This window comes from Bacillus rossius, chromosome 2, assembly GCF_032445375.1.
Source record: "Bacillus rossius redtenbacheri isolate Brsri chromosome 2, Brsri_v3, whole genome shotgun sequence".
NCBI lineage: Eukaryota > Metazoa > Arthropoda > Insecta > Phasmatodea > Bacillidae > Bacillus > Bacillus rossius.
The window spans coordinates 102,013,246-102,301,603 of NC_086331.1; the positions used below are offsets into that span (position 1 = coordinate 102,013,246).

The 288,358-nt window shown below is 38.6% G+C and overlaps 1 protein-coding gene and 1 long non-coding RNA gene across 2 annotated transcripts; one reads left to right on the forward strand and one right to left on the reverse strand.

The window, feature by feature from the left end:
• Positions 1-427: 427 nt before the first annotated feature.
• LOC134529525 (uncharacterized) lies at positions 428-153,501 on the reverse strand. The gene is made up of 4 exons (XR_010074620.1): positions 153,431-153,501; positions 130,847-130,973; positions 17,948-18,014; positions 428-3,282 (listed from the first exon to the last, which is right to left on the reverse strand). It is a non-coding gene; the product is annotated as an uncharacterized LOC134529525 (long non-coding RNA).
• A 34,797-nt stretch (positions 153,502-188,298) lies between these two features.
• Positions 188,299-247,579, forward strand: LOC134529526 (thioredoxin reductase 1, cytoplasmic-like). The gene is made up of 12 exons (XM_063363713.1): positions 188,299-188,480; positions 199,236-199,296; positions 204,754-204,977; positions 205,674-205,875; positions 206,226-206,368; positions 209,294-209,527; positions 219,301-219,444; positions 219,651-219,781; positions 230,761-230,890; positions 233,310-233,540; positions 245,212-245,346; positions 245,522-247,579. Exons 1-12 carry the CDS (start codon positions 188,397-188,399, stop codon positions 245,582-245,584), a joined length of 1,782 nt encoding a protein of 593 aa, XP_063219783.1. The 5' UTR covers positions 188,299-188,396; the 3' UTR covers positions 245,585-247,579.
• Positions 247,580-288,358: the final 40,779 nt, after the last annotated feature.

Here is a 288,358-nt window from a genome sequence, read left to right on the forward strand (position 1 = left end):
ATCCCAGATGAGATGTTGCAGCTTTCAATTGGGAAACTGAACAACATATTAGAAGATCGTATGCTTAGAAAAGGACGCCATCTGCACGGAGTAATTTTCAGAATTTGATAATTTCTATTGTTATTCCTTAAAAGGCAAGTTGTAATGGTAAATATACTGTCAATAAAATTTTGTGTTGTTACATGTATTCTATTTTTATTTTTTTTGCACTAATTATGTAAAAGTCCATGCTGTGTGAGTGCCAACTAAATGATCTTTTTAAATGACTTTGAAATTTAAGATGCACTTAAGTTCAAAATGAAATGAGGATTGTGTGTGCCGAAGTGACAAAAAATGCTGTAAGTTTAATATAAAATATGGGAATGCAAATATTAGCTTTATTGGAATTTTCTCTACACTCTACAATAATTGTATAAAATATAACTAATTTTTTTTTGTCACATAATTACTAGGAAATGAAAGGTTAAAACACTAGGTGGCTAATATAAGTCGGAGAAAACAAATGGATTGGGCTCTTAAATTTCACCTATATTTAATCGGACATTTTATCTTTATAACCATGATTATTTCACAGATTCATTTGACAGAAAAGTATTATTATATCACGTATACTTGTACTTCACGTTTATGATTGGACTACAGTCTTCTTGACACGCCTTTAGCGACCTTGAGCCAGTTATGAGCAATTACATAATTGCGTGTAACCCGCCAAAGTATATGACCTCGTTATTTGACAATGAGCCTCTTAAGAAGGCTTTATTAAATACATGCAACTTGAATATAGTCTGGAGTGAAATGAAACAGCAAGTTGAATCTAGTCTAGAGTCAAATGAAACAGCAAGGTGGTCGTGGCTCTGCCTTTCTAGTCCATAAAACATAATTTTGTTACTTCTGGATGAAATTATGCCCGTTGGAGAAATTTAGTAAAAAAAATTTCTGGCTGCATCTGTTTCCAAGGAAAAAAAAAGAAAGAAAGATCGCTGTCCACGTGAGATTTCTAAAATCCCGCCTATCCTCCTTTCCCACAACTTACAGCTTAATTTTGATACATTTTAACGAAAGTTTGCACACTTGACCAAAAAGACGAAAGACTGCCTGCGTGAGATTTAGAAAAACCACCATATCCCCTATTTCCCAACCCATAAATCAGAATTTTGTAACTTGACGAAATCGTGCTCTCCCGACAAAAATTACACACCATATTTAATTTTGAAAAAGGAGCAAGGAAAATCCTGTCTACATGATATTTCAATACATTACCCATTCCTATATCCCCGCTACTTTAAAAAATAATTTCGCACTTCTTGAAATTTTGCACTCTTGACTAAAATTACTGTCTACATCTATCCTTCACCACACACAATACTTCCCTCACTTCAAGTTAAAGTCTATCTTTAATGCCAAATTATACATGTACATTTCAAAAAACCACCCAATCCTACATTTCCAGCCTTGAAAAAAGAATTGTTGTTAGTTCTTGATGAAATTTAGCGCAGTTGACATTCAAAATAAAGTGAAAATTTCTGTCATTTGATTTTTTTAAAAATCCTCCCATCATCCACCCACCAGTGGTAAAAAGGTCTGAAATAAAACATTGAAATTTTGTGCTCGAAATACTCTACCTAAAATTTAAAAAAAAATACGTCACTTCACGATGCGTAAAGCCCGGGAAATACCGAATACTTCAGCTTATAGGTATAGAGAGTGGGTCTAAATTCGACTGAAATACTTAGGCTGTAGGTTCACAACAATAAAATTAGTTGAATACACTTATACAACTGGTATAAAGTGCTTCCCAAGACTTGTATACGTCGTTTAAGTTGATGCTGAACAACATTTTAACTGTAAATAATATAGAAAGTTTTTCAGATTGAACACTGAGCGTGTGATTATATTTAATTAAATTATGTTCTACAATCACCGCATATTTGGTTGTTGTAGCAGAATTATTTCAGTCAAATAACTGCAGGCAGCAACCTGTCACAAAAATATACGCGGAAGGTGTTATAATTAATTTAATGAAATAATTTTGCTACAGAACAAAATTCGCAGTGATTGTAGAACATCATTTAATTAAAAATCATTCAGACGCTCAGAGTTCCCTCTTGAATACTTTCTCTAATTTTTAAGATCAAAATATGGTTCAACCCCCTAATTTAAAGGCGTATACCATATCCTTGGGAAGCCCTTCAGACCATACGTCTTGTAGAGAATTTCAACTTATTTTGTCGCGATGAAGCTGCGGGCGAAATTTGTCAGGCGAATTCAGACTCGTTCTTCGTGCATGTTATTTACTCTATATTAATGACCATTGTGCAGCAAAAAAAAAAAAAAAAAGTTCTCTACTTTTACAAATGTTATGTGGCCAAACTGAGATACTTGTGCTGACTATTAATCCAAACGCAGTCGAGTGTATTACATCAACTGCTAGCACCACTTGGAACGCGCGTGCAGATGTGCCCTGTGAAGGTTGTTGTTTGTGCTATAGCGTCGTGTTTGTGGCGCTGACGCGCGCCGCCGCGCATTGTCCGCGCGGCCGATGACGTCACGGCCGGGATGAAAATACCGGCGCGAAGGACCTCCCGACGCGCTCCTAAGGACATTAAACACTCCAGCCTTTCAGCTCGCTATTTCGGTCGATAGCGCGAACAATGGGCAGGGGTGCCAAAAGCGCCCGTTCAAAAGTAGCCAACAGCACTACGTGAAGTCCTTTTAAAGTCTTTCGAATGTCTCTGGAACACTCCGTCCATTAGTACAACGCACATACGGTAACAGTTATGTATTCTTAGTTCCCCTTCATAAAAATGTTTTATTCTAAACACTTTTTTTTTTAACATTCGACAATGTTTTCTAATCCTCGTTCAACTTCATTTTCATATTTGGCTAAACCAATGTACAAAATTTATCAAAGTTTCAAACTGTACTATTCAAACGTTTTAACTAATACTGGCCAGTTTTTTTTTTCAACCGACTCTTTAGTTTTCAAACCAGATTGTTTGGCAATAAATCTAACGTTCATTCTAAGGGTACAATCGAGCTTGTTTTAGACCCAGTACATCTGTAAACAACTACATTGCTTGCGGGAATGTAGTAATAAAAAGTTGTAACAACCAAGGTTGTTTGTTTGAAAGTGCGCAGTTGGTCCGTCGGTGCGCAGCAGGGAGAGTGCGTGGACGGGCGGAGGGGAGGCAGCCGTGCCACGTGCGACTCACCCGTGGTGTCGGACGAGTGGTCGCACGCAGTCCACTGCTCACGCCTGCGTCAAGACTGCTTCATCGCCACCTAGGAGCACACACACGTCCATTCAGCACGCACTCTGCTCCAACACCGGAGCCGCTCGCCGGAACAATTCTCCCCAGGCTGCTTGCGCTGTTGGGAATACACTTGGCCAAGTATCTAATACACAGGCTGCCAACTTGAGACGCCTCACCGGTCGGCAGCCAACGACCGGTGACATTCTCCCAACTGTGCAAAGGACTGTGGACTCTGTCCTAGAGGTCACTGAATAAGCGAATTCTTCCGGTCCCCAATGTTAAGTTGTCGCTGTATTTCTTAATTTTAGGCAGAAAAATTAATTGTTATCACTACAGAATATTTTATTGTGACTACACTGACAGAAGACATATGTTTTTAGTCCAAATCTCTTTTCGTTCCAGTCCACTGACAACTGGAGGCTGTGGGAGATCCGCTGCGCAAGCAAGACAAGCAGCCCGAGACGTGTCGAGAGAATGTCTGACGTCTGACGCGGCTATGGACCACGCCTCAGGGTCTCCCGACGAGACTTGGCTTCTTCCGCTGCACAGAACAAACATGGACGGAGAGCTATGCTTAGCGCCATGGTTGCTCCGCCGATTCACATTGCAGCGAAGTAGACTTGAAGCACATGCGCACCCATTTCACGTTGATGACTGGACTACAGTTACAAAACAAGGAGGTGAAGTGTAACCTGCCAAATGATGTGGCATCTTTTTTTAGACCGACGAGCACCCTTAAAATTTCTTTAATGTTTGGGGCATGCAATTTTTGCAAAAAGATTTCCAGACCAGCTTTGCGTTAAAACTTTTTTCACGTTGTGTCTACTTCATGGCTGGCTGGGTTTTTTTTTCAGGCATATGTCTACTGTCAGCACGCCAATCACAGCCATCCAGTGCGGAGGCAAACTCGTCCTGAATGTCCTGGCCAAAAAGGCAATGGCTTCTCTTGCAGAAGAGAGCCAGTTGCACAAAACAAACCGCTGATGCGGGTATACCTCATTGCAGTCTACAATGAGGGTTCAGAGTTTCCTGTGAAAAAAAATCATGCCACCTATTCATATGCTTTCCCATTAGCTGATTTTATTCTGTAAAAGCTACACTTATTTGTTTTGGGTCCATGTGATTCAGTCTATTTATTGCAAGCTACTACCTGACAGGTCCATAGTCGTAGAGGCGATTGGTGAGAGTATTGTGATCCAATCATCAGATAAATCAAAAGCCATTCCTGTTTGCAGACTACCTTGCGACCGAAAGAATCCGCAAAATTTCAGTGCGTCTAGTTATATAATAGTGGCTCTAGTCACACAAAATCATTTGGAACTTGCCTTTATATTTTTTAAACATTCATTAGAGAATCACTTGAAATGCGAAAATAGCAGAGAATGGCAAAATAACTCACAGAAATTAAATTTACGGACGAGTAACATACATTTCTAATACAAACCTTGCCTAATGAATCATTCCACGTAAAACCGGAAAGCTTAAACGGGTGTGTTACCTTAATATTCTGCGAAAGTTCCCACTCTTACACAACATTTCACTAACAGGCCTCTGTCTGTAGATGTGATTCAGACAGTACGTGTGAAATTCAAATAAATAGTAAAAGTCTGCATCTCTACGCAAAAACACTTTGATAACTTACAATATATTGAACTTTTTTTGCTGTGTTACAATTGATTTCACACAGCTATTATATAATTTTCTCTTTCAATATTCTGTAAAATATTAAAAGTTTAATTTTAACCATTTTTCTTGTTATAACGTTTACAAAAAAGTGTTAAAAATAGACGTAAATTAATTTTTATTTTGGTTTTAATTTTTCACAAAAATGATGTCCTGTTGTTTGTCACCTTTATGTACAAAATGTTTTATATGAAACAATATAACCATTCAAAAATATTTAAGTAGTCCCATACTGATAAATGGAATGAAAAAAGAAACAAAATATTTCTGCTAAATGTTTACAATTTAGCAATTACCAAACGTTAGTACTAACAACATAATTCTCAGCATACAGAATAATATAAAACATTTTTACACCATTTCCATGCGTTGAAGGAACTGAAGTGGGGTACCAATAACACAACTAATTGTTTCCATAATTAATTATCAGTCTTGGAGGAATATTCAAACATATATTGTTCTCGAGGCATTGAACAGTACAATTACAGTTCTTATTGTGTTTTTTAGTTTTTATTACCACGAGTAATATTCGAAAACAGAAGGAAATTCTTACATTTTCATGCAAGACACCCAATGCAAATCATCGCTATCAACTTTCTATTAAAAATATAAAAAAAGTTCTACCGAATTGAAAACCTCCCATTTCTGTCTCCACCCACTAAATCAGCAAACAATTTTTTTTTCGAGTGCTTGTACAGAACGTTGTTACTTGAGATTACGTAATACCGTTTTTAGCTTGAAAGAAGGGAAAAAAACATACTCTTCACAATTGAATGGCGTGTTCCCGAGAAAACGGGAAGTTGGCAGGAGCGGACGACATTGTTCATCCATCTCCCATGCCTTCTGAAGGAAAGAAAGATCGTGACCTTTAGGAGAAAGTTAGTGAAAACGTCTTGAATACGCCCCCATCCCGGCAAATTGTTACACATAAATATATATATATACACACAATCAATGAAATGCCATCAGCTAGGGGTTTTCCTCGTGCCGGAGATAAGGAAAAAAGTTTTTTTTTTTTTTTTTCAATTTTTTCAAACAGAGTCAAGCACAAATGTTCTATTTCTGAAAAGTCTGTTCACGCGCTTGGCTGCCTGCAGCTGTCAGTATTCAAAAGAAGCGTATCAGTCCGGGAAATCAATATCCACTTTCTGAGGAGTCTGGTTCTCGTTAAAAAATAAAAAATAAATAGAAATTTCTCAGTACCTTTGATAAAAGACGCGCGTATTTTCAAAGAACTGGATTCCATTTTTTTACTATATAAAGTTACTTTAAAAACATGAAATTAAAAATTGTGATTTAAATATGATTTATGGGGAAATTGTTATATTTTTTCAAACAAAATAAATTCTTAAACTTTCTCCTATTATAATTTCTATTAAAATATTTTAATGTACAACCACAAAAATATATCAGGAAAAAAAGTTGTTTTATCTTTAACTAGTGAAATGAAAACCATGCCGATGGTAAAAATTTTATTTTTACCCAATAGTATTTTCAACTACAGCTGTTTGAGACATGGTGTAAGATTGTTGCATTTGCCTGAATTAAAATATCGCAGTTAAAATATATTATTTTCATATTCTTGAAGATAAAATATAAACCATTTTGTTCTCGTGAGAGACTCTTTGTTTTTCAATGGAAGGGTATGCTGGTTTCAGTAAACAAGCACATAACCCTGTCTAATCCGTTCACAGGAGCAGACACCTGCGAAATGTCGCTTTCACCACCTTCCTGAAACTGAAAGTCCCTCACAATAGCTTCAGTAACTTCTCCTTCACTTCACTTGAAGTTGTATACGCACAAGTTGCCGGCTCACTGCTTACAAGCACTCACCAACTTCGCTGCAACAGATTCTTGGTTATAGTTCTGGGTGAGTCATCACGTGTGTGGCTTTATTATCTACGATGAGAAGAGTTTGTTTTAGCTCCTAAACATTAAATGAAATTTATTTACTTGTACATAGAGCCACGATTAAAAGCAAGTTCAATCGTTGGAAAAGTGGACTTGAAGCACACTTAAATCTGTCTCACGTCGATAACTGGACTGCAGTACACTAGACAAGCTCTTGGTGACCAGTTATAGACAAATAGAACAATTCTTTACGCAATCCCAGAAACCCGCCCAAGGATGTGAACTTGTTATCGTCCAATGAGCATTCTTGAAATGCTTGAGTATGTCTAGGTAAGTTTGTTCTATCATATAGCGGAATGAATCCACTAAATAAACACTCTAGCCAAACAGTAAATTTTACTATGCTATCTTGGTAGTTTTGTGAATCATTTGACTTTTCCCCTAAGATAATATATGAGAGATACCGTGTTTTTCAGGCGAATTCACTACACAGTCGCATAGGTTAATAACATCCATTACACTTTAAAGAACGTCACTAAAAATGTTTTCTAGAATGTAGTGAAATAATATCTAGATGGTGGGTTATCGAAGCCAGAGTCGCTACATTCTTCTTGGCTTGTTGTAGAAGTCTGTAAAAATTTTCATGTGCCTGATGTTTCAGCATCCCTGGTTGCATCTTTCTTCGAGGGTATTTGTGGATGTTTGCCTGAAGTAATGCCGACACTTAGGGCACGCCAACATTTCTACGGAAATTGCCTCAACCAGAAGGCAAGAAGCTGTTACTGACAAGTTTTAGTTTATCTTTCAAGCCCATTTCCAACAAGTTTACAGGAATAACAGGGAGACGGACAGTAAAAATTATTTGTACACGTCATCGCTCAGCCTTTAATTGCACTGAATGATTAAAGGCCTTAGGCTAAGTTGCGGTTATCCAAAATAAATGTTTGTCTTTTTGATGTATGAATAGGAAATCTACTGAATTGAAACAATATAGTGGCATGTCATTAACTCAAGAACTTAAAAAATCTCACATATATTAATTTGTATCACACCAATGCATGAAATTCAATGTTTCATGTTTCATTTTTTCACATTTTGTATTAAATATGTTTGTGTCCCCTTTACATTAACATAAAGATATTTCCAAATTCCAGACTTAATTTTCGGTTACAAAGTTTTTTTTATTTTAGTTAGAAAATTTTTCTTATTTTAACTACACCGGCACGTAAAAATATTAGTTAAGACAGCTAAAAATAAATTAACTACAAAACTTGGCACTCATTTTTCCACCAAAAATTATATGGTTATGTTTTAAGGGATATTAATAAATAAAGTGAAACGTTTCTGAAGATATTTGCGTCTGGGAAGCAATACTTTCGTTGGCCATTATGTTTGTGTTTTGTGTGTCGTCTGTTGGTAAGAAGAGACTATACCATGAAACATCCAGAGGAGCGGTGATAGTTTACTGCCTTGCGAATTCCACAACCGACTCTTGAAAGACAGAGTTATGTGGTGCAGGAAGAGGACTCTCGGTTTAAATCTTTGTCAGCTCATCCAAATTTCCTTTTTCTTTGTTTCCCCGAAATAGCTCCAGGAAATACTGAATGGTTTTTTTTCTAATTGTTATTTCTGATATGTTCGTTGTGTCTGACCGTTTCTAATGTTGACTTAACCTAAAGCGCAAATTATTGCGATCTAACTTTATGTAAATTTTTGTTTTAAAGTGAATACTAAGAAACATATGCTATAGAATAATCTTGTATGATGTTTCATTGCAAATATTGTCGAACTAATAAATTCTTCAAGTTAGCCACAATGTGTTAAATGTCAGACATGTATTTATAATAAATTTAAAAAAAATTGTTCATGTTATTATATACACGCGTCTAGAAATTATTATTTTATTAATGTATCTTTTACATTGAAAATTTTAGTTTGAAAACTATATTAAATATAGCCTGGCGTTCGTAATGTTAAAGAGAATCAACGAAATGAAAAAAAAAAAATTCTTGACGCCATGTTTATTACACCACAATTTACTTGGTTAGTAAATTAAAGGTATTTTTAAAGTTGAGCTCATGTCCTATTATGACAATTTAAGTTTACCAAGGGTATTCCAGGGTAGTTTTACTATCATAAAGTATCATTTGACACACTGATACGCTTAGTACGTCATCCGATGTTCACTAAAGCGAATATGTATGGATGCACGCTGCCATACGAGGGTCCGCCAACTTGATTACTTTGGCTCGTGGCTATATTAGAAACAAGCGTGCGTATTGGACTTTCGACCTGTTAAATTTTCGTTTGATGCACGCAAATTTCGTTGCACTTTCGTTGCATATTAAAATATCTCCCTCAAGGCGCCTAAAGAAGTATAATTTTAAAACAAAATAATTGTGTCAATAACTGCCTCAGTCACTCACTAGAAGTTTATTTCCTGTATTTTCACAGCTAAGTAATTCACGAAACTTTAATTATTTGTTACCATTTATCTCTGCAACATTTCTTCGCAGAAATCTTGAGTTCACCAAAATTCATAAACCAAACTTGGAGAATGAGGCTGAGCCTTAAGAGTTAGTAGGGAACCGTGTGACCTTGTACCGGCGAGGGTGGCCACAAGGTCCATTCACAAGCTATCACTGAGCGCGTCTTCACCTCTGCGGCTGCGTTTCTTGTGAGTTCTAGGCGCATCAAAGACAAAGATTTCGCTGACGTTTCGGTCTAGCTTGCTTTAGCCATCTTAAGGGTAGAAGTTACCAACTGAGGTTCTTGTGAATTCTCCTGCCTTTTTGATACTCTCGCGGGAAGGGAGAGCCTCCGATTGGCCCACAGCTTCAACCTATCAGACGAGAGTATACGTAGACAGTATAATTTCAAAGAACCTCAGTAGGTAGCTGCTGTCCTGTAGATGGCGACTGCAAGGTCGAACAAAACGTCGGTGTGAAATCTCCTGCTTGGACGCGGCAAGAACCCGCCAGCCGGGCAGGCAGAGGGCTGGTGTGGTGTTCCCCTGGGGGCTATGCAAGCGGCGCTGCCCCTCGACGTGGCGGGAGGCGGACTCACGCAGGCCGCGGGTGACGTCACAGCTCCGGCAGACAGGAAAGGCAATATCCGCGCGCCGCCGGCCGGGCGTCTCGCCCCTCGCTCTTCGCTTTCGCCCTCGCTTCCTTGCCGGCTTCTCCCCACCTGACTGGCGCCAGCTTTCCAGGTGGCCAATTTGCCCGCGAGGCGAGGTCTCACCAGCCTTTGGCCAGCCTTGGATGCGCAAGGGTCAGCGATGCAGATTTATAGTCCATTAAGTCTTGAGCCAAGTACCATTACGGCAATATTTCTTCAGTTTACTAAACAGATTTTTTTTTTGTTATTTTTCACAAGATTCCCTTGGAAACCAGTTGGTAAGAAATAGTTTTAAACACCACAAAAAAAAATTGTATATTCTATCTTATTTTGGCATGTACATGTTTACGTTTTTAAAAAAAATACTGAATATGTCTTATCCCACATTCAAAAATTGATGCATTGTTATAAATGCTGTACGGTTATTTGTTCAAGAAAAATGTTTTTAAACCAAAGTTAACACAGGCCAACACTAGTTTTGGTACCGGGGTATTTGGAGCTTATTCCATGAATCAATTTTTTTAAAAAAAAATAAGTTCTTATTATTAAATTACACAAATATTAGTATATACTTATATTATTATGTAGACAAAGATAGTACCAAATCATCGATGGAATCAACTAGTTACTCAACACTTCGGAAGCTTCTTTTTCGTGAAATTCTTGAATATGTCTTGTAACAGTTCCTTTTAAAACTCCAGCAATAATCTTCCATCTTGTGCGTATCCCATCTTCCTTGAAAGCGGTCCTCCATAATGTTAATATCTTGATGAAATCTTTCACCTTACTCCTCACTGCTGTCTCCTAATTTTTTCAGAAAAACGGTCCAGGTGGCTGTGTAAATAGTGCACCTTATTACTCATGTTGCACCCAAGGGATGTGAAATTTTTAAGCATATCGTTTACCAGTTAAACATGGTTTTCTGCTTTTAGTTGGCCCAGAAAATTTCCCACAACTGTAGCAAATGAAGTCCAAGATTTTCGCTGAACCTCATTCATGGAATTTACGAAGGCTTGGTACTTAATGAATTTTCTTTTTTCTGGGCCGTCAAATATTCCTGCTTTAATTTTCCCTTACTCAAGAAAGCCATTTTTTCCCTTATACATGCAAAGCATGATCCGTCCTTATCAAGAGCCTTTACAAACTGCTTCATAAGGCCCAGCTTGATTTGCAGTGGAGGAAAGATGATTTTCTCTCGTTCAACTAAGGGTTCGTTAATAACGTCTTTTCTCCAACGATCATGTATTCTCTCTTAGGCCACTCGTATCTAACCCAGTGGTGTGTTTTGTCTCTGCTATCCCAGAGGCACAAGAAACAAGGATATTTTGTGTGGCGATTTTGCTGTCCGAGGAGAAAGTTTACCATTTTTAAGTCCACACAAATCACATTGTGATGTTCAGGATACCTTATCTTCTCCAAGACCAAAGATATGGTGCTATATGTTTATTTCATTGTCGTTGAGTGAGCAATTGGTAATGAACCATATTTGTTCCCATTGTGTAGAAGAACACTTTTCAAGCTTCGCTTTGAGTAATCAATAAATAGGCGCCAATCATCTGTAAAATATTCAGGAAGACTCATTTTTTCAAGATTTACTCTAATATCGTGACAAAAAACCATATTTTCTTCTTGAGAGAAGAATGGTAACATACCCTTTTTCCTTTTTACGGTAAAAAGTAATTTTGGTTCCTTGTACCAGTAATTTTTATACCTTCAACCTGGAAGCCAGTAATTCAGAATCTTCTATTGACAGGTTAAGATCTCTGATAAGGTGATTTAACTCATCCTGGTTGAAACGTTGAGGATTTGTTGACAACCCCTCATAATCACTGTCATCTTCATTAGTATTGATGCCACTTGTTGGTCCTCAGTCTTCCTGCACCTTTTTATACCATTTCTTTCATATTTTCTTTTTGTGTTTTAAACATTTTTCTGATATTTTTCTTGTTCTTATTTAAGCCAGTCATAATTTATTAAATATGTGTGTAGTTCTGTTATATTATATTTTTGTTTTGGTTTTGAGTGAGTTTCTTTTGTACGTTAATAAGCAATATCGATACTGTTTCCTCGGGCGGCCACTGCGCGCGGTGTCATCGGCGGCTACCTGACGTCACGATTGCTGGACGAGAGAATAGGGAGTCGACTGCCGGCGGGGCTGGAGACACGTCGTGGGACGACTCCGCGCGAACTCGCGAGGTTTCGCCGGGCGGGCGAGCCGAATGCCTGCGGAGATGGAGAGGCTGGGACATTGAGCACTAAGCTTTTTGAGGACAAATGGGAGTGATTATACTACGGATCGCCGGCACCTGCAAGGTAAAGAGGCGACTGGTAGATTTGCATTTGGCCCCCGCCCGCAAGTGTTACACAATTGGGATTTGACTGAAATTCACAAATTTGCGTGCACGATTACATACGGTTTGAAGACGTGTGTTGTACGTGCCGTTAAGATGCAACGATTAGGCCTACGTTCCCCTCGTTATGTGTCTTTTATTTAGAAATCCGGATACAGTTAATGTGATTGCTTAGCCCTGATGATAATGATTTTGCCTTTACGTGAGCTGGTGTGCAGGAACTTGTATGTCAGCGCAGTGGCTCGTCTCGCATGCATGGTCGCTTTTGACCTAGTTGTATAGGACAGCAAATCAGCTGATCTTTTGCGATTTTCAGAAAAACGTATACGTTTAAGACTATAGACTATAGACTCTATTACGTAATATTTGAAATTAACGCTTGTAACTAGGCCTTTTGTATAAGATTTTTGATACTTGTTTATATTAACTAGCTACATCTGTAATTTTAATGTTTGTAAATGTATTTTTAATATTAGGTGTTATAACTATCTATCATTAGCTACCATATGAGGCTTACTGTTAATTACCATATTTTGTACCATGTTGAAGGATTATCTAGAAAAACCTGTATATTTGCTTTAATTGCTTTTATGTATTTAGTTACAAAAGACTAGCCCTTAATGTTTTTGCTACCTTTTTATGTTTACGCCCGGCTACGGCTACTTGGGTAAAGAGGCACTTTGGCATTTCTTATTGTTTAACGTTTTTTACCCAGAGTGAGCCGGGGACGCAACCCCCCTTTCTTCGAGGAAAAAAGGCGGGTTACAGTATCATACGGATGATTATAGTGACAACACTCGTCCTCAGAAAGCTCTGGGAGCTGGTGAAATGCTGGGACCGGTACTTCCTCTGAGTGAGGGACCGGGCGTCTTGCAGAGACTAAATCAGGATAAGTCCACTTGCTACGGTTGTTTTGATTGATTCCAGTAATATTTACTAGACATAAATAACAGTTATCGATGTGAGTTTTGGGTGCACTCCAAATCACCGGTACGCCGAATTGCAAACTTTTTGCGTTCTTTAAATGATTCGTGAAATGGGGAATTTTGATTTCATGAAGGTTTTTGGACATACGCCATTGAACTTTGGCACTGTTTGTCATGGGAAATTCCGAAAATCAAAAAATAAATAAATACGAATTAGAAAATTCACAGAAAACAAGACTGAATCAGCTGATGTCGGACAAACAGAACCAACATTGAAACTAAACAAGCATTATGGACAACACAACGACGACCGCACGGACAAAAAATGTTCATCCTCTAAATATCAGACAGCACAAGCATTCCGTTGAAGGAACTTAGTCATGAAAAATAGTATAACAACACAGACGAACACAGTGGACTAACAACGAGAAAGATTAAATGCAGGCAACGCAGTTAACATATGAACACAGCGATGAAGATAAACAAGTACTATGGAGTATGGACAACACAACGACGATAGCACTGACGAACACAGAAAAATGGGAAAAAATATTAAAATACATAAAAAAATTAATTTTATAAAATTTTAATAAAAAACGCACTAACGTCATTAGGGTCGCTTTGAACCTGAAGAGGTCATTCGATAAAAATGGCGATGGATCCTTCCTCCACGGAAGCCACTGGCAGACTGACCTCGCACCACTAGTGCAAAGGAATATATTACATAAACCAGTATGATGTCATGGCAGTCATTTTAGGTCCTCCATCTTGTCGTCTGGTGGTCGTCTCAATCTCATTTTCGTCTGCTAGAGTGCGCTACCAACATATTAGATTAACACTTAACCGGTAGAGTGCTGTAGTATTTAATATAGTGATGTCTGCCATCTTGTTGGCTGTCTGGACCACAATTTTCAAATTCTGTAATTATTTAGCTCGAAATTCGGAAAAAATTCCAATAATCTTCAAAAAATCTCTTACAAAAATAATAATTGATTTGATTTATGTCCGTCCTCAGATTCATGGTCAATACAAAAATGTAATTTTATTGAATATCAAAACAATTTACTAAAAAAAAAGACATGTTCGAGAAAAATTTATTTCATATATTCTGTAAGTTCAAATAACAAGTATCTCGATATTTAGTCTCCTTAGAAGGCGAAACGAATCCTTTACCTGCATTGACACGTATTTTCAGGATATTACCACATGACAGATGATTAACAAAGCACGTCTAGTTGGTGGGTAGACATATCCAGTTTGTGGTCAGGCTAACACGTAAAGTTGGTGGCCAGAAACATCCAGTTGTTGGCTGGCACATGCAATTGTTACCAGGCATATTAGGTCGAAGGCCAGGCACGTCAGAAAATTTGGACAGACAAATCTAGCAGGTTGGCCAGGCACAACTAGTAGATTGGTCAGACATGTCCATTTGGTGGTCGGGCACATAACAGTCCGTAGCCAAGAGTTATAATTTCTTTAAATACTCGGCGAACATTTTAAATGGCTCATGTACAATGTCAGGCGTATAGTCCAGGCAGCTCCGAACCAAGAGGTGTATTTTTCGTTTATACTCGGCCGATATTTTTAACAAGCCATTTACATTGTCCGGCATTTATACCATGTATCTCCGAACCATTTATTCATCAGTCCCGAGTTCAGACTTAACGATCAACATTTAAAACAGGAAGCACATCTGTAAACACAATAAAAAAGGAAACACTTTTAAACGACGATAAAAAAGGAATCACATCCATAAAGACAGCGTATTTGACATAAAGAATACACATTTGTACTAAAATTCAATTCAATATGATACGATCTCATCAAAGAGATACGATCTCATTAAAGGATACGATCTCATTAAATGATTCGATGCTGCAGACTTCACTACGTGCATTAAAATAAAAAGTATGTACAGCTACACGAACATTCAAATCGGTAGGATACGATCGCCAATTTACGATAGGCTAAAATGCCTTCAACTGTATGAGGCTCCAACAGTCTTTGGCTCCAAAAGCTCCAGCGAAATTTGGCTACAAAATTACAAGGCTACTTTGTTACGAAGCTACAAGTCTACGAACTTCAAAGTTAATAGGCTACGAGGTTACAAGTATTCAAGGCTCCAATCGTATTTTGCTCCAACAGCTCCAACGACATTTTGCTAAAAGTTTACGAGGCTACAAGTATTCAAGTCTCTAACTGTCTTTGGCTCCAACAGCTCCAGCGAAATTTGACTACAAGACTACAAGGCCACTTGGCTACGTAGCTACAAATCTACGAGGTTACAAGACCACGAGGCTACGGGACTACGAGGCTACAAGTGTTCAAGTCTTCAAATGTTTTGGCTTCAACAGCTCCAACGATATTTGGCTACAAGGCTACGAGGCAACAAAGATCCGAGTTTACGAGGCTCAAACTAGCTATAAGGCTATAAGGCTACGAGTCTACAAGTCTCCAATTGGCTATGAAGCTACATGACTAAGAGGCTGCATGGCTACAAGGCTACTTGGCTACGAAGCTAAATGGCTACGAGGCTACATGACTAATAGACTACAAGGCTACGAGGCTACCAGGATACATGGCTCTAACTGGCTTCATTAGCTCCATTCAGCAGCAAGAGTTAATTTATTCATGCAAAAGAACTTGTTGCAAATAGTCCCGATTATTTCCAACAGATTTCGCCGCATACTCTGTTGAGGTAAATATTATTAATTTTGTTATGTGGGATGCGGAATGCTCACTCACGATTGCAAGAGGAGGGCTTCGCTACACCTCAAGGGGAAGGTAAAATCGCCTTGCATGTCGGTGTTTCTCAGCTGTATTTTATTTGCTTTTTTTTACATGTATAATTTACATAATATATTTTTTATTTGTAATTTTTTGGTTTTATTTTGCAAACCTGTCATTTTTATTGTATTTTTGATTAAATTAATTTTATAGCATTGATAAAGAATCGAATTAAGGATGGATATCGATCGAATTAATTATACATTAATAAGTGATGTTTTGATGAATTTTGAAATTTTTCCCGAATTACCTGAATTACATTTCTTTTAAGATGGGTGGCCAAGACGGCCGACAAGATGGTGGATGCCACGGCATACTACTGCACTCAAGCGGGTAAACATTAAACTAATATGCAACAGTGACCTCTAGCAGATGGCGTTTGTACTAAGAAACACCAGCGCTCTTTGTATCGATTACTAAAAACAAAATGGTGGCGGCGCCCTCTAGCAGGCAATGTGCTTTAACTAGCGCTCCTGGTAACTACTATTGAAAATAAAGATGTCGGCAACGCGCTCTAGCAGAAAATGCTATTATTCCTTTGAATACCAAATCTTACAAGGCCTTATATACCTTATTTAATTCTCGGTCTGGTAAATGTATCGATGGCTGTGCAGTCAAAGGCGTATGTTTTCCTGCCCAGAGGTTCGAGCTATCATGATTTGAATCACCCCAGTTCTAATATATTTTGTATAAAAATTAATTTAATATGTCGATAAACAGCACAATAAATTGATAGGTAATGGAACATCGACCATTAAGAGCACGAGACAGTCCGACCTGGTGCTCTCTAGGAACAAAAAGCAGAAAAAAATATGTCGGTATCCAAGATGGCGGCCTCCAGCAGACGAAATCAAGATGATGGCAATGCTGCCAGAATCGAAAAAAGTGGTTGTGACATCAGATTCAAGATGGCGGACATGACATATATAGTAGCCGTAACGAAAAGTGAAACGTTCGGGGAATGGTACGTTCGATTTCAAGTTGGCGGTATTCAAGATGGTAATTGAAACCAAAGGTCAAGGTCAAGGTGAAAGTCAAAGGTCACATTTAAGGTCATCCAAGTTGGCTGCCGTGACGTCATAATCCAAGATGGCGGTTGGAACCTTGCACTTCAAACCATAATCAGGGCCAGCTCCGTCTATTATATACTACTCATTGTTTTGGAAATTAATGAATACCTTCACTGCTGAACTTGGCTTCACTTATGATCAGAGTATGCCATGCAAACAGGGGTCATCCACGCAATCGTGCTGGAAACACGCAAGATATCCTGGACCCATGACTTGGACCTTCTGAGAGTGCTGCGTGTGTATCTGCTTATGATGCACATGCCAGACAGTGTTCTGATACACAGTGAGGACACGAGTGATAGTCTTGAAACTCGTAACCATTCTTTTCAAATGTGTGGAGTATAGCTTCGCCGAGACAGGCCCTTTTTTGACGACGTTAGTACCCATTTTCCGGAGCCGTCGATAAACTTTGGCTATGATGGTGAACCATGGTGTTTCGTGGTGTGCAAAGCTCTTGACACAGACGACGCGCAGATCTTCCATAACGCTTCAGTTTGCCGTACTATAGCATCATTCGGAATGTTCATCAAACATACAGTCAACGATTACAATGACAAGTATTCTGCAACCATACTGCGCGAGTATTTGTTACTAGCTGATGCACCCGTGCATCGCTACCGCAGTCTACAGGGAACACTACTCATTCTACTTGCCCCTCGTCAAGTGCCGGCCACTGCTTTCACAAGTTTTCAACATGTGTAATAGTAATTAAGAAGTAATCTGTATAACCTGTATGTAATTTATCTCAATTTGGGTGAGTTTCCAAACAAACTGTACATGCGTCATGGTTTTCTGTGGCACGCAAATTTTGCCGAGTTACCAACAACTTTTGCAGCCAGATTTTTAAAAAAATGTAATTCTATTCACTAACACATTCCAGTTGAAACTCACGTGTGTCTACGTACCTTAACTAGGTGAAATGTTCACAGCTAGAACTTGAACACAGTGGCTCAACTCTTCATTTTCTGGTTTCTGGAATAAAAGACAAGAAGAGAGTCAAACATTCTGACCGAAACAAGGTTTTACCTATCATGTTTGAGTGTAGAATTAATTTAGTTTTTGTATAAGACTGAATTACTCATAAAAATGTACGAACTTGCTATACAATTAAAGCTACATCAAACACTTGTCATGTAGGCTTGTTTACACACCACCAACCACGCGCAGCCTAATCTGAATTTTTTTTTTCATTTTTAAATACTTCTTGGTTTTTGTTTTGGGTTAGACCACGTCCAAGGAAGAATTATGTGCCCGACGTTTCGGCTTTCCATACTGCAGCCATTTTCAAGGGCGATGAACAAATGAAGCCCTGATCTTTTGGTGAAGTACTTATATGGGGCCCATTACAGCAGAGGTTTAATTGGCCCATGCGAAAGGCTAATTTTAAATTACTTTTTCACTTTTTATTTGGTTAAGACCACGTACGATGAAATAATTATGTGCCTGGCGTTTCGGTTGGCCATGTTGCAGCCATTCTTTAGCTACGAAAGCCTGTGATCAAGATTTGAATATCTTTATGCGGAGAATATAGATGCTGGTTCCGGTTAACTGGATGAATTGAGCTTCTACGCAGCGGAATCCTGATTGGCCCAACCATCATCCAATCACGGCCTCTTACAAGGACAAATTACATCTCGGCTGCCATGGGACCTATAAAATACTATTGCCACACCACCAGGTCTTCAGTTGAGCTTCGTCCTTGAGAATGGCTGCAAAATTGCAAGCCGAAACGTCTGGCACGTAATTTCTTCCTCGGACGTGGTCCTTGCCCGAATAAAATCAAGAATTTGTGTAAAACTTTGGCCACGAAAGCATATCATCAGAATTGCTACGGTGTGTTCCATCTCTTCCCCCACACGGCGTCACGGAGGTTGTCGTCAGGTTACCCGCCTCCCGCCAACGCAATACAGGTTCCACTCATGTCGATGTTGAACCAGGACTGTTAGCAAGTTCCAGTGATAGACGTTGTCGTGAGCCAGTTGGTTTTCTCTGGGTACTATCGTTTCACCCACCAATTCATTCTGCCACTGTCCCAACTCATCTTGTTAACCTCGTCCGTCTTTGATGACTTCAGTGTCGATGGTGTTTAAACTGAATCATGATTCTCCCGCTCGAATGTACTTGGCAATGAACTTTCAGACGTTACGTTATTCATAACTGCAGGACAAATCATATTTAAATTTTCTCGAAGAAATTACCAACCTGCATGCAGTGTGTGACGTGATATAATACTGAAAATATTTTTTTTATCACTCTAAGCGTGATTCAAAGTTAAATGTGTCAATGTTATCTCCAAATTATCGTGTGAAAAATTACAAGATATAATTATTTCAATTAATATATCTTGTTGAGGTTTAGGTATGTGCCGCCTAAGGATCCCGCCTACCTGAGCACACAAACGCCGTGCACAGCTTCAGAAAAAAGAGCTCGATTTGTAAACTGCTCAAGATATCCGAGCGGAGTATGTTTACTAAAAGCTTTAGGAGTACGCGGAAGGTGTATGAGTAGATTTGTTTGCGTATTTAGTTTTAAAACTATATTTTTAGAATAGTGAAAATTGTTAAAAAGCGTGTTTTCAGATTTTTTTAAAGAAAGAAATAGCCGGTGCAGATTATGGAAAGCACCTCTATATTCAGTTCTCTGCCATATGATTTTATTGACACAGCTCAGATCTCATATTTTCCTTATACACGATGAGAAGACTGCGCACCAGTCCACAGCCTTGCGCTTAGGGGCGACACCACGCATGAAAAACCAGCGAGCGTCACACTTATCATCCCGTCTCACTAACACAAATACACCCCTGACCAGGCGGGCTTTTGGAAGACGATTAGTTAAGAACAGTTAAACTTATTAAGCATAACATATTTTTACTGATGTTTCAAAAAGTTTTACTTTCTTACAAGTGCCGCAAAAATATATCGTGGTTCTTATTTTTACAAACAATTGAAAATTAAAGTTTTTTCATAAGTATCTTTCTCTTTAAAAAAAACATCGTATTCGATCACACCGGGGAAAACACAGAGATATAACCTTTTTCATTAACGGACAATATATCAACTTCGTGGTTTCTAAGCTTTCTGTAACTGGCGAAAACACTACCGTTTGTGGCGGTGATGTCGCCATGATTTTCGTTTAACTATTTCCAATCCCATAGATTCAGCATCATGTTATAATAATTTAACCTAAGAACGAAGTCTTGTCAGTGTCAAGTCAGAAGATTTATGAAGAAATTGATTTCGTTGGTTTTTATGCCTTTGGAAATCTTCCTCACTCAGTTATTTTTTTCAAGACACGCATTAACAATGATAATATCATTCCACGTACTTTCTATGGGAGAGAATCATTGATCACATAAACTTGTAACTGCACTCTCGTAGTTCTTCGGAAAGTTAAATACGGCCCAGCGAACTATTTTATTTAATAACTATCTTTGTACTTAATCCACTTATTAAGACTGTATTTTTTAGTGAATTGTTTTAACGTCGTATATTTTGTAAATGTACTCATTAAAATTTATTTAATAAGTTCATTAAAAAATACGCCATAGTTACAGCATTCGGTTTTGTATCTCAAGCAAAGATCTGAGAAAGGCTTCTAATTTTGGAAAACTGCAAGAAAGAAGCTAAAAAAAATCGGCAGATTAATACAGCAATTTCAATCACCTAGCTCGTGAATTTAAAACACGCGTTTCATATTTTTACAATCGTGACTCTGTGTTACAGCATTGCGTGCATCCTTGACATGATTGTCGCTACAGCGATAGTTTACATCCGTTTCACAACTTTTTTTTTCAGCGTGTGTCTCCGTTGTTTACATAATGCGCGCTGTTTACTGCAGGCAGCACTGGGCGACGTTACATCAAGGAAGGAGAGATAGCATTGTTCTCGCGCGCATACGTTCGTGAGCACACAAAGATGTTCACGACATAGTTTGCCGCCGGCGTTACGCAACGCACACTGAGACCGTGTTTCTGCCAGAGTGAGTTTTCCCATGGAACCAATTATTGCAGCTGTGCAATTTTCGCTCCGTAAACTTCAACCAGCTGTACCCTAAATTAAGTACAATAGTTGTTTGGATTGTTAAAAAAAATATATAAATAATTGAAACCTAAGTATTTTTTGTAAAACTAATGATCACTAGAGCCACGGAATTTTCGCGCATTCATTTAGTCGCAAGCTAGAATGCAAACCTCCACACTGTCGCACTGTGTTCATGATTGGACCGCAGTTATCTGGACACGCCCCTCTACGACCGTGAGCCAACGATGTCCAGCTAGGAGAGAAGTAAGCGAATCAGGTAGTGCCAAATAACAAGGATAAAAATGTTCTCGCTAAGAGATCAATAGAGACCCGGAAAATTCGTGGGTTCATTTCGTGTTATGCTAAAATTCAAATAATTATACCTTGGTGCTGCTTCTGCCATTGGTTCACTGTTAATCTGGAGGACTGAGGGCCAATTAGAGACCCTCACTCATAGAAGTGTCGAATCACAGGCCACCCGGTCGAGACGACTCACAAGTCAGCAGCCAATGAACAGTTGGCATTTTCCCGAGTGTGTAGAGGATATTGGAGTCTATCCTGGAGGTCATTGAACCCGCGAATTTTCCGGGTCTCTAGAGATCAACCAATGGGAAAGTAAACATCGGTCGAGCACACATATAACTTTGAATTCTATCCTGAGGCCAGAGGAATCCGCGAAATTTCCGGGACTCTACCCATCACCTACCATGGGCCCCGAGGGCCGGAATGATTCGCTGATCAAACGCGGCATGGTACTAGTGACTGTACGGCTACTCAGAGAGGTTGAGTAAACGCCACCGAACAGCCACCATCCGCCGTATACTCGCAGGTTACTACCACCGGGGTCCCAGGCAGTAGCGACACGGACCCGTACCTCTCACATGCCTGGGACCCCTCGGTCGCACAGTTACGTCAGATTATTCCGACCTACGGCCGGAATTCTCACGTTCCCCTCCCACATATGCGCCCTATCAGGGTAGGGTGGGAGTAACATTCCTAGTTCGTTTTATATATATTCCAGAGCTTATTTAAAACATCACTGCTAGGGATCACTCCCTGTTGTTCGATCGGGAGGGTATTAAAGCTTCGGCAATGACCAGCGGCTGGCGACCCAGTTACGTCCGGACGCGCACGACCGACAGTGATGAGCTTCGCGACGGAGGCTGGAGAAGAGTCCTCCGGGAGGGATGGTCGGTCGAGGAGGACCCGCCACCTCCAGGCCCGCGTCGCGATCCTTCCGCGACGCACAGAGAAGTGTAGCCACCGGGCAAGACCCACGATGGGCTTCGACTCGAACACCCATCGCCGGCTCCAGCTCAGGGCGAACCCCTGGATGGCCTTTCCCTGTATCTTCCCCTGATCTCCAGACTTGTGTCGCGTTCTTCCGTCTTCGATGCCCAAGACAGCAATTTGCTGTTCATAGGGACCGGGAAAAATGCGCGAGTTCAATGACCTCTCTGTACACCAAGTGTGGCGCATCCCACGTACTGGTTAACATTTACTTTCAGTAATTTATGTAAATTTTTTTGCAGTGTGATTGCTTTTTTTTAACTGTTTATTTGAAGTTTGCTGTAATTTTATTTAATATGGTATTTTAATTTATTATGTTGCATTAATAGTTTGCGAATCTGGTAAATTTTCTCGTAAGAACCTGTCGGGTTGGCATCAGGAATGTATAGTTCCAGATAATACCAAAAACTTTAAGAATAAATCTACCATTTTATTTTATTTTAAGAATTATTTACTGTATAAGTTGAATGGTATTTATAACTTTTACTTTAGGTGCTTCTTGAAAAAGCCTTGTTGCGCACGCATGTAATTCTTGGCGTGAGGTTGAGAAGCTAGGACACTGCTCGCGAACAGCGCTCCGAGCGGGACTGCTTCGCTGCCGCAGGTGAGAGTAGCCGGCGGGACTGCCTCGCTGCCGCAGGTGAGAGTAGTCGGCGGGACTGCCTCGCTGCCGCAGGTGAGAGTAGCCGGCGGGACTGCCTCGCTGCCGCAGGTGAGAGTAGCCGGCGGGACTGCCTCGCTGCCGCAAGTGAGAGTAGCCGGCGGGACTGCCTCGCTGCCGCAGGTGAGAGTAGCCGGCGGGACTGCCTCGCTGCCGCAGGTGAGAGTAGCCGGCGGGACTGCCTCGCTGCCGCAGGTGAGAGTAGCCGGCGGGACTGCCTCGCTGCCGCAGGTGAGAGTAGCCGGCGGGACTGCCTCGCTGCCGCAGGTGAGAGTAGCCGGCGGGACTGCCTCGCTGCCGCAGGTGAGAGTAGCCGGCGGGACTGCCTCGCTGCCGCAGGTGAAATATGAAAATAACATAAAAATAGGGCAACTAAACGCACAACGTTCAGCTGTTGTCAGTGCTGAATTAAATAAGATTGCAGAAAAAATGAAGCTTGATGTGATCTTATTACAAGAACCCTATGTATTACGTGGACAAGTTGCAGGAATCCATGGTTTAATATATGCAATAGGAGATAATCCAAAATCGGCAATTTGGATTAGAAATGAAACTCTAACTACGATGTTACTCTCTGGCATTTCTAATGAACATCATGTTTGCATGATCATGCAGATGAGGATGATGAAAATATACGTTATCTCATCTTATTTTCAATTCTCAGATCCTATTGAAGTACATATTGATAAGCTTAATTCAATATTGGATACAATCGGACATGAAAATATAATAATTGGTGCAGACACAAATGCAAAATCTTCTTTCTGGAATTCACCAGTGAATGACGAAAAAGGTGAGATCATGAACATTTTTATCATGGAAAGAGATTTATATGTTATTAATGACGATCCATTAACAGGAACATATTTATCACCAGCAACTAACACAGAGACATTCATTGATGTGACATTGACTGATAACAACATGAAAGAAAGAGTCAATGAATGGAAGATTCATCTGGACAGTTCAAGTGACCACAGATTGATGACCTATGAAATCCAATTGCAAAGAACTGAAATGCCTCCCATAATAATCAGTCCACGGTACATACATAAGAACGCGGATTGGAAGAAGTTTGATGAATTAATAACAAGCAAAATAAATGAATTATCACATGAAGAAGATGTATATAACTCCGCAGAAGCACTCGCCATGAGATTAACAATTATATTACAGAATATCTGTGAGCAATGTTTTAGGAAACAAACGAAAATTATTCCTGGAAATCCATGGTGGGATGTTGAATTAGAAGACACTAGAAGAGATCTGGAAAGACTAAGAAGAATCATGAAGAGAGCGGCAAATGGATTTTACAAACTTCTAATCTTACAACAGTATAGAATAAGGAGAAAGAAATATAAGAAAGATATTTTATTAAAGAAGAAGGCATACTGGGAAAAACTTGTCCTTAACAAGGGGAATATGGACCCTTGGGGATATGTGTACAAGGTGATGGCTGGCAAAGTACGAAGTTCTTTTGAAATCCCTGGGATGATGATGGCAAATAGACAAATTACTGACATTACAGAAAATTTGGAAACAATTCTACATGATTTACTACCTAATGACAACCCAGACGAAGATACGAATATTCAAAAGATGAAGAGAGAAGCGATGAAAGAACTGCCTGATACGGAAGACACAGTTTCTTTTACCATCCAAGAGCTTGACAAGATCATTAAAGAGTTAAAACCACGAAAAGCACCAGGTAAAGATAATATAACAACTGAGTTAATTTGGCGAGCTTACCCTCGAATCAAGGAAGTACTGTTACATCTGTATAATCTATGCTTATCTTCAGGAACATTTCCAAAAATATGGAAAGAAGGAGTTCTCAAAATCATATACAAGGGAAACGCTAAGGACCCGAAATTAACTAAGTCATACCGGCCTTTAACTATGCTGCCTAACATGGGAAAAATTTATGAGCGGCTCATCAATGCAAGATTAACAGCTTATTTGGAAGTAATACAGGGAATAGATAAACAGCAGTATGGCTTCAGAAGAGGGTATAGTACAGAAAAGGCGCTATACGATGTAAATCAATATATTAAAAACCTACAAGAAAAATACGTGCTTGGAGTGACGATAGATATAGCAGGAGCATTCGACCACGCTTGGTGGCCTCAAGTATTATGGCGCTTAAAGAATCTAAACACACCTAAGAACCTGTATGCTGCCATAAGGGGCTTTCTGCAAGATAGAAAGTGTGAATGTCGATTGGGCCACATAATCGTGGAAAAGAAGCTCACCATGGGCTGTCCTCAGGGTTCAGTCCTTGGTCCGCTGTTATGGAATATAATATTTGATGAGCTTCTGAAAATTGAGTTACCAGTAAATAATATTATATATGGCTATGCAGATGATGGCTTGCTCATTATACCCGCTACTTCACGTTACGAATTAGAGCAGACAGCAGAAATTATTCTACGCTCTATTAACACCTGGGCAAGCAGTGTCCGACTTCTTATATCTTCTGAAAAAACTGAAGGCGTATTACTAAAGGGTAAATTACATAAAGACAGACCACCTTTAATAAGATTTCAAGAACGAATAGTGAAGATAAAACAAAAAGTTAAGTATCTAGGGGTACAAATCACAACGGGAACAGGATATCAAGAACACATACAAGAAGCATCACAAAAGGCCCTACTGTTAATGCAAAAAATAAGGAGTCATAAACCTACAAATGTAGGATTGAGCACTAACACTATGACAACTCTGTACAATGGAGTATACCTGGGCATACTTACCTATGCGTGCTCAGTCTGGTATGAATTACTACGCAATTCACACGTAAGAAGAAGGTTAAACTCATCCCAACGAACAGCTCTAATTGCTGTAACAAAAAGCTACAGAACTACGTCTTTAGAAGCACTGCAGGTTATCGCTGGAACCTTACCTATAGACCTACTTATACAAGAAAGAGCAAAAGTTGTGATATTAAAGATGAAAAAGGAATACACTGCTTCAAAGTATCGCAGAATTCACATAGAAAATATGGAAATCTGGCAAGAAAGGTGGCGAAATTCTGACAAGGGAAGACATACACACAATATATTCCCTTCAATAGAAGAACGGATGAAATTTTCATGGATAAGTACTGACCACTACACTTCACAATTCCTAACAGGTCACGGGAATTTTAAATACAAATTAAACTCTTTTAACTTAGTGGAAAGCCCTATGTGCCCTGTGTGCATGGAAGAAGACACAGTAGCGCATGTTTTAAATGATTGCGTTAAAATAGAAGACATACGAGACAAGTACACAAGGAAGATGGCTATGGAGGATGTTGATATAAAGGATATTAATCAAATTGTGAGAGATAAGAAGACTTATGACATATGGAGAAATTACACCTTTGAAGTATCCAAGAGACTGGAGCGTTTCGATAGCTGGATGCACGAACAATCTCTGATGGAAGATCTGCTTTCTGATACGGAATAACTAATTACAGAAAAAAATAAAAATAATTCTTCGAATCTCCTACACAAGTTTCTTTGGCTGTTCTTCTTGTGTATAGTGTAATCGAACAGCCGGAATATTATATCAAATTAGATAAATGAACTGAAAAGAATAAATTAAGAATAAGAAAACTAAAAAATATATACACCAGATCTCTCTTTGAAAATAAGAATAAGAATTATGACAGAATAACGCCCTGGAAACCTGTATAAGCAAGCTAAAAGGATATGAATTATTATATAATATAAACTGTAGTATATTATATAATATATATATATGTGTGTTAAAAAAAAAATATATAATCATGTGTGCAATAAATATAAATAAACTACTCTTGCAAACCTTATAAAAAGGATTATATCCAGAGTAGTCTTTAAGTAAACATACATAATCTATAATATAATTATTTTTCTATAAAGCTACAAGATAATCTGCCGCAGGTGTGAGTAGTCGGCGGGACTGCCTCGCTGCCGCAGGTGAGAGTAGCCGGCGGGACTGCCTCGCTGCCGCAGGTGAGAGTAGCCGGCGGGACTGCCTCGCTGCCGCAGGTGAGAGTAGTCGGCGGGACTGCCTCGCTGCCGCAGGTGAGAGTAGCCGGCGGGACTGCCTCGCTGCCGCAGGTGAGAGTAGCCGGCGGGACTGCCTCGCTGCCGCAGGTGAGAGTAGCCGGCGGGACTGCCTCGCTGCCGCAGGTGAGAGTAGCCGGCGGGACTGCCTCGCTGCCGCAGGTGAGAGTAGCCGGCGGGACTGCCTCGCTGCCGCAGGTGAGAGTAGCTGGATGGACATCCTCACTACCGCAGGTGAGAGTAGCCGGTGGGACTGCCTCGCTGCCGCAGGTGAGAGTAGCTGGATGGACATCCTCCCTACCGCAGGTGAGAGTAGCCGGCGGGACTGCCTCGCTGCCGCAGGTGAGAGTATCCGGCGGGACTGCCTCGCTGCCGCAAGTGAGAGTAGCCGGCGGGACTGCCTCGCTGCCGCAGGTGAGAGTAGCCGGCGGGACTGCCTCGCTGCCGCAGGTGAGAGTAGCCGGCGGGACTGCCTCGCTGCCGCAGGTGAGAGTAGCCGGCGGGACTGACTCGCTGCCGCAGGTGAGAGTAGCCGGCGGGACTGCCTCGCTGCCGCAGGTGAGAGTAGCCGGCGGGACTGCCTCGCTGCCGCAGGTGAGAGTAGCCGGCGGGACTGCCTCGCTGCCGCAAGTGAGAGTAGCCGGCGGGACTGCCTCGCTGCCGCAGGTGAGAGTAGCCGGCGGGACTGCCTCGCTGCCGCAGGTGAGAGTAGCCGGTGGGACTGCCTCGCTGCCGCAGGTGAGAGTAGCCGGCGGGACTGCCTCGCTGCCGCAGGTGAGAGTAGCCGGCGGGACTGCCTCGCTGCCGCAGGTGAGAGTAGCCGGCGGGACTGCCTCGCTGCCGCAGGTGAGAGTAGCCGGCGGGACTGCCTCGCTGCCGCAGGTGAGAGTAGCTGGATGGACATCCTCACTACCGCAGGTGAGAGTAGCCGGTGGGACTGCCTCGCTGCCGCAGGTGAGAGTAGCCGGCGGGACTGCCTCGCTTCCGCAGGTGAGAGTAGCTGGCGGGACTGCCTCACTGCCGCAGGTGAGAGTAGCCGGTGGGACTGCCTCGCGTAATATCTTCTTCTTCCAGGTCTCCGATGATACGGAAATACATATCAACCATTGGGATAAAATCTTAAAACTCACAAGGAAGGAGAGAATAATAATTGGGAGTGACGTGAATGCAAAGTCTGATATGTAGGGTTCTCCCATGACAGACGACAAAGGATTAATTGTATCACAATTCATTGTGACAAACGATTTATGGATTGCAAACGAACCAAGTGCCTTAGCCACATACACCTCGCCCGCCAGAGAAAGTGAGTCATATATCGATATCACCGCGTCAGACTCAAAAATGAAAGATCTCGTCAGAGACTGGAATGTTTTGGATGATATAACAAGCGACCATAGACTGATCATTTTCAGTATAATTCAATACAAATATCATGTTTTTAAATTACCGGAAAGCATATGATTCGGCTGCAAAAATGTAAATTGGAAAATTTTTGACAACTGCCTGAAAGCAAAATTGATACAGTATAAAAGTGATAAGACTGAGGAGGTTCATCATGATGCCATCCTATTGAGAGATGGTATAATTGAAACATGCAAGAGTCAAATGAAAATTCTGAGAAATACAAAGGAGGTAGGCATGGATGGTGGACGGAGGAGCTTGATGAGCTCAGGAAATCCTTAAGGAAACAAAGGAAAGAACTTAAAAGACAATCAGATGCTGTATTAAGACTAATGCACGTTGATGCATACCACAAGTCCAGAAAATTTTATACCAAGAAAATTAAAGAAAGAAAAAAAGAGTCATGAATGAATTTCGTGAACGAAGAGGGCAATAAAAATCAATGGGGAATTGTATACAAAATATGTGCCGGCAAACTGATAAATCCGATCGAATTACCAGGACTGGTAATCGACGGGAAACAGACAAAAACAGTTGCAGAAAATTTGAAATTCATTATGAATGGACTTCTACCAGATGACGATCCAATAACAGACACATATTAAAAAAAAAACAGAAAAGAGAAGCAATGCTGATATTGCCTGAAAATGAAGGAACATCCGACTTCAAAATAGAAGAACTAAATTGGATCATCAAAAACCTCAAACCTAAAAAAGCACCGGGACACGATCAGATAACTACTGAAATAATATGGAGAGTATATACAAAAATAAAAAAGGACTTGCTAAATCTGTATAACAATACATTAAAACAGGGTGAATTTCCAAACGATTGGACGTTGGGAAATCTTAAAATCCTCTACAAAAGAAAACGAAAGGATCCTGGCTCTCTCGGCTCTTACCGCCCATTGACAATGCTACTGGTTTTGGGGAAAATCTATGAGGGACTCATATCACAAAGATTGACAGACTATCTGGATACTGTCCACGGGATTAGTGAAAGACAGTACGGATTCAGAAAGGGAAGAAGCACTGAATTAACAATCTTAGACGTCATCAGAATGGTGAACAATAATAGCATGCAGTATACGCTAGCGGTAACGCTCGATATCGCTGGCGCATTAAATAATGCATGGTGGCCTCAAATTATATGAAGACTGAACTGAAGGTCCTGAAATGCTCACGTAACATCTATAATGCGATTTTAGCATTCTTCCAGAATAGGAAATGACTAAGTCAACTGGATCACATAGTGCATAAAAAGAGACTAACCAAGAGCTGTCCACAAGGCTCAGTCCTAGCTCCTCTTTTATGGAATATATTATTCGATGAATTGCTACAGATTGAACTACCCGAAGGCTGCTCCATCTTTGGCTATGCGGATGATGGACTCCTCCTAATACCTGGAACATCAAGGATGATGCTCGAAGATAAAGCAGAAGAGGCATTACATAAAATCAGTCTATGGACCAAAGAATGTAAGCTAAAAATCGCTCCACAAAAGATGGAAGCCATTATGCTAAAAGGAAAATTAAGCGCATCAAGACCACCAGTTATCAGATACATGGGTAGACCTATCCATTCTGTGACAGCCCTTAAATATCTGGGCGTAACAATTGATTTCCGTGGATGGTTCCAAAGTCATATACAAGGCATGAGCACAAAGGCAGTTCTACTATTTCAGAAGCTTCGAGCCGTAGCACCTGCAAACTGGGGGTTTCTGTACGAAACATGAAAGACTATTTACATTGGTGTATTCCTTGGAGTTACATGCTATGCGGCAGCTGTTTGGCACCATGAACTTGAACACAGCCATCAAGTTCGGCCAATAATAAGCGCATAAAGAAGCACACTGTTAACAATCACTAAGGCCTATAAAACAGTGTCAATAGATGGCCTTCAAGTTGTATCTGGTATTATTCCCATCGATTTAAATATCAAAGAGAGGGGAGAGCTGGTACTACTGGCATCAAGAGAAGTGGTCACATCAGGCGACCGCTGGATTGCCAGAAAACTAACACTAGACGCCTGACAAGAAAGATGGGATAATTCAGCCAAGAGAAGGGATACATACACAGTGTTTCCTGATTTTCGATTGTGTCTTAAACAAAATTGGATTAAACCGGATCATTATGTCACCCAATATCTTACTGGACATGGCAATTTTAAGGAAAAATTGGCAATCATGGCTATAGTAGAAGAAGATATCTGTATCACATGTTACGTACTGGATACAGTAACACATGTACTATTTGAATGACAGAAGGCGAACGACATTAGAGAGGAATACACCATGAAAACCAGAGAAATAGGATCAAATCTATCAGACTTGGCAGGGATGTTGCGGCTCTAAAAAGGATTTGATGTATGGATGAGCTATGTCCATGAACTGGGAAAAAGACTAGAGGAATTCGATGCAAGGTTTCAGTCCGAGGCACTTCTTGAAGACGAAAATGACTGATAACACCTGCATGAGAAGAGTTTGGCCCTTTAGATTGAAACCCGTTTGCTTCCTTAGAGAAGGACAATCTAAAATATCAACAAGTAAATCCATAAGGGACCAACGACGAAGAACTATACATTTGTATAACAAGAAAATGGCCTCGTTAACTGAAGTCAGTGAACAAACTACACCCAACATCAGGCAACAGGATACAGAAAGTACGGTTCATGGACATAGTCAAACAACTGCCGTAGAAGAAATAAAAGTCTCTCAGAAACCAATAGATGAACTTCCCAAGGTACACAAATCACAGAATTCCTTGCACTCGTACACGTGGAGAGGTGATTCCGCTCCGGTATACCATCAACTGGAGTTTGATCGAAGGATTGCCAGACTTGATGAAAAGGACATCCAGAGTGCGGCCATAGCTGAAATTGTGCGTAGCATGGAAGGAGGAGATAGAATAAATTTTCCTAACATGCCAATACAGGATAAACATCTCCTAGCACGGAATAACATCCCGTTCGATATTTAACAGCTGAAATTACTGCTACGCACGAATTTCGAAAGGCTAGACTTAGAAATAGACTTCCAAGGTGTTAAAACACAAGCTGAGAGGACCTATGGTCGTTTCGTGTTTGACTATACCAAACCTTTTACTGTCTACAAAATGGTCAAAAGAGAATAGGTTCCTCACAGCAGACAAGCTTACCACGAAACACGAGCCCGGAAGAGACAAAGCAAGAAAGAACAAAGAACCCAAGCAAACAAGGAGGGAAAACAAAATGAAAGTTTTACAAAGTATGACAAAAGAAAAAACTGGATTATTTTATGGCAAGACCCACTAAAGAAGTTATTTTAAAAACTGACAAACGAAAGTGGACAACACCTCAGGAAAGGAATACCAAGTTTTAATTGGTGACATACGAATGTTTTATAAATGGATATAGCCAAAATTTTACGAAATCAGGACTGGAGCAGAAGGACCAAGAACGCAAGGACAGAGAATAGGAAGCAGGTGACGGAGTGAGGCTGCAGAGGCAGCAAGAAGGCACAGCAAAGGCAAAGGCAAAGTCAAGATGGCAAAGAAAAGAAACACCTGAAAAGCAGTGATATCAGTGCCCTCCCATGCCGCTGGGTCGGGTACTGACAACCGTCCCGACACAGGGACATGTGTGAGATCTCACACGGAACGACAGCAAAGGTTTTAATAAACACCGTCATGTTTAATGTGTGGACACATGAAAGGACATGGAATATTTAACAATTGACTAAGGCTTTATTCTAGCTGCTGGCATGTTGGTATGAATAGAATGGATAAGTTATTTCTGGTAAAGGCCCTCTGAATGGTATTTATACCATTTCAGGAAACATGGAACAACAAAGGCCAACTCCATGCAGGGTTCATTCAAACCAAGGATGTGCCTGGATGGTAGAAGAAGAAAAGTAGTGCTCCTAGTACACCCTAATGGGTTCAGTCCTAGGAGGTGATGGTGGTGGTGGTGAGGTTAGGCCGGGCTTTGCCCGGAAATAACTTGCCACAGGTGACAAGTCGCCGGCGGGACTGCCTCGCTGCCGCAGGTTACAGATGAGTTAAAGTACTTCCGGGCCTTCATCGGCTGTAAATCTGCCGGGCCTAGGTACGGCAGGTCGGAGGGTAATCCGAGGAGACGAGGACATCCTGTGAAGTAACTCTGAAGAGTGGCAGTCGGTTAGCAGCTGGCGAACAGTCTGCCGAATCAACGCCAAGTTGGTAGTAGTACGGGTTCACTGGGTGTTTTGAGGGTTCCCGCTGTAATGTGGGAGATTGGGGAAGGCGCCAGCAGTGCTGAGAAAGTCTTATGGCAGAGGACACAGTCAACTGTCTGGTTAGCTGAGTGTGGTAGAGGGGCTGAGGGGGCGACTATGCTGGTTTAGGACCCCAGCCCTGGTCGTCTCCAAAGCTCTAATACCCTCCCAATCAACAACAGGGAGTGATCCCTAACAGTTCTGTATTATTAAAAGCTCTGGAATGATTTTTAAACTGAACTGGAAGTTACTCCCACACTACCCTTGAAGGGCGCATATTGGGAGGGGAACGTTGAGTAATGCCGGCCGCAAGGTCGGAATATATCTGCCGCAGGTGACAGTCGCCGGCGGGTCGCGCGCGCAGCTCGTGCGACGTCAATTACGTCGATAAGCCGGGCCGCAAATGTGCACGCAATGTACCGGGAGTGTAATGCAACTATCGGGGTCGTCAGCGTCTTTAAGCGTTTACGACATAAAACGAAACGGTGAATTTACAAGTGCACGAGGCATCATTTGAACGGGGGTGAGCTACAAGACGAATCGGCAATTTAATGAATCGCAAGAGTGCTTGTATCGGCCGCCGTTGACCGCCTTGCTCCGAGATACGCCCTTGTGTGCCGGGCACGTCTGCAGTTAAAATTGCTGGATGGATCGTCGCCGCCCTGCGCTGGACACGCAAGTACGTCTCGGCCCAGTCCCTGTAAAGGATTTAGCAAGAACCTTTGCAAGATTGCGTTTACGCCCTGAAGTTAGTGTGAATTGTACGACGACGTTTTTATTTGTCCCGCGTCAATTTGTTTCGGCAAATTAGTAACTGTGTTATCGGCCGCAGGAAACAGGGAAGTACGAAAATCTATTTTCCTAAAAAACTTTTCGTTTTATATTGAGCTAGCTAACACGAAATTTTAAACGCAGTCCATACCGATACTGGTGAAGTTGTGATCTTTTTGTGAACTCTAAAAATAGTTACGTCGTACAAACTTTCAGAACTCTTTTATTGTTTTAAATAAGGTTTACCTTTTCATGTTAATTGTTTTAGTGTGTAGTTTAATAGGTTATTTGTGATAATATATAGCATACTCCCCTTTTTCTTGAAAGGCCGTGCACGGTCGTTTGAATTTCAGTGTCGATTGTGTTAAACATAACATTTTTTAGTAATTTAATTTAAGTGTAAAGTTTGGTATATTGAAGTTGTAACATATTTAAAGCTTATCTAAACTAAGAGTTATGCAGCTGTATGTATTTGCTGGATTTGAGATTTGGTCCGCATTAAAAGTGCCAACACGTAAACAATAATTTACTTTTATTCATGCCAGCTAACACTTACTACTATGTCCTGATTAATTTTGTTGAGACTTTTCTCTGTGATTAGTTTTGGGCTCACGAGCCTGATTATTATGAGCAGCTGTGATGAATGCGACAAGCTAAGGTTAGTTTGTTTAATCAATTTTATATTGCTATGTTTTCGATTCCGCGTTTAAATCTGACTGCTCCTAGCAAGTCGTGGGGATTGTCACTGCCATATGTCACCACAGGGGACAGTGACACCATGATAATGCCATCTGCTCATTGGCTGCTGACTTGTGAGACGTCTCAACTTGGTTGCCTGTGAATCGTTGCTTTTTTGGATAAATGTTTCTTATTGGCCCAATAACATCCAGATGAACTGTGAGCCAATGGCAGAAGCAGCACAACGTTATACGTAGGTATTTGAATTCTAGACTATCGCGAAATCAAACGGCGAATTTTCCCGGTCTCTAGCTATACAGAATATTGAAAATTACATATCACTTCAGAGTTACTCTCAAAATCATACATCATAATACAACATACACTTTTGTCGAAATCATTAATAGTGTATTTACAACTAATGATTTTAAAGTAAAGCCAAGAATTGGTTATTCTGATCCATAAACAGATTATTTTTGATTAGTAGATTTAAAAGACTGGAATTTTAAATATAACATTGTTATAGCAAAGTGAATTTCTGATTATGTCTGTAATTAAATAATAATGAGCATTTTAATGTAAAACGGACCCTAACTAAACAAAGCGGATGTTTAGGTACATTTAAGAATTTTCAATATTTTCAATATTTATAGAAATGTATTTAAATAATGATTTTTTTAAGTATTAAAACCCTTATTTTTCAGTATAAAAATTACTGATATGTTTACAGAAAAGGTCATTTTCTGTTATACAACAGGTTTTGTTGTATTTTAATGAAATAATATATAATGATTAAGATATAAATTAAAACATTGTATTTTATTGTGTCTTCTAAACAAATTATCATTACAGAATTTATTTACACTATAAGGAATGCATTTAATTTAATGTCCAAGTGACAGTGCATTTTTTTGCCTTACTAAGTAGAGCATTTTCCACAAGCTGTGTGAATATCAAGCAAACAAGTTTGTTTTGAAGCCACACAGAGGCATTGTCGACGGGAATTCTTCGCTTGCTCTCTCTCTCTTTCTCTCTCTCTCTCTCTCTCTCTCTCTCTCTCTCTCTCTCTCTCTCTCTCTCTCTCTCTCTCTGGGTGGGCACAGCTCTCGTGGATTAGATTATGAGCTGTGCTTGATCACTGCGGTGAGCGCCAGATAAACCAGATAACGAGACAAGGTAAACAGCGCAAATCCAATAACTCACTGCGTGTAGCTCTTAAAAGGCATCTCACTTCGTACTGGGACTCTCGCATCTCAGGAGACTGTCCCCATGAATAGCGCAATTTCCTGGTGTATTTAAGATTTCAACCCTCGCAAAATTATTCGATTGCATTAAATAAAGAACTTTGTTTTCCAGTGAATCAGGACTTAACTGTTAAAAATTTTCACCTTGAATTTACGAAGAACGTTGCTTACGAATTATTTAGAAATTTTTGCAAATTTAACATTATCTTCGTAAATTTAGGTACTGGTACTAAGTTCTCTTACTTAAAACATGAATCTACTACAATAATCTTAGCATATGTTTCAAAAATTCCAAATCCTGTTAATGCTCCTGCAAAAAAAAAAAAAAAATCGAATTTCTTCCATTCCCAAAACAATACTCGGAAGTAAAAATACGCTGTAATTTCCACGAATATCCAGTTATCAGAAATTACGAAAATCTCTACATTGAAAAGTCCGTAAATTTACTGTTATTTCTAACAGAAAATCATAATCATTATTGAAGAATATTCTGCTGTTAAGCTACAAGCGATTATGAAGTGACCGGTCGGAAATGTTCACTTGTTCGTGACAAACGATTATGAAGTGACATGTCGGAAAGTTCACTTGTTCGTGGGTGTACTTTCCCGTGCTCTGGGTAGTCTTTCGTCCAGTGTTATATTTACGACATTTCAAACGTTATTTCTCTTTTTCCTCTCATTTCGTTGCTAGAACTATTGTTCCTCCCACAACGTGATTCCAACCAACAATACGAGCGGCGCATCAGCCTGCATCCACATACTTTCAGTGGCGGATCACTCGCTCCGCGTGCAAAGTGCCAACCTACGGTTTCTCTCGCCATTCATCTGAGAATTTTTGTATATTATTCAAATCTCTGGCAACTAAACCACTTGCTGTTACCTAATGCCCCTTGCCAGTGACCACAGTTAGTAAAATGCTTCATAAATGTCAAATAAATATTTCGCGACACCTTTGCATATGCATATTTTAATTTATTTTTTCAAACAATTTTACATTCAGGCGTTTTGCAATTCAAACTGTTTTTTGACGTCATAACGTCTTATAAATCGATGAACGCCGGCTGCACGCACGAAAAATTGTCACGTTCCGCCTGAGCCGAGCTTGCAAGAACCGGCCAGCCACCGTGCGAGAAAATCTTCTATAATATTGAACAGGTTAAGGCGGGCTTTTTAACTAATTGTTTGTGATTTTATTTAAACAAATTATTTAAATTAAATTTGCAAAAACTGTAATTAATATTTGAAAATTAAAAAGTATGCAATTTTTCATCAATGTTTTCTTATGACGTTATCACGTAAAATTATCGTCCGAAACCGACTTTACAGACAACCGCCTTTTTTTGATACTGCTTATTAATGCAATTATTCAACACTGGCCTGTACAGCTACAAAAATAGCCTTGCAAATGTGACATTCATTCATGCGAAATATTCTCGTTTTTCCACTTCACGGTGGATAAAAAATATCTTAAATAGGTCCGGTGCGGTTGTCCACCTAATAATTAACGTGCCAACAATTCTTAAAATGTACTTAATTAATTAGACTCTGTAACAAGGTTTTAGATTTTTAGGGTTACACTTTCCTCTATTTCATTTTTTGCAATAATACACTGTGTGGCTGCCAAATCAAATAATTTTTGTTGATATTGACCTCGTGTAATATTTCGTGATAATAGAATAAAAATTGTTTACCCTCAACAAAATAATTTATTAGCGACAATTTTATATTGTTGTCACTAATTTGCTACTTTGCGGATATTATCAATTTTTGTTGTTGCCATTGCAAAATTTTTGGTGGAGTATTTACTGACAACAGTATTTGTTGTGGCAGATCCAATGTGCTCTTAGAGTTTTTTTTTAATACAGACCTAAAGATCATACAAAATATGTACTTTATTAAATCCTAAATATTTTAATTGCAACGAAATCGAATTCTTAAGGTTTGTTTACAAATACGAAAACGAATACTTAGTCGCCAAGAAAAATTTGCTTTGTACTGAACATACATACACATTTTGCGTTAAACTATTTCGCACCTAAGACAACTTACTGGTTTTAAGAACTTATTTTTGTCATCGTATCAAATGATTAATCACTAACTCACTCTTTTACTACAATTATAGCAATATCTAGTCCACATAACACCCTTACGAAAAAGGAAAAGTGAAAGTTAGTTATTTAAATATAGATTTTAGATTTTGTGGACAGAGTAAAACTTCTTATTTAGCAACTGTGTTAATGACCCTTGAAGATAGATGTAACAAGGCACGCCGAAACGTCGGGCACATCATCGTTCACACGCACGTGGTATCAAACCAAAAGACAACAAGTAGTTAATTGTTATATTTCCTTTCGATATTTATTTAATTTTGGTTTCTAACCAAGTATTGTTTGTTACACGTCTGTAGAACCATTAAACTTAAAGCGTGGCCACACAGAAAGCTAGACTATGTTCGTGATGTTCGCTATGTTCGCTATGTATGCTATGTCGGTTGCGCCAGGTGACCAGACAGATCAGTATAGTTCGCGATGTGGGAGAGACACATTCCGTAAGATTCGAATGATGATTCTGATTATTATGATTTTCTGCTGTTTATCACAGTATGTGAACGTAAAAAAAATTATTGGGTTCATGAAATAAATCCAAAAAAAAAAAAATTAAAAATTTCATTATTTGATGAAGCAGTTGCGTGTGAGGAAGCAGCAAAATTTATGGATTATTTCAAAATAAATACAACTCAGTTTGATATCTTTCCCATGAAATAAAATCCCAGGCTTTGTTCTGAATATCCTGCCTGCTATATCCTTCCAATACTGAGAGAAACAAAACTTCATAAAAAGCAAACTCATAAGTACCTACAGCCCAATTCAGAGCGAAATCAGATGTTGGTTTTATTATCTGCGCAAGCGTGACGTTTAGAAAAAATAGCAGAGAACTAAACACCCGGTGACGTCACCAGGATCGCCAACATAGCAGACACAGCGAACACAGATTGGTGTGGCTAGTGACACCTGAGATGCAGCTGGCTATGTTTTACCCACGTAGCGAACATGGCGAACATCGCGAACACAGCTTGGTGTGGCCAGTGACACCTGAGATGCAGCTGGCTATGTTTTACCCGCGTAGCGAACATAGCGAACATCGCGAACATAGAGAAAATCGCGAGCATAGCGAGCATAGCGCTCAATGTGGCTGAAGCTTTATACAATGATTGAAGAAATTGCATGGCCACAGATTGGAACATAAATAAGTTCGCTTAGCAGCAGTAGTTAACATCTCGGTTTACATCATGGTGCCTTTGCCCTGAGAATGCATGGAATTTTTTACTCCATGCTCCAGATCTCGGCATTCAGTTGAGTTGTAAGCCAGATACCGTTATGTGCACTGGCATTTAAGTCGGATACAAACTTACACAATAGGCTATTCTTAACGAGATATTACACCTGAATTTTTCTCCAATTAGTATGATCAAGTCAGCTAAATGAGATGGTATGTGGTTTGTGTAGTGAACATATCAATTTATTATAATGAACACGATGGCTGATAACGAAATTATCATTTTAATTAATAAAACTTTCACCGAGAGCCACGAATTATTTTCTCCATTTACTTTTCAAACAAAACATTTACGTCACCCAGTTTGCTTCTTAAATTCTGTACCCTCGTGGCACGGGTGGTTATACTAGAGAGGACTCTCCCGGGCGTAACCCTGCCTCAGATGTCCTCAGGTGTCTTAAGGGGGACCAGAAATGGTGAACGGGCTGAACCTGAGGGCAGCCTTTCTGGAGGGTTCAACTCCGAGCCCTGGTGGCCGTCCGGCCCCGAAGGCCTGTCTGCGAACAGCCAGAGGTTAATGGGGAAAGGGGAGGACTGAGAAATCCATTGGTGCAAACCCTCTGGGCCGAGATACAGGCGGTCGGGGGAGTGACCGAGGCATGCCGAGGTCCTGCGTCTGGCAACGGCACTAACGGTTGGCTATAGCCGAAGCGAACAGTCTGAAGCCCGCCGGCGCCACTGAAAATTGGTAGTAGTGCGGGTTGATCCTTGAAGTGAATGGATCCCCAATATCTTTTTCTCTGTCAGCCCAGGATCAGAATGGTATCGGTCTCGCACTTGCAGATGTGCTCCCGTCGCTTTGAGCATGATTGGAGCGCGCCGTGGCCCTGTGAAGATCTGACGCAGTGAGAGGTGAAACAGCCCCGATGCTAGCCTGGAAAGCTAGTAGACTTTAGATGCACTTCGGTCGAACAACAGGCTCTCTAGTTTGTCTGAGGTGTCCCACAGATGTGATAGACTGGGTTCAGCGCTTTGTGATAATCTTGGGAAAGTTTGTTCCCTGAGTCAACCACAGGTTAGCCTGTTGGGTAGCGGTGAACCTGAGATGGGTTACATCAGCCTCGTGTTTTAACTCCTCTCCAAACACATTCCAGGATGACATATCCATTTCCCAGTGGCTCCAGGGAGCTCGTGTCGTGTCGGTGGAGGCTCAGCCCGCATGAGAGCGCGTGCTCTAGCGGGTTCTGCACATCAAACAACTGGTGCTGGTTGAAGCTGCAAAAAACTAACTCCCTCCCTGTCACACAAGTGCCTGCACAGTACTGAACACGTCATATATCATAGGGACCGGAACAATTCGTGGTTTCAAAGACCTCCAGGATAGACTACACAGTTATAAGCATGCTTGAGTCAATAACCTTCCTCATTAGTTGCTGACTTGTGAGACATCTCAACCTTGTCGCCCGTGATTATATACTTCTTTAATTGAGGTTTTCACATTGGCCCAGAATCCTCTTGGTGAACCACAACAAAATAGAACCAGCAGTACAAATTTATAATTATTGTAATTTTAGCCTATTGCGAAATTTTTCCGGTCTCTGCATATCAATTTGTTACAACTTAAAAACATTGTTTTTACAAACTGAATGGAAACACGGTTCGAAAGGATACCGCGCTCATTAATTGAATAGTATGTCTATTTATTAAACTAAAATTAACGTTAATTTCTGCCTGCGTAATTATAATGCCTAATTTACCAAATTCAGACGCCTCTGGTCTTCAGTGTCCACACACCAATGTCCCCGCTCCTCTCTCGCGTGCACCGCTTCGCCAACTCCGTCCAACGGATGTCACCTCGGCTCTTGAAGAGTACAGTCGCTCGTAGCCTGAGAACTCGCCAACTCGCTGCCACCACCAAGCAACAACTCGCCGGTATTGCTACCAACCTTCGCCCAGACACTCTACTTTCTCCTCGCCTGGACTCTCGCTCAGTCTCGTCGGCCAGAGCCCCAAAGCCCACCGAGACAACTGGTAGCCTGCCGATTGCATTGTGAAACGAGTCTTGCGACCTATACCTTTCCGGACGCCTTTTTTTGCGTCATCAGCGATTCGGTGACACATGAGCCTCACACAGGGCAGGCGCTGTGACACGAGAAGCCGGTTCCTGCGCACGTCCTGGGAGGGGGGGGGGTGTTTATTGACAGGCTGCAGGCGACGGCACACGCGCCGCACTCCGAGCAGGCAAGTCATGTGCGACGCAATTCGCTGGGGGAGGGGTGGGCGCCTCCAGGCAGGCCATGCCCAGGCAGAATGTCCGCCTCGTTATATAATACCCACAATGAACAAAATATAGTCATTTTACTAAAACAATATTACAGCTGTGATAATTGCCATGTCCATTCGGACACCGTCTTGTACTTCCCTAGTACTATGGAGAGAGAAAAAAAAAGTGTGGTGTTATACTTCAATGTATTTATCGTTATCAAACCGAAAGCTGGTTTTATCTTCTCAAGCACTGGAATTGTCTGCGTTGGTTCAAGCCCAAGCTGCAGAACATCCGAAATCAGACATCTTAGAACACACTGGAACCATAAAGCACAGATAAGGCGTTCTAAGCCAGTTGAATGGGGTAGGTGGCCAGTTCCCTTTCCATACCTTTGTCCTTAGTAATAATTACTTTAAGTAGCAAAAGTTTGTGCTCCAATACTAACCTACTTTTAGAATTGACAGTCTGCTAATAGTGGATTTTCCTGTACTTGACCGAGGACACTAAGATAAGTATGAATTTTTTTTACAGTTGCATTAGACTGAATTTATAGGCTCGTAATAAGGATGTTTTATTACGTCAATTTCCTCACGAATAATCCTGTTGCACTAATTTAAAGCCCTCTGCTTCAAGAACAGGGCAAAGAGCCGGTGCGAAGTCTACACTTAGTGAAGCGTGCTAATGTTCAGAGAGGCTAAAACAGTGCAAAATAAATGTAATATCTAAATGGGTATGTAGAAAATAATGCACATTCCTTATGTATTTTCGTAGATAATCACTATGGTGTTTTGAACCCGTACCAGTGAGGAAACTACTCATTTGGGTATGTCCAAAGTCTTCTTCAGCATAACGATTAAGACGGAACTTGTCTGAGGACGAGATGTCTGGATTAAATGGAAGATGGTTTTCCAGTCGCGTAAAAACACATCGCAAATACAATCCAGGGTTCTCTTTAAGAAAAATGTATGGCGAACTTTACCATGTCGTGATCTACTAGATACGTAAAAAATTCGTGGTTTATTTTAGGGATACAAATTACTGCAACTAATTATAACCTTGCAATTCTTGTGATATTGGCTCATGGTTTATCTGGTGGACTCTGAGCCAGTGAGAGATCCTCAGTCAAAGAATTATCGAATCACGGGCAACCTAGTTGGGACGTCTCACAAGTCAAAGAGCAAGGTTTATTGCTTCAAGCATACCGATAACCGAGTATTTTCCTGTCCAGTTCTCCTCGAAGGCCTGCAGCCAATGCCAAAGGACGTGCTCGAGCCAAAGAGAAAGATGGCGTCTGACACAAAGGGAGTGTGAGGGTGAGTGGGGCAGAGGAGTCAAGGACCCGTGTTTGGGACCTCGCGAGCTAAGAGGCGAGCGCGACCGTCTGGGCGGCCCCACTCCTTGGCTGCATCGATCCTCGTAGCCGCGCCCAGCGCGGTGTCAAAGGTCAGCTAGCCCACGCCCGCTGCGGCGGTTGTGGACCTACACTCGAGACGACGGCGGGGTTGTATTCTACAGTAGTTTCACAACCTGTATCAAGTACAGAGAATAAAAGTGTAACAGAACCTTGGGATGATTTCAAACCCCTAAATATCTGTGATCAAAGTTCTATTCCTTAAGACAAGAGCCGCCGTTACTTCATGGACTAGACTCAACTTGTCTATGCGTAGACAAGATTTTTAATTGTGCTTTTTGGTCGATAACAATGTGAAGCATTTTAGCAGGGTACACGTAATTGGAAAACCATTTCTTCGCCTTGTCTATAACTGGCTGAGGTTCGTCAAATATGGGTCAAGAACACTGTAGCCTAACCCTTAAAGCTAAGCAGATGTTTATTTGCTTACTCTGCTACCAGAGAATCCTTGAAATAATCGTGGCTAAACACAAAAAAGCTCATAAAATATAGTGGCAGCAAATAACAAGATTCACACACTTAAAATTAATTCACTTTATATTGTTACGAACGTCAGCAGAGCTGCGGCGCGCAGGTGCAGCGCTAGCTGGCTGACAGGTGGCCACTGCAACATGAGACAAGCTGCGCGCACTTGGGTCGCCGTTTCCCCCCCTCCTTCCCCCCGCTCCCCGTGCGGCGCTGATAGTTTGACATCCGAAACCTGACAGCTGCGGAGTTACGCGAGCCGCCGACACGTGTTTCGAGAGAATTCTGCCGTCGGGTCGGCGCGGAATGACGCGACTGGCCCCAGCCACGCTGGTGAGCTCGAGAAGCGGTGCCTGTGATACATAAGCCCGGGACGCCGGCCTCCGAGTGCAGTGGAGACCAGAGAGAGTTCAGGCGGGAGCTTTCCCGCGGCGGAGTTTCCGGGGCGATAGTGCCGCGGGTGCGGCAGAGTGGCGAAGTCCTTGGACGAATGTTCCAGGGCAGAAGTTCAGTGGCGTCGGGAGTTTTCCCGCGGCGGAGTTTCCGGGCGATAAAGCGGCGAAGTCCCTGGACGAAGGTTCCAGGGCGAAGACTTCAGTTTCGGGCGATAGTGTCGCGGGCGCGGCGGAGTTCCGAGCGAAGTTCCGAGCGAGGTGTCGAGTGGGATCTCGGCGAAGGGAGCTGCGACGGCGGCGGCAGAGTGCGGTGACGGAGTCCCGCGGCGGAGTTCCACGAGGGGTGCTGCGGCGAGAGTTGCGCCAGAGGGGCGGCCCAGCGAGGTGTGTGGTGTGTGGAAACTGAGTGACTGGGGAAGCAACATTATTTTTAAGTACAGTTGATTATTTGCCATTTTAGAAGATTATTTGTAAGTGACATAAGTATTGGCCATCAATAAAACGGTGTGGTAGTAAAATCTTTAATTGGTCTTTCCTTTACGAACCCGCGATCGTAACAATATATATAATTTTTGAATGACTGCCTAAATATTTATTTTAAAATTGAACTCTGGCTATATTGAAATTAGATTCTGTGATGACAAACGCCATGTCTAAAGGCCTGCCAAAAATAGTAATAGATGAAACTCGTCTACAAATTGATTCGCAAAGTCAGGGCTCATGAATGCCTTTGTCATGGCAGGCAACCAAACCGCACAGACCGCAATGCCTAGTGTGTTGGAAATATAGCTTGACTCGTACTTCTCCATATGAGTATGAGCCATTTCAAGCCGAGACACGCGTAAAGACCTTCTTCACAGGGGGAGCGGGACTCGTGCCGCTTTAGACACGTAATATGCATTTTGAGTGACGTGAGTTCCAGTCCTATTCCAACCTTGATATTTCTCCCCTCTTTCCCTCGCATCGTTTCCCTTAACCTAAACAGCGAATTCTGGCCTTGTCACAGGCCTTAGTCCATTCCTATCCACAGCCCTTATTTGATTCCTTACCAAAGCCCTTAGATGATTCCTTGCCACAGCCCTTATTTGATTCCGTGCCACAGCCCTTATTTGATACCTTACCACAGCCCTTATTTCATTCCTTGCCACAGCCCTTATTTGATTCCTTGCCACAGCCCTTATTTGATTCCTTGCCACAGCCCTTATTTGATTCCTTGCCACAGCCCTTATTTTACCCTTGCTACAGTCAGTCCTTAGTAGAGTCGTTGTCACGTGCTTTAGTCGATTCCTTGTCACATTTTATTGTTGATTAATTGTCACAGGCCTCAGTCGTTTCCTTGTCACAATTAATTGTAGATCCCTTGCCATAATCCTAAGTTGATTTTTTGCCACAGTTTTTTTGTTAATTCCTTGCCACAAGTAAAGGCTGATTTATTTACAAAGACCATTGTTTATTCCTTGCCACAGATATTTGTTGATTTCTTGCCACAGGCCATTGGCGATTCCTTGCCCCAAATAATTGTTGATTTCTTGTCACAGTGTATTGTTGATTTCTTGCCACAGATCATTGTTGATACCTTGCCGCGGGTTATTGTTGATTCCTTGAAACAGGTCATGGTCCAGACTTTACCAAAGGATATGGTCGGTTCCTTCCCTAGGAAATGTGATCCATGTTGTTTTGTGTCTCACTATCCAGCGATCTCTCCGTCGTAGGGACTTTAAGCTCAATTCAAACAACACACAACATAATTCACAAGCTTTATTTGGCCGCTTGGCTGTGGGTAGCCCAAGGTGACTGGCTTGTGCTCCAAATGCCTCTTCGGTCTTACGTCTAAGTAGCTGAGTTGGCTTGTCGTCTGTCCTTCGATAACACTCCTCTATGGTACTTAAGGCTCGATAGTGCACCTCATGTTATTGACTTTATTTTATTTTCATTTATAATTTTTGAGGCTCTTCCTAGAAATACTTCACGATAGCGCAACTCCATTAATTTTTCGTTTCAAATTTTCTCAACAAGTATTTACTTAAATCTTCTTAAAGCTGTTAAAAGTCATGCAAGTGTTTTTAATATGATGACTTCTTTGACCTTTAACATCCATAAAATATGACTCTAGTAAATATTTTGTAAGGAAATACGTTACACTACAAAAAATGCGCGGAACTTATGAAATAAACATACAGGAAATTGCTTTAATTATAAGTAATGACATGAAAATAAAAAAAAACCGCCCGACGTGCGAAACCTAGCTTTAAAGTGGCAACCACGTTATTTTATTGTATCATCTTATGCAACATAAATTATTGTGTGCCTGGTGTTTCTTTAAACAGAAGCGAAATCACCCTTTATGTATTCTAATTGTTTAAAATTATTTATAATGAGCATGGACATTGTAAATGCATGATTTTTACATGAATCAAGTACCGGCTCTAATCAACGATTTGTAGTTGTTTGTTTTATTTTTGCTAAGTGGGTAAATGTTTGATAGAATGTATTACGAAATATGGCACTACGAGGAAGACCGAAGATGCGTACATTACATCTGTTGGGTGACCGCAACGGCGTTACTCTGGACGAATGACGGACAGGTCTGAGCCAAAGCCACACGGCGATAGGTAGAGACCTGAAAAATTCGCGGGTTCATTTCGTGTTATGCTAAAATTCAAATAATTATACCTTAGTGCTGCTTCTGTCATTGGTTCACTGTTAATCTGGAGGACTGAGGGCCAATTAGAGACCCTCACTCATGGAAGTTTCGAATCACAGGCCACCCAGTCAAGACGACTCGCAAGTCAGCAGCCAATGTACAGGTGGCATTTGCCCGAGTGTGTAGAGGGTATTGGAGTCTATCCTGGATGTCATTGAACCCGCGAATTGTTCGGGTCTCTAGCGACAGGTAGCCGCCAGCGAGACGCCCGTGGCGGTCGCCAGGGGAAACCAGCCAGGAGGAGTGGAAGCCAGTGTCCGCGCCACGGCAGGCTTCCCCGAGCCGGCCGAGTGGCGAAACTCGCTGTCGTCCGCCGGGCGCCGTTTCGCCACGGCGCGCCGCCATTGTGTCCCCTTATCGGCTCCGCGCGCGTGCCCCCGGGTGTACACAGCGCCTCTCGCCCCAGCTCCGGCCCATCTGCGGCGCGCATGACATTTCAGAACGAAACTAGCAACAACAGGCACCGTCTGGTTTTCGCAATCATGACCCAGTATTTGTTTTTTTTTAAATCACAGTTGGAATTCAGTGGCTTGTCCGTCCGAATAAGAACCGATTGGTTTTTTTTTTTTTTTTTTTTTTTTTGCAGAATCGTAAATTCCTAATGATGACGTACCACGTTACAAAGATATGTTATCTAGCCAAACTAACTGTCCATAAGTTGGCGTCACAGTATATTAGCTCGTAGTTGAGTCGGTGCGACGTATTCTGGGTTATCTTTATTACTCACAAAGCCGTCACAGAATGAAAAAAAAAAAATTGTAAATGTAATTCGTCATTTTTTTTATTTCAAGCAAATTTTAAAAAAAAAATTGGTCAAATCACACGCCTTCCACAAAGGTGACCCGGGTTCGTTTCCTGGTGGTGTTTAAGCACGATTTTATTTTGTCGCAAGTAGGGAACCTGGCGGACGATGTCGTGATCTGATGGGATTTCCCGTCTTCTCTAACAGTGTCAGCCGTCAATGCTGCATTCCTCAACCCTTAAGGCCCAGTCTCACACGCTGTGTTGACGTTTTGCGTTTCCTTCATAATTTATTTTTAAAGGGTATTCCTAAACTTTAACTCGATGCCTCCTTTTAATTTTGTTGTTCTGCCATACAAATTTCCCACAGATATTCACTTAATGTAATATCATGGGTGTAAAAAGACACGCAATTCTTTGTTATTATCAACACTGTTACGAGCCCGGTATTACACTCAATGAATATATGTTGACAATATTTGTGGCAAAACATCAAATGCAAGAGAGGTATCAAATTAAAAGTTTAGACACAGCCCTTAAATTAAAGTAATTATGAAGATAAATATCAACGTAGCGTGTAAGACTGAGCCTTAACATATCTAATGACGTCTATGATGAAATTCATTAAATTTATTCTTGAGTAAAAGAACGAATATTTTTGGCAGTATTTTTTTTTAAAGCATTCTTTGACAGTAGCAAGGTTTGTCATAAGCAACTCCTTTTTGCTGGTCTGGACTTATAAAAAACTTCAGTAAGGAACCTAAATGTTTCCAAGTTTTCGATATGGAGACCTCGCAATTTATTTTCAAAGACACGTCTTTACTTTAATAATCTGTGCTAGGCCTATAGTAAGTTGCATACAAATTCATGGTTAGTCTTGTTTTATTTATAATATATATATAACCATACTTAACAAATTAAATTATAGGAAAACTGAGAATCGGAAATGAAAATAAATATTAAATTATCAAAATACGTATAACTATCAAATTTCATGATTTAAATTTACATACATATAATAGGCTATTACTTGTCCATTCACTTCATAAAAGCAACCACTAACAAAGTCACCTGTCTATTATTGGAAATTTGCTAATGTTTCAAAAAATGTATTGAAAGTAATCAACCTTTAAATTTTTTACGTATTTCCCCATAAAATTATAGCGTAAACTATGATGACGTCAATGCATTGTCATGGCAAATTTCCTAGATTTTTATTTTGTATTGTACGATGAGCCAATTACGCTCAGATAATTTTTTTTTTAATTTTGATTAATTGCATTCCGTTGCCTAGAGCCAGCTACAAATCAAGTTATCGATCATTCGGGTAACGTAATTTGTGATTATCAGTCGCGACCAACAGTGCGTGTAACTGCCCTAGATAACTTGCTTATCACTGAAACCGTTAATTTACCCCTAATTTATTACATTCTTAAGAATATTTGAAAACTGTTCTGATTTACTTGTACATGCCTAAACCGCATTGGTCATTTCCACGAGAAATACTTTCTTTCTGATGTGTACACGAGCAGGTTAGCAAAAAAAAAGTTTGGTGTGTAACAAACGCATGTACTTTTTTATCAGTTGAGCTCGCTGTGCATTTAGTACAAGTTGGATTCCGAATTAATCAGAATTATTTCATAAATGCCACTGGAATAGTTGCCTTTTTTTTAGTTTTAGTTTCGTTAACTAGAAGCTATTATTAATATCACGCGCAGAAGCAAATAAGCGATAAGGGTGACTCCAGAGTGGGCAACCAGCGCCCAGTTGCCTTTAAGCACAAGTCTGCTGTCATGAATTCTTTTCGCCGCGCTGCATACTCAAGGAAATAATTTGCTAAAATCATTCCCCAGAAACATTCGTAACATTTAAAAATAAAGCTGTGAACTTTACTGAATTTTCCGTGATTGGTCTAATTCGTATTGTCTGGCTTTTGTGGTTCTACAAACGTATGTTTGTAAATTAAGTTTTATTTTCGTTATCAGGAAAGTGCAGTGTAAAAAAGCATATCATGTAAAATAACTATTATAAGTAGTTCGGATTGGAACTCGTATAAAACACATTGATCACTCATTCGCGTACGATGACTTCGGCTACCTGCGGCAAGGTGAAACTTAAAAAATAAAATTAAAAATTTTAAAAAATCAGATGCGGTTTTGAAACAATATGAACTAATTTGTCATGTTTTATTTAACGTTACTTTCCCGAAATATATCCATACAATAAGGAAAAAATCTTACAGTATGACTTCTATAGCTGTTAAAACCTGTTTGAACCTTTGAAAAATGTACCTAATGGGAATAATATCACATGAGTCTTATTAAATTATGGTAGTTTGACATGAATACAAAACAACCCTGGGAAAGGTTCCTCATGCCTTGGAGCTCGTCAAACTAACAAAGTACGGCAACATTCCACAAATAAACTCTTTGAAGAAAACTAGAGGACTAAAGTTCGCTCCTAAGTTGATGACAGATATGGTGCGATAGAGGGAGGGGGGGGGGGTTAGGAAGCCGCATTCTGATCCAACCGTTGCTAAACTTAGGCTGACGTCTGGAGTTGTCTCAATGTAGCATTAAAAACAGGGCTACACTGTAAAAAAAAAGGCTTCTAATTTTAAAATTAAGTTCTGCAAAAACAGGAAAAAAAAAATTTGGCTGTGGTAAAATGATTTCATTGAATAAATTGGGGGTAACACTTTATTTTCCACAAATTTTTGTGGTGTATTTCTACCCCCAATTATTTAAACGAAATAATTTTTCTACGACAGCAAAATTTTCTGCGGTTATAGAACTTTATTCAATTAAACATAATCCAGACGCTCAGTGTTAAATCTTAACCACATTCTCCGTTATTTACAATGAAAGAACTTTATACAGTAAGTCGTAAAACTTTTTTTTTTCACTTTGTTTTGTGGAGATGGAAATGTGAGCAATGTTTGTCGGTCGAATTCAGACTCAGCCTGCGCAACCAGGTGCTCGCCGCGGTTGGAGAACCGGATGGTAGTTCGTCGCGGCAGAGTGGCGCAGGACGAGCTGCGTCGCGGCAGAGTGGCGCAGGACGAGCTGCGTCGCGGCAGAGTGGCGCAGGACGAGCTGCGTCGCGGCAGAGTGGCGCAGGACGAGCTGCGTCGCGACAGAGTGGCGCAGGACGAGCTGCGTCGCGGCAGAGTGGCGCAGGACGAGCTGCGTCGCAGCAGAGTGGCGCAGGACGAGCTGCGTCGCGGCAGAGTGGCGCAGGACGAGCTGCGTCGCGGCAGAGTGGCGCAGGACGAGCTGCGTCGCGGCAGAGTGGCGCAGGACGAGCTGCGTCGCGACAGAGTGGCGCAGGACGAGCTGCGTCGCGGCAGAGTGGCGCAGGACGAGCTGCGTCGCAGCAGAGTGGCGCAGGACGAGCTGCGTCGCGGCAGAGTGGCGCAGGACGAGCTGCGTCGCGGCAGAGTGGCGCAGGACGTGCTGCGTCGCGGCAGAGTGGCGCAGGACGAGCTGCGTCGCGGCAGAGTGGCGCAGGACGTGCTGCGTCGTGGCAGAGTGGCGCAGGACGAGCTGCTTTGGGGCGCAGACAACAGTCGCACCGTGCCTGCCCACCCCGGCCCCGCCCATGACCTGAGGACACCCTCTTGACCCAGTCCGCTCCCTGGCGGCTGAAGGCGCGCCTTGAGCAGACCTCGGAGCCGGACATCGTCCCTTCACGAGAGAACAGCACTTCCCAGTGGCAATCTACCCCGCAGAGGAGACATCCCAAATCTCACTTGTTCTCGAGTAACAGCAGATAGAAAAATAAATAGAGGCACAGCATTTATATTGGAGTCATACAGCGTGGCTTAGCTGATCGACCGTCTGTTCATTATACTATGGACACCTTTTTCTATGCATGCATATAATTTTTTTTTGACTACAAACCTTGCACTGCTATGGTGAATGTGATATGAAACCAGCAAAATGCCGTCATTTTCATGCATGACGTAATTTATTTTTTAATCACGCGCCAAAAATGTGACGATATTTAGACGTTCGCTGTCACTGTCGTTTTCTATAGCTTTGGTGCACACTTTGCGGTGGATGCTTGGCACAAAATCACGCAAGGCATGTATTCCGTTCGCACCGCGGAAAACAGCTTCGTGCGAAGATGCCATCAAAAATAACTGGTTTTGTTCTTCACCAATTGTGCGCTCCGTAGTTTACTTACTTGTTGAAATACCACTGGTATTCTGCAAAAATTATCGAATAACGAGTCGGGTTCCCAAAAGTTAGCGTTATCGGATTCCCTGTGTCTTTGTCAAAAAAATTTTTTAATGCGGCACTGTCACATACATACATACAACGCACGTGGTGCAAAAAGAACACATGGTTTTACGTGTTTGTATTGTAAGTATCAACCGCAAATGTGCAACAAATCTGTGATAAACGATATTACAGCCATGTGTAAATATTGTCACACTGCGGTATTTGCTTGGGAAAGAAGTGGTGTTGTGCATTTAATAACAGCGTTTTGCTTATTTAATATCATCTTCACCCGCGCTGTTTAAAGTTTGTAGTAAAAAAATAAAAATGTTTTTGGAAATCGGGATCGAACCCAAATCGCCAGCATGGTAGTCAGACGCTTTGCTTTTAATCTTTCTAAAAGAAGAGTGGCACACTGGCAAGTTTGGCGGTCACCAATAGGTAGGGACCGGAAAAATTCGCGGATTCAATGACCTCTAGGATAGCCTCCGTTATCCTCTGCACTTCTCAAGTAAACACGCGTGTTCACTGGTTACTAAATTGTGAGTCGTCTCCACTTGGTAGCTTGTAATTCGACTCTTCTTTGGTCGATAGTCTCTCATTGGCCCAGAGAGCTCCAGTTAAACCGCGATCCAATAGCAGAACCAGCATAATTATACACATGTTTGAATTTCAGCCTATCACGAAATGAATCCGCGAATTTTTCCGGTCTCTACCAATAGGCCAACCATCTCCCCCCTTTAATGTGGTATTTATTTATTTAACCCCGAGACATTGTATAATTGTCGCTGTTGTAATTGTTGGTGCATGGTTAAGCGCCAAAAAAATACGATTAGGACAACACAATTGACCCGGGACTCTAACCCAGAGCCACGCAGCGAGGCCCGGTGTGTTGCCGACTACGTTATGGGGGCCGACGCCAGCTCGCCTACCCTGCCTTAGTGATTACGACTGCAATGTTGCGGGTGTTTGAAGTTGTGCTTCGTTCTTCTATCGACTGCTTGTCGAGAACAATCGAGAGTTTGGTTTTTTTTTTTTTTTTCCTCGACAGCGTTCATTGCTACTGGGAAGTTCTTTGCTCTCGCTAAGGGACGTCTGTGCCGGGCAACCCGAAGTTCACGCCCTCAGCTTGTTAGTTGCAGTCGCTTGCTACTTCACCGTCGTCCAAAACTTGGCCGCAATAGTGCTTGACCACGCCTTGCACTGGCTTTTCTGTCCCCAATATTTCCAACAGTTATTCCATACGGAATATAATGGTTGTTCTGTCCCCAATATTTCCAACAGTTATTCCTAAGGGGAGTATAATGGCTGCAAATAAGTCCGCAAGTAATAATATTTACGCGACGATTTACACCTATTATATTAAACTAAGTGATTATCAGTTGAAAAAAATAATAAACAGAACAACAGATGCAAGGAATATATCGTGTTAGAATTCCAGGAAGAGCCCTTGAATACAAGTATTTATATAAAATAGAATTAAAAAGTGGGTGCGTGTATTTATGTACGCGCGTTAAAGGTTATATTTACTTGGCGTGATAAAACCTAACCTTAATTTTGCATGTAAATAATTAACAGGAAAAAATAGTAAAATGACTGTAGTTATATTAAGGTTGGTTAATTATAAATTAAATCATATTAAAATATTTTGATAAAAACTCACAATTCAATATTAATATAAACACGTGTATAAAATAATTAATTTTATTTAATAAACTAAACAAAATTATTTTTAATTAACAGTTAAAATCAATAAAAATGTTGAATACTATTCTAATTTATTAATTTGAATTATTTATTACATAATGATGTAATAATTTACAATCCATATACGGAAACGAAGTCTCACAAAAAAAACTGCCAGTAGACAACTATACCTTCGCCAACAACAACTTCCTGCCAGCGACAATGGAAAGCTTACAAGCAAAATGACGGTATACATACGGGAAAGTAAACTCACTTATATAAATAAGCTTGAAAATACACTTGAAAAAGTTCATAAACACAATTTCTATCACTAACATTATAATAAATAAAGGTTTTTAATTATATGGACCATTATTTAATATCAATCACTAAATTATAAGATTTAAACACACATAAATAATGTTTTATTTGTGTGTAGCCTATTTTTTTTATGTAGCCTTTTTTTCCACCCTGTGACAATTTCGTTGCTTAATGCACGCGCTTCCGAAAAATTCACTCTCATCCTTCCTTCGTGAGGCGCCTAAAGATGTGTAACTTTAAAAATCAACATGGGGCGTGAGACAAAGACTTGAGTATGAATAAGGTGTCCGCTGCATTATTTTTGCTACTTACAAAAGAATACACAAAACTATTGTATGTGAGTGATTTACACTTTTCCGCTGATGCGTTATGCTGTTACTATTAACGGGATCTACGAAAGGTTTTTTTTAAATTATAAAATCAGTTTTTATCTAGTTTGCATAATTGTACAACGAAACGTACGTGAGTATGGATAATCTTTATAACTGTGAATACGCAATCTTTATAATGTGAAATTAAACTTTAGTAAATATTTTAGTTCATGCCATTTCATGCTCTTTCATTTTTTGTTGCTTTTTTCTTTAGTTACGTGTTTTCCGACATAAAAAAACCCTTGCATCACAAATGTTAAACAATATAGTAAATAAGGCAACTCTAATAAAGCGTTCTTTTCACAATTAACTTAAGATTTAGTGCAACATAATCTTATTTTGCATTTATTTTTGAGTTAACCAAATCGACAATATTTTTAAATTAATACATTACATACAAATGTGATTTTTGGGAGTTTTGTAATTTCATTCTATGGGAAAATTGCTAACTGACCTGATAAAAAGGGCATAATTAAGTATTCCTTTCGAGGCAATGAACGCAGTGGTCACTCAACTACTGCTTCAGTAAATGAGTTCTGAAGTTTTTTGAGGATCCCAGATGTTCCGCATCACTAACAGTGTGGTTAAAAAGTCTCGAAGATTCGAGTCAGCTAAGAAAAAAAATATATATAGCAAAAATTACACATAATTTACTACCAGAATATATTTTTATTTAATTAATGTATGAAAGATCAGGTTTTATCTATGCCTCAGGTAGTGCCAAAAGATGCTGAGCAACAAAATTCAGGTATTGAAGTTCACAGTCCAGAGAAACATCACCTACAGAAGCTTTAATATCGAACCAGGAATCTGGTGAATTACGTGGATTATTGGCTAATTTATTTGACGCGTAGGTTTATAATGCACTAAATGGATATAATCTGCTGTTATACTATGCACGTAAACGTTTTTACTGTAATTTCACTATAATGTGAGAATAAAAAACTAGAATTAAGTTATTTGTAGAAACAGGAAAAATTCGCGGATTCATTTCGAGATAGGCTAGAATCCAAACTCGTTTTCCTTCTTGCTGCTTCTGTGATTGGACCACAGTTTACCTGAAGGACTCTGAGCCAGTGGATAACCCTCAACAAAAGAAGTATCGATAAACAAGCATCCCAGTTAACAGGTGTCACGAGTCAGTAACCAATGAGCAAGTGTAATTTGCCTGAGTACATAGACGGCCGTGTAGTCTATCCTAGAGGTCAATGAAACAGCAAATTTTTCCCGTTCCTAGTTATTTGTGTTACCTCTGGGGTGTAGGTGGCGTCAAAAAGGTGCAAAATCTGTTATATTTATGATTACCTTGATGAGATGTGAACCAAAGATGTGATTTAGTATTTATTATTTTGTAAAGTGACAACTGTGATAAGCAACATAAGAGTCGCTTAGTAAGGTACATCATAATCTTTCTCTTTGAACATTATGATAGCATAAAGTAAGTATCGTTTACTTTATTTAGGCTTGGTCAGTCATAAATTTCGGATTATTAGATCAATGCCTTTAAAGGAAAGGCTGTAACAAATTAGACTGTATGGACCAAATCACTATAGCCGAAGTGGGATAAAATTTTAAGATTAAGTTCAAGACGTCATCGTATTGAGTTTGAAAAAAATCCCCAAATCCCAAACTGAATCTGTGTTCGGAAAGTGTAACGGAAAACATAAACGCAAAACCAGAAACCACGTGGTCAGATGAATCCAAGATACTCGTACGATATTTAAGAAGTGCCAGTCACCTATTATGACATGGTCTTTATATATTCTTTGGAACTTTCAGCCTAAACATAAACTGCGTATTTTGACGCACGAAGAACTATAGGTCGACCAAGTTCAAAATATGTGACAGCGAAACTGTAAAGATACGGAACGATTTGTACGAAATAATTGGATGTGCCGTGAAGAATATTTTTAATTGACCATCATCTCAACTGCTAGAGATACGTTGGCTAAAACCTATGAAGACAGTGAGTTTCAGTGAATGATAAGAAAATATAACACACATGCCAAACATTTCTAAAAACATAGGCCTACACTTTAGCAATTCTGAAATTAGAAACATGTCTTAAGCTAAGAAATATGTATAAATTCAGGGATATGCATATCATGCTAGTATAACATTTAAATTTAAAAAAAAATCTTATTTAGGGAGGATATTCCTTGAACTTCAAACACAATAATGTAATAAATGCGTTATAAATACTAAATTGAGCTTTTAAAAGGATAACATAAATATCAAAATGAATAACTGGCGCTATAAATATAATAAAAGTTTTTTAAGCAGTGACATTATTCACAAACACGTCATTATAAGGGCTTTAAAATTATGTAACTGCAGATGGTAATACATGTAGGCTAACATATTTTAATACAAATACACCTGCAGATGCTAATGCGTGTAGGGCTGCAGATGGTTATACGCGTATGCTGAAGATGGTAACTCACTTAGGCCCTTTAGATGGTGATAAATTTAGGCTTGCAGATGGTAATACATGTAGACCTGCAGATGTTTAAATACGTAGACCCGCAGATGGTAATACCAGTAGGCCCGCAAATGGAAATACACGTATCTTTGCAGATGGTATTTCATGTGGACCTGCAGATAATAATACCATAGTCCTGCAGATCTAATACACGTAGGCTTGCAGATGGTAATAAACGTAGGCCTACAGATGGTAATACATATAAGTAATACACATATGACTGCAGATGCTGTTACATGTGCCTAGACCTGCAGATGGTAATACACGTAGGCTTGCAGATTTTCAGTCTCTTTAGCTCGATTCCGAGCAATGACTCCAAGTAACACCGTGGTGTTGGAAGCTGCGGTGCACCTGAAGTTTTCATAGCAAGGTAGCTGCGTGGTAGATATCCTATGTTTGTTTTGGGCGAAATAAATATATATAAAAATATATGCGGCAACAAACTATATAATTGGTTATGTGTACAAAATTTAATATGTAGGAAATTAATTTTTGTTACTTAAGTAAAATAATTTCTGATAAAGTCAAAATTTATTTACCCGTATGTAAACCAATATTTGTTTTTGTCGAACATAACTTTTTTTCTTATTACATACAGGTATTGTCCTGCTAAGCAGACTGTCACTCCATTGTTATAAATCGCAGTAAATGAATGTAATTTGCAATGAATAAAGTGCTTTAAATGAACAAAGAGAACTTCTTAGTTTAATCTAATTTAAACTACGATATTATCCAACTTTACAAGTTCACATTTTGGTTTAAGTAAGGTAGACAGGTATGTGGAGAGAAAAATTTGTTTTTTTTTCTGAGGAATGAACAACCTTCTGAAGGTATTGTCAATATTCCAATGCAATTTTTGTGAGTCTATATAAAAGATAATTAAAGTCAGTACCCGTTTTTTGACGAAGATGTCAGTTATTTTACGAAGAAGATCTGTAGATAATCTGTAACCAGTATTTTGCGTAAACTGGGTGAAATTTTTGAACAGTGTAGTAGCGATGCAACGAAACTTCAGAAGGGAAATTTGGGCACGAGCACGGAATGAAACATTTGTGCCCGGATACATCTGACGTCACTCGCTTCCCTTCACGAAAACATGTTTATAGTGGTAGTATGGAGGCGGTCCGGGGGAAGGGGACTTCGACGCCTGAGATTTTCTTGGAGAAAACGGATGAGGTCTAGTCATCTAGTCCTAAGTTTAAATTCAAGCCTGTGAAGGCCCATGGAAAAGCACTTTAAAGAATCGATACAACGAATTTTTAAATTAATTAATGGAATGCATTACACATTTGAATCAATATTTGAATTGTTTTTTTTTTCATATTTTATTATTATATATATATTTCTGACTGCTTTTTTTTATTTTTCCGAGTATTAAACTGTGTTTAAACAACGTTTTGATCATTACGAACTTATATATACTATAAATCATTTCTCAAAATTTATTTCATCATTTACGTGACACGTATAATTGCCACGGAAGCACTGGATTCATTTAGGGTGAATACTGATAAATTGTATTCAAGAAAATTAAAAATGTGTCCCAAAATAATCTTCAAAGGATTCGCAGCATTCAATCACTTTAGCCAAAATGTAACCGCAGTTATGACGTTTTAGTGACGTCATGTTTCTATTAAATGGATTGAATTCAATTAAAATTAAATGCGGCTAGAAGCAAAATAAGCCTACCGCTGTTTTAGCTGTAACGTCAATACTAAGCTAAGTAAATTAGAAATATTTTCATGAACTTTCTTACTAAATAGAGACCGGGAAAAAATTAGTGGCTTAATTTCGCGATACGCTAAACATGAATTAATTATAACCTTGTGATGCTAGTGCTAATGGCTTAAGGTTTATCTGGAGGCCTTTGGGCCAATAAAAGACCCTCAGTCAAAGAAGTATCGAATTACGGGCAATCTGGTTGAAACATCTCACAAGTTAGCAGCCATTGAGTAGGGTTTAGTGGCCAAATAATGCAGAGAATCCAAGAGTCTATCATGGAGGTCATTGAACACTCAAATTTTTGCTGTCCCTACTAATAAACTATCAAGCTTTAATACATCCTGGGGAACATTCTCGTTGATGACAAACAAAGTTTGTGAACCAAATCTCAAAAGTGAGTGCTGAAAAACCTGTTTTGTGATTTCACACGTAATGTGGCATCACTGCTTCCTCAGCCAACCTCGAGTTGTGTTACACGTTTCTCCCTTCCATTCTTCGTCTCAAATTCTTCTTGCCTTCGTCAGTGACTTTTTTTTGTTCCTTTCACCAGCGCGCCCAAGAGCTGACTAACCGAATTAGGCAACGACATCCTGATATTTTTTGCCAGCTCCCACTGCTGATTAGCACTTGAAAGCAAATTAAAGATGACAAAGGGTCTTTTCCGTAGACCAAGTATGTAAAATATACCTATTCCTTTCTTCGAAACCGCAACTTTATAAACCCGTACCTATATTGTTTGATGTCTCAGGTGTTGGGGTAGTTTTCACACAATACATCTCTATTTATTTAAAAACTTTTAAGTTCTCCTTAGGGGCCGTAACCACTAAGGCGTGTGGTATTAAGGCGAATGTCACTATTTTGATCCTAACGTTTTACTTGACTTCTCTTATGAGAACTTAACGATCAAGCCACCTTACACCTTTTGCACAGCTATGGGACCTGAAACCCACAATTTAACGTTTTTTTTAACGTTTAATTGAAGTTGCTAGTTCTCTTTTACACACAATTTTGGGTTTCCATCCTGTTGCCAAATAAAGTTCACAGGTTCACCCTCTACTAATTACGAAAAGAGCTATTCTTTCAACATAGATGGAGCTGCAAGCGAGAAAACAACAAATCAGTACTCACGCATGCGCATATATAAAACTGTTTGAGTTACCTTTAACCAACACTCTACAACAATTACTGTTGATACTATTCAAATTTACAATTGTGCTTTATTTTATGTACATGCTGTATTTGAATTGGGAGTACTAACTTGACTGTGTACAAATATCGGATAAAGTGTGAAATAACTTTGGCGAAACAATTGGCAACAAAACGTAATGTACAGTGTTGGTGTAGTGCGAAGCCATAGTGGACTGTCCTATGACGAGCCGGACATTCCCGGACGCGGATTTCCAAACCCTAGATTGACTCACCGACGCGTGACTGAACTGCGCTCTCGTTGCCCGCACCTTAGGAGGAGAGGGGAAGGAGATGGCTGCGATCTAGGAGAACCGCGCAAGGAAAGAGAATATGTACTTATTTACAGAACATAATGTTAGCCATCTCTGCAACTTTACAGTAATAGGAATGAGTATCTAGTTAGGTGTGGGGTTCAAAACTCGACAATAACTTTCAAATGCTTAATATAGATATGCCGCAGCATTTATGTAGCAATTTAGCCTTTAACTAAATCATTCCCATTTTTAATTCATTTAATTAATGCAGGCTCCTCGACGGCCGTGACTGCTGCGGTGGCTCGCTTGAGGCGAGTTCCCTCGGTTCAAGCCCAGTTAAGACTCAGTGCATAAGAGTGAGACGATAAACCAGTAGGCCTACCCTCAAAACAATGCAATATTGTTAATTTATCTCAATGATGGATTTTCAGACATTAATATAACAAATATAACATTGTATATAAAATATACATCATTGTAACAAAAATGTGTATAAATTAATTCTTTTATTTGTGCTTGTAACCTAAAATGCCACCTTTTTTACTCAGGTTAAGCTATGTGTAAGCTGTCTACTCCACAGATTTAACTCACGTATTTAGAACAAAAGCGTAAAAAAACATTTCATTAAAATTTAAAAAACAATAAAAAAACTGTTCGTTAATTTTTTTGAAGTTATGTTTAGCCACGTAGGAAACATAACAGTGAATTTGCACGATGTGCATGCAACGCAACATGCAAGGAAATTTTCATAGGAGGAGGGCGTATTCACGTGTATTAACATGGAACCAAAAGTATTGTGTGCTAAATGAAACTTTATGATAGTGAGACTACCATGGAATATATTTGGTAAATTAAAATAATCGTAGTAAAGAGTTATTTGAAGTTTTAGAAAACGTAGCAATATTCCGTGTAGGATTAGTGACGTAGTGGTTCTAGTACGCGGTTAAAAAGCTATAGGAACGTGGTTCATAACTTGGAAAAAAAAATGTATTGCATATTACTGGAACATACAAAGTGTGCTTTAACAAGTACTTTTTATTTGTTTATCATATTGCAATAATTTTATTAAATACTTAGCTTAGTTCATTACTTAAAGTAATATTAAATTTATTTGCGTTTCTCATAGAAAAGGATAAAACATTATAAAATACTTCCTAATAGGCTACATATAAAACAATATAATCAAACTTGTTCGGAAACAATGAAATAATTTATAATTTTTTTAAAAGATTTTTAACCAAATAGGCAGTATTATATATTTTTATTTATTGTGAATATTAGTAATAGAAATTGTTTTTATAATCTTACTGAAGTGTATTTATATAAGTGAGGTTCCCGGTCGAATAATTTTTTTTGCAATTAGAAATGTTATCAATTAATTTATTATAATAAAAATTCAGCATATTTACTGATTCAAATTAATTCAATTATTCTACTAAATAAAATAATTAATCCATAAATACTGTTGTTACAATAAAGCCAGTTCAGTGTCTTGAAAAAAATTATAACAAATATTTTTACGAAACTCCGCGACCCCGAAGAAACCCCCAAGAAAGAGACGTGCTCCCCTTGCGGAAGTAGTTATGGCAGGTTTCTTGTTTCCACCCACCGTATTTTTGGTAGCCTGACTTGTTGCAAGGGATTGTATTCCTATCAGACAAATGCCACCATCTACCTGAGACAATCCGCCTTGGAGGAGCCGAGCCGCGAACCCAAGTCCTACAAGTCACAAGTCAGACGCTCTAGCCCAGAGCCAGAAGGTAGAGCAATGACCTGCAGTCTTCATAATACTGACCAGATGTTATTCCGAGAGTGCACTGCAGTTATTAACGCGTGTTTATTTCTGGCAATTGATATGCACCTATGAAGGATATTAAAAAAACACACGAGCGAGTGTTTTATTACTAGCCAGTGATGTGTAACATCTAACTTCGGTAAACAGCACATTCAGATGTTCTCATATTACAAATTCACTATTAATACGAAATTTGGAGACAAAATTTAACGCAAAATTCTTTAAAATAATTCTGAGCGTGATAAACATACGCATAATATGTTTTCAACTAAATTTCTCGACGCGAACAATATATGTAGTTTCGCTGTCGGTGCGACTACGTCGACTATCAAATTATTCCATTTTCAGAGCTGAATTTTGAACTATATAATAAAATTTCTTCTATAAAAACGATAAAGACATGAAAAAATACTAAAACCCGGCGATGATTTTTAATAATGAATTTTATTAAAATTTTTCCGCCACAGAAGTCACATTTCCGTTCACTTCACGAAATTGAACACATTAAATGCCGTATGTCGAGAGCTAAGATGTTACACATTAAAATTTGATAGCATGAAAAAAGGATATTTACAAATATTAATTATATACGTGTTTTTAAATCTTATAATTTAGTGATTGATATTGAATACTGGTCCATATAACTAAAACATTTATTTATTTTAAATATTAATGCATTAAATTGTGTTTATAAACTTTTTAAAGTGAGGTTATGTTCCCGTATGTACAATGATGTCAGATTGCTTGTAAACTTCCATTGTCGCTGGCAGGGAGTGTGTGGAGTGTTTAGTAGTCACCTGGCAGTTTTCATGGGAGTGTTTGTGAGGTTATGGTCCCGTTTGTACAATTTATTTGCAATATAAACTATTACATTTTAATTTAAATAGTAGTTAAAATTAAATATTGTGATAAACATTCAGCATATTATTTTGATATTCAATATTAATTAAAATGTATACGCAATTATGTTAATATGAATTTATAGTTTAATTATCGTCATTTTATTATTTTATTTCTAATTATTGTTTGTACGCAATATAAAAATTAGTTTTTTATTACGCCAGCCATTTTTTTAAGAATTTTTTATTTTAGGATACAATATTGGTTTGATGTCTGTCTCTGTAGTTAGTATTGTTTCAAGCGTCTTTAATTTATTTGATATATAATTAATTAAAACTACTCGATTGCACTGGCTAAAATTAATGAATGTTAAGCTGTGATGGATCACTTGGCCCATGGTAATGACATACATAAGTTTTTATGTGTATGTATACACATTATAATTTCATTAATTTCTGTAAGCTACATTCATCACAAAATTTTCTGGCAGACATGGCAGCAGAAATATAACTAGTTAAAAAAAGGTTTTTATAGATATCAATGTAACATGCATTTCAAAGATAAAATTTACCAATTTTGACTACAAACACCGGAAATTATATATTAAATGTCTATATCGTAAAAACGTTGTGAATATTGTGTTTTTCAAGCAGATTTATGTAACATTTGTTTTTCAATCTTTTCCACTTCAAAAGACAGATAAAAGACTAATTATTAGTTTGAATCAATAATATATATAAAAAACACAAACTCGGAAAAAAAAAAAGTAGTTTTGCAATTTTTTTATATAATTTTTTTTAAATAACGTATGAGAAACTCTTCACCTAACAATACATTTCTCACTCCAAATCGCCGTCGTATTTAGTTTTCTCAGTCTTGGAAATAGCACTAAACTAAACATTTTGATTTTTGCCCGTGTGAGTGTTCTGAAATAATCTTTTCTAAATCTATTTCAGAATCTGCAGCTGTACACGTGCTCGCCCTCGCCTATTTGTTAGCTTGCCTTTATTTTTTTCAAGCCGACTTTTGCTTTGTGTCCCTTAGGCACGTCATGATAGCATCTTTCTTCTGCTTCCACCCTCCAAGATCAAAACAACCGTTACCATTATAAATATTCGTTAGAGGGCGACCCCCTCTCCACGGTGGCCCTAGCCGTAAACACCATTCCCTCCCCACCCCCGGGCCAGTGCCGCGACCAATCCCAGCGCGCTTCAAGGGCCAGCATGCGAGTCAACCTAGGGTTTGGAAATACACTGGCCGGACAGAGCGTCAGCGCGCTCTGTTTGCATCCCGAAGCGCGCGCTCCCGCCCTAAGAGGCGAGATGTGTCTCTAGTCAGCACCACGCACGGGCAGCCGAGGTTAATTCCAGTTATCGAAGGCGCCGTTCGCGCCGCCTTTGTGCGCGCGATCGTTACGTAACGAAGTTACGAAGTTGTGAAAGGACGGGCGAGAGAGAGAGAGAGAAGAGAAGAGAGAGAGGTGCGTGCGGGGCAAAATAAACCTACCAAGGTTTGCGATTTGCTGCGTGGAGGAGGGGCGGGCTTTATTATTGTCTCCCCTCCCACCCTATTCGCTCCAAAGAAGCGAGAGATAATCAATAGCGGCTGGTCAGGCCAGCAGGCCGCGCCAGTACGGAAAAGGTCAGTGCTAAAGGCACAGCCAGCGGCAGGCAACTCAAACAGCCCGTTATGTAAACCGGTAGCGTTTACAATCGGCACGACACATAGCACTACTATAGTAAAACTAGTAGTTTAGTAAATTAATAGAAAGCATTTGTATCCATGATCAAATATAAATTTAAATGTTAATTACGAACTAAGTTTATGTATGAAAAGATACCCAATTGTTAAATAAACTTAAAAATTAATTTATAATAATTTTTGTTAAAAATAATTGCAATGGGTAATTCATTTAAAATAATTGTTTTGATAATTTTATATATATTTATTTTCTTCCTTATAGGTTTTAAGAATGTTCATTATTTTTTATTTATAATACCAACATTTTATTTAATTGCTGAGAATAATGAAATTAGCAGATATTAGCCCATATTTTAATAGTTAATTTAGATGGTAAGGAACACTTTCAGCGTGTGAAATTTTTTTTTAGAACATCCTTTTGGTAACATTTAGCAAAAAAATCAGGTTCTAAAGCGTTTGTTATTATATTATATAATAATAGTTTCATAGTGCCTGTGTACGATCTCTTTATTCCATTGGAAGATTCATAGAAGGCAGTGTATACGGCGGTTGTGTGTGGGTGCAGAAAACAACGTTGAGTTTCCAGTCTTTGAGTTATAGGCCTATAGTCGTTGAGCACAACCGGAAAGTGTACCGTGAGGGCAAGCGCTGTAGCAGGATTCGTTTTTATTCATTTTTGTTTCGAGGATTCATTTTAGAGACCTGCAGAATTCGCGGATTCATTCGGTGATAGGTTAGAATTCAAACACATATACCTCTTAGATAATTTTGCCATTGGCTTACTGTTCATCTGGACGGAACTCAACCAGTTATAAGCCCTCAACCAAAGAAGGATCGAATCACAGACAAACCAGCTGAGACGACTTACAAGTCGGCAGCCAATGAACTTACGTTATTTGCCCGAGTGTACAGGGGTATGTGCAATCTATCCTGAAGGCCATCGAAACCACGAATTTTGCAGGTCTCTATTCATTATGTAGCCATGTAGATTTGAAACACATATAGGCTACACTTGTTTCACGTTGATGATGGGATTGCAATGCTCTTGTCACGCCCTTGACGACCCTGAGCTAGAGACCGGAAAAATTCGCGGTTTCATTTCACGATATGCTAAAATTCAAATACTTACACTGTAGTGCTGATTCTGCCATTGGCTCACAGTTCATCTGGGTATCACTGGGCCAATTAGAAACATTTATCCAAAGAAGCAACGATTCACAGGCAACCCAATTGAGACGTTTTCACGTTGTCAGCAGCCAATGAGCAGGTGGCAATATCCGGTCCCTATCCTGAGCCAGTTGTAAACAAGGAGATAAATCACGTGTCGAGCCACGGGTTTTCGCGCATTTAATTAGTCGCAAGCTAGAATGCAAACCTCCACACTGTCACACTGTGTTCATGATTGGACAGCAGTTATCTGGACACGCCCCTCTACGACCGTGAGCCAACGATGTCCAGCTAGGAGAGAAGTAAGCGAATCAGGTAGTGCCAAATAACTAGGATAAAAATGTTCTCGCTAAGAAATAAACCAATGGGAAAGTATACATGGGTCGAGCACACCTATAACTTTGAATTCTATCCTGAGGCCAGAGGAATCCGCGAAATTTCCGGGACTCTAATCACGTGTGATCAGCCAAAGCATGTGACCTTGTTATCGACCAATTAGTACTCCAAAGTGTTCTAACTATACATAGGCAATTAGAGTCCAGCAAAAATAATAGTGTCCCTAGTTATTGAACATTACATTTCTGGCGTCACATTTTCTGACAGGTTCTCGTACGACGGCTGAATATGCTTCCACTATTTCTGAGAAAACAAATCTGTAAATGGTTTGCTAGCCTAATTATTTTTTAAATAAAAGTATTTTTTTGTGTGTTTCATATAATAATTAATATTGAATTATAGCTTTAAGTCTAACATGAACTAGTAAAATGTGCACTTGTCAGCAATATATAAGTACTGGAAAAATACGTGTTTTAAATTACCATAACGGTAAACTCAACAGTCATCTGTATATTCGGGCAAATGTTGCCTGTTCATTGGCTGCCGACTGGGTATCATGTGATTAGATACTTCTTTATTTGAGGGTTTATCATTGGCCAAGAGCATTCCCAATAAACAATGTGCCAATAGCGGAAGCAACTTAGAGGTATGCATTTTTGAATTTTATCTTTACACGAAATGAATTCGCGAGTTTTTTTGGTACCTAACTATATATCTAGAGACCGGGAAAAAATCGCGGATTCATTCCGCAATAGGTTAGGATTCAAATCATTGTACCTTAACGCTACTGCTGCTATTGGCACACAGTTTATCTGGGGGACCGTCAGCCAATGAGAAGAAGCTGGTCACAGAAGTAACGAATCTACGACAATCCAGTTCAGACATATCATGAATCAAGATCCAATAAACCAGTAACATTTTCCTCATTTTGCAGAGGACTGTGAAGTCTATCCTGGCGATCATTGAACCCGGAATGTTTCCAGTCTCTATATATCACATTAAGCAAAGGGCACCATTTAAGATTTCTTACAACAAATAACCGGGCCAGTAGTATAGAAAAGTATTTTCTGGCCCAGGCGCATAGGCTGGCGGAGCCTGAAGCTGACCGGCATCTTGGATTGTGACGTCATGGCAGCTATCTTGGACTCAAAATTCCTCAAAAATTACTCAAAATTACTAAAAAAAAATCCTATTTCGAGGGAAAATTTCCCGTTTTGAGGAAAAATTACCCAATTTATTTCTCAAAAATTCGGGATTCGAGAATCCTCGAAAGACTTTTCCCTTAGAAAGAACAAAAATTCCCCAAAGAGGCTTAGATTCCCCAATGACAAGCCACCCTAAACCTCTGACGACCATATTGGATGACCTTGACCTTGACCGTAAAATTCAAATTCATTAATATTTAACTGAAGTAATTCCTGATAAATTTAAAAAAAAAAATTCAAATAAATTGTTTACTTCAAATGTTTAGTTACTTAATCGTCGAAGGAATGTACGCGTGCCATCAGTGCCATACGGGGCCTCCAGGTACCTGGCGTGCGTCGCGCCCTTGCATCCCACGTTCGTAACTATAGTCTTTACCCATGGGAGTTTATTTCACAGTAAATAAAAGTTGTATACTTTTCTGTAAGGTATGCCATTGAATTAAATTCCCTAAAAGTTTTTGGAAGGTAACTAATATCGAAATAATGTTATGAAGACTATAAATACGTTCGTGGTTATGAAACGGTAACATGTTTCACTGCTAAAAGTAAGAGAAAATAATTTAATTTACTCATGATCTTGACTGGTCGTGAGCTTGTTTAGAACCAATTTAAATTTCAGTCGCTTGTATCGCTGCCTGCAATATATGCAACCAGAAGAGTTGTGATGCATTGTCGTAAAGCCTAGGCCCTAGGGCTAGTACTCGGAAACCAAATCAAATTATTTAAGACCTTAACGCTTGGTGTTGCATTCGACTGACACGATGGACTTCAAACTTGTCTTCGTTTTTTTTTTTTTTTTTTTTTTTAGTTATATTAATGGTACATCGATAATCTACGTTACGTGACTTTGAGCCTTTGGTAAACATTAAGTAGTTTTTAAGCAAGGAAGGGACTTCAAAAAGTAGATTTTGTCAATCAACAATAGGCCAGTACCTACAGATCTGTGTAAGCATACCTATTGGTAATTTTACTATTAGACACCTACCAAATAAATTGTCCCTACACCTTTAACACAAGTTTTTAAAATGAACTAAGGCAATCTTGAAGGAAATTTACTGCTACATCCCATAGATTCATGAACCCACGTAATTTATTTTCCCTCTTGTAATTTACATCAATTTTTTTTTAATTGGTAAGAATTTACAAAAATATGCTGGAACATTTGGTAACTGTAACTACTGCACATCACACATTTCAACGATCTGTTATCATTATATCATGGGTGATATATTTCCTTTATAATCGGAAGCCATGACCAAATCAATGGAAATCATTTTACCGAGTCATATATGACCCGGTCAGAAGGTGTAATGTGGCAACAAAGCAGTGAACAAATGCCTCTGCCTTTATAATGTAAAATTTGTGTTGAACTGTGCCGCCAATTAGAATTTTATGGCACAACTTTAATTTGAATTTTGAAAAATAATTTTACCAGTCATTTTGCAGCTAAAACTTAAACTTTTTCCGCTCTCTGTACACTCCCATTTAATCTTTGTCAGGCTAACCTCCCCAATCTGTTCCCAGCACTAGATATGATTTTTGCCGAGTCTTGGCGAGCTAGCAGGTGAGCTCGTGTTATCCCCGCTTTTACGCACGCCCGTCGCCTGTAATTCTCCTCCGAGCCGTGACAAGAACTGCTATGCCTTTGCAAGCTATCAGATCAGTTCGGTTCTGAGAGCCAGCCTTACGCGAGCAATTTCAGACACGATCACGAGTCTTTTGCTCAACCTCCCGGCACGTCTCCGGATTCTGACGAGTGAGTTTTCCACTGCCCTAGCACCTTTCAACCAACCCCCTTCCCTACAGCCTTTCCTAGGAGCATTGCCCAGAGCACTGACCGGCCACCAACCCCGGCCGAACCCAAGGACACCCATCGTTCATCCAATGCACCACCTCTGCCCTCTTGTGGTGGATTTGCGAGTTATTTCCCCTGGGCGTTTGAACTCCCGTTAAACGCCTGCACCCTGGCGCCTCAAGCCACAAGCAATGCCCCGTAATTCCCTTCTTGTTTCGGGCACTCCTCAGTAGGTCGCGCTGCGATCGGCCACTAATACCAACTTCGAGATATCGAAAACAGTATTTCTCGACCACTCCCTCGGAAATCCTCGGAACCTTTCGGTCCGGAAGCCGAAGTCTCCCTCCTGTCTTTAGATAGCAATCGCCTGTTTTAATTACGAGTCGCTACCGCCACGCAGGGACTCCGCGCCGCGCTCGCAGACTGACCATCTCGGATCATCGGCCAGCAAACAACAAGACTTCAGTCGGTCGTCGTACGAAAATGTAGTCGGCTAGTCAAGGGATGTTGTCCCTAATCTCTATTTTAACCAGTAATTGGTCAGTCTGCGTGCCTAGTAGAAATAGTATACTTCGCTAAATTTTACTAATTATTTTAATTAATGGAAACGTCTGCAGCAACCGTGCGTGTTCGCGAGCTTCGCATCCTGGTGGGCTACCTTCCAGAGCGCTTGGAGCCACTCCCTGTCTGGTGAGTTCTTGCCAAACCTTTTATTCCCCGACCATCGCCGTTTTTGGTGGGCGTATTTGCCAACTTACTGACTGTCTATGTACCAGTACTGATCGTGTTCGATTTGGGCTTGTTCACAGTCAGGGTTCAAGAGCTTCCTTCCTCGGAGATCCAGGACGGCTAAGGCGCCCTGGTAGCATGTAACACATCATCTTCAGCCAGCTAACTTCAAAGCTCAAACTTCCAAATTCTTAGTGATGTCTACAGCGTGACAATTAGATCATTACGTTGAAGAGACTGGAACATCCGAAATTTTTCCTTACGGGACCTTAATAACTCTAAGCACTAATACATATTTAAAAGTCTGGGATTGTTCATTTTAACCTTTCTATTGTTTATGATTCTGTTTATCTATACCAAGTGAAACCTAATAGTAACATTCAAATTAGGGCCGGCCCATTCATTAAATAATATAATTTTAATATGTTTGTCAACCCATTTATTAAATAATATGATTTTAATATTTTTGTCAACCCATTCATTAAATGTTATAATTTTAATACATCTGTCATACGTGTATGTAAATTAAGTTACCGTTTAACCTGTTTGTTGAATTCATGTTTTGTTGGTTTATGTTAAATTAATTAAAATTAACATAAATATAGAGGCACTGGTATTCAAACGAAATCGCATTTGTAATTATTTTTCATTTGAAACTCAAAGATCCACCAGCGAAGAGGAGTGTGTGTAGCAGAATCCTCACTGATACGGGAAATCAATGCGGAATTTGCTGGTATTTTTAGCTGTGAGTGAAGACCGTAAATCAAGTTAGTCGGTGGAAAAATCTACTTTCTTCTCACTCTTGTTGAGAAAAAACCTTTAACGTGTGCTAGCTATAAAGTGAATTACGGCCGATCCATGGTTTCACGACTTCCTCATTTGCCCAGTCAATTTTAAAAAAGAGCGAATTGCGTCTGCCGGAGCCAGTAAAGAAATACAACTTGCAGGCTTGAACTCAGTGTTTTGTAAACATTGCTAACAGTCAAGTTCACTCGCAATGATTCACCATCTATAGTTGTGGGTCAAGAGTAGAGAAATTTCAACCTCTTGTTTACTTTTGACACATTTAGTTCACGTCTTAAACACACTTTTATTTGCCGGAAAAATAAGCTTGTTCTCAACTTGACTGGTTCTCGTGTAATTCACCTTCAAATACTTTCGCAAATATTAAAATAGTTTCTTCTGATTTAAGCAATAGTGTACGGAGTTTTGTAAAATTACATTGGTAAAAAATAATTTTATGTATAATTATATCTTGTGTTAGTAATTTCAGCATGTACTTAAAAACGTAAAGGCCATATCGTGATTTACAAAAAAATGTACAAACAAACAATAAGAGACCCAGGCAGAAGATAAAGTGTTACCAAAAAAATCAATAAAAAAATGACACCAACTATTAACGATGTTGTGGAGTGTAATGTGGCTGCAGAAAAAACCTTAAATTTGTTGACCAGAATGCACGAGAACGCTGGACAAATAACCACCTGTGTTAAAACTGCTATTGCGCTTATTAAGTGTAGGGACATAATTTAGGTACCACCAATGTATACAGATTTTTAATATATGGACAGTTACCTGTTATATACCTTTAACTGTTCACGCAAAACATGTAAATGTTATAAACTCACTGATCATTCTGCTGGTGGTGTTAAATATTAATTAATGCGCTCTTGTAAATTTTTTTCAATAATAGTTTCTGTTTTACTTTCTCTACTTATTTTTCTTTGTTTGTAAACCAAATTCTACAAAAAGATAGTTTATATTAAATGGCGAACTCTTTAATACATAATTATGTTGAAAACTTTTAAGTGGGAGTAATTTTTAAAGGAAGAACACAAATACATGCGCATACATACACACAAAGGTAGGGCCTGAAAGCTATTTGCAAACCCGTTACTTTGTTTTCAGAAAACAAGTTGAAAGGCAGTGTAGCTTCAAAATTTCACTTCTGGGGAAGCATGACAATGATTTTGCCGTACATTTATGTGGCTTATTTAGACTAATGAGTTATGATTAGGGGCATGACGATTTCGCGAAAAGATTTAGGGACTAGATGAAAGTTAAAACACTGTGTCATCGTCTGTGTTTCGTTATTGGGTGAGTTTCTTCCAGGTACATATCGATTGTATCAACGCCAATCACAGTGATTCAATGCGGAAGCAAACGCGTCCTGAGTGGCTTGGTCAAATAAGGCAACGACTTCTCTCACAGACGGCCGCCAATCACAAGGAAGAAACCACAGGCGCGGGTATACCTTGTTGCCGTCTAATAAGTGTTCAGAGCTTTTCGCGAAATCTGCATGCCCCTAGTTATGATCTCACGTATCTGCGAAGAAATACAAGAAGCCAAAATTACGCAAATGCACAATTGTGACGTGTGACTGGGGTCGAGCGATGTGGGGGTCCCGCCTGGCAGCAACGCGGGCAAGTAACTGAGGTGCTGTTCGCTTCGGGAGCTGTCATTCGGCCTCGGGTCAGCTCCGGGGACAGATCACCGTGGGCAAGCGCAGAGCGTTGGAACCGGGTTTCAATCCTGCTTCTCTGCGCTCTGTTCAAGACAAGGAGTCGCTTTCTTGACAGCTGTTACAAGAAACTTTTGGACTTCCACAGCTTAATGTCCTTATGAAATAGTACAAAATAATTAATACCATTCAAAATAATTTCATTGGCTCACGCCGTTGCTTTTTTACACTGGATGTCAAATAAAAACCTAAATATAAACAACAAAGATAAATACATAATACACGCAACAAGAAAACTAAATATAGGTTGGACAGCTCATCAACAAACAGACGAACCGAACAATGATAGCAAAAATATCTTCTAAACAACACAACGACAGTACGAACGAACACAGTAGGCTTCCTACGACAAAAAAGTTGCGACGTTTTGTTCAACCTTCGGTACCAGCTGATTTTGGCCTGTTCCTTGTGTGTTTACGTATAGCCTACATACTTGCCATCCTTCATGAGATTTTAAATAACATCCGAGGTAATCCGGCAATGGTGTAATAAGTATGTAAATGGCAGTACTGGCCCAGGCTTCGGGCTGAGGAGCAGAGGAGCCGACCGCCATCTTGAATTGTGACGTTATGGCAGTCATTTTGAATGACCTTGACCTTTGACCTTGAAATTGACCCCAGTGGCCATCTTGTATCCGCCATCTTGAATCAGCCAACTTGGATACGCCATCTTGGATCCCTCTGTTTTTCTGCCATTTTGTTTTCTAGAACTTTCGCCATTTTCAGTTATGATGTCACCATTGCAGTTTTAGTTATGGCCGCCATCTTGAAAATCCGTAATTATTAATACATAAATATGATAAAAAAAAATAAAATTTATAGCAAAATAATTATTCAATATTATTTAAAAACCGCACCTACGTCATGGAGCTAAGAGTACTCGTTTCAAACCCGGTGATGGAAAAAATAAAAAATAAAATGGTGACCGATCCTTCCTACACGGAAGCCGCCGGCAAAATTACCTCCCACCACTAATGCCAAGGTGTGTGTGTGTGTATATATATATATATATATATATATATATATATATATATATACTGCAGGGACCACGAAAGTAGCGAGCTGCATCCCATAGTTCCGACAACAAACATTTCTCGGCACGGATCGGCAGATCGAAGCGGCGGCGGGGCGGCGCGCACGGAACTAGGCACAGCCCGGCTATATATTAGGCGTTATAAAAACATGCAGCGCAGTTATGAAAGTGCAACATTTAATTGTGTATCTGTGAAAACGTAATGGCATTTTGTTACACTGAACACATGTAAATAGACACTTATAATTCTAACATGACGTGACTGTAAAAAAAATTGACTAAAGTTTCGAAACTCACGACAGTGAAGGCAGTGTTGGTTAGATCCGCAGCTCATTTAAGCCAAGAGTGGCAAAATTGCACCTCTTAGTTATGTGAAACGAGGTGATATGGAAACATTAAAATATTACCAGAGCTCTGTAAGTCAAAGAATAAATACCAGTTCTTACAAAGGCTGAGCCAAACACGATGTAGCACTGTCAGTATCACTATTTTCATCACTGTTGTCCATTACACTGTTACTTGTTGATGAAAGGAATTCGTCATCGTCAATGTCGTCATGTAAATTTATTAAGAACTGGTCCATTGCCATGTCTATGATGCAGTCCCTCTTCCAGTATTCTTCTAATTTTTGAACATGATTGCAGTAGCCTACCCAGTCATCCTTTGTTACAGAGTTAACAGCATCCAGTGTGTGCGTCTGAAGTGCTTGCGCAGAGAACTCTCCCACGGTATTACATTCCCGAATGCAACTCTTCATATTTGCCCACGCTAATTCAATAGCGTTGAACTCACACGTGTATGGTGGAAGTCGAATGACATGATGTCCTGCATTTTTTAAAAGTTGATCAACCCGAAATATTTTCTCCTTTGGTTTGTGTTTTTCTACTAGTTCCATCAACATACATTTCAGCATTTTTTCATCACACTCTACACTAGCCATGTAATCATTTCGTTTTTTGTACTGTATTTCGAAGAAGGCTTATCCTCTTGTTTGGAGTGATATGGCGCATTGTCCATTACTACAGCAGAAGATGGCGGTAAGTTTGGTAGAACACGTACGGACAGCCATTTTTCAAAATTAGCAGCATTCATTTCCCCGTGATAATCTCCGACTGTCGTACCTGACTTGTATATCAATAATCCCCCAGGGAGAAATCCACATTTTGAACCAATATGAACCAATATTAGCCTCTTGGTTGCATTTCCTTTAGTTACTCCCGTTACATAATTTTTGCGTTGCCAACATTTCTGCAATGTGAGATTAGTATCCACCCACGACTCATCAAGGTAAAACACTTCCTTACCTTCAGACCTACACTGTCTAATTTGAGTGAGGGACTTGCAGCGCCACGTCACTATGTCAGGTCGTTCGATTAACAAACACTTCCTGTCTTCGCACCGTTTCCAGACGAAGCCCATACTTCGCAATAATCTCTTAAGCGACGAAGGGCTCCACTGTCAATCTACCTATCTTTTCCTTTAATACGGGAATCAATTTGCGTGCTGTGGGGACAACTTTATCAACCGCATAGAATTCCTGGATTGTGTCTCGTATGACACGTTTATAGAAGCTGTCTATCTCAATCTTGCATATTTTTCGTGGCCTGCACATAAAATAATTATGCTGTAGCAAACTTAATAATAAAAAAACATATGCACGTCTGATATATTTGGTAAAACTAACATAACCAATGATAAATACCCTTTGTTTAATATCACTAATGCACATTAAACATGTATAAAATGCATGACTTACCTCTTTTTCCTTGGTGTTGTATGCGGTTCATTTGGCATTGCAATTTGTTTCTTTCGAATACGCATTACTGTTGCTTTGCTTACATCTGTATAATTTGCAGCACGTTCCGTTGCTTTGTGAATGGGAATCGAAAGGCATTTTTCACGTGCTTCTTGATCACAAATTGATATTACTTTACTAATAATTTCTCTCTCTTTGCTGTGAATCACTTTATTACTTTTCCTACGCTTTACATTCGCCTCCATTACTCGTCGCACACTACCTGCCAATATACTTCACACGGTTAGTAACGCATACAGGGAGACGGAATTTCCTATCGCATGACACTCCCTTCCCCTTCAACCCCTACTTCTCCTGCCGGCCTTGAACCACTCTTTCCCCTTCACCCCCGCGCAGACAGCTCGCAAGATTCCTGGCCCATACAGTATATATACAGATATACTAATATGATGTCATGTCCACCATATTGTTTTCGTCTCCTAGAGTGCACTGCCGTCATGTTAGTTTAATTTTCACCCACTAGAGTGCAGTAATCATTTATTATCTATTATTGTGGCACCCATCATCTTTAAATTTGGATGCCATCTTGGAAATTCTTAATTATTTAGCTATAAATTCGGTAAAATTCCAAAATACATTTAAAAATCTGCAATTAATATACTGATTGATTCAATCGATTCCTGTCACTTGATCGATACTTGATCGATGCAAAAAAAATTAGTTTAAAATATAATAATTTCAATTAATATATTTTGAAATTTCTAAAAGAACCTTAAATTCCTCTACTATGAGCCTCTAGTAAGCCGATAATGATATTACCGATATCTTTCATATGCATAGGTAATAATTAACTTATAATTTCGTAAAAAATTCCTAAAATCATGAAAAAAATCACTCATTAATTTACTGATTGAATTTATCGATTCATGTTCTTGCTTAGATTATTGTACAATGCAAAAAAAAAGTTAATTTAATTTTTAAAAAAAACACAACATGACCGGTTCGAGAAATAAAACACCACAAGTTCTTTAACAAACAAAAATATTATTACATAAATTTTACACTACTACAAGTACCAGAAAAAAAAGCATATTATTAAAGTCTTTAAGGTTTCTCGATTTCTGCATCTGTTACCTACGTATTAAAGCGAGGTGGGAAGCCTCACCTTGATGTCACAAACCAAGATGGCGGTCGGCTCCTCTGCTCCTTACCCTGAAGCCTGGGCCAGTACCTCTATTTACACACTACTGATGTATGTCCGTGATATTGTTTTAAATCAATCTTCCCCTTTGCAAGAACCATTAAAATATCGGAAAAAAATTACGAATGTATGACCAGCTAGTGTGGTTCCGCGCTAATCTGTGTTTGTTATCTTGTGTCGCCACGATGCCCAGTCGGCAAAGCCCGAATGTTGGCCGAAGCACTTGTCGAAATGAGTGACGCCTCGCCTCGGACGCAGTGAGCGAGTGACGGATGAATTTTCCGCCAGCCTTGCCTTGTTGCTGGGAGCGAGGTTCACCGCACGCCTCGTGAGATAACAGCTGGCATGTTTGCTGCTGTTCGGGCTGATCGGAGCAGATTTCGGTATTGATTTGGTTACTTTTCTGCGCCGGTGAGGTGTTCCTTTGCGTGCGCGAGCAAGGGTGTGCCATAACGCCGTAACGCCACACGCCACTAGTTGGGATAAAAATAAATAAACATTTAAAGGTAACTATACTCGTCATAGATGTGTAACCTCTGACCTCGGTAACAAGAAAGTTGATGTGTTCTCATGTTGTAAATACACTTATAATACGAAACTTGGCCACAATTTTTTTTAATAATGCCGAGCGTGATAAATATACGCTAATTGTGTTTTCAACTACATTTCTGGAAACGAATCACACGTAGTTTCCGCAACCGTCTCTAGAATTCGCTGTCGGAGCAGCTACGTCGACTATCGAATAATTCGATTTGTAGAGCGAAATGTTAAACCAAATAAAGAAACCGCTCATATAAAAGCGAAAAAATACTTGCGTAAATACACTAACCCCTGCTTTAGATCTGATTTTTTACAAGGAATTTTACTAAAATAGTGCCCATCTTTTTAAACTTGATTAAATAGTTTATACTATTACGTTTCCCTTCAGCTTTGTGAACTTTGGTTCGCGCCATTCGTCACAGATAGCATTACCGTATTTACATTTTTTTCGTTACATGCGGCTTCGTTACATTCACGAAATTACTCCTACCAAATGCCGTATACCTACGTGGAGCTAAGATGTCTGCGCATCAATAATTCAAGATATTCAACTTGACGTTACCGATGAAATAAAACAGCATAAAAGGCCAAAAACAAATTTAATTTTACCTCGAAAAAAAAACTCTGTTTTGGGCGTCTGTAAATAATGTTAAATGTAGTAAAGTGAAACAAATTATTGCTTCAAAACCAACTAAGAATTCTAACTCATTTATTGAATATACAATTCTACATATATTTAGATAATTTTATCTTTAGGTTTGCTTGTTATTTGTACAAACCTGCAGTTTTACTTTGATTGTGATGAAATTTTGCACACTTGTTTAAAACAAGAAAGCTTTTGTCTACATAAGATTTTCAAAAATTAACCCTACTCTCCTTTTCCCACTCATAAAGCAAACATTTGGTACTTTTACAGAAATTTTGCACACTCTACATTTAAAACAAAAGGTTTTAAAAAAAAGTTAATTCTAATTTCTTAGAATAAACCGCTGCACTCTACGTAAATCTTGGGCAACGACGGATACTTACCCAGGCAAGGGCACCACAGAGGTAAAGCCATGGTTCAGGTAGCCAGGCGAGGGCACCATTGAGGTAAAGCCGTGGTTCAGGTAGCCAGGCGAGGGCATCACAGAGGTAAAGCCATGGTTCAGGTAGCCAGGCGAGGGCACCATTGAGGTAAAGCCGTGGTTCAGGTAGCCAGGCGAGGGCACCACTGAGGTAAAGCCGTGGTTCAGGTAGGATGTAATGATAAAAGTAATCAATGTGGATGACTCTTCCCTCGCACTTTTATATTTTATTTAATTAAATAGCAGTCTGTAATTGTAGTATGTATTAAACAGTCAATGTTTATAAATAATTAATAGTTACAATTGTATCCTTAATCATTTCCTTAAGCATAACTCACCGATGAATTAAATAATACACTATATATAATCAATCTATAACAAGAGGCTTAATATGACACTTTTACTGATAAATGTATGCATTATTTAAGTTAGACATTTTTGGTGAATAATAGCTGACAACAACAAAAATCGCGCTTTTAATAACTTTGGTTTTAAATTTGGCAGTTATTAAAAATAGATATCATATAAATACTTTTAATCCCCTACATCAAAACTTTTTATGTATCTAGTACAGGAATTGTAACCACAGCCTATATGGATAAAACATCATATATAAATAATTAAATTTTAACAATTTGATTTCAATTTGGCTCTTGACTGTCTGACAATGTTTCTCAAAAAAAAACACATCTGGAAGCTGGATACATCAGGAACGAAGATTCAACAAACATAAATATTTTCAATAGACTGTCATAAATTTTTCCGATTTTAAGTTTAATGCAATATTTTCTCAGTTGTGGCTACAGTACCTTTATAAAAAAAAGTTTATATGAACATAAAGACTTTAAAAAATTAATTTTTGGTGAATTTATAACATTGTTTATTTATATACTTTACTTACTTCGACTTGAGCTCAATACTCTGATCATTACTCTACATCTCAATCATCCTGTAACAGGTGAAAAATTGATATTTATGTAACTGTAAATAAGAACAGAAGCAGTTCTCTGTCGTTTTGACGGTCTACAACACGTTTATTCATTAATGTCGAGTGATATGTGCTACATTTTTATTCTTCAATGTATAGACTCAACTGGTGTGGCTATCTCGAATGCATTTTAAACAAACTAATCTTTCCGGGCTTCTTGTAGCTTGCACAATAGTAGTCCTTGACTTTCAAAGCTACAATAAAGACAAACAATTATGTACGTATTTCATAAATTTGGAGACCATATCCATTTTTGAACATTGCGGTTAGGGTTTACGAGCATCTCTATAAAATAATCAATAAATTTATAAAAATCTGACAGTGTAGCAACGATTCTCCATATATAACTCCGAAGTGAGTAGCAGAGCTCATAAATATAATTAAATGTATTATCATCATCTATTTTGACTACAGCGACGAACATACTTGCGTAGCTTTACTAGGATGGGTATTGTGCAGATTAGTGATTTGATTAGTCTTATTCGATTAAAACTGTTAGTACTGAAGGAACTGTTTGTTCTTTATTCTTGTAATTGGTTAATGTAATAAACAGTATGCTGCATTGTAACCAAAGATAATTAACACACAAATGATCACAAGTCATCACTAAACATACAATTTATCTTAAAGAGGAAAAATCTTAAAACACGGGCACAATTTCAAATTTGACAATTATTTAAAGTGTGCACTGTAGGGAGCCTGGCCACGCCATCTTAAGCAGCATGAAGTTCAGCAGCATGTGAATACACCACTGAAGATATGATGCCAGAAGTGTTCAGCGGGTTGCTACAGCAAAAGTTCCCGTTTAGGTGGTGATATGTAGTGCCTTGCTTTGTACGATTAAGTACAGGAATGATTTCAGGGCAATCACCTGCAAACATTCGTTTTTTTTAATCCACCCACTTTGAATGGAATCACTAGTTGATTTATGTTTGCTACTTAGGTACTATTACATGAAGGGAGAAGCAATGAGACTACATCGCGGGAACAGGATAGTTCTTTGGGCCCATACGGGCCCAACAAAACTTGTGTTTAAAGCCACTGGTGAACTAAACTTGCGTTCTACTCTTTGACCAAACTTAAAAAATGGGGACAAATTTACTGTCACCAGCATGTCGATAGAGCCATGTACTAAGAAATTTAGGTCAACAAATTTCTATTTTTTTAAATGTCTTTGACTTAAGAGGATGAGATTAGAAGAATGGTTTAGTAAATTGTTTGTAAAGATTGACAGCAAAATAACATTTGCTTGCAGGTAAGGTAATTACTCCCCATAAAGTCTCATGAAGTTACTTATTCCTTCATGACCCTGAGATATGTCTTTGCTGTCATGAACATATGCTGCAGCTTTCCGCCGAGAGAATCCCAACCTACTCGAGCAATCTCGTATTGACCTGAATAACACTTTACCTATGCATTACTGTCGGCAAAAACATATTTTTAAGGATAAATAACACAAAAGAACAAAGTTACAGATGAGGTTTTTTTCCAAAATAGCCTTTACCATAAAATTTCTCAGCCGACCTTGAAGATTTGGGGAAATGTGGAAAAATGTTGATGATTTTCGTTACACGCGTTACAACTGAGTAAAGTGCATGCTTTACAGAATGGTCAAGATATAATTATTTCAAACAAATAAGATGCTTTATTGCCTATTTGTAACCTTTTTTTGGGAAGTTTGCCTGTAATAGTTTCAAATTTAAACAATAAGTAGTATGCACTGCACAATTTGAATTTTGATCGACCTTAATTATGTTCTATCACACGAGGCTTAACTTTCACTTGAGTAACTGCCTTCAACGTTTGGCATTGTACATCAGTAAATTAAAGAAATGCACTTCGCTTGTGGGAAGACATATTACTTATGTGTAGCTTTCATTTATTGTGTATTCCACTGCCAATCTTCTTATCTATAAGATGAATCAGTATCAAGTCAAAATGTTCATATCGTAGTTTCATCGCACGCTGAGTCGCAATGTTCTTAGTTGACATTGTCGATAGATATCTCAGTGCTACTGACAAGTCACTTGTAAAAATTAGTCTGGATGTTGTGACATTACAAGACATGTTTATAAACACTGCAGGTATTTCTCAAGCAATCTCATAATTTTTGCCAGTGAGATTTAATGCAAGAACCAACATCCAGGAATGAAAAATATTAATGAGCACTGAGTTGCTAATAATTTGTTATGAAACACACTAAAATTTTGGAGTTCTATTGTTTGTAGCCTGTGCGCATAACCATGAGGTGTAAAACCATATGAAAACATAAAAATGAAGTATTAAAAAAACCGTTTCTCAGACGACGAAGACATTAAGAATGCCAAATATTTTACGTCAGAAAGATGAAACTGTGTAGATAAAAACGTTTGGAAAGTATTCCAACATTTGTGCAGGCTTTTATGTTACTACTAAAGACTCCTGCAGTAACTTTTGCCTGCACATCGTTTGCCGCAACGATGCATTCTAAACAATTGCCACAAGAGGGTTGTTTTATTCAATATGTCATATGTCTCAACCAGACACCGTAAAAAAACAATAACATTGAAAGGCTCAAGTGTTTTATGGAATAATATTATGCCACCCTCTATTATTTTAATTTATGGTGGATTGAACTATAATGTATTTTTATAATGTAAACAACTTCGTAAAATATAGTTTATTTTCATACGGCTTTGGTTATTTTTCACAAATACCATTCCTGAAACTGATTTTCGGAAATGAAAATTGCCCATTGAAATTCAGCTGGGTGGTGAGTGGCATGTTTGTATACAACCTCAATTTCTGTAAGGATTCGCCATCCAGAATATATTGGTAGGGTTTCCGGAAACCTAATACACGCCACATATGCTTTCTGAGAAATATTAACTGAACACTCGTGTGCTGCGAAAGGGGGAATTGTTTTAACCGAAGTTAGGTGTGTGGCTGGTTGGTGGAGGCACAGCGCCGAAGCCAGTTGGAACATAACTGGCACCCGTGTTTGTTTACGAATCTTGTTATATTTATTACCGGGTGCGCGGAAATTCGGGGCGGGAGTCGTTGTAACAAAAGAGTTTCCCCATACCTTGGCCCGAGTTTATAACCCCTCCTCACTACATCAAAGGAAACAAAGGCGCAGCGCCGCCAGTTCGGCGGCTGCCTCCTTCCCAGTGCAGGGTTGCCGGAAACAGCCGAGGCGGAACGGACTTCGACCCGCCACCCAAAAGTCTACGCTGAGTCGAGGATGCCCCCGCGAGCCAAAATTTCTTATGTGGGGAAACAATTTACATGTACTGGAGATACACACTTCGGACAAACCTTGTTTATAAGGTTTTTACGACACAATTATAGACTCAGTTTAATGGTTTTATTCTACTTCAAAAGTTATAAGTAGAGCTACAATTATTTCGCGGATTCGTTTTTACTCCAGGTTACACTCAACTTGCCAGAACAAAAACTTGGCTTTAACGGTGGTTTTTTTTTGTCGATATCAAGATAAAATCCTTCGGTGGGTTATACATGATTGAGTAACCACTTCTTCATGTTTATAATTGGTCCAGAAACATTAAGGGCACTGTAGTTCAATCATCAGTTCATCATTATACTTTGCTAGGCAATGAATTCATTGCCTAGCAAAGTATAATATAATTGAAGTACATTTACAAATAATACATCATCTGTACACTGGCATTATTTTGGTTTATTTTTTACCCGCTACAGTTTAATAGTGACAATTACTACATCATTGGCCATTTAACTGCCATCTTGAAAATCTATGATAATTACCTAAACTAGAAAAAAATTCTAAAAATCATTCGCAATACTACCTTTTAATATATTCTTTGATTAGATCATTTCCTGTCCTTGGTTCAATTTTTAGTCGATGTATAGATAAAATGTACTTATAGGTAAAAAAATATATTTAATTAAATATTTTAACTTAATATTTTACCATAAAAGTCAAAGTTTAAGAAATAAAACAAAACATTTTTACAAATAAAATATATTGTGTAAATTCTATACTCCTACAAGTAAAGTTAAGCAGATTATTATTAAAGCTTTAGCATTCCTCGATTTCTCAATCATCCTTGAGCGAGAAGTAAGTCCTTTACATAGATATTTTGGCATTTTAAATGACAGTCTTTTGCCACATCGAGCACACAGCTGAGAGTTCTCAGTTTCATTTAAAGGACAGTGTTATATTTCCTGATGCCTTGCGCTGAACATGTGTACAAACTTCTTGCCACAGGCGATACATTTTGGTCCTATTGAGTGTACAACTAGTCCTTCATAATTCTTGATCTTTCTTTTCAAGTTTCCATTGTGCATAAACTCGCTACACCTGTTGCGCTGATAATTTTTTCGTATAGAGTTATTATTACAATCGTAAACCATATACTCACGAATCTTCAAGTTTTTGATGTTGGCACAGTATGTGCACTGGGTGAACATTTTTGCTTCCTTGGTTATCGATTTCACTGCCGAACGCCGAACGCCGAACTCGATGGAAGTTGTACCATCGTCGACGGGAACCCTGGTGGCAGCGACGATGACGGTGACCCAGATCCCGTTGCCATCAACGATGACAACTACGCAGAACTCGAAGGAAGCTGTACCATCGACAGCAGAGATCTAGCCTGCAACGACGCAGATTCCGATGACAGTGATGCCAACAAACTTGGAGACTTCAATGGCTCGTGATTCGTCAACAACTATCGAGCATTATTGTCATTGCTGTGATAAGATTTTCTCGAACAACAATAATGCTTGACGACACAAGAAGGGAGAATGTGCTAATAATCTTTCTCGTAAAATGTTTAGCTGCAAAAAGTGTCATAAGCAATTTGCAAGAAATGATAAGTTGAAAAGACAGTTGAAGACATGCAAAGGTCCTGCTGCGCGGCAGAAAGTAAAAGTTTCGCTACGACAGCGACTGGTTGATTCGCTTAAGAATACGCCGGGAATTGGTACAACCGAAGTTACATCAGCATCCGGTTTCAGCCTGAAATGTTCGTCTTCATCGACTAGGCACCCTTGCAGCTGCAGCCTTGCAGCTACTCCGATATGTCGTTCGCATTTTCCCATGATGCACAAAGACACGAAAGAAACAAATGCGTGAAGAATCCATATCGAATGAAGTTTTACTGCGATGAGTGCCAAGTTTGATTTTCGAGCACTTGCAGTTTGAGAAGAAATGCGAAAAACTGTAAAGGTGAAGTCCGTTTGCCTACTGCTGAACTACCTGCAGACAATTCGACTCCTTGATTTAGGTTGGAGAATCGTATGTGTACAAGTACAAAAACAGATGTTCAGAAACCGATTGCGATAATTCCTGGACATGAAACTAAACCCAAGACTGTGATCGGTGCATTACAGGTAAATGATAATGGATTCCACTTGACGCCAATCTGCATTTCCTGGAGTTTTGATAGACTACTATTATCTTAATACATTTAGTGCGTCAAAAGACATTTGTAATTTTATTGATGACATCAAGCAGAACATAATTAATCAGCTTACTGATTAAGTAGCAAATCATGGATATTTAAAATATAATTTATAGTTCAACTGCGTATATATGGCAAACCATATCCTTTCGAGGACAAAGTGAAGAAGTGCGCATTCAAGACAGTGAATACTCCCATTTACAAATCCGAAGATGTGAGGCAGTCTGTTAAAAACAGTATCGAGAAACTCTTTCGGGAATAAAAAGACTATGTAGGAAAAGGATCTGGCTGGTATCCGTCTTCAGTAAATCTTTTGAAGCTAATAATTAGTCAGTTCAAGTCAATGCAGAACTAAATGTCTATTAGATAACTTACTTACATTAGAAATTATGTAATAAATTTTATTTGTAAAAAATTTTTTTTTTAAACTGTCACTTTTATATTAAATTGATGCAATATTTAATTTAATTAACTTTTTGTATCCATCAAGCGATGACATGAATAGATCGAATAAATTAGGTAATTAATGAGTGATTTTTGATGATTTTTGAAAAGTTTTCCGAATTTCTAGGTAAAATATTATGTATTTTCAAGATGGTGGCCAATCTGTCATAAACGTCTTAATGCAGGCTGGTAGACCAGGAACCTAAGCTGTTTTTAGGTCTTTCCATCATAGTTATTGAAATTAATTTTATTGTGTAAAATTAATTTTTTTTTCGACGATCAGGTATTGAACCAAGAACCTGATCCGATCGAATTAATAAGTATATTAATTTCAGATTTATTTAAATGAATATTAGAATTTTTCCCGAATTCCTAGCTTTATAATTACAGATTTTCAAGATGGTGGTCAATATGGCCAACAAGATGGCGGATGTCACTATGGTCTGGTGATTGACTCTCTAGCAGGTAAAAATTAAATCAAATAATTTAGGCATTCTCTAACAGATGGCATATGTACTATGTGACACTAGTGCTCATGGTATCAATTAATGAAAATAAGATGGCGGCAGTACACTCTGGCAGACGACGTGTGTACTAGGTGAAACCAGCACTCCTGATAGCAAGTAATTAAAATAAAGATGGTTGCTTCCAGCAGACGAATACAATATGGTAACGATGATGTCATAATCCAAATGGCTGCCTCGATAAGACGAAAACAAGTTGGCTGCTGTGATGTCTTAATCCAATATGGCAGCCTCCAGAAGACGAACACAAGATGGCGGATGTGACGTCACACTAGCTACAGTAATATATACATTGGTTTTAATGGTGGGAGGTCAGTCTCTTGATGGCCTCTGTGGAGGAAGGTTCCATCACCATTTTCATGTTATCCTCAAAGGATTCGAACCGAATATTATGAAAATTGTATTTAAATAATTTTTTTGATAATTAATATTTTTTCTGATTTTTTATAATAATTACGGATTATTAAGATGGTGGGCGTGACGTTATAATTTCAAAATAACGGAATGTTTTTATTAAAATTTTGTTACTTTTTTTTTGTAAATTTTGAAATTTTTCACAATTTTTCTGATAAGAATTGTGGGTTTTGAAGATGGCAGCCAGAACGATAATTGAAACGATGACTTCACAATTCAAAATGGTGGTCTCCAGCAGACGACAAGATGGCGGATATGACCTCGGCGGCTTAGGGCGGCTAGACGACGAGAAATTTAAGCCGCTATGAGGAATTGTCGTTTTTCTCAATGGCAAAAGACTTTTGAGGCAATTCTAATTTCAATTTTTTTAATTTTTTTTACTGTTTTCCCCTCAAAATTTAAATTTAATATTCTTCAGATTTTTTTAGATTGTTTGGTGGAATTCATTTTCTAAAAACTGGAAATTTTGGCGACTTTTGACAAATTTTCGGCACATTTTGGTAAATTTTGAGTCATTTTTGGCAAATGTTCAAGGTCAAGGTCAAAGGTCAAGATCATAGGTCAAGATCGAGGTAATACAATATGGACGCCGTGACGTCACAACCTAATATGTCGAACACCGCCACCACCAACATACTCCGACTCCAGTCCCCGGAAATAATATTATATACTTCTACACTGCCAGTCAGCTACTGCACTAGCGCCAAGTTCGTTTCCCTAAGATGACTAACTCCCAACTACAACTCAGTCGCTACACCAGCTATAATTTGTTTCCCTATGGGGGCGATATTCAGACAAACCGTCACTAACACGCTACACTATCACTTAGATCGTTCCCTTATGAGGACTAACTCCCACACCCACTGACACTAACCCGCTACACTAGCTCTTAGGTCGTTCCCATCCGAGTACAAACACTCAGGCACACTCTCGATCAGTCCCTACACCAGTGCTAAAGTCGTTTCCTTATGGGGACGAACTCCCAGACAAACTTTGTCAGTCACTACTCTGTTTCTAAGGCAACACCGACTCAATAGAAGGCCTGAGCGCTGGTGAAAGTTGAAGTCGCGAAGTCACGCACAGTAGGCCGAAACAACACCGCTGGCCAGATCCTGAGCAAGGAACCATCTTGTCCTAGCCGAGACGCGTTCTTTTGTTGTGATTTGTGTGGCAGTCAGCAGATTTTATTTTAGTGTTTAGATTTTTTTAGTGTGCATTTCTGTGTCAATACTACATAACAAAAAATATATATTTATTAAATTTTGAATACCAGTGTGTGTTACAATTTGCAGATGAGATTATTATACGAACGTATCAACAGTGCACATATTAAAATTTATACAATATGTTGGGGCTGAAAAGAAACAGCTTATAGCTGTTCTAGGGATATTTTCAAACAAATTGCTCAGTCTTAAATCTTGTTTTTCCAAGTAAATACTACTTTCACGTAATACATCAATTTATTATGTATTCTTTATATTGTAATAAATTGGGGAAAAGTGTTTAATTTAAACATTCGTAGAGTGCTTGCACAAGATATATATATATATATATATATATATATATATATATATATATATGGAAGAGAAGTATTGAAATATATCTAGTTCTCAATATTATATATAAGCAAAATGCGGGATATTTATTGTTTTGTTTACTGAGCATTAACTTATCTCATTTATGGTATTACTATACATTGTAATTGTGTTTTTCAAAATTAAATAATTTTAGGAACACACATTCACATAAACAAGACTTTCAATATAGTAAATTGACGTTTACAATTTTTAAGCACACACGATCTTATAAGTATTAAAATTTAAAACTTAATAAGCCTAGGAAGAAAAATTAAACACTTTTGTTTTAAATTGGAATAATGAAACTTGCCTAAAAAAATTTCCTGATGAGAAATAGTACCAATAAGAATATTGAAATAAAAGTATAATCACACCACGTAAACTGGTACCAAGCAAGATATTATTTTTAATTTGCAACAGTAAAAACGCACCACGACAAAGCCAGATTGTAGGTGTCTGAGTGAGTACTTGTAGTTGATTTGCGTATGTGTTAAACCTTGTAGTCTCGTGTAGATAAAATGTAAAATTAATTAATTCAAATTCCTTCGTTGCTCTGAGTGGAGGACTTTGCAATAAAAACTAAATGAACTCGATTTAAATCTATGTTGGTAGTATGAGTTGCCTAAGGTTGTATATACTGTCCGCGGGTGGATTTCTAATATTTAAAAAATTAATTTTGATATGAGTTAAAAAATGTTTATGAAAAATATTTACTATAATGTGAAATACTTCAAAGTATAACCATTTAAAAAAATTCATAATTAGTTCGTTCAAAAGCCATAAATACATATTTATATTTAAATGTTTATAGAGTTGGATTCATTATATCAAATAAAAAAGTGCCGTTTTGTTAGACGAGACCGAGAAATTATAATTTTTTTTTAACTTTTTTTACAGTCACTAACGTTTAGGTAATGATCTACATTGGTCTGACATTTTAAGTTTTGTCATTTAGTACTGAAGTAAAGTTCTGTGTTTGTCAAATAATACGCACTTGAATCGCTTGAGAGGAAACGTTAAATACTCGGAAACGATTAAGTATATAAATTGTTTGCATTATCATATAGGCTTATTATGAGGTACCTACATACTTTATGGGTTACTGCGAGATATCATTTATGCCTATGTGAAATTCTTATTTTTGTCAACCAGTTTCAACCGGAAACAAAATATTCCAATCTAGATTTCTAGCCAGATGATGACATCACTAACCACCCAGAGCTGATTACCACATCAACACACATTCTTCTTTTACAGGTGTTAAAGGACAACAGCCCTGTGTTCCCTCTACGCAACAACTGATTTAGCCCTGCTTTGACTAAGCAGTTTGGAACGCAACAGCTTAGTCCCAAAGGCGATCAGTAGTGTACCAACCCGATGAATTGTATTTCTGTTCACCAAACATGACCACACGATAATATGCCTGTGCGAGTGTCGGCCTGAATTTCCTTGACATGCTCATGTGGGCTATTCGTAGGAGTGGCTCGCACAGCTTAGCACTACACGCCACACCCGAACTTAAATAGGTCACTTGCAATTTCAGCACACTTACAAGCCTCTAATGCTCACTACATCACGACGGTTAGCCGATCTAACTGGTGGGGAGGTTTCCTCCCCCGCCGACAACAGGTACACGTAACTTTCTCCAGCATTGCACAACCAACCAGCGCACACACAGGCCCGTGTGCCAAACCTATCCCACAAGACACGAACCCCGCCCGTCGATCCAAGTGATTATAACAAAAGTGTGGGGTGCATCTTGATTTACTGTGCACTGAGCGACTCAAAGAAACCTCGGTTTCTGGCCTCGCGCACACTAAATGTACCGGATGGCAGTATGATGGTCCGGCGAATTTATACGAAACTCTGAATACAATCACACGATTCATTTAAAAAATTCAGATTGTTTTCTTAGAGATAACCTGGAGTACGCGGAGAAATCCAACAAAAAATTGCCACGAATAATCTGCACACGGAGAAAACCAACAGAAGTCTTAGAAATCCAGCTCAGTGAAGGTTACTTTTAGTCAATAAAATATCTGTTATAAATATGCATATGCATAAAATGTATAATAGCTATGCTAAGCATATTTTATATTAATAAACATACTATATATACATTAATATGCATACTATATATAATATATAAGTCGAATAAATGTAACATTCACTTAGCCGGATATGATAACACTATGTAGGTCTCTATATGTGTGTATTTGTGTTTGATTAAATGACTGAAATCAGTCTTTATACCTTCCTACAAACCAACTTCCACCTTATTGAGCTGATTCAACATTATTTATCTATTTTAATGTTATTTTAAAAATAATAAAAACAATTCCAATGACGTGATTTTAATTACGCCTCTTTTAAACAATGGCGTATGGCAATGGCGTATGTCCAAAAGCCTAATCAAGCCTTTTAAACTAGTTGAAAATTTAAAATTAATAATGCCAGTTTTATTAGGTATTTCAAAACATAAGATTTATTATTACTGTAATAATTTTAGTTTTCCAAATATATTCCAGGAGAGTTTCACAATCATAAACTTTCATTTGGCATACGAATACATTTTGTATGTACTCTAATGTTTACGGAAGTGATCATGTACGGGTTTATTTGGCTTCACGTCGGTCCGCCATATTTGTGTCATATTTCCGTTCATCCGCTACCGTTCCATTTTCACGGAATCACCCCCACAAAATGCCGTATACCGAGAGCCAAGACGTTTACACGAAGCCGGGAGGTACTAGAACTGTTTCTTGGTTTGCACGAGAGAGAGAGAGAGAGAGAGAGAGCAAGATGTACATCGTGACGTCAGAACAAGTGACTATCGATGGTGAATATGCCGTGCGCTGCGCGAGCCGAGAGAGAGAGAGAGAGAGAGAGAGAGAGAGAGAGAGAGAGTGTGTGTGTGTGTGTGTGTTCTGTCGGTCCATGGAATTCAATTTCAATTTCAGAAGTTCTTTATTCTGGTATTATCATGCACGAGCACTTTACATAGGTACATTTGACATGCCAGCACATTGTGCTCTTTTACCATTGATAAATACATTGATAATTTAAAGGTAAGTGAACATTGGTTATATATAATATTTACAGGTTTACAGTAGTTTTAGAATGATAGTTATTGAAGGAAAAAAGTTTAAAAAACCTTCATTATGTGTCCGGAGCCATTGGCTCAATGTCATTAATGCTAACTTTGTCCACATCTCTGAATACATTTAAATGTTGCTTTGTACATGGTTTTACACTAAGAATATATATTTACATTATTTTACATATATTTACACTTTCACGTTCACTGTCGCTATGGTTGGCGTTCATTTGTGATAATAGAATATATTTACTATTTACATACATTTACACTTATTATATACATTTACACTTTTTACACTTTTCACTTTGCTATTGTTGGCATTCTTTGGGTCGTGGTTTTACGGCACTGTGGTGGGCGTCCGTAGTACTTAGCACTGGGTGGTTTTTGCTTGGTGTGCCCCGTCAGGGTGGCCTGCCAGGGTGGTAATCAATGATTAGTTTGTGCGGGTGTGGGTGTGTGATGTTGTGTTTAACAATGTTTTGTACAAGTGTGGACGGGTGTTGTGATGCTTTCTTGAAGAAATTGTCTGCGTATTGTGTTACAATTGTGCGTGGTGGTGGGGTGTCTGCAAGTGCGTGGAGCTGTATGTTGGTTACATATTAAGTGCGTGTTGTTACCGCGGAGCGGTAATTAGCGAGTGACACGATATGGCATGGAGGGCACAGGCGTTACCAGGAACGGACTTTTCCGTTTAAGCCTGTCAGTGCTTCAAATTCAAGGAGACCTTCTGCATCGCTTCCTAAAGTACGTCAAGCCGCTCCGACGCAATATTTTGATGATGGCGTTTAGCCAATGTACTTTGGGTGGAGTTCAGTTGTGTCCCAATGCGGCAGTACAAACATCATTGAGAATTTTGCAATATTAACATTAATAAATTTTGAAGTAGACTCGTCTTGTCCAATTTGTTTAGAACTCAATTCAAACAGTATTACCAGCTTTTATTTTAAACAGTCGTTAATCATCGTACTCTCAAATTTGGTACAATATTTCGTAAAATTGGAAGTGGCAATATGATGCAATATATTGATCTCTAGAAAGTTGTCGTCGAGTTTGAAACGCGTTTAATTAGGCAGTCAAATATTTGAACTTTGAGTACGTCAGGAGTTGACGGTATCAAGCATTACGAGTCGACGAATTATGGCTGTGAATATCTGCGCGCGGTTTTGTAAACCCCTGGTTTGGCACTTGAACTTAGTACGTTTCTGCAAGCAACTGCTGCCGTCGTCGTTAGCTTGCGAATCGAAGCCTTGTTTCGCATTTTATGAATAATTTCGAGAAACCTTTGTTTGAACGTTTAAGGACTTTTAAGTGTTTTATTCATTTTTAATATTTATTCGAATGCGTGGGTACCCCGTTACGGCTTTTGATCAGTTTACTTAACTTTGTGCTGGCTGCCTTTCCTTCTATATTTTAAGTTTTATTTTTAAATGTACCTTTCACTTGTATTCTTAGGAACAATATAAATTTTAAGCCTAATTAAAAGCATATCGAGTGCCGAACTATATAACCAGGATCGTACTTTGTATTACCTTTTGTTACTGCTTATTGGTTAAGTAAATTATTGAAAAAGTATATATTTTAGGTTGGTAATTATTTTGGTATTTAAAATCATTATTCCATAAACAAAAAAGTTTGACTCTGCTAAGAATATTATGCGTTTGTCGTTGTTTAAGAAGTTTAGAGTTATATGAAATATTCCATTTAAATAAAATACGCGGAAGTTTACTGCACGAAACTCTGGCCAGAGTGCACAGAGTTGTTCACCTTTGCTGGTTGACTGTGACCCCGGCAGAGGTGTAACAAAACTGTCACTCCATCGCTGCACCAGCGCTTAAGTCGTTCCAGTCTGGGGACGAACTGCCAAACACACTGGCACTAACATGCTACACTAGCACTAGGTATTTCCACTCTGGGGACGAACTGCCAAACACACTGTCACTAACATGCTACACTAGCACTAGGTCGTTCCGCTCTGGGGACGTACAGCCATAGTAGTCGAGTGTGTAGTTAAAATATTCACTATTAGCATGTTTTACACCGATAGAAATAACGGTAACTGTTTTGTTTTTGTCATGAAGTATGCACCTCAAATCAGCGATGGGTACTTCGTAGTTTCATATAACTTTATTTTCGTATAAAATACGAATGATTATTACTTTATAGTTATATGTTGTGAACATGTACTTGGAAAGAAGTGTTTTTTAAATACTCCAGGAAGATTTTTAATTAAGGCATTAAGTAAAACCATATTACCAATATGTATATTTTTAATCTACTAAGATTTATGAATTATTTGTAATAGGCGTTGTTAATTAATTAAGGCTTAAATCATTAACAAAATAGCCTGACATTAAATATTTTTTTTCGCACTATATAATTAATTTGCATTTTAAATATATATTAATATATTTAAAAGCTATTATAGTCACTTTTATCAACTGTTATTGGTTTGAAAAGTGAATATTCTTCATTATATCTGTGAAAATGCTGGTAAATAATTAAAAAGCCTAATTCTATGGTAACCAGAATTTTATTTTATTTAATGTAAAATATTGTGTGTAAATACAGCTAAAATTTCACATGAACGTGACAAAATATAAAATTATTTCGTAGGATGTACTATACCAAGTTATTATCAAAAACAATCATCTAAGATCACACTGGTTAACATTTATTATAATATAAGTTTTTAAATAAAATTTGTGAAATTTACCAAGAAAACGCTACGACCGTTCTGTCATGTCGTGTGACTGAAGACAGGGCAGCGCTCACGTCGCAGTCAGCCCGGCCCACAGGTGTGCGGCGAGATGAAAATACGTCAAGGGCGAGCTGTTTGGACGAACAATGACAATATTTAAAAAGTAAAAAAGCCAGTAATGGAAGGCTAGCAGGATGAAAGCATAGCTGAATGGAGCGCTGAAGACAGGGCAGCGCTCACGTCGCAGTCAGCCCGGCCCACAGGTGTGCGGCGAGATGAAAATACGTCAAGGGCGAGCTGTTTGGACGAACAATGACAATATTTAAAAAGTAAAAAAGCCAGTAATGGAAGGCTAGCAGGATGTAAGCATAGCTGAATGGAGCGCTGAAGACAGGGCAGCGCTCACGTCGCAGTCAGCCCGGCCCACAGGTGTGCGGCGAGATGAAAATACGTCAAGGGCGAGCTGTTTGGACGAACAATGACAATATTTAAAAAGTAAAAAAGCCAGTAATGGAAGGCTAGCAGGATGTAAGCATAGCTGAATGGAGCGCTGAAGACAGGGCAGCGCTCACGTCGCAGTCAGCCCGGCCCACAGGTGTGCGGCGAGATGAAAATACGTCAAGGGCGAGCTGTTTGGACGAACAATGACAATATTTAAAAAGTAAAAAAGTCAGTAATGGAAGGCTAGCAGGATGTAAGCATAGCTGAATGGAGCGCTGAAGACAGGGCAGCGCTCACGTCGCAGTCAGCCCGGCCCACAGGTGTGCGGCGAGATGAAAATACGTCAAGGGCGAGCTGTTTGGACGAACAATGACAATATTTAAAAAGTAAAAAAGCCAGTAATGGAAGGCTAGCGGGATGTAAGCATAGCTGAATGGAGCGCTGAAGACAGGGCAGCGCTCACGTCGCAGTCAGCCCGGCCCACAGGTGTGCGGCGAGATGAAAATACGTCAAGGGCGAGCTGTTTGGACGAACAATGACAATATTTAAAAAGTAAAAAAGCCAGTAATGGAAGGCTAGCAGGATGTAAGCATAGCTGAATGGAGCGCTGAAGACAGGGCAGCGCTCACGTCGCAGTCAGCCCGGCCCACAGGTGTGCGGCGAGATGAAAATACGTCAAGGGCGAGCTGTTTGGACGAACAATGACAATATTTAAAAAGTAAAAAAGCCAGTAATGGAAGGCTAGCAGGATGTAAACATAGCTGAATGGAGCGCTGAAGACAGGGCAGCGCTCACGTCGCAGTCAGCCCGGCCCACAGGTGTGCGGCGAGATGAAAATACGTCAAGGGCGAGCTGTTTGGACGAACAATGACAATATTTATAAAGTAAAAAAGCCAGTAATGGAAGGCTAGCAGGATGTAAGCATAGCTGAATGGAGCGCTGAAGACAGGGCAGCGCTCACGTCGCAGTCATCCCGGCCCACAGGTGTGCGGCGAGATGAAAATACGTCAAGGGCGAGCTGTTTGGCCGGGGAATGACAATTAATTTGCTGTGAAAGTCGTGGGCTGAGTTCCAACGCCTTCGGTGGCATGTTCCAAACTTTTGTCTCTGGGCGAGTCTGTGTAAGCGGCATGCAAAAAAAAATTGGCTATGGAGAGAGCGGTTATTAAGTGTGATTAAATCTGCTCCTCGTGATGTAGATGCTGGCAATAAAAGTTGTCTTAGGGATTTCACATATTAAGTTAAATGATGGTTTTACCTCACATTTTATTGCACAAGACTGAAGTTGAGCAAGCAAACCTTCAAGACTCTATGGGTTCGGAACTACGTGTTTTCAGCTATAGCACTAATTTATAAATCTAGAAACTGGGCTCTCGTGGTAGGAATCACTAACTGCTTTTTGTCTTCTGGGTCGAAGCCACGTCCGTGAAGAGCCTAAAGTTTCGGCACGCCTTGTTGTAGCCATCATCAATAATGGCCAAGAACTAGTTAATTACAAAAATTTTCGAATTTTAATAAAATGATACATGACTGTTTCTCAGTACACAAGGATAGAAAAAAAAAACAAATAGGATTTAACTGCTGAAGAATTGTAAACTAACTTAAAGAATAAACCGTGTTTCATATGCTATGGTGTTTGTAATCTATTATTTTCTAATATTTTGATTCGTAGGATTTAAAACATTGAACTGTGGCATAGTGGTCAAGACTAATTACATATACTTTTTCAACTGGTAGCCAATAAACTCACTGCAATTTGACAAGCTGGAATGAGTCCTAACCAACCACGCTAAATATTTTCCTAAAAAATACTCACTCTGTAACACCTCACCATAACCTCTTGTGAAACAAGCTTGCATTCATTCTTTCTGCGGCTGGAATGTTATTTGAATTTAGACCCATCTGGGCATTATCTTACAATTAATGCTGTCTATAATTTGTTTTGGAGGAAAAAGTTTTTATATACTGAACAGTCTTATTTATATAAGCAATTTAAATAACTAATTTAATTTCCGATAGAAATAATAAACATGGGGTTTCCTTATATTCACTTCACTGTAGAGTCAACTCTCGTTATAATATAATAATTTATTCGGATACTTTCACGACTGCGATAATAACACTGCAGTAATAATTTTGTTTCTTGATGGGTATTCCACATGATCGCTGTCTCGGCTCTATTGTCAGACATCCTTGCCTGAATGTCGAGCGCTGTAAAGTTTTAAAGTGTTCACTTGTAGTGGCCACACAATTCTGTTCTGTTGGTTGTAAGTCACGAGTGCCTGTCCAGTTCGCAAGCATTCTGCACATTCTGACATCACCACTGCTAGATCATTATTGTCGATAGACGTTTGTTGCTCTGAAGGAGTTTGTCGGATCCCTTGGTGACCGTACACTGTCAGTAATAAAAGTACAATTACGGTTTTTACAACCAATAATGCAACTGAAATATACAAAGAGTTGTTCGTGGTTACAGATAAGCAGATCATTCTAGACACTATGCCGTAGTTCCAAGTTATGTGCTCCATTATAAATAAGTTAAACAGCCACGTATAAGTACGTGACTGTTTTTTTCTGAAAGATTGTCACGTCTATTGATGTTTAAAAGAAATAAAATATTGCCCAAGGATATACAAAATTTATGTTATAGTTAACTCCGCTCTTCCATCTACCCTTGGCATTATAGCTGAGATTTAAACTACTCCATAATCACAGCTGATTTACAGATATAATAAATTCCATGTGTGCCAGTGACTATATGACTGTAAGTATACTTCGTACTACCTTCAAAGCTCTTCAAGTACCTTCTACCAATAAATAACGTTCTACCTGGACAACAGGAAAATGCTTTTCGACTATTAGTCGTTTGAGAAGAATTTTGGAAGTTGCCAAGGATTTCTACGGGTCACCTATATGACATTGAATATTACATGGACACTCGTAATCTAACTATTATCACCTTATTAGACTTCAGAAAAACCATCTGATATACTGACCACGATCTGTTCATTGCTGAGCTGTACGCATATATTTGTGTCATCTTTATCTTAGAGTGATTTGTGGGCAAGAGCGTCTGCTTGGGGAACAGTTGAGACAGGCTTCCGGCAGGGATCAGTTTCGGGGCCTCCCTTGTTCTCTGTGTTAGCCAATGACCTTCCATGCCAATCACAACTATGTAAATAGCACATGCACGGAGGCTGGTTCAAGATAATCTTCCTGCATGTCCCGGTGATATTGCCTCGTCCATTAGAGATGTCAAATAATCAAGGCTAGCCATAAAAAATGGTTTAGTATTAATTCCAAAACGAGTCAAAGTAAACTTATTCCAAATGTGCTTCAAGTATCCTGCTTAACATACTCCCTTTACGAAGACTGTAAAACGTGTAAGTATAATTTATTACAATTTTTTGGACTACGCCATTGCAGTTTTGCACCGTTTGTTATGGAAAAAAATTATGAATGCAAAATAATAAAAAACAATGAAAACATAAATTCACAGGGAACAAGCCTAAATCAGCTGATGTCGAGCAGATGGACACAGCGATAAAACCAAACAGGTATTATGGACAACACAGTGACGACCGCACAGAAGAACACATTCAAACTTTGACTATCAGACAGCACAAGAATTCCGTGGAAGGAATTTGGTCATGAAAAATTAACAGCACAGACGAACACAGTGGGCTTACAACTACGAGACAATTTCAACAATAACAGTAAATGCAGACAGACAACAAACCTGGACAACGCAACAAACATAGGAACACAACAACTTTGCATTAAATCAAAATTCCTCTGACACTGCGACAATACATATCTTATTTATGTAAAGAACTAAAACTGCAATGCACTAAATAGAAACAAAAGGCTTTAAAATTTCGTTCCAGAAAAATGAAAGAAATTTTTCAACAGACTCGCTGATAACTTCATGCCTTGACTAAGCTGACGCAGTTTTAACTTTAAAAATGCAATGTACCGCTATAAAATTACTGCTAACGGTTCATTATCAATTTGAAGTGCAGGGACCACGTGACCAAATATAGAGACAGATTCCTAGTGGCTTGATGTAAAAAGCCGATGCGCTATGCACAAGGAATGCTCTCTTAAAATAATATTTTTTTATCAGAAAGTCCGAACTTATTTCTGTTGTTTCTTTTTTGTCTCAAACTAATAACACCAGCTCTTTTTTGTCCAACATTTTTTTTTTGCTACTACGTAAATTATCTTCTTTATTTTCTTCATCTTTCACCGTTACAGTCACAAAACAGTGGAATTATTTTTACCTCAAGATGTGGGGATAAAAGTTTATTTCTTTCTTTGTTTAAATACAAACAAACATTGCAGTTTTTAAGCTTATGCAACTTTCTCCTCTTATGGTCTGATGTAATTCGCAATTATGTGGGAATAGAGTCTCATTGACTACTATGTGATGTTTAATACGTATGTGTTAGGGTTAGCTACCTGTAAATTAATGTGTGAGTCCATTTTCATTTATATTTTAATCATATTGTCTGTAAAAGTTTTTTGATTTTTTTGATAAAGTTAAGTTTTCCATTTATTAGTAAATATTAGCGTGAATGAGAACTTGTGTTTTTATAATATTCTGTAGTTAATGGTTATTTTAACTAAGAATTGTTGCAGTTTTTCATGTGTGTTTTTTTCTGAGCATATGTAAGTGTGTGCTAATATGAATTAATTATTACTCAGCAAACACTCTGTAGTAATTTAAAGTTTATAGGTTAAATTTATTTTCAAATACAATGTAGAATTTAAATATTCCTGTAATAAATCGTGTTTGCAATACAAATGTGACAGCGTATAGTGAAATTTAAGATATGTCTATGACAAAACATTGAAACCTTATTAAAATATTCTAATACTTGGGCACTGCTAGCTACATTAAAGCGTTTAAAAATACGGCAGGCTCTTCAATTTGTTAACAATGATTAAGACTTCTCATAAACCACAAAAAATTCTTTAGACTGTAAGCCGAGAAAATTTCAAATGATGTCTACGTGAATGGCTTTCTGCAGAAATTAGGCCACAATTTTTTTTAATTGTTTGCAATATAACGTTTCACAGCGTCCTGCACAAAGAAGTCAAACTTTTGTTTGAGAAATTGCCTGCTTTTCCAGAGTGTAAACGTAACATCCGTTTTGTGGTCCGCTGGGTCGTGTGCCGTCCAACCACAACCAGCGTTCCGCCCGGTGCACTCGGCGCCGAAAGCTTCGCTCTGATTGGCTAACGTCTCCACACAACGCTTTAGGTTTAAGACCAGGAACACGACTACTTCACAGAAATTGAAATGTAACTTTAACGTACATGTTTCAATGGTAGGATCACGATGCTTCAAGATAGCACTTAAAACTTGGCTAACAGTGAAAAAAAAAATGTAACAAAATTGTCGCAGGACTTTTAAGGTTTTAAAATAATTACATTGCATGTGTTACAAGAATATTCGTATTAAAATTTAACACGGGGATACTTTCACGGTGTTGTGAGTTATTTAAACCAATAAGACAAGGTGAGGACACCATCTCACGCTTTTTTTTTAACTTCACGACTATGTGTTATTTATTCCCGCATGAATAATTGATATCCTAGCGATATTTTTTCGTGTATTTATAACGTTTTCAGTTGTAATAAGTTATTTCTGAATGTGATAAACAAAAATTTAAGCACTTGGTGTATCTGAAAATATATTAGGTACATAATATTTTCACGTGGTTTATTTAAAGTATAAAATTTCACTTTCTAACACGCCTACCGTATGAACTCTCCTTAAAAGTTATATCTCTTGATTGATGGGCTAGAATAAAGACACATTTATTCCATTGTTTCGTCATAATCTATATCACAAAGGTGGCCATCATGTCAAAATAACATTTTTCACCACAGCTAGTCATTACTTCTTCCCGGCTGTGATAGTTGCAAGGTCACGTGGAATTTATACACACAAAACGTAAGACGTAATGGCTTGGCATTGACAAGTTTCCTTCAAACAACCATACGTTAAACGTCACTTGCGGTGAACGATATAGGTCTCGTTGAAATACTCTCGTCAAAATTATACGTCTCGCTTGAACTCATTAAGTTTAACTTGTTAAGTGAAGTGGTCATGACGTCGGCCTAACGACGTAAGCCGACGCTCAAGACTTGAAGTGTTCTTTGCTGAGGAGGCTACAATTTTCTACTGTTATGAACATTCCGATCGCATGAGGGGAATAGTTAGGTACGTGGTGGGGGAACCGGTAGAGAAGGAGACGGCAAGGTAGAGGTATAAATGACAAATCATACTTGCACACTTGCACACTTTCATGCTTGCATATTTGCACACTTTCTTACTGCAAACTTACATATTTAAACACCTGTATACTTGCAAACTTGCATACTTTAATACCTAAACACTTGTACACTTGCATACTTGCGCCCTTTCATACTTGCATACTTTCACACCTGCATATTTGCACGTTTATTACAGCACATTTTCATACAAAAACACTTGATAATACTTGCAAAGTTTCAAACTTGCACATGTGCATACTTGCAAATTTGCACATTTGTATAACTGCAAACTTGCAAACTTGCACACTTGCATACTTGCATACTTTCACACTTGCGTCCTTGCATACTTGCACACTTGCTTACTAGAGACTTGCGCCCTTTCATACTTTCATACGTGCACACTTTCACACTTGCATACTCAAACACTTGTTTACTGTAAACTAGTATATTAAACAATAGCATATTTGCAATCTTGCAATTTGCATACTTACAAACTAGTTCACTTCCATTCTTACATACTTGTATTCTTGCACATTCATATAATACACACTTGCATTCTTGCTCACTTGCATACTTGCGCACTTTCATACTTGAACATTTGCGTACTTGCACACTCGTACACTCTTATACTTGTACACATTGCATATTTTACACTCACATACTTTCACTCTCGCATACTAGCGTAATAGCATAATTTAGCGCTTGCATACTTATATATATATGTTTATATATGTATGTTGATATAATATTGATCTGTAACCTCATATAAAGAGAATTATGTTTCCTATACCTAATCAAATAATAAGATAGAAGTTTCACGTCTGTCGCGCGTGGATTCCACACACACATTTTTTATTTTTTTATTCTTTCATTGGTAGTCTTTAAATGGAGGTTTCCAAAATTTTAACTCGATACCTTGACAACAACAAAATTCGCGCAAGTTATGATAATTACGAATATTTGCGCTCCTTTTTGCACCCATGATATTACACTAAGTGAATATATGTAGAAAGTATTTGTAACAACAAATTCCGAGAATGTATTGAGTTATTGTTTTATAAAAAGCTCTCAAATAAAATCAATAGTGGAAAAACGGAAAAAACAACATAGCGGGTGAGAGCGAGGCGCGGTAGAGCTGGCCAGGACGTTGGCAAACACTCACACGATATTGGGCCTTACGTAGAAATGTAGACTGGCTTAACAAATGGTTATACTACCGTCCATAAAAACATGTCTCAACGTTCTATTCGTCAAATCATATAACTACATTTTAAATTTTTCATCCCTTTTTACTACTTGTATTCATTTTACTCTGGGCTTGCCGTAACTTGCATTTACCAAACCATGCCTTTATAGAGTACTCTTTGGTTTATAACAAGGTCACATACTTAGAAGCAGGTTACACGTGACTCAGTTACGACTTATTCTCCTTATTTATAACAGGCTAAGGATTGTCGATGGCGTTTCGAGAGCACTGTTGTCCAAACATCAACGTGAAGCAGATGTGTATTTGCTTGAAGTCTACTTTGCTACCCAATGAATCCGTGATATATTCTTGGCTCAAATTATGAATAAACGAATAGCGTTAATTATAACTTTAACAGCCTTTTTAATGTGTGTTATTCGTTTATACACCTTTAAAATTGCCATTTAGACACAATCAGTAACTTATGCATATTTGAATATGGCACATTTTTTTGTCTTTGTACCGAGGAAACCTAACCTAAAAAAGGGGGACAAAGTCTAGTACGTAAAATAAAATATTACTTTTGGCATCTTATAGCGTCATCAGAGTATAATTTTTCACTTCAAGATTTTTTTTTTCCAGCTAACTTTTATCTTCAAAATATACTTCAGTAAACACAATATTATAAACACGAATTCCCATATAATGAATACTAAGATACACAATCCAGGTGACAATGTTAGCTTTAAAAATAAAACGTACTACGTAAAACTTTTCACGCAGGAAGGGAGCAGTGTAATTAAAATACGCGCGCAAGAAATCACAAACCTGGAGCATATCGTTACATTTATTAAAGGCATTATCCATAATTAATGTCTGCCGTGCGATGGTTAATATAAATTCCTTCACTACCTTTATTTATTTAATATGAATATAAGTGAGACACAAAAAAATTAATTATATCTCACGTTGGTTTTAAACACTGTGAGAGAGCAATTTTTTGAGAGGAGTATAACATACACACCCGTAGATTTCCGGAAATTTTAATTAAGTTATCTAGTGACAAAAGTATATTTTATGTCAGAGACATCACTTAGGCTAAGCCTTAGGCTCGTGGAAATTTTTATCATGTAGAGATATTTCTAAGGAACGTAATTTCCAGCATAGAACGCGTTTTTATTATGCTTTATGAAATAAAGCACCTATTAAAGGTAGCTACGCATTTTTTACTTGAATAAAACTTTTAATCTTTCTAGCTATAATAATTGCCGTGTCTTTTATCTCAAAGTAAAGTTTCAAATTCCTTAACTTCAATGACTGGCTCAGAGTGACATCAGAGTGACTGTGGCTGATGAAGTATTTATGAGTATCTGTCCTACAACCCCTATTTTCTCCCCTTAATGTATTTTTGGCTGTTATCAAAAAAAGGTTTCAAACCAAAGTTTTTATACAGCCAATTTTTTTCAATTTAAGTAAAGAAGTTGTAAAATAATTTCATTTTTTTTTTAAACCTTCACTATTTCTACACCCTTTGGTTGGATTTTGCTGGTTAAAAATATCGACCGAGATCTTCTATCTCTTTATTGTATCTATCAATCCGGAAGTGATTTCCGCAAAATCACCGGCAGTTATCGTGTCCAAAATAAAAGTGGCATAAATAGGTAGAAACCTTCATAAACATTTTCAGTAGACAATGTTTTTGAGCCGAAGAGCCGTGAAACAAAAAACTAGACAGAAATCTTTCAGAAGTCATAACAATAGTTTTAATTTCTTCTAAATCTACCTAACAACCTCCAGGTAGAACGATATTGCCTAGGAATCAAACATAAAGGTCTAGGCCCTATATCTTTATAATTTGTCCTGTGGATTATTAAGTTAATTATATTGTCCTATCTTTATTGGTTTTTCATTTACTGAAATAAGACCAAAAAATCTTCCTTTTAAATTAATTTGGTAAGCCCTCGCTGTCGCATTCCCAATGTGTGCTTGGACCTGTGAACCAGTTTATCCAAATCTAGAGCCACAATTATTCCGCAGATTCATTGGTAGCAAATAAGTCTTTAAGAACATGTGTATCTGCTTCTCGTTGATGCTTCACGTTGATGATTGGACTATGGTGCTCTTGACAAGACAGTTATAAACAAGGAGGAGAAGTCGTTACCCAAATACGTGCAATCCGACACACAATGTGACATCGTCATCCATTAATAAGCACCCTAAAGTGGCTTGAATTGTAAAGGCAAGTTAAATTTAGCCTGGAGAGAAATCAATACAACGTCCTCTCGATAGCAAGGTTACTAGAGACAGAAACACACAACTCAGGCCTGGAATACTGCGGAGGGAATCAGTCGTGACTTATAATAAGTAAACTTCCCAGCATTTGACTGGAGTGATTCCGGTGTACCCTAGAAGACCAAAACCAGGATTGCCGTAATCTGAATTTGAACTTTGATCCTGTGGAATGCAATATGAGTGTCTTACTACTGCACCATCTTTCTCCATTCCATAGAATAATTGTTTGCCGGGTGTACAACCGCTTCAGACCTGAGCCCGACCCCTGTAATTTGGTAAAGCCCAAGTGTGGGCTTTGAAGGTGTTTCCGCGATCAGATTCGCCTAGTGTAACCGCCACCTAGTGTAAGTCATCGCGCAGTGCAGCGTTGTGCGAGTGACGTCATGTGACAGCGCAGGTATATTAACCCCCACGCCGGTCGCCTCGCCACACAGTGGACTCCGAGACTCCTAGACCAGACCCAAGAGCAACCGAGTAGTTCTGGACTGGATGAGAACATGAGGCATGGCCGGCGGCGGAACCTCCGCCTAGTGATGGAAGCAGGAGGTGTGACGACGAGCGAGTTGACCGCCTCGCTGCCCGACCTGGAGGTCTTCCTCCCCGGGGCAGGAGAGCGACAGGCCTGAGCGACGCGCGAGACGGCTGCAGAACGAGTTGGCGAGGCCGCGCGCTCTGGACCACGGGTCCGGGCGAGCTCCGACTACACAGGCGGAACTAGTGGGTCCCAGGTTCCTGTCCGAGCTGGTGCACTCGGCGCCCCAGAGAGGCCAGCTGTGACTCAATTTTATACAATTGTTCAATATCTTTAAAAAAAAAAAAAAAAAAAAAAAAAAAAGTACTTTGAATGTCAGTAAGTGGTATGTAATGTTTTCTGTCAAATCAGTTTTGTTACAGTATTACAAATTAAGTAGGACTCAAAAACTGAAAAACATAATTTCCAGTTAAAAAGAAACCTGCAAAAAAGTTTTAGCTAGTACAATTGATTGGAACTGGTTGCTGATTCAGGAACACAAAATATTGACACAAAACATTACATTTCCCACATTGGAGTATTTAAGAGCAATGTGAATAATCTGTAGTTTAAGGCTAAGTATATTTTATTTCCATAGCGTCATGTTATTATTCAACTAACATCAACGGAAAGAAAATGTGTCGTGCTTTTAACCGCTGTACATAAGTTTTATTTTAATGTACAGTATTTACTGCGATGTTATTACTTTAATGTCCTCTTTAATTTCAGTAACCTTCATTACAAAAAATTGTCTTTTCCCACTCTGAAATTTAAACTGGAGACATTGGTAGATGACTTTACATGATTTAGCTTGGTGGTTGTCATTTTGATCGAAATTTTTGTGCAGGTTTTGCTGCAACAAGACAAAATCAAACTATAGAATTTCCATCTCACGGCTGAGGACGTCAGGTCCGCAGGCGACATTAAACCAGGCGAGTAACGGCAGGTTCACCAGCCTGAACCGGCCCTGAGTTTACGAAATCGCGATTGCAGACATTTTCGGTCTCGATGGACTGAATTGTTCGAGCGAGATACGTGTTCAGCAATGCCCAATTTAAGTGACGTTTCCACAAAGGGTGGGACGAAAATACACGGGGTCACCAATGCGTGTATAAACTTTGTTTACTTAGTAAAACTGTTGTGGATATTCTACGTGTATTCAATAAGTCCATTACACAGCATTGGTAAAGGTTAGCAAGATACGTGACTCGTCAGACATTTTTCAGGTACCAGGAGTTTTCATCTGAGACCTGCAAAACAATGTGACGATATTTAGTGAGGACATCTCTAAAAACCGAATAATTCTAAGGGCAGATCAGATATTTTTTTCACAATATTTATAAATATTGTAAATAACAATATTAGTAAAAATAATCTAATTTAATTAATGTACCTGTAACAATTATTGTTTTTTTTTAGCTGGCGTATGTATTCTTTAATGATTACAGTTCACTTCTATATATTTAATTTAAACATACTAAAGGAAGAACTACACCACAACATTTTTCTAGGAGAATAATTAGTAAACTTATAGTTATAACGTACCTGAGATATGAGCTAGGTAGAAAATTGGTAGTAAACAATAAGTATCAGCTACAGTCTGTAAGCTACAATCGTCAATAACCCAAGTTTATTTTAAGTGATCTATAACTAAATCACTTGTAAACTGGTTAAAATTAACTTGCCTATCAAAGATTACAAGAGTGCTGTTGTGTAACACAAACTAGTAAAACGTCAATTGTTAGTTACAGACTTGTACCTAATTGAAATGGGCCCCAAGCTAGACAACCACCTCGCTTGCGAGGTCACGCCTAGCGAAGAGTCGTCGAGCCGAGACTACAGGAGTGGCTAACAATCTCTATGTGTTTGCTTCAGCTTCAACCTTCAAAAAGATAGAGCACTTCCAGAAGTTTGAAAGTCGCAAACTTTTGGTGTCGAGCTAGTAATGGATGTGGGAAGGGGGGGGGGAGGACAAGTTTGTGTTAAGATTAAAGGTGTTTCTAGTTTGTCCACCCGATTTCACAAGGCTACAGCATGCATATGAATGAAGGTAGAACATTCAGGTCAATTTGAATACGCGTATAACCAAACGCACGGCATGCGTCTTAACAGGAATCTAACTCATCCTTCACTCTGGCGAGTAATTCAGGTGTAACTGCAGTCACTGCTGTTGCAACGCTGCGTCGCAGTTAGCCCACAGCTGTTGGAATGGGCGAAAAAATACGGAGTCTTTGACTAACCCTCACCAACCTTGGAGGCCATCAGTGCTGCAATGCCATGACGGCCCAGCCATCGTTCGAAGTGCTCATTTTTGGAACGTTCTCTCAGACGCAGTGGTTGACTGGTGGACATTCCCTTTCCAAATAATGCTGGTACCTCCATTAAAATGCTCCGAGCTGTAGGGATCTCACCACCGTAATCTCGACGGACATCACTCTAAACAATTGAAATTTATTCACGGTTGTTAAAAAAGAAAATGGGAAACGCAATATGATGTTGCTGTATTTCGCCACCTAGATGTATACAAAAAAAACGCTTACTAGCAGTTTCAGTTGTCCATGCACCAGGTCGTCAACCTGCCGGCCACCAAGCGAACCAGCATCTTGCAGCATTATCCTTGGAAAAATTGACAATTCAATGTGTAGTTTTACATTTTCCGCGAAGATTTATCTTCATTTGTGTTTAAATCTGTAACCTTGTGAAAACAAATGAATTCTTGTGAATCAAAAACCCTACTAAGGCCGCTATGAGTCGACCATTCTGTATGTTATTAGTGTGATTCTCTCCAGAGCAGCGGGACGGAAGCAGGAGCAGTTTGAACGGGTGGGTGGCTCGCTCAGTAAATGGCTCCTACTCATCAAGCCTTAAGCAGGAGTGGTATGACCGAACGGGTGGGACGCTTGGTAAAAGGGTTCTGGAAAGCAAGCCGGAAGCTGGAGTGGTACGTCCGAATGGGTGGCTAGCACGGTGAGTGGCTCCTGGGCAGTAAACTGGAAGCAGAAATGTTTCGACCGAATGGGTGGGTGACTCGGTGAGTAGTTCCTGGGCAGCAAACCGGAAGAAAGAGTGGTATGACCTAATGGTTGGCTATCTTGGTGAGTGGTTCCTGGGCAGCAAACCACAAGAAAGAGTGGTACGACTGAATGGATGGCTCTTTCGGTGATTGGATCTTGGGCAGCAAACCGGAGCTGGAGTGGTATGAACTGAAAGGTGGCTCGCTCTGTGAGTGACTCTTGGACAGCACACCGGAAGCAGGGGTAATACGACTTAGCGAGTGGCTCTTGGGCCGCAAGCCAAAAGCAAGAGTGGTACGATCTGGCGGATGGCTCTATCCGTTAGTGGCTCTTGGGCAGCAAACCGGAAGCAGGTTAGGTACGACCTGGAGGGTGGCTCGCTCGGTGTATGACTCCTGGGAAACAGTAGCTTTAAAACCGGGCATGTGTTTCGCTTGCTGAGTCACTCCGAGGCGGCAGGAAGACTGCGAGGGGGGATGGCTTCCTTTGTGAGTAACTCCGTGATGAAGGCTGGAAGCGGGGGGGAGGGGGGGGGGGAAGGAATGCTTATTTAATGACTCTGGGGCAGCAGGACGGAAGCAGGAGCGGTACGACCGGACGAGGGATTCGCTCGGCCGTCCAATGACGCGAACTCATGTCCTGGGCGGCGGCGTACAAAAGCTGGCACGCGGCCTCGCTCTAGCGAAATTCGCGGCTACTTTTAGTCGCGCGCTCACTCGCTGCTGTGTTTATTTGTGGCTGGACGCGAACCCTGCCGTGGGCTTTGTGCCTTCCTGCGAGCGCTCGCAGGCTTCGTCCCGCCCAGCCGGCTGTAGCATCTGTGCCTCGTGGTCTCCGGCCGCTCTGCGCTAGAGACCAATACCGACACAACCCTGCTGCATTCAACCAGTGAGCAGGCTACATAGATTTGCACATTTAATTGTTTGTGAAAATTTTTAAAGAATTATGCTCATCAAATAAACTAAACTTTCTTTTAAGTTCCAGACAGTTGGCTCTTCGTAGGTACTTCGCTAGATTCGAATTTATGTTGTCTTACATGGTAAACAGGATATACACATGAATGTAGAAGTAATCAAGTGTACCTACCAAGTTGCTAATGTTTTAGTTTATTTATTAGAATTTTCTAGTACGCATGTTTTCAAATTAAGTCAACTATGTACCTGTAAATTTACTCTAAGATGCCTAGAGAATTTGTAACCAATCCTATTGTTTAATTTAAGGGGGGAAAGGCACTTATAAGGTTTCGGATTAATTAGCCATTGTCTTAAATTACCTTCCTAAGGTTTTAAATTTACTTTATCTAGGCGTCAAATAAAGTTGTAGATTACATGTGCACACCCGAAAATATTCGTCTAAGATATCCCGCGTATTGGAGTGCTTATAACAAAGAGCGGCTATAGGGCCATATTTGTAGCCGGGGCCATAGAGGCACATATTCCTCAGTTGAGTTCCGAGAAGTATATCTTACATTTAAAGTTCTATGAAAATCGCTCCTGAAAACTGCGACCACGTTTGTCAACCGGCAATGATAAAGGAGGAAATCAGGGTCCGTGTTCTTAGCGGTGTCAGTGTTCACTTAACACGCCACGCTCATTTGACAAGGGCCACGGTCCCACTCCAACAGCCCGGCATGACCCGTATTAGTAACGAGTAGTTTGGAGCTCATTATGATATTGTAGGTCCATAGCCAAGCCCTCTACGCACATCCATGTGACGTACAACCCTACCAATAAAACTAAAATTCGGAAACCAATTTGTGAAAATTTGACACCAAGTGAAGCAGTGGAAAATAATATTAGTGAGGGATTGACTTGATTCAACAAAAGAAGACTAGCTGTCTTCTATAAAATTATCACTCTGCAAGAACGCAGACTCTCTAGAAGACTAGCTCTCTGCAATTAGACTAGCGATCTTCTATAAAACTATCACTGTGCAAAAAGGCTAGCTCTCTAGAAAACTAGCTCTCTGCAAGAATACTAGCTCTCTTCTAGAAGACTAGCTCTATGCAAGAAGACTAGCTCTCTGCAAGCAGTGAAAGCAGACCACGGTGGTCGCATGCACAGATCACTAGCCTCCCACATATATTTATCCTGGATTCGATTCCTTGAAGGCCACGCCAGGACTCTTCGTAATGGGAAATATGACGCATGTCGCCTTCAGGCGGTGGGTTTGTTTTGGATACTCTTTCCCATTAATGCATTCCGTCACAGCTCCATCTCATCGTTCCAACCTCCTTCTTCCAAGTCTAATGACCACGATGCCATTAATAGCCCTTGTTTATTCACTCATTCACTTGGGGACCCGAGTGACGTTGAAATCATTCAGTGTCCTACGTTTCACCCGCAGTCACTCCAGGGAGAGTCTGGAATAGTTTCTAACCAAGTGTCGGAGACGGGGAATCACGGCACATGTCAGGAAACTCGGGCACGGAATCGACCGTGGCCTGCCGTTACAGAAACTTCCCAGTGTGTTGAGCTGGCGGAACTTCGGGAAACAATGAAAACCGAAATCAGCAAGATCGTACATGAACTTGAACTCGCAGTCGTGTATTGTACATAGCCGTGTAACTGTATTCAATTAATAGAGACCTAAAGTAGTCGCGCTTTTTTTCTGGCTCCAGGATGAACTGCACACACATTTACACAATTACGTCTGTGTCCGTTGTCCATTTTACTTTACATGTGATTGGGTCCTTTGAAATTTTGTTATGCTGCATTTGGTTTCTTGTCCTTAGGGGCATATCAAAACTACCTATGGTTAGGGACAGGCATTTTTCGCGAATAAACCTGAACGCGTACTAGACTGCAACAAAGTATATCCGCACCAGCGGTTTCTTCCTTTTGATTGGCGGCCGTCTGCTAGAGAGAAGTCGTTGCCTTATTTGACTGGGCCATTCAGGACGTGTTTGCTTTCGTACTGAATTGTTGTGATTCGTGTTGTAACAATCGACGTGGAGCTGAAATAAATTCACCCAACCACGAAACATAGACGATGCTACAGTGTTTTAACTTTCAGCTAGTTGCGAAATCTTTTCACGAAATATGCATGCCCCTAACTATGGTTCAACGAAAACGCAGTTATATTGTATAAAAGTATTCATTCAAACTTCTCTTCAAATAAACACGCCAATTTTTCAGTTTTCCACTCATTAATCATTTTGCTGTTGTGCTGTAAAGCCAACATAAAAAATTTACCCGCAGCAAAACACCTCCTCCTTTTAGCCCCTTAGATACATGGAAGTTGAACTTTTTCGCGAGTAAAGAAAACATTGTGTACATTAATCATAAAGATATTTTTATTTTGTGTCTTCCTGCTGAGTTGTGACTTACGGAGGAAGATATCTTTGTCCTTTTTCCTCCTTATTTTTCCTTCGGAGCTCTTTATTTTACGAATTCTAAATTCGCTCTTGGCACGGGTCTTTGGTTCTTGTCTTATGTAAAAGAGCGTCGGAACTCCAATAAAGATGTTTACTAATAGACCTGCAAAGATACCAAGTGTAAAGCTAAAAATTTTATTCGACTCGAGAAACTTACGACGTAAAGGCGTAAGAAAATATAAGTATGTACGTCTTCCGTGGTTTAGGTTTTTTAAGGTCACGGGATCGATCTGTACAGTATTTAAAGTACAATTTTATTTAAAGGAATGTACTGGACGTATTTGCAATTTATTTTCGCGTGAAAATAAAAATAGCATCAGGTTACGTTGGATGTGTACTTTCAAGACATTTTGTGTCTATATATTTTCGACGGGGCCAAAATTAGCATTTTCACACTAATAGGACTCTAAGACATCCAGCTGAAAATATACGGAACAACCCTAGGGAGATGAATTTAATTTTTACGTGTTTTTCTATAATAATAATATAGAATCGCGACTAGAATTCTGTTCTTTCACGCAAATTACGGTTCAAATATGTACAAATTTTTCCAAGAGCAATTTAACCATAATGACAGCAAAAAAAAATATTTACAACCCAACTAAAAATTTAAAAAAAAAACACTCTCACGAATAAGAGAACAAAATGGACGGAAATGTCTGTCAGTCTGTCATTCACAAAAAGAACCACTGAATGTAACTCATGGTTAATGTTGAATCATTTTTCTTAAATAACATATTGCTCCCTGAGTACAAGACTATCGTAACTCAAAAAATTGAGGTTGTGAGATATTTTTACCATAAGCAGGAAAATAGCATTATCTAGGCACTGCAAGACTATCGCAATATTATATTTACTTTTATGGGACTTATGGCAAAAAATGTAGTGTTGCACTCTGGAAAACATTATATAAGAATATGTGCAAGACTTTGGCAAATGAGTTGTGATAGTGTTGCACTGATTTTTGAGTTACGATAGTCTTGTACTCAGGGTGCGATATATTAGGTAGGCCTATCCAGCGATATTTTATACGTTCCTACAATTATAAAACTACGCTTTCAATAAAACTAGGTAATATATTTAGTATGATTTAATATTAACTGACTAAAATAATAATAATAATAAAGTTCTGGAGGCTTTTACATTTTAAAAAAATGTGTTAGACTGTTTTTAACTTGTTACAAATCCCAATGAGCACAATCTCTGGTTCCATACTAATTGCACACCGACATAAATATTAAGTTACTCTAACTTCAAAAAAATAGACATGCATACTTATATATAGTACGTTCTTGAACTGAATTAATGTTAACAGACTAGGAAATGTGACGGATACCACAGTGTGTGCATATGTATAGTGAAATAAAGCAAAACAGCGCGGTGTTTCGTCATGGAAACACAGTGTTGGCAACAGCGAGGCGGCAGAGACAATGAGGATTGCGCACGTGGTTGTTTTAGCTTGAGTGTCTATTCCGGGCTGCCTGGGCCCACGATGTCTGGGCCTGACTGCTACACATCTATAGACTTCCACCACCAAACACTCTCCGACCGTATTCTTAGCTCCCGAACAGCTTCCGAGCTTCAATACGAGATCCCGCTGCATCGCCCTGCCAATTAGAACCTCGGCCATTTTGTATCATTAAAAACTATCTACTATGAAAATGGTATTTGGAGCATGCCATACTCACATTTCAGGATAGCTATACACAACAGGTTTAGTTAAAAAAAATAGTACATATTTTAAAGCAACATAACCTAAGATGTATTGTTAGAAAAAAAAACAGAGTAGAGAAAGAAAATACGATTCCAAAATATGTATATTTATATTATCCAATTTGGCAATAAACATTAACTTTTTAAGTATATTCTTTTAAGTTTAATAGTGTTTCAGATAAAAAAGATACTAAAGACAAGTGTAGGTTCAATAAAGCTATGAGTTTTATAAAAGCCTCTCAATGACATATGCAGTAATTCTATCAAGGGACCAAAATTCTTTGCGATAGGGCGGTATACTTACGTGATTTAATTCAATCAAATTTTGTGATCTTCGATGGCATTATTGTGATCGTTAAAAAAATACTTTTTTTTTCAAATAAAATATTTGTTAGTGTAAAAAATTACAAAATATTTTGTGGCAGCGAAATAACTGTTTCTTTTTTAAATGTAAGTTTTACTTAACACCAGACGACTCTGCTAATTAATATCCAAACATTTTCTTGGCATTTTTACTTTCACCAAGCATCTTAGCTGAACACGTTTGCAAGCCAGTAGCAGGTAAACAAGTCGAGTGCGAGATAGCATTTTACTATAGCTAGTAGAGGGTTCGTTTACACAGAGTAGGCAGGAAGCTTTCTCGCCCAGAGTAGTTTGTGTTTTTATTCTGAATATCACTATCATATTTGCATGCATTATTTTTATTTATTAATAATAAAATCAAGAATTTTTATTGTTATATTTTATTAATTAAGTTGTTCTTCGATACTCCAGGGACCAATAATTAGAGCCACCATTATTTCATGGATTCACTGGGTAGCAAAGTAGACTAGCTAATTGGGCTCATATACATCTTCATTACGTTAACGATTCAAATACAGTACCATGACACGTTCTGGACGAATCTGAACCAGTAATAAAAAGGAGAATTCATTACCCAAGTGGAAGGATTGGTTCCCCAATCACGGATAACCCGCCAAAGCATAGTACAGTGCTATCAACCAATGAGCACTTTTAAAAAAGTGCTTGGTTATGTACAGGCAAGTTAAGTCAACCCTGGAGTGAAATGAGTATGCGAAATAATCGGGGCTTATCCGATAGTCAAAAAAAGATGAGTTGTAAAATTATCGAAAAGTTTGGCCTAGTGATGTGCTTGATTGGAGAAAAACTAACGACGAGTTAACTAGCCCGCATGGTTGTTTCGAGTTGGCTCCCGAGCAGCAGTAGATTTCGCGAGAGAGTTATCTAGTAGGGCTCATTAGCGAGTTAGATAATAGAGCTCACGAGTGAGATAGCTTGTAGGGCTCATGAGCGAGTTAGCTAATAGGGCTCACGAGTGAGTCAGCTAATAAGGTTCATGAGCGAGTTAGCTAATAGGGCTCACGAATGAGTTAGCTAATAGGGCTCATGAGCGAGTTAGCTAATAGGGCTCACGAGTGTGTTAGCTAATAGGTCTCATGAGCGAGTTAGCTAATAGGGCTCAAGAGCGAGTTATCTAATATGGTTTATAAGTGAGTTAGATAATGGGGCTCACGAGTGAGTTAGCTAGTAGGGCTCGCGAGCGAGTTAGGTAGTATGGCTCGCGAGACAGTTAGAAGGGCTCGCAAGCTAGTTCACTAATAGAGCTCGCTAGCGAGTTAGCTAGTAGGGCTCGCAAGCGAATTAGATAGTAGGGTTTGGGAGCAATTAACTGTAGGGCTCACGAGCAGTTAGCTAGCAGGGCTCGTAAGCAATTAACTAGTAGGGCTCGCGAGGAACTAACTAGTAGGGCTCACGAGTGAGTTAGCTAGTAGGGATTCTCGAGCGAGTTAGTTAGAGTTAGCCAGCGCACGTGTACCCCCGGCGCGCGAGTGCACGGCAAGTATTCGGTTGCGCCTCCGAGGACCGACTGGCGGCGGTAAATCAATACAAGAGGACCTCCTCACCCTCCTTCTCAATCACTACCCATTACCCACCCCATGGCACAGCAGAGCAGCCGAACATCGCGACCGTGTACCACGCGGCATGTCACAACTCGCTCAGAACCACTATCTTCATCATTGGACTCCTGCGTAATTCATGGGGTTACGTAAAGCCAATACACATTTTAACGATGTTCTCATTGGATCAGGGGTCGATTGGATTTAATATCTTAGACGTTCACCACGGCTTGTTTACGCTGGCAGCCATATGTATAGTAAACCTTAGGAATGGACATGATGAATACATAAACACTCGAAGAACAAGCCGATATCAGTTGATTTTAAATTTTACATGCTCAGACATCACAGAGAATTCCATTGGATTAATTTAGTCAGAAAAAATTACAGTACAGACTAACATGGTGTCAGTGACGGACAGAAAATATTTAAAAACACAGATATGCACAAACGAAGCCAGGAAATAAACTAAACAGATGATTGGGAATTGGCTGCTGCTTTCGTCTTCAGGCACGGTTTTTTTTTATGACAACCAGTGCAGACCAGAATAGAGAACGTCCAAATTATTATGGTAAATCAGTCTGTACTCTCTCCCTTGTGTCGTCAAAATACATGTTTAATTTATCGCTCGGTTCGCATGAGCATCGCTATATTGTCGAAGTGTTGTCCAGGATATCCGTTTAGTATCATAGTTGGGTTCCTCTGCCTGTCGATGTGTAGTCCAAGGTTGTTTTCCTTCGAGATTTTTTTTTCGATAAATTAAAATAATTATTTAATAGATGGAGGTCTCCCTTGCCCAAGAAGCTGTATACGAAATCGCAGCCCTTTCCACAGATTGGTTGTCAAAACGTAGCCTCTTTAATAACTGCGACTTGGTTCTTTGACTTGGTTCTTCGTCTGTATTTACCGTTATTGTTACAACTATCCCGTATTTGTTATCCAACTGTGTTCTTCTGTGCTGTGATATTGTTTTGACTAATTCCTTCCACATAATTCTCTGGCTGTCTAATCATTTAACGATTGACATCGGCTTGTGTGTTTCCATTGAGTTTGTGTTTTCATCTTTTTTTCCCGTTCTTCGAGTTATCTATAACATACAGTGCAAACTAGCAATGGCGAATGTCTAAAATAATTTTTTAATTTAAGTAGGGTTCTATTAATCAAACGAAACGCAGTAGGGTTTGCCGCAAACTGTATTGTTATTTAAGAACTCGGATGATTCGCTGTTTGAACGATCACTAAGATAGACTCCACAGTTATGTGTGTAATCGGGCAAATTTCAACTGTTCATTGGCTGCTTATTTGTGAGACGTCTCAACTGGGTAAACTGTGATTGGATAATTATCTGGACGAGGGTTTATCATTGCCCACAGTTCTCCACAAAACCTCTAAGATTTTAGCATATGCAGCATAATGATGTTAATTATTTCAAATTCAGCCTATCACAAAATGAATACACGATATATTTCGGGTTGGTTTTTATTAGAGACGAGACACCTGTTTTTCATGGGAACAGTTTACTCTTCTCTAAACTCTACTTGATGGGTCAACGAAAAATCGGATTTTTACACCTATGGCCATGTCTTATTGTAAAAAAAAATATGAACGCTCATTATACATCAATGAGGTATGCCTGCGTCAAAGGTTTCTTCCTTATAATTGGTGACCGTCTGCAAGTCTGAGCCACTCAAGATATGTCTGCTTCTATACTGAATGGCTGTGATTAGTGTGTTAACAGTAAACATGTACAAGAAAGAAACTCAACCAATCACGAAACACAGACGATAAAACTATGTTTATAAATTTCAGCTATAGTCTCGAAATATTTCGCAAAAATCACATGCCCCTATATACTACTGCATTCCGTGGTTCAACTGTAAACAGCTGAGCAATATTGAACATTTGAGAAATATCTTGAGAAAAAATATTTCGCGTAATATGTTGCTATAAGTAGTATATGTTGGTTCCTCCGGTGGCAGAGTCCAGGGTTAGACACCGATAAGCCGACCGACATTTTGAATTATGACGTCACGGCGACCATATTAAATTATGACGTTATGGCGGCCATATTGAATTATGACGTCACTGTTTCACTTTACGTTACGGTCAACCATCTTCAATTCTGATGTCACGGCAGCAGCAAGTATGGGCTTAACCTTTGACCTAATTTGGTAACTTGAATTTATCCATTTTGGAATCGAGTGCCCCAATCCCCTAAAGTTGCAATTTTTGTTACGGCCTACATTTTGGATATGTAGGACATCACCGTTGTACTTTTCGTTATGGCCACCATATTAAAAAACCGTAGGTTTATGCTAGAAATTCGGGAAAATTTTAATTAATAAAATTTTAATATAAAAACTCAGTTCTGCCATTTTTAAATTAAAATGTCACCGTTGTAGTATTCATTATGTCCGCCATCTTGAAAGTCCGTAATTTTTTAAGCTAGAAAATCAGGAAAAAAATTAATTTAAAAAATTTCATTAGTTAAATTTTGAATTTTAAAAATTCCGCCAATTAGAAATTATGAGTCACCACTTCACTTTTCGTTACATCCGACATCTTGAAAATTCGTAATTTTAAGTTAGAAAAACGGGAAAAAATTTAAATTCATAAAAATATTATGTAATTAAATTTACATTTAAAAAAACTTATGTCATGGAGTTCTCGGTTCAAACCCGGTGAAGTCATTTGATTAAAAATGGTGACTGATCCTTCCTCCACAGAAGCCACCGGCAGACTGGCCTCCCAAAACTAATTCCAAGAAATAAATTACATCAGCCAGTATGATGTCATGGTGGCCATTTTGTTTTCGTCTTTTGGAGGCTGCCATCTAGGGTACGACATATTGTTTTCAACAGCTAAAGGGCGCTGCTGCTATAATAGATTAATTTTTACCCACTAGAGGGCATTAGGATTTATTACCTCGATATCCGCCATCTTGTCAGCCGTCTTGAAAATCAATAATTATTTATCTATATATTCGGGAAAAATTCTAAAATTTATCAAAATTATCACTCACTAATTTACTGATTGATTCGATCGATTGCAGTGCTTCGTTTGATCCTTGACAGAGGCACAAAGTTAGTTTTAGGTAAAAATAAAAAGATTATTTAATTAAAATTACCAAAAAAAGTTTAAAAAAACAAAATTACAAATAAAAAATTATTACCAATTTCCGCTCTACTATAAGAACAAAAAATAAACCCATCAATAGCATTTCTCGTCTTCTACAGTCTTTTTTGATTACAAGGCAAGATGTCATTTACATGTTTTGACCTTTTTTCAGGGCAGTTCCACGTTAGAGTTGATTACCACATTTTTTACACAGCACAGAGTTCTCAATTATGTTAAAAGGACAGTGATATATTTAATGATACCGTGCATGTTTTATACATACAATGTCTTGCTGCAGAATATATAGTTTGATTCTGATGAATATTTAATCAGTCCTTTGCAAAACCACATGTACCTTATTAAGTTTCCGTACCGTATAAACTGACTACAGAACCTGTTGTACTGATATTTAATGCGTTCAGAGTTATTATTACAATTATATATTTTGTAATCACTTATATTCAAGTTTTTGATGTCAAAGTATGTACATTTAGATGAAGGAACGCAGCTAGTTGCAACATCCTTTATAGATGTCACTGACACTGTTGAAATACATTGTTCTGCTGCTGAAGTCACTGCGGGTGTTAAAATCTTCTGCTCTGCTGGAGCAGTAGGTGCGACTGTTGATGCCGTTGCCAACCGGATCGGCGTCATCTTCGCCGCCGTAGTCGCCATCGGGATCTCTAGAGCTGTCAGCAACGTTGCCACAGGGGTCTGCGCTGTTGATGGTAGGCCTTCAGTCCAGGTCGACGTTAATGATGGTAGTGATGCCATTGAGTTCTCAAGAATTCCCAGATACCGCACTAATATGTGAGATGAGTTCAAACAACAAGACGATACGCAGTGCAAAACAGCCAGAGTTGGACTGAGAGTCTCATCATCCAGTTCTCACTTATATACTCACAACGAACGGTATGAGACGCGAATCAAAGACTACAGCCAGTTTAATTTTTACAAACAGGTCCTTGCTTGCACTTAACTAACCCAGTGCAGATATCTTAATGTCGATTTAGATTCTCCGGTCATAAAATTAGTTTATTACTTCTGATGCACTGAAACAGTATTCTTTGTGCATTATTCCGACATCCACCTCTTTCATGTCTACAAGCGTTCGAAATGGTAGGGAATGACGTGGCACGGTATTTTCACTGGCACGATGAAAGTCCATCGTTCATTGAAATCTCTGAAGTTGCTGGCAAAACTTCAGCTGATGATACAGCACCTGCTGGTTTCTCCTCTACGTCTGTTATCACAGATGCCATCGGTATCTCCCACGCCATCGATGTCGCTGCCATCGAGATCTCCGCTGCCACCAGGTGCTGCACTGTGTATGGTATCTAGGAGAGGTTGGGTAGGCCCCAACCAGATTACGGGTTCTCTGGGTGACTGAGGACTATCACCCCAGGCTGATGTGGATGTGAGACGAGCGCCGATAAACGTCAACGTTCAGGCCAGAGTCTCAGTGCCTGAACCACTTGGCGTTTTGCAGAACTACCAGTCGATATGAGGCGAGACGATCCTTCTTCGAAAGTAACCTTTAATAATAGGATAGGATAAGACACACCTCCAGGAAGGCTTCGACTGAAAGGGGTCAATTAGGCTCTCTCCTCATACTCTCACTACACGCACTGGGCTCCATACACTGTCCTTTACCGTAAACAAGCCCTTAAAGACCGATTATACTAACGGCGATGGAAATAATAGGAAAATCTAGGTTATTTGATATTTGCTCGGAATAAAATTCTTCACTTCAAGTGGTGCGTGTGTCAACTGGTTTAATGTTAGCCGAGAATATTAAGAAATCCATTTAGTAAAACGATGTCTAAGTAATAAACTTCTCGACATCACTTTCCAAACCACGTATTGAGTTACGTACAGTTTTATACTGATAAAAAAATTTTGCTACACAAAATTGGAGGTTTTAATATTTTATCTCGATAAACTGATAATATTGAGACAAAAATAGTAATGAAACATAAGTGGCATATTTTTGAGATTAATTATTTTTATATTTAGATAAAGAATCCTAATTTTTAATGAGTGAAATTGGCGCTTAAGGGTGAGAGTCAGAACATGAAAAGCATCAGTTTTTAAGCTGTGATAAATTTTATTTTTTATTATTAAAAATTTTCTATCGTTTAGGAAATGAGCACACAAAAATATTTTTTCTGAAACTGTAAACGAGTGACTATTGATAGCAATATTGTAGCTGTAGTCATTCTTAAAAATTAACACATAACTGAACGCCAATGATGTCACAGGGGGAAATACTAGATGCAGCCAGTCATGGCTTGTTTCTGCATTCAGTGGAATTGTTAGCTATCACATAGGGAACAGGAACTTCCAAAATATGACCATTGGATGTTTGATACGATTTCAAAATTTCTGAATGCAAGATGGCGTGCTGGCTCATGTGGAACCACTTCAACTGCAAAACAACACAACCACTAAAAACTGTACATTAGTAATAGATGTATTGGTTCTAAAAATACTAATAGATATGTTGGGTAGTATTATGTCGCATGGAACTCTCCACTGTTCGATGCCTGGTTGTGGCAAATGGCCTACGAGGCGTAAGCAGTACCTCCAGTGGCGTAAGCAGAGGAAAGATATGGGGTACCTCTCCCTCCCCGAAATCCTGAAAAATTATCATTCCTACCAACAAAAGGAAAGAAATTGAAAGCACACAGCGGACAAAGTGGTTATATTCTTCCCCTTCAACACCAAAAATGAGTACATTCCTGACCAACGCTATGATGACTATATATAGCAGTAGTACATGTTGCTTCCTCCGGCGGCAGGGTCCAGGGTCAAGAGCAGAGGATCCGACTACCAGCTTGAATTATGACGTCACTGTGGACATCTTAAATGATGACGTCACTGTTTCACTTTTCGTTACGGTCACCATCTGAAAAACCTGTAATTTTAATGCTAGAAATTCGAGAAAAATTTTTAAATTATAAAAAATATATAATTAATATCATTTTAATACAAACCACTCAATTCCTCTATTTTAAAATTATGATATCACCGTTGCACTTTTAGTTACGTCCGCTATCTAGAAAATCCGTATTTTTTTAAATTATAAAACCAAGGGGAAAATTTTAAATTCATAAAAAAATTATGTAATAAAATTTTAATTAAAAACGTACTTATGAATGGAGTCCTCGGTTTTAATCCGGTGAGGTCATTCAATTTAAAATGGCGACGGATCCTTCCTCCACAGAAGCCACCGCCAGACTGACCTCCCAACACTAATTTCAAAAGATATATTACATCAGCCAGTATGATGTCATGGCAGCCATCTTGTTTTCGTCTACTGGAGGCCACCATCTTGGATCCGACATATTGTTTTTGACTGCTATAGGGTGCTACCGCCGTAATAGACTAATTTTTAACCGCTAGAGGGACTTGACATCCGTCAACATGTCGGCCGTCTTGGTCGCCAACTTGAAAAACCGTAATTATTTAGCTAGGAATTCATGAAATTTTTTAAAATGTATTAAAATAATCACTCATTATTTACTGACTGATTCGATCGATTACAGTGTTTGGTTTGATCCTAGAATGATGTAAAATATTAGTTTAAGGTAAAAAGTATAATTTACTTAAAAAACCAAAAAAAAATATCAATTTCATGCAATAAAACAACAAAATTACAAGTAAAAAATGTATTACATAATTTCTACTCTACTGCAAGAACAAATAATAAACAAATCACTAGCATTTCTCGATTGCTACAGTCTTCTTGGAGTACGAAGCAAGTCTTTTACGTGTCTTAACATGTCTTTTCAGGGCTGTTACACATGACAGTTGATTACCACATATTTTTACACAGCACAGAGTTCTCAATTTCGATAAAAGGACAGTGATACATTTCATGATTCCTTGCATGTTTTACGCATACAATGTCTTGCCGCAGAATAAAAAGTTTGATTCTGATATGTATTTAATCCATCATTTGTAATACCACGTGTTATTTTTCCAGTTGACGTAGCATGTTGTTACACTCCTCAGTCATAACAGAGTAAACCCAAATTATGTTATTACTTGGTTACACTTCACTCTCTCTTGATGAATGGGGTGACTAGTGGATCTTTTCGTTCCAGAAGGCAAAATAATGATTTCGTCTAGATATTAGTACCTCTGTTTTTATTTTACTTTTGATTACTTTCACAGTAAGATGATATTTTATAAATTTATTAACAATTATATATATAACCTGGATTTAAAATTAAATTATTAAAAGAATGGGCCGGCCCTCATTAGGAAATTACCCTTAATTAGACTCTTAAAATATAATTAACAACAATAAACATGTTCATAAATAGCAATCCCAGAATAGTAAAGCAATTTAAGTCCTAAAGAAACATTCCTGGCTTCCGATCTGTTCAACGTCGTGTTTCAATGCTAGTCCGAAAATATGAAAAAAAAAAATAATAATAACTCAAGGGCTGGCGGTTTGACGATTGCTGGGCAAAGTGGGACAGTTGACTGGACGTCTGAGGGCCTTAGTCATCCGGCCCTTGGAAACCGATCTGGTCCTTGGAAACTCATCCTTTCCTTGGACCCTGTCCGGTACTTGGAAACTTTTCGGTACTTGGACCCTGTCTGTGAACAGATCCGAAACACATATGTTCAGGACTGATTCACAGACAGTTGGCAAAATAGGCAGACAATGCCTTCTAATCACGATGATAGTCGGGAAAAAATATTGTCAAAACTCACCAAACAGGGAAATGGCTTCCAGGATCAGCGCGGGTGTAGAGCTCGCGATCTCGCGGTTGTCGCGGATGTTTCCATGATTTAAAAACAGACAAAAAATTAATAAATTATGATGAACAAAACATGACTACTCCTACGAGGTAGACCTACACGGACTGACTAAATGCTAGTAACTAAAGTTGTGGGAATCATATCCCTTGCCGAGCTGATTCCATCTTTAAAAAAAACGGAGTGATGTCTTGAAGCCGGAGATACAGTGTGGTCAGTCCGGAGTCGCAGCGCTCAGTCAATTTGGGGCGGCAGCGACTCGTAATTAAAAGGCGAAGTGAATCAAAAGAATGGGGGGAGGCATCGGCTTCCGGACCGAAAGGTTCCGAAGATTACCGAGGGGCTGGTCGAGAAATACTGACTTCGATATCTCGAAGTTGGTGGTACTGGCCGGTGTCAGCGCTAACTCCTGAGGTGCGTCTGAATTAAGTAGAGATCGACTCACACGAAGTTACTGTTAAGGCATGAGGCTTATGGGGCGACTAGGCTAGCGCTCTGGTGGACTGGTAAGGAACTACAGGGTACTGGTTGTTGCGGTAGACACCAGAGGGCAGGCTTTTAGCGGGCGTTCAAACACCCAGGGGAAATAAATCCCAACACTGCCGCTAGGGGGCATAAGCATGTACTTTTTGGGACTGGAGTCATGGCCTTGGGACAGGCCGACCCTGGCTGGGGTTAGTGGCCGGTCAGTGCTCTGGGCCGTGTTCCCAGGAAAGGCTAGAGAGGGGGTGGGGTGTGGAAACTGCGATGGCAGTGGGAACGAGGCTCTACTGAGCCCGGAGGTGTGACTGGACGTTGGTGAAAATGACTCGAGATCATGCCAAGAAGTGCTAATGTCAGGCGAGGTCTCAGAAACAGCCTGCCCTGAGAGCTCGCAAGACATAGCAGTTCTTGTCACGGCTCAGAGGCGAATTTCAGGCGACGTACGTGCACAAAGGCGGGGATAAGGCGATATCACTTGCTGGGTCATTAAATGGTTGGCAAATTATATGCTGGGAAGTATTGGGGAGACAGGTCTGACAAAGATAAACTGGAGTGTCCAGGTGAAGGAACAAGTTTAATTTCTTGCAGCAAGAAAATAAAATGACTGGCGACAGAAATTTTCAAAAATTCAAATTTATAATTGTGCCAAAAATACTAATTGGCGGCACAGTGTAAACTGACTACAGCTTCTGTTGCACTGATATATAATGCATTCAGAGTTATTATTGAAATCATGTAGCAGTGTGTAAATGAGTCTCCGAGTCCAGGCTTCAGGCTGAGGATTGATGATTGTTTACATTGTGATGTCACTGTGGCCATTTTTGATGTAAAATTTTCTCAAAATTCCTCAAAAATGACTCAAAATTTGACAAAAATCTTTAAAAAAATGTCTATTTTGAGGGAAATATTCGCGTTTTGAGGGAAAATTTCCCATTTTAGTCCTCAAAAATGCCAATGGCTTGAAATTTCCCCAAAATGGCTTAAATTCCCCATGGACAAGCCGCACTAAGCCACACGTTGTCAATTAGGATTCCATAGCCACCATCTTGTATTCTAGCATGTTGCATTTTTTGTTACAGTCGCCGTCTTTAAAATCCAAAATTATTATCAGATTTTAATGTAAAAAATTTAAAATTTATAATAAATTTAATTAATCAAATTCAATAAAATATTATTTAAAAACAGCGTTGCACTTTTCGTTACGACCGCCAGCTTGAAAAGCTATATTTTTTATGCTAGAAAATTAGAAAAAATTTAAAATATATGAAAATTAATAAAAATTTATATAAAAACACACCGTCATCTTGGATTATGGTGTCACAACCGCCACCTTTAAAATCCGTAATCAACAGGAAAAAATTTAATATTTATAAAAAATAATTAATCAAATTTTAAACAATATTATTTAAAACACATACTTACGTCCTTGGTTTGAACCCGGTGAGGGCAAAAATAAAAAAATGAACACATATTTTTCCACAGAAGCCACCGACAGACTGACCTCCCACCACTATTTCCAAGGTACATATATCGCCAGCTAGTATGACGTCACGTCCACCATCTTGTTTTCGTCTGCTGGAGACCACCATCTTTTTTTCGTCTGCTAGAGTGCGGTACCATCATGTTAGTTTAATTTTTACATATTAGAGTGGAGTAATCATTTATTAAAACTGTAGCGCCCGCTATCTCTAAACCGTCGTCTGGACATCACATAAACATTCGCAGCGACAGGTATAAGACGCGTGTTAAAACAACTATTTTTGATTAATATACAAGTCAAAACAGTCAGTTTTAATACATTTCCAATGTAATAATTTTACTGTCTATAAATTCAAGATTGACAAATTAGAAAAAAACTTAACTAAATGGTTGCAAAGCTACAATTGCTCCAACTGCTCCAATTATCCAATTGTTCCAATGCTCCCAATGCTGCAAATTCTCCAGTTGCTCCAAAGCTCTAAATGTTTCATTTGCTCAAATTACTCCAACTGCTTAAATGCTCCAACAGCTCCAAATTCTCCAATCGCTCCAATTGCTCTAAGTGATCCAATGCTCCAATACTTCAATTGCTCCAATTTATTTTGGTCCCAACTGATTTCAATAGCATTTTGATTGTACTTGCTTGGAATTCTGAAATGGCTTGGTTTTTACTCTCCGTCTCGTGAGGCGAAGACCTTATTGATCACGAACCACATGGGCCCAAAGAGAACTGTGCACCCAGCAGCCAAACGATTGGTTTACTGACTCGGAGTTTACATTTAGGAAAATTTTTAACCTGCTCTAAGCAAAATTTCTGTGAAGACAAACATGTAAACGTATGTCACTGTGTTCCACAACAGACTGCTGTCTGCTATAGTGCGTGTGAACAACTCTAAACGTTTGCACCCCACATGTCACCTTGCTTCCTGCGGAACGTCTGAACGTCACGGTTCTGCGATCACGCATCCTCTCAGCCAATGGAGAGTCACGTAAATACACGCGAAATTCAAATTTTGTGTTGTACACTTAACGCCTGTAAATTTTCAGGGTTGCGTTTTCGGACATTTGTTGCTATGTAAAAAAAAATGCGCTTTTTTTATGGATTCCCTGTCACCCATGAAATTTATGTCAGAAATTTTCGAACATTCTGTACATCACAACTACTAAGAGCTCAGCAACCGTAAAGTGTGTAACGGAGCGCGTGGCTGTAACGCCTTTTGCACCGAAACCTGACAGTGGCTCGGTGAGAGATTCCTGGATGACTCAGTTAACCCGAGCCCAGGATCAGTGAACATGTTCGGCGCTCGGCCTTTGGTCGGACATCCTCAAACATTCAACTACACACGGAACGGCTCACGCTCGGGGTATATATAGACCCCGAGGCGCCGCTGTCCATACACTCCCAACTTGAGTGTCGGAGCTGCACCACGTCATCGCGTGTCGGGCATCAGAGCTGCAGTAGGGCTCTCTGATCGGAGTGTGGCGAGCGAGCAGGCGAGGGGGCGAGTAGCGGCTGGAGCGAGTTGAACTCGCCACCCCGTCCACAGCACCCGCTACAACCTGGGGATTGGCTTAGCGAGTGAGTCGCTTGAGCCAAGCGAGTCGGCCCCAGGGGCCCTATGCTGGAGTTTTAAGTCGTATGCGAGTTGCCAGCCGAGTGGTCTTTTCCGATCGGTTTGATGCTTTGGTATGCACGAACTGTTCCAGTTTACTCGTGTGCGACTCGAGTGTTCGGAATGGAAACCGAGGGGTCCAACTCGAATGAGATAACCATTACGAATGCGAAAAGTCACGAAAACAGTGAAAATGGCGGAGTGGTTGGATGTGTTGGACATTGAAGAGCTTGAATTAGCTGAAATAGAAGCAGCTAGAAACCCTCGTCGATTCCTAGAACGGAAGGATGCGTTTGAACTGGACGACAACAAATTTGTTAAGTTGTTTCGTCTTAACAAGCGGTGTGCCGGAGACCTGATTAGCAGTCTGGAAGAGGTTATGCCGGCACCTTCTCGTACAACTGCACTTTCTGTTGAAACTAAAGTAATTGTTAGCACCTTATAAAAACCAAAGAAGCCCTATTGTTATCTTTATGTGCTTGCTTATGTGTAGTTTCGGTGACAAAACAAATGGTTCGTTAGCTGTCAGAGTGCAATGTTATGCAGAAGGCAGTTATGCCTGTAGTACATTTTTAATATAATTATTGACTGAAGTCAAACACTACAGCACCATTAACACAGAATGGCAGTTTATCCCTCCTTGGAGCATACCTGAATTAAGTTACCAGTTACAATAAATAGCTAATCAAAGAAAAACATAAGTAAACCCCCTGTTTAAGCATTATACAGGTTTAAATAGGTAGGCCTATTTCAGTTATGTTAAAATGCTTGGTTTGTTCCTGTGACAGTGGTAATAGCCTGGCATATTTAGTTCCAAGTGAACGTCTATGTCTTGTGTGTATCCACATTAAAATTAGCCTATGTAGCCTGCTCCCTAACGCCAAACTGAACATAAATGGTTAGGCCTACATGTTCATTACAATACTGTAAACACAACACTAGTTAATGCTACTTAGTCTTAATTTTGGTAAATATGTAGAGTAGCGGTATTTGCAAAAAAAATGTTAAAAATCCGAAAATACTTTTATTATATGCTCTTTATCTTCTTCTTTTCAATAAACCCGGCGGAGATAAGAAATTCCAAATACTTTAGGAGATATCGAATTTTTTAATATTAATATTTGGGCGATATTTGTTAAAACAAAATTTAATTCCGAAAATACTTTTATTCTGTGCTCTTTAACTTCCTCTTTTCATTAAACACGGCGGAGATAAGAAATTCCAAATACTTTAGGAGATATCGAATTTTTAATTTTCATCACAATACCTGTGCTTTCATGCGGCGTTCAAGTTTGTTGCTTGTTTACGAGTATGAATTCTTTTTTTTTTCGCGACGTACGTGAACGACTACATCATTTTCTACTAACAGCAAAGGAATTGTACCCGCCTCTAACTTAGGCGAGATTTTAACGTTTCAAATTTTAATGTTTTATTTGTTATTTTGATATTGTTGCGCAAGTAATAAGTAAAAAAAAAAAATTACGTGAGTTCCTACTGTTTATCCTTTGTCCTGGTTTGTTAGGTCAGGTCAGCTACATTATAAATACTTTAAAACTGAACAACCATTAAAATTAATTCATATTATTTTTAAGGTCAGTTTAGTTTGAAAGTATTTATAATGTAACTGACCTGACCTAATCGACAATTTTAATTAATTAGGCATTCACGAACACACGGCAAAATAAAAAAAATGTTTTGATAAAGAGTTTGTCTTCTTCCTACCGAACACGACAACAAACGAAACGGCGATCGTTGATTGGCCAGTTGGAACACGAGCAGAGTAGCCATCCTGACAAATTCACAATTCTCTCCGAATTCCCACTATCCACTCGACTTCTCCGTCTCGAAGACTTTTGTGTAAGTCGCATGCGACAAGTAGCACCTCGAGCATAGCAAATGTCGAACACACCAAGTCGTATGCGAGTTCATCACTCTACTCGACTCGAATGGTCTATGAAGTCGAACGAATTCGAGCATCAGGGCCCAGGGACGGGAGGACCAGGACGAGTCCCGGGGCGGTTTGGCGCCCAGCACCGGAGGGTGGACTCGGAGGTTCGGCACCCCCGGAGTCCGTGCCTTTGAATATATATACTGTATAGAAGTCGCGAGTGGATAGGATTTACTCTACGTTTTTCAGAAGCGTATGATGAGCAGCTTGGGAACTTCACCGCTGCAGTGCGCTGCCGTAACGCCCTGTATCGTCTTAGTTGTTATTTACACGTTAGAGCGCAGCGCTGTCGACCGCTGTCATTCCCCGCACCCCTCATCCATATTTCACTGCAGCTCAACGTCGTTCAACGGGAGGGGGAAGGGGTGTTTGAAGAGTTCGACACTTGTCCGCTAGGGACCACCACAAGTCGATGCCCCTAGAGATGGTGGCGATTGCGGCGGTGAATTAACCAACTACCTCAAAACCGTATTAGAAATTTTAACCTGGGCTGGCGACTTCTATACAGTTTATATATTCAAAGCCCGTGCGGAGGCTCACAGCCCAAGTGTTTCTTGACCTCCAGCCCCGGAGTCGACGTTGTGGCAGCAACCAGCGAGGACTGCCTGCGGGATCATCTTTTGAGACGAGTGGCGTGGTTCTTTTAAGAAGCAGGATAACCATAAATTAGCAGACGTTTTGAGGAGCTTAGTTTGAAGAAAGTAAAGCCACTTAAAGAGTCATAACGTTGGTAATAATAATAATAATAATAATAATAATAATAATAATATAAGTAACTTTTCTTTGTGTTTGATTAGCGAGTACGGTGCTAGTTGCAGAACGAGTAACGTATTTTAGTAAGCAACCCAGACAACGATTCCGTATTTTGCAAACTACATGCTAGCCGAGCGAGCAATGGTTTATTCATGAGTATATTCGCCAAACGAGTTTGAGAATTTTAATTCATTTATATCAATTTCAAAACAAATATAAACTTATTACTTAAAGCCCCACAGGTATTGGTTGGATAAAGGTGAATTAATCCATCGTAAATTTGTTATTAATCATTGTCTATCATTTGTTCTTAGACTACTTGTAGAGGCTAAACCCAGCTGGAGCCAAACATGCTTTGGGAAAATGTCATGGCACACTATCGTGCTCATAATTCATGCTGTGGATTGTAATATTTATTGTGTTAGTAATAATATTATAATTCTTTACTAATGTTGGCTTCTGTGCACCTACCCACCTGTCCTTGAAGCCTTGCTGTGCTAAGGTAGCCAGCAACAAGTGTATAGGTAAATATTTATTCGATTAAACAAAAATAGCTACAAAACTTTAAAAAAATATATTACAGCTAAATGTTTTAATTGATATTAAAATGTGTCATCTAAATACCAACAGGAAAACGATACTTAGTTTTAATCACTGACGATGTGTTAATTGTTTCAATAAGTGAATTTTACTCTTACGATTAAATTTCATTTTCTGATTCTCGGTCAAATATTTCAGATCCCCTCCCCTTTTTTTTCTCTTCCCACCCGACTTCAATTTTTTTTTTAAATATTTAATTTGGAGACGAAAGGCGTCTCTAGATGGTCAATAGTTTCATAATAAGATTGAGTCGATCGATTAACGCGCGCTTCAATTAACCCTTAAATCTTTTTATCGAAACTCATTTGAAGCGGCTTTCATATGAAATGTTTTATTCCTCAACAGTTAAACGAGTTCCTAGACGGTCAGTCATGCTGACTCATCCAATTGACTCAAACTTTTTATCAAAATGATTGACCGTCTTAGGCCTACTTAATGCTGGATTTCCAATAGCCCGTCCCCATCATCCATCCGCCCATCACGTGGCCTGCAGCCAATCAGAGAGCCCGAAAAATTTCATCCGTCCGTCAAATGTTTGGCAAACTCATACTTTTGAACTGATAAATGGATTATATCTTCAATTGTTTGTTTGCGCCAGTCAATGGTCACAAAAATAAACGGCCTATGGATTTTGTATTTTTTCTTACAGATGTTTTGCTTGATGAAATTTCGGTTGTTGAACTCGCGTCCAAACAATTCAATCACGACTCAGAAATCTTCCGATTAAATGCTAATGCAATGCGACATAAATAATAAAGATACATCGATATAAATCGCTGAGATAAAAACATGGATTGTTGGCAGCACTGATTAGGGAAAATATGCTGACGTCCGGATGAATCCATGTTGTAATTTGCTTGGCTAGCTGACGTAAGAGTGACGGATGTGCTATTTAAATTCCGGTTTCGCTCTGTTAAAATGTTCACCTTAAATTTACAAAGAACGAAGGTTACAAATTACCTAGGGACCTTCGTAAATTGTTCGTTATCTTTGTAAATTTAAGGATACTGAGTTCCCTTACTTTAACATGAATCCACAATAGATTTCTTTGTATATAAGAAAAACATCCAAAAACTAGTAAAGACAACTGCAAAAACACTCGTATTTCTTCTACGCGTGTGTTTACACAGTTCATACCGAAAAACACAACTGGAAATTAAAATGCGGCGTGGTTTCTACGATGACACAGTTGTCTGAATTTACGAAGAAATCTTCGTCTATGTAAGGTTATTTCTTCGTTGGAAAGTCCGTTAACTTACTTGTAGTTTCCAACAATGATAAACCTCAACGACAACGAGGTCATTGGGGGCGGTATCACTCGACACAACACCCCAGCATTATCCTGGAAGGATTTCGAGAAACCGAAGGACTGTAACCCAGGTACCTCTTAATGCGAGCCCATTGGTCATCTCGCCCCTCACTGTGGAGAAAATATTGGGCATGAAAAATTACACTCATTAAGGGTTTTTATGCATAATATACCTATCCTAAGGTTAAAACAACAAAAGAAATTAAGTTCAGGCCACTAAAACATCTTCAGAACGTGTCTCAATTCTACTGAAAATCTTGAACTGAACGAAAAAAACAAAGTCAAAATCTTACACGAATTAGAGTCTAAATTTATTCCCAAGGCTGGTATACGTTTTTCAATTTAGAGCTGGACAACTGGTTTATTGCAAAATAAAAAGGAAATTATTAAGGATGGAACACTTAAGTGTTCAAATAATATTTAACTGTATAAAGTTCTACACCTACCCAAAACTTGTTTCCTGGATTAATTGAGGGTACAAATTACTTCTCAAATTGTGTGTAATGAAAACGAATAATGTGATTTATAAAGGAGAATGATAATACTCGTGTAAAAACTAATTTTAGTTATCAATCAAAAGATTTCTTTAAAATATATTATCAGGCATGTGCGAAACTTAAAAATCAGTGCCCCTGATTTGTAGTAGCCCTATCATATTGGTTGTTCTGTGTTTTTCACACATGCCCGTCGCCGGATTTCTTTATATAACTTGATATTGGCTTTCTCAAAAACGGTCTTTTTTAATTAAAAATCAACCAGACCCTTCAATGTTCTATCTTACTCGCTCTAATTTTTGTAATACATCAGTTGCTCAGCTCCAAATCCAAATGCGTATACAGGTACCAGCCTAAGGAAGCAATTAAGGCCACGAATCGTAAATATATATTCAACTTATTTTGTTTCGTGATGAACATGCAGACCAAGTATGTATTTGAATTCAGACCCACCGTATACAGAATACTTATATGCACACCCAAGGCTATTGTGTAGGTTCCGTGTGGATGCGAGTGTTTGTAACAAAACGGTGGCCATCACATCATTTTTATAGCCAGAATATGTCAATATATTGAGATATTAATAGAATGGTTTAACGTGTTCTGGGGAGAATAGACTACTCGTCACTTTGTTTCCCATGAATGTAGTTAAAAAGTCGCAAAGATTATTCCAAAAACCGTCGTTATAATATCACCAAAATATCGCCTAAATCTAAATGTTTTAATAAGATCTTAATAATTTCAATAGCTATTATCTCAACAAACATTTCATCGTATTACGGTACATCTATGAAATTATTGTTCTCATAGAGCTATCAAGTATTTATTTTCAACTATTGTGTATCGCTACCATAGAAATTTTAATGAAGTATCCCTCTTCTAACCACCGGTGGAAACAATAATATCCAGCAGATATAAAACTTTATAGAAATATTGTAAATAAATCTAATTACCTCTGTACACGATGAAGGCTGTTAGGATACATTTTGTAAGGAAAAAGCTGATGAACTTTCAACATATTTTCTGGAAGCTCTTTTGAAAGCATTTACAAACAGCATTGAACAACTTCAAACCAACGCTTACATATAAGCCTATGTTTGTGTGTTTGTATGCTGCCAGGGGAAAAGTGTGTAAGAAAAGTTTTATCTTGTGCACATTTTCCCTAAAAGAATCGGGAAATTATAACTTATGCCATTTAAACATTTTTTTAATAGTAAAACCTGTTTGCTGTTAACTTATACGTCTAAGACTACATGAGAATACAGTTTACTTAGTCCCATTTTGGCCTTATGGTGACTTAAACTAAAATACAATATTATTTCGCGAATTCCTTTAGTGCCAGGCTAGACCCAACTGGTCTATTTATAATCGAGCCATCTTAGAGTGCTCATTGGACGATAATAAGGTCGCATTATTTGGTGGGTTACACGTTATTCGGTAACCACTTCTTATATTTGTTTATAACTGTCTCATGGTGTTCAAGGGTGTGTCATGTGCACTGATGTCCAATCATCGACGTAAGGCAGATGCATATGTGATTCAAGTCTACTTTTATACATTTAAAAAATTGCGAAATAATTGTGTTTCTAATTATGCTGTTTCTACCCTATCAACCTAGAAAATTTGAATCGTTCATTTTGACGACTTGTTTCTTTGGTATTAATGAATTTACTACTTGCATATGCATTGGTTTGCTAGTCGATAACGTATCTCGCCTGTCGCTGAACGGTGACGGTTTTTGCCGAGCACACTGCAAGTCGCTACACGTGGTGAGACAAGACGCTGAGCTGGTCTCTGCAGTCCTCACCTGGCTGGAGGGCAGCAGACTGCAGAGGCGTGCAAGGCTCTGTGTGGTCTTGGGAGTCGGCGTGTGTCTACAGGGTGTCGCGGGACCAGACCAACTCGTCCCTCATGGCTGCGGCTCGTAGCGGGACCTGCAACAGGCGTCACTTCGAGTCACTGCGAGAGACCACTCGGCAGCACGCACGAGAATAAGGTCCAGCCCATTGCGTAGCTAGTCCCAGCCTTTAAACACAGCACATGTGGTGATCTTAGATAAGTTCACTCGACAGTTTGGCCTGTGGCCATAAAATTTGATTTTAAAACACTTAGAGTGAACAAGTCGACTTTACTAAGAGTACTAGTTTACCAGAAACGATTCCGAGATCATAGCAAAGCTCAGGGAGAGGATACAGAACACTCAATGGGAACTGGACTATACATCAAAACTGTTGTTTGGAATCCACATGAAGCTTTCTTATTTTCTACATCCTGACGACTGGGATACTCTGGATAGGATAAAGCAAATAACCTAAGCAGAGCTGGAAAAAATGCAAATAAAAACACATAAGTTGTGACAACCTTTTAAAGAAAAAATCACTTCTTCATTGGACAAAAATACAGTTTTGGCCAACCTCTTCGATAAACACCTTGATAAAGCCAGGACTACAGCTCTGGCTTAGAGCCTTAACTATGCTGTTCCTCCTAAACAGCCATCAGTGGAGGACTTCATCACTAGAGTCGAAGCAGCTATAAAGCTCTCGCGAAAACCGAGGCTAAAGAATTAGAGCAGAAACGGTTCACGTAATTAAGAAAGCACATTTGCTAAAATCGAACATTGAAAGTGTTAAAAGAAGCGATCTGCTAAACATGAAAAAAGATAAGAACATTGGTGTCCTGCTTGCTGAAAAATGCCAGGAAATGGAAGTCATTAATTCGGCTGACTACGAGAGCAAGATAAATAAACCTTCTGACTGATTCTACTTACAAGCAAACTAAGTTGAGCAGAGAAGGAAGAAAATTATTTCTGAGTTTTCACTGGAAAAAGAAGCAAAGAATAATTTGATTCCAAAGGCAAGCAGAACACCTGCTATGTATGGATTGCCGAAAATTCACTTATCACAAGTACCTCTCCATCAAACAGTAAGTGCTATAGACTCGCCTACTCATGCTGTTGCCAGGTACATAAACAATGTGCAGAAAGAAGCCATACTAAAGCTAAATCATTCATCAGAGACTCAGGGCAATTTGTGGAATGTCTCTAGCAATAAAAAATCGAACAAAATTATTTATTCGTGAGTTTTGATGTATAATCACTTTTAACTAAAGTCCCGGTGGAAGAAGCAAAGAAACAGTAAGAAGCCATCTACCTGACTCAGAATCCATTAACAACTTATTAAAACTATTAGAATACTGTGTGACCTCAACTTTCTTCTCATACCGAGGCCATTATTTTGCCCAAACTGAAGGAACTTCGATGCGTTTACCTCTGTCGCCACTTCGAATTGACACATTTATGAAACCTTTCGAGACGAAAGACATTCAAGGAAGCTAGTACAAGCCGAAATGCTGGTGTCGCAATGTGGATGATACATTTTTCATCTTGCCACATAGACGTGAAACTTTGTCACTATTCGTGTTCCGGGAACATGTCAACAATTAGGATGTAAGCATCAGGTTCACCAGGGTAATGGGTAATGAACGTACTCTACATTTCCTGGATGTACTACTTCAGTAGAAGTGGTAGTACATTAAAAAACAAAGTGAACAGGAAACCTACCCACTCTGACAGATACCTAAATGCAAACTCCTACCATCACCCAGCCACAATAAAGCAGTAATTTCCACAAAGATCAAAAGAGCACATAACATATGCGACGAACCCAGTATAAACGAGGAACTGCAACCACTGGTAGCTAATGATTACACCAAGGGCGTCGCCAGCCGATGGTCAGCCGATGGCCTAGGGGGGGGGGGGCAAGTTGTGGGAAAAGTGTGTATTTTTTTTGCATTTGGCTACATTTTTTTTGAATCCCCAGGGCTCTAGGTGGGGGCAGCTGCCCCCCCCTACCCCCCTTGGCGACGCCCTTGGATTACACAGAAGCAGAAATATCCCGAGTCATATATATAAAACACAGGAAGAGTAACAATGAATACCGGGATAATAAAGATCATTTTTCAGTACTAGCATACATCTAGGGCCTACAGAAATAATATCCAAAGTATTACAAAAGTAATACATCAGAAGCCAGTCAATAAGCTGAAGTAATTTCTATGCACTGTGAAAAACAAAAACTGTCTGATAACCTCCCAGGAGTTTATTAAGTGCCCTGCTCGGGCAATAAGACATACTTAGGACAAACTGACATAATTGTCTATCTCTAAAGAACGTTTAGCAAACATCAAGTACAACATAAACTGCTCAGACATAGCACAGCACTACAATGAAACATGAATCGACTTTGACCAAGCCCAACGCATTAATAATGTCGCCAACTTCGACCTCAGGTTAATCAGGGAAGTCATAGAAATAAGAAAACGTCATAATAACATTAACAGAGAAGATGGCTACAGATTAAGTAGTATCTGAAATTATTTGTTTTATAATAATCATGAACGATTTTCATGCAAGGATTATGATGTGCCAAGCTTGCTGCATCTACAAAGCATATGCTTCCTGACTGAACAGAGCATCCGCCAATCATGGCCGACATCAGGGACCAATCACAGCTCAGCTGCGATCAGCCCTTATAGAAATACTGCGCCAGAACACCAGGCCTTGATGATGGCTGCCACAAGGCAAGCCGAAACGTCTGGCACTTCATCATTTACAAGCACGTGGTCTCAACACGGAAGCCAAGCTGTAGTTTGTGATTCCAGCAACGAAGGCCTACGGCCTCGATTTTAAAACACAGTCAAATAAATAATAATTATGGAGAAAGTGTTTATTGGCATGTGTAATGTTGGGCTGACAATCACCATCCTTAAATTATTCGCCCTTAATGCTTAAAAGATGTTCATACCCCGCATTCTTGGATACGTAATTTTTTTTCAATACATTCGGATTTTTTTAAATATTTATCCAAGTTTTTGGTATGGCAATGCGTATATCAAATCTTACTGATATTATTTACGTTGCTACAGCCTGATACTATTTAACAGGCGCCAGCAAGTAGTAGCCGGAAAGAAATAAGTTGTTCTTTTACATAGGCGACTGATGTGACGTAATAGTTACACTGGTCCATGAGAGTTGGCTTCAACAAGGCTACAAAGCGCAAGGTCATGTGGTTTGTCCAACAAAAAAGAAACACCTAAAAACTGGTAAGTACACTAGGTATAGAACATTTTTAAATTTTTCTTATATTGTACACGGGTGCTAAACAAAATTTTTCCTGGTATATTTATTCTCTCCGGGGTGAAGGAATGCCTAGATCCGTCCCTGGTTGAAAATTTAAAGATTATAAAAAAATAATATTTTTAAAATAAAAGTGTATGAATAAGTTTTATCCCGTTTATATTATTCTGGTAGAACGAACAGCAGTTCAAAATAATTTGAAACATTAACTTTATCCAAACAATAAATCCTGCATGATGGTATGCAATAAAAGGTTTTCAGATGTGCAGAACAGTATGTCGTTGACCCAAAAGGCCCATATATATATATATATATAAAGACCAAACTAAATAAAGAATCATTCGGGTGAGTGACGTTTCGTTAGTGTTCTTTTGATAAAATGATTTTTATGACAGTTTTGTATTTAATTATTATGTTTGTGATCCATTTCTCCGTAATTGTAAATTCTCTTAAAACTATATAACAATTTGTAAAGTAACAAAAGTGAACAACTAGAAGGCTAACCTTAGGTTCTTTAAAAGAGAGTTCTTTTTCATCCACAGCAAATATATTGGCGGTTTTCTAAACAGTACTCTAAAATACTATCATAGTAAATACATAAATAATAATGTCATGTACATAAATAAAATAAATTCGTTTATTAAAAACCATAAACAATGTATTAAAATGTTCGTAGCTAACTTTATGTTTTAACTGGTTCCTCTTGTATACAGGCTTACCAAAAATATTATAATTTCGTCACAACAATATTTGTTTTCTATTTTTCCCATTTTTATACTCGGGAAGTAAGAAACATCGACTTGTCTTGGCTTTTATGTTTCCTTTTCCGTCCGTCAAATGATGAGGGATTGGAAGGGTGGAGAAGCATTTAATGTAATGGTGGGTGTGGCCTCAGCAGCTAACGGTTGGAGAAGGGGTGAGAGAATAAGTTCGAAATGACCACTTGCCTTGTTTTGCGAGATGCTACGCATTCTGAGGCTGCCTGCCGTACGCGCTCGTAGAACCGGCACTGCATGCTGGCATTTCTACTCATGTGGTCAAGGTAAGTGCTCTCATCAAAAATATTTTCTGCTAATGAGTCTTCATTATGTGATCGTGCACACGTGTTTTAGAAACAATGTTATCATTCCTGATAGTTACACATAGAATTTACGTTGATATACGGAATTTACCTAATTTTACTGACGTCTAAATTTTAATCTTGGGCACGTAAGGAAGTGAATGCTTTTGATGTAAATCTTCGACCAAAAAAACACAATTCAAATGCATATTTCATAACAAAGGTCACATGAATACCAATAGTATATATTGGCCGATCCGAGCCCTGGGTCATGGTTGAAGTGTCGAGATGCCGAACGCCATTTTGTATTGTGGTGTCACGGTGGCCATCTTGGAGTCTACAATTCCTCAAAATTACCCTAAAATGACAAAATTCCTTCAAATTTCCATATTTCGAGATAAAACTCCCTTTTCGAGGAAAAAGTTCTAATTTTTCCTCAAAAATGTCAAAGGCCTGAAATGTATTCAAAGATTCTCAAATTCCCCGTCAACAAGCCTCCAATAAGCCTCTGGAGGGGGAGCTTTGACCTTGACCTTGGCCGCCATCATGGATGACATGACGTCCACCATCTTGAATATTCATAACTATTAATGTATAAAATCGGGAAATTTTTTAAAATTTATAAAATCTAGCTAATTACAATTTTAATAATATTTTAATAAAAAGACACTTATGTTATGGAGTTCCTGGTTCGAACCCGTTGAGGATAAAAAATGGCTTTGGATCCTTCCTCCACAGATGCCACCAACAGACGATCTCCCGCTACATTCGTAAAGGCAGATATTACTCAAACCAGTATGATGTCATGACGGTTATCTTGGATCCGCCATCTTGTTTTCGTCTGCTAGCGAGCGCTGCCGCCACATTGGTTTAATTTTTTGCCACTAGAGTGTAGTATTTCCAGAAAATCAACTGTCGCGATATCCGCCAACTTGTCGGCCATCTTGGCCGCCATATTGGAAATAGGTGATTATTAACCTAGAAATTCGGGCTGGTTATTATCATTTTCACTGTCGCTGAGACTTTACAGTTCATAATATAGTTTTTCTTTTGATAGAGCTTGCCTCAGGCTCACGTTACTATTGAACAATAATACACTTGTTAGAGCCGTACACGTGTTTGAAGAATATCCTACAAATATCACACCGTCCAATCACGCTTAGGAAGTAGGAACTGGAAACAGGCGTGGTATCAGCGACCTCTAGGATAGACACCACATTCATTAAGCCAGCAGTGCTGACTACGGGGTAAGAAAGGAAATGGGGCCAAAATCTTATTTTGCACTTTTTTAAATTGCTCGTTAGACGCACAGTGCACAGTGCCATTTGAACATTTGCTCTGTTAGCCTCCACCACTACGGAAATTACCCATAGCTGATCATAATTCTTTCGACCAATAATGGTATCGTCTATAGTATCAATTTCTGCGATCACGCTGACTGATGAAGTAACAGCTGAAAGTTTCATTATGAGAGTTTACAATACACTTCACCCTTTTTTGTCAGTTGCACGCAGTTTACATGATACTATCCGCAACTAGGTACCCCATTTCTAACCACCTTCGTGCCTGCACCTAATAATTCCGTATCGATAGCAGCAAGAACATCAGAGCTCAAAGCGAGGTGTGCCGTTTCAGTGCCACTTTCAGGCACAAATGTACGAATTTAAATTTAATTTTTAATTTTTAAAGAAGAAAACCAAATAATAAATTTGTAATTTTTATTTTATTAAATTTTGTTTCCATTACTGTACACTCCGACGTAATCTTGTGCAACCCAGTGCACCTGCGCTTGTTCGCAGGCTTCAAACAGATACTGTTTGCTGACGATTTGCGATCGCAGCATCCCGGCCGCGGTTCGCGTCACGCCTTCCCTATGTAACGGAACGACTTTCGCGTTAGCGAACGCTACCCCAACCCCACTGTTAGCAACTTAAATTTCTCGGAGGCAAGCATACGTAAGGGTTTTGCAAGCACGCCTCTGGACCAAGTTACAGCCAGCGGCGACGCCTCGAGACAGTCCACATGACGCCTTTCCCAGGCGACTTAGCAAATTTAAACCCCCCTTCCCTCATCACCCACCGGTGGCTTCACGGGAAGTACAACCCGGAGCATCGACCCCCAGTGAACCCAGGCGGGGACATTGCCTCCCCGAGGACATTCCCACTTGTCAAACGGAGCCCTCAGCGAAGTCTAGCGGCGGGAAAAATCCCTAACCTTGCTCTGAGCGCTGGTCGCGAGCGCGCCCACTGCACTCTAGCGGACGTTTCTGTGACCCTCCAGACAGGTTCTCGTCTTGGCCACCAGAGTGCAATACTCATCCCTCCCATAAGAGACAGCTTGTCACAATCGACCTTGGCAGCAGTCGCAGTGCGATTGCGATTTTAGTTCGCCTACGACTCGCGTGAGAGCGCAGCGAACAGGTTGCAGTCTGCTTCGCCCCTTCGGGCATCTCCGGACACCTTCGGGCAATCACCACCACCCCCTTCTTTGGCTGGGGGCAGTTGCTTACTTTAATTAGGCGCCCCGACGCCATTTCAAAAAGATTCGGCAGGCAGCACGCGGTAAGGGCGGATCTCTCTTCGCAGCCCGAGACAACGCGCTTCTGAAAAGTCGTGAACGGCTTTCTCTAAAGCATGTAGTTGGTTATCGACAAGGCCATGTGCCTTAGCACTCAATTTTTAATTTTTTTTTTGCTGCCCGAGATAGTTTATTTTTTGAAATAGTTTTTTGTCTTTACTTATTATTCTTCATGGCGACAGCAATCTTCCGCATCGCGCATCACCTGGCCATCTCCAGGGACCGACCTGATCTACTCCACCCCGCAGCTTAGGTAAGTTATTACGTCGCCCCACACACACTTTTCTTTTCCTGTTCTCGTGGGCTTAACTTCGCCCAACATCAGCCGCCTGTTAACCAACCTAATTTGATGGGAATACTGGTTGCAGGCGGGAATCAAGAACTAGGATGAGAGATTCTGCTCCAAATTCAACTCCCATGCAGTTCATGAGTTAGTTCACCGAAATTCATCGCCTCCTGCAATCGGAGAATTTCTCAAGAGTTCCAGCTTTCAACATATTTTTCCCTGAGTGGAAAAACCACAAAATAATTTATAATTCTGAACAACCAGTTTCAGGACACTTTTATTCATTTAACGAGTAAGTGTATTTTTTTTTATATAATTTGTCTTATGAAGAGCCTGCGCGCTAAATATTCAATGGCCTGTAAAGTTAAGAAACCAAATGACCTTTGATTCAGTCAAATATAACCATTGTTACTTATTATAATATCTCGCCCCGGGGCCTCCCATTTGGTTTATTGTTTAACAAGATTTAATGTATTAAGTATAGCAAATAAGGTCAACAATTTTCTTGGTATTTTGTTTCGGCTGTAATGCCATGGGTTATCTTCTGTGGAATAAGGTTTGTAAAGTAGAAATAACAGCAACGAAATCATTAAGTAAATGCCAATGTAAACCAAACCAGATCTTATTATTTTCTTATCCTTGATCATGATCCACATAACCTTACCAAGTTTTAAGGAGGTTAATCATAAATTTTGTTGTGCGTGCGCTGTGCCCCTATGGGTAATGTGTTTAGTACTGTTTCTGCCTGGCGCTTCCACGACCAATCTGTATTTGTTCTTTAGACGAAATTTCATATTGATCACAGCGGCACGTTACAAATTGGTAGCAGAGCATGGTTTCTTACAAAAATGGTAGCAGTTAGCATGGTTTGATCTTTGCTACAAGTTGGTAGCATAGAGCTTTATTTTGGAAGTTGGTAGTATTTAACGTGGTTTGGTTTATATGCATACCCAAATAATAATTTTAATTTTTAATTAGAAATTTAAATTTTAAATTTGAAACATAATGTAATATATAACTTAATGGTTTTTCGAGTTTATTTAGACTCAGATTGTATGACATATTGTTGTAAGTCCTAAAACTGGCACCCCCTTCTTTATTCTTAAATTCATTTAAGTTAAAATTTTGTTTTCCCTTTGACCGACGGTCGCGTATTCTTCTCCACGCGGCCCAAGGCGGGCTCCAGGCCTCGTCTCACAGCTGTTGGCCTTATCACTAAGACGTGCTCAACCGTTGTAAACAACACCCCCTCCCTCCCCCGCACCTTATCTCTCACGGCGCGCGTTGTCGCGTCGAGTTCAGTTCACCGCCCTGTGCGTCCTGCACGACCTTCGCAGACCACTGTCCGCCTGCCGTGGCCTTGTTCTTTTCTTTTCTCGAGCAGCAGAAGTACCAAATTAATGTTGACTAAACTAATATATTTTTCATTATTTTGGGCACATACTTCCCGACCTGCTGTGGTACTGATGATATTATTAAACTAAGCTAATTTAAGAGTGTCTTATGTATAGAGTTTAAGGTAATTTTAAACAATAAGTTTAAGTTCTACGTGGGTTAGTTTTGAACAACTCACACCAAAAATTTAGTTTATTTGTTTTGTATTTGTAAGATTGTACCAACTTCACAGAAAAGTAATTGCAATCATGCCCACCCCGGAGTACCTCCTCCGTGACGAGTTAACATACGAACTCAAGTTTCGAGGCTTATCAGACCTCGGCGACGTGGCCACGCTCCGAAAAAGACTCCGAGCTGCTTGCGCCGAGGAAATACAACCACACATTACGCACCTCACAAACCTAGACCCGTTGAGTGAGTTTAATTGTGTTTGTAGCAAGTTCTATGACATACACAGCTACATCAATTATGTCGGAGAGGAAACAAACAGAAACAACATTCTCCGTACGCTAACTCGCTTGACACATATCGGCACGAGGTTTACTAACCTCAAGATAGTAGCCGCAAATAAATTAAATGGAATCTACCAAACCGAGATTGACAAATGTAGGCAGCAGATCCCTGCCCTATTTTTCAAACTGCGGAGTAAGTTGGACACACTTGATCAAACATCCCTAGAACCTGTAACTGCAGCTGCAGGAGCAGAGTTTCACACTCAAGTACTGCAACCTCCAAAACAAATGGAAACCGGAGGTAGCCCAGTCCCTACACCCCCTCCTTTACCCTCCTCCCCTCCATCTCCACCAGTAACACCACGCCGTGGGACATTTCCTGTCATCACCACAACAGCCATTAACGAGCAGTTTTCCTCCGCGAGTGTCATGGCGACTGGTGATCACCAGAGTACCAAGGTCACCTACGCCCATCCCAGCCAATCGTTCGCAGCTCACCCTTTCCATCGCCCCAAACTCATATACCTCCCCTCCACCTCACCCGCCATTTTCAACCCCTATCGGCAATTCAGGTCCACCTTTTCATCCCTTCAAACCTCCCCGGAAACCCACCCCATCTCCTCGGCCATTGGAAGGTCAGCTTCGCCGCTGCTAAATTTCACTTCCGACCTGGCAGTAACTTTGCCACATAACTTATCCGTGCCACCCGGTGACCGAGTAGAGTCACAACTGCCATACATCAGCCCCGCCACCTCATACCTGCCATTGGCCCCGCAGGTATATCAGACTCAAAATCATACACAACCTCAACCAGCTCCACCTCCACCCCCTAATCCAGCACCGAACCTGGTACCTGTATTCTCAAACTCAAACCAAGCAGTTGGAGGAAATTTGTATGCTAAGATTCCACATCCCGTGGAAAGGCTCTTAGCTAATTTTAAGGAAACCACAGGATTGGAACCCAAAAATCTAATCGAGTTTCTCAAACATTTATTTAGGGTCAAACAAAAGGCTAATCTTCCTGACAGGGAACTGCTGGAAATCATTTTCCCCTTCACACAACCACCTTGAGCGAGCGAGTTACGCTCGCGATTGAACAAAATTATTCATTTGATCAATTTCACGAAGATATACTAAATTATTTTATTCCAGCCCGTTTGATGACCAACATCAGGTTGGAATGGTACAACAGGCTACAACAAAGAAATGAAGCCTTACCTAATTACATAGCAGACATCAAACTAGCCGCTCAAATTCTTCGGTTGCGAGTGTCTGAGAGTGAGATAGTCTCTAACATACTTGATGGAATTAACCCTCAAGAAAGATCGCGGGCAGTTTTTCAGGCCCGACCACAAAATTTTGCCGAGCTTGATCGCTTGTGCATCTCCAACACAAATGTAGAATACGCAGACCACCAGCGAAATCGAGAAGCTAATGTCTACGCCCACAACAATACCAGAATAACAGAAAATAAACAGCAGTATTATAACAAAAATTCGCAACAAAAAAACAGCAATGAACAAGTCGCTAAGCCTCAAAATAAAGATGCACGGATACCTGTCTGCAGGTACTGCAAAAAACCCGGGCACTACATTGAACAGTGTCGCGCAAAAAACTATCGCCCAAACTATCAAAATTCGCGAGACTCAAAAAACGTGTAAATCGCTGGCCAGAAAAAATTCTTTCTGAGCCAGCCGCCCAAACAACAGTTAGAAATTTTTCCCTTCACACCGGCCCTAATGCAAAATTCGACCAAAAACTTCAACAAAACACAGCTTCCCCACACAGAGAAAAAAATAAACTAAGAAAACAAAAACAAAGGCGAGCTAAGAAAAACAAAGCTCGTCAAGTCAATCAAATGGAACATTGCAACACTGTTAGGCCTATGTGCAAAAGATGTAATTGTCCGCGAACCACGGACAAAAGAACGTGTCATAATATTTTAGCTAATCTACCGACAGTTCTACCCTATGCCAACACAACCGTAGGAAAACAAGAAATCCCAGGACTAATTGACACGGGATCAGTGCGCTCGTTCGTGTCGGGCAAGTTCTTCAGAAAATTACAACAAGATAATATCATTCACAAAACACAGCCCATAGATATACAGTGTTTCACAGCGGCTGATAAGCCTTTGAAAGTAAAGTTTGCAGTTATTGTTAAAATTAAAATTGATTTGTTTTCGTGGACTTTTCCATTTTTGATAGCTGATGATTTGGCCACTGATTTAATATTTGGTTCTGATTTTATTGCAAAAACTGGCATGATAATTGATTTACAAGCACGTAAATTTCATTTCCAATTTAATAAGCAAATTTTAATTTCCTTTGTATCCCCCGACACGCAGAGTCAGACTCATGTCAACACCCTCCAGTCAGTTTCGAACGGGGAAAACAACGTTTCACTTGCCCATCTCAGTCACGGACAAAGAAAAGAAATAGAAAATTTGTGTCACAGTTTTTCAGACGTTTTAAGTGAGAAATTAGGACGCACTCACTTAACTCAATATGAAATAAAACTTTTGGACAAAACCCCAGTTCGGTGTCATCCGTACCCTCTGTTAGGATTAAAAATGCAGGTAATGCGTGAACACATACAAAAACTCTTAGAAAATGATGTCATTGAGCCTTCAGCCTCAAATTACGCTTCCCCAGCCTTCTTGGTACCTAAGGATCAAGGTCAAGGTCACCGCGTCGTTGTTGACTTTCGTAAGGTGAACCAACAAATTGAAGTAGAAATGACGCCATTACCAGATCTAAATTCAGCATGTCACTGGTTCAGTAAAGCCAAATTTTTCAGTGTGTTTGACCTTAATTCGGCTTACCACCAAATACCACTAACCCCAGAGTCAAAACACGTCACCGGATTCTGCGTGCCATGGAATCTCTACCAATACAAAGTAGTACCATTTGGTCTAGCCACTGGCGCGCAAGTGTTAACACGGCTTCTAGATCAAATTTTCGGCGATCTAAAATTCAAGTCCGTTTTCAATTATTTGGACGACGTTGTCGTTTATTCAGAAACTTTTGAAGAGCACCTCGCTCATTTGCATGAAGTCCTTAAACGACTACGCCATGCCGGCCTAACGGTCAATACCAAAAAGGTAAAATTTGCGGTACAAGAAATTTCTTTCTTAGGACATCTAATATCTAATAGGGGAGTAACCATAGACCCAAGCCGAACACAGGCGATCAAGGATTTTCAGCCCCCTAATGATGCTAAAGGCATCGCCAGATTTATCGGCATGACAAATTTTAATTCTAAATTCATACCTAATTTTGCTGAGCATGCAGCACCATTGAATGCTCTACGTAAGAAAAATTCAGTCTTCAATTGGGGTTCAGAACAAGACAAAGCATTTTCTTTCCTCAAACAAGCCATAATTAGCCCTCCAGTGCTCCGAATGGCAGATTTCAGTAAGCCGTTCATTCTTCAGACCGACGCCTCCAGCGTAGCCATAGGCGCAGTTCTCTCACAAGAGTTTGATGGTTGTAGGCAGCCTATAGCTTTCGCCTCCCGCACCTTAACGCACCAAGAGAGAAAAGCCTCTTCGGTGTATGAACTCGAGTGCCTTGCTGTAGTTTTCGGCATAGACAAGTTCCGGCCATATTTGGAACATAAAGAATTTCTGCTGGAAACCGATAATCAGGCCCTTGCTTGGCTTTTGGCTCACCCCAAGCAATTAGGTAAATTAGGACGCTGGATTGTCAAGATTGCTTCTCTTAAATTTAAAATTCAACATATTAAAGGTTCACAAAACATCGTGGCCGACACCCTTTCTCGAATGTTCGAGTCACCTTCCAATTCCTATATTCAGGAAGAAATTCCCATTGCCTGCCACGCATTGCTCACAAATTTTCCGCTAGCCTTTTCGGATTTACGATCCCACCAAAATTCGGACCCGCAACTGTCTGACATAATTGCGCAAATAAACTCAGGTTCACCCCCAAAATACCACAAACTATCTAAGGGAATTCTTTATCGAAGAACTCAGCAATGTAAGAATTTTAAAATAGCCTTACCTCAAAATCTCAGGGACATGATTTTTCAATATTATCACTCATCACCTTTAGGCGCACATTTAGGCATTTTCAAAACTATTGAAAACATCCGCAAGCATTTCATCTGGGACGGAATGCATAAAGACATAACCCAGAGGGTCAAATTATGCAAGTTGTGCAATTTGAGCAAACCTGCCGAGAAAACACAATTCGGATTTTTGAGTTCCGATGTGGCCGAAAGGCCCATGCAAAAACTTTTCATTGATTTTGTGGGACCCTTCCCAAGGTCAAAAGACGGAAATTCGATGCTTCTAGTATGCGTAGATGCATTCTCAAAATTTGTGTGGCTAATCCCTGTTAGAAGAGCCACGGCCGAAATCACCATTCGAGCCCTCCAAAATTATATTTTTAAAATATCCGGGGTACCTTCCATCATTGTTTCCGATAACGCCACAAACTTCAAATCGACAATTTTCAAAAACATGTGCTTTTCACACGGGATTCAGCATGTGACCACGACTCCCTACTACCCCCAGCCTTCACATGCGGAGCGTTTCAACCGAAACCTCCGGTCTGCCTTAATAGCATTCCATGCGAACTCGCAGGATAGGTGGGATTCCAATCTCGTGTGGTTGCAAATGGCTTTCAATTCCGCCAGACATGAAAGTCACAAAACAACACCGTTTGAACTCATGTTTACATACCAGCCCAACACCCCACTCTCTAATTAATGGACGTTAAAAGAGTTACAACCAGACGACCCCAGGAACATTAAGGAAGTCTGGAGTAGAGCTCGTAAAAACCTGAACTTGGCCCACGAGGCAAGCAGGCAACAATACAACAAAAGACGTTATCCCAATCCCTACAGAGTAGGCGATTTAGTGTTGTGCAGAGCACACACACTCAGCAAGGCGATCGACAAGAGATCAGCCAAGCTTTCGTATCGTTGGAATGGCCCCTGGCAGATACAACGATACCTCACGCCAGTCACGGTCGCTTTAGCCGACCCCACCTCCGACGAATATCGCGCGCGCGCGCACATATCTCAGCTGAAGAAAGTACACCCGAACCTAAAGTAAGGGCACTCTTCACTGTTTTCCTTCTGCAAGGAACAGCGCCAATTCTTCGGCATGCCAAACTCAACACACAGTGTTGTTATCAAAAACCCTAGGTCATAATTTAAGTAATATAAAAAACCATGGTACTAGTTTATAAGATGTTTAAGTTAAGGAGTATTCAATTAAGATGTCTAGTTTTAAGTGGCGCCACTTATTCAATAAGTTATCTGTAAGTTTTAGCTCTATTTAAACGTGTAAGAATTCTTATAGATTGTAAGTAGTTTACTACAGTATATCCTGGTACAGGGTAAGTCACTTAGGTTTTTGGTGGCTCAAGTTGGCCACCCTGACTCCGTCTTTCAGGGGGGAAGTATGTGCCGTTTCAGTGCCACTTTCAGGCACAAATGTACGAATTTAAATTTAATTTTTAATTTTTAAAGAAGAAAACCAAATAATAAATTTGTAATTTTTATTTTATTAAATTTTGTTTCCATTACTGTACACTCCGACGTAATCTTGTGCAACCCAGTGCACCTGCGCTTGTTCGCAGGCTTCAAACAGATACTGTTTGCTGACGATTTGCGATCGCAGCATCCCGGCCGCGGTTCGCGTCACGCCTTCCCTATGTAACGGAACGACTTTCGCGTTAGCGAACGCTACCCCAACCCCACTGCTAGCAACTTTCATTTCTCGGAGGCAAGCATACGTAAGGGTTTTGCAAGCACGCCTCTGGACCAAGTTACAGCCAGCGGCGACGCCTCGAGACAGTCCACATGACGCCTTTCCCAGGCGACTTAGCAAATTTAAACCCCCCTTCCCTCATCACCCACCGGTGGCTTCACGGGAAGTACAACCCGGAGCATCGACCCCCAGTGAACCCAGGCGGGGACATTGCCTCCCCGAGGACATTCCCACTTGTCAAACGGAGCCCTCAGCGAAGTCTAGCGGCGGGAAAAATCCCTAACCTTGCTCTGAGCGCTGGTCGCGAGCGCGCCCACTGCACTCTAGCGGACGTTTCTGTAACCCTCCAGACAGGTTCTCGTCTTGGCCACCAGAGTGCAATACTCATCCCTCCCATAAGAGACAGCTTGTCACAATCGACCTTGGCAGCAGTCGCAGTGCGATTGCGATTTTAGTTCGCCTACGACTCGCGTGAGAGCGCAGCGAACAGGTTGCAGTCTGCTTCGCCCCTTCGGGCATCTCCGGACACCTTCGGGCAATCACCACCACCCCCTTCTTTGGCTGGGGGCAGTTGCTTACTTTAATTAGGCGCCCCGACGCCATTTCAAAAAGATTCGGCAGGCAGCACGCGGTAAGGGCGGATCTCTCTTCGCAGCCCGAGACAACGCGCTTCTGAAAAGTCGTGAACGGCTTTCTCTAAAGCATGTAGTTGGTTATCGACAAGGCCATGTGCCTTAGCACTCAATTTTTAATTTTTTTTTTGCTGCCCGAGATAGTTTATTTTTTGAAATAGTTTTTTGTCTTTACTTATTATTCTTCATGGCGACAGCAATCTTCCGCGTCGCGCATCACCTGGCCATCTCCAGGGACCGACCTGATCTACTCCACCCCGCAGCTTAGGTAAGTTATTACGTCGCCCCACACACACTTTTCTTTTCCTGTTCTCGTGGGCTTAACTTCGCCCAACATCAGCCGCCTGTTAACCAACCTAATTTGATGGGAATACTGGTTGCAGGCGGGGATCAAGAACTAGGATGAGAGATTCTGCTCCAAATTCAACTCCCATGTAGTTCATGAGTTAGTTCACCGAAATTCATCGCCTCCTGCAATCGGAGAAATTCTCAAGAGTTCCAGCTTTCAACATATTTTTCCCTGAGTGGAAAAACCACAAAATAATTTATAATTCTGAACAACCAGTTTCAGGACACTTTTATTCATTTAACGAGTAAATGTAATTTTTTTTATAATTTGTCTTATGAAGAGCCTGCGCGCTAAATATTCAATGGCCTGTAAAGTTAAGAAACCAAATGACCTTTGATTCAGTCAAATATAACCATTGTTACTTATTATAATATCTCGCCCCGGGGCCTCCCATTTGGTTTATTGTTTAACAAGATTTAATGTATTAAGTATAGCAAATAAGGTCAACAATTTTCTTGGTATTTTGTTTCGGCTGTAATGCCATGGGTTATCTTCAGTGGAATAAGGTTTGTAAAGTAGAAATAACAGCAACGAAATCATTAAGTAAATGCCAATGTAAACCAAACCAGATCTTATTATTTTCTTATCCTTGATCACGATCCACATAACCTTACCAAGTTTTAAGGAGGTTAATCATAAATTTTGTTTTGCGTGCGCTGTGCCCCTATGGGTAATGTGTTTAGTACTGTTTCTGCCTGGCGCTTCCACGGCCAATCTGTATTTGTTCTTTAGACGAAATTTCATATTGATCACAGCGGCACGTTACAGAGGTTAGAACAACAAACCTTCTAGAAACTTATCACTGGCAGTCTATAGAAGCAAATATCAATAATTGTAGGAGAAATGGCTTTGACTTACTGCAATGCACATACGGTCCATCAAAAATTGATTAATGCAATTCTGGTGAAAGAAAGAGTGAACCACACTTTCTACCAGATGGACGTCGATACAGGAGCAACTACATGAGGGGCCGAACCAGCAACCCTCGGATCAAACTACAGAACAATTTCTATCGACTAGTGATAGAAGAAACAATGCTAGTCAAAAGAAAAAATAATTTACTGCTAAAGTAAGATGGCATCAACTTAGAACACGGTGTTTACATTGACACTGAAGATGAATGCTTTATGGGAATTTCTTAGGCTGGGATGTTGTCTTGATACCATAATAGGAGTGTTTTAAGTGGGCAACACAAAGTTAGTAACCTCTTAGAAGCAATAAATGACATAACCCCCAGCGGCCTAATAGTACATTCCCAGGCCATAGCGTAGTCTACCGTCTCACCAAGGAAACAGTCAAACCAGGGAGTTGTAAGGAAACATCGTTAGAAGTCTAGAGCTCAATTAATTGATGGCCAATGAAGAACCTACACCAGTAGCAAGAGAAGGCTGCACCTTAACTCCTTCAGAGAAAAATAGGTGCTTATGTATTTTGCGTGTTTTCAATATGAACTTAAATTTATTTCATTTGTATACCTTAACTTGTATTTGTATTGTTTTAAAACGTGATATTTCGTGTGCTACTGAATATAGATATTGAATGTATTGTAATGTAAATATTTGAAAGTGGTCATCCAGGAAGAAATTTTAAAAGGTACGTTTTTGGGGGATGGGCAAAGTATCTGTAAATAACATCGTTGCTTTTTCATCGCGTCAAAAATATGTAGCATCTGAATATTACTGATGGATTAGTTAGTCCCTAGTCGACACTAGTTTCATTGTTTAATAAAAATAACTGAACTACGAGATTTTTCTTGGATTACTGCCAGGCTGGTGAAGTCTTATCAACTTCCAATAATCAATTATACTCACCTCAGCCTGGCTGGAACGATGTGATAACTTATTTTGGTCATAATGTGTAGGTACTGGCAGTGTAAAGAAAACCGAGAGGATCTGGAAAATACAGATTTCTCCGTTTAAGGTGAAGTAACGTGGCAGTAAGTCATTTCTTAAAGTTCTGCGAGCAAATATGGGACATAAAAGAATTGATTATATAATTTTATTATGTTGAAAAGTTGTGAAAAAATCAATGCATGATAGTTTGGTGGTTTTTAAATACTGACTTGGAAGTTTTTGAGATACGAATATGAAAAAGCTCAAAATTTGTTTTCCGAAAATGCCTGAAGCTAATTTTTATCGCGTGAAATATATTTGCGAATAAATAGTGATGTTTCTTGGAAAAATTATTAATTAAAATATCTTGTAAAGCAATTCTGAATTAGGCTGATACATAATAAATCTTAAGGTCTGATGTAATCTGTTTCTACATTCCAATATATTCATAAAAATATTTTGTACATATCGGTTATTGTGTTCTATAGATACGGGATTGGGTTCTAAAATTTCGAGAGTCCACTGTTTAAAATATTTCCATAGATGATCTCTAAATATCTATTCCACTGAAAACTCAGAACTTAATATTTTATTATTTTTTAAGGATTCAAATCACAATTTTTACGTAGAAAACACCACGGAAAATACCACTCATCCACACACATACAGTGCATACATACATACATACATACATACATACATACATTCATATCCTATATTGCACACACATATACACAAACTCATTTATAATTTCATTCAAATGGTGATATAGGCTTAGTTTTAAAAATCGTTACATTTGTGAACTTTTAATTTATTCATAACAATCAACTTTCAGTTTGAATTTTTTTAATTGGCTTTTCTTAGTGCTTTGTGGAAAACTAAAACCTATATTTAACACAAGCTTTAATTGTTACTACATATTTTTAGATTATATTATGTTTTACCAACTAAAAATCAGTGAAACTTCGTCACATAAAATAGAGTAAGCACAATCTAACATTCATGAAAAAAAACTACTTCAAGTGTCTTGGCTGTTGTAGTCACATGTAACTTAAGTTGAATAGAACAGGCCTCACACATATCTGTTCTATTTTATTATTTAGAAGTAAATACTTTTAAACTTTGTTGATAGAGATCATTTTTGACCTATTGATTTACATCCAACCATTTTCAAAACTACATGTACATAACAGTTCAAGGATCTACACAACACACACGCATGCAAATCTCACAGGCTTTCATCCTGTTTGGGACCAACTCACGTCACACTAACTGGAACAATCAAATTTCATACCCTTTGAAAACATTTTTTGAGGAGAGGTAAGTGAGCGCAGTGATTGTTGTTAACTTCAAAAAGATTCCTCTTCGGTCTCTAATCAAACATGAAAAAGTGAGTCGGAACCAATTATTTGTTTTTCTCGTAAGAAATTTGCTGAAATAAAGCTTCTTTTCAACGGGCTTTCCATTATGTGATTTTGTCAACCCACACCGCAAGCTCTCTCTTGTCGAGTTACTTTGCTTGTTATTAACTCCGGCTGGAAGTTTTCTATTTGTAAAACTTCTCGTAATTTTCTGTAATGTGACCTTAACACGCAAATTCTTGCATGAAGAAATCTCGAAAATGTTTTCACAAGAAGGCTTTCTCCGGCGCACCTAAGGCAACGCAAAGAAACAGTTTCACAAAGTTTTTTTTTACGTTATTTATATAAGTTATTTCAGCGTGAAATGTTACAAAACCCACTAGTTATAAAAGCAGGAGATTGAATCTGGATAGACAGTATATAATTTTCAGCTCACAGATACATGTCTTGCCACAACCAGAATGTCACATTCAAGCTGTGTTTGGTCCGTAAATTTAGGGCCTAAATGTTTTGGGGATTTGTTACAATTTATGGAGCGGGAAGAGCAAGCTTTTAGTAATTTTATTTGTACCACTCGATGTGGATTAAATATTGAAAGTTATATTTTAGTAGATTATCAAACCCCTGCATTAAATTACTTAAGTTGAACCCCAGAAATTACGTAAAAGTATTTAAATGTGTTGTGTTGCCGGAGCAACAGAAAAACATGGAATCAGTCAGGCCTGTAGTTCCCAGCTACATAGCCTGTAGCGCTGATACGCGACGCTAGGATTCGCACGCCCCAAACAGCCAAACCTAAACACACAATTCGACCCATTCAAATAACGATCGGTGTCGGATCAAACAAGACCTAGCCACGAGTGGATAAACAATGTAGGGTTCGACGTAATGGCGAAACCGACGGATCTAGTTCTAACGGGATGCGTTGCTTTGGGAAACGAGAGAGCCCGAAATTTATCGCTGGCTCACGGAATCGCCAGCCAAGTTTCCCCACTTGCAAAAATAATTACGGGTTCGATATCGCCGTATGGGGATTCATTCTTGTGTTAATAACCAGGAGGTGGAATAATCTGGCCTGCAAGTGGACAATACATACAGGAATCCGTTGCAAATGATGTAGTGGTAGGCTTTTCTATTATGTATCGGAAGAAATTTGATTGTAAATAAGAAAGATTGATACACTGTATGAAAAAATAATAATAATTTTTCAAAAAAATTCTGTTAATAAAGATAGTCTAATTTTTTTGTAGATTTTACGTCTTGCTGACGCGGACAACTATAAATGAATTAGTCTGTTCGAAAAGGCCATATCACCTTAAAATGAAATTGGTCGGATGACAAAAGAAAGTTCATTTCTCCTGAGATTTATCCGCATCAAATGACCCGTGAACTGGCTGCTGCGTACCGAAGCGAAGCAGAAGATGTATAGGAATTATATTTTCGCAAGGAACATGATTCGACGTCACCAGAGTGTGTTCGTACAATAAAGTAAGTGAAAGTTCCAACAGACCAATTCGATCGGACACGTGCATTACAAGTAAGGGAAACTTAAGAATTATCAACCATGGCCTACAGTAAGACTGGACTGATTTTAAAAAACCGTGGAATACCAACCTCAGGGTGTATGGCCCGATATTTGAACCCGGATGCTGGAAAATTGTTTAACATTTGCATCACATGGCTCGGTTCAGCGACAGTTGCCATTGATAATATCTCTTGGAACATAACAGTGTAGATTTTGCAGTACAATCATGTGGAATGTAAAAGGGGGGGGGGGGAGACAAACATCTCATTTATCTGAACGAGCAAGTGTTGAGTTAACAGCATGCGTTTAGCATATCTTACATAAATGTATTATAACATGCACAAAATTTGTTTACTTGTAGCAATTTTCTAAATAATTTCATTGTAAACAATACATTATTTGGTGTATGAACAAAAATGCATACGATGCGCAAAGTCTTTTTATTTTCCGCAGTAGACCAGTTGTCAAAGCTGTCGGCCTCCTAACTGTTTGTTGTTTTTCATCAAGGATCTATCCTACGCTTTTTGTTTCATCACCTTATGATGAGCTCATCCTACGCCTGTTTTGATCTACTTCTTAAACACCTGTTTACGCATGGGTGCAAAATTCACTCTCAACTATACCCTTAGTAACTAAGTTTCAGAAACATGTCAAACAATTCTTTCTCTCCTTCTCGTCAAACATCGCCATGTTACACATTCCAGGACATTTTCCTTCGTTGCTTTATCTACTCGTTGGATTTTCAGCATTCCTCTATAACATCACGTTTCAAAATCTAAAATTCTTTGAATTTGTTTTGTACCGATATTTCATGTTTCCCTTCCATAAAAATCTTCTCTCATTCAAGCTACTTAAATTAACATATTTATACCGCATTAATTTATGTAATAGATTTTGTAACAACACTCTTGTTTTTGACCAGTACTTTGCTCGAGTAAATGTCATATATATATATATATATATATATATATTACATACTCAGAATGTGTGGCAACACTGCAGATATCAACGTCTATTTTGCCACAAAAACCTTTCAGTGGCTGGGGGCGTGAACTCGATTCCAATCCGGTGTTGCCATGCCGCGCGTACACGAATTTCAGCTAACAAGTTTACGTACCTGACTGTCAAATCTAGTGTATCAGTTTATAAGAAGATTTTCCTTAAAACTGTTTAAGATATCGAAGAGTGTCCCAAAACTAATAAAATTCGAAAGCAAAAAATGAACTCTCTAAGTCTGTTTGTTATTTTCATTTTATGGATTTAATTCTAATGTATTTAATTTAAGTTAAAATTTCTAAAAGAATATAGGGATATACAGCATGCGATAAGACTTAGGGCTACCGCTAAGAGACCAACAGAGGCTAATAGTCAAGAATGTAAGCCAGTTGAATGAATTGCATGTAGAAACGATGCAGCGCTTGATGTACCAGCCATTGTCGTCCTTAACGCCCTCACACTTTGACCTCGTGCGCGCAATACAGCCGCGGAAACACGTGACTCTTAATCAGGAGTTGGAGGACATCACATCTATTTATATACAGATGACTCGTTCAAAGCTACAATTAAATGGACGCTTAAATATTTAGTTAGTGCACAAATAAACAAATTGTAAAGCATCACAACTTACATATCATTAACCTAAAATATTTAGGTATACATAGAAAACAGTAGGTCTATATTTTGTGCATAGGTTATCCTATTGTATGTTTTGCGAAAAGGAATGAAAGTAAGGTTGATCAATGAGCAAATAATATAAATATAGGGAATTTAGTTAAATCGTACTTCACTTTTAAAATACTTGTGAGAAAAAGAACAGAATATCGCTCAAATTTCAATATTGCCACAACTAGTGTAGCCTACATCGATTCACCGGAAGTATCACAGCGATACATCAAACATCAAAGAGCAGTTTCTGCGCCTACTGTTGGTAGCGTGGCACAAGCAACGTTTTTTTTTTTTTTTTTGCGACCGCGGAGGCACGCAGGAGGACGCAGGCTGGCGCCGGGCGGCGAGGCGCGCGGTCGACAAGATGGCGGCGGGTGACTCACCGGGGCGCCGCGGGACTCGAACTGCCGACTCGCGGGCAGCGACCGGGACCAGCCCCGCAGACCAGGCGACTGGCGAGCGCGCCCCAAAACTGTGCCCCCTCCCCCTGGTCGTTGGATGCCGCCTCGCCGGCCGGATCGATACGGAAGGCAGCCAGGCGGTCGGTAGTGCTGCCCTACTAAAGGGTTTAGCTGGGGGAGGGGGAGGGGGTCAGCGAGGGTCCCCACCCACCGAATAAATCTGAGGGGAGGAGTTCACACATACATCACTAGACCCGGCTTTGGCCCGCACAAGTCAACATTGACAAACTGTGGTTCGTTCCAATAGTAACGCCGCGAGCGTGTGGTCCAAGACATTCTGAGAAGAGGTTCAGTGTTGTGTCGCGTGTGATTGCCAAGAAACTCCCTTGCAATGTCGCAAGGCTTGGTCGATAGGAGTGGTATGTATTTGGCCGGTACTGGCGCTGGTGACGATGCTAGGATTAAGGATGGGGTCAATGACCGACCGACCGCTCTGACGTCACGGCGGCCATCTTGAATGACCTTGACCTTCAAAATTCCTTTAAAAAACTCAAAATTCTTAAGAATTTCCCTATTTCGAAGGAAAATTTCCTTTTTTAAGGAAAATTTCTCGTTATAATATTCAAAAATGTCAACAGCTTGAATCTTCCTAAAAGCGGCTTAAGACTCCTAAAAGCATGCCGCCCAATGTCGTTGAGATCAATACCTTGACCGTTGAAGTTGACCTTTGATCTTGATCTTGACCTTGACAATTGACATTGACCTTGAACTTTGACCTCGACATTGAACTTTGACCTCAACATTGAACTTTGACCTCAACATTGAACTTTGACCTCAACATTGAACTTTGACCTTGACCTTGGCCTTTGACCTAAGTCACCATCTTGGATCTGATGTCACAGCCACTTTTTAGATTCTGACATCATTGCTGCCATCTTGGAATCGAACTACCTATTCCCTAACATTTAAATTTTCGTTACGCCCACCGTCTTGAAAATTCATATTTTTTATGCTAGAAAATAGGGAAAATTTTAAAATTAATACTTATAATATAATTAATAAAATTTTAATTAAAACTTTCCGCCATCTTGGAATCCTACGTCCCAATCTCTAATGATGCAATTTTATTTACGGCCGCCATATTGAAAAACCGTAAATATTATCATTTTTAATAGGGAATTTTTTTAATTTATAAAAATTAATTAATATCTAACTAAAAAAACGCACTTACGTCATGGATTCTGAGTCCTCGGTTCGAACCCGGCAAGGTCATTCGATTAAAAATGGCGATAACTCCTTCCTCCATGGAAGCCACTCACAGACTGACCTCCCACTACTAATGCCAAGGAAGATATTATGCTAGCCAGTATTACATCATGGCTACCATCTTGGGTCCGTCATCTTATTGTCTGGTGGAGGTCACCATCTCATTTTCGTCTACTGGATGGTGCTGTCGACATATTAGTTTATTTTTTCCCGATAGAGCGCAGTAGTATTTATTACCATGGCGTCCGCCATATTGTCAGCCATCTTGGCTGCTATCTTGAAATTCTGTAAATTTTAAGCTAAAAATTCGGAAAAAAATTCCAAAAATCATCCAAGAAACATTTGTTACAATAATGAATGAACTGGTTGATGTGCGTCCTTGATTCTATCCTTGCTTGATGCAATAAAATATAATTTAACTAAAATTACCGACAAAAAGACAGGTTTGAGGAAAAAATGACAAAATTACAATTAAGAAATTTATTACAGAAATCATACAAGTCCAAAAAAAATTACAAGCGTTTCTCGATGTCTACAGTCTTCTTAGAAGACGAAGCGAGTCCTTTGCATGCATTGACATGTGTTTTTAGGGCATCTCCACATTACAGTCGATTAACCAGCTACGTCCAATCAGTGGCCACTCACGTCCAGTAGGTGGTAAGGCACATCCAGTACTTGGTTAGGAGCAAACAGTTGTTGGTCAGACACGTTAATTTGGTGGTCAGGCATGTCTATTTAGTGGCCAGGCACGTAATCGTTGACCAGCCACGTACTGATGTAAGCTATGCATGTCAGTCGGTTGGCCAGTCACGCACGTCCAGTCGGCTGGTCAGGCTAACACGCCCAGTTGGTGGCAAGGTACGCCAAGCCAGTGGCCAGACACATTTATGTAGCAGCCAGGGGCACATATCGAGGTCAAAGTTTAAGGTCAAGGTCAAGGTCAAAGTTCAAGGTTTTAATCTCAGCGGCTTAGGGCGGCATGCTTGTAGGATTCTTAAGCCGCTTTTAGGAAGATTCAAGCTGTTGGCATTTTCAAATAATAAAACTGGAAATTTTCCCTAAAACGGGAATTTGTCCTCGAAATAGGGAACTTTTAAGAATTTTGAGGAATTTTAAAGGTCAAAGTCATCCAAGATGGCCGCCGTGACGTCAGAGCGGTCGATCATTGACCCCATCCTTGATCCTAGCACCGGCACCAGCGCCAGTACACACTACTGGTAGGCCTAATAAACTTAAACCAAACAGTTGATTCGTGAGAGTGTTGATAAAAATGTTAATAATACTTTTTTCTTTTTATAAAGTTGGTAAACTCATGTAAGCGAATATCGTTGTCATTTCTCAGAGAAGATTATTTGTGTACTAATGTTTTTGGGAGCCGTGTCTGTAGAGGCACAGCACTTTAAAGGCAACGTTTGCTATGTGGTATTTTCTTTATCTCGTCTCTATGCGACGCCATGGTGACATTATGTCATTCGAAGAGCATCCTTAGCAAGGCCCCTAGACAGCTCATATAGCACGACAGTTTCAGTTTATTGTATCAGGAGTATTACAGTGTTTCAGAGAGGAAAATTGCAACGGTGACGTCATAATCCAAGATGTCGTCAGAAGCTTATCGGAGGCTGTAGATATGGATTCTTAAGCCTCAGTATGGACATTTCAAGCCGTTGGCATTTTTAAGGACTAAAATGGGAAATTTTCCGTCAAAACGGGAATTTTTCCCTCGAAATATAGAACTTTTTTATCTTCCCAAATTTTTGAGGTTTTTTGGCGGAATTTTTTTCCAAAAAAACTGGAAATTTTAGCGGATTTTGGCGAATTTTGGGCAAAGTTTTGGCCATTCTCGGCAAATTTTGAAATTCAATGTCAAAGCTCCAGTTCAAGGCCATCCAATATGGCCGCCGTGACGTCACAAATCCAAGATGGCGGTCTTCAACACTCACCACACCCTGAACCCTGGCGCCGGACATAATATTCTATACTAACACCAACAGCCGTTTTGTCAGTCACAATCAGGAACACACGGGAAAAAAAAACAATGGTTATCTTGAAAAATACAGCTTAGAGAATATATTTATACGTTTTATGTTTATGAATATTTGTAACAAATTGTTGTATGCTAGGTATACTATATCTGTAACAATCACTGAGCTGGATTTGTTTCAAGACTTCATTTGGTCTTCTCTGTGTTCTCCTGATTGTATCTGACAAGACTGATGTTGGTGTTCTACATGTGCTCCTGATTATTTGTGACAGTTTTTGTTAGCCTTATCCGTGTGTTTCTGGTTATTCCTGGCAAAACAATCCCTGCATATATTTTTATTCCTAATAAGACATGCCATTATATTCAGAGTTTTGTTTGATTGCTGAATTCCTGTTACTAAATTATTACTAACTTTATATTTTCATCATGTGGAATTCAAACCAAAAAAAGAATAATTACTTAGTCGATTACTTGACATGAGACAGCTGAGAAACACTATCATCGAAGACAATATCAATTTTCCTTGAGGTCTAGCGAATCCCTGATTCTCTTGCCATCGTGACTGAGCATCCCGTATTACACGTAAAATGTGATTCATTTTAACCCCCCCCCCCCCCAAAGCGAATAATAAATGAATGATTTTTGTTTTATTTTACGATGTAACTTATGCCAGGTGGAATCAGATATCACTTTGTAAAGCACGAACACTCTTTGATTCATCGCAAGGTTTTACCCCACCGGAAATCGAACATATTTGTAGTCAGTTTACACTGCTACATTTGTAGTTAGGCTACATTTGTAGCCAGGCTACGCGGCTACATTTATAGTAAGGCTACATGGCTATATTTGTAGCCAGACTACATGGCTACATTTGTAGTTAGGCTAAATTTGTAACCAGACTACAACGGTACATTTGTAGCAAAACTACAAGGTTACATGACTACATTCGTAGACGGGCTACAGGACATCATATTTCTAAGACTGAGTCATTGTAATACATCTTCTATCTTACAGATGTAAAAATCGTCACCAGTAATCAACAAAACAGGGGCGAGTTGCAAGTAGAGCGTGTAGGCTGACAGCGAGTTAGCTGCCGGAACGAGTGAAGAGCGCCCGAGCTAGTTGGCTGGGACTGGCCACTACTCGTTGGCTCCAAGGCGAATTTCCAAAGCGAGTGGCATTCTGGCGTTTATGCTCGATTCACGGTGCGGTTCGAAAGACCACAGCTTATCTGCAGAATGTGTAATCAAATTTTTTGCCCAGTATTATTTTTAAAATCACACAAATAATTATATTTCTAAAGTTGTATTTAACACTTTTTAACTATTATTATCTCGGGAATATATTTGTGACTAAAGTATTTTGCCAGTATTAAATTTAAATTAAAACATAGTGATGAAAATATTTTAATTAAACTGGTAAATAAAAGGTGTTAGCGATTAATATTAAAGTAAAATTGTCATCTGCCGTTGTTGTAGATAAATGAAGACCCAGTTTGAATTATTCTTGTAGGAGATAGTAATAGTGTTTGAATTTCTCCGAGAAGCATTATTTGTGAATCACCAATAGCACAAGTTAAGTAACGTATGATTTGAATTTACTTTATACATTTACAAAGACTTGCTTCTATTTCTTATACTTTTTTAATAGCAATATAGTGATGTGTACGATTGTTTATGAAGCTGATATGTAACTTTCTATATTATATTTTCGCAACAATGCTCTGTTGGTTCTAGAAAAAAATCACTTGCGAGTAAGAATTTTAAGAACACCTAGCAACACGCCGTCTATTTATTGTTGCATAATGTTGTTGTTGTCTTGATTTTTGGTTGTTTATGCCAAATATAAATAAAAGGTCAAAATTCAATTAAACCTACAAAATGTAGAATTTTTCTCTCCTTAAGACGGCATATTATGTAACAGTGTCCATGCTTCTTCTTAGCAGCGAAATGAAAACTACACTTTTTGGAGACATTGAGATCGTTGATGCGATGGCCATGTACAGGGCAGCAACTAGAGTCTCTGGCACCCGGGGCATAAATGGATTCATGCGCCCCCCCCCCCCCTCTTTTTTTGCACATACAACACCAATAAAGCGGGGGTCTGGGGGCCCTCCCACGTAAAAATGGTGCTATTTAAGCATTTTCGGTACCTACATGTAACAGTTTCTGTGCTACTGTAACTTCCATGCATGAACCCACTAGTAGGAATTACAATGCAAGCGATTTCGGCGCCCCCACAGCTTTGCGCCCGGGGCGTATGCCCCGCTTGCCCCCCCCTCCCCCCCCCCCCCACCTAGTTGCGGCCCTGGCCATGTATAACCATGTAGGCAACGGTTCTGTACGTCGAATACGCCTGGCAACACTGCTGTCCGCTTCCGGTCCACTTCCGGTAGAGGTGAACCACGCCTTCGTACAATCAGCTTCGTCCCGCACGGACGCACTCCTGGCTGCGCAACTGCGCATTCCGTATTTGCACGCCCGTCTGCACGGCCCTGCAGTGTTGCCAAATAAGCTTAAAGGGGCACACAACACAAATCTCGATTTTCAGGTGTTTTGTTGTAAAAGAAAGCGGGAAAAGTTACGAAACGAATGCAACAAACCCGTCGTGAATACGTTGCGGCAAACCAGAGTTATGCCGTGAGGAAGATAAATATGAAGCGCGCTGTGACGTCATCTCGCTCATAGCCGGCTGCCCGAGCTCGGGGACTAGACCTAGGACAGTGGCATGCAGTCACGCGCGCGTTCACCTTCCTGTTCTTTTGTTACGGTACGCAAAACTATATTAGTGTGTTACATGTATGCATTTACACCTCGTGTAAAGTTTTTAGTGTGTGTCGTTTTTACTTAATATGAATGAAAAGACTCTTCAACCATTTCAGTTTGAGCCGCAGCGAGAAGACTGGCCTGATCTCGAGTGTCAAGATGAAAACAGCACCAATGAAGTAAATACCGTGGGTAGGGCACACAATCATTCATGGTGATCGTGTGGTAAATGTGTCGTAATGAACACAGATGAAGAGAGAGTGTGTTGTTGTGAAATAGAAAACGCGAGAAATGTTAAAACCACAGTGCATCACTGTGTAACAGAAAACCCTTCATTTAATAATTTAGTACTAGATAGGGAAGTGTTAACTATGAATCGCCATAATTTAAGCATAAAAACAAAAAGTCGCGTAAAAAAGCGACAATTAACAGCAGAAAATCCTACAAATAGAACGTGGAGATATACTGCATACAAACAATTCACCTCGTGGATATACTCATGGACAGCTATAGGACACCACAACAGAGTGGTAATTCCTTCGTGTGTTGTTAACAGAATCAGATTAACTTTTCCTGAACGTAATGGAATATACACAGGTTTTAAACATAACAGTGATAGATGGCCTAATTAGGGCTACCTTTTATCAGCCATAAAATAATTTTTCAGCATTCGCCATTCTTTATATATAGCAAATCATAAATTTATTTTATGTAATAGGCCTGTTATATTATGTTGAATGTTACATAGTTTGATTATTTTATACAAATACATAAGGTGTAAATTAAATTAGTATACTAGCAATTCCAATAAAACGTACCTGTTTACTGAGAAGCATAATGAAAGCGGGAGAAGCGTTTATTCTTCAAGGCGTCAATAGAAGGACGAGGTACTGGAGCTATGTTTTCCGTCACCGATTGGTCTACTGCATTTCCAGGCTCCTCTTCTGGTAAGTTCAAATCTTTCAAACGTCCTAATATTTGCTTCATTATTTCTTCTTTCCACCCGTCAGTGGACAGTGCATACTTATTTTTTTAGAACCTAGTCACCAGATGCCTTTGAATACTGGCTTCTACATCCCACTTTCTGTTTATTTGCGTTCCAGTTGTAGTCCAACATAGCTAAAATTGCCCGCCGATATAAACCGCAGAAAGAGAAGTGAACTCTTTTTAGTGCATATTTCAAACGAATGTTATGGTAACTTTCCAAATTACCAGTGTGTACATAATGTTTTACATGCTTTAGGTCCTTCAAGAATAATTTATCTAATACAATTTTCTTTAGAGCATAATAACCTTCAGATGAACCGCTAAGCCACAGTTTCTTTGAGTTTCCATTCTCACTGATAAGTTCATGTTCACAACATTTTTTTACACCTCCTTCGTACCATTCGTGCTGATTTTTTATATGGTATAGAAGAGACAAATTTTTCAATCAAGCGTTCGCTGTCTCCGCCACATGACTGAGCCGCCCACCAGAGATGATTGTTTTTACTTGCTTTCCAAGCATGCATTTCGGGGTACTGTTCTTCAATTTTTTTTTTATTATTTTCATTAATGTTTTTAACATGTGCCATACATCAAATTCATGCTCGATGGTAGGATGTTGTGTTCTCATGTAATGGCGAACTCCAACATGTCTGTCACTCAAAAACAGTTTAATTTTGCATTTTTCCTCTTCAATTATTTTTGACATTAATTTTTCACAAGCATTTTTTTCTAGATCCCCCTTCATCATGCCTTTTTGCAAAAGTTGAAAATCTACGATAACCCCTTTATGCAAATTCATTAGAGAGTATACTACATATTTTGCGCAAAACCCTGGAGAGTCATACTGTCCGTCGCCTGCTAGTCAAACATCTTCATTCTTTTTTAGTTCTTGGATGTTTGTGTCACTCTCGTTTTTCCACACGGAGTTTAAAACCGGATTAATTATTTCGTTGATAATCTTATCATCTGTCGTTCTTGAAAACATGGCAATACCCATACAACTACAAAAAGATTTAAAAGATTTGAATAAAATTCCTGACAAATAAAGTGATGAAGCAATTTCCACATTCCCCTCTGGTCTTTTACCAATAACAGGTTGAGAATGCCATGAAAATATATTTCCACAAGCACACACAGTTTTTATACAAACCATAGCGCCCTTGCAGTAATAAGATATGTTTCGTATTTCATTCCTACAGTCACTACACGTTTTAAAAAAGACCACTAAACACGTCCACGCAACAATGAAATATTTTTGTGGCATTTTTTTCTGCTCGAGAACAGAATGGCTTGTACATTTCCCCTTCGTCTGTTTCACCGTTCTCACTCTCAGATTCTGCTTCCGACTCATCTGGTACGAAAAAACTTTCATCCAAATCACATTTATCTGTTACAGTCAAGTCATGCTGAGTACCACCAAACACAGCAGAATATTGCCTAAAACACTCAGACCCTAATTCGCACTGTATTTCTACGTTATTTTTATTGTTGTGAGAAACGTCAGGAAGTTCTGTTCCAGAGGTTATCGTAGCTTCGCTTATAGTTTGAGGTCGATTCTCCGATGACAGCATTTCCTGTACTAACATTTTCCGCTTTTTTGATTCGTATCGCACTGCACGCGTATTACTTGTACTAGTACATGGGGATTCTGCGTCTACTCTTTCACTATTCAGCAAGTTTAATTTCCTCACTGAAGGTATCGCGCCGGACTTTAATTTAGGACCAATCAATTTTTCGTCGTGCATTAATTTCAATTTCATTAACTGGGTTTCATCGAAATCTGTGTCTAGAAAATGTTGGGAACATAAACATGCACCACGTCCGGGCGTAAAATTTTTTCGTTTACAAAATGATACCCATATCGAAAACACTTTAGGAAATTTAGAACGTTCCGGAAACACATGGAAAAATATACCTTTACTTCTATTTCCTGGGTTCCGAGAAGAATTACTACATCCGAATGCACTACAACTCGGCATTGTCCTAAAAAAAACTATCTACTGTTTGCACTCATGACAATACAATAATCTTGCACTCCACTTGTGAACGTATCTGTTACGAGACCTCGCACTGTTCGTGAGGAACTGAGGAACACGCGCGATGTATTAGTACGTACACGTGTCGGAAGACACAAGACAGGCAGCGGCCACTCCGCGCGACCGGGTGAGCGAGATGACGTCACAGCTGCTTGCTTCCAGCCGTGTTTCTCGGAAACGGGACACCGCAAATAAAAATCTATACCTGCATAGTTCATAGCAGACCTTCATCTTTCCTTACACCACAACTTGTATTTTGTGTTGTGTGCCTCTTTAATGTTCCGCTAACGTAAGAAAAATTATTTTAGCGGACAGATTTTTCCTTAAGTGGAAAACAGAATATATAGTGGATTTTATTTTCACAAGAAAATAACATTTTTGGCCCTTTTTTTACTTCATTCCACCAGCTACATTTGTGTGTAATAAGTTAGTGATGGCCCGATATTCGATATTCGATATCGGAGATCGGTAATATCGGCCCATATTTCAATATCGGACATCGGTAAATACTTGTGATATTTTGATAACCGATGTTTGCTCTCACCAGTAATACTTCTCACATAACCTTAACAGTAATTCCAAGCTTATTTTCCGCGGGCGTAATTTATCTTTCTTCACGTCACCATATTACCTAGTAATTCCAAGCATATTTTCCACTGAAACAATTTCAAGCCTATTTCTTCTTTCTGATACTGCAATGCATCCCGACGGTACAATTCTTCTATGCGTACACAAATCCCAGTCATTAGTGAATATTTATTGGTTTCAGATATTCGCAAAATGTTTTCGCTTGATGAATTTTCGAATTTCACTAAGTGTACATAAATTGAAAACATAAACGAAAATAATTACGATATTTAATTTAATAAGTGGTGTAGCCGTAGGTAAACATGAAGAAGAAGAAAATTGCTGCTTGAATAACAGGCATTTTCTTTCCATATCGTTTCATGGTCGCCAACTGCTGTTCTATACAAAGACGTTACGTAAGTTTTACAAAAGCTAAAATATGAAACGTGTTTAAGTAGGGCAAGTTGCAGCAAAGGTATTATGTTGGCTATATTGAGTGCATTGCCAACAACATAAATAAAGATGTGTGGTTTATAAAACTCTGCAGTACATTTCAAAGTTGTATTTAAATTACTTTTCACGTATTTTTTAACGTGTTTTCGCACCAATAAATGGAGTGATACACTTGAACAATGGTCACAAAGTTTGCTAATTGAAGACCTTCCTTTCTAGCGTGTCGTTTACCGTGATGAAATTTTACAAAGGGTACAAAAGTTTGATGTTTTTCGGACGGTATTTTTCGTAGATTACAGTTGAGACACTGGACTAAGGACATGCAGTGACGAGAAGCCTAAGATGTCCATAAAGTTCTGTCCCTGCCCGAACACGCCCGAATATTCACCTTCGGCCAACCTCAGGATTTGTTTTATTTTTGCGCAGGAAAAATGAATTCAAATATTAAAAGTGGTCGGTTAGGTTAGCTACATTTAAAACACTTTAAAACACTATGGACGGTTAGTTAGGTTAGTATAGCTACATTAAAATAAACAGAGAAATATAAATATATATAAATAAACCCGAGGTTAGCCGAAGGTGAATATTCGGGCGTGTCCGGGCAGGGACAGAACTTGATGTACATCTTAGGCTTCCCTGCAGTGACTCGTGATTAATACATTATAAGCAAATACACTAGAGACAACACCGGACAGCTGCAAGATTTTTGTGTGAAAACGTGGCGTTGTTTTCACCTCAGTCCTATAGATGGCAGACGGCATGCCTCTTGCCGCTAGGTTATTTTTCACACTCCCGCCTGTGTTGTTAGTATAGAGCTGTCCGGGTTATAAACATTATTTTTTTGTGAGTGCAATGCGCAATGCCGCCGAAAAGTGACATCTGGTTACATTTTCAAGTAAAAACCAATGATAAGACAAAAGCAATTTGCAATTATTATTGTAAAGAAATATTGCGTGGTGGGAAATCTTCTAGGACATTCAATACATCAAATTTGTGGAATCACTTATCCCTGCATCCCTGAGACTGAAATTGTTAGCCAGAATATATCTTGGCTTTCCACCTGCCTCAATTCATTCTGAAAGATTGTTTAGCTCTGCAGGTGGAATTTGTACCAAAAAACGTAATCACCTTTCACCTGAACACATTCAAATGCTAACATTTCTCCACAAAAATCTGAAATTTGTTTTCCTGTAGTTACAATATGTTTTTTGCATACTCTAGGTAATACCTACACCAGAATATATCTGGCCTTGTAACAATTTAATTTTTTAAGACCTTGAATTTAGAGAGCTTATTTGTAGGCCATTATGATAATTTCATTATTAGCGTTATTTAATGTGAATTTACAATATTTTACAATTAATAAAAATAATATACATTCACATATGTTTTATTAATATTTAACATTTTTCATTATTGTCTCTAATAATACTCCAGAACCACAACAATTTTATAGAATCTGTGTTAGAAATAAGATAGGCCTATTATCGGAATATCGGGATCGGGTATCGGATCGGTAAATTTGGAAATATCGGAATCGGTATCAGTAGTATCTTTTGGCCGGTCCGGGGACAGGCTTTCGCAGGAGTTGCCAGAGGTGCCGACCACCATCTTGGATTGTGAAGTCACGGCGGCCATCTTGGATGGTTGTGACCTTGACCTTTGACCTTGACCATGAATTTGACCTTCAAAATTTGCCAAAATAGTCCAAAATTCGCCCAAAATTCCTCAAAAATCACCAAAATTTCCATTTTTTTTTTTTTTGGAAAAAAATTTCGCCCAAAAATCTCAAAAATTTTGATAAATTAAAAATTGCTCTATTCGAGAGAAAAAATCCCGTTTCGAGGGAAAATTTCCCGTTTTTAGTCCTTAAAAATCTCAGAGGCTAGGAATGTCCATATAGAGGCTTAAGCATCCATGTCTACAGCCTCCGATAAACCTCTGACGTCATCATGGAATATGTCATCTTGGATTATGACGTCGCCGTTGCAATTTCCGTTACGCCCGCCATCATTAAAATCTTTATTTATTATCCGATTTTAATGAAAAATAAATAAAATTTATAAAAAATTAAATTAATAAAATTTTAATAAAACATTATTTAAAAAACATACATTTACGACATGGAGCTCGGAGTCCTCGGTTCGAACCCAACAGTGTAAAAAAATTAAAATGGTGACCGAACCTCCCTCACGGTGGCTGCTGCCAGACTGACCACCTCCACTTTTTTCATAGCATATATCATCACCTAGTATGACGTCATGTCCGCCATCTTGAAAATCCGTAATTTTAATGCTATAGATTCGGGGAAAATTAAAAAAATCAAAAATAAATATTTAATCGAATTGAATAATAAAAATTTAATTAAATAATACTTATAAACTACTGATGCACTTATCGTTACGGTCGCCATCTTGGATTATATAAATGTTTCATTACGCCCGCCATCTTGGTTGAGTACGATGTCATCGTTACACTTTACCTTACGACCACCATAATGGATCCTATTAATGTTTCAATACGCGTTACATCTTGAAAATTTGTAAATTTAATGCTATAAATTCTGGAAAAATTCCAAAATTCATCAAAAAATTCACTCATTCAAGTAATAATTGATTCGAAACTTGGTTCGATCCCTGGTCGATACAAAAATAATTTTATGTTAAAATACCTCAAAAAAGACAGGTTCAAAAATAAAACACCGCAAGTTCTTTCACAAGCATAATATTTATTACATAATCTATATTTTACTACAGGATCACTTGCGAAAGACAGCAATCTTATAAATATTTAGCCCTGCATAGGCGTGAAATGGCTAATTCTTAGCTCCAATCGGTTTATACTAGACAGAGACCAACCAGAACCTTTACAGACACAGTCCTCCTCTTCTTGACCGAGTTTCTGGATACCGTTTTTAACAGTTTGCTTCACATCGTCAGAACTGTAAATTGTAACAGCCAATGTCTTGAGAGGACTTCTTCTCTAGGTCCTCGAAAGGATACGATTTACCAAATAAACAGTCCAGCCACAAGTTATAATTTAAAGGTCCGTACGTTGTTACTTCATCAGTAAGCTGATTGATTATGTTCTACCTGATATCCTCAAGAAAAATAAAAATGTCTTTAGCTCCAAATGATCAATCGGCTCCAAATGCTCCAACAGCTCCAAATTCTCCAACCGCTCCAAATGCTCCAAATGCTGCAACAGCTCCAAATGCTCCAACAGCTCCAAAAGGCTCCAAAAGGCTCCAAAAGGCTCCAAATGCTCCAAATGGCTCCAAATGCTCCAAAAGGCTCCAAATTCTCCAAATGCACCAAATTCTCCAAATGCGCCAAATTCTCCAACCGCTCCAAATGCTCTGTCAGCTCCAAAAGGCTCGAAATGCTTCAAATGCTCCAACAGCTCCAAATGTTTCAACAGCTCAAAATTCTCCAAAAGGCTCCAAATGCTCCGAAAGGCTCCAACAGCTCCGAATGCTCCAAATGCTCCAACTGCTCCAAATGCTCCAACAGCTCCAAAAGGCTCCAACTGATTTTAATTATTTTTTTTTATCGAACTTGACATGATTACTTGCATGTCTTTATTAGTATACATTTTGACTGGCAGTGGTGATGTTTTTTACACCTTTAAGTTATAAGTTTTATTTAGAAATATGATTTCGAGAAATGGTAGATACCGTCTTGAAAAAAAATTAAATTTCCTTCAAGTTTATACACATACATTTAATTTAAGCCATTATTGTATGTAGCCAGCTTCCCTCAGTTCTTTGAGTATGAAGGATATTTCTTTGATGTTCGAATAGTTTCCTGCACAAAGCGAACCATGTAGTAGTCTTAGCCTCTCAACCAATATGTTAGGATCTTTCCATGAGGTATAATCAATCTCTTCTACTACGTTCATCTTCCTTGCATGTTTATAATAAATATTATCTCTGGTGTCTTTCGTTTTAACGCCAACCACAAGGTCACTTTGGTCATCGAACCAGTGATTATCACAAGCTAGATCAGGATAATTTTATTATGTCGTTTCCATCGTTTTGGTCTCAAGCCACCATCACAGTCTTCGCTCTTGCATGCTTGTGGTGCTTCAGCACAGTACTCAATCATGTCAGCCTTAGATATGCCAGCACAGTCATCGATCATGTCAGCTTCAGATGTGTCACCACAGTCTTCAATCATGTCAGCACCACAAACTTGATCAGGATAATTTATTTTATTACGACATTTCCATCGTTTTGGTCTCAGGCCGCCATCACAGTCTTCGATCTTGCCTGCTTTAGGTGCTTCAGTACAGTACTCAATCATATCAGCCTTAGATGTGTCAGCACAGTCATCGATCATGTCAGCCTCAGATGTGTTACCACAATATTCAATCATGTCAGCTTCAGATGATTCATCAAAGCCTTCGGCCTTGCAAGCTTCAGGTGGTTCTCCATATTTCACATTTTCATGGAGACGACTAGATATTGGTGTAAATATCTTTTCATTTCTAATGTGGTTACAACTTTCTTCGTTTGTTTTAAATTTTAAATTATTATAATGATCTAGATCAGTATTTTTAGCATTATCTTTTTCGCCTTCGTTCCTCTCCGCAATGTTGTAGCCCAGTCTTCGTTATCTTTATTCATCTTAGTTGTACAGGTCTTGCAATGTCTATCCAAGTAATATCTTCTACCAAAGGATTTCTGACACTGACTGACAAGGACTCAAATGACACTCGCTTCTCTCATGTCGTTTAGCATTCTTTCTCAAGGTAAACACCTTGCTACAGTATCTACAGTGATGACGTTTTGATACAGCTTCAGACATCGGACCAGAGTACATGTTAGCTTCTACGACTAATGGCAGATGCAAACTAAGAGTTTTAAATTAAAAACCATTACTTAAATATAATTTTTTAAATATTTCGTCAGCGAGAGTAAAGTTATCTCATGCAAAGGTACTTTTTGTAAGTAGTTCTGCTTTCATCAACAGATGTCGCCACGTGTCGCTTGCAGGTAAATAATATTTATTTCTTTAATGCGGGATGCGGGATGTTCACTAACGATCACAAAAGAAGGATGGCTTCACTAGACTCAAAGGAGAAGGAAGTTTGTTCTTCCAGTTAAGTGTTTCTCAGATTTCTCAGAGCTTATTATTTGACTGAGTAATGGTGTTTTTTTTTTTTTTTAATTCCACCTGATAAAAATATTGCAAGTGCTGATTTAGTAGCAGAAATTCAGTAATTAAATGTAACCTTGAATAAAATGTCATGACTCATTAGGAGTAAAATTCCTTCATGGAGAGATTGGTTTCTCAGAAATAACCAGAAGCACTTGGAGAAACCACAGGAATGATCACAAGTACACGGAGAAAAACCATCATAATATTATCAAGAATATTCAAGAGCAAATGTATTGACAAGAATAATCGGGATCACACGGAGAAAACCATCATAATATTGACAAGAACAATCGGGAGCACACTGAGAAAACCACCACATATTTTCTTTGATATAAAATTACAAAAAAGTTTTAAAAAAATACAAAAAATACAAAAAATTCTGGCTCGTACTAGAACTCTATCTTTGTTCATCAATGAGAGAGTTCACAAGCTAGCAGAATCTGTTTTAAGTGCCGAGTGGGAAGGGAAACTCGCTAACCCCATCGAAGCAGTGAGCGAGTAAGGTGACTCGCTTAACACATTGCAGTGCCCAGCGAGTATGCTGACTCACAGACACCATCGGAGCAGCGAGCAAGTATGGTGACATGCTGATGCCATCGGAGTACCGAGTGAGTAGGGTAACTCACTGATGCCATCATAGTGGTGAAAGAGTAAGGTAACTCACTGACCGCATTACAGTGGCAAGCGGGTAGGCTGATTCGTTGACTACACCAACACTCGGAGCCGGGATGGACCTATGTGCAAGTAAGATACTCTACACCAGTGCCGAGATTGCAACTCGGGTTTTGACCCGAAGGACGACGAATGGCAGTGCCACAGTTAGCAATAGGAGACGCCACTACCAGAGTAGCCCGAAGCCTGGATTGTATCGAGACGATTGGAGACTGAGTTAGTCACTCACTGCCCATATTGACATAACAAAGAGAATATCGTCTGTACTGGATATTTAAGAAGACAAACTGTTCTGAATGCTCAGCCCTCAGCTTTTGCCATCTGTGGTCTTTTCCCAGTACTGTAATTAATGATAAGTAAGTAGAATTTTAATCACTGTTAATATTTCGGATTTTACTTGTGAAGCAGATGACTTTTAACCTTACCTATTCATTAAAGATTCCTTTGAAAATACTTGGAGTAAGTTTTGTATACTCATTACTCAGTTGTCAAACACATCTGTAGTATTAAGGACAATATTAAATATATTTAGGGTCATAATTAAATATGTTTATCAATGCTTATAGTATGTTCATTAAAATGTGTAGTATATGTAGGCTTGGTGGTGACTGCTACAAAAAGAATATGCAGCCAGTGTCAAGTTGTACAAAGCACCAAACCAGTGTTGTGATCGACAGTCAGGTATATTATTTAACCCTGAATAAAATGTTTGCAAATTATGGTGCCTTAGCTTGTTTGTACCCATGCTATTATACAAGTTTTTTTGGTTAACATTCCAACAAAAAGTGTGCCACTGTGCTAGGATAGAGGTGTGGATGACCTTTCAGGTGTCTGTAAACTTGTCGCCATTCTGCAGCCACCATGTCCACGCCTCCATGTCACATGTCCATAGCTGCCTACTGATGTGCTTGGCCCATTTCTCTGCAGCTGCTCTGTGCCATGCCAGTTTGTCGCTGCACACTTGTACAAACAGGCCCAGGTCTTAGAGCGGGCAAGCCCGACAAACTCCATTAGGATTATAGGCCCTTTTGACATATGCGGTGCAGATGTAAATTAGATATGACACATTTTGTTAATTAAGTCCCTACATACTTCGCACATGAACAGTCCATCGCGAAACATGAGACACTCCCACACTTCTGAACACACTCAGAGCTTGACAATTCGGCACTTTTTACATTGTGTTTTCTCGCATCTGTATCGTATGCAATGAATTGCCACACAATATTTGGCCGCAGTGCTGCTTCGGTGATTTTCCAGCTCAGATTTTGCTCTGCCGGTCGGGCATGTGCAGTACAACTGGGATTATTCACAAGCTGTGTTATGCATTGTGTACAGTTTTCGGCAGTTGTCGAATGTGGGGTCCATCTCTAATCATGTGTGTAAGCTGTGGTGATTTGCGAATGTATGTTCGCTGTGGTTCCTGCGCATTGAAACTGGATTGTCTTGTTATTATTCGCTAGATGCAGAGTAGTGTATGACTGCGTCCACTCGACTGTGATTGGCATGGTTTGGTTCCACTCGGGTTCGGGCATGCTCGTGGCAGCTCTTGTCTGCTAGGTGCTCGAGTGGAAGGGAGTGGTGTCCTGCATCCTTGGCTCGGCATGCTGATGGGTTAGGGGTGTGTAGCATTCCCTCATGGTTGTGTCTTGTTACTTGTGACATTTTAGTCGCACAATGGAATCCTCCTGCACACAAAGATTTGAAGTAAGTCTAGTGTGCCCCTATGCATATCCTTCCTGCGAGTGCTGAAATCAGTTTATGCATTGCTGTAGCCCTACACATATTTTTATCTGGTCTCTATTTGGTATATTTTTGCTGTATTTTAACTAGCCACATAAATTGGGTGCCATTGTATCCCGGATGGTATGGTGATGAATAGGGCACCGACTAGCAATGTACTTAGAGGCTCTGGGAACTCGGGTGTGAGGTCGCCAAGTAGCTGCAAGGCTGTAAGTGTAGGCACAAAAAAAAACTACAGCAGGGAGTAAGCTCCCAAGGATTCTATACCAATGTTGTCATAATTAAAGAGGCTGTCGGGCAAGATGCAGTTTTATTACATGAGAGAACTCTCAGAGATGTTCCCCTTGGACATAGCCTGTTCCAGTCCTTGAGCAGGTGCTGATTATGTCACATTCTGTTTGTCTCATTATGCTAACTAACTTGGAGGCATGGTGAAACATGCCCATGCTCACACTTGAAATAAAAGAAGCTTGAAGCAAATTAACATGCCCAATGTTGGTGGTTGAAAGCTAATTTCTGCATTATTGGTGATTGACCGATTACATAAAGTGTTATGATCAGATAATGACCAATTACACTCATAGGCGTGCCCAGACATTTCCATTAGGGGGGGCCCTGCTAAATCTTTAAATCAGAAGCTGAATTTAGAATGTTAATTAGCCTAAATACATTCACTCATTGCCGTGTTTATATTTTTGTGCAGTATCAACGAGATATGTTTACTAGTTAATATTTATATCCGTATAATTTCAACAATCTTGAAAATATGTTGTTTTTTTTTCCATAGACAATGTTTAAAGGGTACTTACACATTTTCCCCCCTCGAATTTTCCAATAGCTTAGTCTAGATCTACCTTGAAATGAACTTCTTTTTAGTGAATGCAAACACAGCACTTCAGACAACAGAACTTAAACAAACCTCTTAAATTATTTTTTTTGCTTGGACATTTTAAGGGACCTCGTGTTTTAAATAAACTAAGGCGGCTGTATTTCCAGAACGATAAAATGTTTAAAAATATTGTTAATTAGCACGCTGCAACACTGAAAAACAGTTTGAGTGTCACAGTGCCAGGAATATACGAATATTAACGAACGCATTAGAGAAAATGCCGATCTGAGTGATTACATTAGAGGGGGCCATGGCCCACCTGGCCCCCCCTATAGGCACGCCTATGATTACACTTACAAATAATTACATGCCCGAGTAACATGACCATGTGCTACACAACCCTGACATACAACTAACACTGAAATAATTAAAAGCCAATGGCTATTAGAGCCTATCGACCACTTGGATCGAACAAAGAAAGGGCGCCCGAATGTCAGTGGGGCTTAACTGCCTCTTCTAACGCCCAGCGATTACTTGTTGATTCGGTCACGCCGCCCCTCCACTAGGAGGGGGTTCCACCCTAGGGTTGCCTGGTGACCGCTATCCTGGACAAATGCAGGGTACAACCACCATGGCATCCTCTGCTCGTGCTTCAGGGGCCTCTGGAGTATGTGCCCAGGTTTTCGCAACGCTCTGCCTCCCATGCATCGACACTAAGTTCTGCTCGACGTTATGTGCCAATGCCAGGAATGCATCTAATCCGTGCTCTGTCGCCGCTCATGTGAATGGTCGGAGCTCCAGTTGCATCAACTCGACAATGTTTGGTAGCACATCTTGGTCTCTCCCAGTTGGGATGAGGCATCGGTACAAATACAACTTCGCATACACTAATGGTTTGGATTGGAACCTGTGCGCGACTGTACAGTTCACATTGGCACCAGCCCAGACCCGTGCGTTGTTGAAATGTATTTGCAGTCGCCTCATGAACTCAGGCCAGTCAGGGTCATATTCCCCCATGCGTTGCCACTGAGCACACACTTCACCATGCAGCTATGCACAGGCCAGCTCTGTCGACTAGTCTGCTGCAATGCTGTGACACGTGAGTTTGTCCCGACACATCTGTGCGAACCTACCTGGATCCTCGTGGTCGTTTCCCACTGCCGTCACCCGAGGTCTCGGGTTCGGGACCCGGGATGAGCCCAGTGATTGCTGGCGGAGATTATTTAAGTCTTTTCTTTATGAGGGGGCGCCAGGCTAGCCGTTGTGATTGCGTGGGTCGTCGGCCCCAGCGTGGATCACTGGACTCGCGGCGATTATTAATTTATGAACCTTAAAAGAGCTTCCAAATAAAGCTGGTTCAGGCACACGGTTCTTACACAGTAAATATGAGTCTTCTCCTACATAAATTACCTGTTTGTTGTGGCAGCTGCAACACTAGGGTGGGTGTCACCACACACAATTATCGTCTGTCGCTGTTAACATGCGCTGTCGAGCACAATCGCGAATGTTGTAGTCCTTATCAAGATGCACAGTTATGTTCTTTACCACGGGACGGAGCATCCACCCTAGGCCGTGTTCTGTTGGCTACTACCTCGCGGCAGCATCGCGAACTTCCTCCGTGCGGGCCGCGCGAGAGGTGCATTCCGCCAGTGGGATTGGGTGCTGACGGGGTGGGGACCGGGCTTTACCACTGCAGGAGGTATCTCCCACTGGGCTCATACTCTATACCTCGAGCTAAACCCCCCATTTTGCACCTTGTCTTGAGTGGGCGTTCGTGGTTGTTTACGCAAAGGTTTGCATAATCAACTGCGTTCTGTTTTGCTGATTTGGTGTGAATGGGAGCATTGAATTGGAATTGGAATTGAAATTTTCTTGGAGAGAGGTTAAAGGGTATCGGGCACTGCCCCACCTCAAAGTTGGTCCGTGGGTGGCAACGACTGTTGGCTATCAGTCAGCCGGGTTTTTTTCTGTGTGCTGCTATAAGACCAACAGCGGCTAAGAGGGCAGCTGGCTTGGGGTGATAGCCTCCTGCTTTAACGCATGCCAGACAGTCAATAGTACTGATTAGACAGTGTGAGCCCGCTGGTTCTACGATGGATCGAAAGCATTGGCATGAAGATTTGCAAGAGGCAGTTAAACATCCAATAGAAGGAGACTGGTCCGAAAGGAAAACCCTTTTGACGGATTACACTAAGGACAGAGGATTGGACTTGAAGAGAGTGACCATACTGGTTGACAAATTGCTGGATAAGAAAGTAAACTGGGCTAAGGAACCAGTACCAAATTTAACTGAAAGAAAATGGCTGCTATCTGTTGGTCCCATAATATGTGAACAAGACCCTACTATAGTTAAAATGATGATAAGGGAAATCTTCAGGAAAGACAAAACTACGGCTGAGAAGGAAGAATCGACTGAAGAGTTTGTGATAAACCCTAAATGGGATGAACAGGAGGTGCTTTCATGTGCTGAAAAATTAATAATTGAGCTAACCACCTACACGACCACAGAGATATCTAAGGTTAACAAAGCATCTACAAACTATATTCTGCCCAGAGTAACACAGCTAAAAGGCCTATTAGATAAGGTTCTGATAGACAATTCCCGGCTTAACGGAGTGATAAAGGGGATAGAATTAAGTAAAGGCCCTGTGATAAGGAAGACGTATGCGGAAGTAACAAGTGCAGCTGAAATTGGAGGGACTACTCGTCAACAGATCATACCTAAACAGAAGAAGGAGTTGCTGATTGTCCTGCCAAGTGACGAAACTCAAACAAGTGACACCACCAAAAGAGAGATCTTAAAGAACATTGATCCAATTAAGAATGGGCTGAAATTCAAAGGAATAAGGAAAATTTCGAAAGGAGGAATTATAATCGAAGCACAAGACTCCAGCACGATTGAAAAACTGCAAAAAGATGAGAAAATATCTAAACTAGGACTACGTACTGAGCGCCCTACAAAGCAGGGCCCGAAAGTTATTATGTACGACGTGCCTAGGGAGTTCGATAACCCTGATATAGCTGGCACAATATTTGCTCAGAATCTGAGCGCAGATGAAGTCTCACTGGAGGAGTTCAGAGCTGGTTTCATGGTGCGAACAAGACGCGGCAGAAAGGATAATAAAGAAACAGTGCACCTTGTCATTGAATGCACACCTAAAATAAGGAATATCTTGCTAAGCAGAACACATATGTATATTGGTTTTTCTGCATGTAAAATTAGGGATTTTGTGTCAATAACTAGATGTTTCAACTGTCAGAATTACGGACACCCCGCACATAAATGTAAAAGCAAAACTATCTGCTCTATATGTGGACTTGATGGGCATAAGTATACAGAATGTAGTAAGAAAAATGAAGGAAATAAGTGTGCAAATTGCAGACGAGAGAATAAACCACACGAGCATAGGGTAGATAGCACTGATTGCCCTGCCTATAAGAGAGCTTACGAAAGAGAAATAGAAAGAACTAATTATGGTGAAATATGAAAATAACATAAAAATAGGGCAACTAAACGCACAACGTTCAGCTGTTGTCAGTGCTGAATTAAATAAGATTGCAGAAAAAATGAAGCTTGATGTGATCTTATTACAAGAACCCTATGTATTACGTGGGCAAGTTGCAGGAATCCATGGTTTAATATATGCAATAGGAGATAATCCGAAATCGGCAATTTGGATTAGAAATGAAACTCTAACTACGATGTTACTCTCCGGCATTTCTAATGAACATCATGTTTGCATGATCATGCAGATGAGGATGATGAAAATATACGTTATCTCATCCTATTTTCAATTCTCAGATCCTATTGAAGTACATATTGATAAGCTTAATTCAATATTGGATACAATTGGACATGAAAATATAATAATTGGTGCAGACACAAATGCAAAATCTTCTTTTTGGAATTCACCAGTGAATGACGAAAAAGGTGAGATCATGAACGATTTTATCATGGAAAGAGATCTATATGTTATTAATGATGATCCATTAACAGGAACATATCTATCACCAGCAACTAATACTGAGACTTTCATTGATGTGACATTGACTGATAACAACATGAAAGAAAGAGTCAATGAATGGAAGATTCATCTGGACAGTTCAAGTGACCACAGATTGATGACTTATGAAATCCAATTGCAAAGAACTGAGATGCCTCCCATAATAATAAGTCCACGGTACATACATAAGAACGCGGATTGGAAGAAGTTTGATGAATTAATAACAAGCAAAATAAATGAATTATCACATGAAGAAGATGTATATAACTCCGCAGAAGCACTCGCCATGAGATTAACAATTATATTACAGAATATCTGTGAGAAATGCTTTAGGAAACAAACGAAAATTATTCCTGGAAATCCCTGGTGGGATGTTGAATTAGAAGAAACTAGAAGAGATCTGGAAAGACTAAGAAGAATCATGAAGAGAGCGGCAAATGGATTTTATAAACTTTTAATTTTACAACAGTACAGAATAAGGAGAAAGAAATATAAGAAAGATATTTTATTAAAGAAGAAGGTATACTGGGAAAAACTTGTCCTTAACAAGGGGAATATGGACCCTTGGGGATATGTGTACAAGGTGATGGCTGGCAAAGTACGAAGTTCTTTTGAAATCCCTGGGATGATGATGGCAAATAGACAAATTACTGACATTACAGAAAATTTGGAAACTATTCTACATGATTTACTACCTAATGACAACCCAGATGAAGATACGAATATTCAAAAGATGAAGAGAGAAGCGATGAAAGAACTGCCTGATACAGAAGACACAGTTTCTTTCACCATCCAAGAGCTTGACAAGATCATTAAAGAGTTAAAACCACGAAAAGCACCAGGTAAAGATAATATAACAACTGAGTTAATTTGGCGAGCTTACCCTCGAATTAAGGAAGTACTGTTACATCTGTATAATTTATGCTTATCTTCAGGAACATTTCCAAAAATATGGAAGGAAGGAGTTCTCAAAATCATATACAAGGGAAATGCTAAGGACCCGAAATTAACTAAGTCATACCGGCCTTTAACTATGCTGCCTAACATGGGAAAAATTTATGAGCGGCTCATTAATGCAAGACTAACAGCTTATTTGGAAGTAATACAGGGAATAGATAAACAGCAGTATGGCTTCAGAAGAGGGTATAGTACAGAAAAAGCGCTATACGATGTAAATCAATATATTAAAAACCTACAAGAAAAATATGTGCTTGGAGTGACGATAGATATAGCAGGAGCATTCGACCACGCTTGGTGGCCTCAAGTATTATGGCGCTTAAAGAATCTTAACACACCTAAGAACCTGTATGCCGCCATAAGGGGCTTTCTGCAAGATAGAAAGTGTGAATGTCGATTGGGCCACATAGTTGTGGAAAAGAAGCTCTCCATGGGCTGTCCTCAGGGTTCAGTCCTTGGTCCGCTACTATGGAATATAATATTTGATGAGCTTCTGAAAATTGAGTTACCAGTAAATAACATTATATATGGCTATGCAGATGATGGCTTGCTCATTATACCCGCTACTTCACGCTACGAATTAGAGCAGACAGCAGAAATTATTCTACGCTCTATCAACACCTGGGCAAGCAGTGTCCGACTTCTTATATCATCTGAAAAAACTGAAGGCGTATTACTAAAGGGAAAATTACATAAAGACAGACCACCTTTAATAAGATTTCAAGAACGAATAGTGAAGATAAAACAAAAAGTTAAGTATCTAGGGGTACAAATCACAACGGGAACAGGATACCAAGAACACATACAAGAAGCATCACAAAAGGCCCTACTGTTAATGCAAAAAATAAGGAGTCATAAACCTACAAATGTAGGATTGAGCACTAATACTATGACAACACTGTACAATGGAGTATACCTGGGCATACTTACCTATGCTTGCTCAGTCTGGTATGAACTACTACGCAATTCACATGTAAGAAGAAGGTTAAACTCATCCCAACGAACAGCTCTAATTGCTGTAACAAAAAGCTACAGAACTACGTCTTTAGAAGCACTGCAGGTTATCGCTGGAGCCTTACCTATAGACCTACTAATACAAGAAAGAGCAAAAGTTGTGATATTAAAGATGAACAAGGAATACACTGCTTCAAAATATCGCAGAATTCACATAGAAAATATTGAAATCTGGCAAGAAAGGTGGCGAAACTCTGACAAGGGAAGGCATACACACAATATATTCCCTTCAATAGAAGAACGGATGAAATTTTCATGGATAAGTACTGACCACTACACTTCACAATTCCTAACAGGTCACGGGAATTTTAAACACAAATTAAACTCTTTTAACTTAGTGGAAAGCCCTATGTGCCCTGTGTGCATGGAAGAAGACACAGTAGAGCATGTTCTAAATGATTGCGTTAAAATAGAAGACATACGAAACAAGTACACAAGGAAGATGGCTATGGAGGATGTTGATATTAAGGATATTAATCAAATTGTGAGAGATAAGAAGACTTATGACATATGGAGAAATTACACCTTTGAAGTATCCAAGAGACTGGAGCGTTTCGATAGTTGGATGCACGAACAATCTCTGATGGAAGATCTGCTTTCCGATACGGAATAACTTACTACAGAAAAATAAAATAACTCTTTGAATCTCCTACACAAGTTTCTTTGGCTGTTCTTCTTGTGTATAGTGTAATCGAACAGCCGGAATATTATATCAAATTAGATAAATGAACTGAAAAGAATTAATTAAGAATAAGAGAATTAAAAATATACACCAGATCTCTCTTTGAAAATAAGAATAAGAATTATGACAGAATAACGCCCTGGAAACCTGTCTAAGCAAGCTAAAAGGATATGAATTATTATATAATATAAACTGTATTATATTATATAATATATATATATATGTGTGTTAAAAATATAATCATGTGTGCAATAAATATAAATAAACTACTCTTGCAAACCTTATAAAAAGGATTATATCCAGAGTAGTCTTTAAGTAAACATACATAATCTATAATATGATTATTTTCTATAAAGCTACAAGATAATCTGCAGGAGGTACGATGTCACCGCAAACTCGGGTAAGGTAACTGGACTGCTTATTGTGTGTGTCATGAGTGTCGTTGCTGCGTGTCGGAGTTTGTTTACAATCTCCTCACAAGTTTCACACAAAAACAAGCCCTCCCGAAATGTCAGTAATTCGTGTGGTCGCGCGCATACATGGTGCTTTACTATATGGCAATGTGTACACTGAGCTCATTCGCCTGCATGTCCCATGTATTCCGCAACCACACAGAGTGTGCTAGCTACTTAGTCGTGGCTAAGTTGCTCAATATTCACCCATCTGTGAAAACACAAACCACCCGACTGGTATGTTCCCGAGGCTCGCAGACCTTCGCTGCTGTTGTACGAGAGTTCAATTTTCATCCACACCTTGTTTAGGCTGTTCATGGCTCGATTTTTAATTTTTTTTTTCCTTTGGCAATATTGACACATCGAGGAGCAGTGGTGTACTGATTACATTCAATTCTCTTTGGTTGCATTCGAATGGCATGTAGCTGGCCAATATGGACACATTTAAGTTTGACTAGCTCACAGAGTGTGGGGTAGTGATACCTGCAAGTTGAGTCCCATTACAGTCTGTTATCAGATATTTTTCGCACACAGCTGCCACATCTTTGTCCTTATGGGTAACTCTGTCTGGTTCCTTCTAATGATGTTTAAATTGGCCGAATTTGTTGCCACGAAAGTTGGGTGCTATTTTGACACCCACTGCCTTCCTGCACTTATGATAAGGGTGAAAATGCCGGACGCAAATTGGCGGATGGTATGACTATGTGTCAACTTACAGGGTGATTAGACTCTGGAAACTCTGGGCATTACATCACCATGTGGTGTGCAGGCAGTAGCATGTTTGGCCAGACAGAATTACCCCGGGGTGTGACAGCTCTCCTAGATGCTGCTAACATTATGGAATCACACTCAGAACACTGATACAAATGGTTTATTGTTGCATGCCCTTTACAGCAACAACGATTGTTTGTTACCTTTCCCTCTTTGATAAGTCCGTGGACCTACTGTTGAATGTTTCGATGGGTTGGGCGAAAGACAACATGATCCTAAAACCGTTGTGGGATCTGCAAAAGGCAACAAATCCTATAAACCATTGTGAGATTTTTTGATGTGAACCACAGCTTTTCGGTGACCTGATCACTGAGTCACACATGATGCATGACTAGGCACTCGGAGTGCAAAGAAAGTACAATAGGTAACTATGTAGCTATACTAGTAGCACACCATTGTCACAGAAACACATAGTTTATCTGTCCTATGAATGAATGAGTGCAGTGATGTAAATAACACACAGCACAGGGGAGCATGAATACAATTACCTTAACACAGTACACAGTGAATTTATGTTATTCACCTGCAGACTGATTGGGGAGCACACAAATGATCCTAGCACACCACATATGTGCCAAATTCACTACAAAGAGACTGGGGACAACTTCGTGTCCCAGCATAACTTCACATATTGTTTCGAAGATGCACTGTTACACTTACTCAATTTAGCAGACCGTATATGAAATGGGTTGTGTGGATGAAGCCGCAGGGCTCACAAGATAATTAGCTGGGGAACTCACTATTGATGTTATTGGGTGTTGGCTGCAGGAAAAGCTTTGACACTGTGGCCGCGAGACACATTCTTGCCCGAGAGAAGCTTAGCCAGGACTGCCTTCTCCTGTTGGAGAGAGATCCCTGCCCGGAGCAGTTTGCACAGGAGATGAGCATCAATCGGTGGCAGGTCTAGGTCATGTTTGTGTAAACACATAACCCTTATCATTAACTTGCAAATAACTTACAAAGATGGATGGCATGTTGCTCACTTTTAAAGTTTCCCTGTAACTACAGACATGTAAAATTATAACTATAGAAAATAGTTCCTGCAATGACAATCCCGCAGGCAGTTTTACCTGCTATGCTGCAATGACTTTCTCTGGCTTGTGTTCGGCGTGGTGCACAGCCCTACACCTGCCTTTCGTGCAGGTCAAGCTGAAGTCATCCCGACCATGGCCTCTAAGCCCGTGCTCTGCACCACTAGTACCAGATCCCATTTTCGGAGCGCACCCCTAGCCCAGCGGGAATGATTCAGGCGAGCTCCTGAGGCGTGACCCCACTAGACTCAAATAAACTTCAGGGCATGAAACCCCGGGGGCTCGAACCCATAAAACAATTAAGGAATAAGACATTAGGACACAATTATTAATTCACAGGCATTAAACAAGTGCATCGTAGCTACTCTGTGCGAGCACCGCATGCACGGAGTAGACAACGAACCTCATTACCAGTCACCGCGGCCACTGGCCTTAATTAAAGTGCCCATGACAATGATCGAGTCAGATTAGGAGAAATCCAACTAAAACAGTTCACAGTGAGACGATATGTTAATAAATTTACAGTCGCCAACTTGATGCCACAATTCAAATAATTAAATACTATAAAACAGGGGTTAAGCCTTAAGCACCCAATTACCAGGTGCTACCTTTTTTTTGAACACCTGGAACATGTTTTTAGCTGATAATAAAGCAAATTAAGTTGATATAAGTTTTTAGCGCCGAATCACAAAGGAGGTGAAAGTTTCCCTCACTTGCGAGGCGGCCATGTTCGACAGTCTCCAACCACTCAGTGCCGGGTCAAGACATGTGTCCGTGAGCATCCTTCAATTTTGTTCCACCGATCGTTCACTCTGTACTTGATTTAATAACCAAACCTTTTTAATTAATTGCTGCTCACGTAGACTCGGCGTGTATTTTGCGGACCCGGGCGAAATACAAAGCCCTTCAAATGGATATCTTAGGACTTCTCACAAATGCATCTGCAATTTGCTGAACATTTTCTTCTGATGTTCATGATCAGCCACCACCATGCCTCTTGGACCTTGATCCCATCACCAAAAACACAACTTTCCAGATCTTAATTATCTTTGCAACAGGAACGTCTGTCTCATACACCACATGGAGTCTTTGAACAGTGTTTATTGAGCCCAGTTCTGCATACCACCACACATATTGTACCTACTTTTTTTTAACATTGGTAGCTATTGTCAACATATGCAACAAAAAATAAACCAGCACTGTCACGTTCCTATTCTTACAGCATTTCAAATTTCCACAGCTAAGTTAACATTTACCATGCTCAAGTGTTTTATGAATGTTTTAAATTATGAAGGTTCAATTCTTATACCCTATGTTTGTAAACTGCTGGTTTTCTAAGTTTTTTTCATGGTATTTAGGTTCAGAATATTTTAAGTTTTTTGTCTATATTGTGTAACCTCTATCACTGATGATTGGAGTGCGGCATAATGTGGGAAAATCCTGGTGAGGCCTTATGGTATTTAAATATTTAATTATGTACTGACGTCGTCCGACCGAAGGCCACCCTAAAGCCCGACCTGCAACCGCCTGTATTCAACCCCGCTAATGGAACGCGCCCCTAGCCATGGCCCACCCGAGACAGGCGAGCCACCGGCAGACAAGGTAGAATCCGGCCCATAATAACCACACCGACACTACAGTCAATCCCTCTGATAAATCACACGCAGAATAAAAACAACATTGCGTATAGGTTAAACGTTCTCTCAATGAAGGTGAGACGTAGGAGTGCCCAGGCACTCACGTGTGAAAATGTGTCAGTACGTGTGCGAGTATCCCCCTGGCGACCTTATACCTGTATTAATTAAGTGTTTCAGGTGACATAATTGTTACCTCCCTATGTTGGGTTTTTATTCCCCACCAGAGTGGTCCGGCAAGAGACGAACAGTATCTGGTGTGCCTTACAGTTCAAAAACATAATCCGTAAACATGCTAAATCTAAATCGTAGAAGGGATGTGTAATTTAAATTTAGTTATAATAATTAATGTAAGAATTTAGCGCTCTTAAAATCTCTTGTTAACTTGTTAATTTGGAAAATAACGTAATGAGGTCAACCCCGGCGCGAGAGGACACCGAGCCTTGGCCGGACGCCATGACACCACAACAGTACAGCGCGACTCGTGGACCGGGGCGGACGCACGTCCCACGGAGAGGCAGCATCCTTTGTCTACACTGAAGTAACTCCTGGTAAATATAGTCACGCCACCGAAACTTTTTCTGTTAAGCTCTCCGTGCGTACCCGGTCCAGCCTTTCGGTCTAGGACTTAATTTGGCCGCGTAAATTCAAAACTCCCTGCACCACACTTGGTCCGCGGGGCAGTTTGCCAGCAGACAACACGGGCCGCCTCCCGAAACCCCGAACTTTTGTTAAAGTCACGCGCCCCGGCGCTGACCTCACCAACGTAGGACTTGGACTAAGTTAGCTGCGGTCCGCGCCTCACCACAGTGGGCGCGAACACCGCCTTGAAGCAAAGACATACGGGATTGGCCGCCTCCAATCACACTCAATGCCTTATTCACGTAACATTTTTAGTAATTTTGTGCAACGCCTTATTCACGTAACATTTGTAGTAAATTTGTGCAACGTCTTATTCACGTAACATTTTTAGAGTGACTCTGTGTAATGTGTAACTTGTGTATTGTGTGACGTCAGCTTCTGTACGACGTGGTGTGTAATCCACTGTATTACGCCAAACCCACAGTCGCACGAATAAACGGCGCAGGTCATTTGCCGCATTAATTCAGCGCCTAATTAATCAGTCATACAAACCCCCAACCACCACCAAGTAGGGAATCCTTCATATCCCACGCAACACCGCCGACGGTCCTAGTGGGCCATGCAGGGGCAACCGCCCCCACGATCCACCTCTCGACTAGGAACAGAGCTAGTCTGGCGCCCACCCGGAAACATTCCATTGATAACAACCTTTCCCGCTAGGAACCACACCGGGTCTCGAACCCGAGTCCCCGGACGACGGAAGTATTATGTACTTGCTATTTACAAAATATTATTTAAAGTCTTTCACAAATATTTACAATTCTGCATAAAGATGCAGCATAAAATGTTGGTACAAAATGTAGCTTAAAATGTATGTTGGGGTGAAGCTAATCTTTATCCATCGCGACTGTGTTGGTTCTTACTGGAGACTTTACTCACGTGGACATACTTAATAACTGTTATTTTAATTCAAGGAAGTTCACTGGCATATGACTGCTCATCATTAACACCCACATGGTGATAACCACTAAGGATCCATGTTTCTCTACTAACTTAGGCAGGGAAGTGTTAAAAAAACATTCTTGAATTGTTGAAATTGTGTAATTCTCAATACAAAAGTGATAAAATAAAATAGGCTTTTAAACCAGATCACTGAGATTTTCTTTTTATTACTAATAACTTTGAATATATATACTGTATAGAAGTCGCGAGTGGATAGGATTTACTCTACGTTTTTCAGAAGCGTATGATGAGCAGCTTGGGAACTTCACCGCTGCAGTGCACTGCCGTAACGCCCTGTATCGTCTTAGTTATTATTTACACGTTAGAGCGCAGCACTGTCGCCCGCTGTTATTCCCCCCCCCCCCATCTATCATTCACTGCAGCTCAAGGTCGTTCAACGGGAGGGGGAAGGGGTGTTTGAAGAGTTTGACACTTGTCCACTAGGGACTACCACAAGTCGATGCCCTAGAGATGGTGGCGATTGCGGCGGTGAATTAACCAACTACCTCAAAACCGTATTAGAAATTTTAACCTGGGCTGGCGACTTCTATACAGTATATATATTCAAAGCTAATAAGTTCTCAGGGAATTATTGAAATAGGGTACGAAGTGTCGCGACATTGGGGTGGAGGCATTCTCGAGTGCATTAAACATGTGAATCCATCGAGCTCGTTCCTTATAGCTCCTGCTAGACTATTGTTAAATGCCCACACTAGTCAAACGAACCGTGATCCTGCCTCACTAGCTTAAGGCTGCTCATCACTAAGTTCACACCAAAAGAAAATGATCTGCATTGCCTCTATTCCGACAGGAAATGTAACAACACTTCTGCCCCAAAACATGAGCACACACTAAACTTAATGATTATCTAATTTTAAAAAAACACATCTGTTAAATATTATTTTCTCATTTTTTCATTACGGAGTTGCAACAAAAATTACAAAATATAATTGTTGGGGAATGTGTCCCTTCAAATAATTTTAGTTTATTCATTGACCACATACGTGCTGTATGCGTAAAGTTTCTTATTACAAATAGCTAAGATTACTATGTTTAACACATTAGTTGTCTCCAACGAGCATACAATCATTCTGAAAGAGTGGAAACTCCCATGTTAAACGCGTGTCACGATAAGCAGACTGCTATCATGGCTGCTATGGAGCGTTTGCAGCGAAGTTGACGCTGGCACGGACAAAATAAGAACTAACAACTTGCGCATGCGCAGTGGGAAGCTGTCACGCACGCACACATTCATGTTTTTGTTTGTTTGTTTATGTTTGGTAGCGGTAACGTAACCATGAAAATGTTTTTTCTTGTCAAAGCATAATGGAGTTTGGATCAGCTTCGGATGTAATACTTATTTGCTGCTAATCTTATGACGTGATATACATGTGGGTTCTAACATGTTACATAATTAATTGCTGCTGCCTCCGTATATTAAAATTATTAAGACGCATCGTGACATTGTTTCAAGTTGCAATAGATTTGACATAGGATATTGATATATTCCTTTTGTAAAAACTTGTGGATATCACGAGAATTTTGCTTAAAATGTAAATTACATGCCATAACATAGTAAACGAAATTATTATTAAATATTCTAGAAACTCTCATACAAAAGTACATACACAACTTTTTATCCCAGATTTACAACTTTAATTTACTTACAAATGCTAATTTTAAGGGGAAAGGTTTGGGGAGAAAATAACACCTCTGTTAAAAAGTTTCCCTAATGAATATAAAAACATGTTTACAAACATCAAAAGGGTATACCATATACTAAAAAAATATGTTCTCATCTGGGAATATGAGTTAGCATTCTAATTGAATTGGTATGTACACTATTTAATTAATTAGTATTTTTATGAGTTATATTATCTTGTTTTAGCAGAAAAACCTATATGTGCTATTATTTTAAATATTAATTAACAGAAGTTTTTAACAAATTAGTGGAGCAAAATATTCTGCTTGTCAGGTTACACTACAGGATGATAAAAAAAGGAAATTAGATTAATCAAAAAGTTTTAATGCAAGTGTAGAGAAAGTTTATTTGCAATGTGACACATCAACAATGTAAGAATTTCTGACAGCTATATTTGTGAAGCACCATGGTCACCAATGCAACTACAGTTCAGAAACGACTTTTATCACTCTGATAAGACAAAACACACATATTTTTAGTCAGGCAGCAAGGCACTGAAATAAATAACATCTTCATAAGTCTCTGTAGTATATACACTCATTTAACAAGTTCTATTAAAACATGAAAATGCAAGCAAAAAAAACCATAAGCTCTCACAAATGAATAATATGTTAAATGAAAGAATAGATTTTACAAAAGTGGCTTATAAAAGTTAACATGTGAACATATAAACTTGACAAATTTAAGCAACCGATATTACACATAATCAATACATGTGTAGGGAAACATGTTGAATATACAATCTCAGAAACAGGATGGTAACAATTAAGGATATGATTCCAGAATAGCAACCAAATAACCAGCGTCATCTTTACCCCTCTTCATAAAACAAACTACGTAACCACAAAAAAAAAAATTTATTTTAAGAAATATATTAACACCAATGTCAAGTTATAATAAATGTTGATCAATGTCATAACCTACAAAAACGTACAAAAAATGACAAGTGACTTCAATTAAACTTTAGTAACCAATTGAGATTTTTGAAAAAATAAGTTTAGTTTCAAGTGACCTACTTGGAGGTATGTTATACGAAAAAATAAGCATAGAAAAAAACCAATCTTCACATAATTGGGCCCCTACTTAGAACCTGTCATAATAAATCCTCCATGTTAGTGAGGGCTGGGTTGTACATGAACTACAATTTAAATTTCAAATATATTACATTTGTTTCTGTGGTTGGCAGTGTCGAACAGTTTCTTAAATATTAACAAAACAAAAGTTATACTGGGAATTTTTCTTTACCTACTTAACATTAAATTGAATACGGACTATTCCATTGTTTCCGCAAAACACAATCCATTTTCCATGCTAAATATTACAATAAATGTGTCAAAATATCATGGGGCTGAACTATAGTGGCAGGCTAATATAGACTATGCACATTTATCTGTAAAAAGGTATACCTTTTCCGAAATTTTAAATAACTCTCAATTGTCCCGTTACATACAAATTTTGCACAATTATAATCGAGTGTGAAAATAACGGTATATGTTTTACCCATATGTATCTCGCAAACCTATCCTAAATTTCTGCCCTGCACATAGGCACATGTGGAAAGTATCATTAAAAACAAAAGTCACCAATAAAAATCCACATGTGACAAAAAGTTATATTCTCAAAGATCTTGATAAATATGTACATTGATTGTTTCGCAGAAGCTGCTAAATTAATGTCTACCAAATTACTCCCGCAACAATTGCCAAGAACTTGTACATAAAAGTTATCATTTTTGTAGTTACTATGAAATTGGAAATCTGTAAACATTTTTATAAATGTTTGTGTTTTCATAGTACTTTCCTCAAGAATTAAATTTTACATATGCAACATAGGATACAATTTTTCCCAGCACTAAATGTAATTTCTTTTCATAAAGGTCAATGGAATTTTTCATTTCTTGTCCGTAGGTATCGTCTATCAACAAGAGCAAAGAAATGAATACGAATGGAACTATTGGATCATTCCCCTTGAGCTAGGGTCGCAGACCGTGGCTCGCAAGCCGCATGCGGCTCTTTTCATAGGATATTACGGCTTTACAATTCACTGCTCTGCCAGAGCACAAAAACATGCCTAACCAAACCAAACGGCACAATCACAACGCATGTCCTCAACCTGCATGCCACTGCACTCGCCTCCCTCTCCATGCAAAGTCTGGCTTTAGTTTCATGTTTTATCAGTAGGTATATCTCCAACTGTGTAAATTAAATATTCCAAATGAAAAATAATTGTATGTTCGTAGATGCACGTTAATTCCAACTTACAAACACAAACAAACACACTACTATGACTACATGTGTCAAATATATAATTACAAGATTACTTATAACTTAAGTAAAACATAGTTTTGAATTTAAAAATAAAAATTATTAATATTTCTGTTAAAAGCTACTTATTTACGTTAATATGTAAAAATATAATTGTCAAAAGTCTCCAGTATGACCTAATATGTTACAACTAGCGATAGTTTCCGCTGGCACGGGAATAACAGAAACTACCAAAAAAAAGGCTACATAACATTGCAACCGATTCCTATACCAGTTTCCTCCCCATGGTTGTCTCTGACGAGATTTTTTGCATCATTAATCTGTGGCGTTGATCTGTGGATAGGACAATGTGTGGAGCTTCGGTATTTTGAATTGTTTGTGCTAATATTGTGATGTTTCGAAAAATTGTAGACAAATTCATTAATGATAATGGAATTTTTATTTTTAGTAAATCTTATTGTCCGTACTGTAAAAAGGTTAGTATAACTAATTTTCTGTAAATGTGATGATCGTGAGTTGAAACGTATTGTTGTAAATCAGTAGTTTAGAATTTTTACACTTTTAAGTAGCAATAAGCAATTAATGTTTTGTAAGGACATTTAAAGTAAAGGTTTTTATGTGTTTTAGCAATTTAATAGGTGCATAAAGAATTCAGAATAAAATGACTAGCATTGTTCGATATTTGTGTCGGACTGGACTATTGCACCGTTAATTTTATTAACTAATTAATGAACTTGTGTCTCGCATCGCGGATTTTCCGTAAATAAAATATAAAATTAGGAAAATTCTTTTTTAGAACATTAAAGGCATTTATCTATTTACCCCGAAAACTGCCTTTCTAAATTCGTGCGGGTTTATGAGAAATCACCGTTTATAGGTTACATTGAGTATTCAGTAGCGGATCCAGAGGGGGGGGCTAAGGGGCTCAAGCCCCCTCCAAAAGCATCTGGGTCCACTATTGTTTTAGTGTTTGCCTTGATAAAGCCTAGCCTCAGCTGGGTCAAGCCCCTCCCAAACCAAAATCCTGGATCCGAAACTGAGTTTATTGATGCAGCCGCCGCCATATTTTGCCTTCCCGTGTGAAAAGGTTTTTGTTTTGGAGAACTTGAGGGTAAATATGTATTGTACGGATTAGCGCCAAAAAAAATCGTACAAATATGAAATAACTTTCATTATATGCTATCTTACGTCCTCTTTTCAGAACCGCCTGCGGAGATAAAAAAATTCCAATTACTTTTGGAGATATCGAATTTTTTAATATTCATTTTTTGGCGATTTTTTTAAAAAAAATTTTTAAAAATCCGAAAATACCTTTATTCTGTGCTCTTTAACTTCCTCTTTTCATTAAACCCGGCGGAGATCAGAAATTCCAAATACTTTAGGAGATATGGAATTTTTTAATTTTCATGTTGTGCACTGATGCGGTGTTTAGCGGGAAGCCTACGATTCACACATCCTTCTGGACATACCCGAATACTCACGTTGGCAAGCCTTCTTTTCTTAAAATTAGCAAGAAGTAATTAAAAATACTTTAAAACATTGTAGATGGTTGGTTATATTAGGTAAGTATAGCTACATTAAAAAAAATTTAAAATCATTTTATGGTTGCTTAGCAAATAACATTTTAATATGTAGCTATCCAGCGCTAGGAAACCGTTTACATGATTTCACAGTATTTTTAATGTAGCTATCCTAACCAAATCAACCATCCACAATGTTTTGAAGTATTTATAATGTAGCTTACATAACCTAATTGACCATTAGTTTTCATAAGTTGCATATTTATTTACAATAAACAAACAAAAAAAAACAACCGAAGATGCACAATCGGGCGTTTGCCTCTCGTCTGTTGAAAGAAGGCTTGCCAACGTGAGTATTCGGGTATGTCCAGAAGGATGAGTGAATCGTAGGCTTCCCGCGTTTTCACCATTGTTGCTTGTTTACAAGTATTATTATTTTTTTTTTCGCGACGTAGTTGAACCACTACATCACGTAAAAAGAAAATTACGTGAGTTCCTACTGTTCATCCTTTTTCCCGGTTTGTTAGGTCAGGTCAGCTACATTATAAATACTTTAAAACTAAACAACCATTAAAATTAATTTTTATTATTTTTAATGTCCGTTCAGTTTCAAAGTATTTATACTGTAGCTGACCTGACCTAGTCTACCTTTGTCCCGTTTTGTTAGGTCAGATCAGTTACATAATAAATACTTAAAACTATACAAGTAAAATTAATTGATATTATTTTTAATTTCCGTTTATTTTGAAGTATTTATCATGTAACTAACCTTACCTAATGGAAAATTTCTGTTATTTAGGCATTCACGCACACACGGCAAAATATAAAATGGCGTCTGTTGAATGATTACATAGGGCTTGTATTGCAAAATAAGAACGGCGATATCTCCAAAAGTAATTGGAATTTTTAATCTCCGCAGGCGGTTTTGAAAAGAGGACGTAAAAGAGCATATAATGAAAGTTATTTCATATTTGTACGATTTCTTTTGGCGCTAATCCGTACAATACATATTTACCAACTTGAGTCAAATATTGAGAATGGTTGGTTAGGTTAACTAGATTAAAAAATTTGTTTTGGTGAACTCGAAGTCAAGGGTTTTAGAATGGTCGGTTAGGTTAGCTACATAAAAAAATACTTTAATACATTATGGACGGTTAGTTAGGTTAGTATGGCTACATTAAAAATACTTTCAAATATTTTAATGGTTTGCTTAGTAATTACCAATTTACGATGTAGCTTTACTGACCTAACTTCCCATTTACACAATTTCACAATATTTTTCATGTAGCTATACTAACCTAATAAACTGTCCATACATTTTTTAAGTATTTTGAATGTAGCTCGACTATACTCTAATTTTCCTTTACTTAAGTCTATGAAAGATGACATAAGCATCTCTAATGCACGTATTTATCCTGTAATATGTGCTATGCTGAGTTGCTCTTGCGAGCAACAAACTGCGGTAACCTTTGGTGAACTTTGGATGTATTTGGGCTTCAGAATGGACTTTCTGCACAACGTTGTAATACCTAAGCAATCATTGAAAATATTTTACAGTATTTTTAATGTAGCTATACTAACCTAACCAACTGTCCACAATATATTTAAGTATATTTAAAAGGGAGCTAACGTAATTTAAACTATCATTCTCACTGTGTAACAAATTTGTAATATTTATACGCTGACTCGGAATGGACTGTTGTGAATATTAGGTTTGCCGATTCTGTGAGTCTCCATGTATAAGAACATTAAAAATAATGGTGATGGCTGCATTAGTGCATAAGTATTATTACGAAAGCTATAAATGGTGATTTCTCAGAAACCAGTTGGAAAATACACTGTTTTCAAGGTAAATACAGGAATGTTTATAGTTAAAAAAAGGGGGGGGGGGGGGCGTTTTGTCTGTAAAGTTGGTTACGGACAATAATTTTACGTGATAACGTCCTTTATAAACAGTTGACAAAACAGTTCACATGTAGGTTGTGTGCTGCCGCGCTCTCTCTCCTACTCGGACGCATCGGCCGATGGAGTGAAAGAGAGATAGATGCGTCACAAGCCGAATGCTTATGCCGATCGTGCCTCTGTATCGCTTGTTCCGCGCTCTTGCTTGCACGCTCGGCTCAGGCGGAACGTGACAATGAGTCATGCTTTTTCGTGCGTGCAGCCGGCGTTCATTTATTTATAAGACTTTATCACGTCAAAAAGTATTTTCTGGATTTTATTATTAATTTTCAGAAAAGCCGCAATGTAAGAAAATTACGGAGAGCCTAGTTTTTTAAAAGATTCCCTTTGATATGTTTTAAATAGATTCTCTAAGAGGACTTTGTGATGAATAATTTATAGATAGATATGTTACACTTACTTACTTCCTCTCCCCCCCTCTTCCTTTCAGTCATCTCCTCAGATCCTTTGCAACTGTAACCCCCAGCATTCCATCCTTCAGCCCATTCCAGTCTCTCCCTGTCCTTCCAAGGAAAGCATGTCTTCCTCTTTCCATTCTCCCCCATTCCCTCTGGAGCTTTCGACCCATGATCTCTCCGTCCTCTATAACCACCTCTGTGCACCCAAGTTCCCAGCTGCCCCCAGACACACTCTTCCTTAATCACCTTATACAGTCTGACTAACCTTTCCACTGTTCTCTCCTGTAATGTTCCCCACGCCAACTTCTGAATTATTTCCATCAGGCTATTCAGACTATGCATTTCTCTCCTTATGCCCTTCCCTTCTCCTCCACATGTCATCACGCACCTTCTCCAGCTCCCTTACCTCAGTCACAAGGTACGGGTCCCAGATCACAGCTGCATGCTTCATCACTGGGCTGACCAATGTGGAGAATGCCTTCACCCTTACCATCCTCCCTGCTTCTTGTAGTTTACCAGTTATTTACCATTTTAATGAGTGATGAGGTTAGGTTACACATTACAAATACTGTGATATTGTGAGAATGGTTAGTTAGGTTATGTTTGCAGCATTAAAAATATTGTAAAATTGTTTGAATGATTGGTTAGGAATTACTAATATAAAACATTGTTTTAATATTTTACTGAACTAATAGTGCAACACACATTTTTCTCAACTAATTTTAATTTCTTCGCAAGCAATGATAATGAGACTAAAAGGTGAAATTTTTATAGTGTAATTTTTTATTTTTTGTATTTTACATTGCTATTGTTTGTGTTTAAAAATGTTTAAAGATTATAGTTTCTTTTAGGTGATCGATCACAACTAAAGTGAAAAGTTGGCTATAAAGTATGTATGTAATATGATGGTGCCGGTGTTTACGTTTGTACAAGCAATAAAATCAAAGTGAAATACAGCAATAAATGCTTTAGGTGTAGAAGAGTTGTGGGAAACTTCATTTTGTGTGACTCTTGTAACCACTGGTATCATTTTCAATGTGGTAACAGTAGTAAACACTTTGTTGATGATAATGTAGTGTGTTCATGCAATACAACTCGTAAATGGCTGACTTCCCAGTGGAAAAAAAAATTCTGTCCAACTATTTTAACAAACTACATGGTAATGCAGAAGAAAAATGCAGAAGAAAGCTGGAATTCAATGAAACAATTGATTGAGGAAATTGTGTTACTGAATAAGATAGTAAAAATTATCAGGGAAGATTTAAGTTAAACAAACCATGTTCTAGCAAAGAATAACCGTGAGCTGCGGTGACGGAACTTCAGAAATCACCATGCAGAGATTCCTCGTGGTTTCACTTTGGAAACTAAAAAAAAGTTTGAGTGTCCGCAGGGTGCAGGAGGAAGCAGTGTGGACAACAATGAACATAAAAATTTGATTCAAAGAACCAAATTGGAAAGAAGCAGGCCTTTCTACAAAAAAAAATTGGAAATTAAGTTGTGTTACTAGCAGACAGTCATGCTAAGGTGGGTGACCAACAAATCTGTTAGGTACAGGAGTTGTGAAACCAAGTGCTAATATGTATGTGGTAGGTAAAACCAGTGAAAAAGAACAAGCCGAATCAAGTTCAAATGACGTAGTATTAATAGGAGGAAGTAATGATGTCAGAAATAATGAGAGTACAAACATGGTCTCAGTTTGTGCCTTAGAAATCTAACTCACACCAGTGTAGTAATTTTAAATTTCCCACTTAGATAAGACTTGTATAATTGGTTGTGTATAAATAAAAAAAAACATATACTAATGTAACCTTGGACAAGATGGGCAAACATGTTTGCAATGTTAGTGTATGTGATGTAAGCAAACTACATAGAAGTTTGCATAATACCATTGAATATATATAATGTATAGAAGTCGTGAGGGGATACGATTTATTCCACCAGTTTTGAAATCCAAACTGTAGGTAGTTGGAAGCTCCCCCGCCAGACAGCTCTGCTTTCAAAAAGACGGCACTCGTGGTTACAGTCTCCCACGCTAGAGCACTGTAGCATCGCTTGTCTCAAGGTCACGCGCGTATTCTGTCTCTCATTCTTTTGTATTTTGTTTCCGTTGCTGTGTAGAGGGCCAGTGCATTGACAAGGCGGGAAGTTATGCTCGTCAAAAAGATGCGCAAATATTTTTAACACAAATGTATTTTGTATAAAGAACTGAAAGCAAAAAATAATTCCTTGAAATATTACACAATTACTTAAAAACGGCCACATAAATCATTAATTCATTGGTGTTAGATTCCAGATGGTGTAATAATTATTGCATTTTAATAAAAATTGGCCCATTTTAAAATAAAATAAATATTTTATTCGCCAAATTAATTCAAGTATCTCAAAGAATCCACTTTAATATGAATTCAACCAAATGTATGCAAAGCGGAAATTATAAAATACCAGCCACTGTTATCTAAATGGTTGATCAGTGTAAATCGTTGCACGAACTTAGTCATACATTCATAAAAACTTTAGTAAGCTATAACACAAGAAACTCGTTTTTATTGGGGGGGGGGGAAATTGTATGTTAAAGAAATAACTAAACAGAAAACATGTACATACATGTTATTTATGTTTGCATAGGTGCAGTGAATATTATGCTGCAGTGATAAATTAATATTTTACTAACATGGCTAGATCTAATAAAAAAATAGTAGAAAATTTTTAAAATATTTACTACCTATACTTTTCAGAAGTAAGGTTGGTTTGTAAATTCTCCTTCAGGAGCAATATACAACACAGTGCATTAAATCGCATTATAAGTATCATGAATTTTTTTTAATAAAGGGGTAGAAGTAAAATAAAAATACCACAAACAAATAATTATACATACTATCATATCATCTTTATAATTTTCAAATAATGAGGGCCCAGTAACTTTGAGTTAAGTTGGTGTATAAAACTCTTGCGAAAAAATTTCTCTCTATTCTAGAGCTGTTTGAAGAGTTTATTTACATGCACAACAAATTTCAATGTAAAAAAAGCTCCATAATCATCCTATCATAGTAGGTGACATTTTTGACAGGTCGTACAACGAAATTTGAGTCTTTGGCATTTGAATTATGTGAAGCATTAAGACTTTGTGAAGTAATAAACAAAACAAACACATATCCATGTAGTGCAAGACTAGGTTATCATGTAGGCTATTAATAATTTTTGTTTATTTTACAGTAAAATATTCAGCGGCCAAAGACAAGCCGTCGCAACAAATGTAATTAAAAGCCACCTTAAGTGAAACAGACTGTAGCTAAATGAGGTCCAGTAATTTCGAGTGAAATTGTAATCATGCAAGTTTGGTTTCCCATGTACCAAAGCTGTATTTACATTATATAATATGTGTAGGCACAATAAATTTTTATGTCACTTAAAAACTTAAAAAAAAAAAGTACAAAATAAATTTCAACGAATTATTTAATTCTAAATATCAGTATATAAAACTCTTCCATGGCGTATAAAAATTGTGTAACTATTACTTCCGAACATTCTTAACTATACGAAGCATGCACAATGCCATCTAATGACATTTAACAAAACTATTATTTTATTTTCCTTAGTTTATTTAGTTGAATGGAAATTTTTAAAAGATTTATGTAGACTCCACACTCTCAATTGAATAAGTTTACACTTTTTGTACTTACAAAACTGATAAATCTATAGAGTACAGTACAGAATAACATAAAATAAAGGTAATCAAACTATAACCTGAATTATATAATTATAAACAATGGTAAGTGTGTTATATATTCACCAAACCAAAGAATTTATAGTGTATTTAATTCAAAGTATTATATCATAGAGTATGAGTTTGTTTTAAGAAGTTAATTCAAAATCTATTGGACCGGATATTAAAAAAATCTTTCGCTGTTTTTTAAACTACATTTTTCCAGAGACATTTGAAATGTTTTTTTTTTTATTTGTTTTTTTTCCCGCAAGATACAGCGATATTTGTAACTAAAAATGTAGAAATAAAACGACGTTCACAGCCGAACTGTGATTGGTTCCTTTGGGTGGCCAATCAGGATGAGTCTCTTTAGTAGATGCTCAGTTTTATATGAATCCCTCGCCAGAACACCAGGCCTTCAGTTGCTAATCGCCCTCGAAGATTGCTGCCTCAGACATGCCAAAACGTCTGGCACGCCATCATTTCAACAGGCTTGGACTCAAGCCAGAAGCCAAGAATTACTTAATGATACCTATGATATATGTTTCTCTTCTTAGGCTAGTAAATTCTGCAAGTTGGCCTTTCATTTCCTTAAAGTTTGCTTCTAAGCAGCACGGCTTTCTTTCGAAGCTTGGCCTTGTCATATTTTCCTAGACGTATCATCAGTGTTTGGCAGTGTGGCAGGCTCATTATTCTTATCATTACTACCAAGCGATGCTGCTATTTCCGTGTCGAAAGACGTAGGATGTATTTCGGCATCATGCAGACAATTTTCTGATTTATGGCCATTTTGTGTTGCCTCTTCACATTCAGCAGTCTTGACTGTTCCTTCATTTTCAAGAATTTCTTCTGTACTGGCATTGGGCATATTAGGAATTGAAAAATAATTCAAAGAGTTCTTCAGTTCATTGTTGAATTGGTTGGTATCAAAATGATTGGCACATATTATGTAATGCGTTAATGAACTATCTGGAAGTACCAAAAGCTTGTCATTTCCACTCCACAAAATCAATTCCAGACATCTAAAATGAGGAAAAAAATATTTAAACTTATTATGTTGGTGTATGCACAAATTTCAATTTTAATTTTTAAACACGAATGACAGTTTTGTTGCATTATGTTTTGCTAATAAAATTTAATTTTAAACTTCATTAACAACAATTTTAGAATGCTGCAATGCATAAATAATTCTTCATACTGCACCATTTTTATAAGTTAACTGAAATAATCTCATTATTAAGTACTCTTTTTTTAAAACATTAACTAATGTAAAACATTAACTAATGTAAAATATTTCATTGTTTAGCAAACGACTTATACATGTGCAATCACTGACACGTATAGAGAGAGGTTTATAAATCAATGACTCGTTTGAAAATGTACGTGTTTGTTTCAGCATCTGTGAAAGGAATAGACCAGTCAAAATATGCTAAAATTTCACTCGTACATTAATTAAATCCGATGTTTCTGTTACACTTTACACGTATTTAGTAGTGTCCACGTAAAATTAAAATCATAAGTCCTGATGAATAGGAAGTGAACTAGAGTCAGAAACTGGAAAAAATTATGGGAAAAAAGGCATCAGTTTTTTTAAGAAATAGCTCGTAAATGATTAACACCCTAAAAGAAAACGTTTCATTTAAAATGAAAGAGCATTAAAAATCCTATAAAAAGTTCTAACTGATAAATAATGTCAAACAAAATTGGCAAGTTATATATAATTAACAACTGACATGTCCTTGTCTTTATCTGGAAAACAGAACATTGATGTGCCTCGTGAACTGATCCTCGTAATCTGACAACCCGTGTACGGACATTTCTTGCCCTTCAGAATGTTTGACATTATAAAATTATCAATGTGAAATAAAGTTGAAATAAGTATGTATTTAACTTTTTAATTACATCATATTTTAAACTCAACACTGACTAGACCTGATACAAAGTTCTTAGGAGCTAATTTTCATGTTACTAGGGTATACAATCCCTCCTTACAGTGATCCCAGTGACTGTCTTCTCCCGGGGTTTCATGGGTCTCAAAGGCAGTGGTAAGGAATACTTCTCTTCAAGGTCGCCCAACTGTGCTGATAACAGCTTCCCATATATGGGATGGTGAAGGGTGGTGGCATGACTTGGCTGGTTAACGTAGTACGTCCTAAGATCGCTAGGGGCGTATGCTGTTGATACCCAGCGATTGAAGCGATCGCTGCGACGGAGCTTCCTACTACAAAAATTCTACTGCGAAATCGGCCAGAAAATTTAACCTGGGCTCTCGACTTCTATACATTATATATATTCAATGATAATACTCATGCTCAACACCTAAATTCTAAATGGAAAGATGAGTTAGACACAGAATATGCACCAAAATAATGAGATAAAAAAATCAGCAAATGTTGTTAATATGCACCATCATGGTTACATAAAATAAAACTACAAATATTCTCCCACTTCCTGCCAGCCAAATTGTAAAAAATTCTCTGGGGAAACTATTATGTAGGCCTATGGCTATGACTGATCCTCACTTTGCTGTAGGGCATCAGTCCAAAACAAGCCTAGCAAAATGTATTGAGAAATCATCAATTTATAGAACATTTTCTTTAAATAGGCCTAATGAATTAGATGAAATTCACCCTTCTATTGTTGTAATAAGTAGCAACAAGATTAACAAAGCAAGAAATTCAATTGCAAATTATTATTTACATAATCTTAAACTACAAATTTGGTATCGTATACTATAATACGCAGTCCTTGAATGTTTGATGTTTGAAGTTATGTTAATTGAGAAAAAAACATGTTAAATTTGTGTGTATATGTGAACACATGAGTTCAAGCCTATTATTTGTATCACAGGTCAGCATGATTGTGGTGGTGTTTGTATTTTTTATAAATAAATCAGGTTTTGATTAGAGGTGACATAAATCAATTAGGTCAAGATAGTGATTTTGAAATAACAGCAATAAAATTAACAGTAGGCCTAAATGATAGTCCTAATATTATTATTTTCATAGTATAGTTTCTGATGGGAATATTGTATTTTTGTTGAGTAACTCTTAAAACTAGGACACTTAATTAGTAATGATGATAAACACTGCATTATTGCTGATGTCAGTATATATTAATATTGGTAAAAGTTGCATATCATGTATCCAAGTTGATCCCTTGATCTTGAAGACATTGATCCTGTGATACTTGATGCTTGCTGTTTTAATTTTGTACGACAAAAGATCCTGGACATAAAAAAACTTGTAATATAACAATATAAAGTTGAATACAAAAAAAATTCTACAAGACCTGACATAATTTGTTTGTATTGTGATAATCTAGTCTTTTTTTGTTCATAATTTTTTGACATACTAAATTAAAGCAGCAAGCTTCATATACCACAGGATCTATATATACATATATGATCACGCCATTTGGAAAGCACAGGCACCGACACGTGCAAGAATGTAACTAATCTTATTTTTCTATTGCTTTTGTTTTCATATAACACCTATATTTCTCTATTTTGTAAAAGGGTTGACATTTTGAAGATGTTTGCGTAAGCCCTACATTCAATTTTTTCAATGCTTAAATAAGTTTTTAGTTGTTAAAATTAAATATCTTGCTCTAATATGTCAAGTGAAATCATTTTGAATGTATTTTTAGGTGAAGGACCTATTCAGCGAATTGGCAGTTCAGTTTGGATCTGTGGAATTGGATCAAATTGGTATGATAATTATTTTTAATTGTTAAAAAAATGTTACAATACAACTTTAACTAGCATTATTTGCAGAATCTATCTGTAGGGTACAGTGCATAAGCATAGGCCCTGCTGTTTAAGGGCAATAGTTGGTAACATGTCCAATGAAGAACTGCCCAATTGTCATCAGTTATGTTCATTGTTGTGTTGATAACTGTGCATATATGTTAATTGAAGGTTGCTTTTGCAATCTAATCCTAATCATGTACCACTCTTGTGCGTGTGATTTGAACCTAAGACCCTTTGCACTGAAGTTAGTTGGTGCGCCAGCCAAATGTCATAGAGATCAGCACCAAACTAACCAGAATTATGAATCTTGTATCTAACGTGGAAAATTCAAAAGTTGAATTGTTAATTTGAACCATTTTTTCTATTCAGTTGGTAAATTTGTTAATGTTTTAATCATCTTAAATTTAATATACAAAACTTTTGAAAATTGTTTTTACTTGTTTTAAAAATATATAATACCATACAGGAATTTCTATAAAATTTTAGAATGAAATGATTGAGATTATGTTGAAAATAAGATAAAATCACTGGACATAAACGTGGAATATTCTGTGCGTGGAAGTAAATACTTTTTTAGTTTGGCAGTGAGAAGGACAATGGGTGGTTTGAATTTGAATTGAGTTCTGATTGCTTTAGCTCACGAAGTGGCCTTATAGGGAGGATTACAATCTTATGTGAAACATCGGCACAATTTCTACTGGGAAAGCCTGAATGTGCACGGAGTAATGGACTCTGTGGCATACAAACATATCTTCCCCCACCACCACCACCACCACCACCATGAAATACAGTAAAATACTTTTGTGCTGTTTCTTAATCTTGGAAGAATGTTATAAAGTTTCAGTATCATAACTGTCTGTGGGGATGTCACAAATTAATGAATAAGTAAAAATAAATATGTCGTCAGTGTTTGTTTACTTGTAATTTGAGCTCTACTGCAGTTATTTCAACAAAACAGTGCTTATAAATTAACATAAATTTTACTTTGATAGCCAAGTAATGGCACACATTACCATTGCATAAAGTCCTGTAGGTACTTAGCAATCTTCCAGCAACGTGTTTTTGTTGTTTGTTTTTGTAGGATTTCAGTTATATAGTGTAAATATAATAACGTTTCATAAAATAAGTACATATTACAAAATATGTTAGGCAATGAAAAATATTATTATATGGTTTAATGCATTATCATGGTTTGTTACAAAGCTGAATACAAGCATTAATAAAGTGTACAGCAACTAATGTAAAATAAATGTTGCATTGTTAAGTTGATACGTGAAATAGAAAAAAAAACTAATTATGCAAACATAAAATCAATAAATTAGGGTTTGGAAAACTACTTAAAGATTCATTTGTGTTTGCTTGTTCAAACCTGCATAGTTTTCCCATCTTAGTAGCTTCGTTGCCTATAGATGTAGCATGTGTGTTGTACACCTATCCCTCATTTAGCACATCTTCAGATTGCGCGGATTCATTTAGCGCGATGTTAATTTTACTGCTCCATTCTTAAATAGCACGTCTGTAAATTTCAGTTAGCACGAAATTTCGGCAGGCAAACTAAATATTCGAACACGACGCCACAAAGTCTGTTTCAACTTCTGTAAACAACAGATGTGCCGTGGGATACAGTTAGCCAAACAAGGGGGGAAGAGATGCAAGCACAGGTCTGACTATGCTATCGGCTGTTGTACAAACATCAGCTATGGCAAGTTAAATTGCGGCTATGGAATGTAAAGGACCAAATGTTTTTACGTCAGTGTGTATGCCACCGTGCTGTACCGTTGTCGCCTGGCCACAAACCGGGCCGTGAACTCAGTCTAGCCGGTTGCAGGGAATTCACTCAAAAAAAGCAACGTCTGCCCATTCCCACAAGCTCTTCCTCACACTATCTGGAACATTTTGTCCCCCATGAACAAATAACCTCAGCTTGTGCAGGAGGTTAAGTGCTTTGGAGTAAGTTGCCATGGAAGTATAATCACCTTCTTAGCCAATATCATTATATTAAATAGCTATAAACTTAAAATTTCTTCATTAATAAATAATATTTTTACACTTGTTTATCTTGCAACAAATTACATTATGCAACATGACTTTCTATGGTTCTCTGATCTTAGGTGTTCCTTAAATTATTTTTTTGCGCTGATTCCAGATCTGCGATCCGTTTTTTTCCTATCATGTACCTACAGTTTTTTTGGCACATTGAGGAAACTCATTTTTTATATATAAGTAAATGCAAAGGGAATTTTCATTGCGAAGGGGAAATTTTATTTTGGTAAGAGGGAATAGTTTGCAACACGTGTTACACCTAACTGGGTTTAGGAGGTAAACAGTAATTCATTGTTTACATGCTGTAGTATGAGGTTATATTTTAGAAATTAGTTCCAGTAAGTGTTTTAAAAACCCAAACATGTTGTGTTATATTTGTGGTAGTTATGTATCTGCTAAGTAAAGATAAGACATCAGTAGTTTTGTGAGAAATATCTATTATGTTTACTTCGGCATAAATCTTGGTGATCAAGACAAAAACTGGGCACCGCACATGGTATGTCGTACATGTGTCGAGGGACTGAGACTGTGGAAAAATGGTGCAAAAAAATCAATGCCCTTTGCAATTCCGATGGTTTGGAGGGAGCCACCAAATAATATTAATGACTCTGCACATAAATCTTCTATGGTTTGTGGCTCACATGGTAGAACTGCATCATCAACTCAGACATAATCTTCAAAAGTGCATGTAAAATTCAGTTGCTCTTGAATAGTTTTCCAATTTGCACTGCATTTAGAAGCACCTGCAATTGGTTCACTGTCCTCAAATGATTCTTCAGGGAAAATATCGTCAACTTGCTGAACACTAAAGCCTGCTTTTCTGAAACAATTGCTAATGGTGGTTGATTTGAGCATTTCCCATGAAGCAGCAAGTAAATGCATGGTGTCCAGATGTTCATCTTGTAACTAATAGTTTTGGTACTTTTCATCCTTGTTATTAGTAGTAACACAAGGCGCTTATGAAAATGCTGTTTCAGAATTTTTATAATTCCCTGGTCCATGTGTTGTAGCCTGAATATTGAATTTGGCTGAAAATTTCTATATGGATAATTCTAATGTTGGATATTTCCTTGGAATGAGCATGGCAGTAATCCATGAAAACCAAAATCTTCATATTTTTTGCCCCATCATTCACATATTTTTAAAAAAAATTCAAAAAACTTTATCTCGAAGGCATGAATTAGCTTATTCACAAAATAGCACATTTGATAAAATATATAAACCATAACAGATAAATCTTTAAAAGCCTTTACTGAAACTTAAACTAAAAAGGTTAAACTAAAGTCCAAAATACTTTAAGAAAAAAATTACGGCTGCTTATTACAAAAAGGTTTTAACTGAGAAATATGAGCTTTCTCTTAAATTATTAGCCACCTGCTCCAAAAGTACTGTAACTGACTTCAAAAATCTTGTTATTTTATAAGGGCCCCCCAAAGGCATCTTTTAATTTGGTGGTTTGAAATTTTGCTTTATAACTTGAAACAATATTGGTGATACAACACCACCTGGCCCACCAGGAAGGGGTTTGGTGACATACCTTTGTTATACTGGGTACTAAATTTCTGCCTAGCATTATCTAGGTTTTCCTGCTACTTCTGTTCACACTTGCTGTAACTTCCTAAGGGTTGTGAACTTGCAAATTTTCTGACCCAATACTTTCTGGGGTTAATAAGGCAGAACTATGCTTAGTCATATTGAAGGCCATGTTTAGTAATAGGAGGGACACGTCCCGTTTCCTCTGTTCACGTTGTACTGAAATTTTTATATTTTTATTTGCATGTTCAACCAGATTAGGGTTTGGATAATAGGAACTGGTGTTGATATGTTTTATCCCTCAACTAAGACACATCTTTTGAAAACTCTGGTTGTTAAAATAACTAGAGTTATCCGTTGTTCCAGCCCATCATACAAACTCCAAACTTTTTCTACCAGTGCCTTTATTACCTGCCCGCTTTTCATACATCCCATAGCTAAAAAAAATACTAAATCTATCAACTAGTACTAAAAAGCAATTATTTCATACTAGGGACCTTGGCAAAGGACCAAAAACATCAACACATGCTCCCACGGTTGCATGAACTTATCCACCATTTAACCCCCCTCCTAATTTTGGTGTTCTTCTGTTTTATTTTTATTCAAACAATTGACAGCACTCACACCCTTTTACATATCACTTTACATCTTGCCTTATACTGGGCCAATAAAACTTTTCTGAAATTTTATCAAACATTTTTTCCACTCCTCCGTGGACCCAAGTTGGTAGTCAAAAGCAAAATACTCTTCAATTCAAAAATTTATTGGAAGTTCGAACTGAAATAAATTAATAATTTTTACATTAAGTGAATCCACAAGTACATCAGTTTGTGTTATTCTTTCTGAATTTTCAGGTGAAATATATTAATGATACCAGGTTAAAAGTATACAGAAATAAGTTGAGCTTAGGAATCTGGTTGGTTTGAAGTACATAAAGTGTTAGTCACTATGTACCTATCTAATATTTGTTCTATTAAAAGTTTGTAAACCTAAATTTAAAATAGCTCTAATTTCATAATACAATTTTGAAAGTTTACAATAGGTATTCAAACAATCTTGAAAATCATTTTTACCAAAAATAGTTACTGCCCCATTTCTCTTTACTGTCATGCAGACATTATAAATGGAATATACCTAGGTATTTGTACTTAATTAAACATCAAGTGAGACCAATAATTCGAACTGGAAAAGAATTAGTAATTTGATTTAATAATACAAGATAATTCACATCTCACTATTTCTATTAAAGTTCATAGTCTTGTACCAGCATCAGTTAGCTAAGTCATACTTCAGCAGCAGCAGAAGCTGTATATAGACAGTTTGTGCTTTTATAAACACACTCATAACCTTAACTATTTTCCTGCTACGCTGCATTAATACTTTCAAGTTTCTCCATCAAAACTAGTTGGGCACACACCAATTTGTTGGTTTCACAGTATGGCTGATGGTGTTTTCACCAGGTGGTTTGTGTGGTTGCCCACACTGGTTCAGACAGCTCAGCATAGTTGGTTTCATCGTATACATGCCTAGGCAAAGTCAAACCTGGATTTTTTGCCATTGAGATATCTGGCTCATTCATTCTGTTAATGCTCCACTCTCATTTCATCATATCGCCTCTCACCGTACCTAATGACCTTGATGTCAGCGAGATGCTCAGCCCCAATTCTTTTGTTCATTCAGTGTAGGCTCATCTTGTTTGCCTTCAGAAAATTATATACAACAGTCCAAGTTAGCATTCATAGTGAAGAGCTTGCGTTTTACAACCAGAATATTTATAGGTAAGGTATTTTTGTATTTGAAATCACCATCTAAAGGAAGTTGAAATAATTGTGTTTTCAGAAAATGGTAACGAAATCCAAGCAGCCCTGTACGAGAAGAGTAAACAGAAAACTGTTCCTAATGTGTATATTAGTGGTCGCCACATGGGAGGCTGCAGCGATGTGGTAGAAGCTCAGGCCTCAGGATTGTTGCAAGATCTTCTTGACGCTCTTCGCATTGGCCAGAAGTATGAGTACGACCTGGTGGTGCTGGGAGGTGGCTCAGGTGGACTGGCAGCTGCTCAGGTAATCTAAAGACAGGATTGCTCTCAGCAACTACCCATTAGTTTTTTATAGTGTGTTCTAGCTAATTTTGACACTTGTGAATGCTTGCTAAGTATCGATTGTGATGATTCTTACCAGTTCCTCGGCCATAACTGTGGTATAGTCCTGCCACCCGCTCCCTCTGCATGCACGTTATTTCCCAACACTAAACAAAGGTTTCTTCCACAATGACGCTGAAACATAAAAACTTAAACGGACCACAGAAATGCAAGATATTTACATTTTGTTATCTGTCTGCTGCCAATGCACCCAATGAGATTGTTTGAAAATTCAGATCTCTTATTAAAAAATTTTTTTGGAATTGTACCTGTGAAATGTTGCCTACTAGAAAACTTGAAACACTGTACTGAAATGAAAACCGACAGTAAACTCAAAGTGATCTATTTATGCAGGCCTTACAGTAATGCGACTTTGTGACCAAGGTCAACAGCTAGAATCCACTCGAATGTGAGCAGCTTTATTAGTGCTGGATTACAAAATGAGCATAATCGAATACTCATACAATGCCAGGTTAAAGATTTTTCACTTGTGTTCTGAAACGATAATAGCAGTGAAATATTGGGGCTGCGGTGTTCTTGCAAGTAAAATATATTCTTACTGTCATGAATGTGTAGTAGGATGAATGCTTGACTAATGAATTTTCTCTTTTGATCGCAGGAGGCTGCAGCATTTGGCCGGAAGGTCGCAGTGTGCGACTTCGTCGTTCCTGCGCCATCTCCATTCCGCACCGTTTGGGGCCTTGGAGGGACATGCGTAAACGTTGGCTGCATTCCAAAAAAACTGATGCACAATGCTGCTCTGCTGCATTCTGAGCTTGCTGCAGAAGCACCTTATTTTGGTTTCAAAAACCATCAGCAGGGTGGGTGGTACAAAATGTATTCTTCCTTCAAATAGTCTTGTGCCGTAGAATCTATGCATGAACCTGCAAGTTGCAATCAACACTGAATGTTCAGGTAGCCCAGTTATTATCTTTAGCCCACATATTGTCATAACTACTGCTTAACAATGAATTTTTACTTTCTCATAGTTTTCTTAGAGCTAACCGGATTTAGGGGCAAGTTTGCATGTATTGCTTGGCTTTATGCAAATTTTTTCAAATGTGCTTTAGAAACATTGTATTTGTAAAAGTTCTACTGAAGTTAGTGTTAGGTATATATATTTTTTTAATTTGTTGCAATGCTTGTAAATTTATTTTTATTTTTCCCCCAGTTTCACATGGATGGACTGAAATGATTGAAAATGTGCAGCGCTATATTGGGACCTTGAACACTGCTTACGAAACAAGTCTGGAGAAAAAGAAAATAGACTATATAAATGCATTTGCAGAGTTTGTTGATCCACATAAGTTAAAAGTAAGTATTTTAATGAAGGGACAACTTTCTGATAACTGTAACTTGCCTTGCTTAGTTTACATAAAAGTAGTTTTCTAATGTTCTACTTATTTTCTGTAATTTTTTTGTATGTTTTTAATGTTTGTAACTGCAGAAGACAATGAAAACTACTGCAAAAATCATATTGCATAGTCTGCCCCTGTCACACCATCACCTTGTAGGGTTCCGAATGTCTCCTGGCCAATCAACCCATCATCAATATTTGAAAAATTTGCTGTTACTGAGCTTAGAGAGTTATGTATTGATAAAGTATCAGTTAGTATTGGCTCACAAATGTTAATGGATGCAATGTCTTATAGCTTGCTTTCTTTCTTTGGAAAGATTGGTTGATGGGACTACGCAGCTCTCTGTATTAATATTTATTTATCTATTCAGGTTTATTGGCTCATTCATGCCTGGTATCTATTGAACTCTTATAACTGTATTGCAGTCAACTTGACAAATAAAAATTACATTTTGAGTTTGTCTAACTTAGTTCACAAATAATGTGATGTACTTTTATTTTTTTTTGTTATCCTAAAATTGTCTTTTATTAAAATATGTGAAAGATACTAGAGCTTTGTAATATTGGGAATGATTTAACAGATTTGTGTAGAATTACTAATAATTTAAAGTACATTGTGATAGTACAAAATGTTTAAAAAGCCTAACCTGTTTTTAGGGAAAATACTTAGTTTATGTCGTATTGTTATGTTCAATAGAAATGAAATGATATGATTGTTAAAGCTAAATCCACAGAGTTTGAGGTTTTTTTTGTTATTGTTATTATTATTATTAAATTGCTGATTAGCAAAAGGTAAATTCTAGATTTGGCATTTTTAAAACTGTGTCTCATCAGCATTAATTGAAAATAAACAAACAGCATATAAATGTTGTTATATATGCAATTGTGAATGTGACTGTTCCTCTAAAGCATTGAAGCATCAGAGCATATATATTCTCCATTTTGTGGAGTTCTTATTTTATCAATTAAATGTAGTAGTTACTTGGACAAATATTGTTACCTTCAGAAACATTTTGCATCTGGAGTAGTTAAGTCGGAAACAAAACTGCTTACCAAATTTTTTTAATATGTGCTTACTAAGTATTTAATAAAGTTAGGTGCTCCATGAGTTAAAATGTTGATTACAATTTATATGTTAGAAGTAATATTTTGCAGGGACAAAGCAAATTACTTCTGCCCCCAACACTTTTCATGTTGTTGGTCATTCCTGCTGCCTAATCTTAAACACCTGACCTACTTCAATACTTTTGCATTGAGAGTTCCTTCTCCAGTTTAACTTACTTCCATTACTTAGTTCCAGCTTAGTAGTAACTAGAAAGGTAGATGCTTAGTGATTTAGCTAATAGCTGGAATTCATAAAATCGAAGAAAATGAATTCTCAAAGTTGAAGGCTAAAATTTTACAGGTTAACTCAGTTTTTACTTATTAAGGCAAAACTAGGCAGTCATTGAGTTTTACGCAACACCTATTTCAAAGAAGTTTACTAAGTTATGTTCTGTTGTTTGTGGTGTTGATAATTACACTTTTTGCCATAGGAGTAACTGTTGATGGGGAAGGAGAAAATAGTTATTACAACAAAAAAAAGTCTTTTTTAATAATATTATAACCAATTTGATTATAAAGTTCCGGACTAAAAGTAAAAGTTTGTAGCTTGGGCCACAAAATCTTGTGACGTTAACATTGTCAACCTTCGAGCGAAGACTGGCAAGATGACGCGACTACCTACAGCCTTGCAGGCAATAGGCAGCCGCATGACCTCGCCGACCAATCCGATCACAGATCTAACATAACAACCAATCACAGTTCACTACCGAAAAGCTTCCGGAAGTCCTTGCAGGTTCCACAGAATTGACAGATTTTTTTTCCTTTATTGACTTTCTCACTAGTAAAATCATAAATACTGTGGGAAATGTGCGAGTTCAGCTTTCCCATTTTAAGATTACATACAGAAAGCATCTCTGTGACTGATTAAATACCTAGAAAATTGGAGAATAGAAAATTTTGCACACCTGTCTTTCGTTCTTTCTTTTACCGAAACAATATCCAATGTTCTAGAAAACTTCACAAACCCACTATGAAATACACATGTAAAAATATAGTTATAAAAACATAATTTAATCGAAATATAATACTGAAAAATACAATTACACAAATAGTAACCTAGCCAACAGTGTCAAAACCAGTAAAAAATTTAAATGGCTTTTCTGAATTAAATAATTAAATATCAAAAGTGATTACCAGAATATTAACAATGATTAAATATAATAATAAAAACTAAGTCACCATGACCTTGAACCTATACAACAAGTTGAGCTATATGGATTATTAATAATGCCATATTTATTCTTTAAAACCAGTTTGGATGGGCAGGTTTCTGCAATACTGCAAGTGTTTTAGTCTGTTACTCAGCACTTCTATGTTATATAAGTAGCAGTTTTATTTTATCTAAAATAGGTTTGCTTGCATTGTGTAGAATTACCAACTATGCTGAAATGTATTCTGAATATATGACTATAAAGAACATATTTTATAAGGATTTGAACCATAACATACGAATATGCAGAAATGAAAATTATTAAATAGTATAAATAATTACTAGTCTTGAAAATGTTAATCTATTGGCACCTCAATAATTAATTTTTGGTTATTATGGTGTTAATAAATCATTAGTTACTCAATTTTTCACCCTTGTTTTTACATTATGAAAAAAAAAAAAAAAGTACCTCGTATTTTAGCTGTTCAGAATTTTAAGGATAGTGCACATTATGCCTCATTTAATCCAACCGGTTGACTGTAGAGTTCCGTAGTGGCTGACACAGGGAACAAAAAGTGTACTCGCCATTTGTATGTTTCTGATATGCTGTGGTTTTGACTTCCTTTAGCTAACAGATGCAGAAAATTTGTCACGGGAAATAACCAGTAAGAAGTTCATCATATCAGTTGGTTGCCGTCCTCGATATCCTGACATTCCTGGGGCCAAGGAATTTTGCATCACCTCAGATGACTTGTTTTCTCTGAAAACACATCCTGGAAAAACTTTAATTATCGGTGCCTCTTACATTGCTTTGGAGTGTGCAGGATTCTTAGCAGAACTTGGAATAGATTGCACAGTGATGGTGAGTGTCTGCATTTTAGAACCTGTGGTTGGTGTCTCTTATTACTTTAAATGTCCATTGTAAATAATTGCTGGACATTAAATGATATTAAATCAAATTTTGGTATTACATGCATATATTTTTTTGACATTTCTCTGCTTTGTAATGTAACTCTTCTGACAGAGTTGATAAAAGTTCTTTTACAAAATCATAGTTGCATTCATTTTGCATTAATAGTGTTTATTGTGTCTAAATATTGGAATATGCTTTAGAAAATGTATCTAAGCTATTTAATGGCTTAAACAATAACTTAAATATAACTTTATAAATGTTATTTGTAAAGAAAATGTTCATTTAAATTCTCATATAAGTTCTCTATAAACTACTTGTTCTTTTAGAGATATATTTTACAGGGTCATGGGGGTTAGAGCATATGCTCCCTGAGAATCTATTTTTTATTTATTATCTTTGCAGCTATTTGTAGTACCTACTGTGATATTGTTGAATGGGAAAATAACTGCTGAATCAGTAATGACCCTCTGGTGTTGAAAGGCCAGAGTAAGAAATACGATGTGTCAAAGTTAACTGAATCCTGTTCTTTAAAGATTTACAAGGTTGTAACTGTTGAATTGGAAAATATTTATAGTAATTGACTTTAGAATTTTGCCTGAACTTATAGCATAGCATAATTCCTGCCCCCTGCTACTAATAATTAAATGAAAATGTGTCATGTTACTGATGTCCTCTTCATGTTTCAGAATTATTTTGTACTCCTGTTTCTTCTATTATGCATACACATTTGTGTCATATTATTTGTAGTATAATATTATTATTATTATTTTGGGTTATGTTTTTAAAAAACTTAATATAGTGTGTTTTAGTATTTTTCACTTTAATTTGTTTGGTTAGTTAAAATTTGTATGTCTATTAATTACATTTTTGCAATTTTAAAACATCCTCTGGACAGTTAGACTAACATTCTAGAAGGTTCTAGAAGGCTTAAAAAGAAGAAAACATGGGCACAACACTATTGCCCGTTTATTTTTCACGCCTCAAGTTAGTGCGTTCAACGCATAGGCGCACGACTACACAGCAATGGACCAGAACTTTCGCTGGGCGCTACCTCGCCAGCCAATCAGGGCGAGCCATGCAGTGGTGTGATGTGTCTTGTGTCTTTCCAGACTTTCAGAGAAAAGTTTTTTTCCAGTATTATTCCTTATATGGTCATATACCTAGTTCTGTATTGTGATTGGAAGGTTAACATGGGGTTGCCGCCCCTTTGTTTTCACCTTTGTAAGGGAAGAACATCGTTGTTCATCTAGTTGTCGCTGCTTGCAGCCGCGTTGTTGGCAGCTCACAAATATGAAGTGAGATTTTACGAATAGCTAATTTCACACTTATTGATCGGGACCAGGCCGAAACTTTACCTTTTTTTTTATTAGTTTTTGGACTTTTAACTCAAAATTTGACCCCAGGCGTCGGCATCGGCCCAGGGTGATCGTAGTCACCCTCCCGGGATATTTTTCACGGGTTATTGGTACCTTCGTTAAAAGTAAAATAAAGGGACTTTAAAAAAAATTTTTATGAAGCGACCAGCTAAGTCTACAGTGAATGTGTGGAAAATCATCTGGACATGTAAGTTGTGATCTGCGTTTGTGTTTTTTGAGAAGTAATAGTAAAACAAAAGACCTGCCTTAAAAAACTTTTATTTAAATACAACTAAATACAAACTTTTATCCTAAGGGAATAATCCATCCTCGATGTTGGCAACAAAACTAATATAAAAACAAAACTTAAATCATTGTATGTAATCTTTTCAAGTGATTAAAGTGTCTTATTACTATTCTGGGTTGCTTAGCTGGGCCAAACTGGAATGTAACAAACTTTCTGTTTTTAAAGATACTACCTAGATAGGTACCTGAAAACTTGATTTCATCCTAGTAATGGAATTTTAGCCTTTGTTAGGTCATAGTGTTGGGATTGGGCTACAGCTCACTTAAAGCACTTTAAACTGTGTTGGTAAGAAACAACTTTGTACAAAAAGAGTAAATCAATTACAAACTATAAATCAAAAAGTTCTCTCCTTGAAAGTGTTAGCCAGACAGTGTAGTACCTAGAAAACTGTAAGTTTTATCCACTTATTATTGAACCATCCACTGCTTTGACTTTTAATACAGTATTTGTGGGATTTATGTACAGACTAAAACACATGTTTTGGTTCAAAAAATTAATTAGTGTTGGAGAGAAACATGAATTGAGACAAGATAATCTGGATAATTGTTTATTTAAAAAAATTCCAGTTTTGGAAATTCCTTGAGTCTGATGCAAGTGACTATCAAGCATGTGTCTTTTTGTGGGTTTTGCCAACTTAATTTCTTTCCTCTGGGTATCTTGTGTTCACATTCGCAAATGCATCACATTATTGTGGAGATGGTAATGGGTTCAAGCTGAGCAAAACTCAATTTATAATCACTGAGTCGGCCCTCCAGTGGTTTGGAGTCAACTGTTGCCTTAAGACTCTGTGCACAACCATGTGGCATTTAACCCTATACATAAAAAATAAATAACGCTTCTCTCTCTTCTTCAATTTTTTTATTTACATACCTATTCTTATTGAATAGTTAAAAATATTTTAGCCAGGGTTTTGCTACATGCATTTGTGCACTGTGGTACAGTATGTACCTTGAGATTCCCAGCTCTCTTTCATTTGTTCATTATTTTAAACTATCAATAATTCTTAAAATCAATTCTTCACAACCAAAGCAAGCAATTGCAACTGGTGGAATAGGGAATTTTAGTTTCCACTTCCATTGTTTGAAGGTTTGGTAAAATATTTGATGATATTAGATGTTCTTAATAGTAATTTCCATTTCTAGCTGTACGGTTTTTGGTCATTTCGAAGAGTATCCGTTGGAGTTAAATGTACACTAGATGTGCGGATATACTTTTGTTTGTGAATGAATAATTTTGTTATGATTTTTATGATTTTACGAATGAATTATTGTATGGCTATGCAAATTTATTTTAATATATATTTGAATTCTGGTGCACTGTATTTGTATTCTGATAATTAATAATTTATTTATTATTATTTATTTATTTATTTATTAGATTTGTGACATGCACACCAACAGCCGAAGCTTTGGAGGTGTGCACAGAACAAGTAATAAAAACACGACACATACAAGCGAATAAATACAACATAAACAGGATAATAAAAGATGACACATACAAGCGAATAAATACAACATACACAGGATAATAAAAGATGACACAATAACAAACAAAACAAAACAGCAACTGAGATAATCTTAACTAAATTATCTAGAATGGGAAGAATAAACAGGATTATAAAATTACTCAAGATATTAGGGTAATCATAAAAAATTAAAATTTAAAGTTTTTAATAAAATTTTCATATTTATTGAAATTTGAGATAAGTCTGTAAATTAAATCATTATTATTGTGTAAGGAACATAATAGGGATCGAAGGCGGCTTTTGAACAGCGGGACTCGAATACCAGAGTTATCAAGTAAGTATAAGCAATTAATTTTTGACCTATAGCACTTAAACACAAACAGGGCATTCAGATGGATGCGACAACTTGAAAAAGATTCTAATTTGGGTAATTGATGGTGTCTAGAACTAATTATTTTGAAAACTTTATTTTGTATGGATTCAATTTTGTCACTATCGGTGGTGTTAATACTGTTCCAGATAACTGAGCAATATTCGAGTTTACTTCTAACTAAGGACAAATAAAGAGTAAGAATGGATTCAATATTAGATGCATAGTAAGTTATATAATTTATTAAATATAAGGTTCTACGGGAAAAGGATACTAAAGAATTAACATGTTGATGAAAGAATAGTTTGGAGTCAAGAATAACACCAAGATCTTTTATACTAAGAGATTTGGAAATTTTTGAGTTGTCAAGAAAATAATCATATTTAACTGGATGAATTTTCCTTGTGAAAGAAATAATTTTTGTTTTATCTTTGTTAAGTGAAACTAAATTCATTTTACACCAATTATCAATTTCAGTAATATCAGATTGAAGAAGCAGACAGTCATTTAAGGAGGAAATTTCTCTGGATATTTTAAGATCGTCAGCAAACAGAAAACCAGTAGTATGATGAAGAACTTTAAAAATATCATTGATATAAATATTGAATAATAAGGGAGATAAAGTACCCTCTTGAGGCACACCAGAAGTAGCATGATATAAAGTAGAAGTGTTTTTATTAAGTGAGACAAAGAAACATCTATCTTTAAGGTAACTAGTAAACCAGGTTATATAATTATTACAGAGACCGAAGTTAGAAAGTTTAGCTAGTAAAATGGAGTGATTGACAGTATCAAAGTCTTTAGCCAGATCAAAATAACATGCATCAACCTGCCCCCTTGTTGTAACTTTATTGTATATAGGATTAATAAATGAGAGAAGATTAGTAGAAGTTGTCATACTATTTCTAAAGCCATGCTGATTAGGAGCTAATCTGTTGTTTATTGGGAAGTTAATATGTTTAAATATTATTTTTTCAAAGATTTTAGTAAAGCCATTTAATAATGATATAGGCCTATAATTAAATACACTGAGTTTACTACCCTTTTTATGTATGGGAATAACCTTAGCTATTTTCCATTTAGTGGGAAATACTTGTGATTTTAGATTTGTATTAAATAGACGTAACAATAGAGGCATTAGAATAAAAGAGCAGCCTTTAATAATGAAATTTGGTATACCGTCAGGACCAGTAGACATAGTTGGTTTTAATGATTTAATTCCCTATAAGACCTGGCTTTCTGATAAGAATGATACAGGAATTGAATCGTGAATAATATCGGGATCAATGATACGAGGGTGGTTGGTGGATGGTACATATACACTAGCAAAGTACTTAGCAATGACATTAGATAGAATACCTGGATCATTACAGATATCACCATTGACATTAAGAGAATGAGATTCACTATAACCATTTTTCATAACATTGACATACATATCTCCAGAATTTTTTAGGGTTATTCTTAACCTTATTATTGATACTACGATTCCAATTAGTTTTATCACGCTTAATAAGATTTTTAACTAGTGCTCTATATTTAGAGAAAAGAAGGTAATACTGAGTTTTATTTTTTCTTTTATAGAGTTTATGAAAGTGTTTTTTTAGATTTTAAGGCATGAATTAAATCACCAAAGAACCAATAAGGATATTTAGAGGCCTTACGTGTGGATAATGGAATGTGAGTATTGATTTTATCACAGATACAAGATGTAAGTTGATCTACAAGAGCATCTACATCAGTGGTGTTATAATATTCATCCCAATTGTGGGTTTTTAGAGAGTTATATAGGCTTAAGTAATCACCAGCTTTGTAGTTTCTGAAAATATAATCTGGAGTAAAATTGTGTGAGGTCGCCTCAATAAGTAGTTTAATAAGTAGGGTAGGATGATAGATATCCTCTTTGACCAGAGATTCAACAGCTTTTTCAACCACACAATGGGATAGATTAGAAAGACAAAGATCTAGAAGGATATTGGAAGATTGTATTAGGTTGTGCTGAATTAAATCCAAATTAGATATGAAATCAAGTAGGTAGGCACTGAGCCTTGGATCTGACATGTGCACGAGCAATATTGAAATAGTGATTACCTTTCCAATCTATCCCAGGTACATTCAAGTCACCTAAGATAATCACATTATCATGAGAATTAACGAGTTTTTGTTCAAGAGCTTCAAAATACAATGTGAATAGATTAGGTGATGTAGTTGGAGGAAGATAAATATTACCCAATGTTAAGTACTTATTAAAAGCAATTTTAATATTAATCCATACGGCTTCTACTCCACGATAGTCATATAATTGAATTAGCTGAACAGAAGGGAATTTATGTTTATTCACTGCGATCAACACTCCGCCACCACGTTCCATTGATGAGAGTAGTGGATCCCTATCAGTTCTAAAAATAGAATAATTATCGGTGAAATAATGAGCATTGATACATCTTTCGTTGAACCAAGTTTCTGTTTGACAGATTATGTCATACTGAGTATTAATAAGATTATCAAAGAATTCAACGGATTTTGTTCTAAGTCCTCTAACATTCTGATATGCAATTTCCCATTCATTAAGATTGGGCATTCACTGGAAAGTGAGTAGTAAGCACTCCTCCAGGCCCAGGCATAAAATTTGCGGGCATAAAAGGTGACGATGTACTGCAGGAACTTGGAGGTAATTGGGTAGAATTACCGAGAGCTTCAGGAGATGAATTAGTACTAACAATTTGGTCTTGATGCAGTTTTCCAAAGAAAGGACTGATTAAACAGCCACCGGGCCAAAAAACAATATTATTAATTCTACTAAAATCTTCTTCCAGAACAGATACATGGAAGGAGGCGTAAGAATTATGCTTTGTCCGGAGCTTGGCCACTTTGACTTGCTTGAGATTTAGTTCGTTGGAAATATAATCTACGACTTGTTCCGTGACAGACGGCTCAAAATGTGTAACAAAGAGAGCTTTTGTTTTTTTGTAAATAGGTTTAGCAATTGTTTTTAATGTTGAAACATTCCTGATGCCAATTTGCAAGGGATTTTTCTTATGATCCGTGTTAGATGATTTTCTATCGGAGTTTTCATTATTCGTGGACTTGCGTGAATGTTGTACTACGGTGAAGCCGTCTTCGTCGACGAGCTGTTTACCGTTTTTTCTGATGACGTCGTTGGAGACACGCTGCGTTGTAAGTGAGTCACTGGTGGGCGCACTGTTGCCAGATACACCGGATGACTCGACACAAACAGGTTTCTTGTTTGAGGAGACTTTTTTTACTACTTAACTGTATGAATTAACAGAATCAGTCTTAGAAGATAAGATCTGTTTGATCTGTTGCAGTTCATTTTTTATCTCTGCAGTTTCACTACGAGAGTCGATAAGAAGGGTTTTTAACACCATATTCTCACTTTTTAACTCGTCAAATTTCATACTGAGGGATTTCACGGCCGAGATTAAGTCTTCCATGGTGGGATCAAGAAGTTTTACCGTCCAAGCTTCACTAGATGATTTTTGCTTCGATGAACTTTCACTTGCTTTTTCAGATATTCCCGGCGAATTAGAAATCACTTTTTTAGTAGGCGATCTGAACATTTTAGTAACCGTGTCAGGAACTAATTCAATGATCGTATCATTATAATTGGGTAATGAAAACCCATGAAAGTCGGAAAGATTAAGCAGCGATGAATCAATTATGAGTGGAACTCGAACTTAACGATACTTAACGATAACACATTAAAGCCGGGGAGTGCGCGCGCACGTCCGTCGGCTATGAACGCTCAGCCGTCAGTGTAAACAAGCCACAGGAAGTATTGATAATGGGTCTGAGTGAGATGATTTTTTTTTATGGTTATGCTTTTCATTACCATAGATGGTGTGGTTTTTCCAAAAAGGCCTAGGTATTTGACGAAAGTGAAGGGCTGGTTATGTTATGTCAGATACATTTTAAATGCTGTAAAATTATTTAAATGTATTAGGACTTGCATAATTAAGATTTTAATCTAGGTTCTGGAAAATTTTATATTTAAGGGCTTTGAAGTCAAAGAAAATTTTGTGGTTTACCGGATGAATAAATTAGTCGATTTTACCATTTAACTGTCTTTGACTTAATCTGCGTTCCTACCACAATGGGGGGTTTCAGAATCCAGTTATAATTTAAAAAAAAAAAAATTTTTTTAATCATCACCATAGTTCTCAAAAGCAGCATTTTTTGAGTTTTTGTTAATCTATAATTTTCAACATACATGTATGTTAATTAATTCTGTATGCTCAGAAGTGATTCTTGTTTGTGTATTGAATGTACCATCTACATAATAATTGTAATATAGATTTAAAGTTATTGTTACGAGTGTACTGGTGGTGGGCCAGAGGCCTGGCCTATTAGCCCACAGGTGGAGCACAGTCCGTTACTTCCGCACACCATATCAAATTTTGCAATGGCACCTCCCTAACCCTCTCCCCCTCCAGTCCCACCTACCCCTTCCTCAGCACCTCCAGAGGGTTCAGCACGTTCCCAGAGCCCGCCCGTGTGGTGGCGTAACTAGGATGCCGTTGTTTTGGGAGCTACGGACACTTCAAAGGGCGCAAGACCATTCCAGAAGGGGGCTGAGGGGTGTAAAACGGTGACGCCAGCCTCAGAGGCAGTGAATTGAAGAGGGAAAGTGACCCCTTGGCGAGCGGAGGCAGACATTGAGCGAAGGGCTTCGTGTGTGGAGACTGGTACATCGGGACTGTGTTGTGTGGGATGCAAGAGTGAGTAGTGCGAGGCAGTGAGTTAGGACAGAGGTTTGAGGTAAGAGACGAGCAGTAGGGAGAAGCACTGTCAAGTCGAGCTCCAGTGGGGAAACTCGTGTGTGGACAGACATTTTAAGTGTTTTAATTTAATTAATAGTGTAAATAGTAGTTAATAAATAATACTGTATTTAATTATTGGGTTATCCTTTTGAAACAGGTTTTACCATTCTTAACAACACTGAGATAAAACCTTACTTTTTTATTACCTGCTGTTTTAATCTTGCTTAGAGTTGTTAAAAATACTTTCATTTGTTTCTTTGATTTTAGTGCCAATTGTTGGTCATGAAGCGGATTTCAGCTAAACCAGCCTTTGCTTTACAAGAAAATGAGCCAATCTTAAATTTTCTACTTATTTCCCAAAAAGTCTTTTTTTTTTTTTTTTTTTTTTTTAATTTGCTGAGAGGACTTGTTTTTAGTTTATTTTATTTAATGACTTAATGGTGCCAGTTTGTAGTAGTATTGAAGAAGCTAAGAAGTGCAGTCTTGGTTATCCGACAACATTATAAATTTAAACCTTACGTCTCATCAGTGATAAGTACTGGACTGTTTCTCAGCTTTGTTTCTGTTGGAGAAGTAAGGTAATATGCTAGGTAAAATATAAGATAAATGTGACAACAATACTGGGATATTTAACATTATGCTTAGTGTCTGGCTCTTTCTTTTATACTTTTTGATAACAGCATACAGTAAACATTACAGCTGCTTGTTGCAAGTGATTTTATTCTATAAATCTTATTTCTTTGGTAAGGTAACTTTATATTTTGTTACTAATAAAGTATATTTTCCAACATAGTAGAATTCAAAAAGTAAACATGATTTTGTTGATCTGCAATTGGGTGGAAACATGGTCTTAATAATAAAACTAACTCCTGTGAACTGGTGGATGGTCTCACTCTCAGTGAATTAACTAACAAACTTTATTTTCTTTTATAAATCTTGTTTTTATTTTATTTTACTTGTAATACGTGCTATATAAATTATGGCTTAAGCTATTATGTAATAATGTAGGCATTCTTTAGATAAGATTTTAGCAACCTGCTGGCTATTGCGTGGAAGTTTTTGTTTTGGGTCGTGGGTAATGTATTCTATGGAAGGTTTTATACAATATCTAAATGCTTTCTAATATTTATTGTTCTCTGATGTTAAGAGTGGTAAAAGTTATTATTTAAGTAATAGTGTGTTTCAAAATATATTGTTAGCATATTTGTTTGTAATATAATAAAAGAAAAAAGGACCCAACAAAATCATTTTGGCTAAGTTCTGAACAAATGTTGTAGATGATGTGGCTGAGTGTCATGAAACTCTCATAACTGCTTGTATGCAGGCTGGGGTTGAAGTTTTGGTTAAAGATTGTATCACATCCTGTACAAAACCTTCCTGCATCCTGGTTTTACCAGAAATTAGTAATGGCTGTTCCAAGTATTAAAATGTTGTCTGTTCCTAGGTGAGGTCCATTTTTCTACGTGGTTTCGATCAGCAGATGGCAAACATGGTGGCAGATACTCTAAGTGCATGTCATGTTAAATTCATTCAAGACACTGTACCTGTGAAAATAGAAAAATCTATTGATAATTCTTTATGCTTGAAAGTAAGTGTTATCCTACTATACCTTGAGTTTGTAAAATTGTATGGAAAATATCAGGCAGTGATAGTGTTGCTTTAAAATTTAAATGTTGCGAAAACTTAAAACAAAAAGTATTAGATTTAAAAAAGCATTGTATGGTTTTCACTTCTTTAGTGAGATTTTACAGAGTTTACATGTTTTCTTTTTTCTTTATTCATCTGTTTTTTTAGGTTACTGGTATTAAAGGAGCTGACCAAAGTTCCATTGAGCTCTACGTTGACACTGTCATTTTTGCCATCGGAAGAGATGCTTGCACCAAAAGTCTGGGTTTAGGGAATGCAGATGTGAAAATAAATGAAAAGTAAGGCATCCAAATTTTTAAAAAAACCATAGTTAAGTTTTTTTTTTTTAATTATTGTATGTTCATCTGTACCTTGGTGCTTAAGGTAAAGTTCTTTAAACATACTTGGGAAAATAAACACACATGTCTTAACTTTCTGAAAAGTGTTACATTTGCTAAAGCAATAACTTACTGTTTAAAATAAATTTCAAGACAATTTTAGTGATTTAATTTTAAAGCTGTTTAAAATGTAAAGAAAAACTAATGGAGTTCACAAAATTGAAATTTACATTATTTCCAAAAAAATTAAATAGTGAAAGGCTCCTGTAAGATTTTTAACGATTATAGTACAGTAGAGCACCCCTCAACCGTAATTCCCACAAACGGAACTCCCGATATCCGGAACTAATTTTCCAAAAAAAAAATTAAAACTTTACAAAACTTCTCCAAAACATTTCCGCACTGGAACAAGGCTTTTTGTTCTTTTGCCTGACTGTACATGTCTTGTAGGCGCACGCGCGCACGTCTGTCAGACAGCTATAGTCTTTCCCGCGCATTGCGTAAATACACCACTGATTTTCGCGTTGGACGTGAATTACTATAAAGATGTTTATACTGTAAGTAGTTTTATTGTTTCATAATGTCAAGTAAACGGAAAATTCCGGCCGCCCCGAGAGTATGTACACCGACTCTCACTACACACGCTGACACATGTGATACCCAGTAACATTTACTTCCAACGTGTGATGCTTTCATTTTGTAGACAATAATTTAGTGTACAAATATGTATTATGTACATATTTATATGTTAATATATGGTTAAACAGTCTACATTTACCTGTATTTCTCTATCTCTTTGTTTTTAAACTAGATGCTTGAAGTGTTATTCTTGTGTATGTGAAATGTAAACTGTGCGTGGCAGTGACTATACACTCTCCAGGAAGTGTGAATCACTTGCACGTCAACACCGAAGTAACACAACACTGCAGCTGTAGTACTAATACCTCCCCTGACCACTCTATTTCTTCCTCTTTCCTCACGCACGCACCCACCCACAGTGATAAGAAACACGTGCCTGCCAGCTTGCTTGAATGAAGGTCATTCAACCGGCCAGGAGGCCGGCCCTACCGCAACTCCCCTTACCCGGAATTTTCCCATAACCGGAATAGACCTCCCCCCAATGATTCCGGTTGAGGGGTGCTCTACTGTATTCTTTATTTGCATTAATCACAACCATTATGATTATAAAACACTGCAGTTGTGCCAAACAATTTTTAGAGTTGTGTGTGGTACTCTTGTTTTTTCCAGTTCTCCAAATGTGCAAAATTGTTAAGACCATGATTATTATTGATATTTTACAATTTGATAGCTTCAGTAAAAGGGAACTAGAACAATGTTAAAATTGCAAGCCCTATTGTTCATCAAATAAGTTCTCTTTCTTTAATAAATCTTGCTCTGAACATTTTTTTACCATTGTTAGAAATATTTTTTTTTTTATAATTTTTACAACCTAATTATTTCTCTTTAGTTTTAAAAATGTTATTTGGGCAGCCATTCACTGCACAATTGTTTTGACTTTTTGACATTAAATTTTTATTTGTAAAACTCTTAGCGAACAGCACTAGTTTATATCAGTAGCACCATTATGACAATGTGCAGAATGTGTTTCTTACCGTGAAACAGACATGGTCGGTACAATTCAGCCCTAACCCCTTTCAGACAGATGGTGGACAAAAACTGGTACAGTCGAGTCACGTGCAAACTGGTCTTTCCTGTAGTTGTTTACACTAGCAATGTGTATTGTAATTGCAGTTAGCTGTTGGTTGTGTATATTACCTAATTATTTAATTAGATAGTTTGGCTTTTCCATGTTTAAAATATTGCTGCAGTGGGCCACTATAAAATTAATTTTTTATTCAACTTTCAATAAACACATATTTGGAGTATATGTGATATTAATAAACTTAACACAGAACTGAAAGTGTGGATGCAAGAGGAATAGCTAAAAGTTTTATCAAATAAGGAAAGAAAGCTAATATACACTCGCCCTTCGAAGTAATGCCCTAAGTTGTTCCAGGAAAAGGAGTGCTAATCAAAATAATTTGTTTTTCAATTACATAAGTGCTTGCTGACAAACATTTTACTCAAGACGACACTTTCAGTAAAATCAATTTACAGTTCTAATATATGTCTAAATACATTTGAAGTACATTTAAATAAATGTTAGTGACATTTTGAGATTAAACAAATTCAGAAATTCACAGACCACATTGTTTACATAATAGGGTTTGGTCATGACATTCCTAAGAGGGTCTTGCAACATTTCTTAATTACAAAATAATGTTATCAATATAAGAGATGTATTCCAATTCAAATTAGATGTAAAAAAAATCATAAACTAAACTTTATATTATTAGAAAGATTATTTAACCTGTTAACATAAATCCCAACACCGTTGTTTACTAAATGTGTGTCTGCCATGATTTGCCACAAGCGTATTTTAATAGGCGTGAGGTAAACTAGCCCTGAAAGCTTCTGGCTTTTCTCTCCAGAGCTGCTGCTGACTTAACGGGATGGCGTAATATAAATGTTGGCTGAACAGTGGCCGTTGTCAGAGATAAACACACAATAAGGAAACGAATAACTATTAATGAAAAGCAAAATATTGTTTGTATATTCATCACATTATTAATTTGTTGCATTGTCGTGAGTGGGGGTTTCGAATCGGCGTACGTGTATACCTTGGGCACCACCACGTGGATGGGCACGTGGACCCAGCTACCGACTCTGTCCCAGGGCTGTGACATGACCCATGTGGAGCTAGGCTCGACTTCCCCCCGCTAGCACTCAGCGGCGGGCACGCTATGTTACTGCTCGTGGGGTCTTGAGGCGCCCCACACACCTCCATCTGTGCTGGGAAAATCGTGGTCGGGAATTAAGTGCAACGAGTCGGGTGAATATTGAGTTTTATTGGCGCCGACACGTACACTGACGACGCACACAGAATACAGCACATAGTCCAGCTTTCATGCTGACCAGGACACTGCGTGGCTCGGCCCCGAAAGTATTAGTCCGCTGATTAATCCAAAACCCTCCGGGGGAGCTTTAATTAATTAATTTACACAGTCTGCCACCGGGGTAGGCCTCTAAGGTTGATTAGAAAAAGGTTTAAAAAAATAGTTACGACAGCGGATGTTAATGGATCGGTTACGAGCAATAGTTGAAGTCGGCGAGGTGCTGAGGTGCGTCCTACCCCGCACGGCGAATGGAAAAGACTGCCCCGGGCCCCGGGTGTCATGGCTGCAGGAAGTGCTGAACTTACCGTTAGTACATTTATGTTAAAGACAGTTAAACATAACTATTAAAACCATTTAAAAATTACAAGTTAATTAATATTTAAGGATTACATATTCCAGATATTTAAGAATTACATTATTTAAAAAACATGCAGCTTCCACTGCTCCAGTTAAGGTGGGCGCCAAAAGGGTTTGCGCAGTGCGACCGAACACATGCACACATGCACTTGTTAGCGGGAGGTTTGAAACAGAGGGTGTCGGCGGAAGAGAGGGTCGGCAGTGGTGTGAGGCACATCGGGCCTAGGGAGGGCATAGCCCTGGTCGACGTCAGCATTGTATTTAATGCTACACAAGTGCTGTTGCTATTGCATGCACATGGAAATAAAAATTCACGTAAAAGAAAAGAGCGCTACTTTAAATTATGATCGTGCTTCTTCAAATCATGCCATAATTTATTGGTATCTTTACTTCAGAACTGCACAAATCGAACAGCATTACTTCGAGGGGTGAGTGTAATTGAATTTACAGCTATATTACCATGAATTAGAAATAACTGTGAAATAATATACATACTGAAATATTTTGGAAGCAGATTCGCTTTATATAGTTAGAGAAAGTGATATTAGATGGTTGAAACTGTGTTACACTAAATATTTCTTTTAGATTTTTAGTTTAAAAGTTTGGCTGTGTGGGCTCTCAGCGCATTACCTCTTCCTTCCAAATGTTTGTTGTAAACATGTCAAGTTGGCTAAAATTTAAATGTTAATTGAGTAACAGTGTTTCTCAAAAATTGACATAAAGTTAATACAAAGTTAACATTATGAGTCCTATTTTAACTTACTTGTGAATCTCTCTCTAAGGCATCTGCAACATTGCACTGATATTGTAAATTACCAATGTGGTAAGAAAGATGTATTACTAGCAATATGCTATTTTTGTTTCCTCCTGTCAATTACAAGACTTAAATAATTACATATTAGTATTATTCATCATTAAAAGTATTAATGATAAAGTGTTTACAGTAAATTATTTTTTAAGTTAAACTAAAAAGTTTCATAAAAGTTTACTGATAAATTTTATTTATAATTTTTGTGATCTGAATTCCCCTATATAACACAGCCAAATAAAAGTGAACCTGCAAGATATAATTTCATTATATGTTGACAAGAGCATAAATTATATTTATTGTTATGGGATCGTCCATTAATCACGTGAGGCTCGAAAGGGGGGGGAGGGGGTCGGGAAAAATCACGAAATATCACAAGGGGGGAGGGGGGTGTAGAAAGATATCACGTGTATTTATTTTTTCGCCCGATTTCTACAAAAACCGAAAAGCGACGCGTAACCTTGATTCGCCGTAGCCAGGCAACAATATCCCCACCCGCCGCAACATGAACCACCCGGCTCAGCTTGCCAGTCGCCAGTAAGACTGTGATTTTGGTGCCGAATACATGCGTAAATCACATATAAGCCTTTCCTTTATTATTTTTATGCCAGTGAGAATAAACCTGCAACCTTAATGTATGTCTGGACATTTTTATCAACTATTTTTATCAATTAGATTATACCTATATTTAAAGATAATATTCTGGAATTTTTAAAAATATTTTGTACCAAAAAAAAACCTTACCACAAATCACTAAGGGGGAGGGGGGTTAAAAATTTGCTAAAAAAAAACATGACGTGATTAATGGACGACCCCTATGATGTGGCAATACGGGTGCGGAAAAGATAGTCCTACTAATTACAGATGGTTTTATTTATTTTTTAATATTTCCACTATAAATTAAATTATAACTGTCTAAATGTCTCTCCACAGATTTATGAAAATTCTGTGAGTCCACATTTTACTCTTTCCACTGGAACTCTGCTTGTTGGTGACTTTCTTAGTTGTTCATCTCTTACCACACACCTAGGTCCTTCACACTGCTCAAACTGCTCTGCTGCGTCCTCCGTCACAGCAAACCTCAATGATCCGATCCTCACACAGGAAGGCTGTCATTTGTCACCCGCTACCGATCGCCAAGGGATCTCTCTTGACTGCACTTGACTGTCATCACTAGTTTTACTCGCCGGTGTTGCCACCAGTCTCTGTCACTCACACTAGCTGCAGGTCGGTGTCCATCTCTTATATACCGGTGAAGTCCCACCATGGAAAGGTCTCTTAGTTCTCCGAAGTGTCTCGTCATCAGAGTTCCTGACTTAACACTTGAAACTGTGAGAACAGTGGTGTCCTAGTTACGCCATTTCACACTGGCAGGGCTCTAGGAACCCGCAGAATGCTCCAGACAAGAGAGAGATAGGGGCTGCAAACTCTTTTAGAAGGCTGCTAATCGGATTAGGTGTCGGTAGGTGAAGGAACTGGCACTACCTGCTTCATGCCCCTCCCGCAGGCTGGCGTGTCGGTTGGCTGGCCAGCCTCTTCGTTAGCTGCATTGTAACATTACTAAACAACTTTAATTTGAGGTTTTGAGGCTTGTGAAGCGCGCACCAGTTTTACCCTTAGTGCTGTTGTGCTTTGAAAGCTTGTTCACCCAGCCAGGTGACCACCATATGTTAAGGACTGCTTGCACGTAATAAAAAAAACTATGCAGTGCCTTGCAGATTTACAGAATGATGTAACACTTAATTATCTTATCAATAGGTAACTGCTCCATGATGATGGCGACTGTAATGTCGACCGAAACATTGGTGAATTATTTGCCAAGGACACGGCTACAACCCAGAAGCCAAGCTACTTCAGACAATGGCCGTGAAAGCCTGCGAACATTATTAATTATCTAGAGTCCAACATTTGGTATGCAGAGTGTAACAAGAATTATATAATACAGTTGTGTCTCCATTAACCAAGCTTAGAATAATCGAGGCTTCATATTATCCGAGCAGACATATTTTAATTAGCACATGACAGTATGAGTTTCATGACATGAGTCACAGTCCCCTCTTCTATCCGCTTTTGTTATATCCCTTCCCTTTTCTTGTTAAGTGTCAACCAGAGTGACTTCGGGTTCATCCATGATCTGTCTGTGTTCATCTGATTTGTTAAAAAGTACAACAATGATTGTGAACAGAAAATTAATCTTTCTCTGGAAAATCAGCTTAATGATATTAAACATTTTGGGTCGAAGTGAAACCTTAAACTGGCAAGTGATTTGGGTGTTGGTGAAGTGACTAAGGTGACTGGAGGAGGAAAAGAGCACAATAAAGAGTGGGTGAATCAGCATTCTCAAACAACTGGAGATAAAAATGTGGTAAAAACTAGGAAAACATGGGAAAATAGTGATTATGAACAAATATCAGAGGCATTTCAGTTGTTCCAGCAAATGTGAGGTAATAATAGTTATCTGGTTCAGTGTTACAAGCCAAGACCTTATAGTTTTTAAGCATTTTCAAGATAGAGAATAATAATTTACTGCTAGCACAGGTTGGCCAGATCGTGGGAAGAAGCAGAAGCAGTATGGCATAAGACAGTTTAATTTTTCTTGCAAGATTTTGTTGACCGATTCTAGTGCTGTTGATTCATTTGTAAGTAAATTGGATGGAATAGTTAGTGAGAAAATTGACTGCAATCAGAATCAAAGGGGTATTAGTGAATATAGGATAGTTTTGAGAAAAAATGTCTCAAAGCCTCCACAGAGAATAACAATATAAGTAGTGTGCGAGAACTTGCTAAATGGCAGCACAAATCTTAGAGGATACATGTATCGCTGTGGTACCAAACAGTTTTCCTTTGCATCCAAAATTTTTTATATTAACATTCAACTAAACATAATATCTATATTGTCACTTGCACCCTTATGTTTCTGAGTACCTCATTTCCAAAATGTTACCAAGCAACACCAGCAGCTAAACAGGAACAATCGGCCCCCATTACAAAATAAGTGAGAAGAGAGAGGGACAGTTATAGTAAGTGCCAATAAGTGTTGTAACCAGAAAATTTACCTTTATTGATAGGTAAGGCCAAAAACCCAGGACTTTATAAAATGTGAGTAAATAGGGGTAATCTTTCATTAAAGCACACAAACCAAAAAATACTCTGGGATGGAATATTAATCTTTAAACCATGGGGGTTTTTTTTTTGGGCAATTTGTGCCAAGTATAAAAAAAATTCTATAATGAAAAAAAAGTCACAAAGCTTTTCTGGACAATGCAGCCACTCACACAGATGAATGCAAATTGGTTAGTGGTGACTTAAGAGCTCTATTTGTACCCCCTACTGTTACTTCTTTAATTCAACCTCTTAACTAAAGGGTTTTATAAAATCAAAAGTGCCATAACCAACAAAGACTTGTTAAACATTTTTTGCTTGAGATCCTAGAAAATCATCTAAACCTTTGTAGAAAACCTAAAAAATGGAATGTTTGTTATTAGTTCTTTCATCATACAGTTCATAATACAGTTGCTATTTTTGTACTTTGAAGTGTTGGTGTCGGATATCTCTGTACTACTTTTTAGTCTGTGTGCCGGCTTCTGACCACTTGAAGGTTTGCCTAAGAATGTAATGCATTGCAACATTGCTTGTAATGACGATGCATGGTGAATTTTAGTAAAACATTTAGATATAGCAACAGGTATTTTTTTTTTCATAATGATGCTAATGATGTTCCAATGTAGGTACACTCTGTTCAAGATAAGTGTGTCACTTTTTTGGCAGGTGCTGCAAGGAAAATTTGTAGACTTTGACAGCTGAGTATTCTTATAAAATTAACAAAATAATTACTGGTACTTGATCAGGTACTCAAAGGGGCTACATGAATATGTGTGTGTGTGTTTTTTTTTTTACGCTGTCAGTCTGAATGTTTGTTGAAGCACATTAAAAACTGACATATTTTGTAAGAGAATGTAATTTAAATCATAATGTGATAAGCAATATTTTAACTTTTAAGTCGTTATATGTGTTTGGTGTAGTTACAGGAGCACAATCCTTTATCCGAAATGGTCGGGACCAGCAGCGTTCCGGATTTCGGAATTTTAGGCCTAGTAAAGCCAAGTTAGGTTATGTCAGATGTATTAAGGATTTCAAGCAACATAGTACAAAAAACAGCAAAGTACATAACGTAAATAAACACTGCAGCATAAATAAATACCTGAAACAATCGCCAAAATAATTTGTTTTTAACAATTGATACTGTAAAACATCTGGAGAATGTTTATGGTGCGTCGTCATCGCCGCCGATGTCGCCGTCAACTCGTATGTATCGTGATCGGCCGGGAGCAGGATTTTCCTGCTCCTGAGATGAAGCAGCACGAATGATGGCATTTTTAAATGCCTCTTGAAGTGTCACTTGTTTTGGTTTAGGCTTCTGACTAAGCAATTTTTCTTTAATCGCATACACAGACATTACTTCTTGCGCACTTACAAATGAATGTTGCTCGAGTCCTGCAATTAACTTATCGCACAGTGTAACCATGTGGTCAGTTGAGATCTTTGCACATTTTTCTTCTACGTCGTCGTCACTGTTATCTTCATTCTTGTCAGGGTTTAAAACCATTCCTGCAATTGCGGAGTCGCTCAATGAATGCACAACAGGTACATCCTCGTCAACATTTAATATTTCTTCAATGTCTGCTGCCTCAAGTTGACTGATGCTACTGTCTGGTACGTTTTTGCATAGGAAACGAGGCTTGTCACAATAAATTGCTCATCAGTACAGGTTGAAAATCCAACAAAGTCATCGTCATCGTCTTCTTCGCAGTCAAAAACCGTTTTAGGCCAAAGCCTATTCCAAGCATATGTTAATGTTGATTTTTCAATTAGATTCCATGCATTCGCGATAGCATACAGCACGTCTTTGATACTGAAATGCTTCAGGAATTCTTTAATTCTCTCTCCTCTATTTACAGCAGCTAGCATGCACGTCATGAAGTTGTTTTTATACTTGCATTTCATGGAACGCAAAATTCCTTGATCACAAAGCTGTAATAAAGATGTCACATTGGGCGGTAGGTACACACAAGAAACATTGTTTTTAACTAGAAGTTCTGCCGGTGGATGTGCAGAGCAGTTGTCTAGGAACAACACAACAGGACAGTTATCATCCAATCCTACTTCACTGCAATGAGCTCATGCTGATGGGACAAAATGGTTGTTAAACCAGTCAGTGAACATCTCACGAGTGACCCACACTTTTTTTTTGTTCGTGTAGTAATTCACTGGTAAATTATGCACACCTTTTAAGCACCTAGGATGCTGGCTTTTTCCTATAACTTCCAACTTCACCTTGTGTGTATCTGCTGCATTAGCACAAGCAAGAATAGTTAATCTATCCTTAGCATCTTTATATCCAGACGGCGCATTCTCATCAGCCGGCGCCAGTGTTTTCCTGGGTACATAGCGCCAGTACAAAGCCGTTTCATCAGCATTGTAGATCTGTTCAGGGCTGAGGTTTCCATCTGCAACAATCCTGGCAAATTCATCTATGTAATTTTCGGCTGCCTCGTGGTCTGCTGAAGCTTTTTCGCCACATATTTTCAAATATTTGATGCCGTGACGTTTCTTGCATTTTTGCAGCCAGCCTTCTGAGTACTGACACACGCCTTGAATTTCTAGTTCTTCGTGAAATTTTTTCGCTTGTGTCATTATCATTAGGCCATTCAATGGCACGCCTTCACTTCGCCGTTGCCGAATCCATTCCATCAACACACGGTCAACATCTTCATTTTGTACCCTATGCATTGTTTTCCTACACTCCATTGCTTTTCTGTCGTTACTTTCACTAAAAAACGTAAACAATTTGTCTTTTTGTTTCTTCAAATCGTACACAGTTGTAGTTCCAACACCGTATTCTTCTGTTGGTTGTCGTACAGGCACACCGCGATCAAGTTTCCGCAATAATTCCACCTTCTGAGTTATTGATAATGTTGTTTTCGTTTTTTTTTTTTTGCTACCACCCATCTTCATATCGGAATGCCTTTTTGCCATTGCCGTCTTCAAATATGGCAACACGTTCGCATAACAACACGGTTAACTGCTAAACGCGATAAAACAACTCCTATCGTAGCCAAGCAGCAAGCTGTAACTGGCGCTAGTTTTCCGGACAAATGGTAAACACAGCGCCTCGGCGTTGCCAAATTGCATGCTGCCATGCTGATGCAGTGCTGCCAAGTCACTCGCTAGCACTTGTCACGCGATCGTGACTTGAGTTTGCCACACAACTGTGAACAATATCGCGGACGTTGAAGTTTCGAAAAAAAATTAGGATTTTAGAGCTATTCGGGTTTTGGAATTTCGGATAAAGGATGGTGCACCTGTATTTATTTTATTTAACCACATAAATCTTAACTAAAATTATATTGCACTAAATAAAATATGAAATAATTTTTTTCTGTTTAAATTGGTTTGTGTTTTGTATGTTATTTGTTAGAGGATATGCCAACTCTCTAACTTCATTAAATAAGCCACAGATTCTCCAGGACCTGAGAGATACTTGTTATTCCTCATTGTTTTATTTTCTAGTGTCAGTGAAAAAAATATATATATGGTTTATATTTGCCTATTCAGAATTCTTCATATGATTGTATCAAATATTGGACTAAATTATGTGTTCTTTTTTTAATGTTTTCACAGAGGAAAAGTAATACTATAATCATATGGTGTGCATGTATTTATATGTAATTGGTAATGTTGATAGTTTCCAAACATATAATTAATGTATTCCTCTAACTATATTTGGATTTACTGTTTCTTTATCTAATTTTATCTAGGAATGGCAAAATAATAGTCGACGAGGCAGAGCAAACTTCAGCCCCTGATATATTTGCAATTGGTGATGTGGCCGATGGGAAACCGGAATTAACACCTGTTGCAATAAAAGCTGGAAGACTTCTTATGCAGGTGTGCTTTATTTCAATTGAGTGAGATTCTTTTATGCATATATGTTTGTCTTTTGTTAATGGACGCTTATTGTAAGAGTTTTTACAATTTTTGCCTTCATTTTTACGACAGGTTTATTTTGGTTTTTTTTTTGCAAGCTTCCAACATGTTTAAGGACCAAATCTATATTTAAGTATTTTAAGTAGTAATTCTTTCTTGTGTTGTTTGTGATTTTATTCTCGTGTTACAAAGGTAACTACCGTGTTTTATCGCATATGGTCGCACGCGCGTAATCATCGCAACCATGTTTTAGGCTGCCAAAATTGGAATAAAAAAACTTCTCGCGTAAACGTTGCATGATGTTTTTGGTCCCGCTAGTAGATGCCGATCGCTTTGTGTAGGTATATTTTCCGTATAAAACGATGTATTTTAAAGTAGAAATCTAATATTTATTCGGTCATTACCACTTACTTAATAAATTAACGGAAAAATACGAAGTTCTTTGACGTGTAAATTTTCTTATAAAGACGTTTTTAAACGTTATTTCCTTTATCTGATCGTCTGCGTCGCCGCGGTGTAGGTATAATCTAACATTTGTTTCGGTCATTACCACTGATTAATAATTAACAGAAATACAAAGTTGTCTCATGTGTAAATTTTCTTTTAAATACTTTTTAAACAGTATTTCCTTTATCTGATTGTCTGCATTGCCGCGGCGTACCGCTTATAAAAATGTAGCCAGCGCATCATTCATGTTTGGTTATGTTGCTTCCCGTTTAGAGTGCGCACACGTAGTCGAATATCGATATCTCGTCGATTGGATGCAACGCGCACGCTCTCTGTCAGGTGCCGAGTTAACTACATTTGATAGCCCGCATTCTTTCGTGGCAAGTGTGTACTACGACACGTTAGTTCACGTCAGATTCTAGTGGCTTGCGTTCGCGTTAGAGTTTTGGTTTTTCTATTTAAAGTTGAAGAAAGGTTTTTGTTTAAGGAATTATTAATATAGATTGTTTGGCGTGCTCTTGTATACTCCACCTTTTTTTAAATAAACGTACTTTCCATGAAGGGGTTTTGTTTTTATGAATAACTTTACCTAACAAAAAAAATTTTTCCTGCATAATCGTTGCACCCCTACTTTTCAAACTTGGATTTAGAATAAAATGTGCGACAATTATACAAGAAAACACGGTAGTGGGAAGTTAAACAAATAAATCTAAAGTGTAAGCTATGTTAAGCCAGCTACATTAATAATATTTATTTAATATCTTAAATTATATATAATACATATTTAATGTAGCTGACAGTACATTTTACTTTAGTTATCATTCCCCTTATTTCCCAAAAGCCACTTTTCTGCAGAATTACCAAAGTATTTCATATTCTCCTAAACAAAGCAAAAAACATGTACAGTAAAACCCTCTTAAGAAAATATTGGAAAAACCAATCAAAATTTGCGTCTTAAAAGCAGGAAAACTTATTAAAAGGGTAAATAATAAAAATACATTTTCATGGGTTAAATTGTGATGTTCGTAAAATGTACAGTATTAAAGTCTAAATGTAATTACATAGAGGGAAACAATTACATTAATGAAACCTCACTGATACAAACTTGTAGAAATCTAGGATTATGTATACTTTATAATTGTGATATACTTATTAACCATTCAGAAAATGTATTTAGTTAATGCAGAAACAATTAAATAGGCATTTGTTACAAATGAAAGACTTCAGCATGTGATGCTATTTCATTTTACTGTTTCATTATTCTTTATTTCAAATCTGTGGCTGGAATGTTATTCACAGACGTGGAACTGCTAAGGCTGATTGAGCAGGTGTTGCAGAGGGGCATATGAAGGGAAATACGTCTGACCAGGAAAAGGGCTAGGAGTGATGAAAATATCCCAAGAACGAGATGGCTTGCAGTCTTCAGAGTCTTTGGAGATGCAGAAGTAGAAGCTCTCACACCTGACAACATCAAAATTTATTCAAAATTGATCTAATCTTAATTTTTGCAAATCTTGAATCAGGCTTAAAATAACATTGGTGCTCGTACCCATTGTAACATTTTGATTTAAAATTCCTTTGTCCGTAAGTTACAACTGTGCCGTGAAATTACTGATGAAATAATTACTATTAATTGTTCAAACAAAGCTGATCAATAATATACAGTATAGTCATATATCAGAACACTTGTGTTTCATACAGAATAGTTATCTAGACAATTAAATATTTTGGAAGTTCTTTTATATCTTTGTATTAATTAGGATTAGGTACACACAATGTGATTTTTCATGTCAACTTTAAATGTTAACAAGATAGACAATGAATTAAGTAAAGTCAATACAAGAATGGGGAAGTTAGTAGCAGTGTAATTGTTTTTTAATGCAAAAGTGTTTCATAAACCTTGTATTACACGGATGCATGATACTTTTCACAGAGGCTGTGTGGTCGCACAAAGGAGCTGATGGACTACACAAATATCCCGACAACTGTCTTCACACCGTTGGAGTACGGGTGTATTGGTCTGGCAGAGGAGGATGCTGTTGCGAAGTTTGGCCAAGACAATATCGAAGTGTACCACAGTAATTTCCAGCCTTTGGAGTTCAGCCTCTCGAAAAAATTACTTAACAAGTCATACGCCAAGCTGATTTGTGTGAAAAATGAAAATGTAAGTTAAATAGCCTGATTCCTCAAAAATAAAGTACAGCAATGCCTCTTCATAAGAAAACTGAAGAATTAAAGTATTGTTTGTTGTTTGGAGTTATGGCCCCACTTTCACGGTAAATAAAATCAGCTGGCTAAGCCATAAAACTATCATTTCACTTAAAAGAGATATGTGATTGTCTGCTTGAAATTATAGTCTAAGTCAGGCCTGCCGTTTTCACGGATTTTATCCGTTTTCACAGATATTTGAAGCTTAAAACAGACTAACGGATAAACGGCGACATTCACGGATATTTACGACGCTTCGCTGATATTTTCATATTTGAATTTCGTTCGTGTAAATATTTACATTCAACTACCTATTTGAAGTAGTCAAACCATACAAGCATCCAACAGTAAAGCAAACATGAACATTAGGTGTAGCGCCATGGAACTTCCAATCGTTTAACCACAAACCAAAAACATATACTCCCACATATCGTTTCATGAAGTACAATATCTATGGTTTCGGGAGAAATGTTTTTTGTTTGTTGAGTTAAACTCTAAGAAGTGTCATGGCGTCAGTAAACATTGGTATTTTTTTGCCATTACAATGTTTTAGGTGCGGCATTTGTTTACAAACTTCATACGTGATTTAAGTAGTAGTTTTTGTCTTAGCTGATAATGATGGAGAAAAAGTGAAAGGCTTCGCCGGACAGGTCACTTTATAAACAGCGTTATAGTAAAGAATGGGAGCAAGAATTGAAATGGTTTTGGCGTGGCAAAATGGAATTTTCCGCCGTTTGTTCGACTAACAACTCGGAACTGAACGTGACAAAGGGCGGCTTGAAGACGTACGTTCATGCGAAAAACCAACGAGCTGCTGATCAGAGTTGTTCTTTGACGAGTTTTGTAACCAAACTAAACAAAATCATTGATGCGGAACTGTTATGGGCGAACTTCGTTTGTGAAAACAATTTATCTGTGAAACTCAGTGATAATTTCACGAAACTTGTCCCGCAAATGTTTCCAGATAGTGAAATCGCAAGAAACTTTCATTGTTCTCGCAATAAAACTAGCCAGATAATTGTTCAATCTTTGGGTACATCAGCTGCAGATTATGTTACCTATGCAATGAAAACACAATTTTTCACACTGATGATTGATGAATCAACTGACAGTCACTAGGCAGGTTGTAGTGTTAGGAAGGTTCTTTCCATCTGAGTATGTTGAAACTCATCTGTACAAAGTAATGGCTTTGAGTGGTGCTGCAACTGGAGAAAATCTGCTGTGGAAAGGGTTTTCAGAAATCTCAAGATGGTTAAAACTGTTCACAGATAATAAATGGAATCACCAATGTTAAATGCGCTGTTGCATTGCACAATGAGAACATCTGCAGGTCTGGCTTTCAAGTCCACTGACGAGATGCGGTAAAGAGCACAGAACATGAAAAAGTAGCTAGTTAATGATGTGAAATACATTTGTTTTTTTAAACTTGTAAATAACTTCAGTTGTATGGATGTACCGTGTTTTATCGCACAATCGTCGCACTTTTAATGCCAAAATAAGGTTTGAAAAGTAGGGGTGCGACTTTTATGAGAGAGAAAAATTTTTTGGGAGTTTTTTTGGAGGTTAGGTTTTTCATAACAACAAAATACGTTGCAAATCAAGTACATTTAATTAAAAAATAGATTATTCACAAATGCACGCTAAACAATTAAAATGATTTACTTAACAATCTATTAAAAAAACAATCTTCGGTAATGCATCTGTTATACACGAGTCGTTTTTCCATTGTAACCTGCAAGAGAGAGAAATTTTACAATCAAGCAATAAGAAGTTTAAAGTAAAACACCGTACCCGTAAATTAAATAATTTAACTCACCAAAATTACTCTGCAACGCTTATTTCCGTACTTGAACCATTGCTTCCGCCGAGGTTGTTGTCAGAATCGTCGCCGTCACCATCGCCGTCACTCTGCCAGATATCATCATCTTCACTTCCGTCAATGGCGTTTGAGATTCCCGTTTTCTTGAAACTTTTGACAAGTTCGAAAGATATCTCGTTCCAGCTTGCCAGAATCCACTGGCACACTTTTTCCAACGATGGCCGTTTCAATCTTCCTGTAGGTGTTTGGGCATGTTGGCCAGTCGACATACAATCTGCGTAGTAACGGCGCATATTGTCTTTGAAAGGCTTATTCAAGCACACGTCAAGTGGTTGTAAAACAGACGTCAGGCCACCTGGAATTATGACAAGATCTGTTTTGCCTTCAATGATAATTTTTTTCACCGGTTCCACAAGATGACCTCGGAAACTGTCCAACACAAGCATAGATGGCCGTTTCAATAACGCTCCCGGACGATTGTTCCACACACATTTTACCCAGTCCAACATTAACTTTTCATCCATCCACCCTTTTTCCTGAACACATACTAGTATTCCACGGGGAAATACTAAACCCTTCGGCAATGTTTTGCGTTTAAAAATAACGTATGGCGGTAATTTTCTTCCGTCGGCTGTAACTGCCAGCATTACCGTGCAACGCATCTTCTCGTTTCCTGTGGTTCTTATTGTAACACTAGCTGCATTTTTCTCACTAATTGTCGTGTTCCTCGGCATATCAAAATATACAGGTGTCTGGTCTGCATTGCCAATTTGAGAAACCATGTATGCATTTACTTTACGCTTTTGGATTACGAAGCTGTGAAATCTCGCAATTTTTTCATTGTAATCTGCAGGAAGCCTTTGGCACAAGGAAGTTCTTCTGCGCACACTCAAATTATTGCGCCGCATGAAACGCACAACCCAGCCTGCAGATGCGTTGAACAGATTGTTAGGAATATTGTTTGCTCTTGCAAATTCCCGGGCCTTCGCCTGAATCATTTCATAAGAAATAGCACAACCATTATTTCGAAGTTCACGCACATATTCAAGCACGCTTGCATCAACTTCCGGATATTTCCCACATTTCGGCCCACGAAAAGCTTTCCGTCCAACATTGGTTGCACTTAATTCTGTTTTTGTTTCCTCCAATCCCACACTAATTTTTCGTTAATAGAAAATTCACGGCCTGCCGCTCTGTTCCCATGTTCCCATGTTGTTCAGCATGAAGAATTACTTTCATTTTATTGTGATATCAATTATTAGTTTTGTAATGTAAGTGGCAAATCTTAAACATTTTTTACATTCATTTGATTTTTTTTTTAAATTGTGTTTTGGAATGCAATGTATATTTAAAATTACTGTGAAAAATAAATTATTTCAATTACAGCTATAAATTTTACAGGATTTTTAAATGCTATAAAGAGGGTTTAAGAACCTAATTTGGTGGCAGGCCTGGCATTAAGTGTCACAGTATGAAATTAATGGGAAAACATGTTTTCCACTGCTTTGTAAACTTGCAAAGGCAAGCAATACTTAGCCTTCCACACAGCAATGCAGGGGTGGAAAGGATATTTAGTAAGCTCAACCTTATCAAGACAGGGCACAGGTCATATCTTGAATTGCCAATGCTAAATGCTTTGTTGTATATCTCTTCTAGGAAGAATATGGCAGAATTCACGTACATTATGATCGAGTAATTTTCATAAAAATTGCATATTTTTTTGTATTTTTTAATGTACAGGATTTTACAGGATATTTTGTATTGAAAACAAGGATATTACAGGATATTTCACATTTCAATCAAGGATATTGTTTTCAAAGTGGTGGCAGCCCTGGTCTAAGTAAAAGGATTTAGTTACACAATTTGAATTATAACCATTATTAGCAGTGTTTTATTTTTAAATACACATGTTACTATTGTCAGTTTTTGAATAAATGTTATTTAGGCATATTAATGAATCAAAGAATTATATTTTCAACAATTAGCAGATTGAAAACAATACAGAATAGTTTGCTTTGCAAAGAAATAATGCATAATTTATGCTCTGAAATTTTACTGCTGTGCTTATTGCATATGCTTGTATGAGCGTAATCAATTTTACCTTGAAACATTTATACATTTATACTTCCTTAAGTTTTTAAAAATTTACATTATGACTATTCAATTTTTTTTCCCAAACATCATAGCTTTATTATTAGAATATGCATGACTATGGGATTATATTCTTAACAAACTACTCTCAATTCCTAGCTTCATATTTTCTGCATCATGAATGCTAAGTCATAAAGAACTGGCCAAACATGACACTGACTTCCATGTCATTGAATTCACTGCAGCACGGATTTTGTGTTCATTGTCCAGTTACCACTGGTATGGTCAGAGAATCTCCTACTCAGAAAAAATATTTGTGAGCATAACCTTGTTCTCCGCAGTGTGAGGGCAATTAATAATTTTTTTATTTGAATTCAAATTTATCCGTAGCATATTATCCTGTTAAAGAGGCATAGCTTTCATTTGCCCTGGAACTCAAAAAATCAGTGGTCAGGAAAAAAAAATTACACATTTTTACCCATGTCTTCATGTATTTCTCTCTTCAACTCTGCCTTGGTTGACTGAAATAAACTTGGAACCACATTTCTTGAAAATGTTGTACAGGAATATACATTATATTTAGGGATGGTGATTTTTCGTTTTTGCGAAATTGATGCGAAAATATGCTAAATTATATTTTTTCCGCTATAAAATGCGAAATCTAGACTATTCTGAGATAAATGCGAAATCAAGGTAAAAAACGTAGATTCGTCTTCACTCTACACAATTTATTTACCAATTGTATTTCGTTTCAGTTCAGTATCAAAAGAAACCATCATTTTATGGCGTATTCAGCACAAGTATCTTATTGTCGCGTCATTCACAACACTATTGTTCGTAAATATTGAATGAAAAATGGCCATCCATGCCTCGCGATTGCAAACAAAGCAAAGAACAACTAGCTGGAAGAGTGTCCGTCATCTTGCAGAGTACAAGTTTTTAGGCCACCATATTGTGACATCTCTGCTTCCCGCGCCCATTTTCTGTCTGTGTTTCACGTGAAAGCCGTGTTCTTGTGTATTCTGTGGAAAGTGGTGTGTTTACAAATACGTGCATACTCGTGAATGTGTTGTATACTGTTATTTCTCGTGGTAAAAATGGGACGAAACGTAATTTTCATTCGCGATCGCATAAATGAATACAAAAATGAACAGTTCTACGAAAGTGATACAAATATTTTAATGTGCAATTTATGTAATCGCCGTCTGGGGTGGAAAAAAAAATATGTTCTTAAAAAGCACATTAAATCTGAGGGACGTCAGGCTGCAAAAAAAAGATTCACCAAGAAATCGGATGAAGAAAAAAGTCGGTAAAACTGCAAGCAACAGTTTCTGGCATGATCGAAAACCAAAAGAAGGCGAAAATTGAAAAAACTAGTTTCAATACCATTATTTGTGCACTCTACATCAACTATGGCCATGAACACGGCTAAAAAATATTTATTGTAATTTTAAGTATTCAATTTATTGCACTCATAAGTGCTAAAAAGTTGTTTGGAAACCTGCCAAGATAGGCTATCTTTGTAGTTGTGTTAGATCTTTATTTATTGTGGTTGTTAATAATTAATATGTGTATTATTTAATGCATTTTTAAAAATATACTTTTCTTCAGTAATGTAAAATGAGAGAATTGGCTAAATCTTGTTTTTAAAAATGCTACAAAATGCTAAATTTCAAATTCAAAATGCTAAATGTTATTATTTCAAATGCTATAAATCACCATCTCTAATTATATTGTGTATAAACATCTTTAATTAGGTCCCAAAATCCATGTTCCTCAACAATACTGTATGGATGTAAACCTGAAACCCAAATTTTGCAATCTTATGTGTAACTGATTATGCTTCTTTTGAGCTGGCAGTCCACTTTGGCATCAAGTATGATGTATTCTTTGCTTTCTTCAGAAAACTTTTTCTTTTTCGGCTGGCCAACAGTGTAAAGGGCAGTGTCCTTTTTTTTTATTGATTGATTGATAGATACACTTGCGATTGGGTTTCTGCCCTGTGGCAAGGAGTCCCCCTCATACTCTCCCAATTTTTGAAATCTCTTCCTCAAATCTTTTTCTCTTCTCACATCCAGTATCTTTCCCTCAATCCATTCCACTCCTGCCCCATCCTCACCAGAATAATGGTTGATCAGAGTGGTTGTAGTACCTAAGATAAAAAAAAAAAATCTAAATAAATATGGGTAAACAGGGTTCCCACAGACCTGGAAAGTCAGGGAAAGTCATTGAAAGTCAGTGAAAATAAAATTGGTCAGGGAAAGTCAGGGAAATATGTTTTGGAACCCGGTGAGTCAGGGAAAATTGTGCTGAGATAGCAGAAAGTCAGTGAATATGTCCTGGGTATGACGTTAAACTGCCCCTCCACAGCTTTCACTTCTTTTATGCTGTGGAGGCTTCTTTCTTTGTTCAGCTTTTAGTTTTTCTATTCTCTTTCTTCTTTTTTTTATCTTGGAATATAATTTATAATTAATGGCATTCTTAATGGGCAGCAATTTTGTGTATGTGTGTTGTGTTTAATAACTTTTTTTCCAGGTTGACTGAAGATAATGTGTAAAAACTTTATCTTATTTACTTCAGGGTTACTAATTGTTTCTTTTCCATTTTTTTCAGTATCCAGTGAGCTTTTATAAATAGTGTAACATGACCTCAAAAAGAACAGTCTTTAATGAACTATGGCTTGACTCTAAGCAGAGTCCTGAGTTTGTGGGATGGTTATGTAAAGGTCCAGATATTTTTCATGCTTACTGCAGAGCTTGTAAGAAGTCCTTTGAATTGGGTAACATGGGTCGTCAAGCTGTGATCTCACATGCTAAAGGAAAGAAGCACACGAACTTAACAAAATGTGTGAATTCCCAGACACCAGTGAAGACCTTTTTTTTGTAGTCGTGAAGTGAATATATCATCCTCCTCAAATGTAGCGAACACAGATACAAGTGTTGGAAGTAAAACTACAGACATTTCAGAAGAGTGTACTAAGTTGGACAGTAGTGACCCTCAGTCTTCTATATTTGAAATTAAAACTGTATCCATACCTGCTTGTTCGGTGTCAGTAGACTCGTTCTGCTTGAAAGATGATGTTTTAAGAGCCGAGGTTTTATGGGCTTTGAAAGTTGTGAATACCCAAAATATGTCATTGCATTCAACCGCAGATTTAGGTGAAATATTTCGTTTAATGTTCCCAGACAGTGGGATTGCCTCAAAATTCTCAATGGGTGAAACTAAATGTTCTTATGTTATTAATCATGGACTTGCACCATATTTTGATCAGCTGTTGAAGGAACGTTTAAGTGAATGCAAAGATTATGTTGTTTCCTTTGATGAATCTATAAATAAAATAGTTCAGAGAGGACAAATGGACTTGTTCGTAAGATATTTTGATGTCAATCGAAATAAGGTTTGTACACAGTACTATAATAGTGTATTCCTAGGACATGCCTCAGCAGAAAACCTTCTCCACAGTTTTACATCTGGCATTCAACCTATGTCACTAAACAAAATCTTGAGTATTTCAATGGATGGGCCCAACGTAAACTTGAGTTTCCTTAAGAAACTTGATGAGAAGATAGGAGAAGAATCGGAACCAGATGGCAAGATTCTTGTAAACACTGGTGTTTGTGGTCTCCATGTTGTAAATGGTGCAATAAGAACAGGACTGAATTCTGTTGGTTGGGATGTCCCTACTTTTCTGCGCGATATCTATTTTATCTTTAATGAATCACCTGCGAGGCCTGCAGATTTCACTTCTGTCACTGGAAGAAAAGAGTTTCCTCGAAAGTACTGTACTACTAGGTGGTTGGAGAATGTTCCATGTTTAGAAAGAGCTTTACTTCTGTTTGATGATGTTAAGAAATTTATCGAAAACACAAAGGCTGTTAAAACCAAGACATTACTCAATGTTAGAGACCAATCCAAAGACAAGTTCATGAAGTGTAAACTTTCTTTTTTCAAGTCATTATCAAATGACTGTGAACCTTTCCTGAAGAAATATCAAACAGCAAGTCCACTCGCTCCATACTTGTCCTCAGACTTGAAAAACTTGATTGAAACTTTGATGCAACGATTTGTCAAGTCAAACAAGATGCCTGCTACAGTCAAGAAACTTCTTGCTGTTGATTTACACTGTGCGGAGAATTTACGTGAACTCAAAAACATTGATCTGGGATTTCAGACTAAGAAACTTCTTAGAGAGGTGGTTTCAACTGATCGCGAAGTTCTTGAATTCAAGAAAGATTGCCAAAAAATACTAACAAGAATGACAGAGAAGATACTTGAACGGAGTCCCTTAAAATATCCAGTAGTTCAGGGGTTGTCCTCATTGGACCCAAAAATTATTCATAAACAGCCAGAGCAAGGAAAAATTAGATTTGATATCCTCTTAGATGTTCTGTATTCACATAATAGAATAACGGAAACTGTTGCACAAAGAGCAAAGACTCAGTACTCTGGCATTTGTGATGAAGCACAGTGTGGTCTTCAGAAAAAGTTTTGTGAATTCCTAGAAGAAAATAATGTAGAGTCTTCTCAGTGCTTAGATGAATTTTATTCTTCAATTTTACTTGAATACCAAGAACTGTGGGAAGTTGTGAAATTGTGCCTTATATTTTCACATGGCAATGCAACAGTTGAGAGTGGTTTTTCGATCAACAAAAGCTTGTTGGTTGAAAATCTACAGGAAGAAAGTCTCATAGCTCAAAGAAAAGTTTATGATGGCATAAAATATTACGAGACCATACACAAGGTCCCGCTAACACAAAAGATGTTGTCTTATGTCAGAAATTCTCGAAGACGGTATAGTGAGCATCTAGACAATGCAAATCGAAACAAGAAAGAAGAAGGTGGAACCATACAAAAGCGGCAACTCCAAAATGAAATAAAGAAACTAGAAGAAAGAAGAAAGATTTTAAGGTTAGAAAAACAGCATGAAGAAGAAACCATTTCAGCACAGATTAATTTGTTACACAAAAAGATACTGGACTGAAGCAGCATATGATGGTTAACCATTGGCAAATGCAATATTTTTGTTTTTAATTCAAATAGGTTTTTGTTCTGGGAAAGATTTGTAAATTGTATCACTTGGTAATATTATACTTGTCATATGTTTATTTAAATTTTATGGTACTGTTATCATGATAATGTTATTTTTTAGTTTGTATTCTCGTTCAATAATCTCAATTTTTAAAATGCTTATACCAACATTTCTAATTTATTTGAGTTCAAAAATTTATAATAAAAAATTAAAATATATATATATATTGTTAAACAGGAGCGTGATGTGCAGCTATGGGGATGGTGGAGGCTGTAAAAAAGAGTACATTAGATAAAGTGTTGGTATAAGCATGTTCATTATGGTCAGGGAATTTTGTAAGAAGTGGTCAGTGAAAGTCAGGGAAATTGACTTTCATATTTCTGTGGGAACCCTGGTAAAATAATCAATGAAATTAAAACTTTTTCTGGCGGAGAGCCACTTTTCTGGAAAAACATAATAAATTCCAAAATCCTTTTTTCATAACTTGTTTTTCGATCATACACTTAACGATACTTCAAGTAGTTAACTAGTAGTTTAATATTTTTATAAATGTTTAAGTTACAAATCTGTGATCTTGTGAGAGTGGTCAGATTGGTTAGGTTTGCTACATTGAAATACAGTATAATGTAATTTCACTGGTTGGCTTAGAATTACCAACTTAAAATGTAGCCAACTTAACATAACCAAATGGTCTTATTATTTATACTAGTATTTTTAATGTAGCTAACCTAACCAATGAAATTGAAATGCTTTAACAGTATTTTTTAATAAAGCTAACCTAACCACAGTCTGCACAATTTAAAATGTATTTAACCAAACTTAATCACTTGTTAAAATGGTAAACTATTTAAAGTATCACATTGCCCTCTTAGGGAATGATTCAAAAAAGTTAGGAAATGGAAGAAAATGTTTTGTATTTGTAATTAATATTTTTCAGAAAAGTGGGCTTGGGTTTTTTTATTAGTTTTAGCCACAAAAACTTTAATGTAATAATATTTATATTAACGTTGCATTTTACTTATGAGTAACAAGGCCTAAATGTGATTTGAAAGGGAAAAATATAATAGTAACCTTGGAGATACATTAGTTACAAAAGGCATGTTCAAAAATGTATAAAGTGTAATTTAAAATAGGTTACCTGTGTTAGTTATCAGAACGGAGTGGCACATTTTTAATTTTGCAGTTTGGTTGTTATTATGAAGAATTGCCAGATTCAATTATTCTTGATGTGTGTGGTTCGCCACGTTTATCAATTGACATTTTGCTGAAGTTATTTGATGAAGAAGAAATAGTCTACAACTAAATAGACACAGTGTGTAATGCGGATGATGCTGTGAACTATTTGGTTGAGTTTTTGAATCCACTCAATTCATTGGGTCTTCCATACCATAGGTATATTCTGAGAAAAGTTGCACTGATAATGCTTCTGCAGGCCACCAAAACTCTGTAATAACACTTGGTTACATGTTAAAATGTTTCTTAAAAATTAAATAGAAGCCATTATTTTGACCATATGTGCTCAAGGTGAGAGAGTGTTTGTGCCACAAATTCCTTCAATACCTAGCGATCTCCCTTTTGATTTTAAGAGACTAAAATTTTGCATAAAGTTATATTTTGCCATGACAATAAATAAATCACATGGACAAACTTTAAAATTTTCTGCCATAGATTTGCAGGAAAATTGTTTCTCTCACTGCCAATTTTTACACCAAGAAACATAATTGTATAGTTACAATTGTTTCCATACAAATGAGTGGTCCTTTTAAAAAAATAATACAGCAATATCACCCTCTTCCAAAAAATATTGTTATTTATATTCATCATCCATGCATACAAAGTCATGGGCAAAATCTAGTCAATAATAGAAAGCTAACATCATCAACATTGCCAATCATTACCCTAGATAGTCAGGAGTCTACTGTAAATAGGTTTAATAAGTATAATTTTAAATATAAATAAGACTTGGGAGTTTAAAAGTCATGTCAAGAACCATTTTCTTGGTTAACCATGATTTGTAAAAGAAAGAATTTACTTTTAAAATTATAATCTAAATTACACATTGTTACGGACGTGAGAGACCAAACTGTGATGCCAGGTTCGGAGCTGGCAACCCTGCACAGCAACTGGCATCACGTGCCATACACTGACATAAAGCATGCCACATATGCCTGGCCGGATGACAAGGGTCTTGCTAACCCTCTCTCTCTCTCTCTCTCTCTCTCTCTCTCTCTCTTTCTCTCTCTTTCTCTCTCCCCCTCCCCCACTGCTCCTCAAAGAGTGGCACGACGCGAAGTTCGACTAGATTGTGTGTGTGTGTGTGTGGACAGGCGCGTGGTAAGGGGCAAACCACTGTTGAGCCTACTAAGGATTGCCAACTACGGAACTTGACAGACAGTGAGTGACTTGAGAATAAACATTTTTAAGTGGCAGTGATTTGTGATTGGACATTTTTAATTACAATTATTTATTATTAATGTATATATTAGTAATTAATAAAACTGTACTAAAACTCAATTGGGCTATCCCTTACGAACCCAGTTCTCCCCACATAGGTTGTAACAATATTAAGGTTTATTAATGGTTATTAAATGGAATTTAGAACATTTAAGTTCTTTATCAGCTTTTAATAAATAATATCTTTGGAAAATTATATCTTGCAGAAGTTACTTTTTTTGTAAACTGTTTCAGGAAAGAGTTGTTGGAATTCATTATTTGGGTCCAAACGCTGGTGAAATAATTCAGGGATATGGCATAGGAATCAAGATGGGTGCAAAGAAATCTGATTTTGACAGTTTGGTGGGAATCCATCCAACAAGTACTGAAGTAAGTGTGCATTTTTGTGTAAACTAATTAACTAAGAATGTGATACTTTTAGTACCACCTGGCAGTTTTATTTCTCAATCATTTTTTTATAGAATATAGTTTACTTACATAAACTACCTATATTTTAGTACCCTTTTGGCTGTTTCGATTGCTGTCACTTAATTTTTTTTTCCAGGTGTTTACAACAATGAACATAACTAAGTCTTCTGGTGTAAGCAGTACAAAAACTGAATGCTGAAGTTAAAGTCTGCCTAGGCTTATACAAGAGTTGAAACTAATAGCTTCCATGCTATTGTTCATTTCTTAAAGCTGTGGCAATAATCTATGACAATAATCAATGGGTTAAGCTTATAGCACTATGACGACTTTGACCGGAACCTTTACCAGGAGGTCAGTGTCTGATGTTAACCTTTGAATATGTTGCCTTGTTAGGTAATTTTAATTGTTACTTACCATACATGTATTAGTAATTTGTAGCTTTTTAATGTGAATGGCTGGGCGTTACCTTATTCATTGTAAGTGAATTGTATGACGCGAATTTTTTTTTAAAATTGATTTCAAAGGTTGCATTGGAATTTAATTGAATATAGAAGTAGCAAGCTCTTGATTCATGTATGTTTTGAGTGACGGAGCTTATTCATTATAAGTTAATTGAAGAAATTTTGTAATTGATTTCAGAAAAATGTTGCATTGAAATTTAAATGAATATAGAAGTAGCAAGCTCTTGATTCATGTATGTTTTGAGTGACGGAGCTTATTCATTATAAGTTAATTGAAGAAATTTTGTAATTGATTTCAGAAAAATGTGCCATTGAAATTTTAATGAATATAGAAGTAGCAAAGTCTTGATTCAAGTATGTATTGAGTGATAGAGCTTATTCATTGTAAGTGAATTGTTTGAAGAAGAATTTTTGTAATTGATTTCAGAAAAATGTGGCATTGAAATTTAAATGAATATAGAAGTAAAAAGTCTTGATTCAAGTATGAATTGGGTGATAGAGCTTATTTATTTATTGTAAGTGAATCGTTTGAAGAAGAATTTTGTAATTGATTTCAGAGAAATGTTACATTGAAATTTAAATGAATATAGAAGTAGCAAGCTCTTCATTCATGTATGTATTGGGTGACAGACCTTATTCATTGTAGGTGAATTGTTTGAAGAAGAATATTTGTAATTGATTTCAGAGAAATGTTGCATTGAAATTTAAATTAATATAGAAGTAGGAAGCTCTTGATTCAAGTATGTATTGGGTTACAGAGCTTATTCATTGTAAGTGAATTGTTTGAAGCAGAATATTTGTAATTGATTCCAGAGAAATGTTGCATTGAAATTTAAATGAATATAGAAGAAGCAAGCTCTTGATTCATGTATGTTTTGAGTGACGGAGCTTATTCATTGTAAGTTAATTGTTTGAAGAAGAATTTTTGTAATTGATTTCAGAGAAATGTGGCATTGAAATTTTAATGAATATAGAAGTACAAAGTCTTGATTCAAGTATGTATTGGGTGATATAGCTTATTCATTGTAAGTGAATTGTTTGAAGAAGAATTTTTGTAATTGATTTCAGAGAAATGTTGCATTGAAATTTAAATGAATATAGAAGTAGCAAGCTCTTGATTCATGTATGTTTTGAGTGACGGAGGTTATTCATTATAAGTTAATTGAAGAAATTTTGTAATTGATTTCAGAAAAATGTGCCATTGAAATTTTAATGAATATAGAAGTAGGAAGCTCTTGATTCAAGTATGTATTGGGTTACAGAGCTTATTCATTGTAAGTGAATTGTTTGAAGCAGAATATTTGTAATTGATTCCAGAGAAATGTTGCATTGAAATTTAAATGAATATAGAAGAAGCAAGCTCTTGATTCATGTATGTTTTGAGTGACGGAGCTTATTCATTGTAAGTTAATTGTTTGAAGAAGAATTTTTGTAATTGATTTCAGAGAAATGTGGCATTGAAATTTTAATGAATATAGAAGTACAAAGTCTTGATTCAAGTATGTATTGGGTGATATAGCTTATTCATTGTAAGTGAATTGTTTGAAGAAGAATTTTTGTAATTGATTTCAGAGAAATGTTGCATTGAAATTTAAATGAATATAGAAGTAGCAAGCTATTGGTTCAAGTATGTATTGGGTCCAGAACTGCAGATATTTCATACAGTTAATATTAGAAACATTAAGATTGTATTAAGCTACTTAAAAATGTTTAAATAAAATATTTTGACTTGATATGGAGTTAAACTTTACCTTTTTATTTAATGTATGAAAATTAAATGTAGATATGTAAAAAAAGGTAATTGCAATAAATGCTGAATATATTTTAATGCTATAATATGTTAAATTCTAACACTTTTAAGATTCACATAAATTTTAGAATAGATTACAAACAGCAAGAATTTAGATTTAAAAAATTTTTGTGGACGTTTGGTTTTGTTACAATTGTACATAGTTAATCTAAATTTTATAGCATAGTTACAAAGAAACTTAATATTCAGATAATTTCTGGCTGTCAGGGGAAAGTTACTTAATTTGTTGGAAGAAACATTGGTCGTGGATCCGGTGTGTGACTCCCTCCCAGGGCGTGATGTCGTCTGTGTGGGTGCCAGACTAGATTCTCTCTTGATGAACGAATGGACTCCTACCAACTCCTCTGAGCGGCGAGCAGGGCGGTTACTGTTACAGACGGAGGTCATCAGTGGGCTCTTCAGGCGTCCCACACGTGGTTGTACAGAGTACTCTCACTTCTGGTAAGAGGGTTTTTATTCTGCCGAGTTACACACATTATGATAACAACTACAAAGATTTTATGTACTGATACTGTAAAAGATGCCAACTGCAATTCACCTGTTTGGTGCTGATCAGAAAACCATTTGACCTGGCCTCGATGTTATGATTCTGTGGTACATTTGAAATGCTCAGTAAAGAACTTAAATTATTAAGTGAAACAGTCTACCACCTGAAGTAGATAACGAAAAAGGTTTAAATATTAATTACAAGCCACAGATGGTAAAGATTCAGAACTACCAACGGTGAAGTCTTCGAGATGCACGAGTTTCTTCCTACTCCGGGCGGTGGACGAGACTGGGGACTGAGGAGTAGTCAGGAGGTCAGGGCTTCCGGAAGTAGTGGAATTACTGTTAGGTCGCTTATAATTACATGAAGAAACAAAGTAACGTAGTAAAACTCTTCACTCTCTTAGTACTAATTTACAATTAATTATTATTCATTAAGAACATTCACTTGTTTACGTATTATTATTAATTACTTAAGTTCAGATGTAAACTGCCGGTGTACGGGTTCATTCTGAAAGGGTTTTAGGCGTGGTGCTGCTCTGTCCTTATGGTATAACCTGGAAACACACAGACTTGGGGGATTAAAATAATTAATATCCAATTAATAATGATTTAATTAAGTAACTTATCTTTAGGGGTGTGTGGCACAGATTCTATGCACATCTTGCAGGGCGGACTAGCACAAAATGTGCGCACAAAAATGGCAGGAGGTTGAATAACGTTGGGGTGATAAAGCATGGGAGGAGCAGGACCCGGAAATTAGGCGATGCACATCGGGCTTAGGGAGGGCGTACGCCTGGTCGACGTCAGTCTTTATTATAGCTCTTTATTGAACAGCGGTTTTCTTGTTCTGCACATGTACTTCACCAGTGTAGTTTAAAACTGCAGCAACAATGAAAACAAAAATAGTTAGATGCTGTGCACATTCCAAAACATGTGTGGGTAAATAGCCAATTAATGCAATTGGAAAAGTTTTGGGTTAAGGTAAGAAGTTGCAAAATACTATCAAGAGTCATTTCAAATGAATTCAAATGTCCAAAAAAAGAAAATATTACTGTGAAACGTATGACCTCAGGTCTCAGAACGTGTTCTTGAACATGCTAACGGAATTCTTTTGTAAATGTTTTCATGTAACGTAAATTGAATACACTTTTACTGTACACACATCATAAATGGTTCGTTTCTTGTCAGTGCAAATCTGTATTTTTATGTACAGATTAGATATAGCTGAGCTGCGATGGCTGATTGGTCTCATCACACTTCTCCAACCTGCATGTTTCTCAATTGGGTAACTCTGCAGATGTTCCTGTGAGTCATTGGGTTTTCCCAGGATACTCCCATTACCCAAACTTTGCATTCCATCAATATTCCATTCTCATCTCAACACTAGTCATCTCTAATGTTCACGTTGGTTCATTCAATCATCCTCGACGTTTGAACATTTCCATCCAAAGAAAATAACACACTTGTTTGTTATAATATATTTGTAAATGTAACTGTAAAATACCTACTTCAAAAAATTGAACAATGCGTGTCTTAAAAAAGTATAAAATTTAAAACAGGACATCATCATAAATTTTAATATATTCTTGAAAAAACCTAGAAACAAAAAACAAGAATCAAAATAAAAGATCGCAGGTATCGCAAAATAGTTTTGTGAAGCAGATATGCTAAGAACCAGGTTATGTTTACTTCTTTTCCCGGATATTATCTGTGACTGCATTTATAACAAACACTTTTATTACTGGCCTTCACAATCACATTAGTTGCTGAAGTATGTAACAATGCCATGAACAATAAACTGCTGCAGAAGAAGAACTGCAATAGCAAACTTTGAGTAGCTAGTATAAATAACTGTAATTTTGCAGTGTTATTCTATTTATGGTCACAGATAATAAATTGATTTTTATATGCGGTTAAGAAATGGCAGAAATTTTTTTTGTCAGAAAGTAACTGGACTGTAAATTATTTAGTATCTCTCAAGTAAATATTGTATAGTGAAGTTAATGCAGTACAATTTTTCAGTAATTAAGTGTTGTGTTTTTTAAATTTAACAAAAAATATTAGCTCTAAGGATAGTTAGTTACTTATTCCACTTTTAGTACACCTATCCCTCACTAGGCACGTCTTCAGATTGCACAGATTCATTTAGCGCGAAGTTAATTTTACCGCCCCAGTCTTGAATAGCACGTCTGTAAATTTCAGTTAGCGCGATATCTCCACAGGCAAAAAAAAGTCGGGCATGACGCCACAAAGTCTGTTTCAACTTTTGTAAACAACAGATTGACCGTGATATACAGTTAGCCAAACAAGGGGGGAAGAGTTGCGCGCATAGGTCTATCTATGCTATCGGCTGTTGTATATACATCAGCTATGGCAAGTTAAATTGCTGCTATTAAGTGTAAAGGATCAAAAAAAATTTACATCCGCGCGTATGCCGCCGTGCTGTACCCTTGTCGCATGGCCACAGACCGAGCCGTGAACTCAGTCTAGCCAGTGGCAAGGAATTCACACAAACAAAAGCAACGTCTGCCCATTCAGCTACCGGTAACTGTGCGTGCTTGATCGTTCATAATGCATCGTGTTCAAGTATTTGAGACAAAACTAGAAGTATTATGGTGCACAGATTGACATGAAGGCCACGCTTATGTTGGTCGCACTTTAGTTTTAAGCAAGTCAACTGTGCGCACAATTTTCTTTTAAAGACTTTTTAAATTTTATAACCTTTATTTGTTAGTCTGCGTCACCGCGGTGTACCGTTTATAAAAATGTAGCCAGCGCTAGTTGGCATCATTCATGTTTGGCAATGTTGCTTCCCGTATAGAGCGCGCACACGTAGTCTAATATTAATATTGATATCTCCGATTGCATGCAACGCACACTCTCTGTCTTGTGCCGAGTTAACTACATTTGATAGCCCACACTATTCCGTGGTGTGTACTACGACGAGTTATGCGTTAGTTCAGGTTTGCATTTGGGTTACATATTTTGTTTTTCTATTTAAAGTTGAAAAGGTTTTTGTTGCATGACTTATTAATTTAAATTGTTTGGCGTGCGTTTTTAAACTATACTTTTTAAACAAACGTACTTTCCATGAATGGGTTATGTTTTTATGAATAACTTTACCTAACAAGAATTTTTTTTGCGCATAAAAATTGGACCCATACTTTTGAAACTTGATGTTATTATAAATTGTGTGACGATTATGCGATAAGACACCGTAAGCACTTCAATTTTTTTTAATTAAAATATAATTATCCGGACAGTAACATTGGTTTTACTGTCAGTAAAGGATGGTTTGGAAAGATACACGACATGAGTTGAAGGTCACACCCGGGCGGGCAAGTCAGCCAGCCGATTGACGATAAAGTACATAACCATGTATCTCCCGTTACGCGATGTATTTGTCATACAAAGTGTGATGGGAGGTATATAAAGATAAATGGTGTGACATATTTATAGTTGCGTGTTATTCAGCGCAATTATATTATGTAAAGTATATTTTCCTACACAATTTTGGAACACATTAAATAAATTAGCCTTGATATTTATGGAAACTAATGCTTCAGAATATGCGCTTTTGAATTACACAAGCATTTTTAGGAACAAATTAGTCGTTCTAAGAGAGGGATAGGTGTAGTTCCACTTCAACTAGAGCCCATTGTGTGGCCTTCACAAACACGGAAGTTACCAACATGCACAAGTGCAAGAAGTGAGGCCTCATGCTACGTGTGTGAACACACCATCATGTGAACAAATATTTTCACAATGATTTAATTTTATACACACATGGTGCTATCAATGTTCAATGGCAGATTTTTCTCAAAAAACTGGATTGTTTAATGTGTGTATTGCTATCCAAAAATGTAACTAACCAATACTTTACTGTGAATGTTATGAACATATTTGGACAATTGTAGGAAAAGCAGGTAATCAATCACTATGGCACGCATTGTGCACATTGTTATGTTTCTGCAATGTTATAAAATACGGCTGATATTTTGGTACTGTATGGGCTAGAGGATTAAGGCACTCAACACACACATAGAACTTTCAAGTATAATATAAAATTGCAAAAATAACTTTCGTCTTATAGAAGTCTCCATGAACAGCTATTTTTAACAAATAAAGTTGTTACACTTTCAGCAGATAAGGTCCTCAAATGAGTTAACTCTGCTGCTTAAGGTGGTGTGGAGAGATGAAATTTAAAAAGTTGGGTTAAGAGTGAAACCCAGCAATGTCGGGCATCATGTATCAGTTTAGAGAATTTTTGAAATGTAACCAAGCATGGAGGCAACTGGTTGCTTAAAACAGTGGAATGTAGGGCCTGCAAGGGACTTGAAGTTGCTCTTATCCACAAGAGCTCATAAACTTATTGGACAATACACGACAAAAAAAAAACTGATCCAAATGAAAATATTTTATAGAATAATTGTAAAATTTACATGAGGTTGGCTCTCCTTATGTATTGTTTATTAATTTTACTTGCCTTAGGTAATTACTTGCATGTTGTGTGTGCATGCACAATGCATGACTAAAATTTTCCATCCATATTTGATCAGTTGTCAGTACACACACAGACTCATTAGCCACCTGTGTTTACAAAGTAATATTTTCACATGTTAAAACCGAGCCAGCATTCCAAACACGTTATTGCTTCCGGCAACCATTGCAGATGCTACACTGCCCGAGAAATCTAGGATGGACAATATAGCCTAAGTTTACCTTCTACTTAATTTTCAATAAATACCTCACATTGCTATTGTCTGTGAAATTTGCCAAAAGTCCATGCCTTGCATCTTCTGGTGTGTTTAGGAAATAGTGAAATTTAGTGCCTCTGTAATGAATAACAATACAGATACTGTAAATATCAATATTGTGATTTTTTGAAGAAAAAAAACAATGTGAATAACATTATCATCCTGTATTTTACATGCATCACATAATGCAAAATATAAATAACCTCTGTTTGTTTTGAGGGCTGATCGCGCATTGCCGGTGATTTCGAGATGTTAACTATGGGCGCCACCACGTGGAAGGGCACGTGGACCCGGCGGAGTCTCTCACTCAGGGCGTGACGTAGCCCAAGTGGGGACGAGTTACCAGCCCTTTCTATCCTAGCTACCCAGACCTGGCCCGCTCTAGGCGTCAGGCACGCCACACTCCTAGACTCACTCACCACGTGATTAAATAAGTACTCACTTTATATTTATTCTCCAGATTTAATTTCACTAACACGTCTCTCTACACGCCCGTTACACGTTACACATTACACGGTTAAAAAGCCTGAGGCACGAATCGGTTTAGGTGAGGGCATGGTCCACACACGTGGCCATACTGCAAAGTATACTTATTACACGGTGATGAAAAACTCGACTGAGACAATTAATTAATTAAACAGCCCGCTGACCGAGAGCTGCCCCGAGGATGACGAACGAAAGCGATTTAAAAAGAATTAACGATACAGAAATTACTTGGTCAGTGATGAACAAAGGTTGAGGTCCCCGGGGTGCTGGCGCGTCTGCTCTCGGTCAGTGATGAAGATGGACTGGGCTGAGCTCATCGCTCGCAGGTGGCAACATGGCGCCCTTCGCGCCAACACAATTACCGTTACTGTATTCTACGACTCCGTGCCCCGGCGAAAGTTGAGTAAATTACAGATAAACATTAAAAATATATAAAAATTACTGACAATGGAAAGTTTGTTACTATTTACTTATTTAATGATAATTCATATAAAAGCATTCCTATCCTCGTCCAAGTCCGTGCCTGTTCGGGTCCGCCCGGGCAACGTCTATAGTTATTTAAGGTAACCTATTTAAATTACAGAAAACACAAGTAAATTGCACAACACTGGGGCAAAGACGAATGAAAACAAAAAGGGTTTACAAATAATATTAAAACGTAGCAAATTAGGGGTGCGGCGCACTGCAGCTAAGCGCCCTCTTGCCGGGCTAGACACACACGCACACACGCACGCACGAGCGGGAGGTTTGAATATAGATGGTGGTTGGGCGGTGTCGTATCGGGCTCAAAGGGGCCGCAGGCCCGGACGACGTCAATTGCCCCCTCCGAAAGTAGGCCGATATGACAGCGCCGTTTGACAGATGGTTGGGGGGTGTTGCCTGTACTGTTTACGTCGCGCACTCCCACGTGGCAATGTTGATGTTTATGTTTGTGCGGGCAGGTGGCAATGTTGACATGACGGACGGACAAGCAATGTTTACACGATGGAAGGGCGAGCAATGTTTACATGATGGCGGCGAGCAATGTTTACAAAATGACAGTTGAGCAATATTTACACTATGGAGGACGATACACACGGACAGAATGGGCGCTGGCTGACTAACCTTGTGGGTGGTGACCCACCAGTTGTCCCGAGCCCCAAATCTGCGTCAGCTGCGGCTGCGGCGGCTGCTGCGTGTGATAGCGTGGCGGTGGCCAGGGCGCCGGCCGGCAGGGACGGCGGCGGCCAAGGTCAGGCGGCTCGTGGCAGGCGGGCAGCAAGCGCGGGCGGCGCTCGGCACGGCCCGGCTCAGCCTCGCCGACAGGCGGGCGCTTCGCGGCCCGTCGTGACAGACGGGTGACAGGTGTCGAAGTCCGGGTGGTGGTCACGTTCGGTGGTGGGACGGTCGGGCGTCCCGGCGTCGTGGCGTCGACCTGCATCGCGACAGGCGGATGTAGGGAGCTCAGGCGACTCTTCACGGTGCGGCGTCCCAATGTTGCCAACTTGCGACATTTTTGTGGCGTCTCGGGCGGCAGGGCACTTGACCGGTGTTCCGGTACTGCGGCATTCGGCGTCGGAATCGGGCGTCGTGGCGTCTCGGTCGTTCCTGGCGTCGCGTCAGGTGGGCCTGTAGGCGGCGTCCGCGTCGGCGTCGCGCGCGTCCTTCTCTTTCGGTCCGGTTCATCCGTCTGTGCCTCGAAACCAGGCGGGCACAGAGGAGCAAATCCAGGCGGCGGGGCGGCGCTCAGGCGTCTCGGCGTCATGGCCCTGGACATCGTGTCGCAAAGCGTCCTGTTTGCGACTGCGCACTCTGGTAGCGGTGACGACGGCCGGATGACGTCGAAGCCAGGTGGTGGCGACAAGGTGACACGAAGCGTCGGCGTCGAATCTGGTGGCGTCCGTGGCGAGTCGTGTGGCGGAGACGATGCGGGTTTCGCCGGAAATGACCTTGGTGGCGTCGGGACGGCGGTTCGGTGCGGTGGCGAGGTCATTCCGGCGTCGGGAGGTGTCTCCGACACGAGGCGGGTGCTGGACGGCGTGGCAGACTGCGGTGGGACGGTCGTTGTCGGGCGTCGCTCGGTTGGCTTCGGCGAGTCAAGCGTCATCATAGTCGGGATGAGTGGCGTCAGGTCGGCGAAACGAGGTCTTGCTGGCGATGATGCGTTTGGACCAGCGTCGGGAGACGTCAGGTCGACGAGAGGTGCCGAGGTTGGCGGCTCCAGGACAGGAGGTGGCGGAAGCGGAATTGTCGGCGTCGGGACGGCGAGCGTCGGCGTCGGGATAAGTGGCGTCGGGTCGACGAAACGCAGTGTGGCAGGCGGCGGCGGGATCGGACTTGTGTCGGGAGACGTCAAGTCGATGAGCGTCGGCACGGCGGGCGTCGGGACGGCGGGCGTCGGCGTCGGGACGACGGGCGTGGGCGTCAGGACGACGGGCGTCTTTGTCAGAGCGGTAGGCGTCGGTAACGTAACACGTGGCGGTGCGGGTGACGTCAGGACGTACCTTCGTGGTGCTGGGGTCGGCGTCGTGCGTGAGGAGTCGGCTTGGTGCGGCGGTGACGTTCCGGCAACGGGCGGCGTCCTTGGCACGGGCTGCGTCGGCGAGTCGAGCAGCGTCTTTTCCGGCGTGGTTGGCGTCGGCGTGAGCGGAGTCGTTTTCGGCGTGGTTGGCGTCGGCGTGAGCGGCGTCTTTTTCGGCGTGAGTGGTGTCGGCGTGATCGGAGTCGGTGTCGGCGTGAGCGGCGTCGGCGTGAGCGGCGTCGGCGTTTCGGGAAGCGTCGAGGCGTGTCGTGGAGGATTTTCCAGCGTCTCTGCCTCGTACTGCGCCTGGGTGGCTAGGTAGGCAGTGCACCGTGCGCACGTGAAGGTAAAAAACTTGCGCAGTACGGTCCATTCACGTTCGCCGATACAGCCACGATGCCACAGGCCGGCACATTCCTGGCAGCGGTATCCCTCGCTACTACCTCCGGGACACGACCTAGCTCCACATTTCGTCACGCCGTGTATGCGGTACTCCGTACAGTAGCCACACTCGTATCCGGCGGCGGTCCTGCCATGCAAGTCCCAACTCGGGCGGGGAAAGTAACACCCGATACACTCGTCCGGATACGGATACATGTCTACGCACGTGGTACTCTGCACACGAACAGTCCTCACGAACACATCAGCACTGTGTTACTTACTGCGCTCGGAGTCCGTTGTTTGTGCGCGGATTCCTGGAAGCGTGCGCTTGGCTGATCACGTGGCTGGCGCGCCAGAGTCCCGCTATGCGCTCCGCGCGAACAATAGTTCCGGCGCGAACTTTAGTTCCGCGCGCTCCGCGTAACAACCGCCTATCTCACACGCTCGTACAGGTCTGGTTTTCGCGGAAGATGTAACTCGCCCCACGTTCTTGGGCGCCATTTGAGGGCTGATCGCGCATTGCCGGTGATTTCGAGATGTTAACTATGGGCGCCACCACGTGGAAGGGCACGTGGACCCGGCGGAGTCTCTCACTCAGGGCGTGACGTAGCCCAAGTGGGGACGAGTTACCAGCCCTTTCTATCCTAGCTACCCAGACCTGGCCCGCTCTAGGCGTCGGGCACGCCACACTCCTAGACTCACTCACCACGTGATTAAATAAGTACTCACTTTATATTTATTCTCCAGATTTAATTTCACTAACACGTCTCTCTACACGCCCGTTACACGTTACACATTACACGGTTAAAAAGCCTGAGGCACGAATCGGTTTAGGTGAGGGCATGGTCCACACACGTGGCCATACTGCAAAGTATACTTATTACACGGTGATGAAAAACTCGACTGAGACAATTAATTAATTAAACAGCCCGCTGACCGAGAGCTGCCCCGAGGATGACGAACGAAAGCGATTTAAAAAGAATTAACGATACAGAAATTACTTGGTCAGTGATGAACAAAGGTTGAGGTCCCCGGGGTGCTGGCGCGTCTGCTCTCGGTCAGTGATGAAGATGGACTGGGCTGAGCTCATCGCTCGCAGGTGGCAACATGGCGCCCTTCGCGCCAACACAATTACCGTTACTGTATTCTACGACTCCGTGCCCCGGCGAAAGTTGAGTAAATTACAGATAAACATTAAAAATATATAAAAATTACTGACAATGGAAAGTTTGTTACTATTTACTTATTTAATGATAATTCATATAAAAGCATTCCTATCCTCGTCCAAGTCCGTGCCTGTTCGGGTCCGCCCGGGCAACGTCTATAGTTATTTAAGGTAACCTATTTAAATTACAGAAAACACAAGTAAATTGCACAACACTGGGGCAAAGACGAATGAAAACAAAAAGGGTTTACAAATAATATTAAAACGTAGCAAATTAGGGGTGCGGCGCACTGCAGCTAAGCGCCCTCTTGCCGGGCTAGACACACACGCACACACGCACGCACGAGCGGGAGGTTTGAATATAGATGGTGGTTGGGCGGTGTCGTATCGGGCTCAAAGGGGCCGCAGGCCCGGACGACGTCAGTTTATAGAGCATAATCATCAGCATTCTTGTCCTAATATCCCTGCAACAATATATTTTTTCTGGTTGACTTTTGCATCTCCCTTTAACCTTTATTATCTCAATTACTTCTTGTTGCCTACTCTTTTTCTCCTTGCACCTATTCCATTGTGCTATTTTTGCATATAAAGTTGCTGTATGTTACACGAAAACCTCGCAGTGCTGCCAGAACACTTACAGACTATTCTCTCTTTGGTTGTCTAATATTTCTCATTTCATTTCCAAAATTTCCTTTTTCATGATGCAGTGTTTTTAACTAAGAATATAACCTAAGATGGTCTGTAATAGTGGACAGTTTTCTTTTCTTTGAAACTGACATTGTCCACAACAAAGGTTCTGTTACTGAAAATCAGTAGTTTTATCAAAATCAGCATTTTGAATTATTGGACTATCATTCTTTTAAATGAGGAATATTATCTCAGTATGTAGCCAACGGATGGCTCTCTGCTGGAAACAATTTTTGAAAAATAACTTTTTTGTGAAGAAGAAAAAAAAGATTCCTTACTCTGCTTTAATTCTTATTAGGCATTGAAATGTTAACATAACTTTCATTAAACCCAAGTACAGTGAACAATTGAGATAAATGAGAGCAGAAAGCCTAGTAAAGAATACTCATCCATCTGAACCTGTGGGCATAACTCAAACCTATGTGCAAGTCAAAATGGAAGTGGTTTTGGAGCCCACTGCCATCTGAAGGGGTGCTGTCGCCTTAAACTCGGTGTAGTGTGGTGTGGCGTTAAATGCAACTCTTCAACCTTTATATATGGAAATATGGATTACTAGATTCTTGCATTTACTTTTGTTTTTGCATGACTGAATGCTTATTGTACTGAGATTGGTCTGTAATTTAGTTTTTTGTCTCTTGGACGAGGTCATAATAGACATGCATACAACAAACAGAATCCTGGAAAATTGGGGAATAAATTGCCATGGTCTGTTATAAGAAACCATCCTAGGATTTGCATAGAATTATTTTAGAAAACATTTCCCCTTTAATCCTTTTCTGCCTCACCGAATATGCTTTAGGACTTTTTCTATGTGGTTTAACGTGTCACGGCTATACACAGAGGCTTAAGGCAATGGGACCTCAGAGATTATAGTTTTCTCGTAGCTAATTGGTTACAGACTCAATGCTCATTAACTAGTCACACCAGGGGATTGGGAGCAAAACCAATGTGCTTAATGCATTAGGGATCATAGTCACCAAGGAGCATTTTACATGGTTTAACATTCTTCAATTATATGTAGACTAAACACATGCAGCATTTCATTTCAACATTCTCATAATGTTAGCTGTATTCACTTTTAAATAATGGTGGAGGATATGGGCCTGTCTTTTGTAGGGAAGTTTTGGCCATCGTTTCCTGTTCTAACTTCATGTTTGCAGATGTGTTGATGAATTGTTAACTTTTAATGCTCTTATTATATTTTTTATATTTTTCAAGTTAAATAAATAGTCATATTTTAATGTCGTAAATTTAACGGAAAAATTTACAATTCCAGTTATTAAACATTTTTAATTGGGAAGAGAATGAAGTGCTACTAAGTTACCAACTTAAACTATTCAGTTATTTAAGTCGAATTCATGGCATTTATCATCCGTGGAACTTGTAAAGTTTAAAGGTAACTATTGACACTTGGTTCATAAAACTGTTTTTACGGCCACCCCTCAAACCTGCCCACGGCTATGTGTCTGTATGGCGACACTGACAGCACAATGTTGACATAACCGCTAACATCACACCTGGGGAATGATTGACAACCCTGGCCACTCTCAGGTGCCATCCTGGGTGTGTGTGAACAGATATGCTTGTCTTTAAATCATTCCATGTCTCTGTTGTGAACACCAGGTCTCTGGGAAGTTTTTAGGTAAATCAAACCTATTTTCATGCCTGAGTTATCAGGGAAGCCTCTGTCTGTTAGGCAGGTTAAGTCTTGTATGTCATTATACTGTGTAGGAGTGAATTGCTAGGATGTAAAAAAAAGTATTTTGTCTTAACTAGTTTTGAACTTATCAAAAGTTAACTTTAAATTATTTAGTTCTTGACTATTAGTGACGCTTTGTACCTTGTTGATGGCAAGATCATTAGAGATGGAGAAATACAACACAACCCAAGGACATCAAGCAAATAATCAGCCTGTAGCAAAGAACCATCACAACATATTCAGGGACAATTTTAGAATGGCGAGACCAGGCCTTTGTAACAAAAGTCTCTTACAATTGCACCAACTTATTCTGTAATAATGTGATGAATGTCTGAATGCCCATTTCTTACTTTGTAAAACACTATAAAGATATTAATCAAAACAAGGTTAGAGTGGTAAAGTACTAGTAAACTACGTGAAATATACGCCCTCTTAGAGAATGTTAGGAAAATGTTTTGGGAAGTTTCAAAATGCATTTTGGATGGAGGATTTTCTTCAAAATTTCCTAAAATTAATTTTATTAGTGCAAGTTTTACTGAGCAAAATAATATTGGTGCAGGTGAAGTTCGTTGGTAGTACTTCCAAGAAAAGAGGTACCTTATCATGTAAATATTAATTTATTTTGGTAGACATACATTTTAAGATTTAAATTACTCATTTAACTGCATATACTTGATTAATTTCCTCCATAAAAGGTGTCAACACCAAGTAGTACCGTGTGATTATTCATGTCTTGGGAGGACTGAGAAACTTGGTTTACATCTGGAAAACCTGGGAATTTAAATTTACTCTATACAGGTTCAAGTAGGTATGGAAACTTTTTCTTTGTATAAATTTTTGGTGCAATGTATGTAAGTTAGGAGTTATTTCATAATCTATCATATTGTCATTTACTGCCTAAGTAAAGTTTAAGACTCAAAAATTAAATTTCATAAAAATCAGTTAAGTGAAAGCAAACGTACACAACACTTTAGAAAGACAAAAGGGGATCTCTCAAAACAACTAAGTACTTGAAGGTCTTATTACATCTGACCATAGCAAAGACAAAAAAAATGGAACACTATCATAACCCACAGCACACCCAAAGGACTTAATTAAAACATCCCTGAAGTCATGACACAAATGGTAACATTTTTTTTGTTCTCTCTGCTTTCACATTGTGTTAACTTTGATTTATCTGGTACTCTGCTATCTTTTAGGGCCAGAGTCATACAAAGGGAGAGATGGAGGATATATGCACCCCTATCCTATCCTATAAAATCTATCATTCCCACAAGCAAATGGCAAGATTTTAAAAGAAAACCGTAGGAAAAGTACCTAATTCTATCTTCCCCCTGAAATGAAATTCTGCATATGCTCTTGTTCAGGACAGCTAGTTCTCAACCATACGATCAGTGAAGTTGGACACACTGCAATATTGTAATACATTTAACTTAATTATCTTATAAATCCTGCTGCTTAAGTGCAGTAGGCTAATTTAGGGGCAGCTTATAAACAACATTAAACCTAAACATACAGTTTAAGGCCTTGCTGGAGTTTGAACCTATTTAGATGGAAATCTGGTTGACTGGATGGCTGCCTGGAGATTGTTTCTAGCAATATTAACTGCCCTAAGCTTAGATGTATGTCGAATTGCATCAAAAGGTGCATGCAAAAAAGGTTACCTCCACCATCAGTACCTTTCCCCCACACTCACATCCGTAATGTGTTTTGGGGTAGTCCCTGCAGAGCGACCATGCTCCTGTACTGAGCAGTGCGTTGGCAGTTTCATGCCTGCCATCTAGCAATTAATTTGGGTTTTGATTGCTGAATGAAACATGTTATGAGTAATTGTGCAAAAATATAATTTTGTTTCTGAAATAATTTTTTATTGACCTACATTTCTATTCGCCACTGGTAAAAAATATTATTGTAAGATATATAAAAAAATGTAATAATTTTTTCATAAGTATCTTGGCCTCTGGGTTGTAGCCGCGTCCTTGGCGAATAATTCACCGACGTTTCGGTCGACATTGCAGTCGCCATCATCAGGGAGCAGTTACCTACAGGCGACTGCAATGTCCACCGAAACGTCGGTGAATTATTCGCCAAGGACGCGGCTACAACCCAGAAGCCAAGCTACTTCAGACAATGGCCGTGAAAGCCTGGGAAAATTAATTTTTTAATAATCTGCATTTATCCATTATTGCATCAAATGATTTTAGTGTTACTTTTTTTATCTTGTTTTTGTGTGTGCAATATACTGATTATTTGCATGATTACATAAAAAGTCTCTTTTAATCATGCTGTGATATCTTGTAAGTTTCATGATGTAATTTGCAAAAACAGTAATAAAAACATTGTATATAAATAGCTACTAAGAAATAAAATTTATTTCTGAGAAGAACTAACAAATATTTTCAACATCCTTTTTTGTTGAACTTGAGGCATGCTGGTGTGAGATCCCAATCAAATATCACAGAGGCGTTGTGAAGGCCTTACTACAAAAGGGAAGGCCAATTAAAATTTACAACCAAAATGATATCAGACACCAGATGTAGGCAAAAGCAAAATGCATGTAATAAATATTTCCAAATGCCCTGTTTCAAGCTTCTATCCTGAATTTTTACCAATTTGCACAAATACAATAAAAAGAGAAACAGAATAGCAAAGCAACCAAAGAGCAACAAAGTTGTCTGCCACGACACAGAGCTGAGGGACTAATAGACTGATTGTTTGGACTGGCGTTATGCTGTTCCCACATATGGCAGTTCGGACTGGGTTCTCTCGAGCCCACAGTCCGATTTAATGGGAAGCCATCAGTCCCTCAGTTCCGACTGATTAGTTCACCGTATTTGCTCTCACGACAGTTCGACAGTTAAGTTCCATCTGGTCCGAATTGACAGTTCGGGCTGATCGTGTGTGTGTGTTTTTTTTTTTTTGGAGGGGGGGGTGACTTTAGAGACGAGGCACGCACAGCGGCTACGAGGTAGCTCGTTTTGTGTGGTCGAGGCAAGCGATGCGATCACGAGGTAGCTCACTCTAAAGATCAAGTCAACCTATGTGACCAGCCGGTAGTTCGCTATAGGGTCGAGGCAAGCTACGTGCCCACGGAGTAGCTTGCCTTAAGGGACCAGGCGAGAACAATGGCCACTAGGCAGCTCGCTCAAAGGGTCGAGGCAAACGCAGTGGCCTTAAGAGTCCTGACTGGAGAAAACGAATGTATCACCTTAGTTAGATTATTCTATAAAGCTTTCGTTTGAATTTCCGTTTCATGAATTTGAAAGCTGGCCTGTGATTTTTGTAGGTACTCTTTCCTTGTAAACTGCGTCAAAATATACCTTGCATTTATCGATTTAACGACATTCCTATGTTGTTTTCACAATCGTGCCTAGTAGCATATACTTATTGGCCTGTCCTGAAACTGGGACCGGGTCGAGGATTAGGATTGTCGGTCGCCATCTTGGCTTGTGACGTCACGGCGGCCATATTGGTGTTAAAAATTCCTAGAAATTTCCCTATTTCGAGGAAAAAATTCCAGTTTGTAGGGAAATTTTTCCGTTTTTCTCTTTAAAATTTCAAAAAGTCGAAACTTGAAATGCCTCAAAACATATTTGCCTTAGAAAAAAACGAAAATTCCTTAAAGTGGCTTAATACTCCTAAAAGCTAGCCGCCCTACGCTGCCGAGGTCATGATCTTGACCTTGACAGTAATCTTGAAATTCTTTAATTTTTGACCAAAAATTACCCAAAAAAATCCCCAAAAATATAAAAGAATTGTTAACTTAAAATTTTTAGTTACTACATAATCCATCTCGGTCCTCGGTTCGATAAACATGTAATTTATTTACTAAATATAAAAATAAAAACTTAATTAGGCCTACATTTTAAAAATATTAAATGAAAATCTTTCAGCCATCTTGGATTCGAGTTTCTAGAACATTGCATTTTTCGTTACGTCCGCCATCTTGGATATGTATGACATCATCGTTCCAATTTTCGTTATGGTCGCTATCTTAGATTCTAGAACATTGCAATTTTCGTTTCGGCCGCCATCTTAACTTCGAGCGCCACTATCTCTCTGATCTTCTCGTGGAGATTTGTCATTCTTTATCGTCTGTATTGCTCGTAACACTCTCCCATCTGATATGCCAAAAGTGTCGAGAAAGAACTTGTTGCACACAGCAGAGGTGCTATAATTGTTTTGCAAGTGATATACATGTGAACAACCCCTAGGTTTCCTACTTCCATCTCGTGGTCTAATTTGTTTTATTTGTACCCGATGGACTAACCCTTTTCATTAATTTTCATTATTAATGCCATCTTAGGTCTGATGTCACAACCACTTTTGCTTTTATTCTGACAACCTGTCCACCATATTTTTGTTGTCTTTTGGAGCCCGCCATATTGGATGACATCACGACCACCATCTTGGATACCGACATCTTTGTACCGTTTGTTCCTAGAGAGGGCCAACGTCCCTTTTTGCCAATGTTGTGATCCGTATCGGCATATTAAAATTAATTTTTTTTTTACAAAATGCATTGAAGTCGCAGTGATTCGAATCATGACAGCTCAGCCATACAAGTTGGAAAACATACGCCTTTGACCGCATGGCCAATGAGACATTTACCAGATTGAGAATTAATCAAGGTAATTAAAAATTAACACATATATTCGAACTTGTGTGTGTGCATAGGTAAGGTACCTGTACCCTATATGGCCTAGTACTCAATATGGCCTATTGACTAGTTCTTCGTAATGTCACCATCTATACTAAATATGGTGCCAGCACCCTTTTCTAAAAGTAACAAGAAGAGTGTGTTTCGTTTACCAGGTGCATAGTATCCATGAGCTGTTGGTGCAACGAGTAAGTGTGTTTATTTGTTACAAGGCATTTGTGGATTATAAATTTAATGTTGGTAACTTTTGTTTATAATAATTATATAATAAATTGTATGAAAATTGTTTATGTGTTCTTTGACAGTAAATAGTGTCTAGATTAAAGTAGTGTCATAGCAGTTCGCAAAAAAATTAATAACAATGTTTTCTAACCTAAAAATCTTTATGAAGCAATAGGTACCAATATGGCCTAGTAGGCCATATTGAGTTTATTTTCGATTTGCATTTCCTCTCCCTCCCTATATAACATTATTTATTTAAAATTTGATATTTTTTATAACGGAAGTTAATACTTTGGTTTATTGTATATCTTTGTTGAAACTTTCTAAAATTTCATCAGATTTTCTATACAGTGTACAGAATTCAAGATATGTTATGTTGAAATCTGGAAATTTATAAATAACTTATCATTGCTTTGTTGTCTACAATAAATGGTTTCTTATTTTCATAAATGAAGTCGCCATCAAAGAAAAGAGGCAGGTGGAGATAGGAGGATCTAGAAAAAGCCTTATAAGCAATTAAGAAGAAAGAAATGTCAGATTACAAGGCAGCTGAATTATTTGGTATTCCACGCAGGACCTTGCGGATATATGTAAAATCTGGCAGAGTTACCAAATAAAAGTTAGGATGTAAGTTCACTTTGTCTGAAGAACAAACTGCAGAACTCTGTTCTCGAATCAAGCGTCTTGCCGAAGTTGGTTATACTGTTACACCGAAAGTTTTAAGGTTATGTGTGTACAAGTACTGTGAGAAAAACAACATCAAACATCAGTTTTCTGACATTACGCAAATCGCGAGTTGTAAATGGGCAAGACAATTTCTGATACATAACCCTAGACTTTCGATCAGAAAAGGGCAAAACCTCAATCCTGCTAGAGCGCAAAAATTAAACAAATATGTAGTTGAAGACCATTTCAGTAAAATCAAAGCGATTTGCGAGGATAACAATATTTTTGGAAGACCACAAAGATTGTTCAACATGGACGAAAAAGGATGCAGACTGAATTTACACAGAGAACCAAAAGTGCTAGCAGAAAAAGGTTCACGTCGAGTCCACATCATTGGCAATGAGCACGGGGGAAATGTGACGATTGTCACTTGTGTGAGTGCAACGGGTGTAGCCATTCCCCCAATGATATTATTCAAGGAAAATGAATGAGGCCAGAATTCGTTGATGATTTTCCAGTAGGATCAGTTTGCAGCATGTCTCCGAAGGGTTCCATGACAAGCACCTTCATTGAATGGCTGCACCATTTTGGACATCATAAACCAGCAGGTCGTTGTGTCCTTATTTTCGATGGTGCCAAGAGCCACCTGGACCACAAAATAGTGGGCACTGCAGAGCGGTATGATATCGTATTATACTGCCTTCCTTCTAATACAACACATGAACTGCAACCTCTTGATAAGGCAGTTTTCCGTTCCTTCGAATACCACTGGGATGAAGAGGTAATGTTGTACTGGCGTCACCATGGGGAAAGAACCCTATCAAAACAATGTTTTGGAAGAATCTTCACAAAAGTATGGGACAAATCACTCACAATGTCAAACATAAAGTCTGGGTTTAAAGCAACAGGTATGTACCCATATGATCCTAATGCGATTTCTATGATTGCATTTGCACCAAGCACAGCATCTGAATTACCACATCCTGGACCACCAAACTTAGGACCATCACAACTGCAGCAACCACAGCCTGGACAATCACAACCGCAGCAACCACAGACTGGATCATATCAACTGCAGAAACTACAGTCCGAACCATCACAACTACAGCAACCACAGCCCGAACAATCTCAACTGCAGCAACCTCAGACTAAACGATCACAACTGCAACAACTACAGCCCGAACCATCACAACTACAGCAACCACAGCCTGGACAATCTCAAGTGCAGCAACCTCAGACTGTACCATCACAAATGCAGCAACTACAGCCCGAACCATCACAACTACAGCAACCACAGCCCGGACAATCTCAACTGCATCAACCACAGACTGGATCATATCAAATGCATCAACCACAGACTGGATCATATCAAATGCAGCAACCTCAGACTGTAACTTCACAACTGCAGCAACTACAGCCCGAACCATCACAACTACAGCAACCACAGCCCGGACAATCTCAACTGCAGCAACCTCAGACTGTACCATCACAACTGCAGCAACTACAGCCCGAATCATCACAACTGCAGCAACCACAGCCTGGACCATCGTGGTTGCAACTTCAACCTGAACCATCTGTGGAGCAACTTTGCAAAGCCTTTTTGGATCCCTATATTGGGAAAAACAATGCTCATAACAGTTCATTTTCTGATTTACTGCCAACCCCGAAGAAAAAAAAACTCAAACATTTAAGAAGAGAAAACCTGTTATAAACAGCAAAAGTGTTCTCCTGAAGAAATCATTGTTTTCAAAAAATGTGCCCACCATTTCTAAGCCATCATCACAATCAGAAGCCCTTCCAAGCAAACATACAATGAAGAAGGCCAAGTTAACTTCAGGTAAAACTCAAGATTCTTGGTATTGTAGGGTATGTAACGTAACTTCGGTGAAGAACATGCGTTTGTGCATTAGTTGTGGTCAATATCTTCATGAAGAATGTGTCGGACTGACAAAAGATGACAAAGACTATTTATGTTGTCCATACTGTGAAAATTCAGACTAGAAGTAATTTGTTTCTATGTGAATGTGATTTTTTTGATGCCACTTATGTGTAGGCCATATTGAGTACACTGTGTACCCAATATGGCCGATGTGCACTTTTTTTTAAATACATTGTTATGTAATTCCCTTCATCTTGATGTTCTCGCCATCTCTCTGGTATGTGTAAATGGTATTCCTTCTTTTCTTTCCAGGTGTCATTATGCAATTCTATGTCATTAATCAATTAAAAACAATATCTGAAGCTTAACTAGGCCATATAGGGTACAGGTACCTTATATATATTGAAGAAATAATAGCATCACCTGTTCGAGACCAAGCCGCCATCTTTATTTTCAATATTAGCTACCAGGAGTGCTAGTTAACACACTTCACCTGCTAGAGGGCGCCACCGCCATCTTGTTTTCAGTACTCTATACAAGGAGCTCTAGTGTCACATAGTAGCCTACATATGTACCTATACCATATGCTAGATTGCACTGTCCCCATATAAGTGTAATTATTAGTTTTTTACTCGCTAGGGTGCAGTGTTATTTACTACCGTGACATCTGCCATTTTGGCCACAATATTTAAAATATGTACATTTTTTTATTTATAAATACAAGAAAAATTCCAAATATCGTATAAAAACGCACTTATTAAATATCTGATTGATATGATCGATTCCTGTCCCCGGTTCAATCCCCGGGCGATGCAAAAATGTTTATTCTAGGTAAAAGAAAATGTATTTAATAATACAGTGTCAAAATCCTAAAAGTGGCTTAAATTCCTCATCTACCAGCTTCTAGTAAGCCAATAATGATATAGACTGCCGTCTTTAAATTCTGTAATTATTACGATAGAAATTCGGAAATAATTCAAAATTTTGTAAAATAAACCCTTAATAAAATAATGATTAATTAGATTGGTATCCATCCTTGGTTCAATTCCTTATTGATGGGAAAATTTAACTATACATCACATAAATTGATCAAAAATAAGGTTCGAGAAAAAACAAAACATTACAAATAAAAAACTTATTACATAAATTCTAGAATAACAACAAAAAAAAAGGCTGGGGGCAAATTACAAGCGTTTCTCAATTTCTACAGTCTTTTTAGAAGGCAAAGAGAGTCCTTTGCATGTGTTTTCAGGGCATTTCTACATGACAGTCGATTAACCAGGCACATTCAGTCAAAAACAAGGCACGTCCAGTTAGATGACTAGACCCAACCAAGGCTAACACGACCAGTTGGTGGCCAGCCACATCCAGTTGGTGGCCAGCCACATCACATAAAGTCAGAAGCCAAGATACCTTATTTTCGATACATAGCTTACATTTCAAACAGGTCATGTAAGACGTCAAACATATAGACCAGACGACTCCGAACTACGAGGCCAATCGAGACCTGACTACAGACTTAACGATCCAGAATCAACGAAAATGACGAACGTGCTCCAATTGCGCCAGTGCTCCAGCAGCTCCAAGTGCTCCAAAGCTCCAAATGCTCCAAGTATTTCCAACCTCAAAATACTCCAATAATCCAACAGCTCCATGCTTTCCAAGTGCTCCAAGTGCTTCAACTGATCCAACTGACCAAGTGCTCCAAAAGCTCCAACTGCTTCAATGCTCCAAGTGCTTCATGTGCCTAAATTCTTCAATGCTCCCAGTGCTCCAATGCCCCTATTGCTCAATGACCTAATTATCACTCTCCATTTTGTTAATCTTTGATGCTAATTTTTACATCTTTAAGTTAGAAGTTGTATTATGAGAACTCAGTCTCAGTTAGAAATCATACTTCGAGAAATAAAACAATCACTTTTTAAATCCAAAATACAATTGTTTTTTTTTCAATTTTATAGCCTAAACATGCAGGCAAAACAGGTCATTAAAGTAGGTAGTTCTTTGAGTGTGGTGGCTACTTCTTTGAGGTGCGAATATTTTCCTTCACTAATATGTTAGGATTTTCCCATGACGTGTAATCAATCTCTTCTACCGCTGTCATCTGCCATGCATGTTTATTATTAATATTTTTAAGATCTCCGGAGTATTCCGTTTCAACACCGGCTTCAAAGTTACTATCTTCATCGTCCCAGTGCTCCTCACAAGCTTTATCAGAATAATTTATTTTAACACATCGTTTCCATCGTTTCAGTCTCAGTTCTTCATAACAGTATTCAATTTTGTCAGCTTCAGCTGATTCATCGCAGTCTTCGATCTTGCGAGTTTCAGGTCATTCTCTTTTGTTCACAATTTCATTCAGACGACTAGAATTTGGTGTTAATATCTTTTCGCTTCCCATGAAGATGCTACTTTATTCGTTATTTTTCAATTTTAAATAATTTGCGAGATCTGGAATAGTATTCTTCGTATTAGCATTTTCCCATTCTTCGCGATCATTATATAAGTTTAATATTCTGTCGTCATTCCACTTCCTTGGTGTTGTAGACCCGTCCACATTTTTTAGTCACCTTTAGTTGTACAGATCTTGCGATGTTTATTCAAAACATTCCTTCGACCAAATGATTTCTGAAGCACCACTGATCGTCGCACTTATCATCCCGCCTCACCAACACAAATAAACCCCTGAGAACTGTTGTTTCTTACTTCTTCTACATACTTTATTCATACTACTCCACTTGCGGCGAAGTTGCAAGAAAATATATTCTAGTGTGTTATTCTTGCATTATTGTTTCTAAATAAATCTCGGGTGCATATAAAACTGCGCGTTCATACGACAATAACAATATATTCGTAACTTATTGCTTTTATTGGTTTCTTTAAACATACACTTAACATAATCATGGAATTAAACCAGGTTTTTAAACTCTACAGGACTGGGTCGCAACGCGCAACAAACGCACGAAAACAACGGTGGTTTTCAAAACACGCGACACTACACCAACACATCACCAACCCTACAACTTGAAACTGGGTAAATGTAGGAAATGTTTCATTAGTAATGTTTTTAATTTTTTCTCGAAAACATGTGAAAATCTTAATATTTTGATAAAAAAAATACTCTTATCACACTGCCACCTATCATGGTTGACATAATGTGTCTTCAGGTAATGTTAAGTAAGGAAAAACCAGTGATTGTAAATTTATTGACGATTTACCCTTTTAAGGATTAAGAAAGTAAGTTAAAAGCATTGTGTCGTCAATATGCCATCTGAAGCAATACTTGACTCGGGGTATAATCAGAGTGGAAAAGTTAAGTTTCAGCCCCTCCGTAAATTTGGTTTTGGACAGCGTCTTGGAGCTCTGGCTGATAGACACCACTCGCAGGCAGAGAGTGGTTCGGTGGCGTGCAAGAACCTGCAGAATCTCCGCAGTTGCCGCGACTAGTCGTCGTTCCATGTCCTCTCCAGCTGGGTAACTCGTCCAGCGAGTTCGTGTGGAGATTGGCCGCCCCTGGATACTTCCGCGGGCACCTCGTTGAGTCAGTGGCCGCACCAGCGACTAACATTTCCAGGCTGCGAATCCTTTCCGCACTCACTGGATGAGCTGGTATGTGGATACCACGACTGCGAGTTGGATTCCAACTTCTCCTCGCTTGGCAAGTCTCGTACTCGGTAGCCGCAGCTTTGAGAGCACGGCCCGCAGTAGACTGCATCGATTACATTCTTTAACTGGGATTACAACTCACTCGCCCAGCGAGTGCAGTACTCGTCGCCTTCGGATAGTAGCCAACGTGGCTGGGGGTTCAAATACACGTTGCTTCCATGCGACTCGCTAAGCTCACTCGCTCAGCTACTCGTTAGGTACCTTCTCTTGTTGAATCACTTCGTCATACCCGTAGTCTCGTCTCGGAATTCTGGTGACATCCTGTAGACTGGCTGAGCAACACCGCTAGCACGACTATGGAGACTGTCGACTGTACTGTGTTATCTCTCTTGTGCTGACTGTTGTACTGTACTCTAAGGATTATCTCTTGGTAACTGTTGTACTCTGCTCTGAAAAATATTGTCTCCATGTTTTCCTTACCTAAAAAAAGCTAAGTGCATTTGTTTAGGAAAGGTCTGTGTTAGGGTAGACTCTAGGTTGCGTCCCAGGCCGAAGCCTTTACGCCTAATCATGCTGGGTTTCAGCCACGCAGAAAGGGTAGCATGCATCGTGTGCTTTGTGTGGGGATTGGCCAGCTATGGCAAGAACTGATGCCCGCGGCCGCACCTATATTTATACCTCTCCTCGTGAGTAGTATGATTATGCAGGTCCGTGCACAGAGGATTGAGGATTTGGATTTCGGATGAGTGACCCTTGACCCCAAACGTCACCTCTTCTCCAAATTTCCCGAAAATGTCCCTATTTTCTCCAAATTTCCTAAAAATTTCCCCTTTCCCCACAAAATATCCAATATTCCCCCAAAAATTCCTTTGTTTCCCACAAAATTTCCCTACAATTTTTTTTTCCCATTCCACCATTTTCTAAGTCTCCAGTCATATCTGTAAAGTGGTTTGGTATTCCTCATTACTACACCAGATAACCCACCCAACAAACCTCTAGAGGTATGGAATATGCTTTCTGATTGGTCGATTCATGCATGAAATATTTGTTTCAGGGTTGTCCATTATATTGGTTAATATTATTTAGGAATATATTACAGCTATGGTTTTGTATATACCTGTACTGTTATACTGAACGAACATTGGTCGTCATCTTTAATTATGTAATTTCCGTCCACCATCTTGGATTCAATTTTCTAATGCTCTATCATTCCACTTATTATGTAGCCATCTTGTATTATGCAATTTCCGTCCCTCATCTTGGTTTACATCATTATCTGTCGCCATATTAGATTATATAATTTCTAGCCGCCATTTTGCATTCAGTGTTATCATGTTCTATCATTCCACTTATTATGTAGCCATCATGTATTAAGTAATTTCCGTCCGCCATCTTAGACTCTAGACTATTTTAATTATGACGTCATACCCACCATTTTGTAATCGAGTGCCCCACTCCTGTGTGTTGCACTTTTCGTTACGATGACATAATCTAGCACCCAAACTCCTGTGCTTTGCACTTTTCGCTATGGTTATATCGCCATGTAGATTTCATCTTCTGGAGTCAGTCATATTGGATTTTTCATCAGCACCTTTGACTTATGACATCACTGACATAATAATAGACTATGTCATCATCACCAGCACCATCTTGACCTATGTCATCATGGAAAATGTCATCATCACCCTTGACCTATAACATCATCATCCTCATTTTTGTATTACGTCATTTATTTCCACCCTTTTGTATTACATCATTTCCGGTCGCCATCTTGGGCTATGTCGTCAATACCTTTTGACCTATGACATCACTGCTGCCATCTTAGACTATGTAATATTCGCATTTGATTTATGACATTACGACTACCATTTTGGAATACATCATCATAACATTTTGACTAATGACATTTCCACCGACATCTTGGATTATGTCATCACCTTTGACCTTTAACATCGCCGCTACCACATTCACCTCTTCATAGTCATCATAGTCTTTCTCCTCCCATTTCGCTCATACATCCGCCATCTTGGATTTCATTTTCGAATGCTCTCATTTTACTTATGCTCTTCTTCTATGTCAAACGTGGGCCCCGTTTCTTAGTTTTAAATTTTAGAGGCATCTTGAGATGATGAGGTCAAATAGTTTCTTCAACTGTAAAAAATAAGGTTAGTTGTGAGGGTTTGTTGATATTGTCTTTTTTAGTTTGAAGATTTTTTGACGTGACAATGTCTAATAAATCGATGAACGCTGACTGCAAGCACGAAAAATTGTCCCACTATGGATGTCCCACTACGGATGTGTTTACGCATGCGTGGCATCTCTCTGGTATGTTGCGGACGGTACAGAGAACTCGGCCGGCACGTGGCGGCGTACTGCTCAGGTTTCACCCCGCCATGCTACAGGGATAGGCGGGTCGCGCCAGTTGGATCACGCCTGCGCATGTCGCCACACAAGGCTTGGGGCAGACGATAACATAGCGGGGTTCGAGGTTATTGTTGTGCACCGCGCCACGGTAGTATATTCGCAAGGAAATGGCGTTCTTACAAGTACGTATTATTTTAATTACTAGTGTAAATCAGTATGTTTAAACAGTGTTGTATGAGTATTGTTTTAGCTGTGTCACTAAATATTTATTGCTGGTATGATACTTTTCACACTTTAGTTTGACATTGGTAATTATTTGTCATGAGTTATTAGTTGATCAACTAAATCACACACCGTATTATAGTTATGAGCCCACGAGCGTGTAAATATTTCGAGTCCAACAGAGAATATGCTAGTTAAAAGAAATTCAAACAAATATCGTGCGTGGAATTTTATTAATTTATACGATCTGAAACATTAATTATCAATATTGTCTCGTGGCCGTGTGGTTAGCATGGATGACTTTCAATTTTAAGATTATTGGTTCGAATCTCGGCTACTCCGAATTTTTTTTGTACTTGTAAAAATAAATACGGCGCACGCAACATTTCAAAAGTAATGAATATATTTGAAATAATGAATGCAAATAAAAGTAAATTTATTAATTAAATTGTACATTTCATTTCACTCCTTCTTTGCATCCATACAAAATAGTGATAATTCAATAAAATTGATTCAATTTTATTCATAAAAGTATGCAGAGGTAGATTTTATCATACAAAAGATAGAAAAATTTAAAAAAAATTATTCCTCAAAGAATATAATATTTTTAAAGGCCTAAATGGTTTGGTTACAAAAACCTATTACGGCTCAGTCTCAGGCCGAATATGATATTTCCTTTTCTTCTGGATCAATCATTTCATCAATGTTTTGTTATGACGTCACGTTAAACTATCGACCGTAAACCGACTTTACAGACAACCAATTTCTTTTTCTGGACTACTTAAATATGCACTTTTCGACATAATTAAATGAAACTAAAAACTACAAACAATACATTAATGAAGATACTTTATAATTAATGATAAACAAGCAAGTAAACAAAACGTATCATTGAAGTTAGAGACACCAGAGGAATCCCCAACCGATCGACAGCGTCACGCAGGTACGGCCTATTCACGGGGCGTGCCCGGTAGCGCTGGCGATGGTGACCGCTAGTTGACATGGTTTTAGTTTCACATCTGAGTTAATCAAGTTGACCGGGCGCTGACGAAAATCCACTGCCACAACCGCAACATGACATCAAGATAACTACAAAAAAAATTACATGCAAGTTACACGGAGAAAACTGGATCTAAAATTTTTGTTAACTGAAATTATCAGTTTTGCACTAAACATTTTAGCTCCTTTTTTAAAATAAATGACGAGGTCAACATTGTGAGGCTTCTATCAAGGCCCCATGTGCCCTTATGGAAAAGAAGGAACTGCCTGCGCCACCAATTACACAATTATTATGTCCTAAAGGAGAGTCTCAGAATATGTATTAATTAACTATATAAATTAATACATTAAGGTTTCTATTAAATTCCATATGTTATTTATTTGCTTCAAAAAATAATTTCGTTAACATTGATTTTCCTTTATTGGGCTACGTTAACCTGTCAACGGCCGTAACACAACTATTAGTTTTTTGTGTTAACATATAGGCTGACTATTTTGTTTATTTTTTTATTTGGGCTACTTAGAATAAAAAAAATAAACTGATCAGATAGTATAGTAAACCAAATTACGTATTCTAGAAGCTAACAATTGATTATATGAGGCATGAAATACAGAGCCAGTTTATGTTCACGTCTGCCACACACAAACAATTTTCGCAGCGCTAGGCTCAGTTCTAAATATACAAGCTTTCCTTAAGTCTTTTTTCTATAAATTGAATCATTACTCCCCCCCCCCCCCCAAATTTTGTCCCTAAATCAACAAGTAAGCTAAAAAAAATTCCACGCAAACATTTTGATGCAGAAATGAGACAAATATATTTGCAATGTTGTAATGTTACAGAAAAAAAACTGATGGAAGACAAAATATACTTTTTTGGAAATGATGTAATTTTATAGACACCTTCGCGAATGAATATCGCGCTGCTGGGCTTTATTGTTGTTTTCCGTGATTTGGAGTTCTGTCGTGTTAGCTGTCGGAGACCCGGAAACTGCAATCGCAGAAACAAGGCCCGAGTAAGATGTTCGGAGAGTTCATGCCGTGGAACTAAACTGAAATGGAGATAAGGCCCAGCAGCGCCGGGAACACAAGCAGCTTACAACCAGGCGACCACCATCGCAGTAGCTGTATCCGCACACTGGCCCAATGGAGCCCTTAGCTAAGGGATCCACTAGAAGTGCCTCGTAGTGGACGCGGCCATCAGGGTCGCAACTAGAGTCTCTGGCACCCGGGGCATGAATGGATTCGTGCCCCCCCCCCCCCCCCACCCTCTTTTTTTGCACATACCACACCAATGAAGCGGGGGGTCCGGGGGCCCTCCCACGGAAAAATGGTGCTATTTAAGTATTTTCCATACCTACATGTAACAGTTCCTGTGCTACTGTACCTTCCATGCATGAACCCACTATGTCCATAAAGTAGTCCGTATAATCACTAGACTTGTTCATTAAATATGTTGAGACGTTATATTGCAAATCAGATTAGACATTCCTGGCATGCAAGTTAAAAAACTTTTTACCAGTTACCAGTTGTAGTAGGAATTACAATGCAAGCGATTTCGGCGCCCCCCACAGCTTTGCGCCCGGGGCGTATGCCCCCCTTGCCCCCCCCCTCCCCCCCCCCCCAGTTGCGGCCCTGGCGGCCATCTTTGCGTTGCTTCCGAATTCTCGCATGGGACGCCGATGCACCTCTTCATCCGGCCACCAAATCGATATTTCTAGAGATGCGACACTCGCATTCACTAACGCGCCCCTACATCCATTAGCTTCGGAATCGTGTTTTATTTTGTTTGTTCATAATATTTCATTAGATTTTTGGCATAAGATGTTTATAAGACGTAATAAGCGTAAGTGATAACTGAAATAGAGACAAATGAAAACGTATATAAAAAAATTACCGAAAGTCGAACTTTATACTTATAGATGTATTTAATGCTCATTTTAAGTATTTTTAATATTTTTAAATTCATATAAAAAAATTATTTTGCTCGCTAACATTTATAACCACTAAGCTACGTATATATATATATATATATATATATATTTTTTTTAATTGGTCGTTGTTATTTACGTTTTGCTGAGTATTCGTAGATACAACACCTCGAAATGACTACGTGCACATTAGTACGACCAATTGTCAACAGGTGGTGCTAGCAGTAAAAGCATTAGAAATGCGTCCTTTACATTGTGGCTACATGTGTGCAGTGGCGTAGCCAGGATTTGTGTATGAGGGGTGTTAAGAAGCATGGCCCCCCCGTATTAAAGCGGAGGGTCCGGGGGGTCCTCCCCCGGGAAAATTTGGATTTTAAGGTGTAAAATAGTGCTATTTTAGCAGTTTTCGGTACTTAAATTTAAATATTACCCTGTCAACACCATCAAACAGCATTTGAAATCCAACAAAACACTCAAATCCACAGAAACTGAGAAACCTGCAGGAACCCTAGTTATTCCATATGTTCAAGGGCTTTCAGAAAAAATAAGACGCCTAGGAAATAAATATGGACTTCAAACAGCATTCCGTTCTAAATCTACTATTAAAAGTATTGTTACCAAGGTGAAACCAGCCACAGAAAAATTACAAACTCACAACTGTGTGTATCAAATCCCCTGTGAATGTGGCCACATGTACATAGGTGAAACTGGCAGAGCTCTATCCACCCGAATCAAAGAACACAAAAACAACTGCAAGAAGGGTGAAACCCTAAAATCCAGACTTGCTGAACATACATGGGAAAATAGCCACAAAATTCTCTGGGAAGACTCCACACCACTCATACAGGAATCCGATAAAATAAAAAGGAAAATCAAAGAATCAGCCTTCATTATTAGCAATAAAAATATTTTCAGCCAGCAGAGCATTGAATTAAAAAATATGTGGATCCCTTTGATAAAGAGAGAAACATCCCTGCAGCACAAAACAATAGCCAATACTCAACCCACCATAACCAATCCGCTTTAACTACATGGTGCACAGCCAATGGGGAGACAGCTCGTCTGTCATTGGCTGAGCAAGATGTAGCCCTTTCTCTGATAAATACCCTCATTTTCCAGCCCCTTCTCAGTCGCACCTGTGTTTCCGTACCATGTGCGTCTCTGCCTGAGGACGGGAGCAGATAGCAGTTCCCGAAACGTCGCTTGTTTCTGTTTAGGTAAAACTATTGTATTTGTTTGTTTTTTCGTTTTGTCATGTTTTTTGTCTCGCTTCAACTGTTGTGCTGAATTATTTTGGGTTTCAATATTTTTGTGTTGTCATCATTTGTGGGGATTTTTTCGTTTTTTCGTTCCCTTAGTACATTTTTCTTTGTTTTTTCTTTGTTTGCTGACCATATTCCTGTTTCGGAATATTTTGTGGTGTTCATATCCTTGTTGACAACAGCAATTGTTTGCTTAATTTTGTGTGTTTTTTGTATCTTTTTTTGAGTATTTTTATTTTTATTTAATTATTTTATTTATTAGTTTTTCTTCAACAGAAAAAGTTCTTAGCAATGGCGTATGTCCAAAAACTTACATCAAGTCATGCACTCCCATTGCACAAATCTTTTAAAGATAACCTTAAATATTGTAATGGTAAAAATTTTATTAATTTTAATATGAAATTTGTTTGAGTGATGAATAAGAAATTAATTAAAGATTTTGTGCTAGGGAGGGGGGGGTTGAACCCCTAAACCACCCCCCCTCCCTCCTGGCTACGCCCCTGCATGTGTGCATGTGTGTGCTGTGGACGCACCCCTAAGTACTGGGGTACAGCTAGTGTCTCAGTCGCCCGAGAGGTGAACGCTGCAAGTGGTCAAATAACGGAATGCAGCGTGTAAACACAAGGGGCGGAAACCTCCAGCGTGCAGGTTTGTTTCTAAGCGCATGCAAATGGCGCTAATCGCCACGGGAGTGCGGGAGACGGCGAGCGGCGCGGCGACAGGCGCGGCGCTGCGCTCTGAAGAGGGCAGAGCGCGGCGCGGGCTTTGCGTAATGTATGCGGGGTCTGGCGGCGGACTTGCGGCAATTAGCGAGCTCGATGGCTGAGAAACGTGCAAATCCTGGCCGCATTTCCATACGTCGAGTTTAAAATATTAGCGGAGCGCCGGTGAGTTATGTGGCGCTAAGCCCGGCAGGCGGGCGTAGAGGGGGGGGTATTCGGGCAGGGCTTAACTGCTCGCACGCTATCTGCTGTGGTGGTGAAGAGGGGGGGGGGGGGTGTTGACCACTAAGCAGGTTAGCCGGGACTCCCCTCGGGCCCTGTTTACACTCTCGCAATCAGCGACAACTCTTTATTTTCTGGTGATTAACTCGAGCGCGGTCTTCCCGCTAAAACCCGGCCGCTCCTTCCCTCGACCACCTGCCGCGAGCTCCCCGCGCCATGTTTGCTCTTCTCCCGCGCCCAAGTCCGGTTGTTTCGTAACCCCGTGCCTACCCCGTTCGCTCCGTTCGCTCGTGGTTGCGTGTTCTTCCAACACGATGGTCTGACAAACGTCCAACTATTGGTGTGGCCGATCACCCCCAGTGTCTGGGTAGTAAGTAGCTTCATCTTGCCGTCAAGAAAAAGGCGGGAAACTGTAAGTCATTCAAACAAATATTACGTATTTCAAACAGACAAGACAAGAGTCTCCGAACTGTCAGACCTACAGTATGGATATAAATATATTAAATATTAACTTAAAAATAACAAGTTTCATCGCCCAAGGAACTAACCAAAGACTGAAATCTATAGAAGCAGCAACATATTAATAGGTTTATTTATTTTATTAATTTTATACGAATTTCTTGGTTGATAATTACATATTTTCAATATGGCAGCCAAGATGGCCGACACGATTGCAGACATGACAATAGTTGAAGATCTGATGACTGACACTACTACACCATAGTGGATAAATAATAAATCAATATGGAGGCAGCGAACTCTAGCAGACGATAACAACATGGCTGATACAAGATGGCCGCAATGATGTCGAAGGAATATATGACTTGATAGTGTTGGTGAGGGGTAAGTCTGAGTTAGGACATCAATGAGGGAGGACCTGTTGCGCTTAATTTTTACAAGTGCATCCACCGGAAGTAAAACTGTGAAGCAAAATCTATTACGTAATTTAATATTGGAAATAAATAATTTTGATATTTTAAAATTTTTTTCGGAATTATTTGGTCCAAAATTAAAGCTTTTAAATTTAGTGTTCAAGGTCAAGGACATGATTACTAATGGAACATCTGAGGAAAATTTCCCCTCTCTGAATAAACGGCCTCTTTTTGTGGATAATTGCCTTTCTATGAGGAAATGTGTCCCCTTTGGATTTTTTTGAGGAGAAATGAGAACATTTACCTTGACATAGAGTAATTTTGAGTCAATATGGTGATTTTTGAGTCGTTTTTGAGGAATTCTGAAGCATTTTTGACACCAAAATGGCCATTATGATACCACAACCCAAGATGGCGGTCGGCTCCACAGCCTGAAGCCTCGCCTGAGACCTAATATTATATACTACTAATAATATCAGTCTCATATTTTTCTACAATTAGCTGTCGAAGAATAACTTTTTAACATTTTGGCTGCGTACCCAAAATGATACGTAAATAGATTACATGATCCATACTTCACAGTCCTAATTTCAATGCTTCTGATTGCTTTATAGCATGATTATGATAATTTTAAAAATAAATTTGGAATTTTTTGAGGTGTCAAAACACACAAATAAGATAACTTTATGAAAACTTATTTTGGCTTTATATTTCTCAAAGAGAAAATTGAAATTACATTGTCCATCAGCAATGACGTTTAGCCTTAAATGTTTTAATCCTGTGTGTTTTATTTTCTTAATTTTTTCAGTTAGACTAGTTATTTAAAATATGACTTGTACAACTAAATGTGCAAAAAGAAATGTGCGAAAGGTAATCATAAAAATAACAGTTTAAATCCGATAAGTATGTAAGTGTTTGAAATGATTGATAAGTGTAGAGATTGTAGGTGTCAGGAGCCGTGAAGAGCGCCCTCGTGCCAGCAGGATGGCTACAAGGTCGACTCACAAGCGCTCACTGAGCGCGTCCTCGCCTCTGTGGGGAAGTTGTGTGGACCTCCGCGGCGCAGTCGGAAGTATGCTGGCTCTGGGTTCGAGTCCGGGATGAGGCGTGGTTTTACATTTGTAGCTGTCTAAATTGGTCCAAGTCGATGAAACCGTCCAAAGAAAACCGTCAAACTGTAAGTAGCAATTAAATAAAGGGATGGTGGTTGGCTGTTTGCGAGCGAAACGTTTTAAATAAGAAATTAAAATTAAAAAAAATTGGTTGTCTGTAAAGTCGGTTTACGGACGATAGTTTAACGTGACGTCATAACAAAACATTTATGAAATGATTGCATACTTTTATGAATAAAATTGAATCATTTTTATTGAATTATCACTATTTTGTATGGATACAATTAAGGAGTGAAATGAAATCTACAATTTAATTCATAAATTTACTTTTATTTGCACTCATTAATTAAAATATTTTTATTACTTTAACGAACAGATTATTTTAACTATAACTTTTATACATGTTTGCTATTTAACTTCTTCCAATCTCTGTGTTATTCTGTTAAGGATAGGACGATGATAGGAAAAGTAGGAAAATAATGGGAGTGTTTCAAGTTTAATGTCCTCGAAAAAGTCAAATCAATGGTTGTTCCAATCGAGTGGAAGAGATATAAATGCGGCGCAAGCATACAATGAGCGCAACGGGACACAGCGCAACGGGACAATGTGCGTAACGGGACACTTTTTCGTGCGTGCAGCCGGCGTTCATCGATTTATTAGACGTTGTGACGTCAAAAAGAGGTTCTATCACTCGCGGCCCGGGTTTCATTCCCGGCGGGATCGCATCCGAACGTTGTAACAATTGGGGAACGTGGCGGACGTTGCCGTGGTCTGGTGGGTTTCCACGGGGTTCTGGCCGTTCACTCCGTCCAAGCTCCACTGCCGCCTCTTGAGCCCTCGCCGTGTTGAGCCCTGGCTCGCTCGGTCGCTAGGCGGCGGGCGAGTCGTCATGTGACGTGCGCAGTGGGTTCTGCGCTGGTCACGTCTGCTGCTTCCACACCGCACCAACACGCATCAGATGCCAACCAACTGGAGTGCATTTCAAGGTTACGAAATACTCTTTTTTTTAAATATAATTATATTTATATGTTATAAATTTATATATTATAAATGTATATATTATAAATTTATATATTATAAATGTATATATTATAAATTTATATATTATATATATTATTTATATATTGTATTTTAATATATTATATATTTATATATAAATTAACTATATAATATATAGTATGCTTCGAGATCATATCACGGCCAGAATTTACATGTATAATATAAATAAAGCACAAAGTATGAGTGATCATCAAGTCAAAGGCGTGGTGAAGTGGTCAAGCGCATGGCCTGGCAATTTGACCGCTCGGGTTTGATTACCACTGGTACATTTTCATTTTTTTTTATTTCTCACAGTATTAAACTATTAATCATAGAATTTAAATATGTTCCAGCAGTTAAATTACATAATTGTGTCAGGTTTTGAACAATTTAGTAACCATGCTCTACAGTAAATACAATTCAAAACTGTATCATTTAAAATAATTCCTGTTTAAATATATTTATTAACTTATTTAGAGTAAACTTTAGTATATTTAATATATCGGTTTAAATACATTTATATTTTTGGATGTATATAATTTACATAATTAATATTTTAATATTGTAACAAATAAAATAATTTATATTTAAAAATAAACAGTTCGAGCTAGCATTTAACTCGAGCCGGCAGTCCATCAGACCATGCGAAAGACCACCGAGCCACGCCCTTCATTTGATGACCATTAGAACAGAGTCGTGAAGCATATCTCAACTTAAATTCGGAAAAATTGTAAGGCATTGGTACAGATTAGACATTTACCAAGCATCCAAACGAATGAAAAAAATAATAATATAGGGAACAAATTTTCAAAAATTGAGCCGCTATTAGGACTAATATAATATTTAAATACGAAGCTCCCATTTAACATAATGTTGATGATGGGCTCAATTACTACTAGCTCCGTTAGTTCGCAGGCCGCCGCGAGCTTCACTAAGCCGACGGAGAATGCAGGTGAGTTGCCAGACCTGTCTATATGACCGAGGAATCGGCCTACAGCGCTGGGAAGCCTAAGATGTACATCAAGTTCTGTCCCTGCCCGAACACACCCGAATATTCAACTTCGGCCAACCTCGGGTTTATTTACCTATATATATTTATATTTCTCTGTTTATTTTAATGTAGCTATACTAACCTAACTAACCGTCCATAGTGTTTTAAAGTGTTTTAATGTAGCTAACCTAACCGACCACTTTTAATATTTGAATTCATTTTTCCTGCGCAAAAATAAAACAAATCCCGAGGTTGGCCGAAGGTGAATATTCGGGCGTGTTCGGGCAGGGACAGAATTTGATGTACATCTTAGGCTTCTCTCCAGCGCTTCTGCCGCACGCCGCCTGCGCTGGCGGCGCTAGCGTCGCGGACAGCTGCAGCGCGCGAGAAGGACGTAATTAACGCGGCCACCTGTTAACGATCCGTTTAGCGTCTCGGACGTCTGCACTGCAAGAGATCGACTGAGCGGAATTGCAGCAGATGGTGGACACACTATAAGGAGAACCGAGCAAGCTTCTATAATAACTGAACGCTTATTTGAACCTTGAAATAAATAAATAAAAATTTTAATCTATTGTATTTTACTTCTGTTGAAGAAATAAAGTATTTTAAATATTTATTTTTAACTTCATGAAACGTGCAAATTGTTGTTGCTTTTAAATATAACAAATGGAATTTTTATTATTTTTTATCAATATTCGCAAAACGAAGAAGATGATGAAAGTGATCGGTGTGAGATTCTCATTCGGTGATAGTATTTTTTGTGAAACAGGCGAGAATTTGACATGTACTGTGAGTGTTAAACTACAAGGACAGAAGACTTAACAACATTGATGAGCTTTTCTTCAATATCCCAAAGTTATATCAATGAAATAAAATGTTACAAAGCCCTTGATAAAAAAAAATTCTACTACTCCACATGCTAACGAAAATATCCCTAGTTTCCTCATACAAATAAAAAAAAAACATTTTGGCAGTTTATTTTATACCTGCGTATCGGGATAGCATTCAGACATAACTTATGAAGAACATTCCTGATTTAGGGGAGAGCCGGGCAAAGTGGTCACAGGTGCTGCCATATCCCCCGGGATGCCTGAACTTACATCAATGCTGTCAGTCATTTTGAGAAGGCCTATCCTGTTAGTGTGTAGTTTCTCCAAGTTATTATAATTTTTGTGGTTTTTAATCATCCTGGTGTAAGGTAAGTGCTCAGTTTGTGTCTATCTTATCTTGAAACCAAGTCACTTACCACGTCAAAGGGTGGTAGGCCTACATCTTGACTACAAAATTGCATCGGCGATCGCATACTTCCATCGGGTTGTTCAGGAAGAACAACTATTGCACAATGGGTCAATGCGGGCAAAGTGGACAAGCTGGTGGTGACTGTTGGCCACTTTGCTCGCCGAGAACAATTTATTTTTTGTAGTCCTATTACTATCACTCCCAATTTAAAAAAAAAAGGGGGGGGGGCTGTATGTTAAGTCGTTTTACGGACGATAATTTTACGTGATAACGTCATATAAAATTTATTAAATTGCTGCTTTTAAAACGCCCGCCTTAAACTGTTTGATATTAAATTATAGAAGATTTTCTCGCGCGGTGGTTGGCCGGTTGTTGCACGCTCGGCTCAGGCGGAACGTGACAATGAGTCATGCTTTTTCGTGCGTGCAGCTGGCGTTCTTGTTTGAGTGCCGTCATTCAATTACGTTTTCGTCGCATGCACTGTCCCCCAGTATTTACTGTCTAAAAGATACTGTGCTTAACAAATTTGCATGGTCATTGAAGTTTATGTTTTTGGGCAAGTTACTGCACGCAGGACTTTTGAAGATTATTTGCTCATCAGTCAGTTTGTGTGTTGGCCCCACGAAGCCATTGAACAGTGCGGTAAATGGTGCGGATAATGGTCCCGACTGGTATTTTGATCCACGATAAAAACTTGGGTGGCACGGTGTACACTCTTGGAAGTGCTGCGCACTTGTTTAACTGTGTCGCTGCGGACTGAATATAATCAAAGAAGTTAGTGAACTCCTATCTGCCCACACTGTGGAGAAACTGCGATAGGACTTTTGGCGGACGATCTATATGTAGGCCATTTAGATAATTTTTGTAATTATGAATAAGGTAGTTATGTCTGTGTCGCTGCGGAATGAATATAAACAAAGTATTGTGTGAAAACTTCTATCTGCCTAGACTGTGGAGAAACTATAATAGGACTAATTTGAAGGCAATATATATATATATTTTTAACTATGAATAACATAGTTGATTTCTGGTACCTTCTTTATTAGGTCGGCTGCAGCCTAATTTTTGTTGCAATAAGTCAAATAGCAAAATTAATGTTAATAGGAGTGTAAGATCAGTATGGTTGTCAGCAGCAACAATAAATCATTGTTTTCTTGTTTTGATGCGGGCGGTATTTTTCACTGGTATTTAGATAACTTCCTGTCCCTACACACTTTGTTAGTTTTGTATTCTGTGAATTCGGCTATTTTGTTTATGCTAACCGCAAATGCACTGCACTTAGCTAGGGCCAGAGTCTTCGGTAGGTTGGAGTTGTTGGAAGCCGAGTATACTCATAGCTGGGTGGTGGGTTTGCCACGCCTCCCCTTAGAGGGGGGAGGGATTGCAGTTTCTTTATTTTTACAGGCTATATTTTTGGCAATTAATTTAGCCTGTATTAATTCTTTGTTTTATTTTTTCGTTTCAGGAACTGTCTGCTGCCTGTAGCTATGGTCTATAAATAATAGAGGAAAGGGGTTAAGCAGTCTTGTGTTGCATATGCAATGGTGCGAGCTATCCAAGCTGTGAAAGATAGATTTTAAGTTTTTAACTGCTGTAATCACCAGTGGCGCAGCGTGCCATCTCGGCGCCTGGGGCGGGAGACCCATTTTGCCGCCCCCATTCTATAGGTGCTTAATTAAAATTAGTGATTTCGCAGTTTTTCTTTTAAATAAATATTAAAAAATAGTTGGTGCACAAAATTTTAGATAAAAATGGAACATTATAGTGTGTCTGACACATGTAATGAATGAATCATAGATCAGATCTCAACCCGCTTCACCGGTGACCCGCCCCCGCGGGCTGCCGCCCGGGGCGGGCCGCCCCCTCCGCCCCACCCACGCTACGCCACTGGTAATCACCTTTCGAGTTTCCAGGAATACATTGAAGAGAATAAATCCGTAATAAAAACAAGGATACCATTAAAATAAGAGGGTGTTTGGAAGATATCGAACATTTGTCCAGAACAAGAGTAAAATAAGGGACACAATAATAGAAATAAAACCATTACGTACAGGAACACTAACCCAAGAATGGTGTTATTTTTAAGATGATGACTATGATGTACAAGAAAATATAAAGTGTCTCTACTACAAAATAAAATTTTTTAAGCTTCAAGATCACAAGAACAATGGGTCCAGTGTCAAACGTGTTTCTTTTGAGCCCACGAACTCTATGCTGGAATTGAATAAAACAGCCTTCCTTTCATTTTCGAAAATTGCAAGTGGGCTAATTTTTATTTGAAGGATAGCTTTTTTTATTTTAAAACTTTCTAAACTTGTTTATTATTTTGTAGAAAAATTTAGTTAGGCTACCTTAATTCACATTTTAAACTTACCAACTTCTATTGGATTTTAGAAAGACTTCATTAATTTTTACAAATAGGTAATTTTGGCAAGTGTTGTGAATTTCTGTAACTTTTCTGTAAATAAAATACATTATTTTCTAAGTTTCAATGGTTTTAATTACTTCATTTTTACTTTCAAATTAAGTAGCCACTTTGCCCGACCATGTCGGGCAAACTGGCCATTTGGGTCATTTTTGTAAAATGAATATTTGCAAGTACTTAAAGTATTCCTACATTGATTGGAAAATTATACTATGTCTAGGATAGTTGAAGTACAGTAAACACTAATTTGATATCATTACATCGATTTCAAGTCAGTTTAAAAATCGGCAAACTTTAGCTTGGCCACTTTGCCCATCCCTCCTCTATTGACTTGCAACCCGTTTATTATAAAATAAAACATGATAAAACCCTATTCATGTTTGTCAATTTTGCAGTCTTGTAGAACAATTATGAAGGAAAAACGTGAAGCCTCCATAGCATTGCGTGTCCACCCTGCACCAGCACTTTATTTCCTCCATGCTTCCACTGGCGGGAACACAGGATTTGTGGAAACGAGGTGGTTCCAAGTAGGCCTGGAACAGCTACACTAGCATGTTTGTTCATGAGATGAAGTGTTTGGCATGGCGTTCTGGCGATTGTGTGCACCACAACAGTTGCCTGCAATGCAGATGGTGTTCTTCCAGTTGTTGCCCACCACTTTCCAGGTTAATGTTGGCGTATATCCCCTCGACGAGTACCTCCACCATCTACCAGCCTTCAAGCTGCTGTCCATCATTTCAACTAAAATAGTCCTTATTTTTAGTGATTCATTGGAGTCCCGTTACTGAAATAACATCAGAAATGGACGGTTGATTTTCTAGGGGAGTCTGCCATTATGTTTCGATATCGGTTCCCATAGACACGGCTCTTGCCACTAGCGGCAAAGCACTCGTTTTAACGATCTGTGACAGCTTATCAGCCGCTCCTCAACACCACCGCATCTACATAAATTACGCCAAGAAATTACAGCTTTTTAAAAATAAACTTTGGCATGTAGAAATTGATTAGTGGTTATAAAAATGAAATTCCCTTTTTTAATTACTAATACTTTAACGTTTATAAAATTCATCATTTTGTCTATAACAACATGAAAAGGGATAGTGAAATGTCTTTCCTTGTGGAAATACCTTCTTTTCTTTGAAGTGTCTCTATGAACAACCTCCTGTATATTTCAGGAACTGCGCAACAATTGGCACAATAAAAACCAGCTAAATTTCATGTCACATCTTATATATTATTTCTCTAGCCTGTTTTTCTGTCGGTCCGCGAGATATTCGTTATTCCTTTATGCAATTCCATGATTTACCCCTCATTTTAAAGCTTATCCTGCCGGCTGTGCCGAATCAGTGCTACTTTAGGCACGATTTTTTTTTTCTTAGTTTTACAAAATTTTAAATTTTTTTTATGACTTTAATTTTCCTCTTTCGCCCGCTGCTTTCGCCCCATCCAAACTTGTTCGGTCGAGTGTACCGGCAGGTTAGCTTGTTGAGCAGTATAGTGCTCTCACCGCCGTTTCCCACCAAATTTGCTGGGTCTAGCCGACTACAGGGCTATCATCAGCAACGGTATCCACTGGCCGTCGCGTTTCGTCACGAGTTTAGCGCTACGCGTGACGAAAGTAGCCGCCCTAAGCTTCCCATGGTCGCCTCCACCCCTTCTCGGAGGTGTGCTGAAGTTTGCGGTCTCTAACACGTTTTGGTGTCCTTTTTTCAAGCTCCGCCGCACGTCCCAACGTCTGGATGGCGAACTCTCCCAGGGCAGGTCATTCACCAGGTGTTCCCCCCCTCCCCTCCCTTGCAAAATGGCGGCCACCAAGTGCCGCAATGGTCTCTGCGAGACTCCGATCCGCATGCCCACACCATCTATCGGCGAAAGGACGAACCAGCTGAGAGCGAGAGCGCACTACTGACCATACTATCCCCACCAGGAGAAACAGTCGACCTCACACTCAGTCGATAGGTCGCAGGAGCCCTTTTTTTTCTTTCGGAGCCTTTCGGAGCACTTCGGGTTTCCCGATCCCCTCCTCCAGAGGAACAGACGACCGGGCTTAATTTTAAGGGCGCGGTTACACGGGAGTCTGAACTACTTCAGGTGAACATGTTCAGC

Excerpts from the sequence above, each read along its gene's own strand:
- LOC134529526 (XM_063363713.1), top strand. The coding sequence starts at position 188,397 with ATGTTTCGAAAAATTGTAGACAAATTCATTAATGATAATGGAATTTTT. Across the intron at positions 188,481-199,235 it reads ATTGTCCGTACTGTAAAAAG|GTGAAGGACCTATTCAGCGA; the intron begins GTTAGTATAACT and ends ATGTATTTTTAG. Across the intron at positions 206,369-209,293 it reads TTGATCCACATAAGTTAAAA|CTAACAGATGCAGAAAATTT; the intron begins GTAAGTATTTTA and ends GACTTCCTTTAG.